At 39.0% G+C, this 284921-nt stretch overlaps 26 protein-coding genes and 2 long non-coding RNA genes across 57 annotated transcripts in view; 17 read left to right on the top strand and 11 right to left on the bottom strand.

Annotated features, from left to right (window-relative positions):
- The first annotated feature begins 1482 nt into the window (after positions 1–1482).
- LOC6579013 (mannosylglucosyl-3-phosphoglycerate phosphatase) lies at positions 1483–16123 on the top strand. Of its 4 annotated transcripts, none has more exons than XM_044010760.1 (11): positions 1483–1733; positions 3950–4095; positions 10466–10736; positions 12240–12783; positions 12858–12944; positions 13124–13687; positions 13755–14269; positions 14334–14573; positions 14643–14738; positions 14808–14878; positions 14968–16123. In XM_044010760.1, exons 3-11 carry the CDS (start codon positions 10476–10478, stop codon positions 15032–15034), a joined length of 2445 nt encoding a protein of 814 aa, XP_043866695.1. In that variant the 5' UTR covers positions 1483–1733; positions 3950–4095; positions 10466–10475; the 3' UTR covers positions 15035–16123. The 4 variants fall into 4 exon arrangements, with proteins under 4 accessions (XP_043866695.1, XP_043866696.1, XP_015018904.1 ...); XM_044010761.1 differs by lacking the exon at positions 10466–10736 and adding an exon at positions 11913–12008 and having other exon boundaries at positions 1484–1733; XM_015163418.3 differs by lacking the exon at positions 10466–10736 and having other exon boundaries at positions 1484–1733.
- Positions 16124–16375: 252 nt separating this feature from the next.
- LOC6579012 (ARF GTPase-activating protein Git) lies at positions 16376–19853 on the bottom strand. The gene is made up of 9 exons (XM_002004873.4): positions 19738–19853; positions 19408–19594; positions 18635–19344; positions 18406–18562; positions 18258–18343; positions 17912–18199; positions 17413–17603; positions 16912–17326; positions 16376–16849 (listed from the first exon to the last, which is right to left on the bottom strand). The coding sequence occupies exons 2-9, from the start codon at positions 19574–19576 to the stop codon at positions 16646–16648; spliced, it is 2220 nt and encodes a 739-aa protein (XP_002004909.3). The 5' UTR covers positions 19577–19594; positions 19738–19853; the 3' UTR covers positions 16376–16645.
- A 287-nt stretch (positions 19854–20140) lies between these two features.
- Positions 20141–22988, top strand: LOC6579011 (probable elongator complex protein 2). The gene is made up of 6 exons (XM_002004872.4): positions 20141–20361; positions 20417–21191; positions 21254–21814; positions 21891–22194; positions 22248–22760; positions 22824–22988. The coding sequence occupies exons 1-6, from the start codon at positions 20239–20241 to the stop codon at positions 22939–22941; spliced, it is 2394 nt and encodes a 797-aa protein (XP_002004908.1). The 5' UTR covers positions 20141–20238; the 3' UTR covers positions 22942–22988.
- Positions 22989–23213: 225 nt separating this feature from the next.
- Positions 23214–24043, top strand: LOC6579010 (putative cyclin-dependent serine/threonine-protein kinase DDB_G0272797/DDB_G0274007). Its single transcript, XM_002004871.4, has one exon. The coding sequence runs from the start codon at positions 23249–23251 to the stop codon at positions 23951–23953; it is 705 nt and encodes a 234-aa protein (XP_002004907.2). The 5' UTR covers positions 23214–23248; the 3' UTR covers positions 23954–24043.
- A 12076-nt stretch (positions 24044–36119) lies between these two features.
- On the top strand, positions 36120–37312 carry LOC6579009. Of its 3 annotated transcripts, none has more exons than XM_015163417.3 (4): positions 36120–36229; positions 36317–36753; positions 36830–36957; positions 37065–37312. In XM_015163417.3, exons 2-3 carry the CDS (start codon positions 36338–36340, stop codon positions 36843–36845), a joined length of 432 nt encoding a protein of 143 aa, XP_015018903.2. In that variant the 5' UTR covers positions 36120–36229; positions 36317–36337; the 3' UTR covers positions 36846–36957; positions 37065–37312. The 3 variants fall into 3 exon arrangements, with proteins under 3 accessions (XP_015018903.2, XP_002004906.3, XP_032585867.2); XM_002004870.4 differs by having other exon boundaries at positions 36821–36957; XM_032729976.2 differs by having other exon boundaries at positions 36121–36229; positions 36314–36753; positions 36821–36957.
- A 13333-nt stretch (positions 37313–50645) lies between these two features.
- Positions 50646–126012, top strand: LOC6579008 (protocadherin-like wing polarity protein stan). Of its 5 annotated transcripts, XM_044010446.1 has the most exons (10): positions 50646–51387; positions 55676–55719; positions 82793–82841; positions 98789–98851; positions 110329–112065; positions 112134–119472; positions 119859–121766; positions 123042–123048; positions 123669–123733; positions 125606–126012. In XM_044010446.1, the coding sequence occupies exons 5-10, from the start codon at positions 110547–110549 to the stop codon at positions 125637–125639; spliced, it is 10872 nt and encodes a 3623-aa protein (XP_043866381.1). In that variant the 5' UTR covers positions 50646–51387; positions 55676–55719; positions 82793–82841; positions 98789–98851; positions 110329–110546; the 3' UTR covers positions 125640–126012. The 5 variants fall into 5 exon arrangements, with proteins under 5 accessions (XP_043866381.1, XP_043866383.1, XP_043866380.1 ...); XM_044010448.1 differs by lacking the exon at positions 123669–123733 and having other exon boundaries at positions 125606–125701; XM_044010445.1 differs by lacking the exon at positions 125606–126012 and having other exon boundaries at positions 123669–124135.
- A 5211-nt stretch (positions 126013–131223) lies between these two features.
- LOC6579007 (ras-related protein Rab-3) lies at positions 131224–139494 on the bottom strand. 2 transcript variants are annotated; one of them, XM_002004868.4, is made up of 5 exons: positions 138659–139494; positions 133387–133620; positions 131765–131883; positions 131521–131692; positions 131224–131442 (listed from the first exon to the last, which is right to left on the bottom strand). In XM_002004868.4, exons 2-5 carry the CDS (start codon positions 133609–133611, stop codon positions 131296–131298), a joined length of 663 nt encoding a protein of 220 aa, XP_002004904.1. In that variant the 5' UTR covers positions 133612–133620; positions 138659–139494; the 3' UTR covers positions 131224–131295. The 2 variants fall into 2 exon arrangements, with proteins under 2 accessions (XP_002004904.1, XP_015018902.1); XM_015163416.3 differs by lacking the exon at positions 138659–139494 and adding an exon at positions 136009–136073.
- On the top strand, positions 133702–135840 carry LOC6579006. The gene has a single exon (XM_002004867.4). It carries the CDS (start codon positions 134000–134002, stop codon positions 135632–135634), a length of 1635 nt encoding a protein of 544 aa, XP_002004903.2. The 5' UTR covers positions 133702–133999; the 3' UTR covers positions 135635–135840.
- Positions 139495–139877: 383 nt separating the features above from the next.
- On the bottom strand, positions 139878–141532 carry LOC6579005 (D-aspartate oxidase). The gene is made up of 4 exons (XM_002004866.4): positions 140995–141532; positions 140807–140930; positions 140563–140708; positions 139878–140508 (listed from the first exon to the last, which is right to left on the bottom strand). Exons 1-4 carry the CDS (start codon positions 141180–141182, stop codon positions 139959–139961), a joined length of 1008 nt encoding a protein of 335 aa, XP_002004902.1. The 5' UTR covers positions 141183–141532; the 3' UTR covers positions 139878–139958.
- A 362-nt stretch (positions 141533–141894) lies between these two features.
- LOC6579004 (ubiquitin-conjugating enzyme E2 W) lies at positions 141895–152174 on the top strand. 3 transcript variants are annotated; one of them, XM_015163415.3, is made up of 6 exons: positions 143068–143083; positions 149451–149753; positions 150783–150874; positions 151097–151199; positions 151264–151495; positions 151583–152174. In XM_015163415.3, exons 2-6 carry the CDS (start codon positions 149622–149624, stop codon positions 151594–151596), a joined length of 573 nt encoding a protein of 190 aa, XP_015018901.1. In that variant the 5' UTR covers positions 143068–143083; positions 149451–149621; the 3' UTR covers positions 151597–152174. The 3 variants fall into 3 exon arrangements, with proteins under 3 accessions (XP_002004901.1, XP_015018901.1, XP_043867045.1); XM_002004865.4 differs by lacking the exons at positions 143068–143083; positions 149451–149753 and adding an exon at positions 141895–142176; XM_044011110.1 differs by lacking the exon at positions 143068–143083 and having other exon boundaries at positions 149215–149753.
- Positions 152175–154316: 2142 nt separating this feature from the next.
- Positions 154317–155653, top strand: LOC6579003 (aquaporin). Its single transcript, XM_002004864.4, has 2 exons — positions 154317–154944; positions 155388–155653. The coding sequence occupies exons 1-2, from the start codon at positions 154432–154434 to the stop codon at positions 155559–155561; spliced, it is 687 nt and encodes a 228-aa protein (XP_002004900.2). The 5' UTR covers positions 154317–154431; the 3' UTR covers positions 155562–155653.
- A 1166-nt stretch (positions 155654–156819) lies between these two features.
- On the bottom strand, positions 156820–158645 carry LOC122757688. The gene is made up of 3 exons (XR_006357802.1): positions 158615–158645; positions 157628–157710; positions 156820–157564 (listed from the first exon to the last, which is right to left on the bottom strand). It is a non-coding gene; the product is annotated as an uncharacterized LOC122757688 (long non-coding RNA).
- Positions 158646–160044: 1399 nt separating this feature from the next.
- On the top strand, positions 160045–162695 carry LOC122757702. Its single transcript, XR_006357815.1, has 3 exons — positions 160045–160500; positions 162214–162317; positions 162396–162695. It is a non-coding gene; the product is annotated as an uncharacterized LOC122757702 (long non-coding RNA).
- Positions 162696–176188: 13493 nt separating this feature from the next.
- LOC6579000 (protein Optix) lies at positions 176189–191937 on the top strand. Its single transcript, XM_032730250.2, has 4 exons — positions 176189–177078; positions 179927–180045; positions 180121–180370; positions 190697–191937. The coding sequence occupies exons 1-4, from the start codon at positions 176792–176794 to the stop codon at positions 191544–191546; spliced, it is 1506 nt and encodes a 501-aa protein (XP_032586141.1). The 5' UTR covers positions 176189–176791; the 3' UTR covers positions 191547–191937.
- A 14835-nt stretch (positions 191938–206772) lies between these two features.
- LOC6578999 (1-phosphatidylinositol 3-phosphate 5-kinase) lies at positions 206773–227094 on the bottom strand. Of its 4 annotated transcripts, none has more exons than XM_032730040.2 (5): positions 226785–227094; positions 210003–211241; positions 209600–209899; positions 209341–209526; positions 206773–208171 (listed from the first exon to the last, which is right to left on the bottom strand). In XM_032730040.2, the coding sequence occupies exons 2-5, from the start codon at positions 211239–211241 to the stop codon at positions 207713–207715; spliced, it is 2184 nt and encodes a 727-aa protein (XP_032585931.1). In that variant the 5' UTR covers positions 226785–227094; the 3' UTR covers positions 206773–207712. The 4 variants fall into 4 exon arrangements, with proteins under 4 accessions (XP_032585931.1, XP_032585934.1, XP_032585933.1 ...); XM_032730043.2 differs by lacking the exon at positions 226785–227094 and adding an exon at positions 225092–225896; XM_032730042.2 differs by lacking the exon at positions 226785–227094 and adding an exon at positions 224003–224539.
- A 789-nt stretch (positions 227095–227883) lies between these two features.
- On the top strand, positions 227884–240257 carry LOC6578998 (protein lingerer). 7 transcript variants are annotated; one of them, XM_044011018.1, is made up of 15 exons: positions 227884–227942; positions 230088–230505; positions 230565–230739; positions 230801–232206; positions 232288–232718; positions 233030–233137; positions 234008–234112; positions 234243–234349; positions 234434–234939; positions 236128–236277; positions 236369–236494; positions 236571–236822; positions 236889–237044; positions 238833–238865; positions 239437–239648. In XM_044011018.1, exons 2-15 carry the CDS (start codon positions 230116–230118, stop codon positions 239533–239535), a joined length of 4044 nt encoding a protein of 1347 aa, XP_043866953.1. In that variant the 5' UTR covers positions 227884–227942; positions 230088–230115; the 3' UTR covers positions 239536–239648. The 7 variants fall into 7 exon arrangements, with proteins under 7 accessions (XP_043866953.1, XP_032586563.1, XP_043866955.1 ...); XM_032730672.2 differs by having other exon boundaries at positions 234434–235035; XM_044011020.1 differs by having other exon boundaries at positions 227885–227942; positions 234434–234546.
- Positions 240258–241091: 834 nt separating this feature from the next.
- On the bottom strand, positions 241092–241963 carry LOC6578997 (vacuolar protein sorting-associated protein 28 homolog). The gene has a single exon (XM_002004858.4). The coding sequence runs from the start codon at positions 241839–241841 to the stop codon at positions 241209–241211; it is 633 nt and encodes a 210-aa protein (XP_002004894.1). The 5' UTR covers positions 241842–241963; the 3' UTR covers positions 241092–241208.
- A 702-nt stretch (positions 241964–242665) lies between these two features.
- Positions 242666–249823, top strand: LOC6578995 (solute carrier family 2, facilitated glucose transporter member 1). Of its 2 annotated transcripts, none has more exons than XM_032729847.2 (7): positions 242666–242748; positions 246946–247050; positions 247117–247277; positions 247533–248127; positions 248193–248405; positions 248473–248575; positions 248640–249823. In XM_032729847.2, the coding sequence occupies exons 1-7, from the start codon at positions 242722–242724 to the stop codon at positions 248891–248893; spliced, it is 1458 nt and encodes a 485-aa protein (XP_032585738.2). In that variant the 5' UTR covers positions 242666–242721; the 3' UTR covers positions 248894–249823. The 2 variants fall into 2 exon arrangements, with proteins under 2 accessions (XP_032585738.2, XP_002004892.2); XM_002004856.4 differs by lacking the exon at positions 242666–242748 and adding an exon at positions 244681–245136.
- On the bottom strand, positions 242960–244536 carry LOC6578996 (sugar transporter SWEET1). Of its 2 annotated transcripts, XM_002004857.4 has the most exons (6): positions 244435–244536; positions 244287–244376; positions 244110–244187; positions 243777–244006; positions 243234–243409; positions 242960–243164 (listed from the first exon to the last, which is right to left on the bottom strand). In XM_002004857.4, exons 2-6 carry the CDS (start codon positions 244358–244360, stop codon positions 243039–243041), a joined length of 684 nt encoding a protein of 227 aa, XP_002004893.1. In that variant the 5' UTR covers positions 244361–244376; positions 244435–244536; the 3' UTR covers positions 242960–243038. The 2 variants fall into 2 exon arrangements, with proteins under 2 accessions (XP_002004893.1, XP_015018900.1); XM_015163414.3 differs by lacking the exon at positions 244435–244536 and having other exon boundaries at positions 243777–244038.
- A 782-nt stretch (positions 249824–250605) lies between the features above and the next one.
- LOC6578994 (solute carrier family 2, facilitated glucose transporter member 7) lies at positions 250606–252262 on the top strand (the record flags this gene model as incomplete). Its single annotated transcript, XM_032729848.2, has 4 exons — positions 250606–250901; positions 250972–251560; positions 251628–251949; positions 252004–252262. Coding segments are annotated over 4 exons (1461 nt in total), but the record flags the coding sequence as incomplete, so codon positions are not given.
- A 783-nt stretch (positions 252263–253045) lies between these two features.
- LOC6578993 (potassium channel subfamily K member 15) lies at positions 253046–262176 on the top strand. Of its 2 annotated transcripts, none has more exons than XM_002004854.4 (8): positions 253046–253180; positions 259666–260155; positions 260214–260443; positions 260568–260692; positions 260767–261014; positions 261078–261204; positions 261554–261655; positions 261727–262176. In XM_002004854.4, exons 2-8 carry the CDS (start codon positions 259854–259856, stop codon positions 261796–261798), a joined length of 1206 nt encoding a protein of 401 aa, XP_002004890.1. In that variant the 5' UTR covers positions 253046–253180; positions 259666–259853; the 3' UTR covers positions 261799–262176. The 2 variants fall into 2 exon arrangements, with proteins under 2 accessions (XP_002004890.1, XP_015018899.1); XM_015163413.3 differs by having other exon boundaries at positions 259656–260155.
- LOC6578992 lies at positions 262136–264095 on the bottom strand. Its single transcript, XM_002004853.4, has one exon. It carries the CDS (start codon positions 263879–263881, stop codon positions 262664–262666), a length of 1218 nt encoding a protein of 405 aa, XP_002004889.1. The 5' UTR covers positions 263882–264095; the 3' UTR covers positions 262136–262663.
- Positions 264096–265293: 1198 nt separating this feature from the next.
- LOC26527752 (activity-regulated cytoskeleton associated protein 1) lies at positions 265294–267911 on the top strand. The gene has a single exon (XM_015163412.2). The coding sequence runs from the start codon at positions 265416–265418 to the stop codon at positions 266169–266171; it is 756 nt and encodes a 251-aa protein (XP_015018898.1). The 5' UTR covers positions 265294–265415; the 3' UTR covers positions 266172–267911.
- A 371-nt stretch (positions 267912–268282) lies between these two features.
- Positions 268283–269022, bottom strand: LOC26527579 (activity-regulated cytoskeleton associated protein 2). The gene has a single exon (XM_015163411.3). It carries the CDS (start codon positions 268913–268915, stop codon positions 268334–268336), a length of 582 nt encoding a protein of 193 aa, XP_015018897.1. The 5' UTR covers positions 268916–269022; the 3' UTR covers positions 268283–268333.
- An 811-nt stretch (positions 269023–269833) lies between these two features.
- On the top strand, positions 269834–270985 carry LOC26527574 (activity-regulated cytoskeleton associated protein 1). Its single transcript, XM_015163410.3, has 2 exons — positions 269834–270663; positions 270728–270985. The coding sequence occupies exons 1-2, from the start codon at positions 270000–270002 to the stop codon at positions 270880–270882; spliced, it is 819 nt and encodes a 272-aa protein (XP_015018896.1). The 5' UTR covers positions 269834–269999; the 3' UTR covers positions 270883–270985.
- Positions 270986–271130: 145 nt separating this feature from the next.
- LOC6578991 lies at positions 271131–272956 on the top strand. The gene is made up of 2 exons (XM_002004852.4): positions 271131–271264; positions 271457–272956. Exons 1-2 carry the CDS (start codon positions 271202–271204, stop codon positions 272204–272206), a joined length of 813 nt encoding a protein of 270 aa, XP_002004888.1. The 5' UTR covers positions 271131–271201; the 3' UTR covers positions 272207–272956.
- Positions 272957–273192: 236 nt separating this feature from the next.
- LOC6578990 (uncharacterized protein B0495.5) lies at positions 273193–276266 on the bottom strand. 2 transcript variants are annotated; one of them, XM_032729640.2, is made up of 6 exons: positions 276103–276266; positions 275869–276042; positions 275493–275807; positions 274280–275431; positions 273997–274202; positions 273193–273935 (listed from the first exon to the last, which is right to left on the bottom strand). In XM_032729640.2, the coding sequence occupies exons 1-6, from the start codon at positions 276198–276200 to the stop codon at positions 273472–273474; spliced, it is 2409 nt and encodes an 802-aa protein (XP_032585531.1). In that variant the 5' UTR covers positions 276201–276266; the 3' UTR covers positions 273193–273471. The 2 variants fall into 2 exon arrangements, with proteins under 2 accessions (XP_032585531.1, XP_002004887.2); XM_002004851.4 differs by having other exon boundaries at positions 275869–276045; positions 276103–276265.
- Positions 276267–276586: 320 nt separating this feature from the next.
- Positions 276587–284921, bottom strand: part of LOC6578988 (protein Shroom) — a 69158-nt gene continuing 60823 nt past the window's right edge. For all 5 annotated transcript variants that reach the window (XM_032730191.2, XM_015163407.3, XM_032730189.2 and 2 more), the window contains 3 exons: positions 277553–279215; positions 277220–277483; positions 276587–277138 (listed from right to left, as the gene is read on the bottom strand). In XM_032730191.2, coding sequence (XP_032586082.2) covers positions 276875–277138; positions 277220–277483; positions 277553–279215 — 2191 coding nt within the window. In that variant the 3' untranslated portion in view covers positions 276587–276874. The remainder of the gene's footprint in view (positions 277139–277219; positions 277484–277552; positions 279216–284921) is intronic.

Below are 284921 nucleotides of genomic sequence, written 5' to 3'. Positions count from 1 at the left end.
ACCACACACACACACACACACACTTATACATATTTTTGAAGCTACTTCAAGTTTTGGTTTCAGAAAAAGGCGAAAAAGCGAAGCCAAGAAAAAACAGGAAAATAACAATTTATTTTTTGAAAAAAAAAAAACTTTGTACATATATATATTAACAAACATTTTAGTTTTTAGGATATGAAAAGAAAGAAGAAAATAATATAAATTTGAAATGTTTTTCTTAATTTATTATGCATTATTAAAAAAAAACAAAAACAAAAAAACAAAATGTAGAACTGAAATGCAATATGCTTACCTTAACTCAATATAATTTAATTCCTATTATTTTTTAGTTGCTATTTTTCAAATAAATATATATATATACATAACATATATATGTATATATATATATATTTAATAATATATGTTAGACAAAAAACTGTATATCATTGTAAAATAATTAACAACTGAACAGCATATGAAATAAAGTCTATAAGAGTATAAAAAAAAATAAAAAAAAAAAAAAAAAAAAAAAAAAAAAAACAAGAATAAATACCATTTAAATAATTAAATAATATATATAAATAAATATCATAATAACATTGTTAAAATTGTCGCAAGAACAATTAAAAAATAAAACGAAGTAAAGTAAAATAAATGAAGAGAAAACAAGAATTTTAGTACATAAAATAAAAAAGGATATGAATATGAAATCGAAAGAAAACATTTAAAAAATTATATTGTCTAAGCTTATTTAAATTATAAGTTTAATCATTAACCACACAATATTATAGAACATTTCGAATTATCAATATACGGAAAGAAATATCGATTATAAACTTAAATGTTAGCCCAGACAGGAACCATACAGACCTAAATAATAATAATAATAATAATTCTATTAATGATAAATATTATGAATAATTACGCAAATGTCCTTAGACAATGCAAATACATGTAGTTCGATGTATGTACTATATGGCAAATTGGAAGGCAGTTTAAACAACTGAAACAACAAACATATAATGTAATATTGGTATAACGTAATTTTTAAAGTGAGGTACTATAAATAAAAATTATTAAATAATATAAATCAAATTGAAATTGTTTTTTGCCTTAAATCCCAAGTAGATTTATTTAATCATAATAATATTGATTTTAAAACTGTAAATTTGAATTCAACAGTTTTTTACATTGTATGTATTATAGCCTTTAACAGTCGCTCTCAAACTATTCACACAGCTCATGAGTTCTGAAACTCACTTAACAGTGCTCCACAAAGCTATCATTTAACATGTTCTCTCTGACAACTGTTACAGTGTTGAGTGCTTTAATGTCTGTTAGCGATGCGCAATCGAAAGATTGTTGGGCACATTCGTTCGTTCGACTGCCCAGTCGTGCCGATTATTCGTGTCTGTGCTCTCCGTAGTGCCGTTGTCATTCTCGTGCTCGCTCTCGCTCTTGTTGCTTAAGCATTTTTAACATTAACAGCAGCATTTATTTAAGATGTCAGAGTTTAGTTGGAGTTCTGCTTTCCACAGTGACGGTTTGGAATCGGCAAATCAAAGCGACTAATTTCTGCGCATACCAATTCGATTGTATCCGTGTGTGTGTGTGTGTGTGTTTGTGTGTTTTTAGCCGTTTTAGACGCAGAATATTACAGAGCGCAGCATTTTTTGGTGTAAAAGAAAAAGTGGTGCGCGAAACAGGATTTTAACTTGGCTGTTTCTTCGCCCCCAACTGCTGCAGCACACAAGGTGTGTAAATAACTGAGTGTTTGCACAAAAAACAGGTGCAATGTCAATGTTGTACAATATTCTTTCTTTAAATTACAACGGTAAACAAAAGCGCGCAAATTTATTGTCAGAGTGTACATAATTGAGAGTGTGTGTGTTTGCTTAAGGCCAACAGAGGCACAAAATGTTATCAGTGCGCAATTAATTAATTGATTAGGCAGAACAATAATTATATTACAAAATAAACTGCATGCAAGTGAAAGTTAATTGAATTTGTGAATTTAACTTTTGCGGCACGAACAATTGAGCGAGAATTTTTCGCAATTTAGTTGTGAATGAAAAGTGACAGCGGATGTTGCCAATTTATAGAAATATTAACACTGATTTATTTATTTATTTTAATATATGAATGTTGTTAAAGCAAAAAGAAAGAAGCACTTTGCGTACTCGCAATCCTTTTTTTTTATTAGGTCACAAGGGCAAACAAATATTACAGTAAAAGAAAAAGAGTGGAAAAAGCACACGCCGTTAGCTAAAGAAAGCAATGAGCTGCCCCACCTTCGTCTACCCACATATTTAACTGCATAAACAGTTTATTTTTGTGTAGCCGAGCCCAGCTGCAAGTTCAGCTTACGCCCAGTACTTCCAGAACTTGTTACCTCCATATAATTATATTACAGCCACATGCTACATACACGCACACACAGAAAAAGCAAAAGTGTGCAAAATGATGGCATAAACGGTTTACCGTTCAACACGTTTTTTCTGAAAAATGAACTTATAGAAAAGACAACAAAAATTAAAATACACAACAAAAACCGCCAAACACCAACAGCAATAACAACAACTAGAACAATATCAATATCAACAGCCAGCTACAGAGAGAGAGAGAGAGAGAGAGAACAGCACACAACGTGCATGCTTGAGACGATGAGTGAGAGAGCGAGAGAGTGGTAGAATTATTAGAGAGCGAGCACAGCTTGAGTGGTTGCGAGAGCTTTTTTGTTTTTTTTTTTCGCACAGCTGTTTACGATGGAGCAGCATAATAAATTGAGAGTCTGTGGTTTGGCCTGTACGTTTTGCTTTGGCGCTGTTATCCTGCTGTCTACGCAGCAGTGTCTTAAATAACAACAACAACAGTTTAATTTAGTCTATGGGGGGCAGTACGACAACAAGTGCCGCTTGCTGTGCGTGTTTTGAGGGTTAATTAAACTCTTAGCCTCATCCACATTGGTCAAAGAAAAAAATATTCACTAGACCACAAGGTCTAGGCAGCCAATAGCGTCGCCACATTGACACACATATTTTAGCTGTTTTTTTTGAGTGCTGTCAAATTGCCAAAAATAAAAAATTCGCTTTTAGTTGCTGTAAATTCAATATAAGCAACAACAAGACAGAAAAGCTTGCGTGGGTTGACTATGTTAATGCGCAGCACTTCAAACTGTTGTAAATAATGGGAGCGAGAAGGCAGCAAAAAAAGACAATGGAAAGTGCGTATGCTCAAGCTAATTGGAATGTTAAACTTAACAGCTAACCGGAATGTTAGAAAAACAATTACAACTGCATTGAAGTCATAAAAATAACAGACTTTTACCGTTACGTAGTTTGATTTGAGATGTAAAATGAAATAACATTAGGCGTTAGGCAGGCTGAATATGGGCAAAGATTAATGAGCTAAATGAATGAATGGAATATATAATTTGAATATAAATATTTGTTTTCTAGAATTTACTTGAGATGCCCCACTTGGCATATATTTTTTTGGCTTGGGTATTGTAAAAAAGAAACAGATTGTTTTTTCTTTTCAAGTGCTATTTTTAAAATGATAATTTTTTAAAATAATTTGGACAGCTGTAATTAAATACTTATAATGAAATTACTTGTCTAGCTTTCGAAAGCAAAGCCATAGAAAGATTGATTGTATTTGAAATGCCTTTGGGCAGATGATTGACATTTTAGCTCTTAACTTGAGCTTTTGATTGCGCGCTCGTTAGCTCGGTCAGGCTATGCCACCTGACAAGCTTCAGGTGTCTGTGTGTGCGCGTGTATATGTATGTGTGGGTGTTGGTCCCTGCTTGCATTTCCTGTTGGCTAGCTAAATTGCAAAATGGCGCATTTCTGCTGCCTGCTTCAGCAAAGTTAATTAAAGTTTGTGGGCTCTTGAGTAAATCCTTTAACAAATTGCTTTCTATATTTAATTTATGCATCTCATCTACTTTTATTTTCACTCTTTACAGCCCAGTTGAGTTGAGTGGAGCGCTAATAACTGTGCTTCGACTTTAAGCTCGTTTACGTCAAGGTCGCTGCATAGGATAACAACAACAACAACAACAACAAACAAACAAACAATTAAAAATTTCCTAGAACAAATCGTTGCACGCACGTAAGTTGGCTATATTTATACATATGTATGAGTATCTATATACACAGCTACATATCTACATATATACACACGTATGTGTATATAGCTAAGGCTTTCCTTGCTGATTGCCAATTGATTTCTATGCAATCAACGCTGCTTAAAAATTCATAAATGAGCCATGCAGTCTGCAATTGTAGCTGAAATTGAATAACAAAATTGCTAAGCTTGTATTGATTGTATTTAATTAAAAGTTGACATTTAGAATTCAGCCATTGAATTAATTAGAATTTGTGCATTTGTATTGTAGAGTGGACAATAAATTTGAGGTAAAAGTAATTGAATTTGCTTTTAGATAGTTCATGTCACACGCAGATGCTATTTCCCTTTCCATATACTCTATATGTAGAGAAGAATTTACACTAATATAGTCATATAAAATGTTTAATTTGTCGACTGTTTAAGTTTTATCAGCTGTTCAAATAGATTTCAAGGTCACTTTAGAATTACCTAATAACAGTTCGTAGTAGACTTTACTTACTTACTCTACTAACTTAATTATCTGCAGTTTGATTAGATGATTAAAATACATAATTAATTTAATGGCAATATTAATTATAAGACTTATCAATATTATGATGAATATGATAACATATTAATATGATTAGCACTATCATGAATAATACAATTTCATTAGCATTAAATGAGGTGGGAGTATTTTATTAACGCTGAATTATTATGATTGATAATAGACATCGCACAGGCTTCGAGCTGAATGAAAATTTGAGGCATTTCATGCATGAATCTCTTAATGCTGTTGATTAGGTTCAAGCTATTTTTAGTGTATTTTATTTCATGTGAATACAACATTCATACGCTGGCTTCATATAACGATTAATATATGTAGATATAGATTATTTTATGATGCAATTTGCTATGCCTATAGATATGATATATTTTAGGGCATAAATTATAATAAAACGTAAGCTTTAATATTAATGAATACAAACTACAAACCCATTCAAAACAAGCATTAAATATTTTAGAGTACAGACTATAGAGTACAGACTATAGTAAGGTTTTTTGCCCATCTCTGCAATAAGTCGAAGAAAATTCTAATACACTTATCCTTTTAGCTTCTTCTAACGTTTAATGCTATTTAAAAATTCAGCGTAAATTTTGCCACTTTAGACACATTTGAGCAGTTGATCAAGGTAACTTGAACGCAACACGCTTGTCAGTCCCAAATGGCAACTAATTTACTGTAAGCTACTTATGAATGCTTGAGCACAGTTCATAGGTACGGAAGAAAATGGAAAGGGAAAGGGAAAGGGAAAGAAAAGAAAAATATGAAAAGGGTCCATAATATTTTGAATTAAATTTGTAAATAATTCAACACTGATTTGTTTTTCTTATTTTTTTTTTCTCGGCATTTTACACAATTTGTATGGCTTGGCTTTTGCAATTACGTTGTATGGTAGCAAAAATATATTTAAAAAAAAATATAACAAAAAAAAAAAAAAAAAGAAAAAAAGTAGACTGTGAAAAAAATGCACTGTCCGTTGCGTATACTTAATATGCTAATCAAATTTATGTAGCAATATTTTCAGTACGTGTGTGTTTAGGGCGTGTGTTGAGTGTGTGTTGACTGTATGTGTGTGTGTGTGTGTTTGTTTGCCTAACTTGTGCTACATGTCTATAACTTTTTCGTATGTTCTTTTAAAAGTTTTCTTACTCACGCACAGTGGAGAAACAGCATAAATTTATAATATAAATAAACAAAAATATAAGATTTAATTAAAAAAGAAAAAAACTAAAAATATAATAATATTAAGAATATTACAAAAAATATATATTTATAAAAATATATATAAATATATTTATTTATAAAAATATATTTATATATTATATATTGAAATCTTTTGATAAAATAAATACATTCCTTTATATTTTCCAACAAAAAGCCCAAAGTTTAAGTGCCCAATAGTTGCAATTATGTATTATTTGTCTTCTTAATTGTCTGTTGCGCCCCACTGTGCCTTGTCACTTATAAATTTCCTTTCATTTTTGCGCCACGCGCCTTTGTTCATTTGTTTCCCTCGAGGCTGGTTGCAAGCAACTTTTGGCGTCTCGACCTCAACGCTGGGTGCCACAAAAGGACCCTAACATGCTGGCCTTGCACACACACACACACATACACACAGATACAGACATACTCATACACCCACCCACTCTAACATTTCTCCTCTCGTTTTTCTGTGTGTTTTTTTTTTCGCTTTTCTTTTTTGCACAATGATGTTGAAGCATTCGTCAATTGACCCTTGACTTTCTTCAAAGGTGTCTGCCGGCAACGAGGCCCTCATTTGGGTCTATTGCTATCGCCGTTCGACCTGTGTTGTGTGTGTTTATTTGAGATGGTGGCATGGGGCGGGGCGGTATGGGGCAGAGGTATACGTTTTGGCATGCTAGCCATTAGCTTGTTAGCCTTGCATATTCTGGCTTATCCTTGGCACTTACCCTTTGACTAAACGAGGCCCAGCGGAAGCGAATGCCACACAGAGCAACAGTCACTGCCATTGCCACAGCCACAGTCAAATGTGCAACGTGTGGCACTTGCAGCAGACGCTGTTGGCTGTGGGTGTGAGTACGTGCCACAAATTGATTATGTTGTTGCGCTCTGTCTGACCGTCTGATTCGTTTATTAATTTTGTCATGTTGTTTGGCTTTTTTGCAAAATTTATTAAATTCAATTTGTAACAGCGCACGATTCTGGAATAATTAATGCGGCACTTGCAGTCTGCACTTAAATATTTATAATCGTCGCAAAAAACACTGATTTTATAATGAACTTGTGCAAATTTATGCACGAGTCGAGCGAACGGCACTTTGAACTTTACATAAACAGTGTAAAATTTGTGTAAACATATTGTTTACAATAAAAACGAGATATTAAATTTTGTATTATGATTTCTGTATACGGCAATTTTGAATTGAATTTAAAAGATTTTTTAAAATTTATTTTAAAAAAATAATTTTTTTTTATAGCAATTGGTTAGTTTTATTGCTTTCAGCTAAGTCCGAAGCGCTTTGTTTTATAAATAAAAAAATTTATTCACATTAATAAGAAGTTAACATGATGATATTTCATCGATTGATGTTTCAAATTGCAAACAATAAATAAAATTAAAAAAATACGTTTTTAGTTATCTCTAACTGTGCAAAATGTGATTGTACTGGTTTGAGCTTCTTTATAAGAAGATACAATCATAAATAGTCTTCAATATGGGCTTATTTTATATATAATATAATATCTATAATATTCATATATATTTGTAATATAAATTTATTTATAATTATAATATATAATATAATATAATTATAATAATTTATTTATATTTATAATATAATATATATAATTTTACTTATTTAATTATTATTATTTTTTTTTTTAGATTTAAATAAGTTAGGCATATTGATATGACGATTTGGTCTATATCTAAACATGATTTATATATTTATTTTGTTCATTATTTATTATGGTCGTTGCTCAACCAGCTGGAAGTTCTTACTAAAGTCTATTAAAACCTATAACCCAATATATCTATATATATAGATAGATTTATCAGTTGAAACAAATTTCTCTTTACTTACGGATTGCATTTAAGCGTGCAGCTCATTTCCTGTCAGTTATTTTGTGGTTCAGTTGCCATGACGCAGCCAGGCGACCTGCCTGAAAGCCACATTATTTTTTTTTTGTCTGATAAATACACACACACATACAAGTATACACATATATAAAAATATTTGTATATATGTATAGGTGTGTGTATATTTGCAGTTAGATATGCGCACATATTTGTCATTTGGTATGCATTGCGTGTGTGTCTGTCTCTCGCATTCTTGAACAGTCAAAGGCAAATTCCCCAGCCGTATCCCAATTCGAGTCTCTCGACCTTCTCTATCTGGCCCGAACGTTGCGTATACGTAATATTCGCTTGTAAATTCATGCGTTTCACTTTGCTTTCATTATCAATGCCAATGCTGAATGCGAGTGAACTGCGTCTGTCCGTTATTGCTTTACATACACACACACACACAATTATACATATATATATATATATATATATATATATATATATATATATAAATGGCACGCATGGTTTTTATGTATCCGTATATATTGTTGTAGCTGTATCTGTAAGATACTTTAAGGTTTGGCAGCCGCTTAAGCATGAACAGCCATGAAAATTGCTAAATGGCGCCTTTTTTTTTTTGGTGTGTGCAGATTGCATATGACAATGGTTCTATATAAATGAATAGCATAGTTGGGGCTGCGCGAATTGGGTGTTTCTAAGGCTTGGCCCGAGAGCTGACAAAATTCGAAACGCTTTTGTTGCTCAGAATCATTTTATTATTGACAACAAAAATTGTTTTGCTCTCAAATGTTGCTTAGTGTGAATTCCTTAAATTGAGAAGCTCTCGAATCGATGTGCAAAATATATATTGTATATATTTGATTTAGGCAGAAATGAAGCTGTTGTTATGCTGCTTGTGAAGCCCTACAAATCTGTAGCTTGCTTAACTAACGGTAAACTGGTTTCAGACCTACAAAAGTTGGCTTACAATTTATATAAAAATGCAGTTTAAAGCAATGCGAATAGAGCTTGACACAAATTTCAATAATGCAATAGAAAATACAAATAATAATACGAGAACTTATTAAAATAAATAATGAGATAATAATACAAATAATTTTAATAATAAAATGTAATTTAAAATAAATAAATAAAATAAAATAAAAATAAAATAAAAATGTAGTAATAAAAATAATACAATAATTTATTATTATAAATATTAGTAGCAATAGTTAATTTTAAAGGAAGTAAATTTATTTATTAGTGAGTAAAATGTAGTATATTTTAAGTATTTAAATAGTTCTAAAAATTGTAGTTATATTAATATTATTTTATATTATATAATACTTTCTAATTATTTAGTTGGTAAATAATTTAATTAAATAATTTGATTGAATATTTCTATTTGTAATTATAAAGTATATTATATTAATTATTAAAGTAAATAAGATAAAAATTTTCGACATTCTACAGGGCATTTTCTCTTTGTTAACACTTACAATACTCTTTCCATTATTGTCGTTTTCACTTATATTGTACATACATATATTTGACGCTTCGATTAATAAATCAAATTTAAAGAAGGGCAGCAATAAACGTAATGCAATTTTATGAGAGCTCGCGTGAGAGAGAATTTTTGGCATGCATTTTGCTATGTTTACGTCTGTGTGTGTGTGTGAGTTGTGTGTGCATGGGAGTGACAAGTTTGTGGATTACTAGCACAATTTCGTGAAAACACAGTAAATTGGTTTTATACTCTGTCTCTTCTTGGAGTGAGTTTCTAAAAGAATTGTAGAGATTATGAATATGTAAAACTTTATACCTGAACAAATTTGTAGTGCAGCTCCAATGAGTCGAACATCTTATTTGATTCGCTAGACAAATAGAGCTTTTGAGTGCTCACATTTTCAATATATCAATAATCTGATAGTTAAATCTTAATATTTTAAACTCTACTAGAGGGTCTTATGAATCAATGATCTACAGTTTTTCCAATTTCAGCTTAATAACGCAGTAGTGCCAGTCTCTATCATATACATATATTTATATACTGATGTAGCATAGATTGTCACATTCCTTTTTATATATATTTATCAATACAGATATAATAATATAAACTACTCACGAGGCTAAAACTCTAAGTATATAAACTTTTCAACATAAAATGATGCTAATTCAGTCTTCTCTAAGCGAGCATTACGCAGTCATCAATAGCCGATCGACATATTCTTAGTTGTTTTTGTTTTCTTTTTCGTTTGCGTCGTGAGTGCCTCTCTCATGCTCTCTCTCTCTCTCTACTCTATGTTTTCCTCATTCTTATCTACATTTTCGTTGATAATGCATTGAATTTGAGTGAAATCATTTTGCATTTATACAATTTCAAACAACAATTTGCAGTCCACTGTCGTCTCTCGCGGCGTCGAGTTGTTGTTAACACATATGAGAAACGAACATCAACTATATACATATATAAAGAGAAATTCAAAATTGAAATAAATTTTAAACAAATTGTTGTTTAGCTATACTCGAAATACTTTTAGCGCGCGCGTTTTTTTTTTTTTATTTTCTTTATATTTTCAATTTGCGCGCAGTTGAAATTTGTTTATTTGCTACGCTCTTATGATTTGTTGCAAAATGCGTATACGTAGTGTGACACATGTCGCGAATGTGCTGTAAGTTCTTGTTGTTATTGTTGCTAAACAGAAATAGAAGAAAACAGAAAAAAGCAAATCGAAAACCAAACTTTTCTCTTCGTGCAGCAGCCGCAGGATGAGCAACAACAGAAACATCAACAATGACGGCGGAGGTGGCGTCGCAGGTGGCGATACTGAAATGGCAGCGGGTGCAACAGCATTTGCTGCCTCTGTTGCTGCTGCAACTGCAACAGCAACAACAACAGCAACAACAACTGCAACAACAACTGCAACTGCAACAGCAACTGCCAACTCAAGTTCAACGCGTCGTTTGGTACATTTGCAGGGCGGCAATCGTGGAGCTGCCATGGGCAATGTTGTTGGCTGGCTAAAGCAGGTTTCTGTTCTCTCTTTTTTGCCAGCGCACTTGGCCCACATATAAACATATATATATATATATATATACATATCTATATCTATCTAGTTGTATTTATCAGTGTGTGTGTGTGCTGCACTTCGACTGCTACAGCGTGCGAAGTAGTTTTCTGTAGTTGAGCCACGCACCAGGAGCTAGTCAGCTCTAATTACGTTACTCACATCTCGTGACACACACACACAACAACAACACACAATATATGCTGTACCTGTTTTATTGTTATCCTGCACCTGCTTATACGTAATGCAAGCGCACCTGCCTCCCCCACTGACACACCTGAAACACACCTGACACGTTGCTCGCTTTAATTTTGTATTTGAGCTTTTTATGGGTTCATGTCATAGAGATTTGCACCAATTAGTAGTCTACCAGGACTAAATTATATACAGTTCATTTATATTATATATAATTATATATTGTATTATAGTATTATTTAAAAATACTTATATTTATTTTTATTATTTTAGTTTAATATTTATTGAATATAATTATAATATTAATTTAATTTCATATTTATTATTTTCAAAATAATAATAATAAATTTAGTATATAATTGTTTTTTTTTTTTTTTAATTTATTATTAATTTAATTTAATTTATTATTATTTAATATTTATTATGTATAATTATAATTATAATAATATATAATTGTTTTTTTTTTTTAATTTATTATTAATTTAATTTAATTTATTATTATTTAATATTTATTATGTATAATTATAATTATAATAATTTTTAAAATAGTTAAATTTGGTATTTAATTGATTCTTTTTTTTAATATTTATTATATTTGATATATAAGAAAAATTGCTTTAATATTTAAATTTAATTTAAGTTTTTTAATTTAAAGGATTTTTTAGAATCATTTATTTATATTTTAAAGTTATTTTTATGTCAGAATTGGCCAGAGTTTTTTTTTTATATTTACCAAATAAATTTCTAGCAGCCTCGTAAATTTTATATCAATTGTCATACCAATGCTTCCACTTATCTTTTAACTAAATGAATATTTAATAACAGATTACTTATACTTATACGCATACAAACTTATATAAGATTTGTATAAGTATAAGTAAAACGTATTTATTTTGTATTCACTTAGTTATTTCTGATTGAATTTCCCATTTGTTTTTCATAGGCGCTAACTAATTTTTATTATTTGGAGCTATTTGATCTTGGAGCTTATTTCATGTCAACCCTCTTGCCGCGCTACCTAATCCTAATAAAAGCCTATGTATGTATCAATTATAACCCCAGCAGCCGTTCATATTTCCAATCTGAACTCACTCACTCGCCCTCTCTCTCTTTCTCTCTCTTTAACTCACTGTGTATCTCACTCTGTCTCTCCCCCCTCCTTGCTGTTGTTGTCTGTCGATGTTGTGTGCTCGCCTTGTTCGTGTGTCTTTTGGGTGTTGCTATGCTTCATGTTCATTGCTCATGTATGTGATACCCTATAATCTTGCAGGCTTCCATTGAGGTGCGGGACGCTGGCACCCGCACTCTGTCCATGCTGCAGAGCACAAATCCGAATTTTCGCTCACTCGACCTATCGCTGACGCCCACAGTATCCGTGTCGGCCAGTGTGCCGGGCAGTGTGCCGACTACAACGAGTGCCGAGGGCTCACTGAGCGGCTCCACAAATCTGACTGGCATTCAGCAAGACACAGAGGATAGCTGCGATACCAAATTGCTGACACGAACACGGGCATACGCGTCCGTTAGTCAGCCACAGAGTCCAAGGCATCGTGGGCGTGGCACACCGAACGGCCTGACCGGACGCTCAACATCGATATCGTCACAGCTGGAGAAGACCAAAAAGCTGCTCAAAATGACGGAGGGCGAGGACAAGCCACTGACCATTCTGCACTATAACGATGTCTACAACATCGAATCGATGGCCGAGACAGAGCCGGTGGGTGGTGCGGCCCGCTTTGCCACAGCCATCAAGAGCTTTGCACATCTCAATCCACTTGTCCTGTTCAGCGGTGACGCCTTCTCGCCCAGCATGCGTAAGTAGTGGGCAAAATCCATAATCCATAATCAGATGTCAGCGAATTACAATCCTTTCATCTTCCACTCACAGTGAGCACCTTTACCCAAGGCGAACAGATGATACCTGTGCTCAACCAGGTGGGCACACATTGTGCTGTCTTTGGCAATCATGATTTTGGTGAGTTGCTTGAAATGTGTTTGAGTGTTTCTTTGAGAGTCTGTAGAGGTATTTAACAGTGCTAATGTTAAGATCATGTTAAAGTTTTAGAGAAGTTTAATAAGAAGTGTTATTTTTTTTTTTACAATCGTTTAGAATTCTTCAAATGCTTATAATATCTAAATCTTTTTTTTATTCAGATCACGGCCTGGACGTGCTGGTTAAGCTGATCAAACAAACGGATTTCCCTTGGCTCATGTCGAATGTGGTTGACAACGAAACTGGTCGCCCGCTGGGCGGTGGTAAAATCTCTCATTTTATATTACACAATCAAATCTCGATTGGACTCATTGGTCTGGTCGAACGGGAATGGCTCGAAACGTTGCCCACAATCGATCCCACCGAGGTCACATATATCGACTATGTGGAGGCTGGAAATCGTTTGGCTCGCGAGCTGCGCAACGAGGGCTGCGATCTGATCATTGCCCTCACACATATGCGCACGCCCAACGACATAAATCTGGCCGAGAAATGCAATGGCATTGATATCATTCTCGGTGGCCACGATCACGTGCGAGAAGTGACCGAAATTAATGGCAAAATGATTGTGAAATCTGGCACAGATTTCCAACAGTTCTCAGTCATAACCATCGAGCGACAGGCCAACGATCGCACACAGTTCACAACGGATGTGCAGTGCATGGACGTGACGTCCAAGATACCCGAGGATCCGGTGCTCAAACAGGAGTTAGCCAAATATGCCAGTAAGTGAGAGTTGAGAGAGTATAGATGATGAATTGATAATGAAATTTATTTTTTCTTCTTCTACAGAATTCATAGAGAGCAAGCTATCGGATGTTATGGGCATATTCAGTGTGGAGCTCGATGGCCGCTTCTCGAAAGTGCGCACTCAGGAAACGAATCTGGGCAACTGGGTGTGCGATGTGGTGCTGGCGGCTGTGGGTGCCGATGTGGTTATACTGAATGGTGGCACTTTTCGCTCGGATCGCATACATCCCGTGGGCAAGTTTACAATGGGTGATCTGGTCAATGTCATACCCATGCGAGATCCTTTGATCTTGCTGGAGGTCAAGGGACACATGCTGTGGCAGGCGCTTGAGAACGGCGTGTCGGCCTATCCGAAGCTTGAGGGTCGTTTCCCACAGGTGGCTGGCATTAGTTTCGCCTTCGATCCACAAGCGGAGCCTGGCAAGCGCATCGATCCACAGTTGATACAGGTGGGCGATGAGTATTTGAATCTGGAGCAGACCTACAAACTGTGCGTCAAGAGCTACTTATATATGGGCTGCGATGGCTATACCATGTTCAAGGATGCCAAAGTGTTGGTGAGTGCAGGATTCTGATAGCTGAAATTGTGACAGTTAGTATATAGTATTTTCTCTTTGATAGATGGATGACGATGCCTGTCCAGAGCTGGGCATAACGTTGCAAAATCACTTCAAGGCCATCAATTCGCGCAAATGTGGTCAGAACACCAAGCATCGACAGTCGCTAGTGACGCTATCGCGACGACACAGTCTGGTGCAATGTCTGGACAGTTTAGATCTGGATGGTCCGTCTCCCATACGTAAACTCTCTGTGGGTCATCATAATAAGTCGATGGATCTGGCGCATGGCAATTCGCAGAAGGTATGGACTCCATGGAGTGATTAATCTATATAAGAGAGAACTTTGTCTGATATATTTTACTTTCTGTAGATGCTGCGTCGTGCCTCGTTAGATGATCTCGAGCAGTCCACTTGCGATTTGGCGCCACAGATAGAGCATCGTATTATAATGATACAAAACGAGGAGGTAAGTCTCATATATTCTATATATATTCCATATATATTATGAATTAACTCTCTATCTTGCCTCACTCAGCATCATCGTCAGCTGCTCTATAAGAAGGAGACGCACATTATGAACTCAACCATAACCGAGGCGGAGGACGAGTAAAGTTCTTTGTTGTTCTGTTGTTGTGCATTTACGTTTAATTTCTATACTCTTTGTTTCTTTTTCGTTTATTCCTTTTTTTTTCCAGTCGTTACAAATGTAGGCAACTTGAAACGAGTTGTAGGGCAATTACCGATTCGGAAAGACAGATATGAGTTAAGCAAAAGTGAAAGACAGTTAGTAAAGCAAGCTTAGTTATGCATCGATGGAAATCATCTAGTGAGATATATATATACACCCATATATATAGGCGTTATGATATATGTTATTTATTGCTGTTGTTATTATTATAATTAATTAATTTTTGCTAAGTTTAAACGAGATTACTCTGAAAACAAAAAACAAGAAAACCAATCTGATATTGATATTAATATTGTATACCTAAATAAGTTTAGAGAAAAACCGATAAATTAAGTTGATGCAACTATGAATGTTTTTAATATATACCTATTATTTATATATACATATATTTATATATTGTTCGCAGGACAGCTTTAGGAATTTAATTTGAAAGACATTCCAAAAGGAAAAACTTCTCCAAGCCAGTTGATCAATGCAGAGGTTGTAGCAATATTTTAGGTGTATTATAATTTTTATTGGTGTCTCCAACTAACCCAAAAGAAACTTAGCTAGAGTTGTGTATGTGTATGTGTGAGTGAGGATAGGCAAATTGAAATGTGAGGATAGCAAGCAATATTTTAGAGAGAAAGAGCGAGAGAGAACGGGCCATGCATGTGTATAGGGTATTGATTGAGCATTATATTATATATAAATATATATATATTATATTTTTATGACAACATTTGGAGTGTCGCAACTGTTTTGAAAATAATGCAATCAACTATATATATTTATATATATACATACTATAGATGAACACAATTTCTGGCAACAAATTAGTGCACGATGTACAAGATTTTAAAAGTAGAACCGACAGAAAAGAGCCGCTAGCTAAATCGTTCCTTCAGAGTAGCATTCCCCATAAAACAACTATAAATAAAACATAAAAAAGAGATTTGGCGCAATATTTTAAACACAAAATGCAATGAAATTGCCAAAAAAAATATAAGTAATATATATATACTATTTTAGCTATGTGTGTGGGCGTGTACGTGTACTGTCTGTGTGTGTGTGTATGTGCGTGTGCATGTGTAAAGAAAGAAGATCAAATAACAGACCAAACGATAACTCAATTACATAAAGTTAAACAATAGAAGGGACAACCGAAATAGCGCCTAATAAATGTCCATGCTTTAAATACAAAGTTAACTAAATGTACAATATAATACTATATATGTATATCAGCATATATATATATATCTGGATAACATAGGGAGACTACTAACAGCAGCAATAGACAATTAAGTTAGTCTTTCACTTTAATTCATTCCCCCCTTTTACCTTAAAGGACTTTTTACTATTTTTCTACACCCGATTTTCACTCTGTTCTCCCACGAGCTCAACTAGAATTTACCTTCGGTATTAAAACATTTAACTATTCCTTTCAATATGCCAAACATATTGGATGATAAATCGCTTTATGTAAAACATTTATTAATACAAATAATAATAATAAAAAAATAAACATTTTTGCTTCATTTGGCAAACAAATTTCATTTTTCGTTAAGGAAGCACTTGGTTAGTCCATGGGATTATGAGGGGGTGTCGAGTAGTAGTAGGTGATAATAAATTTGGTATTAATACTATTATAGCTTAAATGCTTAGTGAAACTGTCAATTGTGAAAAGTGTTTTCGTCATTCGTCATTCAGTAGAACTGCAGCACGAGCGTTTTAATGGCGCTGGCTATGTGAAAGGCGCAATCGCGCACCTCCAGCATGTTTTTGTGTATGCCCTGCTGATCCTCGGCCTCGATCGATTTCTGCAGATTCTCGCACTCGTGCTGGATGAGTATATTATTGCGCGTCAGCTGCTTGAGAGTCTCGCGTGTCAATTCGCTGGCATTCGGTGGCTTCATGGAGAACAATGAATTGGATAAGTTTGATATAGAATTTCGAAATTTAGACAACTCACTAAATTAGAGTAGAGCGCTATTAGGTCGGTGACGGCGCTGCGTATGCGTTCGCCATGCGGCGCTATAGATTGCTTCTCCGCCTCCGTGGCCGGGTGCATGGCTTGTATGAGTTCCTTGAGACAGCGTGTAACTAGATCGGAACGTAATTTAACCTCCTCACCGAAAGGTTTGCCATCGCCGGCCATTTGATACATGCTCGTGGTGTTGCGTACTTCGTTGTTGCCCTTGGCCAAGTTGTTGGCCAAGCGACGCTCATACATGCTGGCGGGTCGTTTGATAGTCGACTGAGTCGACGAACCGTTTGATGAGCTGCTGTCCACAGCTGCAGCAGCAGCAGCAGCAGCCGAGGAGCCCTCGGGTAGCGAGAGTGGCTCATGCTCCGAGTCGGGACTGTTGAGACTCAGATCAATGCGACTAACATAAAATAAAATAGAAATTATATAAATGAAATCAAAATTAGCTAAACAAAATATAAACAATGAATATAAGCAGCTGCTCACAGTGGCTCATCGTAGACGCTGTTGTTGGAGGCGCTATTGAATTTGCATTTGAGCTGCGTGTTTTCGCTGGAGAGCTGCTGCACCACGTTCTTCAGCTGATTGATCTCGGATTTATATTCGTTGATCTGCTTGCGCAGTGTTTCCATTTCGTTCTGTGAGTTTTCATTGCGCGGCGGAGTGTGCACAATGGCCTTGATTAAATAAAGGAAATTAAGTAAATTATAAGTAAAACGAAACTAAAAACTAATCAAAACAAATTCTAACAAAACTAGAAACTAACTTGAAACAATGATTATATAGTTAAACTACACCGTTTATACATGAGCAACTAATTTTATTTGATCAGCGATCATTCGACTAGAAAAGCTTACAACTAGCTACGCGATGAGGTTTATATATTCGATTATATAGTCTATGGATGACTAGATGATTAGTCTCTAGGTTCAGTCTAGCCAAAGCTGTTGTTCAGCTTGAGTATCTTTTGGCGCATTAAGTTTACCTGCTGGGCCATTGGCGGCACCGGCGCATAGTCATCGTCGCTGGCCACCGGATCGTAGATGGGCTCGTCATCTGATAGATTTGGATCATGAATGCTCTGCTCAAACGAGCTGCTGTACATGGTCGAATTGTTGCCGTGATAGGGCAGCAATTGCAGCGACTGCGTTGGCAGTGGAGCGTCCAGCGGACGCAGATTGGCCATATTCTGGCGACGCAGCGCATCAATGAGCACATCAGTGAGCAGACCATTGAATTCGGCGCGATTGAAGCGTGCGAGCTTCTGGCGACCCTGTCCATTCGGAAGGTGAAAACAATTAGTGAGTCAGGGGTCAGAGATTTGATCATACCTGATTACGCGTGGCGCTCAAAAATGGGTTTGCTGGCAAAAATGGCACCGTTGCATGCTCTGCATTGAGCGTGCTAGTGGACCAGACTAGAAGAGAGCAGGAGAAGATGATTGGGGTGACTAATTGATAGAGGCTAACCATAACTTACTGGCTTCACATTCACGTCTGTCCACCTCGTCGTACAGATCCATGACAAGCTCCTCGAACATTTTATTCGGCACCAGCTGCAGCTTGCCGCGTGCTATTTTCAATTGTTCGCTTATTTCTGCACCGTTTGTCTCCGGTATGATCAAGTGTCGACCGCTCTAGAGCATCAGAAGAAGAAGAAGAAGATAAGGATTAGCTAGATAACAAATTATTATCTAATGGACACTTACAGCATGATCGGGTTTCTTGCCGCCCATGAACATAATGAGTCTATCTGTCACATCGTACATGGCGTCCAGCAAACGTTCAGCTATGGTGCTATGATTGTTGGCCTTGGCCAGTTCCAGTGGCGTCATGCCATTGCCATCCAAGGCATTCACATCGGCGCCATAGATGAGCAACATTTCGATCTGGGAAGCTTGCCCAAACTTGGCTGCCATGTGCAACGGCGTCGAGCACTTCTCCTCGTGATAGTAATTGGGATCGGCGCCCTGCACAAGAAAACGCAACGAGGTCTCCAGATTGCTGGTGCGCACACTCGCATGCAGCTGCCGGCTGAGTTCCTGTTCCAGATTGCTGCCGCCACTGCTGGAGTCATCGTCGTCCTGCAGACTGGGCTTCAGCACAAAGTTCAGATTCACGTGCTTGGCCTTGATGAAGTCCGACTTGGTCGGATGCAGTGGATCCTTGGGTGTTGGCTTGCGCCAGCGTGGCAAGTGTTTGCCGCCCGACGAATTCGTGCTGCCATCCAGCAAATGATGCTCCCACACACTGTTCGCGCCATGGGCATTCAGAGAATTGACGAAATTAAGCACAGATGGCTCCCAGTTGCCCTGGCGCAGCGACTTTACAATCGAAATGTGACGACCTAAGCTGCGATGCACCGAGCAGCAGTCGGCGCAGAGCAGAATGCCACGATTTATGGAGGCCCAGGAGGGATCTAAATGGAGAGTAGCGAGTCAGTATGAATTGTATAAAAGCTGCTTATTCCGATGGGACTCACCCGTTGCTCCACAATCTCCACAGACTTCGGTCTGCAATCGAGATTTGCTGCGCGACATTTTTCGTCTGACGTTTGCGTAGGTGGGCGTGCCCGAGTCTCTATGATTTGCTCCGTCGGGCGCTATAAATAACTTCTTATGCGCTTCGATTATGCTGCTGGCGAAACACATTCATGCATTTTTTTCTACCTAAACAAGCGATAAAAATCAAATTAATTCTGAGATAAACTGAAATGACTCAGATGAAGAGAAAAGTTGTCGCACAATCTGTGTGCGATGGCTGCTGTTGAACTAATGCTGGCGGACACAATCGAATCAATTATGTAAATTACTTTTAATTAAACGTGGCCGCCCAGTTGTTGTGGCTGCACTTCTTTTTTATTATTACAATCGTGCGCTAATTTTTTCCAATGCAGCACAAGTGTACATACAAACAATGTTTATTTATAAACAGTGAAGAGTTGCCAAAGTGCAAGCAGAAGTTATAAGTTTGTTTATTTGGCAAAATAATTTGCCTAAACTAAACTCTATCTGTATTAATGAAATTTTTATGAACTTAAATCTAAGTGTTTTTGCATATTGTAATGGTTTTCATTTCATTATTTATTATTATTTGCAGTCAGTTGCAATATTTTAGTTGCCATCAACAGTCTGGCAGCTCTCTAGCAATTTGCTTGCATTGTAGTATAGTTGTCTCGCTTGCACTCTCGTAACAGCTGTTGAAGCAACAGCTGTAAGCGGCAACAGTTTTATGACCACTGCGGAGCGCGTCTTTATGCACGTGCATAAATATTTCAATTCAAATTGAAGTCTGTAGTGCAGCATTAAGTGGTATGAAAGTAACGAATTTATACACCTCGGTGGCCTGTAACCGCACCACAGAATGCGCCGATTGGGGACCCAGTGGCTTAATTGCATACGGTGCCTGCAACGCAGTTGCCGTGCTCGATCCGCGCGTAAGCTAAACAAGAAACAATTGTTGACAATTCCTTAAAAAACTATTTATTTCAGTACAATGGCAATTCAGCTAAGATATTGTATACCTTGGTGGAGCACACAAAGCGCGTGAATATAGTGCGATGGCTGGATGCGCAGTATTTGCTGTCGGGCGCCGATGATGGCAACGCAGTTTTATGGCAACTGGATAGGGATAGCGCCAAAGATAAAATATTACTGAAAGGCCACACGAGTGGCGTGAATGCGATGGATGGTGTTCTGTGTCCTAACGGCATTTGGTTACTGGCCACAGCTGCGGCTGACAACAGTCTTAAGCTGTGGCACCTGCAGGCAGATAAACAAGTCAGTTGCTTTCAAACTGTGCAGTTGGATGGCGGCTTTTGCTTGACTCTGCGCCTCACTCTGCTCCCCAAAACAGAACAGGTGTTGCTCGCCTTCAGCACTGATGACGAAACTGTTGCCCTATGGGCAGAGCAGTCTGCAGCCAGTGGCGATGCGAATGCCGGCCAGTTCAAGTGCGCTCACAAGCTAAGCGGCCATGAGGATTGGGTGCGTGGCCTGGACTTTGTCTACGATGGCGATGACTTACTGTTAGCCAGCGGCTCACAGGACAATTTCATACGCCTCTGGCGCATAGCGGCACGAGGCACTGATAAACCTGTACAAAAGAACATACTGGATGTATTGAATGATAACGACGAGCTGCGCGTCGAGGAGAAGCTACTGCAACTCGGCGGAGAGACTTGGTATGCGGTTAGTCTGGAGTCAGTGCTCTATGGCCACGAGGGCTGGGTCTATGGCGTGCACTGGCATAAAAATGAAAAGCAGGGTATGTGCTTGACTAATGATACATTTTTCTTGTACTTTATACTAAATCCTCTTCTCTTTCAGAACTGCGTCTGCTATCCGCCTCCATAGACAAAACTGTCATAGTCTGGGCGCCTACGGATGTGGGCGTTTGGCTGGAACAGGTGCGCGTCGGTGAAGTGGGCGGCAACTCGATGGGCTTCTATGGCGGCAAATTCGCACATGACGGTCGCTCGATTATGGCGCACAGCTACCAGGGCGGCTTTCACATATGGAACCAGAGTCAGGAGCAGTCGCACTTGTGGACCTCGAATGTTATTGTGGGCGGCCATTATAGTCAAGTGCGTGACTTGGCCTGGGAGCACGAGGGCACCTATTTAATGACTGTCTCAGCGGATCAGACGACTCGGCTGCATGCGCCCTGGGTCCAGGCCGATAAGCCAACAACTACCTGGCATGAGCTCGCACGCCCGCAGGTGCATGGCTATGATATGCAAGCGCTGGCTTTGCTCTCACGCTACAAATTCGCGAGCGGAGCTGAGGAGAAAATAGTACGTACATTCCAGGCGACAGCGAATTTCATTGAGAACTTTCGACACATCAGTGGATTGGCCAATGATGCAGCAGGCGATGCTCTGCTGGAATGTAAGTAGTTACACTATATTTAATTAGAAGCAATCAGCATGGAAATTCCCTAAATCATCTTCATCTGCATCATCAGCTCTGCCAAAAGGCGCATCGGTACCGTCGCTGGGGCTATCCAATAAGGCAGTGTATAAAGTGGACACAGCTACTGAGGCGACGACTACAAGGAAGGAAGAATATCCGGAGAACTACTTTGTGCCTATTACACTGCAAACGCCGCCACAGGAGGAGACCTTGATGCAGAACACCCTGTGGCCGGAATTGCAAAAGCTGTACGGACATGGCTATGAGATCTATGCGCTGGCAGCGACAGCTGATGGCCAGCTGCTCGCATCCACCTGCCGGGCCAGCAATGCAGAGCATGCACAGATTATACTCTGGTGAGTTTAAGTGTTGGCTTTTGGCTTTTTCTCAACAAGGAGTTGTCTTGCAGGAATACGTCCAACTGGAAGCAGCTGCAGAAGCTGCCTGGTCATCAGTTGACCGTCACCCAACTGCGTTTCTCCCCAGATGGGCGTTATTTGCTCTCGGTTTCCCGCGATCGTCGTTGGTTCCTCTACGAGCGACAGCAGACCGACGAGCCCCTCGACAGTTATGTGCCGGTGGCTAATACGGACAACAGCAATGGAGTGCATACGCGCATCATTTGGTCATGCGACTGGTCGCACGATGGCAAATATTTTGTGACGAGTTCGCGTGAGGGTAAAGTCGTGGCCTGGACAAGAACAAAGGAGCAGGAGTCAGAGCCTAGCTCGCTGAATGGCTGGCAGGCAGCTGCCATGCTCGAGCTCAAGCAGGAATCTATCACAGCTGTTAGCTTTGCGCACAGCTTTCTGGACCAGCAGGATGGCGTTTATGTCCTGGCACTGGGCACAGAGCGAGGCATCATCAAGATCTATCAACTGCACAAGGGCCAATGGCAGCTGCGCTGCGATCTGGACAAGAAGTGAGTGCAAGCGTTGAATAACAGTAAATTTATAGTATTTTAATAAATATCTCTATGTCTCAGCCTTGCCCATCACTTGACCGTCAAGCGGCTACAGTTCCGACCGGGTCAACAGCAGCTGCAGCTGGCCAGCTGCGGGGAGGATCACTTGGTGCGGATCTATGACATTTCATTAACATAAAATTGAAACTTGGCAGCAATCAGTAAAGAGTCAACAGTGAAGAGTGACAGTTTTTTTTTTACTACTGTGCTTAATTAGAATTTTTTACTTGCAATATCAGTCAGGTTCTTCCTCATCTCTATCTTATCTAATCACTTGTAATTGGCCGTGTTATTGGCATGGTGCGTGGCTGTCTGCCGTTTCGTGTCGACTCACTGATAACACGGCCTATATTGAACTCTAATTTCCTGCGCTCCGTTTTTGGCCTATTTAAATAGCATGTGAGCCACATGTCATCTCATAGTCATTTCCCAGCCGTCGTGTCGAGATGAAAGTTGCAGTTTTGATTGTATTGGTTGCCCTGGTGGGCAGCACTGTTGCCCTCTCCCTGTCACGTGCCGGTCCGCCAGCCAAGAAGAGGCCAACCCAGATAACTGATAACTCCAACAAGAAGGTCGACCAACATGTTGATCTTCAAGTCCAGAATGAGAAGACTCAACAAATCGATGTGGAATTGAAGCAAGATCTGCCTAAGCCTCAGTATGTCGATGTGGAAGTTAATCACGAGCAGCCCAAGAAGCAGCATGTTGAGGTAGAGATCAAACACGATCAGCCTAAGCCTCAACATATCGAGGTGGAAGTCAAGCACGATCAGCCCAAGAAGCAGCATGTTGAGCTAGAGATCAAACACGATCAGCCCAGGCCTCAACATATTCAGGTGGAGGTCAAACACGAGCAGCCCAAGAAGCAGCAGGTTGAGGTAGAGATCAAACACGAGCAGCACAAGCCCCAACATGTTGAGTTTGAGATCAAGCAGCAGGAGCTGCCGGAAGCAGAACACGTCAAATATGAGATCAAGCAGCAGCAGAGGCCACAGCATGTGGAATCTGAGATCAAGCAGCAGCCGCATCTACTGGAGGCACCACATGTCCAATATGAGATCAAGCAGCAGCAGCAGCAGAAGCCACAGCACCTTGAGTTTGAGACCAAGCCGCAGCACGAATCCCAGTACATTGAATTGGAACTGGCTTAAGCTGTCTCCAGCTGTCTCCGAATGCTATCAGATATATATATATCCGATTAAAGACATTTATGTGTGTGTAATAAATTTTTGAAAAAATTAGTTGAAGAAGGTACGTAGTGCACATTATATGAGTTTCTCTGAGTGGATCGTTTATTTCTCATACTTATTACTGACTACTAAAGGCGTGTTGAATACCAAGACTTTAAATATTTAATAGCCATTATATTTTATTTTAGGTAATATATAAAATTAAGAATAATGTGGATAATATTATTATTTAAGGTTTAACAACAAGTAGAATGGCTCTAGTCGAGACTGCTCGACTAGGAGATACCCTGAACCCTCCAAGCTGATATTCGAATCATTCTTTACTTCTTTTATGCACACATACATAAATGCAGACATACATACATATGGGCAGTCACCTTGAGTGGGCAATGACCTTGAGAGGGCAGTGATCGTGGGAAGAGAGAAGGATATGTTGAGAGGGGGTTAGGATATTAACGTGGTGAAGGGAGAGGTGCAGAGTGGAATGGAGCTTGATGGGAAGTGTGAGGGAGGCAGGGCAGGGAGTGGTGAAAATGGGTTTAGGGTTTAAAAATTAATCAAATATTATGGAAGGAAACTTGTAAGGAGTCGAATCTTCTATATGGAGAGCTTTAAGGGTTCTCTACTCCCACTCCCACTTGATATCTCTCAATAATTATAATAGCGCAATTTTCTTTGAAGTAAATATATATAAAAGAGAAAAGTTAGCTGCTTGCAGTACCAGCGGCGTCTCAGCCGCAGTTTGCAATTTCCGTTCGGCTTGGCGAATTTTGTGTGAGAGTGAAGCAGAGCAAGAGCTGTGAAAACTGTGCAGGAGCCGTACGTAGCATGCTTATGGGCGTCAGCGCTTAGCCACGTGCCATTGCCGACCGCAACTTGCAATTTCCGTGCAGCAAGTGACTTTATGATTGGCCTCGCTTCGCCACGCCACGCCTCGCCCCGCCTCGCCTCGTTTGTTGAGCCAACTATTTGGCTTTGTTGTGCGTTTAATTGGCTTTGGCTAACGGCGATTGCTTTGCGCATCTTTCTTTGACACTTTAATTATGCTTTTCAGCTGCAATTGTTTGTCCAGTCGTTGAACTCCCCAATCGTGTCGACCTACGGCTCGTCCTCCTCATCCTCCTCCTCCTGCAGCTGCTATTGCTCCTGCTCGCCCAGCTACGCCTCTAGGGCATCCAGCTCCGGCCCATAACAATGGCCAAAAGTTAAGCTATTGAATTGCATTTAGGCCACTTGTCCGTACAATACAACATTTGTATTCTCTGCCTCGATATTCATTTTCTTCTTTTTTTACGGTTCATGATTTTATTCGGGATTTTGTTTTATTTTTTTCCAGTGGCTGTTGCCGCCATACAATGGCCCCGAGCCGCCATTGCAATGGCGCAACATGCGTTTCCGTTTCCGCTGAAAGTTGCATATATAAAACTTTTGTTTAACTTGCATTGTTGCTGCAACGTATTTCGTTTTTACATTCCCTTTTTTTTTTTTTTTTTTTGCATCTTGATGCCACATTTGTTATTGCTGCCTGTCGTGTTGCTTTGCCCGCTCCTCCCTTTAGATCCTCGCTTGTTTTTTATTTGTGTGCAAGGCTCTTTTTTTGGGTGTTGGAATTTTGCATTTCATAAGTTTCAATTGCGCACAAGTTGCTGACAGCAGCAGCAGAAGCAGCAGCAGCAGCAGCAGCAGTCGCCGAGCTGTTTGCCATAACATGTGTAAACAGGCCAAACCAAAGCAAAAAAAAAAAAAAAAAAAGAGGGAGAAAAAGAAGGAAAAGAAACTGGCAGAAAAAATCAAGTAAAAACGAAATGCCTCTCACTCTCTGTGTCTCCCTTTCTTCCTGTTGCCTTTCTCCACTTACTTCTGGTAGCATCCGACAGCATTCATATGTGTGTCAGTAGTCAACTTTGCTTTGGTTGCGCTTTTCCCTTGCCCTCCACACTTTTTGTTTGACTTGCAGTGCAATGGGCGTGCATCTCGTACCCTAAAGCTATCCAAGTGTTTATTGGCCCCGTACAGTAGTTGGCCCTTACTTACAGTTGTATAATTTGACTTCTAATTAATATCGAATCAAATTCGGATTTCTTTTTTAAGTGACTCTATTAAAAATTGAAATGAATTTTATAAGACAGTTTTTGATTCTTGAGAATCGAATAGAACGACTGTTCTCTCAATTGGAAATATACGCTGAGAGAAAGAGAGAGGGAGCTAAGTTGTGGGAGGGATTGTGAAAAGTGAGAGAGGAAGGGAGGGTAAGTCATAGAAAGATAGGTAAAGAACAAAATCTAGAGAGAAGAAGAAGGTGCAGAACAAAATTGTTGGAAAAGAAGAGACATAAATACAGATAGGGATTAGCTACGCGGGAGAAAAGCCGCGAGAAATGGCTACATATATACACTGAGAGAGATAGAAAGTCAGAGAGCGACAGAAAGAGAAATACATAGAAAGAGAGAGAATAATAGAGCTAAAGATAAAGAAAGAGAATGGTAAAAGATGGGGAATGTAAAAGTACTTTTTTATAATGAACGAGATGATTTAAAGAAGATTAAAGGGAAGGCGAAGGAAATGTGGGATTAAAATGTGCAACTAGAATGAAATGTCTAGAGATATGGGGAATCGGTAAGTATTAAAGTGGGTCATGTGATAAATACAATACAAAAAGAGAAATGGAGAAATTGGAAAAAGACAAGTGGAAATAAAAAGTTGAAGCGCATCTTTCACAATCTGAAATGATAAAGTTGAAACATTTTAAAAGTTGGTAACAAGTATTCACACTAATACACACGAATACTAGGGTATTCAGTAGTCATCTATGCCAGCTGAACATACTTCGTATTGCAATTTTCACTTTTCACGCTATTTGTTGTTCATTTTGTATAGAATTTTTGTTTGCTGTCAGCGCATTGCGCTAGCTCGTACGCATCTGCTATGTTGCACGCATATTTCCGTTACGTTTGGCTGCGTGCGACAAAGAACGCGACTGCACGCTGCCTCGTCCGTGATTTGTGCATTTCCGTTTTTTGCCATAGCGGAACGTGTGAGCGAGCGAACGTGCGTGAGCAGCTGCGCCGTGCCGTGCCGGAAGTGGTTGCCACTTGCAATGCTGCCCCACTGCAGCAGCTCTGTCATGGCAATGGCGACAAAATCCCAATATACCCAATTGATGCGCTGTTCGCCTAGTTCTGGTCAGCCCTAAATCGACCATTGATTCAGTTAACATGGCTAGAAAAAAAAAAGACTAGAAAAAATGTTCTGTTCTATTTTCTTCTGCTGGTTTTTTTGCGTCGAAAGTTTTTCAATTACCTGACCGCTGGACTGCGTCCGATTGGCCTTGTTCTGACCATATCGCTTGTCGAGCGAATTTCCAAAATTTCAGCTACACTTTCTGTGTGTTCTTAGCGAACAAGGCCAGCAAACATGGCTAACTAGCAACAAGCCTCAAGCAAGCCACTACAACAACAACAACAACAACTGTGACAGCCAAAAAGCCAAGCAGCGGCTTTTTACGCGGCTAAGCAACAGCAAATATTTTACAAGCGAATCAGTGGGAGAGGGACAGACTGAGGGGTAGAGTTTAAGGGGAGAAAGTGGCTAGCGGCAAGTGGCAAGTGGCAAGTGGCAAAGTTTCCTATTGCCTTCAAAAGTTATGAGTATGCAGCGGCAAATGTTGTGGATTTTGATGGCGATGACGATGACGATGATTATGATTCTGATTATGATTATCATGAGTGTTGTAATATAAACTTGTCAGATGAGTTTATTAAATGCCGCTCTATAGGCTTTTTCCATTACAGTCTTCTGATATTTCTATTAAGATGTTAGCTAAGTACATTCCATGTTCTCTGGTTGGCTTTATTAGCATGTGTACACATTCGATGTAAGAAAAGAGGTTAATTAGTCTTGGCATTTACTTACTTATTAAGTAAGCTATGTGTACAGCAAGCTAAGTCAATTATACATATAGGGAAAGTAATCCACATATATAACAATATATTGGCAAAATACGAAAAAACTTTTTAGACTACCCAATATATAAAAATATTCGCCTTAAATAGAGCTCGGCTTGATCATATTACTTTCTTTATCCATTTCGCTAGTTCTGTCTCACATCCTCCCTCTCTTTCTCTATATCGTTTTCTCACTCTGTCTCTCTATATCGCCTCTCTCTTCTCCCTGTTTTTCTCACTCTATCTTTTTCTATCTATATTTTTCTCTATTACTCTTATTCTCTATCACTCTTGCTCCATTTCTCTTTTTCTTTTTTCTATATGTACCTACTTTGTTTTTCTCTATTTTCCCTCTAGTTCTTTCTCTCTCTCTCTCTCCCTTTCGCTCTCTCTCTCTCTCTCTCCCTTTCGCTCTCTCTCTCTCTCTCTCTCTGTCATTCACTCTTATTCATTCCCTCTCTCTCCCACTTTTTCGATCTATCTCTCCCTCCCTCTTTGTGTTTCTCCCCATCTCTTTTCTCACAAAAACATCCTTAAAGGCTTAATAACCAAAATGAGCTTTAAGCCAGGCTCACATATATTATTATTTCCTGTTTCATTTGCCATAATGCCAACATGTTGGCAATCAGTTTGCTCGGCTCTGTATCCATAAATTTTGCAACCATCCGAGTTTTTGACAACGTTCGCGCAAACTTTACGGATTTTTGCTGTTCGCAGTAGCACGGCTGATGCAGCAGCAGCAACAGCAGCAGCTAGATATATCCTTGAAATCCTTTGACTTTATAGCTTAATTTCCGCGGCTAACTGGCGTGCCTTAATTGTTTTCCAATTAGCGTGCTGCAAAAACTTTAAAGTTCATTAAGTTGTGCGGTTTTTTGTTGCACCCGCCCCAGAGCCAGAGCCAGAGCCAGCACCAGAGCCAACGCCAACGTGGCGTATGATGAATTTTTAATTACGCGTGCACCAAACACAAGCAAAAAACTGTTGGCAAATTGTAAAACAGAGAGTGAAAAAAAGAAAGAAAGAGAAGAAATCAAACACGCATAACGAATGTATTTTCTGTTGTTGTTGTTGTAGCTTCTACTGCTGGTTTATCTGACTGCGAGGCCAAAGTCAACAAAGCGTCTAAAAAAACGAGAGAAGAGATTGGTAGAAAAATGTTGTTGATATAGCTGCAACAGCGGCTGCAATTGTTGGCCAAATGCCAGCGGCCGAGAACCGAGCCACGTTAATTAAACAAACAAAAGCGAAGGCGCGACGTGGGCGTGGCCCACGCTCTGCTTCTGAGCTTAGCCACGCTTTAGCCATGCACTTGACAATGAATTGCAATTGTTGCAAGTCTCTGAATGACACTGAACGAAAGTTGTTGTGAAATTATATTGCAATTAAATTGCTGAACGAAGGTGAAAACAAAAAGTTTTCAGCATCGGCTTGCTGGAGTTGTCATTGAGAAAGATGAATATGAAAACGAATGAGTGACTATCTTATCTTGTGTTGGCGCAATGAAGAAGTTGAGCAAGCTCTATGGGCAAATTTAATTTATATTTTCTCTAATCTAATTGAGTTTTTATTTCTAAAGATTTTCGCATATATAGCTAAATTTTTGGTTCAGTAAAAATACTTTAGAGCTTTCATTGATAAAGTAATATATAAAAGGAACTATTCCAACTAAAAGCTAAATCGACCTTCTCATTATGCTTATATATAGCTACATTTTTTAACGATAAATAAAAGCTTTTAGAAAAAGCTTATCCGGAAAGCTCATATATTTGGCAGACAGGTGAATTTAAAAACTGTTTATACTAATTTTTTTTATTATAATTACAGGTTTTGTTAATAATTGAACATAATTTACAAACATATAAAATTCAAGCTCTTTATTTAAGATTCAAATTAATAAATTCCTATAATTATATTTAATGGATTTTAATTTATAATTAATCTCTAGAAATGCATAGACTAACTAATTAATTGAAAGCTTGCAGCTGCTTTTATTAATTTATTTATTAGAGATTAGAATTTTTATTTTTTATTAAATTAAAACTAGCTTAAAAAAAATTAATTAATTAAGCACAGACAACGGGAACTTTCGGCTGTTTATTTCTTAAAATATTTAAATTATATATGTATTTTAAATGCCTCCCTTTAATTTCTGGGTTAATTTTCTTTTAAAGCTTCCTTTGCAACTAATTAATTGAATTGCACTGAAACTTTAGCGAAAAATAATAAAGCTGTCAACTGTCGCTGTCAATGAGTGTCATTGGCGTTTAATAATATTAAAAAGGGTATAATGTATTCTTTGTCATTTATTGATTGTGGAAGCGGCGCATTTTAAAGTGCTTTAAATCGAGCCGTATAATTGCACTGCAAATATTGTCATCAAATGCAGTTTTTGTAGTTGTCGTTGTCGTTGTTGTTGTTAATATTTGCGATTTGTTTGTTTTAAGCGTAAAATGCGTTGCACACTCTCTCGACCTGTACATATATAAATTTCTCTCTTTTTTTTTTATATATATGCATTTTTAACTTTATAGATTGCAACTGTAAATGCAAATGTTGAAAAACGGAAAACCGCGAATGCAAACGGCGTAAATCGCGTATTGTCAACATCATCATCAGGAACAGTAGAGACTGACTGGGATGGGCTGGGCAGGGTTGGGTTTGGGTTTGTTGGTTTGGTTGGGTTGATTATCAAGCTCAATGGTCACCCATAACGCCACGCCGCCTCCTCTGCCCCCTTACCGTGGCACTCAATGGCCACAAGCATTTTTCAGCATTTACAATATTTCCCTCATTGGTTGCACATTTGCTTCTTCATTTCAGCATTCAGTGAAGCTGGTTATTATTATTTCTTTTTTTTAATGCATTTCCATATCAAAGTGACATTACGCTTTACTTTCTTTCGCTTTAAAATATTCCTTTTATATGTGTGTGTGTGTGTATTTATATAAAATTTCAATTCTCTTCACAGTCGTTTCATATTGCAAAGCCTTGAGCTGCTTTTGTAAATGGAATGCGAGATTTCGGTTTGAGACTGGTTCAAAATAGGGAAATCCATTATATAAAATAGTTTTATTTATTTTTTTTTTTTTTTACTGGTTGACATTGCTTTGCAAAGACTTTATTTATGTGCTTCGTTTTGCCATTTGCCCTTTGGAAAATAGAAATATTTTCTCAGCATGACAAAGGAAATTTTTTGACTTCTCAATTTCTAGTTGATAAAGCACAATAAAGTAAATTAAGTTCTGTTAAGTTCTCTCTCCTTATTATATTTATTATTATTATTATTTTTATTATTTTTTTACATAAAACTTAAAACAATTTTTGATTTTTTCATGAAACATTTCAAAATTATTTATTTATATTTATTATATAATTATATAATTATTTTAATAAAAATTATTTATTACATTTATTTCTATTTAATACATAATAATTTGTGTTTACATTTTTGACACGTTTTTCCATTTGTCTGAATTTATTATATATATTAAACTTTTTTTTTTTTTTTATTAATTATTCCTATATCTTTTATAATATAAACGTGCTTTATTCTATATTTTTCTATGTGCCTTAGCATAAATTGCTGAAGATAATATTATAATAATATTTTCGAATAATATTAAATAATAATTTTCTTATCAAGATTTTATACTTTAATACTCAATACAATTAAAATTCCAAAATATTAGCTGGCAAAATTTGCTCAAGTTTATATTGTGAATTACATTATATAAATGTTGCTTTAAGACGTCGTAATCTTGTTTAAGTTTAATACCCAAGCAACTGTTTGTTAAATCCTAAATTACTTACCTTAACGGTAACTGCAACTATTTGTCGCAGTAGCTAAGACAAATATGGAGTTGGTAAGCTGAAATTCGATTACTTTGAGCCAAAGCAGCAGCTGAGCTGCAAATGAAATTGCAATTGGGGCTTGGTTAATAACTAAATTTTGGATTTGCTGCATTGCAATGAAATTGTTTTGCCTCCAATTAGTAAACTGAGCCACGTCTATTTGCTGACTGTTGATGGGCATTCAGACAGTAGCATGTCCCTAGCAGATGATACTGTGAGTGAATTAATTGAAAATCGAGTTGAATAAATGCGTTGAGCATTTCGATTAAATGATATACGCCTTAAATGTGAACCTGAACCTGAAGGCCAACTACTTAGTTTGTTGCTTGACTTGAGCTATCCAGCTGAGTGATGTTTTGGTATTGTGCTTGATGTGGTTAGCCTGTTGCTATTGTTGTTGTTGCTGTTGGCCAAACAACAAAGCTGCTTAGATAATCTGTCAGTCGCAGCGCCGGCGAATGCGGCGTATGCTTAATTTCATCAGCTGGCACTTGAATCAACTTAAAGCCTGATGAAATTATAAGCCGACTGAAGTGTGCCATTGCCGCGCTGTGTTCTAGTTGTATGAAGAGAGGAGGAGTGGAGGAGTCGAGTAGTCCTTTAAATGTCTTTAAGTCCATTTACTATATTTGCATTTTCAATTCGCAAAGCTGCGGCTTGGCTAGCCCAAGAGCAGAGCAGTTTGATAAGTGTGTGTGTGTTTGCTAGAGTGTGTGCTATAGCATATCTTTGTGTGTGTGTGTGTGTTTGCAGCATTCTCTGCGGCTAGCAAAAGTTTGAAGCTACAAGCAGCCGCAACTTTTGCGCGACGACATTTCCGCTGGGTCTTGGCAGCAAATTATGCGGCTGGCAGCACAGGCAGAAAGACCGTCGACCAGGCCGGCAGTCAGTCAGTTCGGCAGTTCGGCAGTCCCTCGCTCAGTCACTCAGTCACTCAGTTAGTCAGCACCTGCTGCGTGCTGCTGCTTCCTGCCAGCTTCACGCCCTGCGCCAAAGTGAGCGATGGCTGTAGTTGTCGCCTGGCTGCTGTCATATTATGCTCGCCATGTAATTTGTATAGACGGCAAGCGTTGGCGTTGTAATTTATGCATTGCCCCAAACGTATCCATCAATCCAATCGCATCCAGCTCTGCTCTGGCTGCCTATCGCACGAGTGCTCACAATAAACACAATTAGCTGGCATTAGCATTGCGCATTAAGCACATTTGTTTGTTGTTGTTGTTGTTGCTGTGCCGGTGGCATTACAACAACTCGCACCACATGCTGCAATTATGCAGCATTTTGTGGCATGATTATTACAATTTACAAAATGTACAACGCACTTACTAGATCTGACCTAGCTCCATGCAGAGCCGAGAGTAGTTTGATAGCACTCCATGAAACATGATTATAGACAATATTTGTTTGCATGCAATATGCCGTATCAATATTTCATCAAACAGATAATCAAGCGAGCTGAAAGTTGTTGAATTTGTTTGAAATTTTTAAGTACAGTAGTGTCGGCTTCAAGTTAACTTTTTGGTTATTTTGTTTACTATAGAAAAAAATATATTTGTTAATTATATTTTCATTTTATTTGCTAAGCATATTGAGTTGAAAGAGGAACTTAATCTCTTTAATCTTATTTGCCGTTTCTTTCATACTCAAGTTCCATTTTGTCTTCTCTTCAACTCTCCCTTCTCTGCTTACCTCCTCTACTCTTTACTATTTAATATTAAAACTACTACTACTACTATTTTATATACATACATTATATATTTTATGTATATACATATTGTATGTAAGTATTTCTTTTCGCTAAAATTTATCTGAACTTTTTTACTGCATTGTCATTTCAAAATCAGAGATTTTTCAAGCTAAAACTATTTAATTCATTTGATCTTCTAGCTATTTTTACGTAACCAAGCTTAAAATATAAGTTCTAATTTTTTTTTTTTTTAGCTCGATTCGCAGAATTTGCAAAATAATACATATGGAAATTACTGCAAACTGGCTGTGAATTTTCAATATTTAAATTCATAAAAAAAGCTGTCGAAAACATTCTAGCTGTTTTTGCTGTATCATTTTTACCACAAACAAACATTTTTTTAATAATGTAAAAATTTTTAAATTTTAGCTCGATTGCCGTAAAAAACCTAGAGTCAATGAAGCTGAAAAAATAGCTATTAGCCGATTTTTTTCAGGTAAGCTTTCAGCTAGCTCCTATCAGGCTTTTCAGCATTCAAAGAAGAATTAATAATTTGAATAGTAATAAAATAACTTTAATTATTAATTTGAGAGCAGATTAAGTTTATTTACTCAAATGTAGCAGAGTTTTTTAATTACTTTTTAGCATAGTAAAAATCAGCTGCTAGCTTAGTAAAATTCTAGCCCAATTTCCGTAATACCCATTCAAGCGTATAGAACGTATAGAAAAAAAGCAGATTATCTTCAGCAATTAAATAAATGACAATATGCATGCCGTTGCTGCATGCAATGTGCCAATGTTGCACTGTTGCAATGTTGCCTGATGTCAAAGTTCAAATGATGAGTTCATCAAATGTCGTGGCGCGCACAAAGCGACACTCGAAAACAAAGCGCAAATACACTCAACGACAGACGACTCAAGTGCATTGTCTGCAGCTGTGTGGGTGTGCATGTGTGTGTGTGCATGTGTGTGTGCATGTGCATGTGTGTGCAGTTTGTGTGCTAAACATAAACGCTGCATGGCTTCCCAGTTGCGAGCACAAATATTGCCAGCAGCTGAGTTGTTTCTTCTTTTAATAAAGAGTTTAGACATGTGAGTTTTTGGGTGCATCGGGAAGGGAAGCATTCAGCACCCGCTGATGTTATGACAAAATGTTACACTGACACTACATTAGATTGTTGCACAAGCTGAAAGTTCTGCTTACACATTTTTTTTTTTTTTGTTTGTTTTTTTTTTTTTATGCCTAGGTGCATAAGTAATGCGTTTTTCAGCAGCTTTTCTTTTTTGTTGCTGCTGCTGGGCATTGTCAACGGGTTTTTCAGCGCGCGCGCTGCTTTGTGTCGCAGACAAATGCCCCTTGGTGTGGCGTGTGGAATGTTGCACTTGATGATGTGTCTATGTCAGGGCTCTCCTCATCTCCCCCTCCCTCTCTCGCCCTCTCTCTTTCTCTCTCTCTCTCTCTCTCTCTCTCTCGTCGCTTTGTGACCGCCAGTTGCCATCATTTGACCATAAACTAGCTTTTCCAGGCGCCACAATCAGCCCGCAGTGTATGCAACAACTGTATGGGGGCCATTCTCGACCCTCAAGTCACCCCCCGACTCTCCGACTGCCTGACTGTTGACTGCAGATTGTTGCCTGTTAGCTGTTGTTTGTGCCAACTGTCAAATGTTGCCGGCTAGCGCTTTAGTTAAAGCATTGCCATTGTCATTGCACCTGACTCCTGCTGCCGAGTCCATTATCCTCAGTGCAGGTGCAGGCGAATGCATGTGTGTGTGTGTGTGTGTGTTAATGATAGCGGAAGTGCACTTCATTTAATTAATACGCTTATAATTGCACACTATATATATATGTGTATGTTTATATATATATATATGTATATTTATACATGTGCTGCCTGTGTTTGCTTTGCTTGCATGCAACAGCAGCCATTTATTAACGTAGTTGGCTTGAATATCACTTGAGCTGAGAGGTCTTCCACCTGATTGTTGAGCCAATACAAATGCGCATTAAAACACATACATATATTTGCATGGCAAATGGATAGAGTTAATAAACTCTAGAGTGACTTTTGCTAGATTGCATAATGAATGAGCCAAATGAGAAGAAAAGAGAGAGAGAGAGAGAAAAATCGGAGTATGTAATCAGATATTCAAGATAGGATGTCTGTTGATTTGCCAAGTTGATATTGGTCTATCTATCTTTCGCTCTCTCTCTTTTTTTTTAAATTTATGATACTCTCGCTCATCCTGTATTCCCTGAATTCCCTCTCTCTCTCTATGTCGGTTGATTGCGTTTTGACAAGCCTTCGGCTTAGCTCCGTTTTCCTATCTCTTTCGCATTTTATGTCTTTCTGTATTATCTCTCAGTCTCATATTTTCTCTCTATCCCTTCAAGTATCATCTATTCCTATCCCTATATATCTATCCGTCTCCCCCTCCCTCATCATTGTCTGACTCTATCAGTCTTAGCCTATCTCTCTCTTTCTCTTTTTATATATTATTCCCTCTCTCTTTATATATCTGTTCTTATGCTCTGTCTCTATCTATTTATCTGTCGTCTCCCCCCACTCTTTCTATTTCATGATTTGACTCTCTCTCTCTCTCTCTCTCTCTCTGTCTCACTCTCCATATCAAACAATCCATTCTCACCAAACATAGGAAACTTGGATAGTTTTTCAAGGCTGTCAAAACAGTTCTCCAATATATATTCACAATATATATCCAATGAACCGACACAACTGTAAAATCAATTGTAAGTGAAATACAAAAGACACTTTCCGACTCGTTAAAGTCAGCGACAGAAGTTGGGTAATTCATTTCACATCACATCTACCAGCAGCATTCAAGCAAAGCATTCAACATGTCCTCCGGCTCATCCAATATTGATCCCAACGAGTTCAATGAGATCAATGGGGCAAATGCTGGCAACTCGGAAAGGGAACACCATAATGCGGCAGAGGAGATGCCAGACCCGGATATGTTGCACCCGGACATGCCGAGAGCAACGTCGCGATCGAGTCATTCGAGGGGCGCCAGTGGGCAAAGTCGACGCATCAGGCAGCGGATGTTGACGCCAGGGATTGGCAATCAGTATCGCATCTGGGTCTATCATCCGATGCATGAGCCGCACCCGAATCGTCATACCCTCAATCGCATCATATTCTCGATAGCTCGAGCCTTGCGCACCCGTCGCTCTGTTCCGCCCCAGCCGGGCCAGCGTCCCGGCGTGATCTACAGACGAAACGCTGATCTGATAACCATTGATGTGGAGCGGGAGTAAGTGCTACTGAGCTCTGACAAAAATAACGCCTAGCCTCTCTCCCCTTATATATAATACCTGAAGCTTTTCTAGCTATGGACGTTCCTAGCGCGGTATGTTTTAGTCAAGATAGAGCCGTGATACTATGAACACTAGACATACATAGAAAATCACATAAATAAATTCAGGAATCGGAATTCGTGGGGTTTTTCACATGTCAAGTAAGTAAAGTTCTCATATATCTCATATATGTACAAACATATATTATATAGTATATTAGTATTGTATATTATATTATCGTTGCGGTTTCCCTTTTCCAATTTTCTAGCTATAAGAACTGATCGACTACTAATAGCAAGTTTGCCTGGTACATGATAATTGTCTATGGGAGATTATAAATTTATTATAATTATTTTATTTAAAGCTGAAAAGAGAAAGAAAAAAAATTGGTTAAAAATTTGGTTTGGTGAATGGCATGCTTAGTCGTTGCCAATGCAAGTTCTAAACGGCGATGTCAGCTCATTTTTATTTCCATCTATTCCTAAATAATTAAAAAAATAAAAAATAAAATGTAAATTACAGATTTTTCCTTGGGATCTAAGTACTGAAGCAAAAGTCTATTAATGCTAGGGTCTTGATTGCTTTCAAATTGAATGAATAATTTTTTTGAATACCCTGTACTCATTGAATATGGCTTAAGAAGTATAAGAGTTTTATACTTATATAGATTTTTCTCATAGGTGAAGCATAGACTTGGGAGAAAGGATTTTTAGAGTCTATAAACCATCTTCCACTGTTTCTATGGATGACGGCCTTTATATTGTCTGTATGTGTGTATAACTATCTCTTTCTATCTATCTGTATGTCTGATGTCTGCCTATCTAGTTGTCTGTCTTTCTGTATATATATGTATGTGCCTCTGCCTCTGCCTTACCATATGACCGGACTAAGGCACCTGTGCTATAAATTCTCATTCAAGTACAGGGTATTTTTTAGTCAGGCATAACCTACAGGATAACATTTCATCAACTTGGTTTAAAAATGAATATATGTATGCTGTAATTTGATTTTTTTTTTTTTGTAAATTTTCTACTAATTGGTATTACAAATGGCATTGCCCCAATCAACGTTTGACATATATTTGTCAGATTGAATTACATGAAGAAGAAGAAGGAGAAGGGAAGGGGCAGCAGCAGAAGTGGAAGCAGTGAAAGAATTCGAGTTGTATAATGAAGGCACATCAAATTTCAGAATAATTTAATCGAGCTAATTAGGCAGCTGTTGTACGAATCAAATGGAATACATGTTGCAACATGTGGCACACTCACACACACACACACACACAGCCCCAATTATATAATTAGAATTACATGGTAATAAACATTTCGTAATGTGCAAAGCAGCTTTTTCCTCAGCACTTCGGAGTCACTTAAACTAATGTGCAACAAATTTTTTATTTGTGGCAGCGTCGCCGTCGCCGTCGTCGTCGTCGCTCGTCGAAGCCATTAAAAGTTATTGCTGTTAATAACCAATTAAAGTGCAAAAATAAACATCAATTATTGGGGCGTGGCCGGTGCCGGGGCGAAGCAGTCTGTGTAAAAAGCAGAGCTCAACTTTTTTCGGCTGTGTGGCAAGTAACTTCGAGTGTGCCACACAGCATATGCGTTGCATGCAACCAAGGCTCTATATGTGTAAGTAATATGCGCATGTGGCATGCTGGAAATTTATGCACATTGTTGCACAGCATATGCCAAGCACCACTGAACGTGTGCCACTGACTGTGGCATAAGTAATCAAGCTGAACTTCAGCTGCAACCGCCCTCTCTCTCTCTCTCTCTACCTCAAAAGTGGCAACTAAGGTGGCAACTAAGCACTATTGGCCATTTGCTGGACCAACTTTCAATGTGCAACTGCCAAGTAAATGCATGATAAATGTTTTTCAAGTGTGTCAGTGTGTGCGTGTGTGTGTGTGTGTGTGTGTGTGTGCGTGTGTGTGTGCATGTTTGCTTGTTTGCATGTGTGTCTTAAGCTGCTCTTTTAGAAAGCAAGGCAACATATGGACATATGCTAAGTGTTGCAACTGTGTGTGCTTTGTCTCTTTCTTACACACTATGGGAATTATCGTAAAATAACAATTTCTTGCTGCCAGCTGCAAATATATATGCATATATATATATATAGAATATATATATATGCAAAGATCGATATGTGTATGTGCTTGAAAGTCGTTTTCTACTTCAATAATTCAACAGAAACATATTAAGGTCTAAGAGTTATAGTTAACAGATCTTTTAAACTTGATTAACAGCTGTTAACTTTGTAAGATTGATTATTCATATTAGCAGTTCAGCTTATCTAAGCTCCAATAAGCAACTATTAGCCGAAGATGCGTAGCCATACGGCCACATATGGTTAGTGATTGATTGATTTAGAAAAGATTAGCTATAGGGTAGGAATACTTAACAGCTGTTAACTTAACAGCATATTATGATAACATAATATGCAGGATATACACTTAACCGTATATAAGCCCCATAGGGCAGCTGTCAACCTAACCAACTTATATAACAGTTGAACGGAGTCTATTTGTGGAGTCAGTGGGCTTAACAGCTGCTTAACAGAACTCTAGCAAGAGCTATTAGACATCTGTTAAGGTAAATACTTTTACATACAATAAAAAAGAGTTCAAGTGCTATTGAGTGATGTCTGTGTCTTTTAACAGTGCTATTGCATGCATGTGAAATCTACTTTACAGACGTTACTAGATTCCTAGCGGAAATTCGATCTGTAGATAGATAGTTATTGATCACAAAATAAAACCTGTTAAACGTAATCTGTAATGTTCTCACACCACAAATAATATTGCAGTATTCTACAAGTTTTCTTCCCATTATTCCATTTCATCCCATTGTAGATCTGTGTGTCTAGAAATTTGAACATAAGTCACACCTTGAGGCATTCACTTAAACAAGTGCACTTTCATATTATACACGTATCTAATAGATATGCTCCAGCATCTGCAAGTGGCTGTTCGAGTGTTTGCTAGCTGCTTTAATTGACATGCAGTGGGAATTTCTAGCTCTATCGCAGCCTTTCTAGACCCCCTTTCTGGAGGCTGCTCAAGAGCAAACTTTGTGCTGGAGCTTTAACAAGTGCCTTCTGCGTAAATTTTGGACAGTTTTTTGCCTTTGCCGTTGCCTTTACTTTTGCTGGAGGGGTGAGGGAGGCGAAGGCATTTCCAACAAACTTTTGCAGCAAGTTAAACACGCTAAGGACACGAAATTGTCAAGGTGCGTCCTCCAAGCAGACGAACGAGCGGCTTGAGTATACAATAATGTACACTGCCCGAAAATGGTGCACACACATTGCGGCATCTCTGACATTTATGACAGTGTAGTGGCTGGTCGATGTCGTTGCTAGGGAGAACTTCTCAAGTTACGCATTCGCCGCGTGCTCGCCGAGCTGACGGCAAGTTCACTAAATGCTTCCCCCCGCTCAACGAACCACACCAAAATTCATGGTTTGCTAAACTTTGACAATCTAAACAGATTATATTCGGTTTGCTCAAACGGCATTTTAGTGTTAAATTTCGTGGAAGATTGGGTATTTCTATGAAATGGCCAAGAAGTCAGTAGAGCGACTTGGTTGCTTGCTTGGTTGGTGCTTGGATTCATGAGTATTCAGCTAGTATATTTATGGGTTTAATATATTTACATACAGCTGTGTTCAAACTGTAGTAAATAGTAGTAGAAAAATGTCCAAGCTCTTGAAAATAATTGTGATGCATATTAGTAGTTTATGACAGTTGTAGCGCTAAAGATTATTTGTTCATAAAATAGTAGTGAAAAATAGTAGTAAAAATAGTAGTGAAAAATAGTAGTTAAAAAAAGCAGTGAAAAATAATAGTAAAAACGTAAAAGTTCATGAAATCAGTAGTTTTTTACTTTATTTTCCTACTATTATTATTATTTTGAAGGCGAGAAACTGTAATATTTAATATTTAATATTTTTAAAACGTCTTTTATAACATCGTTCACACATTTTGTTTTAGTGTTTTTCTTTAATATAGTTAAGAGAGTTTAAAGTTTCTTGTTAAAATGAAACTCAAAATTTGGGTCAAAAATTAAATAAAATGTATAAAATTTATTAAAATGCCAAATACCTTTATTTAGAAAAGATTTTGTGTCAGTGTAAAAAAGTATTAAAAATGCAATAGCGTATGAAACAGTAATTTAAAGTTTTAAGTTTGTAGTGCAAAATAGTAGTAGCGCACGAAATAGTAGTGAAATAGTAGTGTAAGTGAGACCAATCATTCTACTTTAATGAGGAGTATACATACATGTATATATACATATTTATTGTATATATATATATGTATATCCATTGCATTCCGTATAAATTTGCAGCTCGCACAGCTTGGTTCCTTTGCTGCTTTGACATCAACATATCCATTTAAGTGTTGCAAATTTCCAGCTCACTTCTTCTTGGCAGCTCGATCGCAAAAAAAAGGAGAGTGTTGCAGAGGTGAAAGTGCCACATGTCACATGACGAGGCAACAAGCATGTGTATCTGGGTTGAGGAAATTGCAATGCGAGAAAGTGAATCCAAAAATATTTGCGTATATAAAAATGCAAAGCAAATGAAGTGCGTCTGTGTGTGTGTGGGTGCGTGTGTGTGTCTGTGTCACCTGGTGTCAGCTAGCGGGTGACAGCAGCTTGACTGATGTCCTGATGAGCAGCAGTTTCATGGCATTGGCATAATTGAGGACAAACTGTCACAGCTTGCGGTTAATTAGTTGCACTCGCTGCTTGCCACAGATTGCAGTTGCCGTTGCCGTTGCAGTTGCAGTTGCAACGATCGCAATGCAAATACCCTGCCTAAGATGCTCGCATTGTTGGCTGCACGCAACCGACAGCAGTCAGCAGTCAGCGTGCAACATTTGCGTGCCGCACAATGCCAAGCCAAAAATTCAATTAATTTGTGAATAAACGCAAATTGAATTGCGTTCGGCGTCGACGCGCGCCTGGCAATGCCGTTGACGGTTAGCTTTTGTGTGGAGCCTTCAGTGCGACCACAGCCCTGCCACACTCACGCCTCCTTCTGTCCCCTCTACCCTGCCCCCTGGCAACGCCTTTACTGTTCACTGCCTCCTGGCGCTGCATAATTGCCAGTGACATGGCCGCACTTGCACTTGGTTTGGCGCTGGCGTGGAGCATGTCGACGCCATCTTTGACGGCTTCTTAATTAAAAGACTGTCAATCTGTGTATCTGTGTGTGTCTCTCCCTCTCTGCGTGCGTGTGTGCGTGTGTGTGTGTGTGTGCTGGCCGGGCACAACAACCCGACAGCCGGGATATATAGGCAGCCCTATACAGTCAAACCATTCAGCTGGCAGAAGCCAACGAGCCTGTCACTAGCTGCCTGCCGCCTGCTGCCCGTCGCCTCCTGCTGGCTCCTGCTGCCTCGTTGCAGCATCCATGAGTGCTATTGTTACCATCAAGTCAGGCGCGTGGCAAGCTGGCAAAAAAAAAGAAGCAAAATGGAAAGAAATCACAGAGCATCAGGGAAGGAAGCAGCGGCGTGCGCTGTGCAACGCAATGCAACTGCACTTCACTTATAAACAGGAAAGGAAACGAGCCAACGAAAAAAAAAGCTCGGGAATACTGATTGTGCTAGTGCGTGGGAAGTGTGTGATGCCCTGGCATATACCCTGGTAAATGGAGTGCGCTTTAGTGAAAGCTGATTAGAGTTGGATAAATGTTTGAGGTTAGAGTGAGTTGAGTTTTAGATATAGTCAGGGGCGTAGTGAGACCGTCGATAATGGGGGTGTTTTAAAATGAATTGCCGACTTTTAGAAATAAATTTACATACATTAAAGGTCAACAAAGCTGCTGTTGATCAGCCGCATCACTTTAAACAGATTGCCGACTATAAGAAAAAAACTCCCAAGTGTTTCACACCCTAATCACCCCCCACACTTGTGAATATAGTAATTGCAATGTATACAGATGCAGGTAAAACAGGAACACTTGATTTGAATTATGTCTTTAAAGCTGAGAGATACAAAAATTATATTTAATTATATTCAACTAAATATAATACAGAGCAGGACAGGAGCCCGAGATCTCATAAATTTATATATAGATACAAATATAAGTACTGATCAACATCTAAGGCCGTGGAACTTATCATGCACTTCTCGATCTTACTATCGCTCTGTAAGGGTCGGTAGTGCTTCGGCTTGTCCGTTCACTTGTTCTTCGGTTCGTCCGTCCGATCTCCATTTATTTATACGCGCCTGTCTTCGTCCATCTGTCATTGAGGCTTGACCCCCTCCGTTCGTATGTCCGTCCCTTTGTCCATGTGTTTCCCCACTCGTATATCCTTCCGTTCGTTCTGTCGTGTTTTAATTTAATTGTTTTTCGTTTTGGTTTTCCGTCTGTCTGTTCTTTAGTCTGTTAGCCCATCCGTCCGTTCATCTCTTTTTCATCCAGTTGCTTTTAGATCTAGAGTCTTGCAGTTTTACTTAAAGAATTTCCCCTCCAGCAAAGAATTCATATTACTTTTAGATTGTTTATAAATTCATTTCAAATGTGAATACATAAAAATTTCAAACTATTTATTTTCCCTTAAAGATCGTCAAGGTTTTAGGGTACGCTCCTTACATGAATTGTTGATAAGCGTAGAAACATGTGTCTATATCTATGCACTATAATATATCTATCTATAATATATCTATACATTTTTATAAATATATATCTCTCTATAAATATATCATATATGTACATAGTTTCCCACAAGTCGTGCTTACCCTCTTTGCTATTGTTATCTCTTTCTTGGCCTGGCATAGGGCATTGAAATGGAGAAAAAAATGACTTATAAAATACATTTGAAGTAAAGGGAGAAGCGACAGACACACACACTCATATATATACACGCACACACACACACGCACATACATGGACACACTCACATATGCAATACAAGTGCTGCTCATTGACAGCGCGCTGACGTGATGTATTTGTGCCTCTCTTACAGACTCTCTCCCTCTCTCTTACTTCTATCTCTCTCTGTGTTTGTTTGTGTGGGAATGTTTGATGTTGCATGCTTTTAGGCGCTGATGCTGCCACGATATGGGCATAGGTGAAAGGGCTGGCTGCAGGCAGCAACCTAACAGGCGTGACTGCAGCGTCAACGTTCAACGTGCCACAAATATCAATATACACACACACACATGAGTGTGTGTGTGGCACAGGAATGACAGGACGCGCGTCTCCAGCCTGGCCAAGCGTCTTGAACACGTTTCGCACGTTGCTCAAGTGCTATAGTTGCGCCTCTCGGCCCGCCTCCTGCCATGGGCACGCCTCTGTCTGGCAACTCGCTGCCGTCAGCAACTTTGTGTTTCTCTCTCTCTCTCTCTCTCGTGTCTGATTTACCGCACGGATTCTCGTATATTTGTCGCTTTCAGCGTAATTTGCATATTATTTACAATCGCAGCGGGCAAACTTTTAAAGCATCTTTCACACCTGCTGGCCAGGTGCACGCACACACACAAGCACACACACACATACACACAGAGAGAGAAATGGCGATGATGACTCGTGCCTGCACTTTGCCAAGTCGCTAAAAATATTTTTAAAGTTTTTGACATAGTTTTTCCTGTGGCTGCGGGTTTTTTTGTTTGTTTTTCATTTTGCTGTTCTGTGCAGCTGTGCCACGCCCACTTAGGCACGCCCCAAACACACCGCGAGTTCGAAGGGCCCGGCGCTGGGCTAATGAGCTGAATTGTAGTTGCAAATGCACTTGCTGCATCTGTTGTTGCCGCTGCCTCGGCCTCTGCCGCTGCCTCTGCCTCGGTCGCTGCCTCAGCCTCTGCTGGCGCGGAAGTTGCACGCGTAATGCACTCTGGCATGCATTTTTTATCAAGCTGCCGCAACTACTTGCCACACTTCGGCGCACTTTAAGTGGACACAAAAGGCATTCGCAGAAGGTGTCGCCACCGAGTGCTTCCTAATGCAAACACACACACACACACACAGAGTCACTCTCTCGAGTGGTAATAACTTCAGCGATGCAGCATTGCATAATGAGCTAGAAAATAATTAATTTTAATTAATTGCTTCACAGCTAAGGTAAGAAATTGCTGCGTTCTGCTCGGTAGGAAAATTAGTAGCTAACGGTAAAATTTATATAATTGCATTTGATTTGTAATCTGAAATTAGTTTTTATTGCATATCTGATTCAGTTGAAATAATGGACGCAGGGAAGGGCGGGGCAGCGGAAACTTATAGATGGAAATTGATAAAAAAAAGCAATTAAGCTGGAATTGCCAATCAAATAAAAGAGATAGTTGTAGTCGGCATTGACCGACTAGCGCATACCCTTGTAATCGACTGCGAAGACGACTTATACACTTATATATTTAGCTCTTTATTTATATAAGTGAGTTATATAATATTTATTTATTTTTTAAGTTGACTTTTTATTATTATTCAAACTTGATTTTATAATTACTTAAAAAATTTCCATTTGCAAGCCATCGTGCAATAAATTGTGAAAGATTGGGTTTACTGTATTTATTTTTATTATCTTATAATTATATTTCATTTATTTTTATTAATTTATTTCAATAAAATTTTGTTATTCTAGTTCCAATTTTTTTTTATAGATACTAAGAAAATTAATGCTTTAAAATTCGTGCAAGGATTTCTTGAAGATTAGATTAACAAAATTATTTTTTTATTCTTTTATAATTAAAAAAAAGTAAAGTAAAAACAATTTTGATTGAAATAAATAAAAATATATTTTGTAATATATTAAAAAATACAAAAATGTATATATAATTTTTATATATTTAAAATTTTTATAAATATAAAAATATATATCTATAATTTTTATATTTATTAAAATTTTACAAAATATATTTTTATTTATTTCAATCAAATTTTGTTCTTCAACTTCCAATTCAGCTTTATAGTGACTAATCAAGTTCCAATTGCGTACTCCCCCTAAATAAATTCCAATTGGACTGTCGCACACTTGAAAATAGACTCAAAGAGGACCCATTAGATTCCTCATTGAAATTGTTTCCCCATCGAATTCATAGCATACTTTCGAGCGTGCCTCTGAGCGACTCAGTCAAATGCTGTTCGCTTGGCATAAATTAGTTGACTTGAGGCTAAATTTAGGTTCTGTGTGCTATTTTTGTGGTGGGCTTTATTGCTTTGCAGCTTTTGGTCTTTTTGTTTGCGACAGTTTTGGCGTCCGGTCATTTCCATATCAATAACAGCGGGTGGTCCGAACCCAATCCGAATCCGGGTCCTGGCCGAAGGCTTAAGCGCTGCAGGTCAGCCAAATCGTTAGCTGTATGGACAGTGGGCGTGGCAGCCATTGACAGCATCACTAAAATCGCATTTGGCTCGGGGATTATTTGCTATAATTCATGCTGTCAATGCAAATTGAAATTGTGTCACGCAGCCAGCCAGCTGGCAGGAGCAGGAGCCAGTTGGGGCCAGGCAGTCAGTGGGGGCCAAGCTGCTGTGGCAGCTAGTTCCAGTTCCAGTTTACGGTTGGGCTCCTTCACTAGCAGGAGTAGGAGGAGGGGAGGAGGAGGCAACAAATTTCCATTGCTCGTTAGCTTGACTTTTTATTTCCTACGTTTTTTTGTTTTTCTCATATTTTCTTTAATTTTATTTTTTATGTCGCCGCAATTGTTGCCCAGCGCAATAAAAATGCTGAAAAAAATCTCAAAACACAAATGGATTTTTAAATTACCCTCGTGGCAGACAAAAATAGAGAAGAAACTGAAAGGAAGAGTGTAAAAGCAGTCGAAAATAATTTCATTTGCTGCGATTGCTGCCTGCGCATGCAGGGGAAAGGGGAATATTGGTTTAAGGACGCGCAATTTCCCATCTATGCGAACGAGTTAATGCTAGCCCATTTGAGGCGTGGCAAATCAAACAGATTAATGACTTTGATTTATGGCGGCAGCTGAGAGTTTGGAATTTTATTAATATGAACTCGAAAAATTGCACTTGCTTCATGTCCCTAACTTCTCTCTTATTTCTCTTATCTTTGCTTCGTTCTCTCTTCTCACCTCTCTTTTGTATTTTCTTTCTTCTCCCCACTCAACATCTTATATGGATCCTTGTATCATATCTTTCTTCTCAACATCCTCTTCACTCTTTGCTTGCTTTTTGTTTTGTTTCTTCTCCCCACTCAACATCTTTTATGGATCTCTTGTATCATATCTTTCTTCTCAACATTCTCTTCACTCTTTGCTTGCTTTTCTCTTAGCTCTGCTCTCATTTCTGTTCTGTATTCTCTTTTTTCTAGTCTCTTCGGTTCCTACTCTTCGTTTTCCTTTTGAATATAGCCAAAAAATATTGAAATTAAATTAAATTTAATTGCCTATTGAAAGAGTATTATCTAGTCGTATGCTCTCCATGGCAACATTGTTACTTCTTCCTTTTTCTATGCTCTACATTGGACTTAACTGACTTCATTCTGTTGAAATCTGTGGATATACGACTCTTTCGCTCTCTCTATCCCGCTCTCTGTCTCTCTCTCTCTCTCTCTCTTTTTCTTCTATATATGTATATATAACTATCCCTATTCGAAATCGTTTTTGCATTTATGTGCCGAGTGAATGCGTGTATTTTGCCATAAACTATGCATGGGGCCACGTCCTGGCAGGAGCTTGGAGGACGTTTAACAATTTCGCCTTTGCCTTTTTCGCATAGAGAGCGGAGAGAGAGAAAGAGCGAGGGAGGGATGGAGCAACGGGTCCTTTGCCTGCGCTTTTTGCTGCCAGTGTTTGAGTTATGTTTCTTGGTCTATTCAGATGCACTCAAGCGGCTCGCAAGTTTAGCCAGAGCAGACGCCCATCCGCCTCGCTTGCACTTGACTCGACTCGGCTCTGCTCGAGTCGACTTGACTCCCGGTTTAAAGCTCTGCCCCATTGAATTTATTTGGCCTGCAGGCGCCAGCAGCTGCATAAGCCAAACGCAATGTCAACCAATTTCAGTTGATTCCCTGCTCTAGATCTGGCGCTGGCTCTGGTTCTGGTTCTGGTTCTGGCAGTATTGATGTTTAAGCCAAGATGACACTGGCTGCTGGCAGAGCCATTTCACAATTGGCTTTGTCAGCTAGCCAGCGACTAGCTGCTGATTCAATTGTGGCTGCCTAATGGAGCTTTTAGCTTTCAGTGAGCTTTGCTTTAGGCACTTACAACTAAAACGTTATTAAAGCTCAACTAGTTTTGGATAGCTTGATGTTTGACGTGTGCTGTGATGCGTGTGATTGAGATTTAATCATTTTCGTGGAGTTGGTCTGAAAGCTGTTTAGCAGAGCTTAAAGCTCTGATCTCTGTTTTCGTTCAAGTCCCCTCAGTCTTATCAATTTTCAAATGCAGAAATATTAAATTAAAATTTCGTCAGCTCTTTAAAGCTTTAATATGTGCAAGCTTTTCATGTGCTTTGTTGTTAGTTTTTGTTAATCATGCTGCTACAACTGCTAATGGAATTGACATACTTAAAGCTCAAAAGCTTTAATTTTAGATATAAGTAAAATAAATGAGCAGATCTTGAAAACATTTATTCTGTTTGAAGTTAAGGCTTAAGGTGAGCTTTATCGTTAATACTTATGAAGCTTTTTAGTTGTAGCTATTGAGTAGGTAGTTCTTAAAGATCATCAAATTCATAAAGCTTGAACTTGTGCATTAAGCTCTTACTCATAAAGCTCATTAAAGCTTTAAATCAACTTCTAAAGCCCTTAGTCAGCGCTCCATTGCACTCAATGTAATGAAGGCTTATCTTAAATCAAACAGGTGCTTTCAGTGCTCAGACGCCTCGCCAGTCCACACATGTCCTCAAAGGAGGTTTTGATAACAGAGCGAAAGAGAGAGACGAAGAGAGAGAGAGAGAAAGAGAAAGCAGAGTAGTGGGAATTCGCCGCTTGTTTGTTAAATGTCAGCGCTAAGTAATTGGCGAGCTCTGCGCCGTGTGATAAACAGACAACTTGACAGCGGGCGAAGAGTTCAAAATTTATTGCCACAGACAACAGAGAAAAATGGGCGTGTGTGTATGTGTGTGTGTGGGTGTGGCCGTAGAGGGAATTGGCATAGAAATACAAAATACACACAAGTAGCTGTTAAATTATTCCAAATCAATGAATTGAAAGCTAAATTGAATGCAATTAATCAAACGTGTGAGGGCCCAATGTCAATTGCATGCAACACACAGACACACACACACACACAAAGGAGCAAGAACGAACCGCAAGGACAACAAGAAGCAGGCTGGATTCTACCTATGTCCGGTCCGCCCAACGGTCAACACTTTCTTGACCTCGCTCAATGGCAACAACAACAACAACAAAGAGGAAGAAGCAGCAGCAGCCTCTTGGCCATCTATAAATTTTACACACGTGTGGGGACAATGTGTATAAGTGTGAGTGTGTGTGTGTTTGCCTGTGTGTGTGTGTGTGTGATCCTTTAGGCCGTGGCTACGTGTTTACAGTAACACATGCAATTTGTTGGCCCTGTTTGCTGCCAAAATGTTGTAGTTTTGGTTAACAGATGTCTGCCAAAGACTATTTGTGTGTGTGTGTGTGTGTGTGTGTGTGTTTGCGGTAACTGCCACGTGCTGCACACAGCCATTTGCCAGTTAAATTCACTTGCTGAGCTCAAATCGCATTTAAGTTAATTTAAGTCGCTTAAGAAATTAAAACGTATAATTAAATAATGTGATTAGTTGATTAATGTATTCAAATTTATATTAATTCAATAGCTTTATTAATATATAACATTTAATAATTCATTTTTTTATTCTTACATTAAAAATAATTCAGAATTAGTATTAATTTTAATTATATTTTAGAAATATATTGAGCATAAAATTATAAAAATGCATTAATAAACAAATAAGTTGTTTTGTTTTATTATTAAAAAAAAACAGGCATTTAATTACATAAACTAAATTTGGTTTTTGTCTTTCAAAATTAATTTAGAATTAATATAAATTAGTTTTACAATTTTCTCATATTTATATATATATATATATTTTTTTTTAATTCTTCTATAATATTTGTTAGGCAAATATTATTAATTGTATATTTATTTACTTTCATATTTCCAAAAATACTTTCAAACTTTAACGGTCAACAAAGCTGACAACATAGATATGTTTGTCAGCATTTGTGGTGCCAGCAACAAAGTTGCGCAACATGTGCGTCTATACAAGCTGTTTTTTAAGCTGCACTTAACTGAGGCGGCGTGAGAATAAGCTCGATTATGCGGGTTACATTATACACTTATACGTCTTTGTGTGTCTTATGTTGCCGCAGAGTGCTTACTTTAGAAGACTTCGAACGCTTTTGCGTTGCATGTTGTATGCTGAAGCTAAGCTGCAAACAAAAAAAGTTTTTGAACCAAGAACTTTGGAAAGCAGTTTATACACAATGCTGTACTTGTGCAATTCTCAAAACTTAAGTTTAAGAAATTATATAAACAATTATCAATTTATATTCATTTATCAATTTATTCGCTATAACTCTAAATTCTAATTGTCAAATGTTGCTACTTGTTTTGCAACATGTTCGACTACGGTTGATTGTTGTAAGGGTAGAAAATGCTAACAGCAGTATTGTGTTTTTTATAATTTAGTTATCAAGCCATATAATAAAAATAATACACTTTTAATATTAACTTTTAGCTGTAATTATACTCATATTCTTAAAACCCTTTTCAACTGCCTTAAATGTTGCTGAAACACTCTTAGCAACATGTTTGATACGTTACACCAACCGTTGTATGCTCACTTATATTCACCAGCTCTGCTCAACTCACCACTTTGTTGGTGGTGGTTATGTTGCTGAATGTTTGGCCATTGTTCGTTACGTTACGTTAGTTTACGTTGTGACTTCGAGCCGTGAGGACGTGTGAGCGCTTTGATTGAGCGCCTTAATAACTAGCTGCGCTACGCGTGCGCGCGCCCTTAGCAAAAACAAAAGCAAAAGCAAATACAATAATAACACAAGCGGCACAAGCAGCAGCAGCAGCACCAGCCGCAGCACTTCTTGTACAGTGGCCATAAAAAAGGCAGCGACGCCGTCAAATTACCGGTTTTGTTGTCTACGCTGTGAATTTTAGCGCGGCGGCTGCGTTGCGTCGCAGTCGCAGTTTGCAAATAATTGCACGTTTTTGTCGACTTTTGTCTACTTGGCGTTGTTGTTGTTATTATCGTCGTCGGTGTCGAGTGTTAAAAATCAAGTTGGAAAAGTGCGTTGGCTTTTCGGCTTTTCACAGTCGCTATATAATATATTGTAGTATATGTATTATTGTACAAATAAATATGCAGACAGCGCGCCGCGCATAAATATTCCGGTAAATCAAGTGCAAAGTGTGGAAAAAGAAAAATAATAAAATAAAATCGCATTTAAATAAATTTGTTAAGCAAATAGCCATACTATCAATGTATTATAAATGTGTGTTTGTGTGTGTGCCATAAATATATGATAAATATATAAATATTATTAAATATAATAACAGTGCACAGTGGCTGCATTGTTATTGTTATTGTTGTTGGCCTCTAAAAGCGGATTATTTGCAGCACAAGCAAAAAGCAAAAAGCAAAACAAAAGCAAACAAAAGCCTGTAAGTTTTACCATTAACCTGTCTACACGTCTATGCATGTCTGTATGTGTGAGTGAGTGTGAGTGTGTGTGTGTGCTTGTGTGGACGCCATGTTGTTGCACCCAATTGGAATTGAAGCCTGCAGCTCGCATTCACATTGAACTAAATCCAATATGAATTTTACAATTTGGAGCTTTCTATATATATTTTTTTTGTCTATTTATTTTTCTTCGTTTTTGCCTTTGACATTTAACTGAAATCGTTGAAATGAAATTTTTGTAATTTTTATTGCACATGTTGCAGCTGATAGTGAAATATTTCGAATTTTATTCAATTTCAGCAGCTTTATAAAATATGACTTTTTTTTTTTTTGGATGAAGTTTATTGGTGTTTAGTAAACTTTGCCAATTTAAATTTGAAATTGAATTTTCGAAACATGTTTCATTGGTGGTTTTGTAAAACAGGTTTTTAGACAAAATAGGAGTGTCAAATAGGAGTAGCTGGAACTAGAAATTAAACTTTTATAAATTGATTAATTTGATTGATTGGAAAATAATAAAATTAATTACATTAGCTGTTGATAATGAAATGCTGATTTTATGTAAAGCTTAATGCTATTAATGATTAAATATATATTTTTTGTTTTATTAATCATTAATTATTAACACCTATTAACAGTTCTTTCATTTGTGAGGACAAATTACATTAAAAGCCCCAACATTTTTTGTTTGGCTATTATTAGTTGGTTGGATTATTAATACAGGGATGTAAATTCTGTTAAAAAAATTAACAATCATCAATAATTAACAATTATATTTATCAGTTAAAGATTAATGTGTTATTTATATATTTTTTGTATAAGCTTAAAATCTGTCCATTGTTTTAAATATCAAACGAAGGTATTTATATTAAGTATTAATTGAATTAAATAGAAAATATTATTGTATAAAAAAGAAAATATTACTAGATAGTCAAACATACCATTTTTATTGGTTTATCTCTGTTAGATTATTTATTTATTTATTTATTTTTTTTTACGACTTTCATTCATCAAATGCAGTTAAAGCATCCGAAAATGATTGTAAAAGCATTTAAATAATAGTAAAAAACTTAATATAGTTAAGTTAGCTAACAGTTAAAAAACTTCAACTTTAGCCGCTTCAACAAAAAATTTTCAACTCAATACTAAAACATTTGTGGCTGAGCTGCTCGCAGGGCAATTTGTCAGCCAATTCCTAGAATGTCTCTTGCCTCGTTCCCAAATTGCTTTTCTGACACTTCCGCGCTCGATTTGGGCCTCATTCGGCTAACTGTTGCTTCCATTATATATACATTCGAAAGGCTCTAATTGAATTCGGACCAAAATAGTTCTCGGCGCCCATAAAAGACAAAGAGCTGCGGCCAATTAGCAACTGCTCTAAGCCACTGAGGGAGAAAGAGTGTGGGACAGAGAGAGGGAGAGAAGATTTTTCTTGTAAATAAGAAACTAAACCAGAATAAGTATTTCTCTCCAGCAACTCGCGCCCGATTCACGCTTTTGGCCAACGGCCCAAATGCTCCGTTCGCCAGGTTCAAAGCGAAGGTGAACACAAAACTTGAATACGAAATGAGACAACAAAGCAGGCAGCACAATAAAAGTCACATTAAAACGTGTGTACGAAACAACAACAGAGCCAAGAAAACACGTGAGAGAACAAACCTAAAAATCCCAGCTTGAGATACAAATGTATCTCTATCTCTATCTGTATCTGTATCTGTCACGGCAGCGGTTTAGCTGCATTTTGGCAAGCGCCGAGTGTTGAGCTCCATCCGTATAAATATTTCAGCGCGAAGAACTAACAGCTACGTATCTGTCAGCTGCATTCATTATTCACAGAGCGCTTTCAGTCAGACAACAGGCAATTCATTTGCTCAAATGTATACCTCTCCCTCTCTATCCCTCTCTCTCTCCTACTCTATATATTTGGGGGCCACATGCAATCATAAAACATAATTGCGAGATACATTATCCAGTGTGTTGCTGCTGCTGCTGCTGCTTCTAGCTGGAGTGTCGCGCCAATCAGAAGGCAAGTCCAGTTTAGCGTCTTCGTCTGGCTTCCCCGACCCGCCGCTCCGTCTGTGGTTTTGTGGCAAGCAGCAGTTGCGGCAACTGCTGCAAGTAGCAGCAAATTGTTGTAAAACGGGTTTTTCTTTTCTTACTCTGTATTTTTGTTGCCTTTTTGTATCTTTTGTTGCTTCCCTAATGCTGCTTGCTACTAGTTGCCGCTTCTCTTCTATCTCTGCTTCTCACTCTCTCTCTCTCTCTCTCTCTATCACGTTGTTTCTCTATCTATCTTTGCGTAGCTGTTCCTCTTTTGACCACAACAATTGCCGCTGTGCGTGCCTTCAGCTACCAAAATGATTTTGTTGCAGCTGTCGCTTGGCCATCCTGTTGAGAGCGAGAAGGAGGCAGAGAGTGAGTGAATGGGAGGGAGAGGGAGAGAGAGAGAGAACTTGTGCCTGACTTCTCAGTGTGATGTAGCAAATAAATAGCAGCAGCAACCTGTCGCCCAAGCCGGTTTTCACCTGGGGCAGACGAACCTGTAGTTGGCTTTTATTCTTTTATTTTTTATGCAGCTCGTGTATCCTTTGGCCAAAAAAAAAAAAAAAAAAAAAAAAAAAAAAAAAAAACCGACAGCAAATAGAATTTTGCTTTTTTTTTGTACGCACTTACTTTGGTTCGAGTGGCTCACTGCAACTGCTACCAACGGCTGGTCTATGTCAATTGGCTAACTTTTATGCAACATTTGCTGCTGTCCAATAAGCAGTTGAGTGCATATGAAAAATGGCAAGAGATGAGTCTTCAAAAATAATTTGCAATCTTATTTTGACTTTGCTAGCTTTCTGTTAGCTAAACTTTATTCGAGTAAGATAAACTGCTGAGGCCTAAGTGTCGTTCAGCTTTGTCTATAAAAGTGTCAACAGTTTACCTGAAGAGACAGAAACTTGAATTTGCTGAAAAATACATAATAATAACTGGGATATTAAAAAAAAAAAAAAATATTTTTTTTTTTAAATATTATTTATTGTTATTAAAATATCTTATTATTTACCAAGTCAAGCAAGGAATGCTTCAACATTATAAAATGGAAGAAAAATAATAAAAATAATAAATTAAAAAAAAATAAAATTAAAATAAAATAAATAAAAATAAAATTTAAAAAAAAAAAAAAATATATATATATATATATATATATATAAATAAATAAATAAAATAAAATAAATAAAAATAAAATTTAAAAAAAAAAAAATATATATATATATATATATATATATATATATATATAAATAAAGTAAATACATAAATATTAAAATTGGATAATTTTCTTTTATTTATGTTTAATATTTATATTAAATAGTTTTTGTATTTCTTTAAATAAATTTAATGATTTTTTTTGTATAATTATTTGCTTTTTGATTGATAATTTTTTTTTTATTATTGTCAGCAGCTCCGGCATTTGCTGCATTTTCTGCTTTAGTCTTAGATTTCCATTTTTTTTTTTTGGATTACTAAATAAATTATTTTATGTAGCAAGTGAACTTTTTTACTTCCTTCTCGCTACTTCTATCTCTCTCTATAGCTCTCTCTGCCTGTCAAAATATGTTTTAATCTGCATAGTAAATCTGAAATGTAAGCTGCTGCTAACTTTAATTGATCATCAAATTATGATTTATGAGGCTTTTCGTTTATCGCACTCGTCGTTCGCTGACGTTTTAATCTGCATTGTAAATTCTGCCAGTTGCTTGTGAATTCTTAACTGACAGCTGGCCGCTTTGGCATATCACATAAGCCAAGGCGGAAAATTGCAATTCATTTCCAAGTCTGCTAACTAACCTCAGTCAAGAAAAAGCACGCCGGCCGGTTTTAAGTTGGTTTCTAGATGCTCATATATTAATAACTTGTTTGCTGAGCAGCTCACACACACACACACACACACCTGGGGAGTTCTCAACAGCTCATTAATTAACATTAAAATGCGACAAAGTTTTTTTTTGTTTTGTTATTTTGTTGTTGTCATATTTTGCTTTTTACTTTGTCTCTTGATTAGTTTCGTTGCGTGCCAAACACGCGCTGCAAATTTATGCAAAGCAACGAGCTCGTAGCATCATCTCAGCCCTTTGTTAGTCCGAACTTATTAAATTATAGATACGCATGCTTAAGCTAACATTTGCACAAGCCTCCATATTCCATATTCCATTCAATTCGCATTGTTCAGTGTTCGCTCACTCTCTCACTCTCTCACTCTCTTTCCCTCTTCTATTTACACAGCTGCACAAATTTTTGGCAATTCACAAGCGGCCGCTATGCAAATGGTAAGTCTTTGGCTTGATATTTGCTTTTAGCCCATTTTTGTGTGTGGGCGTGGCTGTGGGCCCGCATTGATGACGTTCACTGTGTGTAAACTGAATTGACCCAAGCAAACACTTGAAACGAGGTTTTCCATACAAGTATCTTTGAGATACACGTTCACTCGCCTCGCGTAGGCCGTAAAACATTCGAGAACCGGTTTCTATTTTGGGCCACAAATCGAAAATTGTTATGTTATGTTATGTTAGAATGAAAGCTTAATTGATGCATATCTATGGGATGTTTGTTATTTATGGCTCCCTCTCTCTCTCTCTTACTCTCTCTCTCTCTCTCTCTCTCTCTTTCGCTCGCTTCATCTCATTACGAGCTGAGCAACAAGTTTAGCTACATTCGATTTGGACAGCAGCTCGATTCACAGCTGGATCGGTTATGTCATGCAGCGACTTGTCCATGATTGATGAATCGATTTGAAATACCAATTTGAATAAGGAAATTTGAGCATCGCTTGGCTTTGTTTACTTTTCTTGTATTTGTTCTGTTTGCTGTGGCAGCAACAAATTCTTATATTTGTACTCGATGTGCGTGCCTGCTGCTGCTGCTGTTGCTGGCGCGCAACAGGTGAAAAGGTTCATGAACTGCCCGGGAAAATGTATATATTTGCCTTTGTTTTATTTTATTTTCTGCTTTGTATGAATCACAAAGGCCAACGTTGGAAAAATAGTGGCAAGAGCTAGCAAATTTACGTAAGCTTTAGCTGATTTAGTAGTTGAAATGTCTCTGAAGGAAAGAGAGCGGAAATATATTTATAAAAATAAAAATTTTATATAGAGAGAAGATGAAGATAGATGGAAGACAAGACAAACCATATGAAAGACACAAGGTAGAATAGATATAGATAGATTTAGATAAATTGTAGATAGAACATAAAATTTAAAAGATAGCGGATAAAATATTGTTGGCAATGGTAAATGGAAGATATAAAATGGAAGGCAGATGATTGAAAAAAAAAAGAATATAGAAGAACAAAAGCTAAAATGTATAATCTATAAGATGGAAGATGAGGATGTGAAATGGAGATACTCTCTTGAAAGTGAAATATTTGTAGTCAACTGAGTTATAAACTAAAAGATATTTCTAAAATATATTTTTTGTTTTATTTGCTATTAATTAAAATTAAGTAAATTCATTAAAGACTTGAACAATAAATTTAATTTAATTTCGTTCTTTTTTTCTGGTAGTTAAATTATTTTTAAATATATTTTTATAAATAATTCTAAGAAAACAAATCCAGTTTTGCTAGGCTTTATTGGTTGACCATTGTTGGAAGCTCTCGGTTGGCGATCCAAGCTATTGTGCTAATTGCGTCCATTAGCCATAGAAACATATATGAATATACATAGCGAAATAAATATAAAGATGGAAAAATCAAGATAAAGCAGCCAAATTGAATAAATGTTGAGCGTAATCAATTGGAGATTGTTGTTGTTGTTGTTTTTTTTTTCTATTTCTTATTTTGTTTTGGCTACACGCACATAAAACCGAGCGTCTTGATTAGTATGCGAGACTCATGGCAGAAATGCGCTATAAAAGCTGTATCTTGACGTGTATCTGCAGATATAGCTGTGGCCGTTGTAGATGTATCGCATGGATACGTTTCAGAGGATTTTTGGATATATTTAGCCATTGCAACGAACCGATGCGTGCTGCATTGACCGAAGCTGGTCGAGCGTGCAAATTGGTTAATTGGCAAGCACTTTGGCAGGCGAACAGCATTTTGCTAATTTAACACCTGTATCTGTATCTGTATCTGTATCTGTATCTCGTTGTCTCTCTGTCTGTCACTGTAAATGTCCTTAACTGGGTCACACCAATTTTTTTTTTTTTTTAGAATTTTTTCTTTTCGAATTTTAGAAATTTATTGAGCTGTCATTGCGGCGCAGGATGTGTGTGCGTGAGTGTGTGTGTGGCAGCAGCAGGAAGTGCCTGGGGCGTGTCCATGGAACTGTGTCAGCAGTCGAGAGTTCACAGTTTTGTTTTAGCATACGATTAGATAGACGATATACATTTATACATATACACACTATATATATACGGCTGCATAAATAAATATATGTACGTATGTGGCCAGCGCTGCATGCTCATTAGTGTTAATTCAATTAAGATGGACTGCTCGTGGCACTTTGGCTAATGAGCCAGACGCGGACTGGCCCAGTGACTCGATGGCTGCCATTCAACTCGTTTCAACACAATTTGTTACAATTGCATTAATTAGGCGCAGCTCACTGGCCGCCTCGCCTGCCTGCCTGCCTGCCTGGCTGAGACAGCTGTCAGGGGGGCGTGGCGGCTTGCGGGAGTTTGTGGTATTGGGAATTGAAGTTTCGCATTTATCGCAATTCGAAATCAATTTCACGTTTTTTTTTTTTTCCATTTATGGAATGTCAGTTTTAGTGTGTAATATGATTATTTAAATATGATAGCAATTGTGTGTCACATTAAATACCCTGTAAATTTGGAGGTAACTGGAAATGGTAGGCTAAATTCTACGTAATATGAGGAGAGAATTGAAATACATAGTTAAATGTTGTTACTCTCTTTTGCTTTCTTCTGCTGTTTATATATTTGTGCGTCTTTCTCTTTCACTGTTTTTCCAATTCTATTAATTTCTGTCTTTTTTCCACTCCGTATCCTTCTCTTACTATTTTTCTGTATTTTTCTCAATTTATCTTGCTCTTTTTCTGCTTTTCTTTCGGTATCTCATTGTATTTCCTTCTTTCTCCTTTTATCTATTGCTCAATCTTTCTGATTCTTTCGCTTTCTGTATTTATCTATTTCTGTCATTATCTAATTCTTTGTTCTTCGATATATATTATACATACATATCTTCCTTGCATTCGTTTCTCTCTCTCTCTCTCTCTCTCTCTCTCTCTCTCATTCTCTTTCTCTCGCTTGTGTTTCATTCTGAGTTTTTCTCTCACGCTCTCTCATAATTTATTTTCTCTAGCTCTGTTCCTTCCTCTGTCTCTCTTTGTTTCTCACTTTGTCTTTTATTGTCTATCCTTTGTAACTCTCCCGTTCTTTTCCTCTCTTAGTTTTCCCAACCTCTGTCTTACCCTCTCTCTCTTCTTATTTCTCTTCTCACCTTATTTTGATTTTTCTCTTTGTTTCTTCTGTCTGGCTGTCTCTCTCTTTCTCTCTCTCTTTCTCTCTCTCTCTCTCTCTCTCTCTCTCTCTCTCTCTCTCTGTCTCTGTCTCTTATTGTAATTCTGAGCCAAGTCTATCTTTAGTATTCCACCTTACTTCAACGACTCCAATCACAGGGCATCTGCTCGCTTGGCTCACTCATTGGCTCGAGTGCCTCACTCGTTTTATTTACAGCATCAAGCGACACTTGCGACTGATTGCATAATTAAACGCACAACGCACGCTCGCGCTCATTTGATTAACGCAATGCAATACAATGGCAAATGCTTGTGCATGCAGAGAAGGCCGAAGAGAGCGCTAGAGAGAGAGAGAGAGAGAGAGAGAAAGTGGATCAGTGGGAAAGTTAGACAGAGAGAGCGGATGAGAGAGAGAGAGAGAGAGAGAGTGCACTGCAATGCTTAATTAGAGTATAAATTTAATAATTAAAGTGCACAGCTTGCTGTCATTTATTGGCTTAATGAAGTTGACCGATGCAAATGCAATTTGCCTGTCTGTCTGTCTGTCTGTCTCTCTCTCTCTCTCTCTCTCTCTGTCTGTCTGCCTACTTGACTGTCTGTATGCCATTAAGTTTTTTGTTTGTTCATACACTCATAATGTCTCAATTGCAAGTTGAGGGCATTGCCACGCCCACATCAAGTCAATCAGGGTAATGTGGCTGTAGTTGCTGTGAGCAGTGCGAGCGCTGTTTCACTTGTCACTTGTCTAGCAGCTATGACAGATCATCAGAGCAGCTCGATGCTGCTCGGTTTGCTTATCAAAACGTCAAAGTCAACGTCAGTTATCAACCCTTCAAACTTGCCACCCCCTCTTTGACAAGTTGCGCCTGTCTTTTCGCCCCTGCCCCCGCCCGACTGTTCTGGCTTCCTCATTTATCACTATTTCCATGTCAGTCACGCTTACGCTTTGCTACTTATATGAATTGCATGCAATTTATCAGCATTTGCATTATCTACAACTATGTACATACATACGTATCGCATGACCCAAATTTTTGAGACCCCCAACAGCAACAAAAAAATTGCGAGTATACAACAATTAAACAAAAGCGCAAAGTGGTGCGAAATGAAACAGAAATTAGTTGGACACAAGGGGAATTTGTGTGATATAGGGTTAGATGTTGAGTGGAGGGGAGGGGAGAGGAGAGTAGGGGAGAGTAGAGTAGAGTTAAGGGTCAGATGGTGAAGAAAGAAGAGGAGAGGGGAGAAGAGTAGAGTAGAGTAGGGAAGAGTAGAGGAGAAAGTAGTGGGAAAGTAGTGTAGAAAAGTGTAGAGAAGATTAGAGTAGAGGAGAGTAGGGAAGAGTAGAGCAGATTAGAGTAGAGTAGAGTAGAGTAGAGTAGAGTAGAAAAGTCTAGAGTAGATTAGAGTAGAAAAGGGTAGAGAGATTATCCCCAATGAATATACGAGCATATGTAGAGAAAAGTATGGTATGGTAGATTAGAGTAGAACATAGAAGAGCTGAGGTGTAGAAGAGTCAACAAGTGTAGAGATAAGTTATTAAAAAAGTTATAGTAGAGAAGGAGGAGAGAAGAATAGAAAATTGTAGAGAAGAATAGAGATCAGTTGGTATGAATATATGAAAAGTAAGGTTGAGCAGAGAAGTAGAAGAGTAAAGTACATATGGAAAGTATAGTTGAGTAGAGTCGCCCACAACTAAGAAAACATATTGATTATTTCATTTGTTGCTAATCTTAGTTATCTTCTAACTATAATAATTCAATTTTCAAAGACCTTTTTCAATAGCAATGCACCACTGTGCAGTAACTAAATGCTGCAGGCATATTGCGCACAAATGTAGGCTATGATTTTTGACCGAACTTGCTCAGCTTTTCTGCTGAGTTGCGCGTGTTCATATGCACGTGTCGCTATTCCTAGGCCTGCCACAGAGACAGAAAGTCACACACACATACACCCATACACACCCACACACACAAACATCAGCGCACACCATTATCATAATGATTTGGCGCTAGCTTTTGGCAGCTCACATTTTCGTCTGTCACTCGCAATGTTATCAAATGAAATGCACATCAAAGCTGGGAAAGGTGTGACTCAGGCACACACACATACACATCAGCACACACACTCACACAGACAGAGTTAAAGCACACGCCGTTTACATAGATTTGCCATTAATAGGGAGCAGAGGCAGCGCAAGCGTTTCAGTTGCCATCAACATGAATATCTCAGCCATAAAGGACTCGTTTACATTCTTTTTTTGCTCTTGCTGCTTATTGCCCAACTATTTGTATGCTGCAGATAACGTGTTAAAGTGGGCGGGACCGGGGGCGATGGAGGTAGCTCTAAGTTGGCTGCTCATGTTGCTTGGCCATTTATTGTGCGTGCTTGGCTCTCTCTCTTTGTCTCTCTCTCTCTCTCTCTCTGTCTCTGTCTCTCGCTCTCTCTGTCTTTCTCTGTGTGAGTCGTGTCTCTTGCTTTCTTGCATTGTTTTGTATTGCGCGCTTTTTTGACTGCCTTGCAGCTAGTTGTGCTTCCTCCTGCATTCTGCATGTGTGTGTGTGCTTGTGTCTGTGTTTGTTTTTGTTGTGAAAATAGTTTCATATTGCAATTTATTTTTATTAGATAGCAACGCGTTCCATTCCATCCTCTTTATATGCATTCCCTGGCTGTCCTTGTGCACGAGCTTAACTTCTGCTACGGCGCCTTGCCAATATACATAAGAATACATAAATACATACAGACATTGCCAGGCATCTTAAATTTCGTGAAAGCAATTCAATATCTGCTGCTATGCATAAATACGATACAGCGAGCATTCACAATTTGAATAAACTGAACTGAACTTTAGCATTAAATTTAAATGATATTCGCCAAGGCGAACAATGTGAAAAATCAAACAGCACAGAAAAAAAGAGGAAGAAAAACAACAAAACGAGTGAATCAACACTCGACTCGACCTAGCCAACCACCCTAACCAGCCCACCCCACCGCGCACCGGCGTCATCAATGATGGGCCAGCAGCACCACCCAACCCACTCAATGGCAAATGTCGTGCTGACTCCACGAACAGGCGCTGCCGCCTCACAGGCAAATGGAAGGACCTGGTGTGCAAATAAGTTTGCCAGCAAATCGATTAGGTATTGTGGAGGAGTCCGAGATACCCTACAGGAGAAAGGGACACAGCTATGTGTGCAGTGCAGCCTAGCTAAAGTGGAGAGAATAGAGCAAATAAGAGAGCATATGAAATTAAAATTTTCTAAATAGTTCAAGAGCTAAAAATAATGAACATATTATATATTATTCCACAAAGAACCTCCGTTCATGGAGAAATGAATTATAATATAGTTAATTATTAAATGCAAATTTAAAAACATATTTTTTACATATTTTTGTAACAAATATAAAATAATTAGAAATCATACAAAAATTTCCACTAAACTATAAAAATCCCAAATATTTTATTTCCATTTACTTTCAATTCCCTACCAATTAATATTCGATTCATATTCTACTTTTCACGCACACCTCAAGGAAAATATCTCTAAATGCCATATACCCATAATGCTCATTAAATTGTCTAGGGTATTAGCGACATCGACATCAGCAATTGCGTTTGGTAGAGCATAGCTAAGCATAAATAAGTTGTTAAGCCGTCAGTGTACGTGCTTTTCACGCAGTTGGCAACACTGACAAGAAGCGCGACTCCCTGTATGTGTGTATGTGTGTGTATGTGTGTGTGTGAGTGTGTGTGAGTTTTGTTGCGCTGCTATCAATACGGAAGTTCGGCCAATGCAGCCACCACCGCATTTTCAATTTCAGTAAATTGAATTTTCGCTGCCGCAACAACAATGCGCTGTAAAACCCGACAGAGAAAAGTGTGTTGCCAACCGTACACACACACACACACACACACACACACACACACACACACACACACACACACACACACTCATAGACAGACACGCGCTGTTTATAGCTTTGATGCGATTAACGAAAGTTTAACTCGTTTATAAACAGAGTTGCGCTCATAGTTCTCCGTCGTCGTTCTCGCCTTTTATTGTCTGTTTCATTTCTGATAAGCAGAGTCCAAATTAAAGCGGGGCGTGGCAGGTGTACGCTGCAAAATTTATTGCCGTTAACAATTATGAGCGATTTGCTGGGCCATTTTGTGGCTGGGTTTCGAAATAGATACGATTTGTCAGGCTTAAACGTGATGATGCTCTCTGATGGGCAGATTAGAAAAAAAAAGGTTTGGCACGAGGATTACTTTGACTAAATCCTTACGCTACATTTCAGCAGCAGCAGCAGCAGCAGCAGCAGCAGAAGTAGCAGCCCCCACCACCCAAAAACTTTTGATGAGATTTGTGCTGGCAAAAATAAGCAAAAGTATATTTCGTTTCGTGTCTGTTTTTCATATGACATCACTGCAAAGGGAAAACTTTTGTCTGTTTTGATGCTGTAAACTTGTAATTTAACAGATCAACTGCAAATTGTAGAGTCACGTATTTCGCCTTTTCATTTTAGCTGGATACCCTGTAGCCGTCAAACGAGTTGCAAAAGGCAATAAGTTCATGTTGAGCAAATGGGAACGAAATGAAATTGAAGTTAATAATAATTAGATCAGCAGTGGGGGAGGAAATGTTGAAACTTGTTGATATGAAGAGACTTTTTTTTTGCTTTAAAGATAGTACAAAAATCCCTTCAGTGGACTCTAGATTCATATGCTATTTATTTCATAATTTACACCTATAGCGGAGTTAAGCTCAAGTCTTAAATAAGGAAATTATAGCAGAATTTTATCTAATTAAAAAAATCAGAAACATAATTTCTTTATTTTATTTATTAATTTTATTTATATATAATACATTTTATATTATACATTTTAAATATTATATATAATAATACATTTGTATTATTTATAATACATTTTTCTTAATTAATTAATTAATTCCAAAACTTAATTTATTTAATTAATAAATTTATTTATTTATTTAAAATACATTTACAGGGCATCTGCATGTTGGGCAGTTTTTTTTCCTTATTTTAATTTTTTTTATTCCTTTTTTTGCTGAGTTGGCAGCATTTTAATGACAATCTCCTGACAATTGTCAGCTGCCCTCTGCTCTGGTTTTGTATTCCTTCTGCATTCGTTTTTTTTTAAATTTAAATTTTTTTTTTTGTAATTTTTTCTTTGCATTTTCTGTGACGCATATCTTGTGTCAATTGTATTTCCTTTTTAAATGTCCTCTCTGGCAATTATGCTTTCCTTTTTAGCAAACAATTTCCTCTGCTCAAAAGCTGAAAAGTTCATTGCAGTCAAATGCATGCGATAGCTGACCAAGCGAGCAACACAAAAACTCGTAGCCAGGACATGCCACGGAGGGAGCCAGGGCTCGGGAGGAGTCGGAGGCAGAGGCGGTCCTTCGGATAGACGGCGCCACATGGGCGAGACATAAACAGACGACGTAGACGACATAATCATAGCCCAGTTATACCCCGTTATATATGTATATGTGCGGTTGTCATGGTTTCCTTTCAAAAGGATTCCATTTTTTTTTTTTCGTCGCTTGCAGTCATGAATAACGGTCAGCGTCTGCTTATAATGAGTGAATGTTCATAGAATCATCTTGATAAAATATTTTGCAGAATTTTTTGTTGGCTTTATTATAATTTTAATTTTCGTTTGGGGTTAAGCAGCGCTTAACGCGTTTTTTGTGGCCCTTCACTAAGCAACGACTTGGCAGAATTTTAGCTTTTGCTTACTTATGTTAATTTGATAAAAAATAAGTATTTTTTGACACATTTCAAGAGAAGCAAAGAGTTCTCCAGCCAGGCTTCAGTCAGCATCATCTGGTTGACTGGGATACTTTAATGCTTTTTGAAGTCAAGATTAACTCTGAACTATGAAAGGTCTCATAATTTTTTATATAGTAATCCAACTTTTTTTTTAGAGCAGTCTCAATATTGAGTCATTCCTTTCCATTATCAGCTACTTTGAGTCTTGCATAGATTAATTATGCTAAAGTCAATACGAAGTCTGAAAAGTCTTACATAGTCTTAAATAGATTTCTATTTGCTATCCAAAGCTCTCTTTAGTCAGCATATTTATCACTTTAATCCTTTTAAGTCTGATATTTTTCATACAGTAATCCAATCATTTTATACCATTCCATTAACTCTCATCCTCGCCATGTAAACTCATTTTCCATTGCTATAATCTAATAGCTCGCCAGCATATGTCAAACCAGTTCGAGATTCATGCATTCGTATGCATGTTTATCAGCTCGCTGACAAAGACTTCAAAGTCGATGTGAAATTACAGCCTTGGAGCTTGCCAGGCTTTAGCTCAACTCGAGCTGTTATTAAAAAGCAATTACACATCTGCTCAATTATTGTGATTGTTATTGTGAATGAGGCGATGCAGGAGAAGTGCCTTTGGCAGGCATTGCGTTCCGACTGGGTGTAGCCACAATTGAGATTGTCAGACAAGAATGAACATGACCAGAACTGGTTGTTCTGGTCAAGTTTTAATCAATACGTTTTGCAATCGGTCTGCTGGCTAATGAGTTGAAGCACTGAGTAATTGATGTATTGAGATATTGATTAAATGTCGGCCAAGTGAAGAGTTTTGTGCATTTTCTTTTCCGTATTTTTTTTTTTGGCTAGACGAAGTGAGCTGCGACTGGTGCTGCTGCTTCAGCTGTTGGTGGTTGTTTTTCCAGTGCAGTTGCCGGCCCACAAACGGGGTGGTTTTTCATCTCCGTTAGGCTGACTCACGTGCTGCCTGCTGCCACAGAGCCAGCCAGCCTGCCTGCCACACTTGGCTGCAAGGCTTTGCTGCCGCACTGTTCATTATATTAAACAAGTTTGCGCCATAAACGACGCTGCCAGAGGCGCACAGACAGACGCTGGCGACAGAAGCCGGCTTTTGCGTGCAGCAGTCGCACCAATACACACACACTAACACTAACACATGCTAACAGGGTTGGTTACCCCTGCGTTTTTGGCCATAATACAGTCGAGCGCATAAGGCAGGCAGCAGTGCGACGACGAGGACACGGCTGCCGCATGACTCATGCAAGGTGTGTTTAATGTGCATTTTTGAGGGGCGTGGCTGACGGCTATGACTTGTACCTGAAACGGAGAACGAGAGTGGAACCACGATGGTGGGAATGGGGAATGGAAGCGATAGCGGGAGATGTAGCTGGAGCTGGAGCTGGGCGTGCAGCAAATTGTGGGGGAGGCAGAACTGGGAGACTCTGCCGAGTTATAGCAGTCAGGCTGCCTGCCAGCGGCAAAGTCACATTAAGCAGCTCAACTGCAGCTTTTTAGAGGCTTTTCGCAGGCACTTGTGCAGCGCTTTTGAATACCCTGTACGGGCAGGGAACTGCAGGTTGAGTTGTATTGTGATATTGATCTGGGCTAAAGTTCAATTCATTCAATATGATCGAATAAAATTCGATTGAATAGCAAGAGGTTGGGGGATTTAGAGCTTATTTTTCAGATTTTCTGCATATTTTCCATATGAATCTCTAGATATCGAATAAAATCTTGAAATATTTCTCTAAATCTGTGAGCCCAAGAAAATTTCTATTTACCAGAAATTTTTGTTTAAAATTTTATCATATGAGTATTTTTTTTTTTTTTAATTCTCTAAATGCATAAAAGAATTTTTCACTCTGTAAAATGAAAAATAAAAATATGTTTTCAAATCTTTTCAATTTATATTAATTTATCGACATATCTTCGACAGGCGTTCATAAATCTTTACAGAGTTTTCTATAATCTCTAGTTTAGTCATTTATGGAAAGGGTTTTATCTGCTCTTGATTTTTTTTTTTATTCTATGATGTAAGCAATTTAGCAGGGTATCTGCCCGTCAGGCTAACTGTCTTTCATTTCCGTTCTGCCAGGCTTCGTTGTTCATTCATGCGTTTGTAATGCAGTCAGCCTGCTTGGCTTTTTATTCGTTCCCGTGTTGTTTGTAGTAATTTGCGGAGTTTCCTTTTTGACACACACACACACACACACACACACAGACATACATAGCACACGCATACACGCGCACATAAAGAGCGAGCGCCACATGCAGACAGTCGCCTGTCTGCTACAAAACACTTGTAGCCCCATTTGCCGGTTGCTGTTGTTGTCGTTGCTATTGTTGTTGTTGTTGTTGCTGTACTTTCATTTGGCATGCGTACACTGAGCAAAATACTGTGTGTTTGTGCGTAATTTGACTGTCCAAATATTTGCATCTCATAAGCAACACACGAGCTGCGGCCTTTGGCCCCAGACACAAAACTCTCACCAATTCTTGCCGAGTCCAAGTCGAAGTGGAAGTGGAAGTGGAAGTCGAAGTCCGAACTCCAAAAACAGCTGGCGGCTTTGTCCTTGTACCACACGCTGATTGCATTTGCTTTGTTGTTATTTTGTGTGTGTGTGTGTGTGTGTGTGCGCGTGTGTTTTCGACGGGGGAAAAACTAACGGAAAACAACCCCCGCGCGGCTACGATGCGGTGGTGGATGCGACCGTGACAAAAATCAATATGCGGCCTCTGAGTTGCTGCTGCTGCTCCTGCTCCTGCTCCTGCTGCTGCTGCTGTTTCCTGCTTACATTTTTTTTTTCGGGTATTCGACAAATGCCGGCAAATACTTGTTGTTGTTGTTATTTTTGGGTCTTCTGCTGCGCTGAGCAAGCAACCAACGCAGAGCACACACACACATACACAAACACTCTCTCTCACACACACACACAGTCATAGAATTGCACAACCCGAGGGGTTAGTTTGTGCTAGGCTTTGCCGCAAGAGTTGCATTTAAATTTTATTAGAACATAGCAAAGGGTGCCAGCTATGAGCTTTGCGAGGGTGTTTCTATATGTGTGTGTGTGTATGCGTTTGTGTGTGTGAGTATCCTTTGAATGGCTCAACGAGCTGCATCAAAGGACCGAGTGGGCCACACAAACAAATGTTAAACATTTTGTGCATTGCATTTGAATTTTATTTATATTTATATTTATGCTTTTTGATACACTTTGGAGCGAGAGAGTACCATAAATGTGCTATGAAATGTGCAAAGGAGTGACTTTATAAATTATGTTAATATATTTGAGCTTTGTTTATGGCTTTTAATTAAAATTAATGGGTATTTATATGCAGTCAAACACCATAAAGGGATTTAATTTATCTAGAATATAGAGTATTTCTAGGTTCTTATCTTAGATTCATAAAGACTGTAAGAATAATATATTCCAAATATATTTTTTTATGTTTAACTCATTAGAATTTAGGTGTCTTCAAGAGGTTCCTTCTGGATTTTTAATATGTGATGAAGAAACTTAGATATTCTGTTAAATATATTATTATTATAAAATAAAGTTTTCTTATAGTATAAATTTGAAACCATGTATGATTTAATGCTGTGATCTAATTCACTTTATGTTTTATATAGTGATATTGCTTATGATCAGAGCTGTATATAAAACATATATTAAAATTACTTCTAATTTATATGTAATTCTATCGCATTTCGTATTGGAATTATAATGGTATTTCACAATTTGCACCGTCATATATTCAACTTCAAGCAAATCCATGTAAAATTTCTCAGGCTAGGGTATTTAATTTTCTATACTTTCCTAATAATTATTTCTGAATTTTTGGCAGTTGCTTTCTCAGGCTGCGCCCACATCGCGTGTCTTGTGCCTTTATTTACAGCATTTCCTTATTTGACTAAAGCCCCAGCCCCAGGCCCAGCTCGGAATGAATCATGCGGCATGGGCAAAGACAGCCCAAACAGGATATTGTGCCAATAAATAAAAATGAACTGTGACATTTCTGGCGGGGCTCGTGCAACCCCCCATAGACAAAGCACTCAGACACTTGCACAGCTCCACAATACCATATCCCAACCCCAAGAGCAGCCCCAACCCTTATTTTAATAAGAAATTCTTTGCGTGCTAATGAAAAAATAATCAGCAGCTCATTTCGTATGTATTTTGATTGTGTGCTAAAATGCGCTTAGCACAGCGACTCTAGCCAAAGGGGATGAGGTGTTTGGGGTATGGCTATGTGCCCTAATGATTCTATCGGGGATGATTCATTGTCAGGGCGAGCGTGGCCTGTCTGTCATTTGTCAATGCTTGGCGGCGCCTTGCAAGAGTTAACAGCACTTTCAATGATTGTTTCCGTTGGATAACGCTTAACTGTTTTAAAAGTTTAAAGCTATCATTTACCAGCCCCCTTCCCTTGCGTCCTCTCTCTCTCTCTCTCTCTCTCTCTCTTTCGCACACACACTTTTACTAAAGCAAACACTAAAAATTAAATATAACTTTCTTTGGGGAAAAAGTTGAACAATAATGCATTTGGAAATGTTTTATGCTTTGCTAAGCCGCAAAGTTTAACTGAAACAAAAACAAAACACACACACACACACATGCACACATACGTGATTTCTTTTTCTTAGAGAGGCATGCAGAATTTATGGTATTGAAACACGCAAAAGTTCAGTTGAAGTCAAATCGAGAACTTGGGCGCATTGAAAGTGCTAAACCAACGCACACACACACACAGACTTACACACATGTGCGCCATTTTGCAAAAAGCTTTGAAGCTCAAACCCTCTAGAGGCTTAACCCTACATGTTCCTTACACTCGGGCCTTCAGCTTCACTTCAAGCTGCTGTCTGACGCTTCACACACACGCATATGTGCTCGCTGTGTGTGCGTGTGTGTGTGCCCTGTGCCTTGAGGGGTGATTAACCTTTGGTTTGCAACCACTTGCTGCCAGCCGATTGGTATATTGCTAACTGATTCCAGCATATGGCCAGCAGCTAGCACTTGAGGCCTTCGACTGCGAAGCTTTTGCGCGTTCAACCTTTCGTGCACTTTGCCTACAATTTTCCCTATAAATTTTCACTGATTGGCAATTTTCCATGCTGTTGTTATTGTTGTTGTTGTTGTTGTTGTTGTTGTTACCAGCTAGATAATGGGCCTGATTGATTTCCATTTAAGTGGATTTGCCTAACGGTAATGCGATTATTGCCATTTTGTTTGATTGCATACATATTCACATATTCTCCTAAACATATATACACATGCATATGTATATATGTTCATACACATGTCTAGTTTGCCCTCAGACACCTCCCCTTTCTCATTGTTTATCTGGCAATCTGACAAATTCTTTTATTTAGCACGTACTCCTGCGGTCACAGATACTCGATATCTGGTTATGCATATATGTATGTATGTATGTATGTATGTGTATGTGTAATGTGTCTGCGTATCGTGTGGGAAGCCAAGTTTTGCCAAGGGTCGGTTCGTCCCCCCTATATAAAGGGGCATGAATGGAACAAGATTAGCAGCGGGGGTTGGCTTTCGTAATGAATGTAGACAATAAGATAGTTAACAGAATGGAAGTAATGTAGCCATGCAGGACATAATGCAGAAAGACGAGATAAATCAAAGCCAAAGATAAGGCAAACAAAACATGCAAATGTGGCGAATGTGACCATGGGAAAGAGCAACAAAGACAGACAGACACACACACACACATACACACAATGGTAGAAACGTAACAGATAAAGTGAGCATGAAGGACGGAAGTAAGTCAGGAATAATTATGGTTAACGAAATGAAAATCTGAAAGCTGCAGGGAATATACCATTGAAAGGGAGAGGGAGAGCGAAATGGAGATAGAGAATGCAAATAAGAAAGGATAATAAGATAGAGTGGGAAGAGGGAGGGAGTGCGGGAAAATGAGATCAGCCGAAAGTGTAGTATAAAATTGTTGAGGAAGACATAGAGAGAAAAAAGGAAAAGAGAGAGAAATTGACAGGTTCAGGAGATAAGTAAAAGAAAGAGATAGAAATAGATATTAGACACAAAAATTAGTAAGGTGAGAAGAGAGAGAGAGAGAGAGAGAACAAAAGTAAGAGGGATGGCTAGAAAGAGAGGTGAATAAAAAGAGAAAGAAATATATAGCAATAGACAGAGAGAAAAGTGGTTGTTAAGAAGAGAAATAGAGACAGATAAGAAGATCGGGTTAGACAAAGAGGAGGAGAAAAAGAAGGACAGAGCAAAGAAAGAAGGTGGTAGTACATACAGTAAGAGGAGTTGGAGAATGTAAAGAAGAAAGGCACCCAGAGAGAGAGAGAGAGAGAGTGAGAGAGAGGGTGAGAGACGGAGAGCGCCAAAGTAGAGAGGAAGGCAGTCAAATATTGAGAAATATTCAAAGGTGAAATAAGTCTTTGAAAGTCCTTGAAAGTATTTCAGCCACTTACGCAGGCTCGCTTGATGATGTGGAAAATCCTTACAAATGCTGACAAATGGAGGCAAGCGCAAAGGAATCGAATGTATTCATGAATGAATTATATCAAATACAGCATATTTAATACCCTGCAATCTTTAGCGAGAATTTCATTGACTTGCTTCGACCAAAAAAGGAAAAGTAAAAGCGTAATTGATAGGAGAAATAAAAACTCAATTCAATGTATATTTGATTTCAGCTTATTGTTTATCATCATTTTTATTATTATTTGGAAAAGTTGATTTTATTTGCATATTGATGCGATGGCATTTCAAGCGAAAGCGCTCAAATATGAGTATCGAAAAAAAGCAGAGAAGAGATTCGGCTTGGCTTTTAATTGCACATTAATTTGCATTTTAATTAATTTCTGCTCCAAATTGCACATTGATGTTGCCCCTCCTGCTGCTGTTGCTCCTGTTGCTTGCGTTTGCCTTATTAAAATTTGTTGAATAGATTGAAAGCAATTATCAGACAATGTATTACTTATCATCGCTACAAGCGAGCTCAGGCAGCTGTTGCAAAAATAAACAAAAGGCAGAGAAAGAAATGGGAATAAAAAACGCAGCAAAGTCCTTAAAAAGGAAAAAATTTACAAACAAATTGATGTGAGGCGGCAAAGGAAGTGGCAGACAAATGAATATGTTGAAATAGAGGCAGAAGATGGGCAAGATGGAAGGTGGAAGGGGGCGGGGAGGGGGAAGAAGGGGCCTTTTGGGGTTGGTTTTTGGAGTGTGCTTGTTAGCAATTAATGTAATTTGTCTCTCAGTTTGCTTGTTCGTACCCAACCCTGCCGCATCACACCCCGCCCTGCCCCTGCCCCTGCCCCTGCCCAGCGACTGCGTAGCAAATAATGGCATACAAATTGCGTATACGACGCGTGTGCACATCAGTGGACACCCCGACAGATTTATAGGGACGTTGCTACGAGCCGGGCGGTTTGTTAGGTGCTTCACGCACCATTTAATTTACGGTAAATATGCCAATAAAATTTGAAACATGATGCGGCCCTAAACAAATTCGAAATGCATATTTGCTGTGCGTCAAAAGCAGAGCACAGACAAAAAAAAAATATATGAAGTAGAAATAAGAAGCAGCAGCGCTGGGAGTGATCGATTGACAGATATCCAGTAGGTAGCTTATTGGGTAAATGTATAAAAATATATATATTATCTTTAAATGGAAACTGCCTATGAATGAAAGATAGAATAGTTGATGTGAATGATATCTCATGACAAGTTAGCAATTTTGATAGGAAAACTCGTGGCATTCAGTGGACAAAGGTTTGCTAAAAGGTACCCTGTAACTGATTCTCTCTACTTTCTATATGAAATCTATATAATCTCTAACCTTTTCTAGGCATTGTTGTAAAGCGCTTCCTAACTTCTTAATATATGGACATATTTTACACTATTTCATATATGTATATTCCACCTACCCTACACAAAATTCTGAACACATAATATAGCGCCTGAGGGATAAATTTCTGTTAGTGTTAAAGCATTTGATATCCATTCCTAAAAAACCACAAATTTTTACTCCCTTGCTATTCTCTTAGCAGTCGATATTAGTGTTTTATTGGAAAGTGCTCAACTAGAAACTACCCTAAGTTGTTTCAATATAAATATTTCATTACATTTTAGCTTTTATATTGTCTTTTCTTCTAAATCATTTTTTAATTAATTGTTGCTTCATGAATGCATGCCCTCTAGCAGCTTGCCGTCAGGTTGTTTATTTTATTCAATTTGTTTTCTTGTAATTGAATTTTATTTTTATTTTCTTTTAATTTCAATTTATTTTTATTCTATCTAATTTTTTTTTCTTGCTAAAGTTGCTTATTCAGCTAAAATTGCTCAGATATCTTTTGCCCGCCTTACATAAATATCTACCTACATAAATTATCGCCTTGGAGATACATTTGCAATATTTATGATTAAAAAAAAAAAAAAAAAAACAACTATAAATTTTCTTTTATTCTTTTCACATCTTATCATTTTATATAATTTTCATGCCGCCTTGCCCTATCTCTAGGTCTGATGGGTATGCGTAAGAGCCATATAGATGTCCAGAAAAAGGTCCTTTGGTATTTGCAAATTGGCAGTGGCTAGGCTCTGATAACTGCCCGGGCCCAAATGGCCAAAATGGCCAAATGGCCGGACTGCACATTAGGTTTAATTAAACGAAGTTAAGGGTCCATCAGGTGTTGAAATATTTTCAACAACAATTGCCAGGTAGCCTCTGGCTCTCTGTGTGTGTGTGTGGGTGTATGTTTGTGTGTGTGTGTGTCCTTCTCTCACAGGATGTTTGCCACAAAAATGTCAATTTTAATGCGAATTTCATGTAAACGAAGCCAAGCAAATAACTTTCTCTCAGATTTACCAAAAAAATGTTGTTTGAACTTGACAAAAAGCCAAAAAACAAAAAAGTACAGAGAGTACAAAATATTGTTAATTAGTTTGTAGTTTGCTAGAGGCTTCACTGTATTTATATTCCATGTGCTCCATATGGCATTCATTAGACTGCGACACGAATTTGGTTTTCGTAATAATTTTTGCCTGCATCCGAGACTTTTGCGGGAGATGTAGTTCTCTCAACTTAATTATTAATGCCTGGCAGCCGGCAGGTCAGGCAGCCCACGCTTGCCACAACAACCACACTCGCACACACACACATACACACACACACACACACACACACACACGCATACAGCTTAGACATCATAATTAACTGCGACATTTTTGGTGCGGCTTTCGCAGCAGTTTTTCAGACATTTGGCTAAACCAATTTGCCAGGTCTTATATTTTAAGCATTATTAATGGTCCTGTTGTTGTTAATATTGTTGTTACTGTTATGGTGGTTGCTGTTGTTGTTGCTGTTGTTGTGCTTGCTGTTGGCCAGCTTTAGCTTTGCCAGGCTTTTACTTTTTATTACGTTTCATTACCTAGCGCATATTTAAATTTCATTCGGCCCGCACAGCTGCTAAAAATGAAAGAAGGTAAAGCCCAGCTGGCAGCTGTCACAACACAAATGTCTGCCAGGACATTCAGTGAAGCGTGCAAAGCCAATGAGCTAAACGCATGCATTAACATTGTACGAGCATAGCATAGCCCAACAGGACGAGGGTCCTTACGCCCATCATCTATCGTTTGCCCCATAAACATCTAATTGTTTGGATTTGTAAACACAGTTTGTTCGAGAAAACTTTGAAATATTCAGATGTTTATATGGGAAAATAAACCTGAATGGGCATAAGTGGTAAATATAAATAGGAAATTTGTTTTTATGGGAGTTTTCTAGCCTTAACATTTTATTGCTTTAATATCATATTTTTATGGTTTATTTCACAAGGAAATGCTTACGTGAAAATATATGGTTGGCTTCAAAAAATTTAATATACATTGTAAATACGTATAATATATCTATAATATTAATATATTATTTAGTTTTGTATGCAGTAAATTGATTAAAAATAAAGTGTCCCATATAAAATTAAAAAAAAAAAAAAAAAAATAAATATAAAAAAAATAATAATATAACTATAATGTTAATATTATATTTATTTATAGTTCAAATAATATTTATATTTTTTTATACTTTATATATATTATTAAATTTGTATTCAGAATATATAATATTAATTAATTAATTAATTATTAGTCATTATTTACAAATTGATTTATATGATTTTTAATTTTAATTGGAACCTATAAAAAATGAGATAGGAGTATTCTTGGAAGGTTCTTTTTATGTAGTGCTCTTGTTTTACATTGTTTCCTATTTGCTAGATTTTTTAAACTTAAAATGATTATTGTTGAGTTACGTTATCTAATATATAGAAAAGTCAGAGAGACTGGCTCTCATATCTTACTTTGCTTTGTCAATTGTTTATAATTAAGCAATCAATTAATGTGAATATCCACATTTATTTAACTAAATGCTTGAGCTTCAACTTTTCAGCTTTAAGCTTATGTTCATTGCCTCTTGGTGTTGCTAGTAAAATCAATATTTTAATTATATATGAAATAGTTGGCATGCCTTAAATGTTTTCTCTGCTCTGCTCTTGGTCTTAATTTCACTTTATGTTTTATTATTCATAAAAGCAACGCCGCTGGCCAGTTAAGCCAAATTTATTGCTCGCAAGTTCATGCAACTCTTGGAGCTGCCCTCTCTGGAGTGCCCTTTGATGCTGTGCAGATTTGTCAATCGTAACTATGTGTGCGAATTTATGAGCTCGCTGTGGCACTTGAAGTTCGACTCACAGCATTTCAATTTGTTGTTGCCCCTCGTTGCGTTTGTGCTTTTCGTTTATTTTTTATAGACTACAGCACGCCCCCTCTCTCCCTCTCTCACTCTCTCCCACTCTCTCTCTCACTCACTCTCTGCCTCTTTTTGCTCTTTATATTTATAGTAAATAGAAGTAATTGCCCTCGTAACCTACTCTGGTACGCATAATGAACGCAACCCTAACTAAAGGCGCCTACAAACTTTGTTATTACGTATATATATATTTTTTTTTCGAGCTTTTACGAGTGCCGCTCGCAGCAGCTGCCTTTGCAGTTTGCCATTATCCTTTTTTGCCGCCGTCCCTCTCTCTCTTTCCCTTTTGCGGGCGCAACATTTTATGAACGCCGTCACGTTTATAAATGCAAACATTTAACAGGGCGGCGGCTTATGGGCGGATGGCGCACTGGGGGATTTAGTTGAGTTTTTTCGGAGGCTCTTAACTATTTAACAGTCGTTGGGCGTTTTTAGTTTCATTTTCATTTTCATTTTCATTTTCGTTTTCATTTTCATTTTGCGAATGCAGCAAGTAAAAGCAATTTACACGCATTTCGGCGAGTGCGAAACGTGTCTTGGTCCTTAAGTCTTTATGAGCGCGAATTGGGTCCAGCCAAAGGCCATAAACAGGCATCCCTAAGACCCAGGACACGCAGCTCCACTAACAGTTACATGGACTGAATTCGCTTTGCCTCTGGTCACTGCAAGTCGGTCAAGTGCGATTGCCAGAGCAAGAGCCACAGCTACAGCCACAGCCACAGCTATTGCCACACAGCACGCTCAGCTCTAAAGTTGTTTCGTTTTAGCTGCCACAATTTGAGGCACTTTCACGCCTTTCCACACACACACACACACACATACACACACACACAAAGAGTTAGACTGAAGCTTAGTTTGTATTCTGTTTAGATAATTTCAGTTGTTGCAGTTGCTACTGCTGCTGCAACATTGCTCGAGTGTTATATTTTGTTTGTGGCAGGGCACTTAGTTGTAATGTTCATTGGGCTTTGCACTTAAATTGTTGCCTACTTATGGGGGTCACTAGCGTCGACGGCCTTGGGGGCATGCTGCACTGTGCAGCTGAGCTTGGCTGCATTTGCTGCTTGATGTTCGGATTAGGCTAGGCAATTGGTGGACTTATGTAAGAATCTGGCTGAGGAGCAATTGTGGTAGAATGTTTCAAGATTTTATGAGTTAGAGTTAAGCTTGATTTAGTGTTGTAATTCGTATATAATATGTGCAATTTTTCCCTCTGAAGGTGCGAAGCTTATTATACTTGCATTAAACAATGAATGTTGAATTTGATTAATCCATTAATGAGCTTTGAAAGCACCTGTTAGCTGAATGCTGTCGTAGAATTTAGTACGCTCAAAGCTTAAAGCTTTTATTAATGCACTTTTGATGTAGTTGAAAAATAGAAATGCCAGAGAGAGAGAGAGAGAGAAAGATAGAGAGGGAGAGAGAGAGAGAGAGAGAGCGAGAGAGAGAAGGAGAGCGATAGGGAGAGAGAGAGAGAGGGATAGAGGGAAAGAACGAGCGAGAGAGAGAAAGAGGAGTATTAATCTCGATTTTTGTGGGTGTTAGCTTTTTATAATCAATTTCCTCCAATCCCTGTCTATATGTCTATATTTATTTATTTGTCTATATTTATTTATTTTGTAAAGAATTATAGATAGTCTTAAGAGCTCATTAAAGCTTTTCATAAGTATCTAGCAATCAATCAATCTACTTTGTCCACAAATTTATATTTTGAGAATTATAGGTAGTCTCAATCCTTAAGCATTAGAGCTTTTCATAAATATTTAAGTAAATCGCTTATTTATTACAAAATAATAATATTGTTGAATCCACATCATTTAAATTTGAATGATTGATAAGGACTGCTCTCCATTGATTTCCTCTTTTTCCGCTTTCCAAAGTTCATTCTATTTTTATCATTCACTGCACCACTGTGCAGCCGAGTGAAATTTTCATTCAGTGTCATTGCTTTCCACTGGCTGTCAGTGAAATTCCGATGGCTCTATAATGTTGTTAGCTCTGGCCAATTGTTGAACGGAAATCGTTCATGCAGAAGATGTAAATCCATATGTGCGAAAAGTCAATGCGGGGGCTGAGCGTTTGTCATTGTTCATGTGTCAAAACAACGAAACACATGACTGCACAGCAGAGCGCGCAATTTGAATAAAAAATCATCGAGGGCATTGCACGAATATTGAATAGTTTTTTGTTTTTGTATTCTCCTTGTATTTTTTTCTGCCTCTGCTGCAAATCGACTCAAAATGATGCATTTAAATTTATTGAGTTTTTAAAGAGCTTGGCTAAGTGTAGTGGCTCTTGACGAGTTGTAGATTGCATTTCAGCGCTGCCATGGATGCCACCAAATTGAATTGCTTACGAGAGGGACTCGAGAGCGAGCGAGAGAGAGAGGGAGAGAAACTTTAACTATCGCATGGACTCGAGCATTGAATGAAGTTGGCGAGCAAATCTTATTTACAATGTTTTTCATCTTGGCTTACAAATTGAAATACTTTTTCGATTGTAGTTGCCCGTTTTGTGTTCAGCTTGTAGCTCTCATAGATATTGCAAGTTTGCTCGACTTTCTTGTTTGCCTTCAGCTGATGTCACTGAATGGATAAAGTTTTTTTTTGTTATATCCAATACGCAATGACATCATGGGCGGGTGGGGGAGGGGGAGGCTTAAGCTGTACTGTATGCATTGCACTTTTATACCAGTTGCAATTAAAGGCCTAACATGAAATTTATGTCACGTCTCAGACATGGCTAAAGCAGTTATTTTCCAGGCGCCTCACACTCACACACACACACATAGACACACACACACTGAGCTCTCGCTCGTTCGCTGGCCAGCCATTAAAATGTTTGTCATTCCCATTTCGGACACTGCGTACAGTTTTTCGCAAGTGCTTGATGTTCCGAACGTGATGTTTCGCCTAAACTGCCGCCTCTGGTGGCCGTCACGTGGCCTCGTAGGCCTCAGAGGCCTAAAAATAGAAAGAGCAGCTGTCTGACGAGAAGACCGAAGACAAAATGGCCGCAGTTAATCAAAGTTGGGTTTTTAAGTCCCCAAATGGAATATATATTTTTTAATTTAAGAGAATATATGCAGACCGTGAAGTGAGCCGATGTTGGCAGTCTATGGTATTATATGATATATATGGAGAGTTGTAGATCCTTTAATCACATTGCCAACCAAGAAATTAAATATAAATATAAATATAAATATTATTTATTAAATATAAATTTGCGTTAATCAGAACATATAGTGCTTGGAGTTAATTTATGTCATTGATCATAAAAAAAAAAAAAATTAAATTCAAAATAAATATATAAAATAAAGAAGTAAATACGATTATATGATTTTTTCCAAACTTATCAAAAAAAAAATTAATTTTGTTTAATTTATCATGCATATCAATTTCTGATTTAGTAGATATGTTATATATATTAATAGAATATAACCAAAAATAAAAAAATATATTTAAATAATTCTTTTATTTATTTATTTTTTATTTTAATTTCACGAAAATGTTTATCAACTTATTTTAGGCAAATGTTCTTTTTTTTTTTAATTTATAATTTCAAACATATATTTGAGCTACATAATATGTATTTATGGAAAGGTTTTAAACTAAATATAAAATAAATACACAGAGACTATTTTTCTTCGTAAATTTTCAAAGTCAAATTAAATAAAGTTGAGCAACTTTATTTTTAATACACAAAAAATATGTATTTTATTTATACTTATTCCTTCATTTATTTAATTAATTTTTTTTTATGATAGTTGAAATATATTTTCCATATTTAAACTTTATTACAATGAATTGCATATATTTTTAAAGAGTCACTTGCATTGTAAAACTCTTAAGCAGATTGCTATTAATTTAAGCTTTAATGCCGTAAGAGTATTACAGTTGGTTGCTGTTGCCTGGCCACAGATTTGCAATTGTAAATGTTTCGCTTTGGCCAAGGTTTATGTGTGCTTTTCATTTTACGCTTCTTTTTTTACGACTTCGGCTTTGTATCTTTGTGGACATTCAATTTAATTAAAATTATTTTTGCCAATTTTAAATAAAATATAAATATTTAAAGATTAAAAACGCCTATCGCTGCAGTCAGTTGGCCAATGCAAACAGACATAAATTACTGGCTCAATAATGTCTGTCTGTGTGTGTGGGTATGTGTGTGTGAGTGTGTGTGTGTGCGTGTGTAAATATAATACGTTAAATCGGAATTGTAAATTGTAAATTTCCATTTATGGGCAGCCTTAACCCAAGGCGCAGTTTTTGGGCCCAATCTATTAATACAAATACACACATGACACACACACACACACATACACAGAGAGATTGTGCCTAAAGCAAAAAGGATTGCTGTGAAGAAAAACGAAATTGTATTTCATGGAAAATTAAATTTTCGGTACACAAATTAAATGGTCAAGGCATCAACATTTCGCCTACCTCTCGCTCTAATACTCACGCGTGCTATCTCTCTCTTTTTCTCACTCTTCCGCACACCCTCAGTCTCCATTCTCCTCTCTCTCTCTCTGTCTTGCTTTTGCTTTGTGCATGTGTAATAAATGCGCCAGAGAGTTTTTTTTTTCTGATATTTCTCTGTTGATGGGTTTTTCCTAGTGTCTGTGTGTGTGTGTGTGTGTGTGTGTAAAGCTGACAGCTTGGCGAAATGCGAATTGTTGCTGTTGGAGTTGTAGTTACATGTCCATTGATGGAAAGTCAATCGAATTTTGTACTTGGCTGGGGGCATTGGGACAGACGGACGGACGGGACGGACAGACGGACGGGACGGACAGACGAACGGACCGCTGTCCAATCAATTCCACCTGCACCAGGTTCATTTCAATCTTGTTGCAGTTATAACTTTTTTGCCACAATTACTTGACTACACTTGAAGGAGAGTGAGGGGGTGTGAGAGGGAGATAAAGAGAATTGGTTACATTTTGGCCCACAATTTGTTATTGTGCCTGGTAATTGAGGCAGCCGAATGTGGTAAAAAGCAAAATCTTGTCCTTGATATGATTTGGCTGCAGCAGCTGTCCGGCCCTTGCGCCTCTGTAAATTAAGCCAATAAAAACTCCAATATGCCAGCCACTCGCCAGAGTCTTTTGTTGCCACTTCATCAGCTGTCAGCCGCACTGCAGCCACGTTGCAACGCTGCTGCTGCAAAGTTTTGTAGACAGTTCTTTTTTTGTTTTTGAACTCCGTTTCAATCACTTTCTCATAGCCTGCTGTGCACAACCTTGACACATGCCACGCCTATTGCGCGGGGCTGAGAAATGTGTCTTTAAACTTGAACGCTTCGTTGGTTTCAAGAGCTCTTAAGCGCCCCTCCCCACTCGCTCGCTCCCTCTCTCTATCACTGCTTGCTCTGTGTATGTGTGTGTGTGTTGGGTGCTTTTCTAGTCCACAAAATTTTCTTATTACTTTACGCTTCAAGTAATTTTCCCACACTTGCGCTTAATTTAATTTTTGCTACCCACTTCTCGTTCTCAGTTATTTTCCCTTTTAGTTGCAAGTGGCAAGCAGCAAGCGGCAAGTTGCACGTTGCACGTTGCACGTTGCACGCTGCGCGCCACGAGTTGCCGTTGCACATAGTTTGATGTGGCGGCGTTGCTTGCCTTGCGTCGACTCCAGTAAAAGTTTAACAAATTCAACCAAGTTTGCTATTCTCTCTCTCTCTCTCTCTCTCTCTCTCTCACACACTCTGTGCCTGTGTGTGCCTGTCTCACTTGCAGTCTTTGCGGTCTCCTTCCCATGCTTAATTAGCGCTTGATATATGAAGGTGTAGCAGCAAATTGCCAGCTCGATCGGCAAGTAAAATCGGCACAAACTTTGAATTAGCATTTGCTGCAAGAAATTGCAACGCCCACCGCCCCCATTTGGCATTCCAATTCGTTACCTGCTTAGGTAAATACTACCTGCAGGAATTTTATAGAGTTCACGGGAAATACAGATAAGATGGGAGATGTGTAAATATGCCGAGTTCAGGTTAGCTTGAGCTCAGATGTTAGTCAAAGATGTTAGTCTAAGCTAATAATAATGAAGGTTCTAAAAAAAGATATTTGATAGATATATTTGAATGATCTCTATATGTGATCTCAGCTTGTCCTACTCTATATTTATATTGCTCTCAAGTTCCATATTTGCCACATTCCATAGTTTTAAATATTAAACTTCATTTTTTGAGCACACACAAATTCATTTGATAAATTATCTTGTTAGCCGCTGTAATCAACGGGCGAGATAACGCCACAGGTAGCGTCCACAGGTGGTGCGCTGCAGCTGTCCATGCATAAGTGAGTGAGCAGCGCTTGTCAGTTGCCCATAAGTCTCTATTAAAGTTCATTTTGTTATTTATTATTGTGATTGTTATTTATTAGCATTGCGCATAGTTAGGGAGGTTGCTTAGAAGGCAATAATTGTTATTAATGTTGAGGGAAGTTGAAAGCTGAAACTTGGTGTAATGGAGACCAGGCTGAACTGAGATCTTCATACCACAGCTATCTACTGTTATATTATACTCTTCTTATATTATACTGTATATATTATTTAATTACAATAGAATCCCGATAATTCAAAATGGCAAGGGGATCAGTTTTTTTTTTCCAATTTACACAGAAACTCAAATTATTGAGAACGAATTTCTTTCTTAAGCGGGATAGAATTTTTTTTTTTTTTTTTTTTATGGAAGTCGTCAATCGATTCTATAATCTAATCAGAACTTATAATATATAACATACAATTACTTATACATTTTTTAATACATTACATCTACTCTATCGCATCTTATATATAAGCAATTGCAATTTTACAGGGTATCTTCCGTACGTTATTTCGCTAGCTTACAACTGCAAATCGAATAAGTTTTAGTTATGTTTGTTGCAAAGTTCTATATATCTTGTCAATTTGCTTTTAATAAAAGTCAGTCAGGTTAGCTGACAGACAGATGCAGGCACACACACACACGCATACATGCCCATACACACTCACCCTCCCTCTAATCTTCTTAGCTGCAGCTGCTGTAAAGTTTGCTCACTCAACAAAGTGCTTTTTGACTGATTACGTTGCGAGCGCATTTCTTATACAAAATATTTGCTGAAAAATTCTTTCATGTGCATGAGCTTAGAGAGAGATTGCATATGCAGAGAACTGCAGAGATGCTGCAGTGAGCAAGCAGAGCTATTAAGTTATTATGCTTTATGAGCTCCATTAAAATGTACTTTCGAATGAATTTCTTTTTTTTTTAAATTTATTTTCAGTTTGCTCATTTAATAACTTTATTCGTTTTTCTCTTGCAGGTCTTTTGGGTCGCCGGCAACATTAAAATAAATATCAACGGGCGGAAATGTGAGTAGATAATAAAATCATTTAACTAAATGTGATTCGCATACGAAATTCACACGCATGCAAATCACTCAAGAAACCAGAACCGAACCGAACCGAGCCGAAGCAGAAGAAGGAGAAGAAACAGACTGAGAACAGAGTTCAGAGAATTATTCCCAGTTTGTTGGCTGTGAATCAAGTGTTGTTTTCGTTTTCTTCGTCTCTCGACTGCTACAATAAAATTGAATTAATTTTGTTGCGCTGCGAACGCACCTTCATTATAAGCCATTTAGTTTGTATAATGAGCGACGCAGATTTTCCAAAACGAAAGACTCAAGCAACGAACCTGTCGATCCAGCGGGAGCTTAATTGCGCCCAATGATGAAAATTATATGTCTCTCTCTCTCCCTCGCCCTCTCTCTCCCTCTCTCTCTGTTACATGCTTTCTCTATGTCGTACATAGCCACATTATTTAGTTAGTTGTGCGTTCTACAACAATTCGTGTGCTTGTTGTTGTTCATGTGCTTCTGCTTCTTCTTCTTCTTCTTCTTCTAGTAGTAGTTCTTGTTCTGGTTATTCATTTTTTTTTATGGCATTTAACACGCAAGCACTGGCTCTGCTGCTGTTAACGAGCATTCATATTCATATACGGTTAATGTCTTTTTGTGTGTGCCGTGCCCCCTACACGCCCCTCGGACCCTGGCCGGACCCAGCCTGGGGGGCATTAAATTGTAGCAGTTCGCGTTCTTTAATGTTTTTTTTCTCCATCTACATGTGACGGCGCTCTAAAACATGTTTGTTTTGTTGTTGTTGTTGTTGTTTTTTGCCATTTCATGTTGGCTTTTTGCGCGCCGGCCATTTGCCTAGGTCACTGACCACAGACAAATTCACAACAGTTAAACAGCCGCCAGTAGCTGCATTAGCCGGCAGCTCATCTGAGCCATGGCATGCCAGGCAATAGCCAATATCCAATATCCAATATCTAATAGCTGTATGTATCTGGCATTGATGCGTCGCCTGTCTGCGCCACAGCTGAAAGTCCCAATGCAACCAATAGAACTTGCAACATTTGTGTTAGAGCTAAAAACTCAGCTATAGCAGAGGAAGCAGGCAAGAATACTGGACTGTATAGCAGCTGCAGAAGAGCTGCAATGTTTTAGTGTTATATGAGAGTGTTTTACTGTAGAACTTGTAAACCTAATCCAGATCTGGCTGAGGTGACTGAACTGCAGTTGATCTTGGCTAAAGCCAAGTAGTTGCACTAAATGTGTTGAGAATAAAAAAAAAAAATAAATAAATAAAAATAACAAGTTAGAGTAACACATAAAAAGAGAAAGAATTATTGCTAGTAAAGATATTGCATTTAGACAACATAAAAGTATTTTTTGAATGTTTATTGGATATACTACAAAGCCGCTCGTTAGACTGATTTTTTATGATATATGATACATCATATGATTCTTTTTTAGTTTTATCAAAAGTTTGAAATTTTATATTTCTGAAAATTATTATTTTAATGAAATATATTTTTCTTTTTTTTAATAAATAAAAATAAATTAATTATGACATTTAAAAGTATGTAGCCAGTCAATATAATTTGTACATAATTTTTATTTGTTAAAAAACAAAAAAAATATATATATAATTAATATATTAATATTATATTATATTATATATTAATATTATATTATATTAATATTAATATAAATAATAATAATATTAATTAATATAAATATAACGATAATTTTTAATTGTTAATTGATAAGTTGATAAATTTAGTCACATATTCAATCATATATCAAAGCCCAATTAACTATTTTCTCTGCCAATCAATTCACCAATCAAATTTTAGTCAATTAAAAAGCCTTTCATTTAAACTATAATCTTATTGAAATTGATAACTGCGCTCAATTTAGTTGTACATCTATCTAATTAATATATATGCATCGTTTTTTTTTTGTCTTATTTAATGAATTAATTCATAATTAAAGGCTTACAGCGAAATTGTTCAAATTGCATTGCAAATGCAAAATGCAAAATTCTTTTTTTTTAAGCTGTTTTGGGTGCGAGGGTTCGAGGCTATTTACATTTTTAATTGAAAAAGACTTGCGCTAAAAAAAAAAATAAAATAAAAGTAGTAGAAGCATTTGCAATTGAGTTCGCATTTGCTGCTCATTTATTATTATTAATTAGCATATAAAATTTCAGGCCGAAATCAGCTTTAATGCTGCATAAGCTCTTTTAATAATTTTCGCCGATTGTTTGCCCAAGAGGCTGGAGGGGCTGGAGGGGTGGACAAGGGCCACGCAGCAGCAATTGATAAATTAAATGTGATTAATTACAGCTGCCAGTTGACAACAGCAACAACAACAGCGACAGCGACAGCAACAGAAATAAACAACAACAACAAGCAACAACAACAATAACAAAACAATATAAACAGCTTTCAAATTAAGCCATTCGCTGAGTGGGCGCCTCTAATGAGCTGCTTGTTTTTTGTGGCATCCACAGTTATTGCTGTTGTTGTTGTTGTTGCTGTTGCTGTTTTTGTGCAACTGGCATTAACTGCATTTAGATAGCCACAACAAAAACAGTTTTGCATTGCATTTGTGAGTAAATGTTTTAATTTGTTTTGCGGCCACATTGAATAGCAACAGCAAAAAAAAAAAAAAAACAAAAAACGTAACCCCACCACTTAAAACAGCTCAAAAGTTGGAGTTGGAGAAGGTTTTTATTTTTAGTATTTTGTGGTTTGGTGAAACTGCAAAAAGCATTTGAAATGCCATTGGCAAAAAGTGAAAACTCAGCTCGGTTTTTAGATGGTTAAATTGCTATATACACATAAATAAATATATACATACATATGTATTATATATGTATATATGTTGGTATTTATGCATTAGAATTTTGCAACAGAAACTCGAGCCATGAGTGGCCTGCTTAAATGTAGCTAAATATATGTATATATACCCTGTCTGGATTACTACCCTGTACCTGAGTATGATTCTTTATTCATTGCGAATAAATACATTAAATTTGTATCTTTGCAGTTGCAGAGTATATCTAGTGCATATATACACTTAAGATACCACATTCAAACTCTATGGGCAGAAGTCTGCTTTAAGCTTGGCATAATGAGTACTTGAAGCAACATAGTTGAGAGCTGTGAACATACTTAGGCAGTTCGTTATAATTTCTGAATATGCTGAAACTTTGCTAGAACTGTTGGCCAACAATTTGTATTAGTGAGAGCCATAAGAGCGAGTAGGTAATAGAACTGAATTTACAGTTGGTTTTTGTAGAGATATGAATTAGATACTCAGAGAAAGGTAATATAAATATTATATTTAAATAAATAATACTACAGCTCAGATAATTATATCTACACAAAAAATACTTGCCCCAAGATAAATTAATTAATAAAGCACACAATTAATGGTTCAAGCTTCAACTCGAGACAATCTCTTTATTATAGACTCAAAGCTTTTAAATCATATGAAACTGCCAGAGTTGACTAATTGATGTGAATTTGATTTACTTTGATTTATTGATTTTACGCAGATTTTTAAGAAAAATAAATCACTAGAACAAAAAGTGAGCAAAAATTGATTAAATAAATTAAGCAAGAGTCGGATAAAACTTTTGCCAATGATGAAACTTTTGAGTTGCTGAAATATGAATATGTAGTCCAATTATAACAGAAAGAAATGGGTTTTGCCGAAAGTGAGGCACAAATTAAAATCAGAGAGGGCGTTGGGGTCAATAGGCGTGGCAAGTAATGATTTGTTGAGCTATTTCAAAAAGACTTTTAGAGAAGAGTAAAATTAGATTTAGGTGCCGTAATTATTTTTCATTATGTATTAAAATTATATATATTATACTATATTTTTATATATTATATTATAAAATCTCAAACTAAATCCAAAAATATATTAAAATATTTCCAAGGCACATATTTACTTTTATGTACTCTTTTGTGAATGATATTTTACAATAATTGAAGAATTTAGGCTAAGAAATAGGCCATAAATCAAATATCAAATATCATTAATATTTCATTTGCCTTTAGACTCAATCATATTAGCTTATAAATTCACATACAGCACATCAAATCCATTCTCCCTTCTTCTGATTCACTATTCTTTAACTCCAACAAATCTCTAAAGTCTGCCCCTCCCCTCTCCACTATTCACTCAAGCACAGGGTATGTCTGAAATGTTTATAAATTCCTCGTTTTACGCAGCAGCATGGTATTTGCACAATTGCTGCGATGCAGTGCCGTGGCCTATCTTTAAGGGCCATCGGCAGGGCTGTTGCAATTTTCCTGGCATTTGCCACTCATAACTGTGCTTCCAGTTCTCCGGCCGGCGGCTGCCATAAAAATATATATGTACATGTTGAAACATTTAAATAAAGTTTACATGCTTCACTAGCTGTGGTTTCTTCTCCTGTTGTTGTTGCCCTGTTTGTTACCGTGTATGTGTGTGTGTGTGTGTGTGAGAGCGTGTGATTATGTGTGTGCCTGTTTGCCACTCAATTTGCGTTCATGTGCTGGGGCACATTGATGCTGCAGCTGCGCAGAGCAATTTGTTTGATGTGCTACACAGACTATATACATATATATGAATATGAAGTAAACTATGCACATATATATTCATATATATTCATAGTTTATTCCATTGAAAAGTTTTCACATTAAAATGTTTAACAACTGAAAATTTCCAATGCCAACACAAAATCAAAGCAACAAATTTTGTTATTCAGTTTTTTGTTTGCCAACTTTTGGTGAGTGCAACAAATTAATTAACAGCTGCCACAAGCACACACACACACACAGCAGTTGCTTGATTTATGTTAAATTAGGTTCTTTTTTTTTTATTATTCACGAAAATGTTATTGGAATACTTTTTGGTTAGTTTGGGGATCTGGTCAGCTGGTCGCTTTTAATAGCTCGTGTTATTATGTAAGCGATTACTTTTGGGGTGTGAACGTCACGAGCGTATTGCATTTAGATAGCATTTGTGGTCAGAAAACTTGTATCTTTCGTATCATGCAACATTCACGCCATGCAAAACAAACAAAACAAACAACAATTGCAATAGCAACAACAACAACAACAACAGCAACAACAACAATTGCAGCGAACGCATAAAAGTTGTTGTGGCAGCAAATGGACACAAAACATTTTTGGCGTTGGCTTTTAGCTGGTTTTTGTTTGGTAACAAACATTGGGCGATAAAAAGTCGAGTGCTAAAGCGGCACGACTAGCAAATACCTGCACCAAACTGACAGAGAGAGAGAGAGAGAGATAGTTCCAGAAACTGCAGAAAAGTTTAAAGTAAATTAAAACTAACATGTAAATATGAATATATTAAAAAACATCGTAATATATATGTATTAAATAAATCAAATATAAATTAGTTAATATATATATTTAAAAAAAAAAAATTAAATTAAAAAAATTATTTAAAAAAAATTTTAAAAAATAAATAAATAAATACATATATAAAATTAGAAAAACATATATTTATAAAAAAAAAAAAAAAAAATATTTATTATATATATATATATATATATATATATATATATATATATTATATATATATATATATATATATATATATATATATATAAATAAATAAATAAATTCATATATAAAATTTAAAAAATTAAAAATTCATTAATAAATTCATATATAAAATTTACAAAATTCAAAAAAAAAAAAAAAATAAAGCAAATAAAAATAAGCAAATATATATAAAAGAAATAGTTTTATAAATTTAATCCATATTTTGTTGTTTTAAAATTTTCTAAATTAAATCCCAAAATTGTTCACCTAAACTCAAGTGTATCTTGGGAATCTTAGGGCTGCAATCAGAAATCAGCTAAGATTTCTAGTCTATGCTAGCCTAGTCCTATATACCCTACTTGACTTCTTCATTCGACCGGGTATATATGGTAAATTGCATTGGCGATTCTACACATTCTACATTCCCATTCGCATTCACCGTTCTCGTTCTCTTTGGTTCCCTGGGCGCAGCAAACTGTTGTTGTGCGCTGTCCAATCGGCAGAGGCCTTCAAAGCGCACATTATAAATTGGGCGCAGTTCGCAAGGGGCGCATTCTTCTTGCCTCAGCAGCAGCAGCAGCAGCCGCAGTCGCAGCAGTTGCAAATCGAAAACCAAAAGTCGAGAAAATGTTATAAATAGCAATGAGAATGGAGGCTGCAGTTGGCCAGGAAAACGCTCGAACTGGGCTTGGTTCGTGGCATGAATTGCAAAATTTGTAACTGAAACGCGAAAACGGTAAAGTCCACATCAAGCTAGAGGAGACGGGAAGAGTGAGAGCGTGAGAGAGAGAGAGAGAGAGAGGGAGGGAGGGAGGGAGGTAGAGGGAGAGCAACTATTCCAATCAATTGACGTCCAAGTCGAAACTGAAGTCGAGGAGCAATCAACGTTTGCCACAAAGGAGCGCGCAGCGTTAACCAAGCCAACTGGTCAAACTGGTTGACACAGTTGGCCAATAGGCAAGCGGCCAAAAGGGAAAAGTGGCAGCAGTGGCCGGCCAGCAGCTCAGCTGCAAGACTCTAGCAAAAAGTAGTTTATAAAGCACAGTAAAAAAAATGCATTCTATTTTTTTTTTGTGCGCTTTTTTTGCTTTTTGTTCATAATGCAAAACTGATGAGCGAGGGCAGCTGAGAGAGAGAGAGAGAAAGAGAGAGGGGAGAGTGGGAAGAGATGGGTCTAACGTGATGAAAAGCAGTGAAAATAAAACAAAAGTCACTGCCTGGGCAGAGTCTCAGGTAGCTGCGAAGCTGAGAAAGTGAGAAAATGAGAAAAAATGAGACAGAGAGGAGAATAAAGAGAAAGAGAGGGAGGGAGAGAGAGAGAGCTATAGCAAGAGAATGACCTACGACATTTGAACTGCTAATTTTCACTCTCTTTGACTCGTCGACGTCGTCTTTGTTGTTGTTGTTGCTATTGCTGTTGTTGTTGCTGTTGTAGCTGTTCTCCATTCATTTGAAACGGACCATCAAAGCGAATCTGTTTGCCAAAGTTGGCAGCCAAGTTCTTTGGCGCTCGCTGCTTGGAAAGTTAGCGGCACTCGCTGCACTTGCTGCACTTACTGCACACACCTTTTGCATCATTTGTATGCGTTGCATTTTAAGTGCTTGGTCATGGACACGCTCCAAGGCGAACGTCCCTTCTAGCAGGCTCTCCCTTCATTCATTGCAGACATTTGCTGGTAAGCGCTAATTGAGAATTTGGCAAAAGCCAAGATGGCATAGATTTTTGTGCAGCTTTGAATATTCTTGAAAGTATTGGATTAGTAGAAAGGTGTATAGAAAGGCATACAGTTTGAAGAGAAATCTGCTTCCATTTAAAACATTTAAGGGAAGGAATATTTTTGGAGAATTCTTGAAAATATAAATTCTGAAATAAATATATTATATACATATATTAATTTATTAAGGGAAAAAATTTTTCTAGGATTTTTATACTTAAATTTTTATACAAAATTTAGTTTGTCTAGCTGAAGCTTTAAGACATACAAAATACTGAAGGCATTGGAATATAGATATGTAGGAATTTTATTGACCAACACTATAAGCAAGACAAATACCCTAAAATAAAATATTACAAAATAAAATGGAAATCGAATAAAATATATATAAAATATTTTGCAGCATAGAAAAAAAAGAAAAAATCTAATAAATTTGGAAAATGCTAAAAAAAATGATATGTACATATACAAACTTATATATACATATACTAAAAAACTATTTAGCTAGAGCATCATAGTGCAAACATCTCCAAGGACTGCATCGACTGCATGCCCAGAGATCTGTTTTTTATGTCAACAAAAATGAAGTGCGCTTTACACTCGAAATTAGTGGCATATTTTCGCCAGCTTGACATAATTTTAATTTGATTTTCCTTCTCCTGCTGCTTCTTCATCTTTCTCCAGTATTTACTGTGCCACTTTTTCATGGTCTGCTGCATTTTAAGTATTCAGTTATGATTTTTTTTAGCAGCTTCGCTTTTGGGCTGCTTGGCCACAGAAAATTGTCCAGCTGTGACGCGTCTAATTGGCCAGCAAAATGCTGGCCACTAATAAATATCATCATAAATTTGGCTTAGAGTAAAGTAGATTATGTTAGGTAGAATATTGTTATTATTATTATTATTATTGTTATTATGAGCTCAAATTGTGCTACAATTTGGCACTCGAGCAGCGCCAAAGCGCTTGGTCAGCTGCAAAGCTGCAGGCCATAAATTGGCTGGCAGCCAACTTTTAGCGGGTTTAACCTCGACAAAGTAGCTGGAAAATGCTGCAGTCACTGGAGAAACGAGGGTGAAGATAAATGGGTGAATTAATTTAAAAATTCGATAAAAAAAGTTGGCATATTAAATATTCGAATATTTTGCGATAGTTGAAATTTATAAAGCTCTTGTCCTAAGTCGTTGGCAAGCTGGCTACAAGCTAGATTCTAGCCTTTTTTTTCACAACTCCTTTCTTATCTCTCTATTTGCTTTCACTCCATCTCTCTCTCTCTCGCTTCCTCTCCCTCTCTCTGTTTTAATATTTGCCCCACTATCTCTCTCTCTCTTTCTCATAATATCATGTCCTCTCTTCCAATATCTCAAAATATCTGTCGCTCTTCCTTTCTTTGTCTCTCTCTCTCTCTCTCTCTCTCTCTCTTTATTCATTGATCAATTACTTAATGTAGCTTGATTGTAAATGCTCTGAAAACTTTTTCTTATCTCCCTTTTATTGACTCATTTGCAGTTTCATGATCCTATTCACTCCATTCATTCTCATTCAATCTCAGCATTCGCTTCATTAGTTGTTCTTTCTCCAACTGTATTAAAAAAGAAGAAAGAAGAAAAATCACCTGCTGCCTTCAGCTTCCGCTTGGTTTTATGCTCGAAAATGTTTTTCTCAGTTTGATGTTAAACTCTCTCACCATCCTCGGCAGTTATCTCACTTTTTGTAGCCTCTGCAATGAAAACCTGTTTGGAATTTATCGATTAACCCACGTATGCACATGCCATGCGGATAACTGAATGTTCATACACGAGTTGAGTAATTGCTAAATAAATGCGAAAGCCCGATGCACTCAATGAACAGATTCAGTTATTCAGTTGCACATATGAGAGACTTATATAGAGCCAGGCAAAGAGCCCCAAGGTAGTGGGGAGGGTGATGCGAGTGTGAGTGGGGCTCTGCGCCTCTTGGTGGCTCTCTGAATGAGCCGATTCAAAAGCATTCGCATGCACATTGCCATGCACTTCAAATGCCAAAAGGCAACCAAATACCTGAGCAGGAGCAGCAGCAGCAGCTATAGCAGGAGCTGCAGCTGGAGCTGGAGCCTGTGTCCCTTTGACTTTTGGGGGCAGCGGCGGCAGCGACGACGGCGACTTCTGCTGCTCAATGGCTCTGCCATTAATACAAATGCGGCACATTCGCTCAGAGCGCTTTGACATGCAGGCAGGCTGGCTGGCTGGCTGGCTGGCAGGAGCTCCACTCTCGTCATAGTATACAAATGTATATATACACCTTATATCCCAGCCTGTTGGGTGATTATGTCTGAAGTGGATTGTGGAAAAGCGCACAAAGAGTTCAGCTTGAGCGGGCGAGAGGACGGACAAATACTCAGTGCATTAATTAAATGCAAAATTGTGCCCTCTCAGGCTCACTCAAATGTATATTTATTGTGGGTAATGTATTCGGCATTAATAATGTGCTCCTCACCCCTCGCCCCTCGCCCCTCGCCCCTTGCCTACCCCTAACGAAGAACGGATGTGCTTAAGCCCATTGCTGTGCCGCATTCATATGGCTTCATATTGGGGTAGGAGAGCCTGCACGTAATGTAATAAACATATCAACTTTTCCTAAGAAAATTTCAATGAATTGCGCGGAAGTTGTAAAGGACTCCTTCAAGCGTTGCTTAATGCTAAAAAGCAACAGTTTTGTTTGCTGCAAGTTGAGCATTTGATAGGGAAATTATACATAGAAAGGACTTGAGTAATTGCTGTGCTGGCAATTGAGCTGAAAAAAAAAACATCGTAGGCGACTCCACTCGATTTTCTTTGACAGCGATAACTCACACGATATTAAAAAAAAAAAAATACAAGAAAAAATTTAAATAATAATTAAAAGAATAAAATAAAATAATAAGTAAATTTTAATACTTGAAAATATAAAATATGCATGTAAAGTAAATAAAACTAATTTACTAACAGAAAAAAATATTTATTATATTAAGCAAGTAACTCAAAGTTTTGTTTACGAAAATTCAGTTAATAAAATAAAAAAATAATTAAATAAAATAAGTTTAACAAAAAATTAAAAATATATATATATAAAATACCAAAAAAAAAAGTAATAAAAAATAAACAAATAAAATAAAAATAATAATAGCAAGTAAGTAGTTGAGTTTATAACGTATATATATATATTAATTTTTTTTTAAAATAATTTCTAATGGGACTCTGCTGGGCTGCATAAGCCAGAACTTTTGTATTATCAAAAAAGTTTGACTAATTGTTATGTAAAAAAAAAAAAAAAAAAGTAAAGTAAATTTTGCATTTTATTTACAAGCATTGTTTCTGCTTTGCGCCAGGTGCATAGATATATCGAATCCAGTGATCTAGAACAAAGCTTAATTTGCATCGATGGTCTTAACAACTCTAACAAGCAACTGCTTTTCTTCTCTCGATTTAAATTTCTATTACAAGCAATTCTCTTTCCGCTCTTATCCTGCTCAACAAGTGCAATTAAATTTTCTGTAACTGACAGAAAACCTCTCAGAAAATAGTTTCTCCTCTGTGGTAACTCCATGCGTATAAGCTTATCTACAAAGTATTTTATACCCACATATGAGCTACATAAAGGCTATATCGCTCTAAGAGCAACATACTCTCTGTAGTCCGTAGTCTGCTTCGATATGCAACTCCAATAATTTCAACTTTTCGCTTTGGCCATTGTCTCAAATGTTGTTTACGCAATGCATTATGCAGCTTGGTTGTTGTTGCCATTGCCAGTGCCTCGTTGTCTCATTGGAAAATGAGCTTTTCATTTGCCGATGCAGCTGCGTAAAATATGCTTTTAGCTTTTCATTTACAAGCAAACAAATGCCTCCAATGCAAGCAACGCATGTTATCCTTATGAAAATATATATCCTTGCTGCATGAATGTTTTCTCTGTTGTTGCTGTTGTTGTTGTTGCAGCTTATTGCAGACTTACAGTCAGCGGTTTGGGTTATATTCAGTCATTTATGGCCATAATAAAGAGTTAAGGGAGTTGCGAGAGTGGAGAGAGGGGGAGGGGAAGAGGGAGATTGATTGAAGTGGAAATTTGCTTAAGCATTTAATTTCAACTGGTTTCGTTGCTTGCTCCCATTTTGGTTAGCCAAATATTTATATTTGCCCTCAAATTGCAATAGCTCTACCGAGCTCTTCTAGGGGGCGTGGCCGGCTGTTGAAGGATTATATATGCAGCTGCTTGATAGAATATCTCTATAAATCGAACATCGTCATATTTTCCATTCAATTTTCAAGTCTAGAGAGACAAAGACTTTGTTTGTGCCAAGGCTGTGGGTGGCGCTTGGCTAGAAAATGACTCTGCTCCGATCGGAGGATTGCACTCGTCCCTATTGACGACTCTGGCGAGGAAGACGAGGAAATTGCAGCAACTGGAAAATTTTCATATTCATGGGCTGCTGTTGCATGGCAAAGGCAAAATTCGCATACAAATTGTTTATTTCCAAATTGAAGCTCAAGCAAAAGACAGGAGCAAGGGCGAGGGCGAGGGTGGAGGCGAGAGCGAGAAAACGAGATTGTTGTGGGTGTGGAGTAAGCGGATAGCCGGGCTGGTGGCTGGCTGCATCTGCATAAGCTGTGACGACTCAATTTCGGAGTACGTGTGTGTGTGTGTGTGGAGAGAGTGTGGCGAGAGTGAAGCCAGCGCCAAATTGAGACAATATTTGCGCACACGTTACACATACGCCACGTTGCACGCGCGCTGTCTCTGTCTCTGTCTGTGTGTGTGTGTGTGTGTGTGTGTGTGTGGCAGCTATAAACGAACTTTTTGCATGTTATTGGCTTAGGGGTAGTCATCACGTATATGTGTGTATGTGTGTGTGTGTGTGTAAAATGAAACCACGTAACAAAATGATTGCATTTGCCAAAAACACAAAACGCGAATAAATTTGGCTCACACACACCAATGCGCAAATTGCTGGGCGTTGACATTGCCCTGACAGCCAAGTGTGTGTGTGTGTGTGTGTGGCACGTGTGTGTGCTATTTGCTGTATGTGAATGTGTGTGTGTGTGTGATTGGTTGCTGTGCATATTTGCTCAAAGATGACTCATTTGCTGGGACAACGCGTAACACTCTAATGAGTTTTTGGGCCCAGAGACAAAACCTTGCGGCATAGCTCTCATCCCCCGCTAGCAGTTGGGCTTTGACCTAGGGCAATGCCATTGGGAAATTGCAAGTTGTCTGCATGCGCTTTAAATATTTTTTCGATCGAAAGTTTTTAATTGAACTGCCAAAAAGCAGAGTGATTTAGTGGTGCCAAAATTCTGGAAGTTGAACCACATAAAAGTTATTTTGCTGGTATTGTATTTGTATTGCTCTTAGTCTCTTCTATACAAACGTATAGACGGTTATAGATGAACCGATTCAGCTCGTCGTCATATATATTTTCTTGTGTGATGTGCTTCCAAGGCCTAGGCACTCGCTGTGTAACCTATTCAATAAATCATACACTCAGACAGATAAAATTGATATATGGGCATGGCTCCAGAAACATCTACTTTTCTTCGAGTACGAGCATCTAGGTTTTATTTTACAATTCTTGAAAACTCACTTTTCTGGAGAAATATCCATTACATAAATTTCCTACAAATGAATTCTCATTTCTTATTGCTCCTGTAAACACTTTTGCTTTTCCTTTCATTGATTCACATGAAATCAGTTCAGTGCTCTATGGAATATTTATCTATATAATATATATACTCTTTCATGTTTCCTCTTTGCTTTCAACTCAGAAAATACGCATTTTATTCTCAAATATTTGTACAGCTATTATATTTGATATATATAAAGGCATCTCTCATTGATTAATATTTTCCTCTTCGCAGAAAAATCGCTTCAGTTTCCCAACTTGCCTGCTGCAGTTAGCCTTCACATAATTGCTATGGCATTTTCTGCTCAAGATCATGACAATTGCTTGGCTTTCAGCTGCCTTGTGTCTATACCATGTATAATGTGCTGCAGCTGGATCATATCAGCTCATTCATATCGCATATTGATTGAAGTTTCGTGCGTTTCTTTCTGTTTGCCCAGCTGCGACGCATCGAGAGTCGTATTGACACTTTAATGAGTCGCATTTACATTAATGACAACACGCACACACGCACACACGCACACACGCACACACAGAGAGAGAGAGAGTTGAGGTTGAGTCTGTATCTGATTTATATTCAGCATTCACGCATCTATGGCACTGTGTGGCTTGCCTTTTGTCTTGAATTCTGATGTCCTTGTTGCTGATGCTGCCATTGCTGCTGCCACTGCTGCCACTGCTGCTGCTGCTGCCACTGCCTCTGCTGCTTGCCAGCATCATTATTCGCACCATTATTCCGGGGAAAGTTATCTCGCAGCGTGACTTAAAAGTTAAGCGTATTCATTATGTCCTTTGTGGACGCTTTGCCACGTCGTACAAGCGCAAACACCTTGCCCCACTTGCCACAATCGCCCAGCATGCTGCATGCCGCATGCCGTATGCCGCATGCCACAGATCCAGCATTTCTTTTGTCCTGCCGTTGTCAGCCTGTTGCCGCGCCTTTGTTTTATTTACTTTTGCAATTTGTTTTCGACTCAAGAGTTGTGGCAAACAATAAAAATCCAGCCTACGGGTCTGCCTTGCCTCTGTCTCTCTCTCTCTCTCTCCCGCTCTCTCTCTCTTTCGCTGAGTGTTGCATATATCCCAAACATCGCCACAAGCGCCCCTATAGCTGCCACACTTGTATCCTTTATCCCTTTTTGACTTGCTCCCTCTCCCTCACCCTCTCTCTCTCTCTCTGTCGCTCTCTTAGTCGCTCTGCACTTAATGCTGATTAAGCTGCTGTCAGCGCCCTGCTTAATGTTGATTGCTTGCGCGCTGAGTTGAGCCGCATAAAGTAAATTTAAGCTGCTCTTGCCACATCTTAATGCTGCACGGCTCTCTCCCGCCCCTGCTGCACTGACTGCAAGCACAGCTCAAGCCCAAGCAGCTGACTTGAGCTCTCATAAATAGCTCGACATTAGCTTGACGAACTTTCAACAACTGTCAATGCTGATTAGCAGCAGAGCAGCAGCAGCAGCAGAGCAGCAGCAGCAGCAGAGCAGCAGCAGCAGCAGAGCAGCAGCAGAGCAGCAGCAGCAGCAGAGAAGCAGCAGCAGCGGCAGCAGCAGCCGCAGCAAACAGCAGTTACACAAGTAGCTTCAGTTGCGCTGTCAACTGGTCTACACTTTACACACTTCACACACACACACACACACACACACATCTGCACATCTACACATATCCCACGCACACACACTTAAGTAGCAGCCACTCGCATTAATAACGAGTGAAAGAGTTTGCGTTGCTCCGCTCACAAAAGTATGCAAGATGTAACTTATGACTCTGACAGTTACACACACACAAACACACTCAAACACGCAGACTCCCACTTCCACTCCCACACACACGGCCAGCCAATGTGGTTGCTATCTTCACTGTTTTTGCAATTCATATGCCAGCTGTGCGCTTATTTATGCCAGCAAGTTTTTCGTGTAATCAAGTCCTACCTCCTGCCCAATGGCTGCCAAAGGGTATATTACATTACATTTTCTTGGAATTTCAAGTGGCACTCGACAGAGAAAGTACTAAACTAGCAATCATTTGCCGTAACTTGACTCAACTTAACTATCTCAAGTTTATTTCAACTTTTAAGTTGACTTCCAGCGTAATTTAATTTCTATTCTTAATGAATTTTTATGCAATTTAAATGAAATATTTGTGAAGCATTTAGTTGGAATAAATTGTAGTTTAAAGTTTATATTTTTTTTATCAATTTTAATCCAAACAGTTTTTTATTTTTTATTTTTTGTATTTATTTTGAATTAAAACATATGTTAAAAGGCAACGCTTTGCCAAAGGAATCCAAAACATATGAAATATATAAGATAAAATTGCTACATAGCTAAGAAAAAAAAAATTAATTTTAAAAATAATATTAAAAATAAACAAAAATCTTAATTTAAACATATAATATTTCAATTTTGCTTAAAATTTTTTTTTTGCGTTTTATATTTTTCAATCAATTTTATTTAATTAATTTTAATTTAAGTTATATTCCAATTTAGGGCACATATATTTTTAAATATAAATATAAATATTTTTCTAGGTATACACAAAAATTTATTTATTTTTTATTAATTTTTTTTTGCCCCTAATTTCCACATTTTTAAAAACCAAAAGCAAATTTCATTTTCCATCTACCCAAAAATCTATATGATGTTAAAACACTACAGCACATCTCTTAGTCGAGCATACCCAAACTCATTTGATCCGGCAAAAGTTAATTTTCTAGTTGAGCCAGTTGACAGACGACATAAAAGCAGTAAATTTTGTTAGGCTTTTGTGGAGTTGATGATAAAAGTTTGGGCATTTTAGGTATTTTAAAACAAACTTCGTATATCCTGATTCGCTTTGTTTATCTCTCTGCACTAATCGTAACCTTAGTATCTGTTGTCGACTCCCACTAATTAGTGGGCACTCGTTGTTGCCAAGAATTCGATCGACTTGCCATTGTCAGTCCCGTCCATCAATGCTGCTAATTAGATGTTGTTTCGACTTTCACTTGCAGCTCGACTTCGACTTGCGCTCATATCAATGTCTCTAATCTGATATTTTTGTTCTGTTCTCTTTGCAGCTTCAATATGTGCGCTCTAGGGATTGATTGTGGACCCGATAATTGCTGTAATTCCGTTAAAAGGTAAGTGAGATACGTAATTCGTCAGTTTTTTGCTGCCAACTGTTGCCACTTGCAGCATTAACTAAGTGGATTACATTGCGCATACGCCTCGTTGTCTGGGTGGGTCTGAGTCCGGGTCTGGGGTCTGTGTCTGACCATGCCTGTTGCTAGACCAAAGACACACTGCCATACCCATGCCATTATTGATAATGGCTGCCATTGTTCCAGCTGTCATGGAAGCTGCTGTTGTTCCACTTTTACTTGACAGAGACTCGTATATCTCGTTGCTGCAGCAACACCAACAGCAGAAGGAGCAACAGCAGCAGCAGCAGCAGCAACAGCTTAAATCGCATTTGTCGCTCCATCTCAGCACTGTTTGTTGTTCTCTGATACCCTGTAGGAAGAAAAATGGGCATGAAGAGGCAGTTGGAATATACAAGTATAAGCTATCATTAAATCTGTTGGGATGTAGCTTTGGGCAGTTCTAAGAAAAAATGCAAGGAATTTAATTGCTTTTTATGGCGTCGCTTTTTTATAGCGGGAGTTGTCTTTGGGTCTCTTTGGGTTCTCTCTTAGTCAACCTATCTCTCAATCTGTTCTACTGTTAGAAGCCATGGAGATATTTCTATGAATAGAAGTTTCATGGAAGATCTCTAACACAGAAAACTCAAGCCTGCTATAATCAAATTCCAATAGACTTTAATTGGCTTTTTATAGCAAGTTTGTCTTTCCTACTTTTTGGGGTATCTCTTAGTATAACTGATGTTTCAAAATAAAAAGATAGTTCTATGAATAAAGCTTCCTTCAAAGTTGTTTTTTCTGTTTCTTAATTTTACAATTTAGTATGATTTAGTCTAAGTCATGTTTATAACTATTAAAGGTAGTTCTACGAATAGACGTGTCTAGAATCTTCCTAGTGTAGATTTTTATAGCAAGTTTGTCTCTCTTACTCTTTAAATGTTTGTCTAAGCAATCTTTCAATCCGATTGTTTCGAGAGTTGCTTTTCATAGGTATTATAATTTATTCCAGGGCATCTCTTAGTCTATACCATTTCAGCTAGTGTTTGTTGCCTTGCTGTGAATCATTAGCAAAGCTGATAGCACTTATTGTCGGCATGTGCATTGAAATGCTTTCAATTAATTGATATCTGCACGAAACTCTTTCACATTCTTCTACACAGCAGCAAACTAGCACATATAGCAGATATCCTTACATATACATATGTGTGGGTGTGCATTTGTCAAAATGACTTTCATTTTAGCTTGACAATTTAGTTAGCGACGTCTTGAGTGACTGCACAGTCAATTTATTTAAATCGCTTTCGAGTTTATAGAGATTAATGTGGCACTTTAAGTCCCTCGCCCGGGGCAATGTCCCATAGAGCTGTATAAATTTGCCATAAAGCTGTTGAACGCCATTAAGCTGGCATTAACATAAGCATAGCCAACTATGCCAACTATAAATTAAATAAATTCAATGGAATTTGCGCTTCAATGCGTGACCCACATACACGACAGGAGTGTGTAATGAAGTTCTATGTGTGTGTGTGTGTTTGTGTGTGTTAGTAGTATCTTTGTATATCAGTTGATAGCTTTTACTGGCGTCTTTTCATCCACACACACACACTCTCTCTCTCACAGTGGCAGCACATTTCCGGCAGCCATTGTTCTGTTGATTAAGCGTTGCCATATGTTGCGAGTGCCTTTGCTGTCACAAAACTTAATTGCAAACAACGCAACGCAGCGTGTCAGCCACAAAGCGAGACAAGTCGTCTCTGAGCTGAGTTTGAGTAGAGCAAGCAACCCGCTGCTGCTGCTGCTGCTGTTGCTGCTGTTGCTGTTGTTGCTGCTGCTGTTGCTGATTCTACTCCTGCTGTTGCTGCTACTCCTTTGTACTTTGATCTATGGCCGCTGGCAATGTTTATCATTTGAGATTTAACAAAGCGCACGGCTGCATTTCAATTAACTCGAGGGCTCAGCACAAGTTAAACAGATGCCAGCTACTCGCCTGCTCAGCTCCCCGTCCCTCTCCTCTCTTCTCCCCACCACTCCACTCCACTCCACTTGACTATGTAACTCAGCTGCACTCACTCACGCACGGCGATACAACTCTCGACTTCTGTTTGCTCTACTTATGTACGCACTTTGCTGGTCATTCTCTGTGCGACTTCTAAAAAAAATAGAAAAGAAAGTTGAAAAATCGTAGCATACTTTTCAGCGCCGCAGAATGACTCAACTTTTGCCAGGACATTTAGCTGGCTTGCGGGCTTACATGTAAAAATCTAGTTTCATTTTCCAGCTCGATCCGGGCAAATTTATTGCGCATAAACTTTCTGCACCGAGTTTAAGAGAATCTCTAGTTTTTCTCAACTTTTGTAGTTGTTAGATTGTAGACAATCTCTCTGCAATTGTCGCACATTAATTGCCAGCACCGTCGCTTATTGATTTTTGTGTCACACGGCTGCAGCTAGCTGAAACTTTTTGGGCAACACTTTTTCTTGCTCCACGTTGGCCACGTAGACGCGGCACAATTAAATGGAAAATGTCAGCCAGCTGACAGCGGCAAATAAATTCCACGATACGCGCCAATTGCCACAAGCCACTAATGAAGTGCTCAACTAGTAGGCGAATTCTTAAAGCATTCGCTTGCCTCCATTTCATTCGTTTTTCCTCTTTAGCTGTGGCTGCTGCATGACTCTGTCTTGATTTGCATTTAAATTTAAATATATATATATGTATATATATACTAACTACACTGTGTATAGCCATAATATATGGCTGCTTGGGGCCAGCCTCTGCTGCGCCGAGTCTTGTCTATTGCTACCCACTCGAAACTCTAGGCAGAGCCATAAATTTTGCATTGCGTATAAGTAGCCTGAGTAGCGTCGTATTTATAAAGTATGTACAAAGTATATGTATATGTGTGTATGTGTGTATGTATGGAGTGAGTGTGCCTGTCTGGCAAACATTAAATATAATAAATAGAGAATTTTATTTTCTATTTGTCTTCACATTTCTTCTTCTTCTTTATTTTTTTCGTGCTGATAATGGCAGCAGTTAAGCTGACTCTGCCTGTCATAACTATTAAATATACATGACAACTTTTTAATCTCTTGATGCACTTTACAGGAAATGTGATTTAGATAAAGAAAATACCTGCTGTTAAGGTAATAAATCTTTTGAGTGAGAGTAAAAATCAAGGAGGGAATGCTTATAACTGAAGTTTTCTGAACTGTGCCAACTGCATTATAAGAACCATGTTCAACAACTTTTAATTGAGAGCTGAAATTTATCAGTAGAGGCAGCTGTGGAAGCCAGAGAGAACAATAAGCAATGGAAGATAATGAAAAGACAGAGCTTACGGCTTTGTGCTGTACAAATATTAATTAAATAGATGCCTTTATAAGGCAAAGAGAGAGCAGCGAATAAGTAAGAGTCGTGGCACTGCTGGACTAGGAGATACCCTGAAAGATCTTACATTTCAATCAGTTTGGGTTTCTTTTATGCACACTCTGAAATTTCAATCATGTTCAATGGGCTCAGGGTATAAAAAGAGGTTTGGGTTTAAATGAAAAAAGTAAGACTATTCTAGTACGATGTGCCCGAATAAGAGATACCTTGAACTCAATGCACACATTTAGCTGAACCTAGAGTGAGGAAAATGAATTATAACAAAACTTCTTTTATAGGAAGAATTTCAGTGCATAAAATAGTCATTTAGCTGATCCTTGAATGACATTTACTAAAGAAAAACATTCACAGCATAACATCTGCATTCAGCTTATCCTTTACTATTGCAAGTTTATTATTAAATAATTTTTACTGTAGCAAGAAATGGACATTCAGCTTATTTTGTATATTCATTTGGTTGAAATTCGTTTTAAGAATATATTTTAATTGAAATTATCGATTGTTATCGATAACAACAATTTATTATTATTTCTATTGTCAATGCTCATATCATTTTCCCATTGAGCAGAGCTCCATTTCAAGCGAATAGAGAATTATATATTTGAATGCTTAACACTTTGTACTAAATTCTAGTTTAAATATATCATATAGAACTCCCACAGAGTTAGTTAAGTATATATATATAAACTGTTATTTAAAATTTCAAACAATCTACAATTAAGTATGAACAGCTTTGCTTAATTTGATAAACTTTCATTCTAAAGTAACTGAAACTAAATAAAAACTTTTAGCTCTGAAAACTATGTTTACTATAAATTGCAGCATTTAAAATGAAAATAATAATAATAATAATAATACTAAATAAAGAGAAACACAAAGCAATTGCAGAATTTGTACTCATGACAGATGCTGTGTCAGATTTATTAACATGGAAATGGGAGAAGTCTGGGGCACAGGTTTAATTTCACAAATTCTCAGCTCTGCTCGGGTTGGCTCTGCTCTGCTCTGCTTGGCTCTGCTTTGGCTCTGCTTTGCTTGTTTGTAGTTCCTGTTATATTTAGAGTTTTGTCACGCCGCTGGCACATTTTTAATTTGTACACCATGTTGCACGTCTAGTTGTAGAGTGAGAGAGTGGGAGAGGGAGGGAGAGGGGGGCATACTTCCCCATCTACGTACATATATGGACCTGCAAGTGTTTTCGACTGGTTTCTATGCACAATTCTATGCAAACAAGCAGCCAGCAGAGACTGAGCACAATTGTTGCCGTTTAAACTCAATTGCATTTCTGTGTCTGCGTGGCGCGCGCAGCGTGGCTGATGGGGGCAGATTGGGAGGCGGCTGTGCCACAAACATCTCGAGTCGACTCCTTTGGCTCACGCTCATTCTTGTTGATATTGTTTGGTTGTTGGTATTTCTTTTGTTGCCGCTTCCAGCAGTTTTTCCTTGTTGCATGTCCAACAAAAGTGGAATAAAGTTGCTGTTGTTGTTGTTGTTGTTGTTGCATCATGTACTTGTGCTTGTTCGTTCAGCTTGCATTGCTGTGGCTGCTGTTTCCGCTGCCTTGGCCCCGTTTCCTGCTCGGCCTGAAATCAATAAAATTTATATATTTATGTGCAGTGCGCTGCGTATACGCAATATTTCAGCTTTAATGCCACATTAATTGTCACTAAGCATTCGCTGTTCGGGCTAAAAGCTCAAATTAATTTGCTGCAAAGTGTTTGGCATCTCCCAAAACACAGACGCACGCACGCACACAAATACCAATGGCATTTAATAGACTCTGGCAGTGAGCACTCAAGTTGCGGCAACTAAAAAAGTGTATCTGTGTATGTGTATGTGGGTGTCTGTGTGTGTGTGTGCACAGTCGGATGCACATGCTCCTTTGGGGGCGACTCAGATAGCACAGGACTCCTGCCACGTATTACGTATACGCAGCATGGCTCCACCTTTTTCTCTCACTCGCAACTAATGCGCTTTTAATGCAGTAAAATGCTGTCTGCAGGTGTTATTATTATACTTATTGTTATTGCTATTGCTATTGTTGCTGATGTTGTTGTAGTTTCTGTTCTGCTGCCGGCACTAATAACATTTGGAATATTCCCTTATTGTGTCTAGACCGGAATCGCATTTCCGGCACGCAAACCTGCCAGACGAATTTTATTGCATCTCATGTTTGTTTGCTCGCTTGTAGTTTTCATAAACATGCCAATCCCACCCTTGCACGCTTATGAGCTAGCAAATTAGCCAGCAATTTATGGAAATTAAGTTGAACATGTGTCACACACCCAAAACAGCAAAGAAAAGTAAAGCAACTAAATTAATTGTCTGCTGACAGCTGTAGACAGAGTAAGAAGTAAAAAACGAAAAAATGCTACAGCCAGTCGTTAAATTAAATGGAGCTCCAATAACAGTCCGAATTATAGACAGTCAAAGATTAACAAGCGTTAACTATTGTGACTCGATCCGACTCAATTCCTATTTGTGAAAAGTTTCAAAAGTTCAACAATTGTGAATATATTGAAATATTGTGAATGCCTATTGTGTTGCACTGAAAGCAAATCATTCACCAGCGACTGTTAAGCTAATATTTGTATGTTAACCCAAGGTTAAACAAAAGTGCAATGTTAACTCAATGTAAAGTAATATTCAGCTGCCATTTCATAAGAGCAGAAATAAGCAGAAGGCAGCTGAATATGAATATTGAAATGCATACCATACTAAAATCCCCTAAAAATACGTTAATTGTGGAGAGTGAAAAATTGATAATAATCAATTTTATTGACTCAATCCGATTTAAAAAAAAAATAAAAATTCCAAATTTCAATATTTCATAAATAAAATAGCAGACGTATCGAAAATGTCATAGCTTTGCTAGGAAGGAAATAGTACCCCATATAGGTAGGCAAAGTTCAAACGAATCAAAGCTCTCCTGCTAAATAACTGCAATGCTCTTATCTATTTCTACTCATATATCTACAATAATCACTTCATGCTGCACCGCTCAGATATCAATGTGAAAGTCTTGGACGCTGAATGGGCATCAAATATGCATCCTCTTCCAGCTTGAGCGAAGTGCTCTTACTTTAATTATTGTTATTAGCAAACGTGGTATTTATTGTGTGTTTGTTATGCTGTTTGTTTCATGCCAGCCACGCCCACAATGTGTGTCCGCACGTAATTGATTTGCTTGTGCGTGGGTGTGTATGTGTGTGTGCATGTATTTGTATTTCCTGTTGCAATGGCCCAATTATATATAAGCTATGCCAATTTCGTTTGCTTCAGGCTAATTAAAGCAACAACAGCAACAACAACAGCAATAAGCGCAACAAAGCCATCAAAGCAAATTGCCCAAGTGACAATAATGAGTCGCCTAATGTTGATCAATTTTCATTAGCCAGAGCAAGCAGTTGCCCTCCTCCTCCTGTTCCAGCTCCTGCTCCAGCTACTGCTGCTCCTCTTCCTATCTCTCTTAACTGCTTAAACAAAGCAAATTTAAAAAATTTCTGACTCCTGCTCTGCCACGCCTCTCTACCCTCGCCCGTCGACACTCTAAAAATTACAAAAAAAAAAAAACAGAAACTTTCTCCAAAAAAAAAGAAGCAAAACTTGGGCGCTCATTAGCTGTGAGCTCAAAGACAAAACAAGCTGACAGGGCTACGCCACGCCCACCGCGCCCACAGCGCAGCTATATATATACATATAGATGTATATATTAAAATTGTATCAAGCTTAACGTTGACTTTGCTTTGTTTTATTTTTGGTTTCTTTTAGTGTTCGCTGTTTGCTTTGCATTTTAGCTTGAAGTGCGCTGAAATTTTATCAGAGCTCAGAGAGGGAGACAGATAGAGACAGCGGGGGAGAAGGAGAGAGCGAAAAAAAGTTTTCAAGACACGGCTCAGAGCAGGACGCTTGGGGGCTGATGTTGAGCTCGGTTGGTTTGGGTTGGGTTGGGCTGAGTCTGGGGCGGGAGATAAGTTCCGTAGTTGGGGGGGTGTGGCATATATAATTTCAGGTAGCGCAAAGATGTCGCTACTTAAAAAAGTTTCCGCTGTCTCGTAAAATTCGCATGTTTATGGCGAGGGTGACGGCATTTGGCAATCCTTTTCTTTATCTGAATGCTACAAGTAAACACCTTGGAGTAAATATAGCTGAGAAGCAGGCAGCCCTACACACCCACACACACGCACAGCTGGTGTATATTACATGTGACAAATTTTGGCTGGCTTCTTGAATTTGACAGCTCATTTTCAGCTGACTGCGTGCGTGTGTGTGTGTGTGTGTGTGTGTGTGTGTGTGTGTGAGTTGTGTGTTGATAGGTTTTCACCAGTGACGCCATCTTAAGACAAAGTCGAAGCCATATATATACATATACATATATCTATATATCATATCAACATATCAGCTGCGCCACATTACCTCGATAGCTACAGCCTATGCCCTAGGCCACTGCTGCTCCTGCTGCTCTCCTCGAGACAAGCTGTAATTCGGCTTTGCTATCGCCTTGGCGCATTGTTAATTGGGGCTGCGTCAGTTGCGTTCATTAATTATGCATCCAAAGTGCCAAAATGGGAGGCACGCTTCAAATTGTAATTTATGTCGAAAACTAGGCAACACACTTTGCAGCACTGGCACACACACATACACACACACACACGCACACATTCATACAGTTACACTTTACAGCACTGGCACATACACTCCACGCTACACTCTGCTTCACAGTTTTTATATAAAACATTAATTAGTTCCGCAACAGTCGCGATAAAATGATCTCTGCAAATAGTTTGCGCCAAACTGTGCATAACACAACAGCAGCACAGGCCGCAACAACTAGAAGAAGAAGAAGAAGAACAACAACAACAACAACAACTATTACTACTACTACTACCACTACTAAACGTTATGCATTAAGAATTTTCAAAGCGGCGCCTTAACATTTTCACACCTGAGCGCATCTGACACATGTCGTTGGGTTTTCTCTATAAGCAATATAGGGTATTTAGTGGGCTAGGGTATAAATGTCAATGCATTGGCCTTGGCTCTAGATTTGCGCTTTACATATGATATAAACTTAGTTTGACTTCAGTTTTGAATAACGGAAAATATTCTTTAAAATGTAGTTTGATTATAAAATTAAATAAAAATTCCTTTAAAAAAAAATTATATGTATACTAATAATAATAATATACCCAAGCTAGATTTTTCCATTGATAAGATTTAATTTATTATTTAATTATTATTATTATTATTATTATTATTATTATTATTATTATTTTTTTTTTTTTTTTTTTTTTTTTTTTTGTATGATCAAACTGTACATTGAAGAATAATATTTCTTAATGCTTACTATATATGAATCATAAGTAAATAAAGTCTGTTTGTTATAAATCAACTTAGCTCCCTTACTCAAGATGTGTGCATATGGTCTCTAATAACTACAAAACTATTGCTCAATCAGTTCAACTTATGCTCTATATATATTAAAAATCTTGTTTCCAGTTAATATGCAGCCAGCTGTTTCATTGATTGATCTCCATCCAATCTAAATGTTCGCGTTCCTCTCCATTGAGTTTCCTCCATAAGTAGAGCAACTAATCTTCGTCTAGCTAAAAAGCAGTTAATCAAATTTTTCTTACGTATTACTGTTGCTGCTCTTGTCGTTGTTGTTGTTGTAGTCAGCGTGTGAAAATTTCATAATTTCATGTTGTTGACTTTTGATGCCGCGCTGCAGTTTTCATATATTATTTCGCTTGTTTTTTTTTTTTTTTTGTTTCTGTTTCAAGCTTGGCGTAGCATGAAAAGAGCTCGCATTTAGTTGCGCGTACGCTCGTTGACTACCAATCGCAGCTGGCAGCGGCACACCCCAAGCATGCACACACACACACACACACACACATGGCTGCCACAACAATAACAACAAAGCACGCCTCATGTCTGGCAGCCGTCTCGACTTTGCATTTTTCATAAAGCGCGCGCGCTCGCTGCGCGTTCAAGCTGAAATTTTAATTAAACATGTTAACACTGCAATTAAAAGTGAGCTTAACGAAAGCCCACCGAGTGTGCCGAGTGAGGAGGCTTGCAGGAGGGGAGCAGAGGGCGTACGCCTCTCCTTTAGGGGCAAGCATAAATTTCTGGTAGCTGAACTGCATCGTTTCGTATGCAGTGAGGCGCAACGGGACGAAAGCGCAACGTGGGAAAACTTGTATGAGTCAGTGTATGTATGTGTGTGTCTCCCTCGCTCTGTGTGTGTGTGTGTGTGCCGAAATAAAGGCCCGTTGCTCGTTAGGGGCATAAAATTGAAATTGAACACTCGAGCTCTTATATGGAATTATTCATTATCCCACTCTGACCCATGCCACTCTTGCCCCTTGGCCATGTTGTACCCTCTTGGGGGGAGGGTGCTGCACTTTTGACACTCGACCAGTGTTGGTAAACGCGTGTGCATGTGTACTGGCTGGTGCACTGTTAATTAGCCCGTAAATGAGCTCGGCAATGCGCATTAGCGAGCCGCTGCTCTCTGCCCAAATCGAATTGCATTAAATTTTCAAAAACTTTGTTGATAATGGAGCTCTGTGTGACAGTCGGTCATTCGAGCTGCCCCACACACACACACACAGACAAAGCTGCGGCGCTTTGTTGGCTGCTTTGTGCAATGTATGGCGAGTGTGTGTTATCTGATTAAGCTGTATTTCAGTTTCGGGGATCCTGAAATAATACTTCAAATGTATAGAGAGAACGAGATGGGGATAGAGATAGAGCTCACAACAAAGGGGAGCTGGTTTAGAAAAATTGCTAAAATCAAAATTTTCAAGCTTCATTTTTAGCAGAAAATGAAAAGTTTTGGGTTTCAACTTACTCGCTTTCATATGAACGACAAAATGAAATTAAAAACTCTCTCTCTCTTTCCCTCTCCTTGTCGTTATTCTTTGTTCCCATGTCCTCCGCTTGCGAAGCTGTCAACATAAATTTCTGAGTGCAAACAGTAAACAGAAGGATTTTAATACCCTATAAATATGAGATGTGAACACGTTGCACTGGAGGTGACTCAGAGTTGGTTAGCTTAAAGATTTCTTCAATTTTATATGTATATAAATATTCATTTAAAGAGATATGCATATGCTCTATTGCTCATTATCAACTTTATTATAAAGAAGAAAAATTTTAATGGCAATTATAATTTAAAAAAAAAAAAAAATCGTATGATTCATAATTTGATGAGTCTTCTATTGCAGCTGTAAAAATTATTTATCTTATATATTTTTAAAATATTTTTTTCATATATAAAATATATACAACAAATATTTATATCAAATAAATATTTACGTTCTACAATGTATGCTAAAAATATTTATAAAATTATTTATTATTTTATATTTTTTTAGCCAATAAATTTATTTAATATGTAAATAATATATAAATAATATATGTATTTGAAATAAATTTTTTTGGCAGCTGCAATAGAATATATTAAAATTTAGCCTCTAATAATATTTATTTGAAACATGAAATATATTACTTTAGTATATTTTTATATATATTTGATATAAATAGTTTTAGTAAAAATTTGTTATTTAATATGTTTTTTAATAACTATAAATTAAAATTTTTTAGCAACTGTGATTCGTAATTGTTATTCACAAACTATATGAATATATATTTGTTTTTATTATTTATAAGCTCCATGCCATTCAAATTTAAATTCATTATAATAAGTATTACAATAGACCACATCTGCATTTCTCTACATAGAGGGCATCTCTCAGTCACTGTCGAGTAGTTCATAAAGTTGTGTTCGTGTTTAATTAAGCCAAAAGGCAGCATTGAAGCTGTCAGCAGCTGTGACAGAGTCGGTTCCCTGGCCCGCTTTGACAGCGTGGCGTATGCGTCATATTTGCCTGGTGTATGTCGAAAATTGTTGCCTACTTTTGAGCGCTGATTTAATTTATGGCTTACACAGGCAGCCAGCATGTACACGACTCTATGAGTGACTATGGCATGGATGTGTGTGTCTGTGTGCATGTTTGTATATTCATTTATATAAATCAATTGCTAACTTGCCTTCACTTTGCTCCTTTTACTCCACACAGGCAATGCAGCGCACCAATGATAATTGAATAGAGGCATTAATTGCGCTGTGGTTTGTTTGCCATTCAAGCCGCACACACACACACACACACTCACACTCGAACACGCCCACATAACCACACACGCCCACACACAGACAGAGGCGCACACACACTCATATTGAGGTGCAGAGACCTCTCCCAACGGATATCAACCAGGAGGATAATCAACAGCCGTTGCCATGCAAATAAAGTCGACTCCTTGGCGGCATTGGTCGTGGCTCCTGCTCTGGCTACAGCTGGCCACCCACCTGGTCCACACAACGGGCTATCTAATCATCGTGCATGAGGAGACGCCGCCGGGCGCCGTCATCTTTAATGCGTCCGTCTATAAGCTCGGCTCGGAGCGGCATTATAAAATCAATGCCCACAAGTCGGCGAACTTTGTGCATCATCTAGTCTCGGTCAGCCACAAGGATGGCCAAATCCAGTTGAAGAAGTCGCTCAAGTGCGACGGCATCTACTACCCGAATCTGTTTACCTTCTACGTGGACTCCACATCGAATCGCCTCAGATCGATCGACTACTACAGCCTGCCGGTGCGCATCTTCATCTCGGGCCACAGCTGCAACGAGGATCGACGCATCGAGCAGGAGCTCCATCATCTGCATCACTTCGAGGAGGAGGACAACACGGGCTATTCGAAGCGACGTCGGCGTCGCAGCGCCCAGCTGCTCCAGCTCGATGGCAATCAGCTGGAGCTGGCCTACAGCCAGAATAGCACCGACTTCCGAGCCGGAGATCTGATCTTTGGCAATAGCTTCGACAACGAGATGCGGCATCGCATACTCAGCCGCAAGCGTCGCGCCACCGCCACCGATCCGCTGCAGCTGCAGCCCGCACTGCATCGCCGCATCACGGATGCCAAGCAATGGATATCCGAAACATACGCCTCCTATGCCATACACACGACCGACAAGTGGAACCAGATCTGTTTGAGGAAGTCGCAGTTCATCAACAACCTGAACGCCTTTCTGCCCAAGTCCGTGTGCCAGCACTGCAAGGTGAACTTCCTGGACGTGAACGACGAACGCTTTGCGATCGAGCACCAGAATCGCGATCTGGTGGCCAGTCGGGATGTCTGCATACACGAGTCGATGTGGAAGGTCAGCATCACGTTCAACATACGCTGCAACCGGAACGATATTGTCGACTCCGATCATCGCCTGAAGATCGTCTATCACCATCAGGAGTTCAATGACACGGACATTGCGAAGCGCGTGCGGCGCGAGCTACGCAATCAGTCGCCCTATTTCGAGCAGGCGCTCTACGTGGCCTCCGTGCTGGAGGAGCAGCCCTCGGGCGCTGCTGTGACCACGGTGCGGGCACGTGATCCCGAGGACTCGCCTGTGGTCTACTCGATGGTCTCGCTGCTGGACTCGCGCTCACAGTCGCTCTTCAAGGTGGACTCACGCACGGGTGTTGTCACGACATCGGCTAGCCTGGACCGCGAGCTCATGGATGTGCACTACTTTCGGGTGGTGGCCACCGACGATAGCTTTCCGCCACGCAGCGGCACCACCACGCTCCAGGTGAACGTGCTCGACTGCAACGATCACAGTCCCACCTTCGAGGCGGAGCAGTTCGAGGCGAGCATACGTGAAGGCGCCACGGTGGGCTCCACGGTGATTACGCTGCGCGCCACAGACCAGGACATCGGCAAGAATGCGGAGATCGAGTACGGCATTGAGGCCGTCACTGGTGAGTACCCGCATAGAACCCGCTAGATCCCTTTAGCCATTCCCATCCTTACACTCTCTTCCCACTAGATGGCCTAGGCGCCGCCCAGGACCAGGAGATGCCCATCTTTCGCATCGACTCGCGCTCGGGCGTCATCTCCACGCGCAGCAGCCTGGATCGCGAGGCCTCCGACAGTTATCATTTGCTCGTCACCGCCTCGGACATGGCTGCCGCACAGAGCGAGCGCAAGACCGCAACGGCCAGTGTGATGGTAAAAATCCTGGATGACAATGACAACTATCCGCAGTTCAGCGAGCGCACCTACACCGTCCAGGTGCCCGAGGATCAGTGGGGCGACGACAACACCGTCGCCCACATCCGAGCCACCGATGCGGACCAGGGCAACAATGCTGCGATTCGCTATGCCATCATTGGCGGCAATACGCAGTCTCAGTTCTCCATAGACTCGATGAGCGGTGATGTGAGTCTGGTCAAGCCGCTGGACTACGAGAGCGTGCGCAGCTATCGCCTGGTCATACGTGCCCAGGATGGGGGTAGCCCGTCGCGCAGCAACACCACCCAGCTGCTGGTCAACGTGATCGATGCCAATGACAATGCGCCACGCTTCTACACGTCGCAGTTCCAGGAGAGCGTGCTGGAGAATGTGCCCGTGGGCTACAACATCATCCGGGTGCAGGCCTACGATTCGGACGAGGGCGCCAATGCGGAGATCAGCTACAGCATTTCGGAGCGCGATGACAATTTCCCGCTGGCCGTTGATGCACGCACTGGCTGGGTGCAGACGATCAAGCCGCTGGATCGCGAGGAGCAGAATCGCTTTGCCTTTCAGGTGGTGGCCAAGGATGGGGGTGTGCCGCCCAAGTCGGCCAGCTCCTCGGTGGTGATCACTGTGCAGGATGTGAACGACAATGATCCCAGCTTTAATCCCAAATACTATGAGGCTAATGTGGGTGAGGATCAGCCGCCGGGGACGCCAGTGACGACAGTCACTGCCACCGATCCGGATGAGGATTCGCGTTTGCATTACGAGATTAGCACCGGAAATACACGTGGACGCTTCGCCATCACCTCACAGAATGGGCGTGGCCTGATAACCATAGCCCAGCCCTTGGACTACAAGCAGGAGAAACGCTTCCTGCTGACGGTTACGGCCACCGACTCGGGCGGACGCTCCGACACGGCCACAGTGCATATAAACATCACGGATGCGAACAACTTTGCGCCCATCTTCGAGAATGCGCCGTACAGCGCTCCGGTGTTCGAGGATGCGCCCGTCGGCACCACAGTGCTCGTGGTCTCAGCCACCGACAGCGACGTGGGCATTAATGCTCAGATTACCTACTCCCTGAATGAGGAGAGCATCAACGGGCTGAGCAGTCCCGATCCGTTTACGATTAATCCACAGACGGGCGCCATTATAACCAGTGCCCCACTGGACAGGGAAACGACGAGCGGATATCTGCTCACGGTCACCGCTAAGGATGGCGGCAATCCCTCGCTCAGCGACACCACGGACGTCGAGATCAGCGTTACGGATGTGAATGACAATGCGCCAGCCTTCAAGAATCCCCTCTATCAGGCCTCCATATTGGAGGATGCGCTGGTGGGCACCTCGGTGATACAGGTGTCGGCCAGTGATCCGGACATCGGACTGAATGGACGCATCAAGTACCTGCTCAGCGATCGTGATGTGGAGGATGGCTCGTTTGTGATTGATCCCACGTCGGGCACAATACGCACGAATAAGGGATTGGACAGGGAGAGTGTGGCCACCTACCATCTGACGGCCATAGCCGTGGACAAGGGCTCCCCGCCCTTGTCTTCCACTGTGGAGGTGCAAATCCGTCTGGAGGATGTCAACGATTCTCCGCCAACGTTCGCCTCCGACAAGATAACGCTCTATGTGCCCGAGAATTCGCCAGTGGGTTCGGTGGTCGGTGAGATTCATGCGCACGATCCGGATGAGGGTGTCAATGCGGTGGTGCACTATTCGATTATTGGCGGGGATGACTCCAATTCCTTTTCGCTGGTCACGCGACCCGGCTCGGAGCGTGCTCAACTGCTGACCATGACGGAGTTGGACTATGAGTCATCCCGTAAACGCTTCGAGCTGGTGGTACGAGCAGCCAGTCCTCCTCTGCGCAATGATGCACACATTGAGATTCTGGTCACGGATGTGAATGACAATGCGCCGGAGTTGCGCGACTTCCAGGTGATCTTCAATAATTTCAGGGATCACTTTCCCAGTGGCGAAATCGGACGTATTCCCGCCTTCGATGCGGATGTCAGCGATAAGTTGAACTATCGCATTCTCTCCGGCAACAATGCGAATCTCTTGCGCCTGAATAGCAGCTCGGGTGGTCTGATACTCAGCCCTCAGCTCAACACAAATGTGCCCAAGTTCGCCACAATGGAGGTGTCCGTATCGGATGGCATCAACGAGGCGAAGGCCATCATGCAGCTATCGGTGCGCCTGATCACGGAGGATATGCTATTCAACTCGGTGACGGTGCGCCTGAATGAGATGACGGAGGAGGCATTCCTGTCGCCCCTGCTGAACTTCTTCCTGGATGGCCTGGCCGCCATAATACCCTGTCCCAAGGAGAGCATCTTCATCTTTAGCATACAGGACGACACGGATGTCACCTCTCGCATACTCAACGTCAGCTTCTCGGCCAAGCGGCCGGATGTCTCACACGAGGAGTACTATACGCCGCAGTATCTGCAGGAGCGCGTCTATCTGAATCGCGCGATTCTCGCCCGCCTGGCCACCGTGGAGGTGCTGCCCTTCGATGACAATCTGTGCGTGCGCGAGCCCTGCCTCAACTTTGAGGAGTGCCTCACGGTGCTGAAGTTCGGCAATGCCTCGGAGTTCATACACAGTGATACGGTGCTGTTCCGGCCCATCTATCCGGTGAATACCTTTGCCTGCTCCTGTCCAGAGGGCTTCACGGGCAGCAAGGAGCACTATCTGTGCGACACGGAAGTGGATCTCTGCTACTCGGATCCCTGCCAGAATGGCGGCAGCTGTGTACGCCGCGAGGGCGGCTTCACCTGCGTCTGCCCCGACACCCACACGGGCGCGAACTGCGAGACGAGCATCAATAAGCTGCGCCCCTGCGGCTCCGATGCCTGCGAGGGCGGACTGTCCTGCATGAACAACTATCTCAGCTCGCAGCCTCCGCCGTACACGGCTACGTGTGAGCTGCGAGCGCGTTCCTTCTCGCGCAACTCCTTCCTCACCTTTGAGAGCCTCAAGCAGCGACACCGCTTCAATCTGAAGCTGCGCTTTGCCACGGTGCAGGACAATGGATTATTGCTCTACAATGGCCGGTATAATGAGCTGCACGATTTTATTGCCCTGGAACTGTTGGATGGTCACATCAGCTTCTCCTTCTCGCTGGGCGATCGGAGTGAGCGCGTGGGTCTCGTCCAGCCCTCGAAGGTGTCGGACGGCCAGTGGCACGAGGTGGAAATCATCTACTTCAATCGCACCGTGACCGTCGTGCTGGACAAATGCGACACGGCGATTGCCCTGTCCGGGCAGCTGGGCGCGCCCTGGAACTGCGCCAATCAGACGACGCTGCGGCTGGACAAGCGCTGTGCGCTGCTCACCGAGACCTGTCATCGCTTCCTGGATCTGACGGGTCCGCTGCAGGTGGGCGGCCTGCCACGCATACCCGCCCACTTTCCAGTGGCGAATCGTGATTTTGTGGGCTGCATCTCGGACCTGCGCATCGACGATCGCTTCGTGGATCTGAACTCGTATGTGGCGGACAATGGCACCATCTCGGGCTGTCCCCAGAAGTCGCCGCTGTGCGCCTCGGTGCCGTGCTTCAATGGCGGCAGCTGCCGCGAGGGCTGGGGCATCTACACCTGCGACTGTCCCGAGGGCTATGCGGGCAACAATTGCCAGGACAATATCCCTGCCCCGTGGCGCTTCTCCGGCGATGGCAGCCTGAGCTTCAATCCGCTGCTGCGGCCCATCCAGCTGCCGTGGCTGACGGCGTTTTCGCTGCGCACGCGGCAGGAGGACGCCTTCCTCATGCAGATACAGATTGGCCAGAACAGCTCGGCTGTCATCTGCCTGAAGCACGGCGTGCTCTACTACGTCTACGACAACGAGCCCATGTACCTGGCGGGCGCCTATCTCTCGGACGGCGAGTGGCATCGCGTGGAAATCAAGTGGGTGCAGGGCTCCGAGATCCAGTTCTCCGTGGACTATGGCCAGCGCACGGGCGCGGTGCCCATGTCGCAGAAGGTGCAGGGCCTCTACGTGGGCAAGATAGTGATGGGCAGCGTGGATGGCACCATTGGCGTTGTCCAGGACGCCGTGCCCTTCGAGGGCTGCTTGCAGGACGTGCGCATAGGGGCGAGCCAGGCGGTGCTCTCGCGACCTACCATACGGGAAAATGTCGAGGATGGGTGTGAGTCGCGCGCCCAATGCCCCAGCAGCTGTCCGGCCCATTCGAGCTGCTCCACCAGCTGGGATCGGGCCAGCTGCGAGTGCAGCGCCGGCTACGTGGGCACCGACTGCGCGCCCATCTGCACGGTGCAGCCGTGCGCCGCCGGTGTCTGCCGCGCCAATGCCAGCCTCTCGCGCGGCTACAGCTGCGAGTGCAACAGCACCTACCAGCATGGGGAGTACTGCGAGAAGACGCTGCAGCAGCCCTGCCCGGGCGGCTGGTGGGGCGAGCGCGTGTGCGGGCCATGCAAGTGCAACATCAAGCAGGGCTACCATCCGGACTGCAACAAGACGACGGGCCAGTGCTACTGCAAGACGAACCACTACCAGCCGCCGAACGAGACGGCCTGCTTGGCGTGCGACTGCTACTCGATTGGCAGCTTCAACAGCGCCTGCAACCGGCTGACGGGTCAGTGCGAGTGCCGCGAGGGCGTCATCGGGCGTCGCTGCGACTCCTGCTCCAATCCGTATGCGGAGGTAACGCTCAACGGCTGCGAGGTGGTCTACGATGCGTGTCCGCGCTCCTTTGCCGCCGGCATCTGGTGGCCACGCACGCCGCTGGGCAGCATCACCGTCGAGAATTGCCCGCTGCCGGCGCGCGGCAAGGGCCAGCGCAGCTGCGACAGCCAAACGGGCAGCTGGAGCATACCGGACATGTACAACTGCACCTCGGAGCCGTTTGTCGAGCTGCGCCGGCAGCTGTCGCAGCTGGAGAAACTGGAGCTGGAGCTGAACTCGTTTGTGGCCATCAAGATGGCGGAGCAGCTGCAGCACGCCTGCGAGGCAGTGGATCGCAGCGGGGTGAGCAAACCACCGGCGCCCAAGCACAACCGCAGATACAAAATGGAATCGTCCTTCCTGCTAAACGCAGGCGGTGCTGTCTGGTCGCACGAGCTGGACATGGACTATCTGTCCGATGAGCTGAAGTTCTCGCACGATCGCCTCTACGGCGCCGATCTCTTGGTCACCGAGGGCATCCTGCAGGAGCTGATCAACTATGAGCTAATGCAGAGCGGTCTCAATTTGACGCACAGCCAGGACAAGTACTTCATCAAAAATCTCGTGGACTCGGCCAGCGTCATACTGGATCGCAAATACGACGCGGAATGGAAGCGCGCCACGGAGCTGATACAGCGGGGACCCGACGATCTAGTCGACGCCTTCAATAAGTACATGGTCGTGCTGGCGCGCTCACAGCACGACACCTACACGAATCCGTTTGAGATTGTGCAGCGGAACATGGTGCTGGGCCTGGACATAGTCACCACGGAGTCCCTCTTTGGCTATGAGCCGGAGCAGTTGAGCGAGTACCACAAGACAAAGTATCTGAAGCCGAACGCCTTTACCACGGAAAGTGTAGTGCTGCCGGACACGAGCGGTTTCCTGCAGCACTCGGCCAAGCAGAAGCCAGTGATTAGTTTCCCGAAGTATAACAACTACATACTGGACAGGCACAAGTTCGACCAGCACTCGAAGGTGCTGGTGCCGCTCGAGATGCTGGGCATAACCCCGCCGGAGAGCGATGAGGTGACCCAGGGCAGTCGTGGCAACGATTATCGCGCCATTGTCGCCTACGCCCAGTACAAGGATGTGGGTCAGCTGCTGCCGGATCTGTATGACGAGACCATTACGCGCCGCTGGGGCGTCGATGTGGAGCTGGCCACGCCCATATTGTCATTGCAGATCCTAGTGCCGTCAGCGGAGCGGGAGCAGCAGCGCCTGGAGATACCCTCACGCAAGATATCCTCAGCAACGGGATCATCATCCTCATCGTCCTCTGTGTCCTCTGGCTCCTCCGCCATGCCATCTGGAGGCTCTACGATCATACGCAGCTCGAGCAGCACGGAGCAACAGTTTGTCGAGGTCTTCGATGTGCCCAAAGCGCCGAGCAGCAGCAGCGAACAGCAAATCGAGGATATACGCATCACGGCCCACGAGATTCCACCGCCAGCCTCGGCGGAGCAAGAGGAGGCGAATAGCAATGAGGCCGTCGAAGTGGATAGTCCGCACATACGGCTCAATCTGGACGACATTGAGTTCCATGGCAATTCCGGCGAGGAGATCAGCGTCGACTCACCCGAGCAGCTGAATCCCAACTACGAGGGCAATGCGGACAGCAGCGAGCAGTCCAAGGGCGAGAACGAGGCCATCTATCGAGATCGTCGCCTGGTCAAGCGCCAGGTGGAGGTGATCTATCCCTCGGAGCAGCTGCAGAAGCCTCAGCACATGGTCTATCGTTCGCTCGGCTCGCCGCATCTCTCGCAGCCCATCAAGCTGCAAATGTGGCTGGACATGGACGCCTCCCGCTTCGGGCCACGCTCCAATCCGCAGTGTGTGCGCTGGAACTCCTTCACCAACCAATGGACGCGACTCGGCTGCCAAACGGAGATACCCGACTTTGATGGGGACTTTGCGCAGGTCTCCCACCTGCCCATCCTGATCAACTGCAGCTGCACGCACATCTCCAACTATGCGGTCATCGTGGACATCATTGATCCCGAGGACATACCCGAGCCCTCGCTGCTCGTCCAGATCACCTCGTACTCGGCCTTCATGGTATCGCTGCCCCTCCTGCTGGGCGTCCTGCTCGCCCTCGCCCTGCTGCGCGGCCAGCAGACCAACTCGAACACCATTCACCAGAACATTGTGCTCTGCGTCTTCTGCGCCGAGCTCCTCTTCTTTGTGGGCATGCAGTCGCGCCGGAACCTGCTGGAGAACGAGTTCCCCTGCAAGCTGATTGCCATCTGCCTGCACTACTTCTGGCTGGCCGCCTTTGGCTGGACCACGGTCGACTGTGTCCACCTCTATCGTATGCTGACTGAAATGCGGGATATCAATCATGGTCCGATGGGCTTCTACTTTGCCATGGGCTACGGTGCGCCAGCTGTCGTCGTCGGTCTGTCCGTCGGGGTGCGAGCACATGAATACGGCAATAGTTTATTGTAAGTACAGTTAATATTTCTTCCCAACTTAGTTTAACTCACTCCCGACTAGCTAAATCACATCTCTGCTCTAAATGCCTTTCTATGCGATTCTCAAATTATGATTCCCTCTTTTAAAGAATTTGTACTCTCTGAATTGAAAATTGGCAAAGCTTTACACAATAGTTTAGACCGAAGCTGGCGTGGTAGACCCCATAACGATATAAGCATGCCGAATAGCATAAGCTAACATATATTGGGGAGATTATGAATGTCGTATGCTGCAGATCTTATTCAAGATCAGAGAAAACATTCCAAGCAGAGCGCAAATCATTTATTTTATTTTTATTTTTAAATATTTACCATCATATTTATATCAAATCTAATATCTAACCTGCTTCCCTCAGCTGCTGGCTGTCCGTGTACGAGCCCGTCGTTTGGTGGCTGGTGGGTCCCATTGCTGGCATGTCGGTGGTGAATCTGCTCATACTGTTCGTGTCGGTAAAGGCGGCCTTTACGCTCAAGGATCACGTGCTCGGCTTTGGCAATCTGCGCACACTGCTCTGGCTGTCGGTCGTTTCGCTGCCTCTGATGGGCGTGATGTGGGTGCTGGCGGTGCTGGCCGCCTCGGAGCACTCGCAGCTGCTGAGTCTGCTGCTCTCCGGGGTAGTGCTGCTCCATGCGCTCTTCTGCTTGATCGGCTACTGCATCATCAATAAGCGAGTGCGCGAGAATCTGCAGCGCACCTGCCTGCGCTGCATGGGCCGCAAGGTGCCGCTGCTGGACTCCTCCATGGTGGTCAGCAACAGTTCGCACAATGTGAATGGAGCGGCTAGGCCCAGCACCTTCCTGGCGGGCAACTACGATACGGCTCGACGGAATATCGGCATCAGTGCCTCCAGCACCACATCGCGCAGCACCGCCAAGACCAGCTCCAGTCCGTACAGCGATGGGCAGCTGCGGCAGACGTCGACCTCCACCTCGAACTACAACTCGGCCAGCGATGCGCCCAGTTTCCTGCGTGGCTTCGAGTCCTCCACCACGGGACGCACGCGCAGCGAGGAGAAGACGCGCCGGCAGCGCAAAGACTCCGACTCGGGCTCCGAGACGGACGGACGCTCACTGGAGCTGGCCTCCAGTCACTCCAGCGACGACGATGAGTCTCGTACGGCTCGCTCCTCCGGCACACATCGCAGCACCGCTGTTAGCTCCACGCCCGCCTACCTGCCCAACATAACGGAGCATGTGCAGGCCACCACGCCACCCGAGCTGAATGTGGTGCAGAGTCCCCAGCTGTTCCCCAGCGTCAACAAGCCCGTCTATGCGCCGCGCTGGTCCAGCCAGCTGCCGGACGCGTATCTGCAGTCGCCTCCGAATATCGGTAGGTGGTCGCAGGACACCGGCTCGGACAATGAGCACGTGCATGGCCAGAAGATGACCATATCGCCGAATCCGCTGCCCAATCCCGATCTCACCGACACCAGCTACATGCAGCAGCACCACAACAAGATCAACATGACGCCCTCGATACTGGAGAACATCCGGGATGCACGCGACGGCTACGAGGACAGCCTGTACGGGCGGCGTAACGACTATGCGGATAAATACGGCTCGTATAAGCCGCCGAGCCACTACGGCAGCGAGAAGGACTATCCGGGTGGCGGTGCTGGTGGCGGTGCGAGTGGCTCCCAGACCATTGGCCATTTGCGCAGCTTCCATCCGGATGCGGCCTATCTGAGCGACAATATCTACGACAAGCAGCGCACGCTGGGCAGCGGCTACCTGGGCGCCAAGTCCGAGTCGCCTTACCTATCCAAAGACCGCATCACGCCGGACATCTACGGCTCACGCGACGGACACTACAGCCTGAAGCGGCAGCCCGCCTTTGCCACCGACTCGCTGCACTCGGTCCACTCGCTGCTCAAGAACGACTACCACCAGCAGCAGCAGCAACAGCAGCAGCAGCAGCAGCAGCAGCAGGCGGATCGCCTGTCGGAGGGCTCGGATAAGAACGGCTATCACTTTCCCTACACCGCCGAGGAGGATCATCTGCAGCAGCAGGCGCGCAAGCTGAGCGCCAGCCACGGGCAGCCGCCGTCGCTGCACGGCTCCCAGCAGCTGCATCTCCAGATGCATCCGCATGCGGCGCTGGTCAACGACATGAACAATCCGGGCCTGCTGGCGCGGCACACGCTCGCCGGCAGCGTCGTCGGCGGCGGCAGCTCGCGGCACAGCTCGCGCGCCTCCTCGCCGCCCTCGAGCATGGTGGCGCCCATGCAACCGCTGGGTCCGCTCGCCAGCATCACGGACACTGAGTGAGTAATCCTTAACCAATCACGTTTCGCTTTTACTTGGTTTTCCTTTCGGTTTCATTTTGTTTTTCTTTTTTTTTTTTATTCATTTTACTTTGGTTTCATTTCGCTTACGGTTTTTGGTTGAACTTAAAGTTGCCTTCGGTGTGTCCTCCTGTATCTAAATACATTAACAAATATAATCATAAATATATATGTACGTATGTCGAGAAGAGTTTCTCTTTGTTGCGGCTAGTCCACATACACACAACACGTAATTAGTCCGCTTTGTACTCCAATCGCCGTACAATCCAGTTTGAGTTACATATCCAACCGAGTTTTTCCATACAATTTCCTTTGCTTCAGGTACTCGCATAATCGTACTCATCGTACCCGTACTCAAGCGCCTACTCATACTCAAACTCATACTCATACGCATACTCATACCCGTATTCGTATTCATATTCCTATTCATATTGGTATTCGTATTCATCGCATTTGTCTAGCAATTTGTGCGGTTCGTTTCATTTCGTTTAGTTAGCAGTTCAAGATTTCTTTTCGATTGTCTTCTTTAATTCATTATTCGTTTCAACGTTTTTATTCCATTTTAATCTGTGCTCTTTTGTTTCTAATTCTCTTTGCTTTATGGCATACAAAAACCACATGAAAACACACTCAAACACAAAAATACACATACACATAAACAAAAACAAAAAAAAAAAAAAAAAAATAAAAGATATATCTAAAAAAAATCGTATTCCCTGTATTTTTTCCCGCCCTCCACCTCGCCCTCATGCGTTTATCAAAACTACAATGAAAACTACAAACAATGCAAATGAATATGATCCGAATCTGAACACACACATACACACATGAATACATTCGCTCACACACACACACACATGCACATTCACACACTTATAATTGAAACTTTCAGCTGGTCCTGGGAACGTTTGAAGCAAATCTAATTTGACTATCTTTCACTTCTCTATTCTCTTCAACTTGCTCTCTCTCTCTCTCTCTCTCACACACACACAAACACACATGCTCTCTCGCTCTAACTCTCTACTGCTTTGTGCTTTGTTGAATATAACAACAATTGACATACACTCACAAACACTCACACACACACACACACACACTTACATACACACACACACACACTCACATACGCATTGCATAACAATGGCGGCCAATTGCGTCTTACTCGAACAACAACAACAACAACAACAACTACAATTCAAAACAACAACAACAAACACTGACTACTCGCTACAACAACAACAACAACAACAACAGCTCCGAGGTAAACCACAAACGAATTGCATTTTCCATATATTTCAAATATCATTCGTATCACAGCGTCTCACAATTTCATTTTCATTTTCCATTTTCGTTTAAGTTTTCTATTCGCATTTTCCTATCATTTTTTCTTGTGGTTGTATATAAAATTGAGATTTATTTTCATTTAACTTTTCTTGCCTTTTTTTTTTTGTGTTTGGTAATCAATTGAAATTTTATTGCACTTAACACTTTACACAAAAACAAAAAAAAATAAATAAATAAATGAATAAAAATTTGTGTCTTTTGATTTAATGCGTGTAAATAAAATGCAAATTGATTTGCGCTCAATTTAATTCGAAATTAATTGTAAATAAGAAAATCGAATTAAAATACAATATACAAATCAATTGTTTATTTTGCTTTTACACTTAATTTGTTGTTATTGATTTTGATTTTTGTAATTTTGCAATTTGAATGCATTTCATTATTTTTAACAACAACAACAACAACAACAATAACAAATGTATTTAACAAGTTTCTGTGTGGCATCAATCATTGAATTTCATTTACTTTGCAACAATCACAAACAACAACACTGCCATAACAACAACAACAACAACAATAACAACAACATTTTCACAGTACGACATTGTTTGGCTGCAACGCAGGCAGCAGAGGCAGCATTATCCTTGGTCGCTAACAATATGGTATCAGGATATGTACATAATTAATACCAATTCAATTAATAGAACCGATAAACAAATACAACTAGAGTTTTGCACCAGTTTTGAATTGTTAATTGAAACTGTTTAAAAATATAAATAAATTATCACAATGCCTAAAGCTATGTACAGAGGGCGTATACTTAATATGGCTAGAATTTATAACCCTCACTAGGCGTATACTTAATATGACTTATGGAAATATTTATAAAAAATTAAATAATATATAGACAAGAAACTTCGGCTTGACGAGGTTAAAATATTCTTGCAGCTAGGATATATAATACTCGCTTCCTAAGTGAGGAGAGTATATTGGTTGCTGTGCAACGTTTGTCTGGAAAATATTGTAGTTTGGAAAACTATAAATAATATGGCAAGCAAAAGGATAAAAAAAATTTAATAAAGAAAAATACGAAAATATTATCAAATGTGTCTGATTTTGAGCTGGAAATAAAATAAAAAATATGTTGAAAATAAAAAATTAAAAATAAATAAATAAAACATTAAATAAAAAATTAAATAAAAAATTGGCTGCAGCTAAATGGAGAATTCACCAGACTTTTGTGTAGTTCTGCAGTGGGGCATCCATAAAAGCTGACAATAATTTATATATATGTAGGTAATCTTAATATGATCTATGCAAGAAATTATATACTTAAAAGTTGAGCTCATATGAATTACTAATATATATAAATTAAAGCTCTCAAATAATTTCCAACCGTCTTATCCTCTACGCCCTCTTCCCGAAATCAGCCGATTAAATCATACCCAAACGATCTTGCTCTGAGCAACAGCCTTCGGTTCTTTTCGTTTTCTGTTGAGCACTTGGAATTGACCTATTCGGCTGACGCTCTTTTAGCGAACCTCTTTTAGAGAGCAATACGATGGGCATTCGCCCAATGAGAGACAGTTATACCAATACATAGCCAAAAGACGCTTTGCTACATTTAGCTCTCGTGGTGGGGAAAAAACCAGAGCGGAAATAAAGTATAAAAGATTTCTTGAAGCTTGTTGAAGAACCGACGTGAACGTTTGATCTCTGAGTTTTCTGTCAAAGTGTGAGTGAGAGACACTAATATGCAGACATCGAGAAAATAAGAACTATGGAGCTATTTCGATTAGAATAAATTAAAAGAAAATAAATAAAATAAGAACTACCCTTATAGATATCAAAGTTAACTCAATGAAACTCTCAAACAACTCCAACTGCAAGAATATTTTGCTATTAATTAAAGTGCCCATAATAATTGCCATACATAACTAACTAGCTAAATAATCTAACAATAGCTAAACAAACCCCAACATTTTCTATACGATTTATTCATACTAATTATACATAAATATGAAAAGTGTTTTCACTTATTCGAAATACGAAATTTAGCTGACAAAATATTTGGCATATTTTAATTTTGATAAAATTAGCTATATTAGCCAGCAGCAGCTGTCGGCCATAAATTAAACATAAATACGGCTAACTAGTTGAGACACGCACACACACACACAACAGATTATATAAACACACACACCCATACATACAAACTCATTCACACACACACACACACACGCGCTCATATATGTATAAATAAAACATTTCACGTAATTTTGCATAAAAACTCAATTTATTTTTCATAAATGTTTATTTTAATTTTTTGTTTTGGCCATTGAAATTAAATCGAATTCAGCTTTTTGGCATGCAATTCGCTAATGTAGTTAAATATGCAAGCATTTATCTATTTAGAGAGCATGCATCTAGCATAATTTAGCCGTTGTACGCAAAATAAATACGACAAATATAAATCCATGTAAATTAATTGAAAACTGAATTAATAAATTTGCGTGCAATCTCTCTCGACACAGGCGGAATATTGATGATGATGAGACTACAGTGTGACGACTGCCACCAGCAGCAAAGCGGCAGCTGCAACAGCAGCTTAAGTTGCAGCAACTGAAGTTGCAACAGCAGCAGCAGCAACGGCAACAGCAACAGCAACAACAACAGCAACAGCAACAACAACAACAGGCAGCAAATCAGTTTGCAACCATCAGACGCAAGCCCCAATTCAAAAGGCAAACTAATTATATTTAAATGAAGCTTGAAACACTTAAATAATTTATTGTATTTGCTGGCCACACAGAAAGAGGCAAAGAAATACACAGACAGACAGACAGACTCACAAATACCCTGTACATACCATAGCAGCAATGCATGCATAAGTATTTACACACATATACACACACATATACATACATATATATAGATTTATACATAATATATATTTTTTAGCATTTAATTAATTTATACAAGAAAAAACAACAACTGCAAAAACATATGGCAAAATTTATATATATATTCTAATTATATTAATTTATATATATAAATATATAAATTCATATAGTTTAGCTCATAATTTCTGCATTTACTTAGCTCCTATGTGTATCATAGTGAATATATGCGCATATGTATATATGAATATACATATATACATGTAAATATATTCATATATATGTTTGTAACTCTATAAATACTTACGTATACTTAATATGTGTATTAAATAAAACTCAGACTGATTTTATGCATTTGTTTTGTGAATTTTCTTATATTTAAGAAATGCTTCAACATGGCTCAACATACACACACACAAACACACACTTACAAATTATAAAATACTTATTAAGAAAGGGTATTCAGCAGTTCAGCTATATAGAAAATAAATAACTACAGCAAATATATGTATGTACATTATATACACATATATATATATACAACTTATTGACTGTACCCAGATGGCAAATGCAGCTAGGGTATAATATACCCTGTAAAGACATAAATAAATATATACAAATACAGATTGAAATATATATATGTTCATTCTATGCAAACATGAGTTCTATTCTTGGATATCCTAAATATAGATATCAAAATATATGCTACAATAAGACATAATCTGAACTAAGCTTCGAGAAATTTGTTATACTTCATGCCCTCACAATAGACCGTTACAGGGTATCCACAAGTCGCATACAGCTGAACTCTACTGCATCACATACGCATTTCAACTTTTTCCGTTCGAATTTTGTTTTATGTTCTCGCCGAGTTTTAGCAAAAATGCAAATGAAACAAAAATTCGTGTGCCTCATAATTCTGTAGAGCTTATTATGCCAAATTAGTTCAAGTCGAGCGCATTTTAATGCAATGAAATATAAATGCAAAATAAATGCAAAATAAATACAAAAATACAAGAAAAATATGCTAAATGAAATTATTAATTAATTTGCACGCGTTGCCATTTAGTTGGAAATTGAAAGAGTTCTGCAAAAACAAAAACAAACAATTATAATGAAAGCTTTTCGTTCATTTATTAGATAAACCTAAAGTGAAAAAAAATATATAAAATAAATGTACAAAAAAAGAAGATGAATATGAAGCGCATAAATACTACGCACCATGATCAAAATCTATATAAAAAGATATAAACTCTAATACACACACACACAAACACACATACAGTTAAACATATCCAGCAATAAATGTCTATATAAATATATATTACAAACTGCTTTGAAACACAAATATGAAATATAAAATTAAATTGTAGCTAGCAACAGTTTTTGTGTCTGCGCAAAAATTAAATGAAAAATAAAGAAAATAATTTGTGTGGCTAAAATACCAAAAGAATTCAATTTAAGCTGCCTGCAACAAATTCTTGATTAACCAAGCGAGAAGCGAAGCGAGAAGCAGTGCAATCAAATGGAAATAACATTCAGTTGAGCTGTTAATATAAAGCAGCAAATGTGAGCGAGTAGCATAGATAAGCTTAGGCAATGGGAAATAGTTTAGACTGTGTCCAATTTATCTCTGCCTTGCTTCTCATATCGCCTCTCGCTGCTGTTCTTCAATGTGAGTTATGCCATTGTTTCAAATTGCTAAACTAAAATTATAAAAATAATAATAATAACAATATTTATGTGAATTGATATATTTAAATGTACATTTGCAAATACTTAAGCGTATTTAAATAAAATGTGTAAATTATAAAATATAAATATCTGGTTTTTTTTATTACATCAAAGAGCGAAGACTTTCTCCAACTCTAACTATTTATTACTCCCGATATTATAAAATATATTTAACTGTTTTTTTTTTTTTATTACATCAGAGAGCGAAGACTTTGTCCAACTCTAACTTTTTATTACTCCCGATATTATATGATATTTATTAAAGATACAGCTATATTAATTGTGTTTCACTGGTTGAAGCTTCGTAAGAATTTATACAAATTATATATTATATAAAGCATAAATTATATGATCATAGACCACAAGTACTCCCGTAGCCCACTTGAAATAGTACTCCAGGAATCGCCCTTCGTGAATAAGAATTCTTTCCTTAACGCTCTTCCATGTGATCCTTTCCCTCCTGATAAATAATATCATTGTACAACTCAAATAAAACAAAGTTGTTTTTTTTTTTCATATTTTGAATTTTTTTTTTTTGTTACGTTTATTCATTTTAATACTTTCAATATTATCCATTATTGTAATTTGTTTGTTTATCATTTATGCACCGAAGGTACACGAATAAATAGTTCATTATTTGCTGTCTAAATTGTTGTTGAATAAACCCAAATACATATGCACATGGTTCACATATACACACTATATATATATATAGATACATATATAAACACATATACATATGTGTATATGCACGTGTGAGTGTGTGTGAAGTACTATAAGCATGTTTCTAATACTCGCAGTCGCATATAGATATATATATATATATATGTATATTTGTGTGAGTATGTGTGTGCATGTGGTATGTATGTATGTGTTTGTATATGCACGAAATATGCTCATAAGTATGCATCAGTACATATACATATATATATGTATATATATTTAAAAACCATTCTTGTATTCAGTTATTTTTCTTCTTGTATACATTTTCTAATGGGGCATTTCATGTTTATATCTCATTTAAATACTATTATTATTATTATTATTATTATTATTATTATTATTATTATGTTTTAATAGTTGAACAAATAATTGTTGATTATGACGAAATCATTATGCAATTCTTCTTCTTCTTCTTCTGTTTTGAGTATACTCGGCTATAATTTAATATTTTGTTCTTTTTTTTTGGATTAGAAATGACAACAATGTAGCGCAAGTTTTTTCTTTTCTTTAATTTTATGAAATTTTTAACAATATTTTGTATTTACGTTTTTGTTTTTGTCAGTTTTGTTTGGGCTATAAGCATACATTCACAATATTCGCATAGGGTATACATACATACATATATAGAGAGAGAGATAATGCCATTTATCAGTTATCTGATTATAGTACACAAAAAAAAACAAACAAACGAACAAACAGTTCAAATCGGATAACGAGGCTGCTGCTACTGCTGCAAAGGCATTCACAATTCTCGTTACACCGAAACAAATACTTTAACATGTATCTGAAAGATACTTTGGTTCAACATGTATCTGAAAGATACTCTTGCTCTGCATCTCGTTGTGCAACCGTATTGTAAATATTCTTTGAGGTGTTGGCGGAGTAGGAGGAGGAGGGGGTATTTATAATACAGCGATATGCCTTTTAATTAATTTCTCAATTGAAACTCTGCAAATTACGAGCAATTTCATATAATTGTTTTTAGTTTTTGTTTTGTTTTTGTTTTTTGTTTTTCTTTTTTTTTTCATTTTCAGCATTACGTTTTAGCTATACAAAATTGTTTTTCATTTTTTACATGCATGTATATATTCTATATGTATATATATTTAATAATATTTATATCTCAAAGTCAGCTGGCATTCACAAAAAAATTGATCGATTCTCGTTTAGTAGAAATTCAAATTATTTAAGCCGAAGAAATTGTTTATTTCGTGTGCATATCAAAAATTGAAGTTCAGTTAAGTTTAGTTTAATTTGTAATTCATTTAAATTAAATGCACCAATATCTGTGTCTGTGTGTGTGTGTGTGTGTGTGCTTGCTTGTTTTGTTGCACTGTGCAGTCAACGCACGGTGGGTTACAATTCGTTAATTGTCAATTGAAAAATGCTGAAAATATTGATAGCAAAAAATAAATCAGAAAAAGTTTTTTTTTTGTGCGTTGAGAAAGTAAAGGCAGTCTCTCGGTTAACGCTAGATCTGACAGAATATATATATATACAATATATAAACAAATATATATGTATATAGTCCACATATAGATCCAGTTAAAATCACGCTCGAACTGGTCTACACAAATCAATTCTCTTTGAAATGAAAATTTTGAGCAAGTAAAACAAAAGTGAAATTTTGGATGCCGTTTCATTTAGAGTTTTTCTTTTTTTTGGTTTAGTTTTCTCATATGGTATATGTATATTTATATATGTATAATATTTCATTTCATTTATAATACGCAACACATTAAAATTGTTTAATTTCACTACATAAATACATACATACATAATAATAATTATAATAATGAACTTCATCATCGACTATAGCCTTGCCGTTAATGCATATACAACGCGTACAGTTGTGTATATGTGTGTGTGTGTGTGTGAGAGAGAGAGTGAGTGTGTGTGTGTGTCGCTGTGAAAACTAGTTCGCTCATAATGAATATATAGTATATATATGTATATGTGTGTGTTTGCATTTAATGTTTAATTTCACCAATCCGCTAGCTTTGTGCGTTTATGCTGCTAAATTTTTATCTCATTTCTCTGCAATTTTCTTTCAATTTTCATTTATTGACTGATTTTTCCAAGTTGCCAGCGTATGTACATAGAAAATTCTCAAATGAAACACTCGAAAGGTGTTTGCTTAGCTAACAAAATAAAGGAGAGATCGTCTAAATACTGCTGAGTTCGAGCTTTATGTTTTTAGAGTACAGCGAAAAGGAAATGGGAAAAGTCGTGGAAAATATATTTATTTTTTATATTTATAAATATATATATATATAGCACAAAATTGTGCATATTTAATTAGTGCCCAATTCTATGCCACTTAGACATGAGTTATTGTTATCGTTAACATTATCATTATCGGTATCGGTATCGGTATCGGTATCGGTATCGTTTATCGATTGTATTCTTTACACACAACACATTGACAAATTAGCAACATTTCTCAGTAAGCACATTGAAAGTATGTAAACATATTATTTCTCGTTTATTTTGGTTCCTCCTTGAAACTAACCTCTCGTTAACATCCTCAACAAACATGCTGGAAACACTGATATAATTCGAATACATGCAAATCAATGGTATATATATATAAGTTGGTATATACATATATATATAAATATGGGTATTACTTCTGTTTTTTTCCTCTATAAGTTTTTGCATCTCATTTGCTGCGCTCCCCAAATTTTTTGTTCAAATTGTAACTGTACTGCGTGTATGTGTGTATCTGTGTGTGTGTGTGTGTGTGTGTGTGTGTGTGTGTGTGTGTGTGTGTGTGTGTGTGTGGGTGTCTATGTGTGTGTAGGCTAGTTAGTTTCTTCTTTTCTTTTGTTTTCTTTTGTCTATAACATTCGACTAATTGTCTCCGTTTAACAATTACAATTGGCATTGGGCGTGCCCTGCGGCTGATCCGTCAAGCGCTGTCCCTTCTGGTTGCCGCCGACTAACGTTGGATCTGCATCTAAGCTCTCGGACATCTTGTCGCATATAATATCCACCAGACGCTCGAAGACAGCCTGTCGTACATTGAATCGGTATTAGTATGCACATATATATATATATATGTATATATCAGATATTGTATTCGCACTTACCTTAACATTCACATTCTCCTTGGCCGATGTCTCAAAGAACTCAACGCCCAGCTGATCGGCCAATTGACGTCCGCGCTCGAAGCTTATGACGCGCTGGTCCTCCATGTCGCATTTGTTGCCCACCAATATGACCTGAGCGTTGTCCCACGAGTACGTCTTGATTTGTGTCACCCTAAAAAGCAGTATCAGCATATCAAATCATTAAGCACATACATACGCACAGCAGTGTATGCCAGCTACGTACCAGTCCTGCACAGAGTTGAAGCTGTCCTCATTGGTGACATCATACATCAGAATGAAACCCATGGCGCCGCGGTAGTAGGCTGTGGTTATGGTGCGGTAACGCTCCTGCCCAGCCGTATCCTGTTGCCCACAAGGACACACGCACACACACACACACACACACACACAGGCAGAGACATGGACACAGACAGGAAAGCAAACGTTATGGTCAGTGAGGTAAGGTCTGAGTGTTACATTTACATGTCATGTGCATAAAACGCAAACGCAAACGCAATTAGTGCTGCCCACACACACACACACACCTTTATGTATGTATGTATGAATGCCCATAGCTGTGGTCGTGTGGGAACACTTCGCCGTGCGCTCACCTGTAAAACTTGTTGCCCTTGCAACGAGCCAGTCGCTCAATGACACTGATGCCAAAATAGACACAGCTCTCGGCAATCAATAGAGCTGACTCTCTCTCTCTCTCTCTCCCTCTCTCGCTCTCTCTTTGTCTGCCTCTCTCTCTCTCTCTCTCTCTGTCTCTCGACCTCCCTCTTGTTCTTCCTATCTTTATCTGTGTTAATTGTGAGCCAACTTGTCACATTAGTAACTGTGCCACATTTACTTTTGTTCGGCCCACAAAAGTATGCTACACTTATTTATATATTGACTATTTCAATTGGAAGCCCATTTTGATTTTCAAATAATTCAGGGTATAGGTTAAAGAGGATGTCTGTGGAACGATTTCCAATTAGCAATTAGCAAAATAATTGCGGTAGCTGAATGACTGAATAATTGAATAGCTGAATAGCTGAATAACTGAATAGCTTGAATAGCTGAATAGCTATGTATATGTGTGTGTGTATGAGTGGGCGCTTTTCGCTTTTCATTGTATACGATTCAGTTGAGATATCTTTGCGCCTTTTGAGTGCCTTTCATCTAGCTAAGAGCTACGCTAACTAATTGGACTGCGTGCTTAAACATTTATAGAATTTGCCTTTTGATACCTGCTGAACAGTTGATAATTAGATTTCTAATGTCGTGAAACTAAGGTCAATTAATAATTATGGCTAAGCTTTATTGGGCGTGAAAAGAGGCGAGGGAAGTTTAGTTTTTAGAGTAAGTTAAGTTAGGAGTAATTCTTGCCATAAACGAAGTTTCCTTGCCTAGCTAAGGTAAGTGGGTTTGTCTTAGAAAAGAGTTCAGGCTCAAATGGATAATATACTAAGTCGAACTTGACCTTAAGCGATAACTTCCTAGTTGAACCTCCTGACAATTTAGTCAAATCTGATACTTCCATTCCAGCTACCTGAGCCATGATAATATAAGTATAAGTAAAGAGAATAAAACCCATATTTAAATAGGACTTTATAACATAAGAGTTCAATATGAGAGATCTGACTGTGACTCGACTGTAATACGACCTCGATTCCTTTTACGTCTACCCATAATATATCAAGGAACCAGAATATACGATAGTCGTAACAGAGCTGGCTGAAGACAAAGATTAGCTCAAAAAACTGATCGACTCAGGCATGGATGCCATCAGAACAAATTCGAACTGAATGAGCTACACCAATTGCGTTTGCTTTTAACAAAAAAATAAGTTGATGAGGCTTCGAATCCTGCTGGACTTACCCAAATCTGCAGCTTGACGCGCTTGTCGTGGCGGAAAACGGTCTTCACCTTGAAGTCGATGCCCACGGTGGAGACAAAGGCCGATGTGAAGCTATCGTCCGCGTAGCGAAAGAGGAAACTTGTCTTGCCCACACTGGAGTTGCCGATGATGAGGAGCTTGAACATGTAGTCGAAATTCTGATCGGCTGCATCCTTCTGCCACTTGGGATCCCCGCCGCCGGCCATAATTATGTGCTGTAAGAGATTCAGATATGTTGAGTTAGATCAGCTTAGCCTGGATTTTGTTCCAGCAAAACTTTCATGTCGAGAGAAATCATTATTCGCAGCGACAGTTTAACACTAGCATCAATTGCTCGACTTCGGCTCAAATATATATATATATATACATATATACATATATATATATATGTCTATATATGTATGTACATATACATATATATTTATATATATATATAGCAAAAATTCCATTCTCTATTCAAAATCAGTCTCAATTTAAATTAAATTTCTGAGCACCGCCCATTGGTGTTTCGCTTCTTGTTTTTGCTCGTTTTTTATCGTTTTGAATTTCTCTTTGTGTACATCATTCGGACATTCGGACTCGGAGACCAGGACCATGTTCGATACCACGCTGGGCATGCTGGTCAGTTGGCTGGCACAGGGCGTTTGCCTGCTGCTCAGCCAGGCCTGGCAGCATCCGCTGATAGCCACCGGCGTCTGTCTGCTGCTCAGCTTCTTCAACCAGGCGGACGAACAGCTGCGCAAGGAACTGGGCGACGAGCTGCGCGAACGTTTCCAGGGCTTCAGTAGACTCTATCCCTTTTCGTATCTGTGGCGCAATGGCGTCAAGGGCGTGGCCGGCAGCTTTGACTATACCATAATGCACGGCCCGCACACCTGGACCCAGTCGGTGATCAATCAGAGTCCCGTCAACATTGACGAGCAGGTGGTGCAGCGTCTGGCCATACGCGAGCTGCTCAACTGGAATCACTACGACGAGCTGCCGGCCAGCATTGTGCTGGAGAACACCGGACAGACGCTGCTGCTGCGCGCCCAGTTTCGCAGCAATGTGCCGACCATCAGTGGAGCCGATCTGCTGGCCAGCTACACCTTTGTGGAGCTCTGCTTCCACTGGGGCTGGTCGAACAGCGAGGGCTCCGAGCACACGCTCAATCATCGCAAGTTTCCGCTCGAGATGCAGGTGCTCCATCGCACCGGGGCCTCGGTGCGTCGCAACAGCACGAGCAGCTACGATCTCCTGATGATCGCCTACGTCTTCGAATTGTCCGCCCACAATCCGTTTCTGGATCCACTCATGCAGAACCTGAAGCTGGTGCAGCAGCCCGGCAAGCGTGTGCACGTCGCGCCCTTTCCACTCTCCTATCTGATCTACCCGTTTCGCACGGGCTTCTACAGCTACGGCGGTTCGCTGACCCGGCCACCGTGCTACCAGGGCACGGAGTGGTTCATCTTTCCCGAGTCGCTGGCCATCAGCGACTTTCAGCTGCGTCACTTTCGCCAGCTGCTCAGCGCTGACGGCGTCACGCCCATTTCGCGCAACTCACGCCCCGTGCAGCAGCTGGGCAACCGGATCATCAATCTGAACTACTTCTGTCCATACGACGCCACTCAGCTGGCGCGCATGCGCATCGAGGTGCTGCAGCAGCAGCAGCAGGAGCTGGACGAGGAACAGGTGCAGTCACAGTCACAGCAGGATCAACAGAAGCTGCTGCAGCAGCAACAGCCGCAGATGCATCAGCCGCAGCAGGCGGCCAAGGTGCACGAGATTAAGGCCACTGTGATTCCCAACTCGGATGATGAGGGGCAGCTGATCGAGACGCTGGACACCACCACCACCATAACCACCAGCTCCAGTGCCAGCATCTGCACCACTGTGCTCAAGCGCGACAAAGCGGCCAAGGCGCAGCAGCCGGAGCAGCAGCAGCAGCAGCAGCAGGCATCGTTGCAATCGTGCTGTCCCAATTCCATCATCTTCTTCAGCACCAACAACAAGGGCAACAGCAACTCCAAAAACAACAACGGTGTGACCTTCAGGAACCTGGAGAAAACTGGCAGCGAGGGCGACAACAGCCTGATCAACAAGTGCCACGGCCACTATCAACTGGAGCAGGCCGAGGATCTGATGCTGACTGTGCCCAGCGCAGTGCCCATGTGCGGCATGGGCGATGGCCTGGGCGTGGGCGTGACAGTTGGTGGCGGCACAGTACCGAGGGTACAGCTGATCGAATAGATCGCCGACACGTGGCCAAGTGTTGGTTTCCTTAATTAACTTTTTTTTTTTTTTTGTAACTCATTTGTATGTGAATGTTTTGACCTTGTTCAATCAGCCAGAGGAACAGCAGGTGGACTGCCCCCTTCACACAGAATATTGTAAAGTAATTGAATTTTCTGTGCGTGCATTAAACAAAATGCGTTTGCATATTCAAAAAGCATAAACAAAAGCCGCATCAACTTATTGGCCTTGGCGTGTGCAAAAAGCCACCTGGAGCGCCGATTAGGTTAGGGATTAGGTGCTGCCAAGGTCCTGGGCGACGAGCTGGCATCGCCCAAGTATAATTTGTGGCTGAAAGGCAGTAAAATAGTGTATGAACGACTTTGGCATACCACGCGCTTTACATGCCATATTATTTGATAATGCTCGGCCATTTCACTTTCCTTCTTCGTTCACTTGTCAATTGTAAGAGGTGGACTGCCTGCGATAGGCCACGGTACTTGCGAATATCGATAGTATCGAAAGCTTTCAATTGCAATGTCAATGGGAGTGATCAACATTTTGACGATTTATGGCGATAGCACGCACGAGTTGTGCTGTTAAATTTATTAATCAATAACCTTGACATACATATTTTAAAAGGAGAGAAGACAAGCTACATCAAATGTCATTTATTTCCCTTTTGTGTTGGTAAAACAATAATTTGATGGACTCTTACAAACTATTGATACTCAAGAACAATTTATAACAGTGCGCGTGTTATCATACGAATTGGACATTTTTTTTCTGCAAGTGCTCCTGCAAAATGTCAGCTCCTATGGAATTTACAGTAATGGACGACTTCCAAGACGTAAGTTGAAACCAATTTTTGTAAAATACAAAGCTCACTGCTCAACAAAAATAGACAGGCTTAAAGGATTTGCGCAGTTGATTCTGCGAATGGCAAGCCCTACAGCAACTTGCAGAATATGTCTCTAAATAGAAAGAGAAGAGAGCGCGAGAGAGAGAGAGAGAAAGTTGGTCTTTATGTAGCTGCCGCCTGTCAATTCCTTATGAAATTCGCCCTCTGGAAATATGAATATTAGCTGTTCTTTAATATGAGTGTCACGTCATGATGAAATTTCAAAGAGCGCCTCGACTGACAACAAGGCAACAATCAGCTCGAGCCTGGCCTTGAACAACTTTTAGCCTTGTCTTCAGGGGAAGAGAAATGGGAGAGTAGCAAAGAGCCGAGCTGCTTTGGCTATTTCAACATTGAGCTAAGAGTGACTTTTTTTTTCCTTTGCTATTCACACAACATTGTGTCGATAATTTGTTTGTACGAGAGCAACTGCATACAACATTTTGCCCCCCACACACACACAGACACACGCTCGTGGTTTAAATCAAAAGTTCTTTCCGTCACCGTCAAGGCCCCTGGCAAAAGACACAGCTCCATCTAGCGGTGAGTGGCGGCGCTGGCAGCGGGGTCGGCGGCTGTTGAGAGGCTCTTGAGGCGCATCACGAAGACAGGCATAAACGTGTACGGACATGCACAAGCAGGCAACGACAAGCAGCGACAGTCATGTTCAAGTAAATAAGTGCAGGCTGTTATCAGAGCGTGCTGCGTGCTTTTTATCTGCCTCGCCAAGCTCGTTCGCTTGGTAATTATCGATTTTTTTACACAACACAGGGTTGACTGTTACTCGTCGTCGTTGTTGTTGTTGTTGTTGTAGACTTTGTTGTTGTTGATGTTCTTTCATGTTTCAAATTTGTAAGCAGCTCCCCGTGAAACAACAATTAAGCAGCTGTTGCCAATTGCCAGCATAACCTGTGGGCCTGTTGTTTAATTATTGATAACAAATTGCGGCATCGCATATCGCAAAGCAAATGCCAAATGCCAGATACATTTATTCTCTATGTAGTCCGTGTGAGTGTGTGCGTGGGCTTCGGGTGGGTAGGTGTGTCTGTATTGGTGCGTGTTTTGTTCAATTATGCACAGCAGTTGTAAATTTCTCAATCAAAATGTTGGCTATTTCAAAGTTTTCGGCTATTTAGACAAGAAAACACTGGTAAGCGTGAGTGTGTATTGGTTGAGTAGGGCCTAAACCTTCCATGCGGCCAATAAGTGCCCATAAAGCGCGCTAATTGGACATAAATTCTTTTTGATGCTTTGAGAGGCTTTTTTTAAATTAGAAAATATATCGATAATGCTTCGATAACATTTAATGTTAACCACTTTGCCGTTTAATATTTAAAAGGTTTGTGAGGGAGCAGCAGTTAACATTTTTAATAATTTAAAGAGGCTATAAAATATGTATATGGATACATACTCATACATATATACATTAGTATGTAAATATTGTATATATGTATATAGTATTTATATACAATCCTGCGCTTAAAAACGTACTTAAAAATACCAAAAGCTAGCTGGACACTTGTGTGTATTTCTTTAAAGCCTTGCTGAGTGCACAGCAAACTTAATAATCTTCGCCATTTGAGACTGCTCAATCAATCAATTTAAAAAGTTCAGATGGTCTCAGTGTGCGCTTGTAATCCATCATTATGTGAAATGATATCACTGCGAGAGTTGTCTATGGGTAAAAGAGTTTCAATTTGACGTCATCTGAAGGACACGAAATATAGGTACAGAAATACATACATATAGGAAGTATGGAAGTTTTAACAGATTAAATTTTTAGTTAACCTTCAGCTATTGTTGTTATTATTGTGTGTGTGCAACCAGGTGGCAGCCATCAGCCACAACAATGCAATCAAATCATTTACTGCGTGCATTTGGCATTGACAACATTCGCCGTCCAACTGGCCAAACAAACAAACAAACAAACGGAGAAGAACTAAATAAAAGCTGATATCAAAACACGGCGAGTTCTCGGTCTGCCTCTGCCCCATATTGTTGTTGACATGTCCAGCATGCACCAGCATGGGAGTGCGTATGTGTGTGTGTGTGTATGTATGCATATACAAATTTATATGTACATAAGTAATGAGTGCCATGCGGCGTATACTTATTGTTACGGGCAATGCAAATGCACTTACTGTGACTTAGTCTTGAGGTTCTTGCGGTTATTCTTTCCTCTCTCTGTCTCCCTCTATCTTTGTTGTTGCAGCTGCTGCTGGCTATATGTGTATGAGTGTGAGGATGTTTGTATGTGTATGTGTGTGTGTGTGGGAGAGGACTCGTATTGCGCCGGATGCCTGCGGATCCTGGGGTAATTCCTTAAGTGCTGCGACTGTTCCTTCTGACCAACTGCTGCCGCTACTGCTACTGCTGCTGCTGCTGCTGCTGTTGTTGTTGTTGTTGTTTTTTGTTGACGTATGCGTGTGCTTGTGTGTGCGTGGGTGTAAGCGCTTTTCTGTTATTTTTCACACATATACACAAATCGATATTGCGACTGCGAGTTTGCTTTTTCGCTCTAATTTCTGCTTTTTCTTTTGTAATTTTTTTGTCGTTTTTTTTTTTTTTTTTTTTTTTTGTTAGTGGTATTGGCTTTGGGGTTTGTGGCGTGCAGCACGGGTAAAATTTAGCCTTGGCACTGGTCTCGAGTTACCACTGCCTGCTGCCTGCTGTTAGAAATTTTTGCGCTTTTTTGTTTACGACTGCGATTATTCAATCAATTATTCAGCGTTTTACGCGCGTTCGTCTCGCCCGATACAAGTGAATTATTCATTTAGTTGCAGGCGTCAGGTAAAGTGTTTCTTCTATTCTTTTTTTTTTTTCTCAACTGATTTTCACCTTTTTTTCCTGTGTGCTTCGTTAGAATTTGCTGTCGCTCTGTTGTACACGTCGTTACAGGACCACGAATGAGGCAGAAATTTTCCTGCAGCTACGCATGTGTCTCTGTTTGAGTGTGTGTGTGTGTGTGTGTATGTGTGTGTGCGGCGAATTGACTAGCGCGGCGAATATAAGCGTTTTGTATACGTTCTCATCATTTGAACTGTTTCAATCGTCCAGCTGCTGTTTCTTTCTGCTCCAGTGGTGAAAATCGATGCCTGACGGGTTAGTTGTGTGGGCGAGCGAAAGCTTTCGAGCTTTCCATTCATGCGGCGCAATTGCGCACTGCGCGGTGAACAGCAAACATTGCCCAACACTGAACGTAGATATCGATAGCCCCAGTAGTGCGCGCGAAATTTGAACCTTTGTTTACTTTAGCTTAATCTTATCGCAAAAATTGTAATTGATTTATGTCTTCATGGCCAGCTCGTATTTTGATTATTTTATAACGCCAAATGCAATCAAAATTCGCGTTTATGCCGGTTAAAGTTTGGAGAAAAATCGTATTGCACATATAAACATTTTAATAATTATTAACAAATCAACAATACAATAAAAATCCCTCTACAGTTTGCTATTGCCAGCAAGCACATCACGCACCACCTTCACCGCATATTTGGCAGTGCCCGGCGCGGTGGTCACGCCATAGCCGCCGTGTCCATAATTGTGCACCACCTTCAGGCGACGGCCCTGAGCATTTGTCAGCAGCTCCGGCTCCACACGCACCACCGAGCGGTGCGGACGTAGGCCAACACATTCGCGTACAATTTCCGCCTTCTTCAAGCTGGGCAGCAGATCATAGCAACGCTCCTTGATGGCCATGCTGTCGTACTTGCACCACTCGGTGTTGTAGCTGTCGTACTGCCGGCAACCACCCAATGTGACAGTCTCGAAGCCGGGCAGCACATACGTATCGAAATCCCCATAGAAAGCCGTCTTAATCCAGGGCGCGCGCACCTTCAGCACCTGTCCGCGAATCGGCACCAAATGCGGATCATTGCACAGCTCCTTGGCGCCCATGCCGGTGCAGTTGAGCAGCACATCAATGTCCTGGGGCACGTCGAACAGGCTGCTCACATGCTGACGCAATACTCGGCCGCCCTTTGACAGGAATCTAAACGAGAATAATATGTAATCAAGGCTAACTATAGATTGAAATCAAATTTACTTCTGGGTGGCATAGGGCAAGAAGAGACGACTCTCCGTTAGGCAGGTGGTGAAGAAAGAGCCATACTTCCAGCCGCCCTGGCACAGCTTCAGCTCCTCCTCTGTGGCGCGTCGATAAACGGGCAGCAGTTGCTCTATAAAGTGATTCTAGATAATCACACAGTAAACATCATTAGTGGCAATCAAATTATGTGATAAGAATAATTGATTAGGGCGCTGGACAGCCCGTGCAGCCGTAGACCTACCCGCACAATGGAAGGTGTGGTGCGTGAGTATATGTAGCCGGACAGTTGACAGACGCCAGCTATAGCTGATTCTGAGGAGCGACGCAGGTCATCCCAGTAGTTGAATGCATCCCGCATCCATTGCCTGCAATCAAAGAGTATTCGTTTATATATGAAGTCAATTGATTTGACCTTGCTCTGTCCCTTACTGTGTAATCTCCTGGGTGGGGCCCATGAAGCTGGTGCCCGGCCGAAAGATGCCCGCTGCCACATAGCTGACTGTGTCCTCATTGAAGCGATCCGCTATGATCGACACCTGTGCCGTGGGGAACTGCTGCTGCAGCTCCAAGGCGCTGGTTAGACCAATAATTCCACTTCCCAATACGCCAAAATGCATTGTTGTCAAGTTCTCGTTGATATGGCCGAAAGTAATGCAAGCCACCTACTGAGCAGCTCAGCAACTGGTGCGCGTGTATTTAAATGTAATTCATAGATGCTTTATCAGTGAGTCCAATAAAAGGCAAACCCCTGATAGCAGTTAGATTACAGCTATGCACATTCTTGTAGCCACCACTGTACGCCGAAAGAGTTTGCATTTATCGTCATTAACATAAGATGCAATCATGTTAACTATAAGAGCTCGTGCAGGCTTCATTTATGTTATTTGAAGTCTAGTTTCCCTACATTTGCAACTAATTCAGTAATTCATTTATTTTTTGGAGTTACATTGAGCGTTTTCGCTTGATTGTATTATTATCAGCTGATTGCAAGTACTGAATCTACATGAGTACTTTTGTTATGCTAGAATATACTAAAATACCGATAAATACCAAAAACTATAACGGCGGGGTTTTCGATATGTTCAGTTGCAATACATTCGAATTACGAATAAGTGGTGGGAGAATTAAATATACTATTTATTAAATTTAAATATATTTGATTCCATTAATATAATATAAAAATAAAACATCTTCCTACGCAATTAGCAGAAATACAGAAAGCATATTATGAGTTGTTCGACAACAGCTGTGCAAAATCACCTATCGATATAATAGCCGATACAATTTAATACCAACAAAAACCCAAATATCAATAACAACATGCCAGGTATATTTTGATGTGCGTCTCACGTCACAGTTCATAAAGTAGAAAACACTTTGGCTAGACTATTTAAATTTTGATCGACTATAGTTGGCAATGTAACATATATACTACATATACATTTGTAACTCAAAATTGTGCACCACAGGAAAAAGATTGTACAGCATAGCAGGTCAAAGAATAAGCGGTTTGACGTTCCCAGCAAACACTGTGAACAAGTGGAAGCACAACGAACAAAGTGCAACTGCCATCAAACAACTAGGAATATGTCATCGATGTCGCCCAGTGAGGTGAGTGGCTTCTTTGCATTCGGTTTGATCCCATCCCAGCTGTTGTCCAGCAATTGGCAGCTGCTGTGCGTCCAGCAACAACAATGAAAATGCCGTAAATTAAGCGTGTGCAAAAACAGTTGTGCAAATGTTTGTTGTCAGCTGCTGCTGCCGCTCGCAACCGCAACCGAAGCCACTGCCGGTAGCAATTTTCAACATTGTACAGGTTCAACGTCATCTTATCGCTGCGACGACCCTTGCAGAGGCTGTGTCGACATTATCAGCAAGGTTTCACCTGCTCAAGGAGGAAGTCGCTAGCCGCTCGCACATTATATAACAAATTGAATGACGCTTCTTTGTCTCTGCATCCATCAATACTTTCTCCTCTCAATAGCCTTGTGGCTTGCCAAGGTTTCGCTCTGCTGTTTCTCTCATTAGCTGACCTGACCCCCAGCCGGCCAGGCGAAGAGTGAGTGCACATATGAATCGACAGCATCGGTTGTTTATGCAACCAAATTGCAATGTAGTCGCTGCCTCTAACTGTAAATGCACTCCATTTGTTTATAGCGGCGTCCGTGTGTGGCGTTTTTTGTTTACGTCGCGTAAACAAGCCTTGAAACGCCAGCGCCATCTATCGATCCTGTGCTGCTGTGCGGACTGTTCTCAGCTCATTGCTGTCTCCCTTCCTCCTCCTCCTTCTTTCTTAGTACTCAGTGCTCTGCTCTGTCTGCCCTTATATCTAGCGTCTCTGCCGACAAAGTCGCTCACTCAATACGAAAAGCTCGTCGCGTACGCGCACTTCGCCCGCTTTTCGTGTTTCGGATTCGCCGTCCAATTCATTCAGTTCTCGTTGACACGCGAATTCGCACGCGCTGATTTGCATTACACTCGATTCTGTTTCGTTCGGTTTGGTTCCGCTCCGGCAAAGGTTTACACGATTTGCATGCACTGTGCGAAAATCAGCTTTTAATTATCGATTGAATTATCGGTTTTAAACTAGACTAGCTAATTAATCGGCTAGTCCGTTAATTGCCTTGGCACGCGCCAAGACTTTATTTTTGTCCAACTGACTAAGAGATTCCTTTGTTTTTTTTTTTTTTTTTTTCATCTTGACCACACGCATATCTGTTCACACATATTTTTGTTTGCTTAAAATCTGCTTAGTTTCTTGGCACGCTTTCAAAATTAAAAGTTAACAAAATGCACAAGAATTTTTCGGTTGATTTCCACACTTCCACTTTCAAGCGTATATATGTACATATATATAGAAATTACTATACATTTTATAGCTGACCAAAAGCAGTTTTATATAGATATGTATCTACTTGATTATGTGCATATATGTATATATTTAGTATATGTGTAGAGATCCATGAGAACCAGTTTGTTCATATTTGATATGCAAGCTCTGTCACTGCTATATAGGCTGTGCTCAGCATTGATTCCATGTCGCGAGAACTTTTAGCGAACAGGTTCCAAAGTACTCCAAAGGCTGCGTATTCAAATTTCGCTTATTTGTTATTTTTTGTCGATCTTCTGCTGTTCCAATATGCAACACGCAGATAGAACACAAAGGCATTCAATTTTATACAAAAACAAAAAATTATATTAAATACTGAACTTCCTTATAGGCAAGCTGAAACAAAGCCGCGATTAATCATTCTGCCCAATGAAAAATCCATTCAATGATAATTTCTTAAACTTACATATGCCTTTACAAATATATATATATAAATATGTTTATTTTATATATATTTGTTTTAATATATATTAATAATTATAAAGCGACGCACACCTGATTTGATTAAAGAGATAAGCCTATTTATTTGTATTTAATTTATTTCGCCTGCGCAATTTCATTATTGTTAAGCAAACACTTTAATCCGCTTATCTTTTGTCACATGCAACGCGCAGCAAATAGTGAATATCCAGAGCTTATATCGCCGCTCCACTGTACTACTCTACTCTACTGTACTCCTCAGGCGCCATTTATCAAGTGACCGCAAATGAATTGTAATAAATAAAAGCGCATTGTTCGCCAATTGCTGTGATTTTTGCAACGGGCCATGATATCAATTATCATTTATAGCATTAAAACTCAATTGAATTGCCTGTCGCCAGTCACACTTTGCGCTGATTACGGTGCCTCCTCGTGGCTGTTATGATTGCCCCGATCCCAGAAGTAGACTTACATGCATTGCAATTGAGAGCTCGCCTGATTTCCTCATGCACTCAACTAAAATCAAGTAGAGGCTAAAGATTTACATACTAAAATAATTACTGTCATCCCAATGCCTAATGCTAGTTTTGCAATGAGGTTTAGCGCAGCCAACTTAACAGGCTCAGTGCAGATTTTTGTGTGTTTTCAGTTGGGTTTCTGTTAATATTATTAAAATGAAAGACTAGAATCAAGTAACAATCATTAATTTCCCAAAAATCTACCCATTTAATAAAAAATAAATTAATTAAAGCAAAGCAACAAAGATTTAGCAATTGGAAAAAGATTTAGGTATTACATATTCCAACTGCAATATTTAAGAAATTTATATTCATCATCAACTAAACAAATTCTAAGCCTTGCAGCATCCTGATAGACTTAAAGACGAATCGAAGCTGAAAGAAAAAGCCTTTCCAATTGAAACTTCATATTCACATCTAGACATCAATTTTCCATGAAGTCCATCATGTCTCAAGTTTTCTCAAGTTTTAGCTCTACTTTTGACGTTGCCAGATCGCTAAAAGACAAAGTCAAATTGAAGCCGAACTGAATAAGAATCTTCCACACATTTATTTAGAATATGCAAGCATCAATTTAAAGTCTAGACATCAACTTACAACAAAAAGTCTATCGCAGCTACCTGAACAGCTGTTGTTTTGGGTTCTCACATATAATGTAGATCCATAGCTGTAATATCATCTATTTAGCCATTACGGTTATTGCCTTTTCACATGCACACTTCACGTGTTGTCGCTGAGGACACGTTTCCACGCGACTCATGATTAGTTTTCGATTACATTGAAAAGGTTTGTTTTCATTAGCTGCGAATTGAGCACATAAACATGTGGAATCAATGGAGCCAGGCAAGATGAGCTGTCTCAGCTGTTAATCACACGGCACGTACGTGATGTACGCCTTTCTCTCATTGTAAAACTGACTCTCGCTCTGTTGCTCTCTCTGTCTCTCTGTCATCAGGTTTTTGTTGTTGCTTAGGTTATTAATACCCTGCAATAGTCAACGAACAAGAACAATGCAAAATATTAACTAGCAAAACTCTGACGTCGCGAACAAGTGACGTAGCAGAAGCTGTATATATACAGCAATATATATCTCTATATATACATCTCTCTCTCGCTCTCTCTCTATACAATCTATATTAAGTACGTACTTTATTCTTATCGATTGGGAGAAGAGCAAAGCTTTTGGCGAAGGTCGTAATTGTTGATTTAGCAATCGCAAGTTTAAGGTTATGTTGCACGCTTCCGCCTGTCGCATTCAGTCCACACCCCCCGCCTCCCTCCCTCCGTAGCTGCCACGCCCAGCTAGCTGCTATTTTTGCACATTCTGTTGTCGCTTGTAATGCGCTTAAGAGCCGTAGTCTCTTGCAGTCAGGAAATCGTTTTCTATGGCTTTTGGCGCATGCGAATGTTGCATAATGTGGGGCGTGATTCAGTGGCGAAGGTCGCCCTGGGGCCCAAAAATATCGCCAGACTGCTGGGCCAACGCTGCTTAATGGGCCAAGCAAACAGAAAACAGCAAATAGCAAACAGCTAAGAGCAAAGAGCATTCGAAACGTCTGTTAGGCCAACATGACTCACAAAACTGTTACGCTCTCTCTCTCTCTATCTCCTTCTCTTTCACTCTTTATCTATTATGATCCGCTTGGCCTTCACACCAGCCCAGCAGCAGCCGTCGCAAATGCTGCCAGCTCATATCATAGGCCACTGTCCATTGGCCACTCAACGCCCACTTGGTATTTGTGTCGCATCTTTATCAGCTGCTTTTTATCAAGTTTATCAGCCTTTCGCTTCTGCTGCTTCTTTCCATTTTTTGTATATAATTTTTGTTATTGTTTACCCGAAAATTCTTGCGAATATCGCTGACAAAGAAACTGCGTGTTGTTTACCTCTGACTCTGTTTACTCATCTATGCTTTATGCGTTTAACCAAAATCTCGCAATGTTTTCCCAGTTTTTTCCGTTCTCTTAGCTATTTCATCAAAAATTGTTTTTAAATGATTGCGCAAAAAGAGATCCGAAATGAAGTCGAAAAGAAAGTGTGGTTTAGTTAAATGATGAGGGAAATCTGAAGGTAGAAAAGCCAGGCATTAGGTAAAAGCTGAAATGAGGCTAAGAATTAATGAAACTTTCATCTAGATTTCATAGAGATTTAACGTTATTTGTTTACTGAAATAAATACTTCCTACTTCCCTATTATTTATATTACTTTTTTAGCTCAAGTCGGTAGTCGCTACTTTCGTAATCACATTTTCTATTTACTGATCGTTAGTTCCCTATCGTAAGACAAATTAGATAATATTTTAAGGATAACTCCATACTCCTATATTACATTTTATGTCATACCCAGGTCGATACTTCGCCATAGTCATCTTAGGTACTACTTCCAAGGTCTACTCGATAGTCAATACTTCTCTATAATCAGCTTAGGTCCAGTTGATAGTCAATAGTCCATCAAATTCTGTTTCCAGATTGATTTAATGGTGGATACTTTCCTCAAATCAGTTAAGATACTATTTATAAGTCAACTTGATAATCGATACTTCCCTATTATGAGTTTAGAATATATTTACAGATCATAGAACCATAGTCTAGTGTTACCAGATCAGTTTAATCGATAGTTCCCCATGCTTGATCTTTGAACTATAAGCAGTTATCAAACTATTTACAGATCAACTCCATAGTCGGGTACATGCTTACGATTCTTATTCTATTTACAGCCCAATTCGATAGTCAATAAACATAAAAGAAAATCATTTGATTTTTGAATATTTTTCCTAGCAGGGGGCCATTGCCTTTAGGCGCTTGACAACCAGACAGCCAGCTGAGCAGCTAGATGAAAATTAGAATTGAGATGTATATATGTACATATATATATATACATATTTAGTGTGGCAATAAACAATTCTTGACACACATCGCCAATTGAGGAGCGTATATACTACGGCGTACAGTAAAGCCAGCAATGGGAATGAAAGCAAAAAATTAGTTAGACTAACTGTGTCTATTACAAGCCTGAATAACCTGTAGTTCAAGCAGGGCTTAGCTAATGCTATATCGTGTATAATAATATATATATTATATAGATAATTAGTTAAACCTTCAAGTTTAGTTATCTCTTAATAGATTTCAGTTTCATTGAATTTTCGTATTACGTATACTTTAATGAGCTGCGCTAAATAGTTTATTAACGAGCCAGCTGGACGAATATACCCGCACTTTCCTATTACATAATCCATTGGCCATTTAGTAAGTGAGAGTGCGAGAGAGATGGGTAGAGTGCGAGAGAGAGAGGGCGAGCGTGTGTGAGTGAGCTCATGCAATTGATTGATTTGATGATTCTCGCACGTTTGCAATTCGCATTGCAGTTTCAAAATATTTTGCAATTTCATCGAACTGCAATAAATTGGCAATTGACGTCGCTGACTGAAGTTCATTTTATTGGCCCGTTTACGGCCAACAAACTTTGGCTGCGGCTGCGTTTTGGCCTTAATTTTTTTGGTATTGCCAAATATTATTATTATTATTTTTTTCTATTTTTTGCTGCTTTATGGCTCGGCTATAAATGGCACATATTCACACATATATTGTATATATACAGTTTGTATATATTTTTGTACGCAGCACTCTTATCAGCTGCTTATCAGGCAGTCTGAGCGTGCCAATTGACACAAAGTTTGCGCGGATCGAGACGGGGAGTGTGAAGGGCAGGCCAGAGAGCCGAGCCGAGCTCTGCTTGCATTTACAGCGTCTCAGCTCGCTCGCTGATGCTGCACAAATAAATCTTATAAATTGTACACCTATTCAGAGGTGTATATACTAGTAGCCTTATCTCTAAACGAGTTCTCTGTCCGTCCGTCTGTGGTCGCGCATAAAGTGCTCGCTCTGATAGTGCACAAAAAATAAAATAAGATAAAGCTATAAATTGGGAAAGCTTGAATAACTTGAGTTGCAGCGACTAGGGAATGCCCTTAGAGGCTAGACTTTGCTGCGGGAATGCCTCTAATTATAGCCAGAACAGCTCCAAATAATTTTTACTTTAGTCTAAATCAAATTTGTAATTTATTTAAATTTTATTCTAACTAAAAATATATTATTATATATATTTTTATATTTAAATTGTAGTAAATATTAGTTAAAATTTTATACGTATACATTTTTTATTTTTGATCAATTTTCATTTAATTTTGTCGAGCCTTAAAAATATATATGTACAAGAAAAGTACAATTTGTATCGAATTAAATTTTTGTATAAAAAAAAAATTAAATAAATTAGCTTAAAAATATGTCTATTGTTTAAAAAAATCTAGATTAAAAATATTCAGTCAAAAATAATATAAATTTTATAAAATTTGTATATACATTTAGTTTTATGAAATCCTTAATCTTAACTTGTATTAAGGTACGCAAAGTATTTGCTATGTTGCTAAGGATATAAATATAGCTGAACAGCCGTATATATAGCTGATTATGGTGCTATTTATATCTCAATTCTGGACATCGTCCTGTTCAGTATTTATGGCGTCTGGCACTCCCCTGTCTCAGCGTGGTTAGGGTATCAGGAACATGCACTACGCACACTGAGGCACATTGACGTTGACGTTGACGATGACGATGACAAGTTCTGCCGGCAGAGTTGGCGCTGTCGACGCCTCGTCTCGAGCGGCTGGCTGGGGCGGGTCGTCGGGTGGGGTTGGCGCGCTGGGTGGGTTTGTGTTGGGGAGAATCGGGTTGGGCCGAGCGCTATCTGTGCTCGTGTGTGTGTGTGTCTGTATGTGTGTTTTGCTTTTTGAGTAAATTTCTCGATGCTTTTGCCACAGTCAGCGACGAAACGTTGGCGCATTTAGCTGCGATTGTGGCCGTGTCTTTGCGAATTTAGTGCGTTTAGTGAAATTGAAATTGAAAACGTTGGCTAAAATGCGGCTATTGCTGCAGACTGAGTGTGTTTATAAATTGTGCTGGGCCCTGGGCGAACGTAACATAGTTGCCTATTGAAAAAAAAAAAAAGCAACGAGAGAAATAAATCAAACCGAGGCAAGAAATTCATTTTTGAGATTTCAGTCTAAAACACAGCAACATTTCGTGCGGTTCAACGAATTAGTGAAATATTCGTTTTAAATATAAATATAACAAATCATAAAAAATAAAGCTGCAAAGCTTGGAAAGTGTATTTTCTTGCCCGAATAACTGTAATAATCGAGTGTGATCCGTCCGAGTTGCGCGTCCATCGAAATGCTAAAGCTATTCAAGAAATCCAAAGACAAAATTCCCAAATCGGAGATCATCAACGAGCCGAAGGAGCCCCAAAAGCCGGCCGTCTCCAAATGCGGCAAGCCCCTGCTGCTGGACAACTCGCGCTGGGAGGCAAGTAGAAAGAGTAGAGGCTAGACCCAAAGCCAGGCGAACTTTGTGCACTGGCTTGGCCTTGAGGCGCTGTAGACTTATCGGTTATATAGCATCGTATCTAAATGGAATTATGGTCTTACTGTGGGATTTACACTTTCATAAGTTCTATTTTTTATTTTTGCTAATGACAAGTTTAAATTGAAAAGTTTTTTTTTTCGGTGTGTGTGTGTGTGCCAATATAACAGCTGCGCATAATCAAGGGTATTTCTGCATTAGATTATATATATATATATATATATATATATTAATGTATGTATGTATATATCCATTTATATGTATAATTGCTTTCTCAGTTTTATAGTGCATATAGCCAGACCAATTGGCCAAATTGCGTCAGTAGAGTTTTTCCTGGAACACGGGCAGAGAGTCATCGCCTCTGCAATTTTATTCGCATGGGGTATGCGCAGCTGGTTGAGTCAGTTTGCAACATTTGTCCAAGCAATTTAAATTTACCTTGGTCGTGTGATAAAGACAATTAATTTCCTTTGTTCCATTGCATAGAACAGCTGTACTCAAGTCGCTTATATCTTATCAAGCGTTAACTTGCTGATATTTATATATATATTTATGACTGATTATTGTGCAAACAAAATTAGAAAATTAATTTTTGTCGAAGTGCAAAACAACAAAACAATCGAAAGTTTTAAGGCGGCTAAAAAGCATTGCACAAGCCATTTTGTTTTATCTTATCTAAACAGTTATCTATATATACACACACACATATATATATAAATGTACATATAAGTCAGGTAGATTGAATACTTGTAAGCCCAAAGGAAATGTGTAAGCGATAAGGTCTGCATTCCTATATATATATATACCATTTATAAAGGCCAACAGAACACGCGATATAGACAGCATTATGGGGAATTAATGGGTAGGCAGAGCGAGATAGAGAGCGGGCGAAGGGCGACAGGTTGTACTTGCTAAATTGTTGTCAACTTAAGCTCAAAATTAATTTCCCTTTTGGTCTTTTGCTCTTTACAGCGTCGTTTGCATAAAGAACTGATGTCCTTGATCAAGGAGCCGCCGCCAGGTGTGACTGTTGACACCGAAAGCGTACAGCAAAACTTATCAGAGTAAGTCACACACACACACACACACACGCACACAAAATCTCCGAATTCCGCAACTAGGCCAAGTTCAGTTAACAGCAATAAGCAACGAGCATAAACTGGTTAATTAAATTTGGCAATTTAGCGCGTTTTTAACAATGACTCCAATTGTCTTACATAAATATTTCTGCTGACTTTTAACGAGCTATCGTTACTAACAAAAAACGGTTGTTGTCTTAATTATAGATGGAAAATAAATATTAAAGGTTTCGAGGGCACGCTTTACGAGGGCGAGGACTTTCAGCTGCTGTTTAAATTCAATAATAAATATCCCTTTGACTCGCCAGAGGTAAGTGCCACAGTTGTGAATATCTGTGTTAATCTATGTGTAATTATCAAATCTCTGCTCGTAGGTAACATTCATTGGTAGCAATATACCGGTGCATCCGCACGTCTACAGCAATGGTCATATCTGTCTGTCCATCTTGACCGAGGACTGGTCGCCGGCATTGTCGGTGCAATCGGTGTGCCTTAGCATAGCCTCCATGTTGAGCAGCTGCCGCGAGAAGAAGCGACCGCCGGACAACACGCTCTACGTGAAGACATGCAACAAGAATCCCAAAAAGACTAAATGGTGGTATCACGGTGCGTATGCGTGCTCATTGGATACATTGTATTTAGCGCAGCTGTTTAAATAACTCAATCTCTCTCTCTCACTCTCTCTATTTGCAGATGATTCTGTTTAGTTAGCGTTGCGATTTATGACTACTGCCTGCTGCTTGCATTGCGCATACACTACAACAAAAGGAAACGTGAAAAGCAAAACCCAAACTCAACAACAACAACAACAATAACAACATCAACAACAATAACATCAACAACATCACATATATCAACTGAGCTAAGTAAGAAACCAATTTGTTGCCTGCCTGCCTGCTAGCTAGGACATTGCTAATAACAGCAGCAACAAGCACAGCGACAACAACAATTGCAATAGCCAACAACAATAACAACAATCAATAATTAGTCAACAAAAATCAATAATAGTTTATCAAAAATCAACAACCATTTGGAACTGCACTTTCTTTAAGGTCTAGGCACGTTAGGTGTAAATTAGCTGTGACATATTTGAAACACATTGTTACATACAAACATTCATAATAATTACATTCATATACATAGATACATCCAAAACCAAGCAGTGCACTTTGAGAGCAAAACAAAATGAGCCCAAAGAGATGTCGCTGGGCAACAATGAATTAGTCAAATATATATGTAATAATATATATTTATTACGACAAAAAAAAAAAAAAGAAATACCTTACAGCAAACAATCAAGATACACCGACGCGAGCAAGAATTATTACTAAATGTATAATATATATATATACGTATATTTAAATTATTATCTATATCTATATATATATATTATATATATATATAACAAGAAAACAACTGTATAAAATTAAAACAAAGAAACAAGCAAACAGTAATGCTATATATAATTAAATGTTAACATTTTAAATTAGAATGTAAGGCGCAAAATTAACGTCTAAATTAAATTAAATGTTATGAAAACCTTATAAACTAAGCCCATTCTGTAAAAGAAATCAAACGCCCGCCTCACGCCCATCATCGCATCTTCCGCACAGGCTCTGGCAGCTGCTGCCCACATTCCAAGTCAAGCCCAAGCAGCTGTTCGGACTGAGCAGGCCGACTCCATGAGGCGACCAATCCCATCTAATCTATAATTCTTATTTATGTATTTGTATATTATAATTTTGTAATTGTATTTCTAACTGTTGTCGAGAAAAAAAAAGAAAAAGAAAAATCATTTAAAAAATGTAATAATTCATCCAATATTACTTTCTCATTCTCATGCACACATTGTAATCTTTGACCATGTATCATCGCATCGCATCATACGGTAATTCATAAACAATCTACTTATATTTTTGGCAAAGATGTTAACCCAAATGTGGCCAAAATCTCTCATGTGGCACGTTCGCAAACATATTTACCTCTTGCTGTGCAACTAGAATATGTAAATGTGGCGAGCTACTCGCTCACACATACATGATAATTTTATGTGTAAAACTATGTATAAATTCTATTATATAAACTTATATTATGTAAAACGCGTGTCAGTGTATGTCTATGACTATACCTAGCATATATGTATCTACGCCTATAAAAGAATTACTGTTAAAACAAGTATTTAATTAAAAACCCAAGTCTGTAATCACATAATGTTGTTTTGATCGGGTTCGATGACCTTTAAATTGCAATATTAAAGCTTTGCCTCAGTTGCAGATATTTGAATGCAGTGGGTGTTGGCGGTTTGTTGAATAGCTTATCGAGTTTTGGACTCATCTCCAATTCCAATAAATGTTATACTCATTATGGTACTGTAAGCATAAAATATTCACACACACAATCAAAAATAAAGGGAAAAGATGATGAATCCTCGAATACTTCTCTCTAGTTTTCATTTATTTAAATACAAAATTTAATATTATTTATACATTGCCAAAATGAGTGGAGCATCGATAACAATTGGAATACACCCCGATATGTAACCCGCCATTTGAATTTAAATTTAAAATCGATAGTCTCGAACATCTGCAAATTATTGGCGATATCGGCTCATCTCTCAGAAGTTACTCATTTGGCACTGTTAATGGAAGTTGTTGGCGCCAAACGGAAATCAAATTTTACGTTTAGCTTAGACAAAAACCCTTTTCATTCGCGCTCATTTAGACTTGAAATAGAAAATCGAACTTTTTCCATTGTTTTTTATTTTAATTTTGTTATACCCTGAACCCATTGAAAATGGCAAATCAGGGTTTAATGGTTTTGTTAAACGTATGTAACAGGCAGAAGGAGGCGTGGCAGACCCCACAAGAGCGACGAGCTGAGTCGATTTAGCCCTGTCCGTCCGTATGTATGAACGCGTCGATCTCAAAAGATATAAGAGCTAAAGACTTGAAATATCGGGTTTTCTCCCAAAATCGATAACTGCTACCGATATGTTGTTATCGTTAAAAATCTCATCGGAAACTAGTTATGTAATTATATCTCCTACACCTTTAAAGCTACAGTCTCCAAACTTTAAATATAGACTTATATGTATTTTTTACAATTTCGATTTTTGTTTCACACCACCCCCTCGCCCTTACCTTTGTAAAAGGCGTATTTCAAATACTAGAGACAGTGCATCCACAAGAAAATTTATTGAACAATTAATTTCCCATAGTAAGCAGCCACTGCAATGGTCTGTGTGTCGGTGTCTGTGTGTGCGAATAATTATTGAAATATCAGTTGCTCAAAGGGTTCAGGAGATTACGTAGTCGAGCAGTCTCAACTAGAGCTTTCTTACTTGTTTATCGTAATTTGGTCAAAATTATGTCAAGTTGAAGTAGGCCAGTTTTGACTTACGTTCGGGGAAAATGTGAGAGAGCTCAGTTAAATTTATTTGTTCATTGTAGTTGGATCTCGAAAATATTTATTATTTCTATTTTTCGTTTCGCTTTACTTTTGTTTGTTTTTTGTTTTTTTTTTTTTCCGTTCAAATTAAAGTAATGGGAAATTTTGCGTTTGATAAAGAACTGGCCAAAAGGCTATTAGCTGAATTTACTGGAACGGCAATTGTTTTGACACTTGGCTGCTGTTTTGCGAAAGGTGGTGGTGGATATGATACGCGCCACATACAGAGTTCCCTTACCTGGGGCCTGGCCTATTTGACGGCTATCCAGATTTTTGCCATGCTAAGCGGCGCTCATCTGAATCCCGCTGTCAGTGGTACTGCAACAATTGTTGGCATTATGGAGTGGCAAATGATGCTTTGGTATATGCTCGCCCAGCTCCTAGGCGCCATGGCCGGCATTGCGCTGACCTTCGCCGTTCTACAAAGCTCAAAGTCTCTATGTCTATCGGGCACGGATGTCAAATTGCATGTTATGTCCATCGAATTGCTGGCCACATTCTTTCTGCTATTAGCCTATTGTGCTGCTTGGGATACTCGCAGCGAGGGAGCATACGAAACTCTATCGCTTCGCATCGGATTCATATTTACAGGACTATCGTTCGCTACGGTTCGTATTCCAATCATATTCTAATCATACATATTTCCTTTTCGAGACTGTAGCAATACTATATAGTAGCTCGTGCCATCGAAGGACCTTTTGATTCTAGCTTCAGTGATCTTTATACTCTTGTAATTTCATACTCATCCTTATACTCATTTAGTTATGTACTCATATATTCTTTTACTTTTATACTCCCATACTCTCTTAGACTCGATAATCATATACTCTTATAGCCTTATACTCCTATTCTATTATCCTCATTTACCCTTGTAATTGTATATTCGTATACTCTTGCAGTCTTATCCTCTTATATATATATATATATATTATATACAGTTATGCTATTATATTCATACTCCAATATACTCTAATTTTATAAATATTCTGTTATTCGTATGTTCTTATATAAATATTTATACTTATATACAATTTTTTTCAAATATTTATAGTACCCAACTACCGGATGTCATCTCAATTTCTTCCGTACTTTCGCGGCCGCAGTTGTCAACGGCAGTTGGGGAATTATCTGGCCATATTTAGTAGCCCATGCGGCAGCCGCTGCTGCGGCCGGCTGTATCTGGCGCTTCCTATTCGCAGAAGAGGCCCCTGAACCTATGGCCTAAGTAATCGTAAATAGAGCAAATTTATATGTAATTATTTATATATGTACTTTTTTGCACAAATAGTTAAATGTGTTTCAAGTTTTTATTATCAACTCTACTTATTTTATTAGTATTTAGAATAATTGATTATATTTGGAAATATTTGGTAATAGGACAGTGCTCCCAGTAAGCAATACATTTACATATCAAAATAGTGTTTCGATTAATATCGATGCAAAAAATTCAACTTGCTTAGATCAAGTAAATTTAAAGCTTAAATAAACTATAAAAATAGGGATATGTATATATTCAAAACTTTCGATTTTTATCGATAAGCAACTAACCGATAATTTCATTGCAGCAGCATCCAAAAGAACATACTCATATATTATCTTTATATATAGATGTACATATACATATATACATATATATTGATAGATTGATTGCCTAATTATGCATTCGCGTCTGCCACATCTCACATTTACACGATAACCATTTCAAAATTTATCGATTTGGCTGGCGTGGCTGCTGGAGCGGCATTGTGTCGACTCCTTTGATGCTGATCAGGTTACAGGCCGCACGTGGGCGTAATTTTCTCGCAATTAGGATGCGATTACGATAATGTGACCGGCGTCCCAGTCGAAAGGGTAATTGAAGAATGGATAGGTGATGGCGATGGTGTTGAAGTTTATGCTCCAGCTACAGCATCGGCCAGAGCCACAGGCACAGCCACAGCTCCAGTTCCAGCTGCTGTCGTTTGGTTTCTTTGTGTCCAGACCCTTGCCGTGTCGCCACGTGCCATCAGACGCCTTCGCGCTTGCCACTGAGCTGAAGAGGAGGAGGAGGAGCTGAAGGCGAGATGGCGACAGAGATGGAGGATTGACAGTTTCAATTTGCAAGCTTGTTGCCTTTTACGGAACGTCTTGGGGTGTCTGAGGGATTAAGTTTAAGTCTGGGCATGCCAGCTGCTTGGCTGCTTGGCTGCTTGGCTTGTGGTTGGTGCAGGCGCTACGAAACGGAATGGAACGGAGAGCTATGCACAGTGGAACATTTCGAATAATGTGGAAACTGCAAATTTAAGAAATTTAGCTATCAGCTTGTAGCTATCCACTATCCCAGTATAAACAGGGTGTGGAATATTGTTGGAAATAGAGAAGTTGCAAAATTTGTATAAAACTGCGAAAAATTTATGACACTCAAAATATTTAAAAAAAAAAAATGGAAATAAAAAAATTTTAATATTTAATTAAATGATAATTTAAATAATATATCATCCTGTTAAATGTATTCATATTTCTTTTAGTAACGCGAATCTAATAACAAATATAAATATATTTCAATAAACTGCACATTCGCAGGGTGTTATAGTACTTATAACATGTATGAAACCATAAAATTGGCAAGATAATATAGAAGTAGAGTCATTAATTTAGTTGAAAATAATTGACAAATTATTCAGGGTTTTTTACCACTGTGCGTTACACTGAGCATTTCGAACAGAATTTGAATTTGAATTTGAGAAAGTGCAAAATCCTTTGCACTTTGTAGACTGATTGACTTCTTATCCTTGAATGGATTTGAATAGAAATATTTTACATTTAAAGCCCACTCGCAGCAGGGGTTGGCCTGGTTTATAAGCTCTGTGTGTGTGTGTGTGGGTGGGTGGGTGCTAGGTGGGTGGGTGAGTGTTTATATAGCACAAACAAGCGGAAGATAATCAAGATGTAAAACACAATCCGACAAGCAATGCCTCTACTCTCCCCTCCCCTCCTTTCTCCTCTCTCTCACTCTCTCTCTTTCTATCTCTCACAGCTGAAATTCAAAACCAAGCAAAACCCGTTGCAGCATCAAAAGGCAAGCGCTCGGCCAGAGAGAGTGTGGGAAGAGGAAGAGGGAAGAGGGTGGGGATGTTGGTGGTTGGATGTTAAGGAATAGGGCAACGAAGAAGGCGCCACCGGGAGAGAAAAAAATGTGTGTGTGTGTGTGTGAGTGTGAAACGGATTTTCGCAATTTCACTTTGTACTCTGTCGAAAGAGAGAAACTGTTATTAACTTAATGAAGGAGTGTTGCGCATCCCGCAATTTTACCTGACACGTGATGCGAAGCTAACGGAAGCAGCGCAATGGAGAGGGCGAGGCGAGGGAGCCGAATGTCACAGGAAAAGCCAAAGCTGTAACGGAAAAGTTAAAGGCCAAAAGACCAAGGAAACTGCTTATTATAGATTATCGATGGCAAAGAATTTGACTTGAGAGACGAAGTTGAGAAAATATAAAAAAGAAAAAAAAAACTACTACATATATATTTGTTAAGAAGAAAATAGGTCAAAGGTATGATGATGTGTTTAAGAGATGGAATTAAATGGAATATGCTATGTAGAAAATAAAATAAATATTATATTATATATACAACTAGATATAGTATATAACCAAAATAAAAATTATAATATAAACTAAAATGATTCAATTATTATACAAATTTTATCATATACGTACATATATCAACTGTTTAATTATTCTTATTATAATTATTTTAGTTATTCCGTCTCACACATAACGTATCTATAGCACGTAATGCAAAGTCTAAGCATCAATCCATCTGTCAGTCAGTCTATAAATCAGTCAGTCAATCAATCAATAAAGCAGTCAACATTATTGCAGTCACTTAATTATCGAGTTTATTAATCATTCTGTCAGTCAGTCAGTGAGCTAATTAAACAGTCATTCATGCATTAAAACGATCGAATGATTGTCAGTCAATAGAACTAACGGATAACGATTCGGCACTTGAATTTGTACAAAAATAAATAATTAAATATTAAATATTTTTATGGAAAATTTGAATTTTCATTATTTGAATTATTTTGCATGCATAATATGAATTTCATTTTTATTTTTATCATTTAGAAATATTTTTTATGTTATTTTATTTATTATTAAATTTCATTTTTTAATATGGAAACTAAAATTTATATTTGACTAATTTTTCTTAAAATATTTTATTTTTGAAGAACAGTCAAAATTTGACTATACCTTTATTTTTGTTTTAACTTATGAATAATTGTGCATTTTACTTACTTTCTATATTTTCTTTGTAGAGATATTTTTCTGAAAATATTATATGAATTTTAGAATTGCTAAAAATAATTTTAAAATATAAATTATTTTATAATTTTATTTTTAAAAAAGTTAGATTTTTTTGTTATTTTTTAAATAGTTAAAAAAATTTTTTTTTTTATGTTATTGTCTGACTAGCCAATAAGTACAGGTAATTTGGCATTGACATCGTATCAGTTGATTTGTGTATATTTAGCTTTAATTTAAGCAACATAATACACACATCATATAAAATACAATTATTTAAATAACTCTCGTTTAATTATATCCAATTGTGCTCCTCCTATTAACACATTGATAGCTGAAATGTTAATGTCTGGTCGAGCCTAAATTGCTACGCTCAATTTGTACAATTTGTATTCACAGAAAATACATGCAGTACATTCATATGTACATATGTATGTCCATACATACAGACATACATTCATACATAATATTTCTACAATTTTAATATTATTAATTAGCGCTGAGCATATGCGACTCATTAGCCTGAAGTGAGCTTAAGGCGCGCTTCATTTGCTGTTGCATATTTAACGAGTGTTAACACAAAATCTCGCGCGTTTGTTGTAATTAAACCAGCAGACAGACACGCACACACACACGTAAACACCTACGCAAACACACACACACACACGCACACAGAGAGAAACACATGCATATATGATATATGCGCTGGCCTTTTCAGCTGTAAATGCATCAAGTATGTTGCTTTACATGCGAGTGTGTGCATGTATGTGTGCGTGTGTGTATGTGTGAATGAAGCTCATCTTGCAAAGTGGCAGGTTAAGTAAACAGTTTCATTGTGCGAATTCAATTAAAATTTATTCAAAACGTCAACGGCAGCTTCTCAAAAAAATCTGCGCCAGCAACAGCAGCAGCAACAACAACAATTGCGCTGTGCAACAATGTAACTGTAACAGCAAGAGCAATCGTATGTATGTATATGTGTGTATGTAACTGTAACTATGCTACGGTCTGCCATTGGCAAAGGGGTGTGCCCTAGACGAGGCCACGCCCCATGCCAAACGCAAGCCGAACGCGCAATTGCCGCACTTGCGTTAGAGCGAGACAACTCTAGTTACAAGAGTGCTGCGATTGCTTCAGCTGTAGAGCTATGGCTATAGCTGTTGTTGTTGCTGTTACTGTTGCTGTTGTTGTAGCTCTTGCTGTAGCTGGCACTTGTCGGCGCCGTTGTCGTCGCTGCCGCTGCTGCTGCTGCCGCTGTAAGTGGTGTAAATGGCAATTTGTCTGCCGCCGTCGCCCCCGCACGGTAGCCGATAATCAACGTTGCGTTGACAGCATATGCATGCGCGCTTGTAGCTGTATCTGTATCTGTATCTCTGTCTGCCTGTGTATCTGTAGCCGTTGCCCTAGCTGCCGTAGCTGTATCTTTAGCTGTATATCTATTCATTCGCATTCGCGCACTTTGTGCCATATCATCGTCTGCTGCTCCGGCTGCTCCGGCTGCTCCGTCATCATCATTATGATCGTCCATTTTCAAAAGTGTCTTATTTTTTCGGTTGTTTTATTTCTTTGTACCAAAATAATATGCATACATATAAATGTACATGCATACATACACATTTATATATAAGTATATCCATATACATATATATATATACCTGCTCCATTGGGTTATTTTCAACTTCCGCTCGTCATTCCATTCAGGTATATTCAACCCATCCTCGTTCCACGGCTCCTCCGCAGCCTGTTCTCATTCTCCAGCTCTCTCTGTTATGATGTTAGCTGCTGTTCGCTTATAACTAATAAAATTACTCAGCAATAAATTGTATTTGACGCGCATTGCCATACAGCTGAGCCCAACACGGCTATTTGCTTCGGTAAAGGTAGGTTAACTAGAACAACGATATGTAGGAGTGGATAATATATATAATATAGTCTATATATATATAATATAGTCTATATATTTAGTATAGTATTTATTAATAACTTAGTAACTAAATAACCTAGTATAAAAATTATCACAGTTCTGAGTAATTCTTGAAACTGAAGTAACAGGTGAACAGAAATGAGAAGTAGGAAGGCCTACAGAAATTAAATAAAATTCTAGTTAACAGTGTATTGCAAAGCACTGTTATTTAACAGTGTGGGGTATGTTAAACAACAGTGAATCAACAGTGTTATAAGTGTAACACTGTTAACGTTCATTTTTCACCCTACTACTCATTCCTGTTCGCCTGGTACATCAAAAATTTGCATAGCTATTTTGGTGAAATACCAGGCGCAGAGAAACGATAAGTAAGGTGCAAAACGATCGTCAACAGTCTATTAACAGTGCACTGTAACCATGCTGTTATTTAACAGAGTAAACAAACAGCGGTAACAGTGCTCTGCTAATATACTGTTAAGCAACCATTTTCACCTTACTGCTCATTCCTGTTCGCCTGGTACTTCCAGAATTCGTACAGCTATTTTTGTGAAGTACCAGGCACACAGAAATATGAAGTAGGGTGCAAAATGATCGTCAGCAGTCCATTAACAGTTCACTGTTACCATGCTGTTATTTAACAGAGTAAACAAACGGCGGTAACAGTGCTCTGCTAATATACTGTTAAGCAACCATTTTCACCCTACTAGTCATTCCTGTTCCCCTGGTACTTCCAGAATTCATACAGCTATTTTTGTGAAGTACCAGGCACACAGAAATATGAAGTAGGGTGCAAAATGATCGTCAGCAGTCCATTAACAGTTCACTGTTACCATGCTGTTATTTAACAGAGTAAACAAACGGCAGCAACAGTGCTCTGCTAATATACTGTTAAGCAACCATTTTCACCCTACTACTCATTTCTGTTCGCCTGGTACTTCCAGAATTTGTACAGCTATTTTTGTGAAATACCAGGCGCACAGGATCGATAAGTAAGGTGCAAAATCATCGTCAACAGTCCATTAACAGTTCACTGTTACCATGCTGTTATTTAACAGAGTAAACAAACGGCAGTAACAGTGCTCTGCTAATATACTGTTAAGCAACAATATTCACCCTATTACTCATTCCTGTTCGCCTGGTACTTCCAGAATTCGTACAGCTATTTTTGTGAAGTACCAGGCGCACAGAAATGTGAAGTAGGGTGCAAAGTGATCTTTAACAGTAGACTAACAGTGTACTGTTACCATGCTGTTAATTAACAGACCAATAGCATGATTATGTTAAATATCATTTTGCCTTTCTCATTGTGCTACTCATTTCTGTTTGCCTGGTACTTTTGAAAGTAGCCGTTACAATTTTGACCCCAACGGCACAATAACAGCCTCCTTAAGTTATGCAACTATATTTTTTTGCCGTTAATTTTTGAATATTACTTCCCAGTAAAGAAACCCTGTTAAGTAAAAATAACAACAGTTTGTATATTTATTGACCAAAATTATTTATTGCTTTTCATTTTCACACAGTTTTTGCTGATTTAAACCTACATTTATTTATACACATATACAGATCTCTTAAATTTTATCATTAATACTATCTAGCGTTATTTTTGCTTTGCATGTGTATACCTCCTCCCATCGTGGATGATGATGTCTTTAATTTTATATTTTAGATTACAATGAACAGCAAGAGAGCCGAATAGACTATTTTGTGTCAATGCGGTACGACTTGGTGTAAATTCATACTTACCTCTGATGACTCATGATGAATACTGCAGTGAGTATATTTTTCAAATTCATTCACATACTTACCTCATGATGAATACTGCAGCGAGTATATATTTTAAATTTCAAGCTTTTAGCTTGGCGTTCATATGAACGAACAGACGGACAAGCGGACGGACAGATGGATATACAACAAGGCCAACATTGCACAAAACCAATATACTCATTTCAGTTTCGTGAATGAGTAGAAGAACTAGAATTTCAGATAGAAGTCTATAAAATGGAAGTACAATAAAATTGTAGAAGAGATTTTTTTACTTTTACAGCGACAGCAACGTAAGTTGCCGGCGCGCCCTAATGGGCTGAATGAACAGATAATAAGCTCACAAAGGGGTTATTGAAAAACCTCGTATGGCTTTAACAAATAAAACTTTTGCAGTATATAAATAAAAAAAAGTAAAATTAAATATTTGGAAAAACCTGAATAATTTAAAGAAGTTGTATAGCTCTCAATTATCGAGTGAATCAAGGAAAGGATTATGATGGAAGTTGAAACTTTCCTAATGAGTGGAAGTTACGAGTACTTGTTCTTATATACAGAAATAATAGTTTTTAATTCCACAATAAATATTATAATATTCTTAATTTTTATTAATATCTGTATACTTTAATAATAATCTTAAAATAATATTATGTCTCTACAGTAATTATAGTTTTTATTCTTTAATAATATACTTAAATAATAACATAATATTATTATCAAGAATTCATATACTTAGGCTGTAATAATTTTATAATATTTAATATTATATTGCACAATTTGTGCATTTCATATGTATAATTAAATAGTTTTCAATATGTATATTAATTGATTTACTCAACCCGAGAGATATTTTTTGTTTAATTTGGCATATTGTATCTATCTCTAAAATGCAGTAAATATGCATTTTCCTATGAAATGATCTTATTTAATGTTATCTCTTGTCTCTTTATCTCTGATTCTCTCTCTCGCTCTGGCTCTGGCTCTGGCTCTGGCTTAGCTAAATGCTTAGATTTAATGCCTTTTAAAGCAATCCTTGGCCAATGGCTGTCATACAACACGTTCTACAACAACAACAACAACAAGAGCACGAACAACGAACAACAACAATGGTTGACAACCGACAGCCATTGATGATAATCAACACAATGATCACGATTATGATGATGATGATGCAGAGGGGAGTTTGTGCAGTAACGAGAGAAACGACATTTCGCGCTAACGAATTCAATTGAGCTGAATTTTTCATTTAACGTTTATTTAACTTTTTTCTGCCATTGTTGTTGTTGTTGTTGTAGATATTGTTGTTGCTTTGTTTTCAACGGTAAAAGCTAGAGGGAATACAGATACACACACACACACACACACACACGCATACACTCATATGAGCCGTAGAGCTGTTTGGCAAGGAAGCATCAGCAGCAGCATCATCTGTTTCACATGTATATGATATATAGATGTACATATACATATGTGTGTGTGTATACATATATATATGTATGTATGAACATATATGTAGGATTGTGCCAATGGCCGTTGCGTCGCATCGTATTCGCTCATAAATTTATGCCTAATGGCGATATTGTTGGCTTCGCCCTCTCTGTCGACGCCGCGCCATACCCACCCCCACTCCCAGCCCCTCCCCTGCTCGACTCTACCCCGCCCCGCCGCTCTTCCCTCTTGGCTGCCTCTGGCACATTGCACATTGTGCCATTGTACTTGATTATTAAATGACACATTATGTGATTTTCAACATGTTTCCGAAACTCAGCCAACACAGACAAAGGGCAGACGAAGAGGCACAGGCAGAGGCAGAGGCAGAGAGGAAGATGACGGCAAGGGGCAGCATCATTTCATAGTGCTCGTACGTAAGCACTTCACAAATTGAATTCAAAGCAAACCAAATGGTCGAACGATTGTATGAGAGAGTCACCTCCCCCAGCAGCAGCAGCAGCAGCAGCACCAGTACCAGCCCCTAGCTCCCCGCCCAGTCATGGCCCTCCTCCTGCCCCTGCCACTGCCCCTGCCACTGCTCTGTCTGTGTTGTAACTGTCAGCCAGTTACATGAGCATATGACAGCCATAGAAGGCATTTTATAATATGTTCATTGAGTACGTGAGCTTCCTGTTAGCTGGCTGGGGCACGAGCAGGGGCATGGGCAGCGGCAGGAGCAGGGGTCGCAGGCTCAGATAGTCTCGCATGGGCGTAGTCTAAATTCATTGGATCCATGTCGATTTCCTTTGTGTGTTTGTCTGAGATAATGATAATGTGAATATATATATGTATGTATATACATAATTATATATATCTCTTGGATAAAATCTATATCATTTGAATCATATTTTTTGCGATTTGCTTAGGTTGATAACTATGAATTACTTGCGCTAACTCAAATTTCAAAATGGAATACAAATAAAAGCAAATATTTTAATTTGGTTGAACAAAATATGAAGATATATAGTATATATATCCATATACCAAGAAGCATATCTTTCCCTGAATTTATAACAAAATCCCATCACCCTGAGATCTAGGCATATATAGAATATTCTTTATATTGTACTGCAGCTACAGGCCAATCAAAATATTTCTAGAATCATTTTAGGCCTTAGCCCATTGTGTTCATAACTTTCATTAAAGCTTTCCAAATAGTACCTAGTACATTCAGTTTTCCTCACTTTCTCCATTTTCCGACTACGCCACTGGCTAAAAGTTTATTTGGAAATGGCGCCGCAGAGTCGCGCCCTTTCGGGCTGGGCGTCTAACCACTCCCCCTTATATATGTATATATTTCCTTTTTATTTTGGATGAGCCATAGACCGGGAGGCAGCCGCAGCAGCAACCCCTGAGACAAACTGAATGCCTTGGCACTGTTACAATTCTCAGTTTTTCTCAACACAATTTTCAAGTTGCGTAAAATAAATTGAAAATTCCATACACAATCAAATACATATATAGTATATATATATATTTACAGTTACAAATGCATTCAGGTCGCCTTTTGTGCTGCATAATGAAATTAAAAATAAAAGAAAATCAAAAAGAGAAAAAAAATCGCAACTGTTGCCCAAGCGAACTCATGGAGCGCAAAGTCCATTATATCATTAGGAATGGAACAATATATACATATGTCTATAGAAATGGTATATACATACACATATATATATATATGTACATACAGTCACACTCCCTATACACAGTTTTCACAAGGTATGCAGCAGGCATTGCCAATCAAGTCTCGAAGTGTTGGATTCCATGTTGCGATTCAAATTACACGGCCTGGCCAAATGTTAGCATAATCCGCGGCACAGTCGGAGCCATGATAATATAACCATATACCATGCACATATATAAGGGTGCTTTCGGAGTCAAATAGTAAGTAATTAAGGGTTGGGCAATTTGTCACGAGTCACACGAGTTGATTACGAGAAATCATTTCAACAGTTACAATTAGAGTTTGATTAGAGCTTCAAATATAATATAAAAATATAATATATAACAATCAATTTATAAGCATAAAAGATATTTTTATATATATTTTTTTAATTTTTATTTTTTTATTTTGTTATTATATTTTATTTGTTTATATAAATAAATATAAATTATATAAAATAATATATATAATAACTCAATAAATTATAAAATAATTTTATAGTAATATAATAATTATATGCAAGACATTACTTTTTTTTAATTTTATTTTATATATTTTTGTTATATACTTTTTAATTTTATATTTAATTTACATATTTTTTAAGTTTAAATATATTTTTTGAAATATTTTAATACCATTTACCTTAAACGTTTTAGATAAATAGTCTCTTTATATACGAATAAAAGTATATTTATTTATTTCAAATAAACATTTCATTATTTTTTTTTTTTTTAACACTTTTCATATTCAAAATTTTTGTAGTTTTTAATTTCGTATGTCTAAAAAATCATTTCATTCCAGTTCCCACACTCAATTTTCTATAATTACTTATTACCATTTGAAAAAAGTCATATGAGTAGACTCTTCTGATGACTTACATAAAATCTACTTAGCATCAGCTTTAGTTCTTAGAGCGAATGTTATTGTAGCCAGGATGAGTTTAGAGATTTACTTTATCTCTGATCTCAGGTCTAGACTTGCCTTGAAATAAGAAAAATTTGTCATGGTGTCGAATGCAGAGCACTCGAATTGCGCAGCGCTCTCAGCTCCGATTCCTTGTTGATTCCTTGGCTTTGGATTACCATTTTACCATTTACCATTTACCATTTACCGTTTATCGTTTACCTTTTACCTTTTGGCTGTGTGTTGACTGTGGCCAGGTTTCATTGGGCTGCAGTTCATTTCCTTTTCATGTGATTAGTTTGTCGATTTTCTAGTTTACAATTTTCATTTTTTTTTTCCTCTTCATCTTCTAAAAGTTTCCTTTTACACGATGCAGCAGCGATGGTTATCGATTGATGATTGACGATTGCGGTGGCTCATTTCCGTCTTCGACTCAAGGTAATACGGAAATCAACTTGGTCAGCCTGGGCACCTAAATTAGGGTCGAGTGAAAGTCCAACACGACCTGCAATGAAATGCGTTTAATTTCATTGCGGCTCTCTTAATGTTAATTACAATATTATGACAGTTTTGCGGCTTGCGATGAATAATTATCACCTCATAAATTGTGACAAACCGCAAGGCGCGTGTATTTTTTTTTTTTTTTCCTTTTTATATACATATGTGCATACGGCAGATGTCTGGAGTTAACTTCAGTAGTAGTAGTCGTCGTTGTTGTTGTTGTTGTTGTTGTTGGCTCGAGTCTTGCCATGATTAATCGCTCAGGTTATTTGAGTCGTCGGCCGCCAGCCGCCAAATGCAATCAACGTCCGACCCGAACAAACGTAAATGTTGTGAAAAGCAAATCTAATTACACAAATGCTCGCCGACTATTTGAAAATGGGCAATTTCTCAAGATAGTTATCTAATTAATAGGTCCAAGGCTCGCTCGGTCACTCCACACACACACACACTCCCATTCACATTTATATTTACAAACAACAACAACAAAAATGAAAGAAATAAATACATATATAAAAAAAAATTCAGCATTCCCAACGTCCATGTCGACACTTAGGCCAGTTCCACTCTTAATGAGTTATGCTTGGAACAATGGCCTGCGCTTCTATATAATATCTCCACCTCATGCCCCTCTCTACTCTCCTCTACACATACTCTCTGGCTACTGGCTTCTGGTCGTCGCTTTGCCAAAACATTGCTCCGAATAGGCGTTACAACAATTTATATAAAAGTCACAAAAAAAAAAGGCAGCCGCAAACAAGTATTACAAGTATGCTTGATGATGGACTAGTAAATACCCTATATTTAATTAATATAAGTTAATTATAAAGAATATATTATATAAATCTCCATACGGATATTACAGATATTAAGATTTTTTAAATTTTAATCTTATTCACTTAAGCATATCATAAAATTTACTTAATCATCATTTATCCACATCTTTTTACAATAAAGGGTATTTAAACTCACACACAAAGGAGAAGCATAAAAGAAGACAAAGAAAAAACAAAGTGGCTGCGATGCGTTCAATTACCCAGCAGTTGTTTTCCCCCTCTACTTTAAAACAAAAGGCTGATTGAGTGACAATTGCTCACAAGTGCGAACGAGATGGCTAACATATGGTTAATACGCGCCTGTGTATATGAGAGCGTGTGCGAGTGTGCGCGCAGTCGAACAACGACGAATTAAGCTCATTGCGCATTTGACGCGCATTTTGACGTTTCTCTTTTGTGCGACGAAACGGGACAGACGTCGCTCATTAATTGACACTACCTATCAGCGTGAGGGGCAGAGCAAGAGAGCAGCAATGACAGAGAGACACAAGCTGGAAGCTCATTTAATGAACGGTAAAACAAAAAGAGAGTGTGACAAGAGTGGGCTTCAATCGGCAGCGCACACTGCTAGACAAAATGAATGATTTTTGCTATTGCAAATATAATATTGAATAAAACTTTTTCAAATTAAATGCTAAATTTATTTTTCTTGATTTTAAATCTAAATACTATTTAAGACATTAAGGCTGGAGAGCATGCATATCACTTGACTGCTTGTCACAAATTAGTTGCTGTCTAGTGTAATTGTTGCGCTCTTTTGTGCAGAGAGACAGAGAGAGAGAGAAAGTGCCGCTAGTAGTAATTACATGAAATATGCGCTGCATAATCAGACGAGTTGCGCTATAAAAAGTCGATTTGTAAAGCAATCGCATGTAATTAACCAGTTAGCGCTTGTTATGCAAACGTCCCATTTGTTCAGTTCGATTAGAGAGCGCAGACCGTGGGATAGTTAACATAAGTTGTGCCTCATTAACGGCCCCGAAAGGCCGGTGCAGCTGTTACCCTAGGGGCACGCATAATTGATATTTTATTGGTAAACAGTATCGTCAACCGCAAGACAGATAATTTTGACCAAAAATGGCAAATTCGATATTGTGGCTCGACTCTGACTCGACTGTGGCTGCCGCTCTGTTCACTGTGCTCACTGTGTCCACTCTGATTGGTGTTAATGACTTAATTAAAGCTGCGCAGTTCACTTCGCTCTGCTTACCTGCTGCCTGCTGCCTGCTGCCTGTTGCCCGTTGTCTGTTGTCTGTTGCTCGTTGTCTGTTGCTCCTTCTTCATGCCGCATGCAGTAGTCGACAATTTCACACTTTTTGCGTTGCAAGTTGGACCTACATATATTAAAGCAAAAGCCTGCCAAGTGGTCAACGACAGGCTCAGACACGTCACACACACAGTCCCACCTGCACACACACACACACACACACACACTCATCTAATCTTGTGCAGATTTCACGCATGTTTCGTGCCGCGTATCACTTGCCAGCTCTGCCGTTTGTATGGATCTCTTTGCTCTGTTTAATATGCGCACAGTAGCCCCCAAAAAATGTCCCGGCACCAAATATATATACATACAACATATATATATGTATGGGAGTTTGCCTGCTGATGAGCTCTGGGCGCGCAGCTGACACTGAGCCTCTGACATTTCCATTAGGCAGTCCTGAAAAGAAAAAAAAAAAAACACGAACAACAACAATAAAATATCTGCAAATGCGCAACTCTGTTCCACACACTCATCAACAGCATCCTCAACATTATGATCATCATGATCACAATTAACACAAGCATCATCATCATCATGATGAGCATCGGGTGCTCCTTGTGGCTGCGCGGCATAATTATTAAATGCAGCTCAATACATTTGCTGTGCATTGCTCACATTGTTGGGACAACCTAATGCCCAAAGGCATTCCACATGAGCCTTATGACTATGGAATGCAGCCCAATCGCACCAGCAGCAGCCACAGCAGCAGCAGCAGGAGCAGCAAGCAGCCCCATCCCCAACAAGACAACACAAATATGTGACTGTCTCCTACTTCATCTGTCTGTCTCCTGCGCCTCGACTGCGGCTCCTACTCTAAACGCCGGCGCAGTCTGTCGGCCAAAACAGAGAACGATGTAAATTAATCGAATGCCTGGCCACAGCGCCGATCTTTCATCATCATCGATGCAATTGGTGATCGTGTTGTCCTTATGAAGCTATTCTGATTTATATACCCTGTAAATTGAAAGACATTTAAGTCACTTGTCGAGGTATGTAGTTTAGTTGGGCATTAATAGTGAAGAAGGTCGGCTTGCAAATAGATGATGATGATCAAACAATAATGATAGTACAGGGTAGATTTAGTGCTTATTATAAAACATAAAAATGTGATTTTTGCTTATTACAGGATATGCCAGAGTCCCACAATTCAACGTTATTACTAGTTATTTATACTATGGCATATGTAACTACATATATATATAGCTATATATAGCAGAGCATGATTTTACCTAATTACATGGTATAGCTTAGTCAATCATATCACATAAATACACTAGCTAAACATATGCTTACAAAATATCAAAGAGTAATGGAAAAAATGGAAATTCATAACTGAATTTTCACTAATTACAGGGTATGTCTCAGTCGAGCCATGCTACTATATCATCATATTAGCCCACTATTTCATTTAAGCAAAGCCATAGCAAGCATCATGAGCAGGTCCATTCACAGGGTATCTGATAGTCTGGCATACGAAGTCCTAAAATCAATGCGTCGCTTCGTACGCATCCGGTTTTCGATATTTGACGATTTATTAAATTGCGTATAAATTAAAATATTAAATATTTGCAACGGGCAAAACTTTTAATTATCCAGCCCTCCTTTGTTAGCTTCGCATTTTTCGCAGATATTTTGCACAAATAAAAAAAAAGTTCAACCTAAAACCTCGTAAAAATATTAAAGAAAGAACTCCAACAACAACAACAATAACAATAGCAATAAAACCCGATTTGTGTAACGTTTAAATTGAATTTGGATCCCTTTTGTCAAACACTCGAATTTTATATATTATAGAATTATAGATTGAATTTTATTTTATATATTTTCTACTTGAGGTCTCTCTCTCTCACTATACACATACATACATATGTGTGTGTGTGTGTGAATGTGTGTGTGTGACTGTCTGACCTGTCAGCTCTTGACATAAAGGTGTCGACATACACAATTGATTGTCGCACATTTAGCACTGGGTACTGGGCCAGCTGCCAGACATGCAGACTGCCCCCGCTTCCTTGGCCGCTACCCCTGGCCCGACAGCCCCCTCCTAGCTCGACCTCAACCATATAAATATTCAGGTACATGAAATCAGATTAAATTATCTTAAACAAATTGAGTCGCAAAGCGCACACAACAACAAGAAAAGCTTTTTGACCGAGGGCGTTTTGGCAAATGTTTCGGGCCAAGGCGGGAGCAGGCTTCATGTGGGGGTTGCAAATAAAGATGTGAACCAGATAGAGCAGCTATAATCGAGGCGATGAATATTAAATGCCCTAGCAGATGCTTAGAAGATCGGTTGAGGAATAGTTTGAGTCAATGAAAAACTAAAAGAATTTGATAGATATATGTATAGATAGTAGATTATGGATGGGTTCGTCTATATAATCTCTTCATATACTGTATAGATGATACTATACAAGCACATATAATTATCTACTACAATCTCCTATCCACTTTATCATCTTATATCTATAACAATGTATGAAGTATGTATATCTCGGTATTACATATACTGCAGTATAGCTTAGAGATTGATATCAGAAAATCAAAGAATTTATAAGAGTAGCATGTATGATCCTTCTTATAGTGTTAAGATAGGCAATCCGAAGCATATCTGAAGTTAAAAGAAAAAAAAAAAATTGAATAGAGTTTAAATATAACACACAATGGATTGCAGTATCTGCAGAGCTCTTCTCTAATATTGAGAATAGTTAAAAGATCTGTAGATGAGTAAAAAATTCATTGCTTTATCGAAAGAGACGAACATTTATTACTCTGTCTCTAAATATTATATGATATATAAGTTGTCTACAAATTCATCTATCCATCTTTATATTTTAACGTCTATTTTTCATCATATGAAAAACTTCTGCTTTTCTTTCAAGCTAAGCAAATTGTCTAGAAAGTTTTGGAATACTCCTCGCTCTATCGTACCTTTTGACTAGACATCCATTACAAATCGGATTTCAGTCTTTCGCATATGTAAATTCCTCTCGGAGCATGAATCCTTTTTGGAATACAGAGAAATTTAGTTTGTGGCCGCAGGCGCCAAATGGGACAACAAAGGCGGCATTTAATAATAATAAAAAAGAAATATTTGCCACAGTTTATTAAAACGGTTCGTTGGCTCGTTTTGCGTTTACGGAACTTTGCGGTTAGCAAAACCGTCGACAAATCCCAGCCCCCCCTTAGCCACATACCCCTAAAAAACTGACTAGCCCTTGGCTCTAGCCTCTGAGCCTCGCTCGTGCTGGCCTTTAAAGCACGTTTAATTGCCTTTTAATTGTTTTTTTTTTCTTTCGGCTAAATGTAATTTTACATAATGCATAACGGTACACACACATTCACATACACACCTATACACACACAACCTACACAGAGCCGCTCGCACACTCACTCAGCTCTGGCCTAATTACATTTTTGGCCTTTTGTGCATGGCCAGGCCAGGCTGGGCGTGCTTAGACGGCAACCCCGCCTAGAGGCCACACCCCCTCACCACCCACCCACCCACACACACACACACGATTCAAATTGAATATCTGGCTGGGATTTTGTCATTTAATGGACCAGTGGGCAAATGATTTGATTGAGCCAGTGACACAGTTTGTAAAATATTTTGGCAGTTGAATATTTTGATTAGCGCCTCAAGCGCTGCCAACAACAACAAAATCAAACATCAGACAAAGTCCGTAGCTCCATCTCTCTCTTTCTTTCTCTCTCTCTTTCTGTTTATTAAGAACCAATAATTAATGCTTCGTTAGGCAATTAGAATGGAATTGTGATTGCTTTTTCTTCGCATCAAAGACTTCAAGTTCAAGGGCGGAACTCGGACTGAAAAGGAGCTGAGCTATTATTATATTACGATATTAGACTACGCACCGAAATTAACTCTAGAGCGCCCAAATGGAGCTGGGTTATTATGCGAATGTGGGAATAAGTGTACTCGAATCGTAGAACTTCTGCCATTTGAGTGTGGGGCAAGACTGAGTTGATGGCTAATAGGCAAATACGGCTATGTGTCTGGTAAATCAGATTTGCCTTTAAGTAAATTTTAAATCACTTTTAGAATAAATAAAATGGAAAACTGCATGTATTTCAGTTTTCCATTTTTTTACAATTGAATATATATAAGAAATAAAAATTGCAATTTCATATATTTCATTTCATATTTTTTACATTTTTAATTGTTGTATATATTTTTTAATTTGGTTACATTACTTAATATTTTACTCGAAATTATTATATTATTATTAAATTATAATTGTATATTTATTTATTATTTATGTTTTGTTTTATTTAATTTAATTTGGATTACAAAATTATTTTAGCACTATTGAATATTTTTTCGCCTTTTCGTTTAGTTCTTTATTTTTATTATTCTTTTATTTTCTTATTTTATTTTTTCTATATAATTTATTTTTAATATGATCATTTATTTTATTTTATTATTTTTTTATATTATTTAGAATTTATAATCTTATATTATATTAATAATGAAGTGATTTTATTCGATTTTTTTTTTTACTTTTAATTTTTTATCTTTAAAACTTGTTCCTTTAATTTTTAGTTCCTTCTCTTTTAGTAAATTTATCTTTTTTATTTACCACTTTTAAAGTAAATTTCAATATGTGTACATTATTCCATAGACTCCCAACAAATCATAGGCAAATAGAAGTAATTTCTTTTCTAGCTGTATTTCCATTATATATGTATTATCCAGTAAACCAATAATTACATGCAAACACTTTCAATATTCTAGCTTTAATTCAGCGAGCAATTCATGAGCATTATCTATACGATCAATGACCAAAACGCTGTTTGGCCTCTAAACATTCTAAAGATGGATGGATAGATACTATAATGAGCGTATCCAGCGGGAGGGCTGTCAATTCGGATAGATGTGCAGATAGAGCTATGAATTGTGAGAGCTGGCGCAATGCGTGCCCTATCACAAATTTTGTATGTATTTATCTATGTAACTATGTATCTAATGTGAATGTATCTGCTTGCTGTTGTTGCTGTTGTTGCTGCTGCTGCTGCTGCTGCTGTTATTGGTGTCGCAATCAGTAGCCTCGCTCGTAATGCAATTATCCTAAATGCTCAACCAACTACTCAAAAAGTCATCGTTCAGATTTAACAAGAGCCAAGCAGAGGCTGAAGCAGCGGCTACAGTCGCGGTGGCAGTGGTGGCAGCTGCATCGACACCGGTTTCAGATACAAAAGCCTCGGCCCGAACAAGAGAGTGAGATACGGATACACGGATACACGGATAGACGGCAATGGCAATCGCTCTACCTCTAGCAATATGGTTACATGCTTCTATATGGCTATGGCTATGGCGTCGTCTCAATGGCGAATACATATGTACAGCCAGCTGTGGGCTGGGGGGGTTGCGGCGCGAGGGGAGCGGTGGGTGAGTTAGAGGCACGCCTCTGCAACGGGCGTCAATTTGAAAACTCATTTACTTGTGGCATGTAAACAACTAATCTGTTAACACTCTGACAAAGCACAGCAGTGGGTATAGTGGGTATACTGAGTACCCCTAATGCCTACTAGCTCGCTCTCTGTCACTGTATATGACTCTCTATCTCTCTCTCTCCCTCTCTCTCTTGCTGGCAAAAACCGCGCTGGCAAATATTTCCCTTATTTGACGGCATAATCAAAAGTTTTTCTTCACTTTTTCATTCTACTTTGCGTTTTCTTTTTGTTATTGCTAAAATGAAACCCGAATTTCGTATTCTGCCCGAGCTTAGGGGTTAGCTGGGTTAGATTCGGGTTGGGCACAGGCAGAGCCACACTGTATCAAACATTTTCGCTACACTTCTACAATATGTTGCAGCTACAGTGGGGCGAGAGTTGGCGAAAAAATTGCCAAAAGCTTAGAGTGTTAGGACAAAGTTTTAATAGAGTAATGTCCAGCGAGGGAAATACTAAGAAAGACTGAGCAGAAAACCTGAAATGTTAAGAAACTTTTTGCTCAAGGCAACAAATGCAGAGAAGCTGGCCTTAAGCTTGAAATGTTAAGCAAAATTGAGCTTGATAAGGCAAACAAAAGTATAATGCTTAAAGCTGAAAATATAAAGGATAGTGAGCTTAAAGTGTAATGAGCTTTAAAAAGTTTGATTAAAGATTGAACCTTTAGCAAAACTGAGCTTAAAGCATAAAGTAATAAAGTAAAGTTTCCCTTAGCAATTTTGTAATATTTAAATAAATATATAAAATAGAATACATAATATGATTATTAAAATGTAATCCTAAAATACTTATTAATAATAAATAATTTCATACACATAGCATAACTAAAAACTAAATCAAAATAAAAACACATATCAGCTTTAATCTTTAATAGCTTGATTAATTCTTATATCCGCTCCATATCCGCATCCCCTTCATCATATTTATAGCCATATTTATTTATCTTTCACAATTCCATTGGGCAGCTTATCGCCTAAGCAAATAGTTTTGATGCGCTTATGTAAATATATGCGTTACACTCTCAATAGGCAAACCAATTTTATTAGCAAGTTCGAACCACTGTGCGTAGAGCAGTGCTGCTGTTGCCTCTGCCGCTTTATTTGATTTCTTTATCAAAATATCAACGAACTGCTGCCTCTCACTCATCACCAATGCGCCTAGCCCCCGCTCTGTCTCGCTGCCTCTCTCTCTCTCACTCTTACATGGCCACGCTCCCTTGCAATTGCAACTGTATGTGTATGTATTTGTTTCTCTCTGACTGCGTGTGTGTGTGTGTGTGTGTGTGTGTAGTAGGGCTTATATACATATCATTTAAACGCATCCGGGGCTGACTACCACCGCAGCCGCAATGCCGCCGTGCGAGCGAGACGAGCAGCTGCAGCTGGTATGTCTGCTCGTGCTTGAACAGCCTGGCTGGGTGCAAGCGAGACGGCTAGTGTGACAAAGTGCAGGCCACTCAGCGCGTAGCGAGTGACGGACGAGCCCCAGGAACGCCTACCCAACGGCCTCTGCCCTGGTATGGTGGTGTTTCAGTATCCGTATCTGTTACTCAAACTGTGTGCGCGTGTGTGTGTGTGTGTGTGTGTGTGTGTGTAGCAACTCGTTTCTGTTGCTGTATGTGTAGCTGTAGCTGTATCTGTAGCTGTATCTGTGGCTGTATCTGTATCTGGCAGCTGGCAGCAGTAGCTGGTAGCTGCTGCTGGCTCTGTTGCTGCCAGAGTATCTGTATCTGTGGCGCGTCATTGTTGTGCGTTGCCGTTGCCATCGTAACCAACGCCGTCGCCACCGTCGTCGTCACCGTCGCCGTCGCCACCGTACGTCGTCATCGTCGTCGTCCATCGCATAGTAGGCAGCTCAGTTACAAGACCATTATTTGACGTATTTTTTGTGCGCTCGGTTGTACGCTCGCTCGCCGCCTGGTTATATCCATAGCACGCCCTCAGCTAGCGCTCAGTGCTCGAACGCAATCCGGATTTGGATCAGCCGCAGTTCGGTCGAGTAGTATCGGTTAATCATTAGCTACCCGGTTCAAGGATTTTTGATATCAAAACTAACAAAAACAAGAAAAAAAAAAAAAAAAAAAAAAAAAAACCAAATCCGTCGCGTTCGTTAATATGAGCAACTAAACAGCCAAACGTGAAGATATATATAGAGAATCGATCGAGAGTGACTGTGATCGTTCCCAGAAATCAATAGAAATTAATAAATTAATATATATATAGATATAGATATAGATTATAAGAATCTTATATTGTGTGTGTGTTTGTTTCAATTGATACTCGCTGCAAAATTCATTCGTTTTGGTTCAGAATAGTATGCGAATTAGTTCACAGTGGATTCAACGCATAAAATGGCCGTTGGACCGACGGAGGGCAAACAGCCGCCCACAGAGACATTCTCGCCCACACACCATCAGATTATAGCACCCAGTCCGATATTGGCGGTGCCGACGCTCGCCTTCTCCGCGGCCCAAGTGGAGATCGTCTGCAAAACTCTGGAGGATTCCGGCGATATTGAGCGGCTGGCACGTTTCCTATGGAGTCTGCCCGTGGCATTGCCCAACATGCACGAGATACTCAACTGTGAGGCGGTGCTCCGTGCTCGAGCCGTTGTCGCCTATCACGTTGGCAACTTCAGGTAGGCAAATAATGCACAGCCCAAAAAAACTGAAAAATATATTCGAGTTGACCCCCATAACAAAAGCTTACGGCTCAAATAACACAGCTCTGATTAACCTCGACTTGGCTGGGAGAGAGCGGACGAGATCGGTAGATCGGGTGAGGTAGCGGTAGGGTCGGGCAGCCACTCCACTCAAGGAGGGACAAGGGTCGAGTTATTTGATAGTTTTTGCTTTTGTCAGTCGCACAATGATGCGTTCGCTAAATTAATAAACAATGAGCATTAATTTACTAATTAAAGAACTCAACAACAACAGAGCAGATTTTGATTAATAAAACACCGAGCGAACAATAGAGCCAAAGCTTCTGATCTGCCTATAGCACTCGGGGGCTTCCTCTCTACCAAAGATATTCTCAAATTTCATTCAGCCGGAAACAGTTGATTGAGAGCCCAGCTAGCAGTCCGAACGATTAGCTGGAAAGCTTCTCAATCTATGCAAATTAACAAATAAATATAAATATAATGCAATATATATAAATAAATAATACATATGCATCTATCTATCGGCAATTAACTGCTTTGATTGACAACTTGCTTTAACTAGTCATAGATACGCGAGATCTGGTTATTAGACGAGTGGACAAACATGTCTGCACTCCAGCTCCTACTTCAGCTCCTACTTCAGCTTCAGCTCGCAGCCCCAACTCAACATCTTTTTAAGATATCATTAAACAACAAATAAACGCTTTGCTATTAGTGCCCAGGTTTGATATATTGCTTATGACAGAGACCTGACAAACTGACAAAGTGACAAACTGATTGAGAAACGAGTTGAGTAATTTACTTCAAGCCTTTAACATGCATGTCTAAACTCAAACTTAACTGCAAGCATATGCAAAAAATTACAACAAAATCAAAATTGTGAAATATATGCTAAGTGCTTCGCTTCTTCTTCTTAATGAAGCAAAAAGAAAAAACTGAAAAAAAAAACTTTTTTAAAGCTGCACTTCAATTAAATTTAATTTGTCTAAACTTGGCGCAGAATCATAACATCAAATTAAACATTCTGTCAACATTTTTAGCTGGCAGTTAAAATGCCTAAAACAAGTTTTCAACTGCTTCGAGTTTAGTGAGCTGTGCTTAAAGCTCAATAGTTGAGCTTAAAGCTGATTTAATTTATAGAGATATCTTAATTGTTTAACAGTCTTAAAATTGTTAAGTTATTATATTATACAGGATTCCATGATTATCCATTTCTAGCTCAATTTCCATGTCAGCTTTTCAGTTATATATATATGACATATAGGAATATTTATGTCAATGATTTTTTTTTTTTCTATTGTCATGAAATTTTTGTATTAATCTTAGGCTCTATACTAATCAAATTTCTCAGTTAAAACATCAAAATGTTAATTTCTCAAATATTGAACAAAAGGAGTTAGTAATTGAAAACTCATATAATCTTTAACATAACCCTAAGTTTTTAACATATACATATATAACACATATCACTAAATTGATCCATGCAATACTTTTCGCCGAGTTCTGCTTCCATAGTTAGTTATTCATATGCAAGTAAAGTCATCTGGGACATACATCCAACATTTTCTTTTTGCAATGATTACAAATAATAGAAATAATTGAGTGAATCTAATCTAGTTATTGATTCAACTGATTCAGTAGTTGAACTACTAAATAATTTCAAAGACTTCAGCTGGAATTATCTATAGACCTATTGCCAATCAGCTTAAATTTAAACCATCGCTCCATCATTTTTTATTACCATTTATTTTTACTCAAGTTTAAATACTAATATAATCATGTGAATCATGTTAAATATAGGAAATATATTTTAGATATTGGGAATTCATATTTTTATAAATATCAGAAAATATTTATCTTTATTTAGATTAATATTTATATTTCCCTATTTATTTATATATATACTGAATATCCTTTAAAGGTGAAAAACATTCTTGAAGGCGTTTAAAGTGTAGATTTAGATCTTATAAAGTGATATGATTGTATTGAAAATATATAATACAAAAATATATGGACTTTTATTAGGCAAACTTTTTGCCCAGATATGTATAAATCTATATACACATATGTATAGATCTATATATACATACTAGAAATCTAGCCCCATGCATGTGGAATCATTCTCAACTATGTATATCATGTATATAAAATTCTTTTGAAAATTCCCTCTTAAAAGAAGCAATTAGATATATTTATATAAATCAATTAATATTGCTAAAAATATATACAAATATGTATACATAATAAACTGAAATAAGCTTAACATATATATCCATATAGTACGACTTTGCTAGAGCAAGTTTATTTTAATCATCCACATTAAATCACATATGTTATATAAATTATACAGATAATCCATTGAACCCTCTGTTATTGCTATTGACTCGATGAATTTATCTATTTAATTTATATGTATTGCTGACGTATAATCCATAAAGAGCTTTGAGTGATTTACATTTATCAATTTACATATATGACTTTGATATATACTATCTAAAATCCATGGCAATCGTCTGTTATGGCAAGTGATTTGATTGCTTTGAGCTGCATAAATAAATGACATCCAATTAAAACAATTTGTTAAATTTAACTGGCTGTCAACGCCAGAGACAAATCACAGCAACAATTCCCGCAAATAATTCTGAAATTAGAAGCGAAACAGAGAGAAGTTTGGCGCGAAGTAGCGCAGCAGGATATTTGACATACAGGGGGTTGAATCCACTAAGGGTTGGCAGAGCACTTGATTCGACTGTTGCTATATATACATTAAATATACATTGTATATACATTATATACATATATACTATATACTTCTGCTCAACAGGGAACTATATGCAATAATAGAGAATCATAAATTTACTAAAGCCTCCTATGGCAAACTGCAAGCGATGTGGCTGGAGGCGCACTACATTGAGGCGGAGAAGCTGCGAGGACGGTCGCTAGGTAGGTCTACTCAACTGCATACTAGATATGTAAACTATAGATAACCCATCTATGTATATATCATCCCTCTTACAGGACCCGTGGACAAATATCGCGTACGCAAAAAGTTTCCATTGCCGCCCACCATTTGGGATGGCGAGCAGAAGACGCACTGTTTCAAGGAGCGAACGCGCAGTTTGCTGCGTGAATGGTACCTACAGGATCCCTATCCGAATCCTACGAAGAAACGCGAACTGGCCAAGGCGACGGGCCTCAATCCCACGCAGGTTGGCAATTGGTTTAAGAATCGCAGGCAACGCGATCGTGCCGCTGCGGCCAAGAATCGGTAAGTTCTATCGCATCTTTATAAAAAGAAGGGGGCCATTAAGCCAGGGGGGGTTAGTGGGGGAAGAGCATGCGACATGGGGCACGTTGCATGTGCCAATAATTTCTAGTGTAATACGAGCTGCTGCTGCTGTTGCTGCTGCGTAAACTGATATCGAGCTGCAGCCAAGTGGAAGTGGCTGCAAGAATATCTCAGATACAGGAGCAACAGCAACAGCAGCGGGTGTGCGTGTGTGTGTGTGTAGTGTGTGCCATTTCCATTTCATTGATCCGTGCCGATGTCGATAACGACGACGGCGGCGGCATCCAGCGAAGCGTTCTCAATTTCTGAATCGTTTGTTGCGGTCGCTGCTTTTGGCCACATTAAAATGACCGCCGACAACGCTGACAAACAGCAACAAGACGGCTAAAGCGGCGAGGCAGCAGCAGCATCAACAACAACAGCAGCAGATGATGCTTGACTGCAAGCTGAAACAACAACAACTATGAGAGCAATAATATTAATAAGTGACAGAGCAATAGCAACTTAAAAGGCTGTGATAGCAACAGCAACAACAACAGCAGCAACTAGGTTAACAGCAATATTAACTAATTTAGCATTAGCTAGAAAAATAACAAGAGCAATAGCAACAGCAGCAACAGTAGCAGCAGCAACAAGTGCAACAGCACGAAGAGCAACAGCAAAACAGCAACAGCAACATAACACTAATAACAGCAACAGCAGCAACTAGGACAAAAAAGGCAACAACAACAATAATGTGGTCAATTATCAACAATAAAGCAACAGCAACAGCAACAGTTGTACAATATTTGCAGCAACAATAAGAATAGCAACAGCAATAGCAAATGCAACAACATGATTAGCAATAGCAACAGCAATACGAACCAGCAACAGCAGCAAATTCACATAATTCTGCTTGAAGAAAGAGCCACAGTAATCGTAGTAGGGCAACTGCAACAGCAGCAACAGAAGCAACAACAGCAATAATAGCAACAGAAGCAGCGACAATCTTAATAGGAACGATAGCAACAGCAGTCGACAGCAACAATAGGTTCCCAAAACACCAACAGCAACAGTAACAGTAACAGTAACAGCAAGAACAAGGCAACAGAAGCAGCAGCAACAGCAGTAATATCAACAACAGCAGCAACATGATAATGATAATGATAACAACAATGACAGCAACAGCAATTCCAATCAGCAGCTACAACAGCAATAGCAGTAGCAACACAGCAACATCAAATATAATCGTAACAGCAACACCCACAACAGTAACAGCAACAGCAACATTCATTTCCATCTGCAACGACAGTAAATAGGATCAAAAACCAGCAACAGCAAATGATCCGCTTTGAAGCAACAGCAACACTAACAGCAGCAATAGCAATAGTAGCATCTAACAGTAGGAGCAGCAGCAATAGCAATAGCCACAACGGCAGCAATATCAATATCAACCAGCAACTGCAACAGCAACTAGGATCAACAGTTGGCAATCGATCATGCATTGTTTGAAAGCAGCAACAACATCAACTTAAATAGCAGCAACAACAGCATCTTCAGCAGCAACAGCAACTATAATAGCAGCAGGAGCAGCAACAGCAACAAAAAGAGCAACAACAGCAGCAACAACTACATCAGCAGAAACAGCAACAACAAAAGCAACTTGAACAGCAACAACAACAGCATCTACAGCAGCAGCAGCAACTATAATAGCAGCAGCAGCAGCGACAACAACAGCAACTACTATAGCAGCAACAACTACAAGAACAACATCAACAGCAGCAACTACAACAACAACAATAAGAGGCACAACAACAGCAGCAGCAGGAGTAACATCATCGACAACAGCAACACCAGCAACTTGAGCAGCAGCAACATCACTTGCAGCCGCAACAGCAACAGCAACAGCTGTAGAGACTTACGACAATATTGTAAGCGCAGCTCAAGCTTCGACGGAAAGACACTGCATTGAATCGAGGCTTTATATTTCTATATATTTATTTATATATGAAGAGAAAGAGAGGGAAAGAGAGAGAGAGAGCGAAAAAAAAACTCGACCAATTCGCGCGAAGTTGAAATGAAGAAGATGCGCGCTTTGGCATCATCGTCCACGGCCAAGTGAAAGATGGCAAGTTAAGTGGAATGACATGGCACAAAACGTAGCTCAAGTGCGCTGCTCCTGCAGATGCGCAAATATTTCAAGTTGCTTCTACCTGCTGTACAGTGAGCACCCCCTAAGAGCAGCAGCCCCTCCTCAGCTCTCTCTCCCACTGTCTCTGTCACTCTCTGCCTCCCTCTCGGTCTCACATTTTGGCATTCTTTTGAAGCGAGGAAGAGGCAAGCGTTGCAGGTTGAAGCCGACGCCGTGTTTATTAAGTTAGGAACTGAATGAATCTGCACAAAGCGCCAAAAGCTGCGGCGGCTACGGCGGCTGCTGGAGCGCCTTTTTGGAACGGGTCATTAGTTAAAATGATGGCGATTATTTCGACTTGTAAAGTGAGCAGCAGCAGCAGCAGCAGGAGGAGCTGGAGCAGGAGCAGGAGCAGCAGCGCGCATTACAACTCCATCTGCAAGCTGCGTTCTAGTTGCAGCTCGAGCTGGATTTCAAGTTTGTTTTTTTTTTTTTTGACAGACAAGAAAGCCAAGCCGCTCAGCTAAAAAATAAAAATAAAATAAAAAATAAAAAACAACAAAATATGAAATTAAAAGACGTTCATATGCGAGAAACAGTCAGACGAGTCATTCAGCATCGACAGCGCCGGCAAAAATGATGAGCAGACATTCTAACCAGAGACAGAGACAGACAGAGGGGCAGAGGGGTACACACAAGAGAGGTAGAGAGAGAGGTAGCGGGTCAGATCTTAAATAACAGGCGCTGACTTTTCAAGCATCGAGTGCTGAAAAAATTGTTAACATTTTTGCTACTGCACTTGAGCGTTGGCTGCGTTGGCAGTCGACGACGTCGCTGCTCCAATAAGAAAAGGAAAAAAATAAAGAAACAGAAGAGATATATATATATATATATATATATATATTTTGAAGAGGTTATTTCTTAGTTGGTAAATCAATCATGTGAGCCAACTAGACAGACAGTCAGGTCGACGCATTAGAAAGGCTCCCGAAATGGCTTTATTAAGATATTAACTAGCAACAAATGGCAACAGAAACAACAACAACAACAACTGCAACAAATTTATTCATGCTCCATGAACTGAGACATTAAAATTGAGCTTCAGCTGACATGAGCATAAGGGGTTTACTTGAATCGTGCCTAGTAATGGATCACATAATGGATATTGCCAGCTCTGTCTACTATTCATTAATTATTAACAAAATATTTATTAAATAAATACAAAATATAAAACAAATTCATAACTATATATTATTAACAATAAAGCATATAAATAATAAATAAACATATAAAATATTAAACATTTTTATAGCAGAAGCTCAATAATATACATATATATGAGTTCACAACAAAAACAAAAGCTAAAATATACATATACACATACATATATTAACAATTAGACACTGCACCACACACAGCTCTTCGATTGACTCAGCCCAGGTTAGGCACTTGACTGATCAGAGCCGGCAGCTGCATCGAGTTTTATAGCTGACAAAATGTCACTCAAAATTAGAGCAAAGCACTTTAGCTCTTTGGCGCGCACTCAGCAGGTAGAATGAATAATTTGACTATTTGCATTGAGTGTTAAAAATATGGCGCTGACTCTCAACGCGCACAGGCAAACGAACAAAAATAGCTGTATATGTGCGTATGCATGTATATGTATATGAGCATGTGTTATTTTTGTTGCTGTATTCCATTTTGCTTTAAGCTGAGCTTCTGCAATGCATTGAGTTATTTTTGGCTTTCTTGAGCAGAGAGCAGTGAGAGTAAGAATCGACATTTCGTTATTTGTGTATTCTGAACTGCTGCTATACACTTTTGCGCTCACTACGTAATGAGAGTGAGAGAGGGAGTAAGTAGCTTTTTGAAGTAAAGAGATGAATTTTTAACACACAGAGAGAGCGTGACAGTGTGTCCGCTTTCGCTGCTTGCTAGAAGTATACATACATATATTCTAGTTGTGTAAATTAAATACCGCCAAATCGAGCATACTCTATTTGCGCATATTCAGTGGTAATAATTATTAACGAAAATTAAAAATAATAGCATAATATGTCCCAATGTAACACAATTATTTTTCCTTGTTTGTTATACACACACCGCCCTCTTCTTCAACTAATTTCCAATGGGCATAATAAGCTAAGATTTTAATTGAAAATTAATGAACTCATTTTGCAATTCAAAGAAATATAAAAAATAGCAACTGCTCAAAGCGTTGTTGAGTCGTTTGCGTCTTGCAGCTGATTCAATTAGCAAGTCATAGACTTGAGTTCGTTTTCAATTATAAAGCACCACTTGATGGATGAGCTCAAAGGGAGGAGTAGAGCGGAAAGCAGAGAGAATAGCAGTTAGAGAGTGAGAGACAGGGTGAGGGAGAACGGATGGATGTCTGCGTGTAATTCACAAAAATCCACACACAGAGATTATTTTATTGCGTGAATTACATAAATGAAATGCGAGCCACTAAAAGCGCAGCCCACACACGAACAGAACCCACATACACACACACTCAGAGAGTGAGAGAGACAAATTAAGTAGGAGCCACAGTGGGCGGGTGTCAATGAACATAGCATGTAAACTGCGGGCAACAAGACAGAGTGAAACAGAGAGAGAGAGAGAGAGAGAGAGGGTGAGAGAGTTGGGGAATACAAAAGCAATTTGTCAAGCGCAATTGAAATGGGAATGAGAGATTTGTGTGTATTATGTGTGTGTGTGTGTGTGTTTACAGAAGTGTAATATAAATGAATGGGAATCAACAACAATAACAACAACAAATAAACACGCACAACAAATATGTTGTAAATGTCAATGATCAATCAAAATATGAAATTGAAGGACGCTGAGAACAAACTGAGCTGAACTGAGCCGAGCCTGTGAACTGTTCGCTGGTCAGCCGAAAGCTCAAGAGGCTGCTCATCGATTTACTCCCAGCCAAACACAGCTCGAAATTCTAATGAAGAAAGGCTGCCGATGAGAAGCTACCAAAAAAAAGAGAGAAGAAGAAGAAACAGATGGGTAGATGGGTAGCTGGAAGCATTGTCAATATCCAAATCCGAGTGCCCACTTGGCTGAGCGTTCGGACAGGCACACTCAAACATCCAATAAGTACCCAGACCCATGCCCGAAAAGCAAAAAAAAAAAACTCGGAGCTCATACAGCAAACTCAAGAGCTGGCGATACTCGACTCGTTGTTTGCACAGTGCAACTACCGTTTCGGTGGCTTGTGAGAAAGATACAAACGAGATACAAAAGGGAGGCAGCGAGGAAGCGGCAGCTGCTGAAGCTCGTCCAGGTGAAGCTGTCGCCCACTTCAACAGCGTGTAGAAAGTGTATTAAAGAAATCAATTGATATCAAAAAGAATGAACACAAAGTTTAACAGTCATACCGGATGTGAATGTAAGAGTGTGTGTGAGTATGTGTGTGTGTGTACTGACAAGTGAAATGTAAATGCTGTGCAAATAGCTCCAACTGCTAACTGAGCAAAAGAGAAATATATCTAGATACATCTATGACTATACATATACATATACATATACATACATATTTAAATTGCACAAATTTAAATCTTGTTTGTCAACAGATCGCAAAAGCAAAAAAAGGGCACAACGACCAAATAAACGTTGATTGCATTTAGAAACCACCCTGATAAAAGGCCTCCTCTCCTCCTCCCCTGCTCTACTGCTCTACTGCCTAACCCCCCCTTCCTTCTACCCCTAGCCTTGTTTACTCACTTTCCCAGCGCTTTGACAAAATGTTATTCGGTCCACTTAAGCGCCTGGAACCCCTGGGATTTTACAGACTTCTCCTTGGCTGCTGCGACTGCTGTCTAAATATTTACACAATTTATAACTTTCAATTTGAATGACACAATTATCGAAATGCGCTTCGAACTCAATTTGTTTCGCTTCAATTTGCATTGTTTCTATAGAAATTTCAGGAATTTACGAACGATATGATAGCTCTTAAGAAACAAGTTATTTACTCTATCAAAATGTAAAGAAGTTAGCTTACTAGTTGAGTGTTTAAGCTATCGACATATCGATAATTGTTATCGTTTGATGGAACAAATATTTTTTCTAGAAATTATTCGGTATGTTAATTCAACTTTCTAATTAATTATAAACAATGTTTAGTACATAGCTCTATATATTTTAATTATCTTTATGCCTACATATTATCATAAATATAATACACCCAGCACGCATCACTAATCGATAATTCGATAACAGCCCATTCTCAATTAGGGCATCAAAATCTGAGTCAAAAAATCAATTTCATACTCAAACGATATTCAATTACATTCACAAACCAAAGCCAGATTTAATTATTAACCAAGAGTTATATACACCTTCGAGTTTATCGCAGTTGTTGTTGTTGTTGTTAATTTGGCCTATGTGATCAGATCGTATTACCCGACATTCTTGCAGCTGAATAAGTTTTCACAATTCCAAGTCCCCCCCAAAAAGAAAAAAAACCCTCCGTACACGAATCTTCTGACATGAGCCGATTAAAGCATTTCAATGTCTCGAATCCGAGGCTCAAGTTACCAGCTAAAGGCTTAGCTCTAACTCTATCTCGGCCTCTGTCTCTCTCTCTTGCTCTGTCTCTCGCTCTCTCTCTCTCTCTCTGTATCTGCCCTCTCCCTCAGTCATTGTGTGGGTAATTACATACGTGTCATTTCGTTTTCGTTTAGGTGCCACAGTATCAGATTCCAAAACGTAAAACCCTTTTTTTTCTGGCTCTCTCGACTGTTTCTGGTCAATTGTTTGGAAAATATATATTAGTATATATGTATGTATATGGATATATATTGATATATGTATATCATATTCATAAGCAGCTCCCAATGAATTCAATGAAGCGTAAACACGGCCTTGGAGCTGCGCCCGTGCCAGAGCTCCTCTTCCTCTTTCTCTTGTCTGTTTTTTGGCGTAGGTTATGGGCGCAGGTAGCATCTGGTTTTTTTTTTGTTTTTGTGTTCGATCTCTCAATTTTGACTGCCTACAGCTTCATTGAGGCGTAATCGCTACTGCCAAAAAGCTATAAAATTTCACAGCGACCCACCGCAAACACAATTTACCAAAAAAAAATTGTCCAAGATGAGCTAAACATAGACTAGCAGTTACCCTGGGCGAAAAGTAGAGCTGTTTCTGAGAAAGAGATGAGCATAGGATTTGTTAAGGTTTGACTTCCTTTAAGTCTCGATGGCTCTATGGTTTAGTATCGATACTATAACTACTACGACTTTAGTTATTGCCTCTAATCCCTTTTGACCTATGCGTACTTTATAGAAGTATAAAATTTGGTAGAAACAACAAACCCATTTTTATGAATCCAATTTCTCAATATTTTGCATATTGATTGTTATTTAAATAAAAAAAAATCAATTATGCAAAAGTTTGTTTTCACTGCAGATCTTGAGATGCTAACAATATACTGAAAGAGCTCTAGTTATTGTTTAGGATTGTCATCAAATTTGTACTCTTACAATGTGACCTACATATGTGTGTGTATTTTTCGCAGTTTCTTACTCTTAACAGGAGTAGATATCCAGATAGATATTTATATATATATCTATAACTTGCTAACGAATTTGTATGCTCAAGAATGAGTTTATATTGATTGCTATCGATTGTTATCGATTGTTATTGACTGTTTCGATTATCTGCGTATTTAGGGCAAAGGATGTTCTAAGGTTGATAGAAATGGAGCTAGCTCTAAATATTCAAGTATCTTTAGGAGTATAAGTGGTATAAGTGTAAGGCAGACAAATATACAAATTATATACATATGTATATACAAACTATGAACTCTGCCACGCCCACAAACTGCTGAAAAGGGCGTTACTAAGTAGCTGAAATATAATAATTAAAATTACATATATTATAAAATCTGAATTAGCATTTATCTACACTCATATCTACACATGCATTTACATATACACACACATATATACATATATACATAAAGTTCGTTTGATCTGTGCCATGTAATTCATCAGCGGAATGGGCCGATGTGTCAAGTTGGTAAATGATAATCCATCAAGTTGCCGCATTAGGCAACTAAACGATTCCATTTGCAACAATACAAAAAATCGAGTGGAGAAAAAAAAACAAAAACAAAACGAGCTGGAGGAGGAGGAGGAGGAGGAGAAGAAGGCAAAAGGTAGCCGCAGATACATTTCGCAGCTCCAGCTGAGTTGATGCCGCGGCGCGTTCATTAATCACACACACAGGACTCCATGTGGCACGACTCCAAAGCCGCTGCTGCTGCTGTTGTTGTTGTTGTTGTTGTCCGAAGCGCTGCATTATAAATGCTGATGGTTCAACAAAACGCGGCAAGTTGAGCGAATCCTAACCGATAATTATGACAGGGCAGGGAGTCTGGCTGGAGATGGAGCTGGAGCTGGAGCTGGAGATGCTGAAGATGATGTATATGAACACTCTCTGTGATGGCTCTATAAATATGCCGACATGGCTGCCACTGCCACTGCGTGCCACTGCGCGCTGCACGTTTCGCTTCTAATCAAGTCATTTCAGTGTAGTTTTTTGTGGCCTTTTGTTTTGGCCACAGATAATTTGTCTTAAGCATGTGTGAAAGTTGCCACAGATTTATTGTGCGGCTGCCGCCCTGACAAATGAGCCGCCTAATGGGCGTGTCCAGCGACCAGCGACCAGCTGTGCAACACAGCCACTTGCAACACAGCCACTTGCAACACAGTCACTTGCAACACTAATCACTTTTCACACTTTTCACATTTAATAACTGGTAATCGAGAAAATCGAATCTCTCACAAACAATCTCTCGCCTCTCGCATTGCATTCGCCATGCATCATTAATTGAGCGATCGGAAAGCGATTAAACGCTTTAATGACAAAGTACTCAATGGGCGTTCCACAGCACTCGAAGCTTATTCATTAATATTATCAACTTAAAGCTCAAGCTGGAGCAGCTTTTTAGTGAGAACTTAAAATGGAAAGAATGAGAAATTTGTGAGAACTTAAAATGGGAATAATATTGAGAAATAATTACAATCAATATCATATTTTTAATCAATAATGTATAAAATGTTATAGCTAAACTAAAAAAAAAAAAAAAAAAAAAACAAACAAATAAAAAATTATTATAAATTATAATAAATTATATGAATGCACAAATTTATAAATTCTTGAAACATTTAGTTGCAATTTAGAATTGTAGAAAACTTGATTAATTAGGAAACATTTTGACAATTTTTACTTTGGTTTATTTAAGAATAACCTCAAAATATATCAAATATATTTTATTTTATATTGAATATTTTATTTATAAATTAAAAATTAAATAAAAAAAAAACAACAAGAATAACCTCAAAATATATCAAATATATTTTATTTTATATTGAATATTTTATTTATAAATTAAATTAAATTAATATATATAAATTAAAATATAAATTAAATAAAAAAAAAAAAAACAACAATAATAAATGCAAAAATATATAAATTCTTTCAAAATTTAGTTCCAGTTTAGAATTATATAGGAAAAATTTTGACTATTTTAAATTGTTTTATTTAAAAGCAATCTCAGAATATATATAAAAATTGTTTACTAAAAATATTTCATTTTATATTGAATATTTTATTTATACATAATAAATTTTATAAATGGAAATATTAATGTAAATATTTATATAATTTGCTTGGCTGTCTATGCAAGCATTCAAAATGTCAAATGTCTCTATGCCAAGGTAGCGCTCAAGTTTTATGGATAATTTCATAAAACTGCTATAAGCAAGGCAATATATAGATATATACTTTGGCATACTTATGTAGCACAGCTTACTAATGATAGAGAAGGTATCAAACGAGCTCTGTGCGCTGCTTATGAAAGTTTTAAGAGTTTTAATATTTCTCTTTTATTTTTTATACTTATATGATTACATTAGAATATAAAGTAATCAAAAAATTTGAGCTTTCCTCATTTTATTGTAAATATAAAATTAGGTTCCCTGACAAATTTATGAAATATGTTTTATATTTAATCGATTTAATATTAATATTTATTTGTTAATTATTATTATTATTTATTAATATTTATATTAAAATAGATTAATATTCATTCGTTTTATTAAATTAATAAATTAGTTTAAAAATATATACACAACAATTATATATTCAACAATTTCTTGCATCTTCTCGTTTCTTTGCAGCATACAGCACAATCAGAACAATTCGGGCATGGGCTGCCGCAGCCGTCGGGCGGATGGTGTTGCGTCGCCGACTCCGTCGGATAGCTCCGATTCGGATATATCGCTGGGCACCCATTCGCCGGTGCCGAGCAGCTTGCAGCTGCAGCACAGTCCCGGCAGCATGTCGAACGGCGCCAATGGCGAGGAGAGCCTCAGCGTGGACGATGATAAGCCACGGGACTTGAGCAGTGCCCTGCCCTCGCCCACACCGCCTCAGCTGCCGTCGGCCTATGGCGCGAGTAGTGGCGGGGGTGGAGGTGGCGGCGCTGGGGCTGGGGGCTTGCCTGCCGGCTGCCTGCCGCCCTTCAAGCTGGATGCGGCGAGCAGCCTGTTCAATGCCGGCTGCTACCTGCAGAGCTTTAGCAACCTGAAGGAGATGTCCCAACAGTTTCCCATACAGCCAATTGTCATCCGGCCGCATCCGCAGCTGCCGCAGCCGCTGGCGCTCAATGGCAATCTGCATCATCCGGCGTACGCGGCTGCGTACAGTGTTGAATGCACTGTTGCCGCACCACCACCGCCACCATCAGCATCGGCGCCAGCACCACCCAAGCTGCGCATCAATTCGCCCGAGAAACTCAATTCGACGGCGGTGGCAGCTGCAGCAGCCGCCGTTGCTGCTGCCCATGAGATGAACAATAGCAGCAACAACAACAACAACAACAACAACAGCAACAGCAACAATAATCACAGCAGCACCACCAACAGCAGCAGCACCACCACGGTCTATCATCCCAGCGCACAGCTGCTGCTCCATCGCCCCTTCTCCACATCGCCCGAGCTGAAGCATAGCGCACCAGAGATCACATGATATCAGCGGGTCTAAGGCTGACGTTGCTCCACGCCTTGCTCGAAGGGTTTCCACGATCCACGATCCCAGCTACCAGCTCCCAGCACCACTAAGGCCCAGCTACACGAATTGTTTTCAATTTTTCTTTAAGTTTAAGTCAGCAATAATAATAAAAGAACGAAATGAAATGAGAAAAACATAAAATTTCTATTCAAGAGCAGCAGCAGAAAAAAATTCATCGCTAGCCCGCACAGATCCTTCAACCTGTTTAACGGGCTGTTTCCTAACATAACATTAAAGAAATCGAAGATATCGAAATATATATACATCTAAATATATATATATATTGAACCTCGTCGCACACACTTTTCAAAGATAGTTGTTTAAGATTTACGCATACGACGATAATGAATAAAGAAAATAAAATCAAATTTGGAAAACTAACTGAATTTTCAATCAAATTTGAAAAAAAAAAAAAAAAACCGGAAAACTGCAAAATTTCCAAACCTGTTTTTAATTTCAAATTTGGAATACGTTCAAATTGAGTTGAAAACTTTGCAAATCAATAAAGAAGATTGTCATTTCTTCAAATTTGATAAACTGAAACAGATAACTGAAAAATTTCACATAAACAAATTTTTCTAATTCTAATTTTAAAATTCTAATTTCTATGTGTGTGTACGTAATTTGTAAATAGAGTTTAAGTATGCAAATCATAGTGCTTACGTATACATTTAGAATGCAATAAAAACAACAAATAAAAAACAAAAAAAAACTAATGAAACAGTTAAGAATTTAAATCATTACCGAAAACTAAATTGGAATTTTTCTTTAATTAAGGGCTGGCTGGAATTTTATAAAAATGAAATGAATTTTTGATTTTTTTACAGAAATATGAAGAAAACGAATTCAGAAATTACATGGATCAGAATGATTAAAATAAATAAGTTTCGCGTCTAGTTCGTTGCTTCTTAATAAAAATTTATATTAACTATTTAAGGAAAATATTAAATATTTTTTCAAATCCAGTGATTTTTTTTTCATAATATTCTAAACATAAAATGAGCTATCGGGGAGATGTGAAATCTACAGGGGAAGAGAGAAAGAGAGAGAACAATAGATAAAATAGGTTTTACTTTGAATGGATAATCATTGAAAAAAAAAAAAATTAAAAACTTAGCTAACATTTATTTATTTTTTATTTTATTTTAATATTTATATATATTTTTTTAAGTAATTCCTATACCTATTTTATATAGGCATAGACATATCAATAATATTCAATAAATAAATTTAATTATTAATCATTTTTATCAACTTCAAAATAAAGTTTTTAATAATTTTTTAACCATTTACAAATTTTTCTTTTAATTTAATATTTTGTTTATTTAAAAAAACAGAATATTTATACATATAGCAATCAGAGATAACAGATCCACCCGCGTGTCATTCATATGCCACTCTGCTTCACGGTAAGAGTATCTGCGATTCTAACTATTGACGTTTCCTTTGTGCTTGGCTGTTTTTATTTTGAAATAAAATATTAATTTCTGTGTAAACAAGAGGAACAACAAATGTGGAAATGCAGCTCAGAAGTCATCTGCAACAACAGACCAGGCACAAGGCAAATATAACAACATCAAAAGCGAAAAAATAAGTCTATATATATATATACATATATCTGCAATAACAACAACAACGAGGCGCCTATATACACTAGTGTGTGTGAGTGTGCGTGTGTGGATATGGTAAGAAGTGCCTTTCGTCGTCGGCATTTGGTTGAATGCTGGCGCCAACGATGACATCTCCTACTTGAGTGGTTTACTTAGCTGCCTTATGAAAATATCCGTGTGGTGGGCAAACACAAGAGAGAGAGACGATCGCCCGATCCATAAATGAGTCTACAGACAGCAGGCCAGACCGGGACAGGCCAGACCAGGCAAGGCAAGGCAAGGCTGGCAGGCCAGGCAGGCCCACCAAAAAGTTGACGCGTCACTGTCACTCACACACAAATGCAACGCATCATCATCATCGTCATTATGAGCTGGAAGAGTGCCCTGGGAAACATATTTGGAGAGAAGACCTGTACACACACACACACACACTTTTATATTATATTATATATATAGAATCTATAGCCATATGCATATGCGCGATATAATCTGTGGGCTAGAGATTGTTTTGTTTTTCTTCTTCTTCTTTTTTTGGTTGTCTGACTAGTTGTATAAGTGCTTCCTTCTTACAACAAATTTTGGGCTCAAATTACAAGGTGAGCGAGCCATGTGGAAGTTGTCAGTCAGTCAGTCAGTCAGACAGTCAGCCGGAGCTCGTCCGTCCAGCCATCACTTGAAAGCGCTGCAATTATCAGTAGCTGTTGCTCGTTGTTCGTATTGTGTATACGCCACATTGTCAGTTAATTTGTTTCACTAGAGTTTTAGTTTTCGGCGCCGTCTACCCGTCGCCTTCGTCATCGTCATCATTAAGCATGATGTGACACTTTTGACCTCAATTTCCCCCTCAGCCATAGTTTTATTTTATTTTTTTTTATTTTATTTATTTTTTCTTTTTGTCTATTTTCTTGTCAGCAAGAACAGCCGTCGATAGGCGATAAATTAAAGAACACTTTTTGTCGTTCATTTTAATTAGCTTTTCGTTCACTTTTACTCAAAATGGCAGCAGTAGCAATTGAAGTGCGTGCAAATTCGAGTCAAGCAGTTCAATTAGTTCAAAATGGCGGCCAGCGCGCGTTAGGCGTTGGATCATTGAACTATTTAAGTCGTTCATTTGTGTTCTGTCTCTCTCTTTCTCTCTTTCGTACTTAGTAGCTTACTCAAAATGGCGCCAGTTCGATAGTCCAATAAGTGCGTGCAATTTGGAGTCATGCATTTTAATTAGCTCAAAATGGCTGCGATTCGATAGCCGATAGCTGCCAAACATTTGGCATTTTCGACATTTGTCATGCATTTTAATTAGCTTCACGTTTGCTGCTATTGATGACTTAAAAAGGCATCTGGCGCTGCGTAATTAATTGTACACTCGTTGCATTCCAAGGCTATTCACACACACACACACACACACACACACACACAGACATATATTTATATGAGCAGCAACAGCAGCTAAAAAAACAAACATTCAAGTGTTGCACCGTCTATGGGTTTGCCTTCTGCCACTGTTTTTCTATCAAATTAATGCTCAACACTGTGGTAGATGTCCGCAGTAGCTGTCGCTGTAGCTGTGACAACAGTGTCCTGCCTTCTTTTTGGATTTACATTTTGACAAGGCGACTCAATTAGTTAAACCACAAAATGCCAAAGCCGACATCGGTCGCGACACAAGCTTTACATACATATTTAAAATTGAATTGAATTTATGCACCCTCCGCCAGCCATCAAATGTTTTCTCTCAATTTATTTAGCGTACCTTCAACTTTAACATCAATTTGTGGTTGGGCTCTACGACTCCCCCGTTAGATCAGCATACAGTTGTCATAACAGTGGTATGCCCTGCTATAATCAATGACTAAATATTTTGATAATTTTAATATTATAATCAGATACTAGCTGTATGAAAAATTGGTGAAATTAGTAGATATTTTGTCGGGAATTTGTGAGAGGGAAGGAAATTTGAATTTGAAATATTTTTAATGTTCATATATTTTTCCCTTTTATATACTTTTAATTTAATATATATTTTATTTATATTATTTATTTTTTAAATAGTTTTTTTTTTTTTTTTTTTTATTTCTTGAATATTTTTTACTTGTAGTTATTTTTAATTTTTTTTATATATTGAATTTTTAAGTACATATTTTTTATTTTATTCCATTTTGTGTATTCTTAACAATATATAATATTTTTTTTGCCATGAATTCTACAATTTTTTTACAGATATTTTTATTTTTATTTTTAGTCATTTTGTAATATTTTGCACCACTGTGCCTGCTTATTGGCTTTCGCGACTAAAAGCAACGCCGACCATATTCGCGTCCATTGCGTTAGAATAACGCTTCCCCATTCCGCGTTTCCCCAAACCCTCGCAACTCCGCTGGCTACAGCCTAAACATTTGCCATTTACCGCAAATGTACAAAGCATTTTGGATACTCACATCTTGAAATCTCTTGCTAGACAGGCGTAGAGACGAAGGAGCAGGAACGGGTGGGGGGACAGCCAAATGAACCCCATCATTAAGTGCGTAAATGTACTGTAAATAGACAAACGCGTTTTGAATAAATTTTGAACAAAAAGCTCGTAAAGAGTTGCATGCCACGGGGTTGAATGTGGCCACGGTGGTGGAGGGGAGCGCGAGAGGGGAGACTATGTAAATTCCCTGGGCAAACACAGAAAAAAAGGCAGGCAGTCAGACCTACAGACAGATCGACAGTTAGACAGCCTCTGTGGACCGTGGAGGTGGCGGTCAACAGGGCGTAGAATCAATAAGGCAACAAAGGGATAAACGGCATGAAGTGGGCGGGTGAGCTAACGGGTGGCTATATTATTATGATAATTTGGCGTGACAAATTGAAGACGAACTTTTAACATTGTCACAATATTTGCAGCGGCAACAGAGAATGAGGCGAAGGCGGCAGCAGAGACGGCGGCAGAGGCTGCGGCAAATCCTTAGGCTGATGCTGCGGCAGAGGCAGCAAATGCGCAAAGCAAACACTTCACACATGTCAGACTAGGAAACCCTTTAGCTCGGCTACCAGAAAACACAAAGAAAGACAGAGCAAGAGCATCGGGTTGAATGCGGGATTAGACGGTAGTAGTTGGGCTAAAGGGGCGTGGCAAGTGCTCATTAAGAGCGCTAGGCGTTATGGTTACAAATAATTTGACACTTGTGTTAATTGTCATTGAGCAGCGGGCATGCCAGAGAAGGCTGAAATATGAACTCAATACAGATAGTCCATCTCCCTCACACATACACTCTCTCCCTCTCGTGCGCTAGCTGTCTGTGTCTGCTGCTTTGTTGCCGTGTCTAATGAGATTTGCGCCCAAGGAGTCAGATTCAGGCGAAAAGGTGCAAACAGCCAGCGCAGGGGAAAGCGGAGAGCGGAGGGGTAAGCCGAGGTAGGCAAAGCAGGCGTCGATGCGTAATTCATAAAACCATTGAAAAGGCAAAAAATGAAAAAGAAAAGGAAAAGGAAATCGGCCTAAAGCTGACTCTACCTAGAGCTCTCCCTATCTCCCATCTCTCGCACTCTCCCTCTCTCCCTCTCTCTCTCTCTCTCACTGTCTCTCTCGCTCTTTATCTGTCCATCATCAGCGCTGGCTGCCGTCTTTGTTGCGCCTGTCACACACAAAGGCGTTCGAGATTGAGGCGTGGCTGTTGTGGCTGTTATTTTGGCATTGGGCAGCCAAGATCCGTGCTAAAGAGCCCCTGGCCCATGGTCTCGCCCATTTGCGGTTGCACACACAATCCCAATCCCGATTCCAATCCCAATCCCAATCCCAATCCTCCTCAGCTCTTCTCTCCATCGAGCGAACAAAAGCACTCAGCAAACTGATTGAAACATTTCCGCTGTTTGTTATTCTTGCCAGCGACTGGATTTACAGATTTTCCAAACGGATTAGGCAGAAGCAAAGCCAGAGGGCGAGTGAGAGGGAGAGAGAAAGCCAAAAAAAAGAAGAAACTGAAATTGTGAAAACAAAAAGAAACGGTACTTCGTATTTGAAATGCGTTTGCCCGTTGATCTTGGCCAGGCGATTAGTGCGGCCAGACAAATTGCAAATTGTTTTATAGTTTATATATGTACGTTTACGGTATGTGTGTGTATATACAGGGTATACCCTGTATTCAAATGGGTATTAGCCGTGGGCTTCGGTGTATGTTACAGGCATTCAGAAATGCATTTGATCTGCATGATTTGTCTGTTGATTCTGCTCTTGAGCCGTTTGTCAATCTGTCGCTCAATGCGGCTCTCATCTAAGTTGAGCTCAATGAGTAGCAGAGCTAGAAATTTAGGCTTACTTAACTCAGTTAACTCGTCTTAAGATATCTCATTTAGCAAAATAAAATATCATCCTATATGCGGTATTAATCAAATTTTCTGCGCTCAGTTGAGAGCTGGAAATATAAAAAGTTTATAAATCAAATATTACAAGAAATTTGTGAAAGTTATAAATAAACAAATCAAAATATTTAAGAATTGAAAAAATGTATGTATTATAGCAGAAAAAATAAAATATTAAATATATGGCAATATATTGATTTTATATATGTATATTTTAATTTTAATAAATTTTGAAGGGGAAATATCTAAGTAAAAAAAAATAAAATATTTAAGAATTTAAAAAATTTATATATATACATATATAAACAGAGAAATTAAAATATGAAATATATTGCAATATTTTTATTTTAATAATAAATTAATAAATAATAATAATAAATTTTGAAGGTAAAATAAATAAATAAAAAATAAAATATTAAAGAATTATAAAAAAAAATAAATAAAAAAAATATTTATGTATATAAACAGAAAAATTAGAATATCAATACAATTACAATAAATTTATATTATTTACAATATATTAATATTATATTTCAATTTTAAAACAATTTTAAATTTTTTTATTTGTAACTAAGATATATTTATTTATAATATTTTTGTAAATTTTTGTAAATTTGTAAACTTTAATTTCTGTTTTCTTGAAAGAAAAACCAAATAATCTGCCCAATTTCAAAAGAATATACTATATATAATATATACATTAATATATATGTATATTTATTCTATACTCCATTCCCACACACACAGCTTCCAGGGTACCATCGAGTCGAGCACTCTCACTCGCTGCCCATCAGCTTCGCTTGTTTATGCAGCTGATTTTGCCTTTAACAAGTTTTTAGTTGTATTTTTTGCCATTTGAAATTTCCTTTTTGTATTCCATCTATTTTGTTGGTTAGTTAAGTGCATCATTTTGTGGGCCAATTTAACTAATTTAACTAAATTGGCTTTGCAATTTACCAATTGCTCGACCCATTTGCTAAACCAAACAACAGAAACAGAGTCAAGACTCAAGTCGAGAGCTGATTCAGCTGCGAAGCTTTCCCAGCCTTTTGTGTTGTGTAAAATTGAAAAATCGTATTAAATTACGAGACGAGCTCGAAAGAAAATTGAAGTCAAATCAAAAACCCAGAAAAAAAAGATAGAATATAGAATATATGTATGTATATGGATATATTTATATACGTATATAATATTGTCTATGGAGCATGCATTGTGCATGCGCCCCGATTCAATTATGAATTAATAAAGATTTTTGGCCCGCAGGCAAGATTTGGGTTACACACACGAGCCAGGGTTGGGGACGAACGGACGGATTGACTGACTGGACGTGAACCATGTAGCCGAGTGTGTACACTGGAGTAAATTTTCTATAAAAGCCAAAGGCGTAAATAATTAAAATATATTATAAGCAGATAAAATATATAATATAATAATAAAATATAAATATAATAATTAAAATATGAAACAAGAATAATATAAAATTCTTAGTATATTAAAAAAAAAAAAAAAAGAGATATATAAAAAAAATATAAATATAAAATATGTTTCATTCAGATTTGTTAAACACACAGTTTAAATTAATTATTCTTTTAGTTTTTATAAATTCTTGCTAATATTGAATTTTTTGTTGATATTGAAAAAACATGTGTTAAAAAATATGTGTTTAAAAATAAAATGAAAATTAATCAAGATTAATTATATACCTATTGTATTTTTTATTTTTAAATTAAAATTATGAATTTTAAAGAAAAATCTATTATTTTTCTTTTATTGAATATTTATTTATAAAATTTGACGTATTGAATAGGAAAATTGTTAAATATTCCAACTAAATTCATCAAGTTATCACTTTAATATTTATGTAGTTTCGTTCAACATTCAAAAACTTACAACAAATCAATGTACACTGAATTAGCTCGAATTTTCTTCCAGTGTAGGCAACCCCTCTGTGGTAAGTATGTTGCCGTTTTGGCTTTACGGATTTGCCAAACACAACAACAACAAATCCGTTACAACAACAAGAATAATGGACAAGAACTTTTGGCTTTTGTCTCTAGCTCAGTCTAACTCGCTCTCATTCACTCTCTCTCTCTCTCTCTGTCTCTCTTTCTCTATCTCTGTGTGTAACTTGATGCACATTTGCTGTCCCCTTTTTATTGAAAGATAATTGGGTTCGCATCATCGCTCAGACAGGCATGAAGAACATCCAGCACAGCTCGCAATTCAATTGAGATTCAAATTCACTTAGTTCACGAAACGGGGCACAAAAATAGAGCTCGAACTTATTGTGTTACAGCTGGGAATATTGCACCACCATCGGCAGCAACAGCAGCAGCAACAGCAACAGCAGCACCACCGTCACCACTTCCGCCACATTTTCATCACCCGCAACTGCCACGCCCCCCATCAGCAGCATTAACGCTTTGACGTGTAAATGTTATCTCTTTTACAAATTAAGCCTCGCCACGATTTGGCATCGAATTCACTTGAGTTTCAGTTGGTTTTTTTCTATTATGAATACCCCTGCTACTGCCACGCCTCTTTGCCCACAATCATAGCAAAATGTTAAACAATTAAGTGTAATTTGAACCAGCCGAACTGAACTCATCCGCATTGCTAATGTGGCCTCAGCACAAATTGAAGCCAGCTAAAGTTCGTGGCATCAACAAGGTCAACAGCTAACGTGTGTGTGTGAGAGAGAGAGAGGGAGAGGGAGAGGGAGAGGGAGAGGGAGAGAGAGGGAGAGATTTATCTACATTTGTATATGCCTAGGGAATTTATGGAGCTCAATTAGGATTCATTAAAAATCTGTTCAAATTCTAGATTTTACTACGGTCAGACCTATTTCATCAGCTTTTAAGTTTTTTTTTTGAGTTCATAGCGAGAGCCATATTTTTGTAGCTAGAAATTCTTGGAATATAACATTTAACACTTAACATTATAGCTTTTAAATATACACGATTAATATATACATGCACGAATAATATATACATGCATATATAATGTTTTTAATTTATATTTACATATATATTTTTCATTGGAAAACAAGGGTATTTATATTTTCTTTCATTTTTTATATATTTTTCCTGAATCTATTCATCTAAACTAAAGCTAAATAATTTATTGTATATGAAAAAAAATGGTGTATGAAATTAAAGAAAAAATAATTATTACTTCATTTTCATTAAAAAAAAAATTTTTTTGTACTGCCATTTTTTTTGCTTATATTATATTTTCTTTCATTTAATTTTTGTTAAAATTAAATTTTTTTTGCTTATACATATGTATATAATTTCAACTTACTTGTTAAATTTAAACAATACTTCATGCAATGCGAAAATTTTAATGAAAATGTTTTTAATAAGACTAAATAAAAGAATTTTAAGTTTATTGTTTATTATTATATTTTTATTATTATCAATAGAAGAATTTTAAATTTATTGTTCATTATTATATTTTTATTATTATCTATATTTTCATATTAATAATTAAAAAAAAATAAATAAATAAATTAGATATATATATATATTTTAAATTTACTTTATTTTTAATTAGTTGAATTTGGCTTTAAATCAAGTTATATATATTTTTTATGCGTAACGCTTGACTGAATTTGCTAGATCGTCTTACGTAGCGCTGGGCCTGTTGCCAAGTTCTAAGCGGTTTAGCTCTGTTACTTACAGCCCACACACACCCATGCGACAATTATATACATATATATATACATATATGCATTTGAATATGTATATATATAAATCGCTGCACATGCCAAGACCCAAAATATGATCCTAAGCGAATGAATGTTAAAGGCTTATGTCAAGCGCACACTTGGCTGCCGTCATGCGAGGCACCAGATGAGCAAGAGAGAGAGAGAGAGGGAGAGAGAGAGAGTGAGAAGAAGATAGCTATATATGTGTATATATGTGAATGTGCATCACATTTGTAGCGCGATAACTGAAGCCAAATCCGCTTAGGGCCAAATAATCGCCGTTTGAAAATAAAAACACGCGCATCAACGACACCAAAGACCAGAGACCAAAGACCAAAGCAGCCAATGATTATAAACCAATAACAACAACACCAACAACAACAACAACAACAACAATAGCAACAACAACACACGCTGTGGCCGCCACAGATTTTGAGATCTGTGCGCAACCTTCACGGGGCCTGTCAATGTATTATATTCCAATACCAATTCCAATTCCTATTCCATTCCATTTGCCGCCTCTAATGACATATTTAAAAGGTGTTAATCGTCTCATTGAAAGATTTGTCAGGCAGATTGTTAAAGGCCAGCCAGCGAGCCAGTCAGCCAGACACACACACACATACACATATATATATGTGTATATTCATATAGGTATATATATTCCTTTATCTCATCTCATATCTGCTGTAAATATTGATGTTGCTTTTATGCCTATTTTGCCAGCTTAAACAAAGATCTAGCTCAATGCATTATCCTTGGCCGAACTACCCCTGCTGCCGTAGCTACCCTCTATTCTCTCTAACCTACATCCGCTGCCTGTCCATAGCCCGTGTCTCTGCGTTTCCCTATTAGTTGCAGCCGCTGCTCAGTCAATCGTATTTTTGGCTTTATGGCGCATTATCCTCTAAATCGCAAACAAAACTGCAAACAAATTTTGCCCATGCACAGGCTATGGCTTAAGCCAAACAGCAACAACAACAACTGCAGTTGCAGCAGCAGCAGCAGCAACAACAACAACAACAACTGCATTAGCAGCTAAAGCCTCTGGCTTTGCCAAATGACCTCAGCTAAAAGGCTAAAACGCAAAGACATTTTCATTCACTGCCGACATTGATATACAGTGGAAACTGCCATGGAACGAACTCACACACATATACAAGCATATACACAGACACACGCATACACAGCCAGAAGAGATATAGTATAACTATAATACGTTTAATACATATTGAAAGCAAGCCAAAACTCTTTACGTTGTCAGCTCAGCTTACAGGGTATGCAGTTGAATGAAAAATAAAGCAATTAAAGTAGTGATAGAAAATGATATTGTATCAAGTGTATAACATATTGCCTATTTATTGAAATATTCTTCAGGCTTTTTGCGTGAAAATATATAACCTTAATATATTGCTTAAATAAATTACAGGGTATTTCTGTCATAAAGCTAACATATGGAAAGGATATTACTTAAGGATTATTAGTAAAACATGAATTGTTATAATTGCACTAAAAATCAAAGACTACACTTATAGGGTATTAAGAGAATAACAAAAATGTATACTCAAATATTCAACTTTAATTATAAATATTAATAATATTCACTGTTTTTTTAAGAGTTGTAAAGTATTGTTAAATTAAAGATATTTTGAATGCACAATGCTTGTTGCACAATATATTCAGGGTATAAATCACTCCTTAAATCACTCTATATACAGGGTATTATTTATGCACTAAACATCAGCAATTTTCTGCCTTAACTTATGACAGCGCATTATGTATGCACAAATATGCAATAAATTATAGGGTATTTAATAGACAGCAGCTACAACTTAAAGCACAGCACTCAACGTGAACGATGCAGCAACAACTTTCATACATTTTTCATGACAGTTCAAAAGGTTATATTTAGATTTTACGCATTTATGCAATATGTTGATGGATCTCTACGTGTGTATGTGTAAGTGCGCATATATAATACACACACATATACATATATACACATACATATAAAATTATTCATATGATGCACTATTTTTAGCGCCTGCGCAGTTGCTTATGTACAACAGATTTCGTTGCCAGTTTAACGCATGCTGCCCCACTGTGTTGATTGCGACTCTGCCATTGGCGCCGCTAGCGTTAGCCAATCAGCATTGAGCAGCTTAAGCTGCTTGCAAGCTGTAAAGCAGTGCAAAGCAAGTAGTTCAGCTGTGAACAGTTCTGAGCTGCTGTGAACTTGATGGAATTTCTATGTACTAAAAATGTTCTAAACATTTTATGTAAGTCCTTATGTAATTTAACATAGCTAGCAAGCGTTAACCATACAGCTGTTAGCTATGTTACGCTAACATAAGAAACTTGGAAGAACTGCTGTTAAGTTTTATAAGAATTTATTTCCTTTTGTCTACGACTTTTTAGTACGTCAACGCAAGCACTTGACTGTAGGGTTAACGTTAACAACAACAGCACTTTAACATAGTGAAGTAGAACAAATTAACATAACCCACAAGTAACATAATCAGCATATGTAAAAGAATCTGCAATCTGAAAACATTACCAATTTCTATACATTTTTAAATGAAATTTTCGACCAGTTTTTTCTGTTTTAAACCATTTTTATTTTAAAAAAAATTAACATGCCTTTTATTGTTGTTGTTTGTTTGATTTTGTTTTAGCTATTATTATAATTACTAATTAAGTAAATGTTTTGTTACCTTTCTTAGCCACTTTAATTGTTTTTTTTTTTTTGTTTCTTATATTTTTTATAGTATTAATCTATTTAAAAATTCAACATGAAAGTTCAGCTAAAAAAATTGCTCAATTGTTGCGTTCAACGTTAAACGTTTTTGATTTTTTCCATTTGTTTTTAATTGTTAAAACAATTTATTATTTGATTTGTGTATTTGTTTTAAACCCAGCCACAATTTTGCATTAAATATTATTAATTAATATTTCGCCTTTTTATAACAATTTGTTCATAATCTAATTAACAAGTTTATGTAAAAGTTTTGTGTCTTTAAAAATAAAAACAAAGCTTAAAATTATGCATAATTAATTAATATTTTCAGAAAAATTTAAATTGAGCATTAAAATTAAGTGAACACAACAGCAAAAAAAATATTAAATATATATATATATAGATAAAGATATATATATGTATGTTTATATATAAAAACCATTTACAATATTTGCTACAGGTATGTGTGTAAGTATGTGTACAAGTATGTGTGTGTGTGTGTGTGTGTGTAAAATGCAAGTGCTGCAGGCCCTGCCAAAAACGTTGACTGTGCTATAAACAAAATTAACAACAAATATAACTTTAAAGCTAAATTTATAAGAATTAAAAATAAACCCAAATTTACAATTTTTGCTTCATATAAAAAAGTTTTACATTTAGTAATTATATAACAAATTTAATTAGTTTAAATTAATTATTATTATTTATTTATTTATATATATTTTGCTACTAGATCTCTGAACTCTAGAAATTGTATTTTTTTTTTTTTTTAATCTTTTTTTTTTTTTTTTTTTGCTTTTGTGAACCTCATGGACGGATGTTAAATCTGAAGTGTAAAAAATTGGCGCACAGCAGCTCAGCGAGAGGCTGCATACAACCCCCGAGTGATGTCAAAGAGGGGCGAGAGAGAAGGGGGTGAAGGGAGTTAGGTTAGTAGAGGGGCGGATAGTTAAGGAGGGAAGTTGGAGGTTTTTAGTTGATGGATCACAAGCTTCGGAGTGAAACTGAAATGAAGTCGAAAAGTAGAACGCGAGGGAGAGATCAAAAAGTGGGCTAGAGGGGTCCTAGTTAAGGGTAGTAGGACCAAAGAGGTAAAATTTTAGGCAAGGCAAGGTTCTAGAAAGCATTGCTAAAGTTAATTTAACTCAAACTGCATAAGATAAGATAAGATATAGGGGTAGCTTAGCTGGGGGACTGTTAGCTTTTTAGGCGTAGAGTAGGTGGAAGATCTACATTCAAGATCAAAATTTTGAATTTTGGAAACTAAAGTTCAGTTAAGTCAGCTAGCAAGTGATGTCAATGAGGGGCGGTGCTGAGGGCAGCTTTGCTCAGGACAGATATTCTCAAGTAGGGGTGTAGGTAGGGGACATCTTTAAGGATCACAATTTTGATTAAAAGACTTACGTTAAGGCAGCCCAATAAGAGGCTGCCTACTATACCCGATCGATGTTAGCAACGTGAGAGAGGGATTGGCTTAGCTAATAGAGGTAGTTAGGGGTAAGGGAAGGAGACGGGACGTAGGGGTAGAGGATCTAGTAGGAGTGTGTGGGTAGTGTATAGGAGTAGTGGAAGTATTTAATCCTAATTAAGAATAGAGACAGTTGTAAGGGGTATGGGAGTAGTTACAGGCGTACAGTGTGTGCGGGTGTGTGAGGGAGAGGGCAACATTAAGGATCACAATTTTGATTTTTAAACACTAAAGTTAACTAGATGCTAGTTTACTCTCATTTTGTACAGTGTATACGCAAAACGTGCTTCGTATATCGCATATAGGCATCTAAGGCATAGTTTTTCATTATCATTTTTTTTTTCTTTTTCATTTTCGATTTTTCTAGTTTAAACAAATTAAAATTTTTCACATTTTCTTCTACTTTATCATTTTTTTTTTTTACCAATTATTTACAACAATTTCGTATCACATTTGCATTTCGTTACATAAAAATTGCTTGAAATATATATATATGTATCATATATATACATACGTATATGTGTGTGTGTGTATACTTTTTTGACACAGTGTCAGTTTGTTGTATGCGCATGTAGTCATCTTTTTGAGCAGCACTGTGCGAAAATTTTTCACGCTGGAAAAAAAGTTGCGAACTTTTGCAAAGCGCAAATTTTTTCTCTCTCGTAGACTTAAGTTTATCTATATAGATATCGAGAGATATATATAGATAGATCGATCTCTCTCTCTCTATATATATATCAATTTTTATAAGTTAGTTTAACTAGTAGCTAAGTAAAAGGTACGAGTATAATAATTCGGTGTGTGTGTGTTTGTATCTGTGTGTGTGTGTGTGTGTTGGCTAAAACAGTGTGTTCTGGCTATAACGTACAACTGTGTATATTCAGTATTTGCATATATACTATATACTATATATACTCTATATAAAGATTATATCTGTTAATTAAATTGAATTTATTGTTGTTGTTGTTTTTGTTGTTGTTGTTTTTGTTTTATTGTTCCTAGATAAACTCTGAAAAACAATAACAAATTGAAAGCCCTTAGTTATGGTCAATATATGTGAAGTATATGGACAAAAGTGTGCACAGACATACTATATAGACTGTATACCTATATATACCTATATATATATATTTGATCTGTATATATGTATATCTGTTGTCTTGTCTAGCTGCTTGTTTGTATATATCGAAGAAATGCCTAAGTTTTACAAAAGAAGAGCGCCCTCTGGCGTTGGCGGCATGCACTAAAAACATCTGCCAGTTAAACTGGCTGTTTAATTTATTGCCTTCTCTTTTCCTTACTGGTTTTTTCTTGTTTTGTTTTTCTTTCCTACACTCGACTATAGACTAAAAAATTTGCTTTAATTAAGACTACATAACAGGATTTACGCATGGGTTTTATAACTTTTTCTAGTTCTTCCTATCAACTCTATTGATAACTCTTTTGAAGAACTCTCAAACTGTGAGTTTGCTCAACTTTTCTTCTCAGCTGCTGCTGCTGCTCTTCTTCTTCTTCTTGTTTGTGTGGGATTAGGTAACTACGTAGCTCTCATTGTTTCTTGTATTTTTTTTTTTTTTTATGTTGTATAAACATTTTTGTTTTTTTGTTTTATTTTTAATAAACTTTTAAACTAGCGTGTATTATTTATTGATTTCTTCACCCTTTGCTGCTTGTTCTTCTTCTTTTGCACTGATGCCGCCTTTATTGAGCTGTTAGATATATCGTTTGTCAGTGGCTGTCAAACTGCAGTGCCAGCTACGTTTTTTCTAGAATTTCTTTATATAGAGCCGATTAATATCTGCTTAAAATATGGAAGATTCTGTTAAGTTGAGTGTCAGCTGTCAGTGAATGTCAAACTGTAGCGCATGCCAAATTCTTGCCTTGGATCTATCTCTTTGCTTCTGCCTCTACATAGAAGATGACTGTCAGTGGCTGTTAAACTGTAACATAAGATAAGCGTTTATTCTATTTTGGTTGCATATTCTTTGTCAGTGACTGTCAAACTGTTGTTTACTATACGTGTACCTCTGCCCATATTTGTCTAGATTTATCGTAAGCTGTCAATTGCACTCAAACTGTCAACGTTTGGATATATCTACGTCTTCTGCATCAGTGGCTGTCAAACTGTATATATATGCAATTCTGTATACATATATATACATATATATGTATGTATGTATGTATATATCTTTCCTTATTACGTCTACTATTCAACTAATTGGCTGCCAAACTGTGTCAGTGGCTGCCAAACTGTGGCTGCTATTGATGGCTCTTGCTAAGCAGATGCGCATTGAACTCGTACACATTGTTGAGCTGCTCCCCGCAGATGTTGCACTTCCAGGGATTGCTCTCGCAGTGGCAGCCCTTGTGCAGGAAGTAGAGCGTCTCGTCGGGGAACTCGATGCCACAGAAATGGCAGGTGAGAATCAGTTTCCGATTCAGCTGGAGGTCGCTCTCCTGCCCGGACGACGTGATCGTCCCATTGCAAATGGGCGTGGAGCTCTGGCTGCCGTTGTGTGTGCCGCCCGCTGGCGTTGTGGGCGTGCTGGCCGTGCTGCCACCCACCGAGGCGCCACTCGCACCACCGCCCGCCCCATTCAGCATCGTCTGCTGCAGCTCGTGCTCCAGCGGCGTGGCATTCCGGGTGATGCGATTGTTGGCCTTGGCGCAAATGCGACGCTTCAGATCCTCACGCAGAAGTGACTTCAAGGGCGAAACCTAAGGGCGGGGAGAGGTGGAAGAAGAGAGAAGAGAAATGATGAGTGAAAGACAAAGGAGAGATGGTGAAAGAGAGAGAAAGAGAAAAGATAGTAATTGACAGAGAGCGATAATGACAAAGAGCGAAAGAGCGAAAGAGAGAGAGAGAGAGTCAGAAAATGAATGACAGAGGTAGAGAGAGAGTGAAAGAGAGAGATGGTGAAAGAGAGAGAGAGTGAAAGAGAGAGAGAGTGAAAGAGAGAGAGAGAGTTAAAGAGGAGTAAATGGGAGTGTAAGAACGAAAAGGAGAGAAGAGTGTAAGAGTGAAAAGAAGAAGCAAGGCAGCGAGAGATAGTAAACGGGAGAGTGAGTGCAAAAGAATAGGAAGAAGAATAAGAAAAGGTTAGGGAGAACAGAAATGATTTATTTAGTCGCGCTAACTTAAAGAGTGCATCTGTATTATATATATTATCCAATTAGAGTCTAATTAGATATCAATGCGAGTGCTTGCAGTGGGCGTGGCTTGGACATAAGTCCCACTCAAAGTGTTTTCGTCTACGACAAATTAAACGCTCAGCATGAGAGCCAAGCACAAAGCCTCTCAAACTGTTGCTTTAAGTGACAGTGATTCTAAAATGTGAATGTGACTTCATAAATTGTGACTTTCCTGACTTTATTTGTGACTTTCAAACGGAGACTAAAAACTGAAATGAAGCAAACGCCCTTAGCCCACCCCAAGCCAGCAAGATCACTAATATAATACTACAGTTTGAGAGCCGATGAATTGTGTTTCAACTGTATTCTATTATCAATAGTTTTGTATTTTATTTTCCCCGTGTAAGGTCACACAATTTTAGTAGTCACAGTTTACAAAGTGATGTTCAAAGAGACAACAGTTTAGGAGTCACAGCTTAGCCTGTTACAGTTTGAATTGCACACGCTTGACTGCTCTCATAGGCTACACAAATTTGCTTTAGCTGCCAGTGAACTTTACAGTTTTAGAGCTATTGCTTGTAGCTGTCTGCCTACTTTAAGTAACAGATTTGTTTTTCTTATACAATTGCTCTCAAACTATTTCACAAACACCCTTTAAGCACTCATTTGATATCATTTGAATACCCATTATTAGAATTATCTAATAGAAGGTAATTCCCTCTCGATTACCCTCCATATTCCCTATATTCATCTACCTTGATCAATGAGGTGACTCTGTTGTTGTTGTTGTTGTTGCTGCTGCAATTGTTGTTGTTGTTGTTATTGCTGCTGCTGTTGTTGTTGTTGTTGTTGTTATTGGCAGCACTTTCCGTATCGCTATTGGCATCACCATTCAGCGACTCCTTCTTGTCCGCCGCCGCCTCCTCCAGCGACACCGGCTCCTGCGAATATGAATTAAAAGAGGAAGATACAAAATTTAATTGGAAATTTTATCCACTGATATCATTTGCTCACCTGTTTGATGGGTATTAGACTAATCGAAGGCGTTATGTGATTCTCGTGATGATGGTGATGATGATGGTGTGGAAGCTGATGATGCAGATGGGCGTGGCTCTTGTTAGAGCCGCTGCTCGATGTGATGGGCGTGGCCTTGCAGTCCATCGGCAGCTCTTGGGGGGCGAGGAGCAGTGAATGTTCCTTTGAATCCGGTTCAGTTGAGCTACTGTTGTTGTTGTTGTTGTTGTTGTTGCTGTTGCTGCAGTGGTTGTTGTTGTTGGTATTTGTGTTGTTGTTATTGTTGTTGTTGTTGTTGCCCTGTTGAAGAAAAGATTCACGCAAAACGCAAATAAGCTAAAAGCCCATGAGCCAAAGATGGATCGCATGTGAATGGGAAACTTGAACTGTAGATGGCGCTTACATTGAACAGCTCCGTATTGCCGCTCTCGCTGAGCGTTGAGATCTCCACGTGGGGCGTCAGAAAGTGCATGGGAGGCGTGGCATTCTCCAACGATCGCATCGATTCACCGCTATCGCTCTGATGGCTGGCCGCCACCTGCGATTGCCCCACCTGGGCCGGCGCCAGCGTCGGCTGACCCACCTGACCCACCTGGGGCTGTGCATAGCTTGCGGCCGCTGCTGCCGCTGCCGCTGCTGCGGCCGCCGCCGACGCCTGCGATTCGAGGGCCAGCAGCAGCGAGGAGGTGCCACCCGGACCCGGATTGTCCAGGTCGATGCCATGCCGATTGAAGAAATGTATCCTCAGGGACTTCATGGAGCCGGCGCGATAGCTGCACAACGGACACGTCTTGACCAGATCGTGCTGGCCCACGTGCTCGTTCTGGAAGTGGGCGCGCATCGCGATCTGGCGCTGGAATCCGCGATTGCAGATGGGACAGTGATAGGGCAGCGTTTTCGTGTGCGTCGTAAAGTGCTCCGCCAGGTGATCCTTGCGGAAGAAGCGCTTCTGGCAGACGCGGCACTCGTACGGCTTGACGCCCGTGTGCCGCATCTTGTGGCGGCGCATGTTGGCGCCGTTGGAGAACTTCATGTTGCACACGTCGCACTCGAAGACCTTGCGCGACGACGACGACGACGAGTTGCCCGCCGGCGAGGAGCTGGCCGAGGAGCTCGAGCCGGCGCCAGTTCCCGATGCTGACGCTGACGCCGCTGCCGCTGCTGCTGCCGCAGCCGCTGCCGCGGCCGATGCAGCAGATGCCTCTGTTGTGGCCAGCTCCTGCTTGCAGCTGTCCATGTGACTGACGCTCATGTTCTCCGGCTCGTCGCTCTGCTCGCTCTTCAGCCGCACCGCCACCACCTGCCCGGCCAGGCACTGCACCACGTGCAGCAGCAGCGACGCCCGCGAGCTCGTCTCAAAGTTCTCGCAGCGTTCGCAACGGAATGTCATGGGCGGCGAGTGGGGCGCCGTGCTCAGATTTGTTGGCGTCGGCGTCGGTGTCGTGGCCAGTGAACGCGGCGACTCCTGCAGATCCGTCTCGTTGGCCGCCTCCTTCAGGCTGCGCAGCGCCAGCGCATTGTGGTGCAGCAGGGCGGCCGTCGTCGGGGTCATGTCCACGATTAGGCCAGCCACATTGTGATTGGTGTCTTTGAGGGCCAGCTCCATGCCGCTGGCTGCTGTGCTTATCCCTGCTTCGGCCATCTGCAAGAGTGAGGAGAGGGCCGAGATTAGAGGAGTATAGCGAAGGATATCCAGTTGGACAAAGTTTATATATATAGATTTGTGGCTAAGGGTACGATTCAGTTGCATACAAAATTTCAGCTCTTTAGCTCTTGTAGTTGCTGAGCTAGAGCGTTAAACTACTTTGGAACTAGTTCACAAAGGTTATGGAAAGAGAGGGAACATATTTGTTGCTATTGTTATTGATTTTTTCGTATATACTTAGAGTCAAATAAGAATAAATTAAATATATGAACTAGTTACTAAAATGAACTAGTTCGCAAAATGAACTAGTTCGCAAAATGAACTAGTTCTCAAAATGAACTAGTTCTCAAAATGAAATACTTCTCAACACAAGCGCTAGCAAATGAGAGTGAAACACAAACTGTATAAATTTAAAAATTAACAGGTTACCAAAATGAACTAGTTCTTAAACAAATGAAAATGAAGCATGAATGAAAATAAATAAATTTCAAAATGAATTTATAACCAGAATTAGCTACTTCCCAATATGAACTATGGAAAGCGAAAACCAATGAGAATGAAACACAAAATGTATAAATTCAAATTGTGAACTAGTTAAAGAACTAACAGATTATCAACAATAACTATGAAAAGCGCACAGAAATAAGAATGAAACACAAAATGAATAAATTTATACAAGAACTAATTCCCGAAATGAACCAGTTCCACTAGTGAACTAGTTCAGGCAACATACTAAAAACGTTGTGTATTTAAATATTTAGAGCTCCCATCCATAGCGTATACAAGCTAAGCTGTCTAGTTCCAAGACCATAGCCATAACGAATGGTATTCATAAGTCTGGGCTATACACGACTATAGAGTATATCAATATATCAATATATAATGTAGAAAGTTTCTCTCTTCCAACTCGAAGTTCAGCAAATGTTTAGCTTCCCATAGTGGAAAACCAGGTGAAGGGCGGCGAACACGCAAAGCCAGTCAACTAATATGCCCGCCTGGCTGCCTATGGGCGGGCATCGAAACAAAAAGCAATCGAATCGGGGTCAGCATCTGGAGAGGTTTTGACCAATGTTTAGAGCCAATGCAACAAATTGGCCAAGAACAAGCCAAAACATGTAGAGTTATACAGAGATATATGGATATGGGTGTAGATAGATATGTATAGCTATATGTATGTATATATATGTTGTATATATATCTGTCTATGTACAGTTAAGTTGGGCTGCAAAAAAAAAGCCATTTTTGGGCGTTCGCCACGTTGCATGAAAATACCAAAGTTATTGAGGCCAATTGGCTTGGTCGGGCAGGTGGGCACAGAGACACACACACACACACACACACACACACAGATACATGTGGTTACTCAGCTACAGTTACATTTACAAGCTACAGATACATTTACTGAGATACAGCTGCATTCTAAGTCTGAGCGCGTCTACAGCTGCGTCTCTTCAATAGGTCAAAGTTGGGATGGATTTTGTTTTTTTTTTTCTGTTTTTTTTTTTTTGCTCTTGCTTTTGCTTTTGCTTTTGTTTTTGTTTTTGCTTGAAGCCTCACAAACCAAAACGAATTTTAACATAACAAATTGCGACCTTGAAATGAATGTAGATATATGTATATTGAGATATATAAGTGTATATACATATATACATATACATATATATACATATGTATAAATATATGTATATCTGCATTAGCATTAGCCAGTTCACAAAAGCCAGGGACAATCGAGCAGACAAGACTCCCAAGCAAAGCCAAACACATATGTGCATACACACACACACACCCACACACACACACACATACATCATATAGAGTACATCATCATGCAAATTGGGGGCATTTCAAAAGTTTTAGTTTTTAGGCCTAAATAATCCGAGTGCCAACTTTTATGTAAATCTCTTCACTTTTGCGCCCTCAAAAAAATATATAATAAAAAAAAAAGCCGAAATATGTAAAAAATAATTACAATATAAAAAGGTTTTATTCATTATAACAGGTTTCATTCGGTTTGGTTTATTTGATGCCCTTGCCATTGGACGGGTATTCAAAGTTTTTTAAATACTTTTGTTGCACATTTCACAAGAAATTCATTTAATTTGTTATAAAGTTGAACTTGAAGAGCACATATTTTAGATGGCATATGCAGATACATATATATGGATATATGTGGATAGATAAATGTATGCATAGACATAGAAATATAAAAGCATATAGATGTATCATTAATTATTTATCTGGATACATATAAAGATATTCAATTCATTGGCAAATATCTCAGTAAATTTAAAGACAACCAAAATGATCTACATATAAGAAAACTATATACAAATACGTTGTTTTATCTTTGTATGAAAAATCAAATAAACTTTCTATGAATCTCAACTATCTAGAAATAACGAAATATGCATAAAATCCACATTGAATAAAGCATTCGATTCCCACAACTTATGTTCAGATATCCAGAAATGAACTGCTCTTAAAGCTAGAATTACAAAATCTTCCAAATTTATTTGGATAGCTGGAGCGAGTGCGAGCCAGAGATATCACTGAAGCAGAATCTTGCTTATAGTAAATAATTATGCAATTAATATTAAAATATAATATTTCTCATATACAAACATTTTGCTAATGCAAAGCATTCAATGGTCATCACGTTTAAATAGGATTTTTTTTCTAAATTTTCCCGCATTACAAAAATCGTTAGCTCAACTTCTATTTCACATTTGCATACTTCATACATATGCCATGTGCAATATTTTATTTTTATTTCAATTTTAATAAATAATTTATAGAGTGCATTAAATCTTCGCCTTCGGTTAAATTCAATGAATTTCCAACTTCCCAAATGGTTCTCAATTGCTGCATATTACAAGATAGCCGAATTTCTACTAGAATTCGCAAATAAAGAAATTCCAAACAGAGAATTCGCAAATAAAGCAATTCCAATAAGTCAAACATGATAAGTCTTATAGGCTTGCACAATCTTATCAGATCGAACAGTTAGAGTGTCTCAGGTTCGCGCATTAGATTTTGCGCCTGCTTCTTCTGCCTCTTCTTTGCTTTAAGTGGAGTCAAAGGGAGCAAATACAAGCACACGCACACACAGGCACACACATACGCACATACGCACACCAATAGTTGTTGCCTTTGCGTATGGTTAATTATGAGTTGCTTAGGTGTTTTTGTTGCTGTTGTTTCTTCTTTATTTTAGTTTTTATTTTTGGCGCTTGGGCATTAAAAATGCGAGAGTATTTATAATAGTTGGCTAGTTAAGCTAGTTAGCTGCCCAATGGAGTCATTGGGTCAAGTTTTTCGAGAGCAACTGGGTCAAACGACAACAGCAGCAGCTGCTGCTGCTGCAGCAGCGACAGCGACAGCGACGCCAACTGCGACGCACGCTTGGGATGTCCCGCATTTTCGTGCGCTGCTCCCAATTGGCGAACTTTAAAATGAAAAGCAAAAACAAATCTCAGCGTAGCTTGCCAAAATGAGAGCGTGCACACACACACACACGCACAAGCAGAGAGAGAGAGAGAGAGCCATGCATTCACACACATGCACATACAGACGCACGCACTGCCTAAGCAGCGCCGCGACATAATTGGAACAATTTGAGAGCCCTTAATGACGTCGACGTCGACGCCAGCGCTGCCTGTCTTTCGAATTCGAATTCAAATTCAAATTGAATTTTGATAAATCTTTTGTTTAGCTGTTGTTGTTGGTTTAATCATATGCACGCAGCAGACACTCGCATAACCGATTTGACCTTAACAGCATTCACCTACCGGTTTTCTAGTGGCATCAAGATGAGGTCGTACCTCTTCCCAATACCCCACACCCGCTCGCCGGAGGCCCCCTTCCTCTACGCCCCTTCACTGTGCTTTTGCCCCCATTCATGCTCAAAGAAAATGAGTCAGTCGGTCGAGCTGTGATTTTGTTGTTGTTTTTGTGTTTGCGTTTGGTTTTGTTTTTGCTTATGTTTTGCGTCTTCGCTTTGGCATGCCTTGCTTTCATTAGACCGCAAATCAATGAACCATTCCCAAAACGTTCCTCTGTAGGCGCCGTGTCCAATCAGGCACACGTTCTAGTTGGGCTTGCAAATTTGTATGTTGGTTCTAATAAGGCGAAGCTAGCTTTGAATGGATTTCCAGGTTGAGAGCTGCGAGTTCCAATTGGCGTTTGAATGGGAGTTGATTGGATTTGATTTCTACAAACTTGCAAATGTTACTAGATGAATGCATAGCTGCATAACGAATTACTATTTTTATTTATGTAATACTTTTATTTAATATGCTTATCTATTGTTTATTTTTATCAGCATAGAAGCGGTTTGAATCTAAATATAGCAGCATAGCAGATGAACATTTTAGCTCTAATTAGACCCTTTGCGTTGCTCATTAAATACAAGTCCAACCAACTAGGTTGGTTTGTGCGTACCCTAAAAACGCTGCGCCCAATAAGTCTAAGCTTGAGTTGGTTTCTGATTGGATCATGTACATACATACATATCTATATGTGCGCGCATTACTGTGTGTGTGTGTGTGTGTGTGTGTGTGTGACATGTGCTTAAAGAACAAGAACAAACAGGCACACGAGACGACAAACAGACGGAACAGTGGGACGGCGGGACAGTGGGACAGCGGGACAGTGGGACAGACGATGTGAAACCACTTTCCACGGTGACACAGTTAAATGCTACGTGCTCTTTTGCTACTTTTGCTGCTGCTGCTGTCGCTGCTTTTATTACAACGAGCGTTGACAGCGAAGTCAGCAGCGACGCCGGCAGCGACGTTACTCCCATAATAGAAAGTGGAACAGGAATTTCCCTCCCAACATCAATGCCAGCAGCAGCAGCAGCAGCAACAACAACAGCAACAACAACTGCCGCAGCGATGATTTCATTTGCTGCAGCAGCAGCAGCAGCAACAGCAGCCGCCGCGCACATTGCGAAACACTTGCCACGGCCAACAAGCAAATGGCAACAGCAACAAAAACAACAGCAACAAACAGCTACAACAACAGCCAAGAAAAGCAGGCAAGAAAGAGGCATAAAAAATAGTTCAATTGTGGGCAGCGTTGCTCAGCTGAGCGCCAAGAGCAAAAGAGAGCGCGTCCAAACAAAAAAGAGAGTAAGAAATGTGTGAGAGAGAGTGGGAGCGGGAGAGAGTGCCAGAGAGAGCAGGCGCGTGAGCGTAATTTAAGTGAGAGCGCGAAATATCCAACTGGGCAGGCGGCATGCAGCATTTTTGTTTACGTATTGTTGTTGTTGTTGCTGCATTTGCTTTTAAATATATAAGCTATGTATTTATATATTTTATATATAAGTTAACACAATCGACCAGCAAAACATAAATGTTCAGATTGATCACGCGCCGTCAGCATGAATGTAGCCGTTCCCAGCGGATATTGCACAACAGCAGCAGTGGCTCCAACGCGCAACAATGTTGTTGCCCGAAGTAATGCGATGCCTCGCGTAAATATGCAATGTCAGCATAATCAGGGTTTAGGGCTAGCTTTGGATATAAGAATTTATGTCACTGTACTTTAGTTGATTTTTGATAATAAAGAACGTCGGTCGTCGCCACGGGATTATTGAAGTCTACTCATTTTGTGCAACACCGCACACTAACATCTAACAACTACAGCAAAAAGCTTAATTGGCGCCCAACCGAAACGAACCCAAAAAACAAAAAAAAAAAAAAACGAAATTAAAACTTCGATTAAAACAAGCATTCAGTGAGATAAATACCCCACAAGTGCAAAAAAAACAGCAAGACAACTAAAACGCATAACCAAAACGAAAAAAGAAAAAAAGAAAGCAGCATTAGACGAAGCAGTACGCAGCGAAGACACCCACCACGAAGCGGCTCATCAGCGAAGAAACACACAACATACAGTCTACTAACATAATATAAGAACATGTGAGTAGAGTGTTCATTGCAAAAAAAGAAATTAAGGAGTAAAAACAAATAAAAATACAATTTCAACCTTTAAATATTAATTATTAATAACAAAAAACGCAGCACGCAAAATTCCCTGTCTTTACTTGCCCTATGAGTGATAGTGAAATACAAGATTTAATAACAAATTTTCGAAAAATTTACAACACAGAAAATTTAAAAATGGCTTTGAATTCAGATCAATTAAAAGCTATAGTAGAAGGCGCAGTCGCAAGCGCTTTAGCTGCTCAAAAAGATAGCTTTGATAGAAAATTAAACGAAATTGAACAACGTATAAATTCAGTACAGGTTAGCGCACCCGAGGTAGAAACTTTCAAGGAGGCAGAAATCAAAATAGGTGTTATTTGCAACGAAACCCTTGACATCATGAAGTCCCTCCCGGACTTTGAAGGAAAAAGCGAAACTTATGTATCTTGGAGAAAGGCTGCGCATATCGCATACAAGGTATATGAGAAATACGATGGTAGCTCAAAGCATTATCAAGCTTTGGGAATATTAAGAAACAAAATTAAGAACGCTGCTGATATGGTACTCTCTTCTTTCGACACTCCTCTAAATTTTAAGGCCATTATAAATCGGTTAGATTTCACGTACTCCGACAAACGACCGATATACTTAATTGAACAGGAGATGTCAACACTCCGCCAAGGAAATTTGACACTACTGCAGTACTACGACGAGGTAGAAAAGAAACTGACTTTACTTATAAATAAGACAATCATGACCTACGACACCACCGTTGCCTCTTCGCTAAATGAGAAATATAGAGCAGACGCCCTGCGAGTATTCATCTCAGGAACCAGGAAGGCCTTAAGTGATGTCCTATTCTCAGCTAGACCAATTGATCTTCCCTCTGCATTGGCATTGGCTCAAGAAGTTGAGTCAAATCATGAACGTTATATGTTCGCCACAAATTTCGCCCGCAGTATAGAAGAAAAAGCGCAGAAGATCGAACAAAGACAGCAAGTCAGAGACAAGACTCTAGCTCAAGACCCAAAACACAACCAACCAGGAAAAAGCCCACACTACAAAAGACCAGAATTCTCACCACGACAAGAACAGGTAGAACCAATGGACGTTGACTCATCTTCTCGCTTCAGACAGGCTACGCAACACCAACAAAACGCGACCTTCTCGAAACAGACTCAGTGGCCAAATCAACAACGACGCACTCAATACGAAAACTACAATAACCAGGGACAGGCAAACAAACGACCAAACAGCGGTAGCGCACGGTTCCACAGGACCGAAACAGCAAAGAGTTAACCACCTAGGAACAGAAGATACAGAATACGAGCAGGACAATAGCGAATACCAAGCGATCGCAGAAACCGAGACAGAAGACGTTGACAATGAATTGGACGAATACGACCAGGTCAATTTTTTAGGAATAAATCCCTGCTCCCGTTCATAGAGAGAACGATAGCAGGGAAAACCATAAAGTTGCTAATAGATACCGGAGCCTCAAAGAATTACGTGAGACCATTAAAAGAACTAAAAAATATTACGCCGGTAGAAAAACCCTTTCGATTAAAATCAATCCATGGCCACAACGTAGTTGACAAGAAATGCATAATGCACCTTTTTAATACCAAGACAACATTTTTCTTATTACCAAACCTCACGACATTCGATGGTATAATCGGACTTGACCTACTAAACCAAACCAACGTTTTATTAGACTTCAAAAAATAAGAAACTAACAACAAACTATGGTTCTGAGACCATTAACTTTCTAAAATGCCCAGCCGTAAATTTCACAAGTGTCAAAGAAATAGAAGCCCCTCAGGCTATAACAACGGAATTTCAAACAATGCTCAAAGCCCGAGCAGGAGTATTTGCGGAACCAAATGAAGCGCTTCCGTATAATACAAATGTCATTGCAACTATTAGAACAGAGGACGAGAATCCCATTTATTCAAAATTATATCCATACCCAATGGGCGTATCAGAATTCGTAAACACAGAAACTCAAGATCTGTTAGAAAACGGTATAATACGTCCGTCCCAGTCACCATACAATAACCCCGTGTGGGTTGTAGATAAAAAAAGGTACCGACGAGCAGGGAAGAAAAAAGAAACGTTTAGTTATAGACTTCAGAAAACTAAACAAAAAGACAATAGATGACAAATACCCCATTCCCAATATAGCCTCCATTTTATCCAACTTAGGCACAGCAAAGTACTTTACAACACTAGATTTAAAATCCGGATTCCACCAGATTTTACTTGCCGAAAAAGATAGAGAAAAAACAGCCTTTTCTGTAGGAAGCGGAAAGTATGAGTTCTGCAGGCTCCCTTTTGGCTTGAAAAATGCACCTAGTATTTTTCAGAGAGCCATTGACGATGTGCTCAGAGAGCAAATTGGAAAATCTTGTTATGTTTACGTAGACGACGTAATCATTTTTTCTGAAAATATGGAAAGCCATGTCAAGCATATCGCCTGGGTCCTAGATAAACTATACGAGGCCAACATGAGAGTTTCACCAGAAAAGTCGCACTTTTTCAAAGAAAGTGTAGAATACCTAGGTTTCGTAGTCTCAAGTAATGGTATAAAGACATGTCCAAGTAAAGTTGAAGCGATTCGTAACTATGAAGTACCAACAACTTTGTTTAACGTCAGATCATTCCTTGGGTTGGCAAGCTACTATAGGTGTTTCATCAAGGACTTCGCGTCTATAGCAAAACCTATAAGCGACATCTTAAAAGGCCAAAATGGCAAAGTGAGCGCCGGACAATCCAAAAAAATTCCAGTAAAATTTGACGAGAGTCAACATGCGGCATTCGAGAAGCTAAAAGAGGTTCTTGCATCCGAAAATGTAATGTTGCTCTACCCTGACTACAAGAAGCCGTTTGATTTAACAACGGACGCTTCATCCTCTGGTCTTGGGGCAGTTCTGTCACAAGGTGGAAAACCAATCACCATGATATCAAGAACATTAAAGGATAGAGAGCTTATCTTTGCAACAAATGAGAGGGAACTACTTGCAATAGTTTGGGCTTTAAAAAACCTCCGAAATTATCTATATGGGGTAAAAAATTTAAATATCTTTACGGACCATCAGCCTCTGACGTTTGCAGTATCCGACCGAAACCCGAACGCAAAAATCAGGCGTTGGAAAGCTTTTATAGATGAATATAACGCAAACATCTATTACAAGCCAGGGAAGGAGAACTACGTTGCGGACGCACTGTCACGGCATAATATTCATGCCCTAGAGGACGATGTACAGTCAGACAGAGCCACAATTCACAGCGAAATATCGCTCACATACACCATAGACACAACAGACAAACCAATCAACTGTTTCCAAAACCAAATTATAATAGAAGAAAATAATATAGCCTCTGATCGTACAGTTATCCTATTTGGTAAGAAAATCCGACATACAATTCATTTCTCAAACAGAGACTCGTTAATCAAAAGAGTTTGCGATGTAGTCAAAAAAGATGTCGTAAATGCAATCCATTGCGAGTTACCAATATTAGCATTCATACAACATAAACTAATAGAAACTTTTCCAACAACAACATTTCGATACACAAAGTACATAGTAAATGACATTTTTGATAAAAACGAACAGAAAGAAATAATTGCAACAGAACACAATCGGGCTCACAGAGCAGCCCAAGAAAATGTGAAGCAGATTTTACAAGACTATTTTTTCCGAAAATGACAAAATTAACGAACGAAGTTGTTTCAAATTGTAAAATTTGTAAAACAGCTAAGTACAATCGTCACCCACAAAAACAAATACTTGGAGAAACACCCATACCTTCCTATGTGGGCGAAATACTACACATAGACATATACTCAACCAATAAAAAATACTTCCTTACGTGCATAGATAAATTTTCAAAATTTGCAATTGTTCAACCCATCGCTTCAAGGACAATAATTGACATACAATCAGCAATTTTACAACTTGTAAATTTTTACCGGCATACCAAGACGATCTATTGCGATAACGAGCCCTCCATAAAGTCCGAAACAATAAAATCTCTGCTAAACAATCAATATAACATTCAAATCGTAAATGCCCCACCACTCCATAGTACATCAAACGGACAAGTCGAGAGATTCCATAGCACCCTCGGTGACATTGCAAGATGCCTAACAGCTCAAAGGAAAATTACTGACACTGTTGAAACGATACTTCAAGCAACTATCGAATATAACAATACAATTCACTCAGTAACGGACAAACGACCAATCGATATAATCCACTCATCCTCCCCAGAACTCGAAATAGAGATAGGAAATAAAATTCAAAAGGCACAACAACTCCTAACAAATAGAGTAAACGAAACAAGACACAATAGACAATTCCAAATAGGCGACACAGTTTTGGAAAAAACAAACAGACGCTTAGGGAACAAACTGACACCACTATACAACGAAGGCAAAATTGACGCAGACTTGGGGACAACAGTCTTAATAAAAGGGAGGGTGGTCCACAAGGACAATCTAAGATAGGCAAAACATTAAATTCCCTTTTTTTATCTTTTTAGGATTTGGACTATACTTCTTTTGCTACAACGATAACAGCGAAATTGACTGACTATACTAACATGGACTACATACCGATCTTGGACGGATACGTAACCATTTGGACGGATTTCCAATACTTGAAGCACTCAACCAACCTTACCCTATACTCAGAAATAGTAAAAAATACGAAAGAATTAGCAAACCATTTCCCCCGATCACATATGAGAATGTTATTAGACGCAGACATACAACATATAGAAACATTAATAGCTACAGTAAATGTCCACCATAGACATGCTAGGAGTATCAATATGCTAGGCACCGTTCTAAAGGTCGTAGCTGGCACGCCAGACCATGATGATTTCGAGAAACTAAAATTTACACAGAATGAACTTGTAGAGTCAGAAAATAGGCAGATAACCATAAACACAAAAATGCAGGAACAAATTAATAAGCTAACTGACACCGTAAACCTCCTAGTAAAAAACACAAAAAGTAAAACAAGTAGACACAGAGCATTTATATGAAACGCTGCTAACAAGAAATAGAATAATTATCTCAGAGTTAAAAACCTTAATACTATCAGTAACACTTGCAAAGGTTGGAATTGTAAACCCCTCCATTTTGGATTCCACTGATTTAAAAAACATTGTTAATGAACACTCTATAAATATCACTATTACTGACTTAATGGAAGTATCTCAAATTAAAGTTTTGTTAAGCGAAAATTTTCTACATTTCATTATAAGATATCCTAAGCCTAGCATAGTATGTAAAAAATTAACCGTATACCCTGTCCAACACAACGGCATCATAATAAATTTCGCCGAAGACTACAATTTAGCTGACTGTGGAAATCATGTAATATCAATAGGAAATTGTAGTACAGCCCTCACAATAACGTTCTGCAAGAAGTCACCCTACACAACATGCGCTCAACAGCTACACTCAGGTGACACCGCACATTGTTCAACTCGGCCCAGCCACCTCGAACCTCTAACCATAGTCGACGATGGAGTAATCATCATCAACGACGGAGCAGCTACAGTCAACGAGCAGATGGTAAAAGGGACGTTCCTCCTTACCTTTGACGACAAGATAAAGGTAAACAACACCGTATACCAAAACCAAAAAAACTACGTGAGGAAATCCCCGGGACCAGCGGTATCTGCGCTCTTAAATATAACAGACCACCAAGAGATACCAAGCCTGCCATACCTGCAGAAGATAAGCATAAAAAATCTGCGGGATATTGCTCAACTAGAGGAAGGGCTAGTAAGAAGGCCAATAGTATCTGGGCTAACCGTGGCCATCCTTTTACTCTCCTGCTACGCTTCGATGAAACTCTATCAAAGACATCAGAGGAACAAACGTCAACGTGATCTTCAAACATTAATTAACAGTTTCAAGAAAGCCGAGGACGTCATTCATCTAAGTGGGGGAGGAGTTAACACAATCGACCAGCAAAACATAAATGTTCAGATTGATCACGCGCCGTCAGCATGAATGTAGCCGTTCCCAGCGGATATTGCACAACAGCAGCAGTGGCTCCAACGCGCAACAATGTTGTTGCCCGAAGTAATGCGATGCCTCGCGTAAATATGCAATGTCAGCATAATCAGGGTTTAGGGCTAGCTTTGGATATAAGAATTTATGTCACTGTACTTTAGTTGATTTTTGATAATAAAGAACGTCGGTCGTCGCCACGGGATTATTGAAGTCTACTCATTTTGTGCAACACCGCACACTAACATCTAACAACTACAGCAAAAAAGCTTAATTTATACAATTACAGTTTAGCTGCTTTCGCAATTATATCAAGCCTAAACTTGTGCATTGACATTTAATGCACACGCAACTTTCTTATTGGTTTCTAATTGCTGCACAAATTGCATTAAAACGGCGTGAATTAGTTTCTAATTATTTATGGCAAATGGTATGTCCCGTGCTGTCCCGTTCCGTCCCGTTTCGTTTCGTTTCGTTTCGTTCCGCACACCATGCTCGCGCTCTCTTTGGTAAGTGGCACTCTGGCTGGCGTATAAATTTGTTTTCTTCTTTTTTTTTTGTGCTGACCTAATTATACGCTCATTTGGATTCACTTGATTTTCTCTGCTCACACACACACAAACACACACACTCATACGTTTCGTCACTGCGTCGACAAGTGGAGCAGCAGCAGCAGCAGCAGCATTTTGCGGTGGCGTCGGCGGCCCATTGGGGCAGGCGGCGACCGCAATTCTTAATTTTTTTGTTTTTTTTTTTTTTTTCATTTTTTATTTCTTGTGGTGGTTACTGGGACGTACATTATTGGGCTTCCGAAAGATATGTGTTTGGTACTCACACGCTTTAGACGCCTATTCGCGCACTCTATTTATGGGTTGTATCACTTTTCGTTCTAGTTAGTTGCCAATTGCATTTGTTTATGCGTTTTGTTTCGTTTCTTTTTGTTTTTGTTGTTGTTGTTATTGTTTATCCTTCTTTTTTTCGCGAAACACCTGCGCAACGCCTCCCTCGAAAATTCACTGCGCGCGTATTCTATTCGATCAGTTCGCTCTCTCGTTCGATTTCGATGCCGATTTTCGATGCCGTTTGCCGCTGCCGTTGCCTATTCCGCTTATTGGCGCTGGCGTCGACGACGCGCACGAACGAACTGAAACCCAAGCAAACTGCAATAGCTGGTGGAAGTACAAAATTTGTTTGTGTGTGTGCGAGTGTGTGTGTGTGTGTGTGTGTGTGTGTGTGACAGAGACGCGTCGGTCAGACCGACAGACAGAGCGAACGTCTCTTGCTGCTGCTGCTGCCTGTCTGACTGGCAGTCTCAGTTTCTGTTTTGTTTTGGGACGGAAATGCCAGTGGCGTAGTCGCCGCTCCATTTTCGTTTAGATAAAAAGGGGGCTTAAAAAAAAATAATGGTACATATTTGTATATATTTTAATTTTATATTTATGTATTTATTATATTAAAAATATTATATTTCAATAATTTTATATTTATATATTTTTATTTATTTATATTTAATTTATATTTGACTGTGCATAATTATTTGCTAATTATTTGACACATATATGCTTCAGTTCACAACCCCTCTAAGAAACGCAGCCTCTGTGCAAAGATTTGCCAATCGTTGGCGCGCTCGAGCTCTCAGTGGCAGCGCAGCAGCAGCAGCAGCAACACGACCACCATCAACAACAACAACAACGGTTGACTGGCGCAAGCAGCAGAATTTGAAATTAGGTCAACAGGTTTAGTTGGTAGTGGGCCTGAAGAGCGCTCGGCGACTGCGGCCTATTCGCACGATAGTAACTAGAGTGTGTTGTTGTTGTTGTTGTTGTTGCTATATCTCGTGCTGTTGATGGTTGTATTTTTTTTTTTTATTTGCTTGCTTAGCTTACCTATGCGGCGACCTCGGACTGTCGCCACCATCCGGGCATCCAGCTCAACACTCAGCGCATCCAACGCCAACGTTGACGGCGACGTCAACGCCGACGCAATATGCGTTGCGTTTATTGCACCACAGTTGCAGTTGCAGTAGCAGCAACAGCAGCAGTTGCAGTTGCGGGTGTTTGTGTTTGCAGGCACAATTTCGAGCATTTTTGCACACTGACACACACACACACACGCACATAAAGCACGCTGTCTATGTGCGAATTGGGCACACGGCATGGTTAGAAGAAGGAAGCGGTGTGGGAAGCAGAGGAAGAGAAGGAAGAGATAGAAGAGAAGGCGACGGCGACGGCGGCGGCGACGACAGACGTGAGGCTAAGTTGCGCCCGTTTTCATTACATGCGATAGATCTTTTGCAAGCTCTGTGTGCGTGTGCGTTTGTGTGCGTGTGTGCATTTGGGGGAAATTGTGTGCGTCAGTTGGTGCAAAATGTTGTTGGGAATGTGCATATATATGCATGTGTGTGTCTGTGTGAATGTTGAGTGCTGAGTGCTGAAATGGAAAACCATATGCAGCCAATAAGAGCAAGCAAGATATATAAGCATACAACTGTGAGTATGTGTGTGTGTGTGTTTTTGTGTGTTCGCCTGTGGATATGTAAATGTGAATATGCTTTGTCCATGAGACGCGCAGCATGAATTGCCACACACTTCTTAGTTGGTTTCTATGTCACAATCAAACTCACACACACACATAGACACAGATGCGAAAAGGTATAAGAGACGGACAGAAACGAATAGTCGTAATGAGTGAGCCGTCGCAGCAGCAGCAGCACCTGCAAGCAGCGCAGCAGCAGATAATCCCAGTAGAAATTGAAACTGGCTGCGGCAAGTTTAGAAACTGGTATAGAAATAAACACATACATATACATATACATACAGCATATATAGAGGCAATCGACCTTGTAGGAGTATTTTGTCTTGGAGCGCGCGCACGCCCGTAACTGGGCCAACGCGATTGCACTGAAAATCAGGTGGGCGTGACGTAGGTAAATGTTGGCCAATGCACAGACTGTTAATGTGTCCATGTGTATGTGTGTGTGTGTGGGAACATTTTGGAAAGCCAGAAGCAGCACCAGGGGCTGTCATATACCCTTGGCTGCCACATAATCCACAATAAAGAACATACACCCACAGCCGCACAAACACACACACACACACACACACACACACTGAATCAGAATTCCTTTGTAAATAGCCATACATACTCATCAAATATATAAAGCATCTAAAATAGACACATGGATTTTCATAAGAGCAACAACAACAACAATAGACAATAACGGGCCTTGTATTTGTTCTTGTTGCTAAATTTTACCTTCAGCGCAGCTGGAATATTTCGCAACAGTCTCCGAAAGGCGTTTGTATTTGGCAATTTTCGGATTTTGAAATACCACAAGGTGCATTCTAACAAGAAAATACACACGCACACACACACACACACACACACATACAGAGACAGCTGCGCGCTCTCAGCGCTCATACACTCACACTCACGCACACATGTACACAGAGTCACTGCAATTCTTGGTTCGTTTCTCAATGGGAAGTTAGTGGTGGGCAGTTTCTTAGGGGGCTGGACTGCGCAAGGTGCAGCAGCAGCACCACCAGCACCAGCAATAACAACAACAATCGAACTAACCTCCACTCTTGGCTGTGCCGAAATCAAAAACGCGGCGACTGCTTTACTCTTGTAGTGTTGTGCAGCTGTTTGTTTTTTGTTTCTGGAGCGAACGCGCAAATCAGAAAAAATTCAACACACTGTTGTTGTTATTCGGAAACGTAACGAAACGAAAGGGCAAGCGCAGCGAGCAAAAAGTTAAGGCTTAAATAATAAACAACAATAATAATAATAAAATAACGGACGCACACGCGTTGCCCACATCTGTATGGGCCAAAAGACGAAACAGCACTGCCGACGCCGCGACGGCCGCTCTATTGTTGAGTCTGCTTCAGCCTCTACCTCTGCCTCTACTGCTGCTGCTGTTGGTGCTTGTGCCTCTCAGTGTGTTGCAGTTTTCGAGTCAGTCCCGCTTCAACTGCGCGCGCTCAGTAAACAAGTCGAAGCGATTTCGACGTTTCCTCAAGGCCTACAGATTTAGGCCAAAAAAAAAAAAAAAAAAAAACAACAAAATTATAATGTACAACACCAATAGTGGCAGCTTGTTGGTTGATTATTGCTGTTGTTGTTGGGCCAGATCATAGTGAGCTCAGCTCTCGGTTTGGGTTAGCAACGAGTTTCCATCAGCAATTGGCCGTCTTACACAAAATGCAATCGTTCTAATTGCGCAACTATGCACGGCCAATTGCGATGCAATGATGCATAAATATGAGGTTTAAGCTTGCCGCCACAGTACTTATCGGTACACTATTTATCGTTATCGAGTAAAGTAATTTGAACAAGTAATAGCTCTTCGAACATAATTAAAATTTCTTAAACTGAATAGTAAATAGTAACAAATAATAAATATGCATATAAGTTTAAATAACAATCTTCTTTATTTTTCTTTACTTAATATTGTACACGAATCTTCGTTGCCGCTTCTAATCGAGTCGCGTTTGGCTTATTAAACTAGCTTAGAAAATCACAAAAAGTATTTCTAATTACTTTATAAAATATAAAATGCAAAAATTAAATTTTTGCAGCATTTATTTCATTCATCTTTCATTACCAAAATGAAATATTTTTTAAATGTTTTCAATACATATTTATCGCAACCGTCTCTTCCAAGACTGTATTCGATATTTACTACCCGTTGCACAGCACTGTTTTAATATAAGTGCGTTCTCGCATTTGCAGGTACTGAGGTTTGCTCTACATTGAAAATTTGTTTACACGTGAAAAAGTCGCGATTAATATACAAAAATAGTGTAAAACTGTAGTTATAGTTTGGTTGCACGTATGTGCTGTGTTTTCTCATTGATAACTGGCTGGATTATGCCATAAAAGTTAAATTGAAAATTTACAATTAGCCCGCTGTCTGGAGCCGCAGTCAATATAATTACACTGCCCATTGGTTTACATAAGAGTGAAAGGGTCAGCTAGTGTACTATTTGCAGAAATGGCGTCGAAGTAGTGCACATGGCCAAGTCGTCGGAGACAATGGCTGGTGTGCAGATGCCAATATTGAACACCTACGCCCCCAATATTAAATCTTCTTCCTGATATTAACAATGTGAATTAATTGTGACTTTTGTGCTGAAGTATTTATAAGAGTGTGTGATCAATGTACTTAAATGTACACCATTTTGTCCGGTTTTCTATTCCGCTTTGTGCACATCATTTGGTTTCAATGCCCTCGCTTCCAGTATTGCAAAATGCCCACGCGTTTTCAGTGTTGTACATGCTGAACAGAATATTACTGTCATTTGTTAATTGATGCATTTTTGCTTACAATGAATAAAAAATTTGTGCGAGTGATATATGTTAACATAATTTTAACGTAGATAAATTGCACGACTACTTTTTAGTACTCGAACTGTCTGCCGCAATACGGCCGTTACAGCTGGCAACACTGTGTTTTGAACTCCAGTGACGGCTGTGCGAACGAGACGCCGCTATTGCGGCTTAACGAAAACCGAACACAAAGCATACCAGGAAAACCGAAGCGAACAGGCCCAAGAGTTTATAAATCAATTTTTTGTGTATGCAAGAGCTGTGCAATTCATACCGCAAATAAGGTATTATTTTTTTCCGCTTAATGCAAGTGCACAATATTATTGAATATAAAATACGTAGAGCAGTGTATAAAGTGGATTTAATTTAAACTGTTTGGGCTTGTTTGGTTTGTTGTTTTATATGAACATATTTAAAACTATATAAAAAAAAAAAAGAAGCGACTTGAGAGCTGTGTTGTCGTCGGCAGAGGCTACGGCAGCGGCAGCGGCGGTAGCTGGTGGCTTGGCAAATCGCGTATGACAAAGCCTTCTGATATGCGCAATGTGACGAAAAATGGTTAATCATGAAGCAAATTTGTTAAACCCCAATATATTAATCATAAATATAACAAAGAGAGAGAAAAAAGAGAAAATGTATATTCTATTTTGGTTCGAACTGGAATATATACTTTTATGTGTGATAGCACAACAACCCCTCTTTGCGTCGTCTCCCCTCGTAATGCCTCGTGCCTAAGTTTGTCAGACGTCGATCACGTTGCTCTGCCCGCACCACAACCTTCCCTAAATATATTACCTGTTTTGCGAATACACACGCCCGCCTCGATGGCGTTGCTATTATTGCTTTTGTTCGTTATTGCTTTAGCCTTCCGTTCGTTCCGTGATGTGCATTTCGGTTTTGTTTTTCTGAAATTCTCAACGCTTTAAATGCTGCGTTCCACTTCGTGCGTGCGTGCTCCATCTTTGCGCGTCTGCTTCTAGATGTGTGTGTGTGTTTGTATGCGTAGGTATGGGTGTGTGTGTGCGTGTTTGTTCACGTTCTTTCATTATTCCATTCTCTTTGATTAAATGTACATTGAACTCAGCTGGGCTGGCTAGTTAGCTGTTGTTGTTGTTGTTGCTGCTGTTGACCTGATGCTTCTTCGTCTGCTTTGCTTCTTGCCCATCTCTAACTTGGCTCTTAGAAGCGTATGACACTTGTTAGTCACTTTTTTTTTTTTTTTTGCTGATGCTGATGCTGCTTTCTCGCTGTTTGTCAACACTGAAACGTCACGTATTAATATGTGGCGAATTTTTTACTTGTTTTACAGTTTGTTTATTTCATTTTATTTATTTTTTTGTTGTCTCTTGATGACTGCAGCTTTCGTTCACTTCAGTAGAATATATTCCAGTCAAACATGTCCTTAAGTAGGCATCGCTTTTGTTAGCAATTCGGCCTAGGCTCTAGTTTCGTTCGAGTTGTCGGCTTTAAGAGAAATCTCGTGTGATATTTATCCAAATCAAAGTCTAATTTTACGATTTCCTGGCATTATTTTTGCACTTATTGCAGCTAATTTGTATATACAGTGTACATAGAGATGAGCACACAACAAACTCGTTCAGGGGGCGGCGGCGGCGGCGGCCGCACTCAAAAAAAATCAAATTCCGCTCACATTGGCGGCAGCGGCGGCGGCGGTGGCGGTGGTAACAATGATTTGGGCACCATCACACATGCCGCAACTGTGCACAAGAAAACCGATGCGAACAAGACAGAGAAACCAGAGAAGGCCCAACCGAAGGCCACCACGGAACAGTTGCGCATTGCCCAGATAACTAATAGCACCACAGAGGATCCGCAGATCAATGAAAAGGTCACCCTATTGCTAACAATGACCCAACGTTCCGAGGAGGAAGTCTGCTGCGCCTTGAATGAGTGCGATTACGATATAGAGGCAGCTGCCAATTTCTTGATCGAGATTCTACCACAGGTGCGTGCTGAAATACAAATGACTATTTAAACATATTAACCTATATATTCAATTTACAGGGCGCCTTTGCCAAGTACGAGAAGAAACGCAAGAATAAGGCTGCAAATGCTGTAGCGGATGGCGCTGGCGGCGATGCCGATTGGGCAGATGGTAACGCAAATGCCGACAGGCGTGAAAAGTCACGCAATCGCAGCGCCAATCGCGGTGGACGCGGCGGCACCGACAGTCGCGGCTGTATGTTATTCTATAATCCTCCTATATCTTAATATATATTTATGTAATATTCTTTGAATAGGGCGCGGCAGAGAGGCCCGTGAGAACGACCGCAATATGCGCGAATCTCGTGGTGGTGATCGCGGTGAAGATCGCGCCAATGACAACTATCGTGGACAGCGCAACGGCGGACGTGGCGGTCCAGGCGGCCCCGGCTCCGGCGGTGGTGGTGGCCGAGATGGTGGTCGTGGCGGCGGTTTTATGTCACGTCCAGGACGCGGTGGTGGTCGCATGGGTGGCCGCAGTGGCGGCCCGCGCGGTGATCGTGGCTATGGCATACGAAATAATGCCAATAACGAGGATCATCACGAGGTTGAGCTGTGGGACAATACCATAGCCCAGAATGCAGAGAAACAGCAACAGCAGCAAGCGCACGACGATGCCTGGGGTGACTGGAACAATGAGGAGTACGAGGGTTCACTTAAGGACAGCAAAGTCTTTACTACGAGCAATCTCAACACTCAGACAGCGGCCAGTGTGGTTAGCGGTGCGGCGCCAACAGCTGGCACCGATCAGTTATCAGCGCCGCCAGGCCTCGAGCACCATCAGCAACAACAGCTGACGGGGCAAGGATCTCATCTGGGTGCACTGGTTGGCAGCAGTGAGGATAACAACAGCAGCAGTTCAGCGCCGTCGGCGGCAGCTGTGGTGGGCTCATCAGCGACAACGCCGATGATGCAGTATAGTGCGGCGGTTAGTAATCCGCCGCCACAGCTGCAGTCCGTTGGGAGCAGTACGCCTAGCAGCGTAGCTGGCTCCTCGCCGTACGTCAGCAATGCGGCCGCTGCTGCTGTTGATACATTCTCGAGTGCTGCCTCTGCTGCGGCCACACTGGTGCAGCAGGCACAGCAGCTGCAACAGCAGCAACAACAACAACAGCAGCAGCAGCAGACGCCACTGAAGCCATCGGCAACACTTTCAGCGGAACAATCTCAGTATTTCAACTCGCTGACGTCGCAGGGCGCCAGTCCAACAGCCGCGGCAGCCGCAGTTGCTGCTCAGCCTTCAATGGCAGCCGTTTATGGTAGCCAGAGCAATAGTTCAACGGGCCCGTATGCCAACACATATGCAAATGTGTTTGCCTCGGCGCCCGGCTCGAACATTGGCGGCACGCCCAACAGCAACAGCGGCGAGCAGTCGCAGCAGCCGCAAGTGAGGCGAGCGCGCGTTAAGCTTCCGCCCCCATCGAAGATACCAGCGAGCGCAGTGGAAATGCCAGGAGATAATGCGCTCAACAATATTGGCTACTTGGATGTGCAATTTGGTGCAATGGACTTTGGCACGGACGACAGCTTCGATGCGCTGCCCGAGAAGTTCAATGCGGGCGTCAGCATCGATGGGCAGCAGCAGCAGCAGCAGGATGACTACCAGACCAAGTCACAGCAGCAGCAGCAGGCGCTCTCAGCTGGACTACAGAACGCGCAGATTGTGAGTAGAATCGTAAACAAATTTAGAAATTTTAACTCTTTCTGCAATCTGATATATGTATGTAAACTTGTACGCGTTCAGTTGCAGGGCGATGCATTAAGTGCGGCTGGCTATGCGACACGTTCGACGGGACAGCAGCAGAGCGGCAATGCTTTGGATCAGTTGACCAAAAACGATCCGTACGGCCAGGCGGGCAGTGGCAACAACAACGGTGCAACATCGTATCAGAATGCGTATCAGAGCAGTGCGGCCAGCAAGGCGAACAGTGCCTATCAGACGTCAGCGGGCGTTGTACAGGGCTATAATAGCTCGAGCTATGCAAATGTTCAATCGAATAGCTATCAGCCATCGAGCTATGGCAGCTATCAGGCGAATGCAGTCAATTCCTATCAGCAGCAACAACAACAGCAGCAGCAGCAGGCGGCGAGCGGTGCGCAAAATGCGACAGGCAGCAGCGGTGCAGCAGTACAAAACATTCCGATCAGCGGCAGTGGCAACCAAAATAGCTCCAGGTAAAGCCCAAAGCACATTCATTTTAAATTTTTCATTTTGTGCTCAGTACCAAAATTTGTTGTGGTTGCGTTTCTTAAATTTGATCTCTAACTCAAATCAGTCCGTAAAATGCAATTGTCTAATATTTAATCTAATCTCATCATTTTGTTTTTTTTATTGTTCTTGTTATTTTTCGTTTTTTTCGTTCCTTGTTAACTTAATTCTTTTCTTTTAACCTCCACCAAAACGCCCGCCTTCAAAAAATTTCCACAATTCTTAACCCACACGAAACAAAATCAAACAATAAAACCAAAAAAATATAAAATAACAGCGCGAATGCGAGCTCCGCCTATCTTACATCGGGTTATTCAACACCACAAAGTGCTTACCAGTCCAGCCAGAGTGTCTATGGCAATACTGGTCTCTCCAACAGCAGCGGGTATGTATATCTATAGCAATGGGCTTTAACCAACCAACCAACCAAACATCTTATAACAACCAGTAGAACAATCATAATTCATTTGCCTGAAATTCTATTAGAAAACATCAAATCAACAACATCAAAGTTATCATTGCATGTTTAATTATTTTTGTTAAATTTGTTTGTTGGATATTTGAGAGACTTGTAATGCTTGGAAAACAATTTGAATAGGCTCATTCAGAAAATTTATTATAAAAGAGGCAACACGAGTTGAGCTAATAGAATATGTGGAATATGAAAATACTCAAAATCTTGCCTATTCTCTAATTAATTTATAACTATGTTTTAGTTTATGTTTAGATATTGGTTATAGAGATTTTCTGCTGAGAGTTTGGTGAATATTAGAGGCATATAAATAAACTAAGTTATCACTAACGTAAAGCACATAACTGTCAAAATTTGATTTAAATCATAAAAGTAAATCGAATTAAAAGAAAGAAAGTAAAGACCTATATGACTTTATATCTGAGGATAAGGATGAGTAATCGAATTCGAGTTATAGAACTGAACAGTTATGCTAACATTTATGCTCTACAGTCTTTAAAAATGTTAAGGAGAGCACGTAGAGAAACTTAACAGTTGGCAGTTAACAGGCATGTTAATATGATGATATTTAAAGCCAAGCATTACAAGGATTGGGAGAGATAGATAATATATATAAAAGATATCCAACAATTTAACACATTAATGCATACTCAACCCAATAGATATATATGTATGTATAAATAATATATATTAATTATATTATTTATAAATAATATATATTCATGTCGATTCCTTTCCGTTTACGTTCTGTTTTGTTCGATTTATCCTTGGTGTGCATTCAAGGTTTGCTGGCAGCGCAAGCAACTCGTCCTCGCAGTATGGTAACTTTAGTACAAGCGCCAAGCTTAAGGATGCCACGGCAGCCGGTGCTGCAGCGCACTACGACAGGTGAGAGAGATAGAGCTGAATGCATGCATAAGCTGAAACTAATCTTTGACTAACTGTAAAGCAGAGAACTTTAACTATGTAGATCATTGACTGTTTGCTTATTCTCTTTACATGATATTCAACCTGGCAGTGTTTCCACGAGCAGCGGCGTAAGCAGCAGCAGTGCCAGCACGGGCAACGGTGCAGCGGGCGTTGGGAGCGGTGCGACAGGTGCTAATCAGACAGTCGTTTCGAATAGTGAGTACACTTGAAGAGAGGATATAAATGTGAATGTGTTGGCCTAAACGGAAATTCTCCTTCTGTCTCTTCTGCTTCTTTTAGCCAACAACAATGTGAGCGGCAGCAGTTCGGCGAGCAGCGTTACGGCTGGCGTTAACAGCAATAGCAGCAATGTGGTAGCAGTTAGCAGCCAGGGCGGCAGCTCGATAGCGGGCGTAAGTGTAAGCGGCGGTGTTAGTGGCGTTAATGCCGGCGGCAGTGCGTCCAGCGTTGGCGTTGGCGTTGGCAACAATGCCGCTTCTGTTCAAGCCCAAGTTGCACAAACAACGGCGGGCACCGCAGCGGCGGTGCTGGCCACTCTGACCAACAAGAACAGCAGCAGCAGTAATAGCAGCGGCACCGGCGGCAACGGCAGCAGCGGTGTCACCGGCAGCGGCGGCGCCGTCGGCGTCGGTGTTGGCTCATCGGCCGGCAGCACTGTCGGCGCCGGCGGTGTCGGCAGCGGCAGCAGCTCAACTGGTGCTGGTGGTGCTGGTGGTGGTAGTGGTGGTGGCAGCAGCGGCGGCGGCGGTGGCAGCAGCGGCTTGGTGCCCACCAACATCCAAATGGTTAGTCAATATATTCAGACTGGATTGCCATACTATCAGCAACCAGTTTATTCCTACGAGGAATTACAAATGATGCAACAGAGAGTGCCACATGTGGTGAGTTCATGGAGAAAAGCAAAATGCAAAAAAAAAAACCAAAACAAAACAATATACAAATAATTAAAAAAAAAAAAAACAAAAAGAGAATCAACAACAATTCAATGCAATCAAAAATCAGCTTGAAAATCAAATTTGTATAAAAGAACAAACATTTCGAAATTCCATTTACTCTCATTATTAATACATATGTTGTGTATATATTTATATATAAACTAAATCATATCAGATAAGGCATATATTTCATGCAGAGCTCTTATTACATTTAACAATTTTCCGTGTGTCTGTCTCAAAATATTTGTGAATGTGTGTGTGTGTGTATGTGCGTATACATATCCATATATCCAATGCGTGTGTGTTTTGTCTTCCCTCTCTCAATATATATATGTAAATATCTTCTTTTTTTTTTAAATATATATTGAAGAGGACTTCACTCTATTGTTAATGTATACCAGGTAGAAAGAGAATAGAAAAAACAAACAAAAAATATTCCAAAAAATTCCGCTTCCAATCCAAATTCCTTGCATAAATAATTTATTTAATGAACAAATTTATTGCAAAGTAAAAAAAAAATAAAAAATCAATGTAAATGATAAATAGAAAAGAAGAAAATAATTGGCATTTAAAATTTCTTACGCTCATTAACATAAAAAGAAATATTTGAATTTCAGGCACGTCCTGAGATTCAACTGTTTCCACCGCATCCTCTCTCTCTCTCTCCACTCCACGCTCATTCAACAAATATCATCATTGTTCTCTAACCAATTGAGTTACGTTTTCATTTAAAATATATTGGCACATTTAACGTTTAATGTTCAAATTTAACTTTTAATTTTGTTTATATTCATTCGTTTCATTTTTTTTTTTTCATTTATTTTATTTTTTTTTTTTTTTTTTTGCGCAGTTCCGTGTTAGCTGCTTGTGTTTTGACAAACAATTTTTTGTTGTTTTTGCCCTGGCAACGCGCTCTGCCTAAACCATTATCGCAGCTTAACTCACATCATTATTCACATTTGCTGTCCAGTTGGGGACGAAGTGCAGCGCCTTAACACTAATTGTGATTATTTGCATTCTTATTTCGTTGACTTACAGCAAGGATATTACGATCTGAACTACACGCCCACCAGCCTGGGCGCCGGTCGCGACAATCTCGGCTCTGTGGCCTACTCAACAATGACTGATGGACGCTTCGCTCGCACCGACAATAACTCCAGTCCTGTTAGTAATGTGAGTATGAAAGAGGCAAGTGAAGCAGTGTAAATAATATTTCCATATTATCTATAATATTTCTATAATTCCCATAATTAATGTATTTCCCCCATTTGCCTTGCAGGTGTCTAGCACAATGTCGCAACAAGCTGGCTCCAGTGCGCCAATGCTGAATGTTCCTTATGCTTATTTCTACGGTGGCAATGTAATGCCCGGCGGTTTCCAATACGGCACACCAGCCATCTATCCAGTAAGCCTTTTCATTAAATCAAATATCTATATATGTATAAACTAAAATATATACTATTTAATATTTATATTTATAGCAACAAATACCGGCTGCCAATACAGCATCCGGTGGCCAGTTCCCAAAGCCTTCGTATAGCGCTGGCTACGGCTCGACCAGTTATGATGCCCTGTCGCAGACAACTCAGGATTATAGCAAGGGCGGCTATTCGTCCAGTGTGAATCAGCAGAGCAAAACACAAACGGTTTCCAATCAACCGCAGGCTGGCACAGGCTCCGATCTGACCTCGTCCATGTATGGCAAGGGTCATGTGGCGCTAAACAAGGTCAATGTGCGTATCAATCAAAACGAAACCAGATATATCCTTATATATTAATATACTTTAATTTCATTGCAGTCGTATGAGAAGCAAAGTTTCCACTCGGGCACACCGCCTCCATTCAACATGGCCAACACACAGACAGCGGGCGGCACTTCAGCTCAGCCTTATGGCATGTATCTGCCGATGCCAGCGGCTGGACATCACAACATGATCCATCCGCCAATCCATCAGGTAGAGTACAGTGCTGAACAGCAGTTTCTTATCAATCAAGACAATCCAAATAATATACAACATGTCGCGTACGAGAATGAGCAAATGTGGCATCAGAATAATGAGCATAATCATAATAATAATAATGATAATGATGATGATGATGATGATGATGGTGGTGGTGAACATAATCAACATAATGATCATGAATACATTATATCGGGACACGGTCAGCAAGATAATAACAACTATATTCAAGATGATATCAGTGGCATAACGTTCTTTGCCGAATGAAAATACAAGAAACAAAAAAAAAGAAATAGCAACATTTTACCAAAATTAACAATTAGACATACAGAGACATAGATTGATGTTGTTTCATAAATATCTATATATGTGTTATATATATATTTATTGTTTAACAACTACCGCATACATTAAAAAAAAAAAAAAAAAATCATATCATGCATGTCCATTCACACCTAACACTTCCACCTAATCAAAATTTGCAATAACTTTTACATCATTCAATGTTTCGTTTTAAGTTTTTAATCACACATACATATATATTTAATATGCGTAGAAATTGTTTCATTTTTTGTATTGCTGTTGCTGTTGTCGTTAAAGAAAAGAAACCATCTTATATTAACAAAACTAAAAAAATATATTTATTAATTGTTTCACTTTTCACATTGTGCACTAATTCTAATTTATTATAGCGTTAATTCCATTTGGTTTTAGTTTTATTTTTATTTGTTTAAGCTCTCAAGAAAAGGCTGCAGAATCATTTAACTAACTTTATGGAATCCAGTAGGTGAAATGATTCAAAATACATAAAGCGAACTAGTGGAAGAAAACGGGAAACCTTTTAACGTAGATAGAGCTAATGGTTAGGGCTTCACAAGATTCGATCTGCGAATATTATGGAACTTGAATATGATTCAGTTACTTAAACCTATAAATAATGTTTCAATTCTATATTATGTATATATAAATCATTTGTATATCTAATGGTTATGGTGCCAATTGCTATGCTTTCTGGAGAGCTCATTCTTCGAATTTTACAAAAACATTCATTAGAGTGATCTCTTTGAAACCTTAGAAGCGAAAAGTACAATCAATAGTTTATAGAAGACTGATATGAGTTATACTATATTATATATAGAAAGTATAAATGAGATGATTTGGAAATCATTGAGCAGAATTTTAATTTATATAAAATTTCACAATTTAGTAAGCAGATTTAAAAAAAATCTAAATCAGTGTCAATTTCCATTATGGTATTAAATTTAACGAACTCGCTCAGTTATAGAACTAGTTCATTTTTTTTAAGTTTTGTTACTAGTGCTTGAACTAGTTCCTACTAGAAAACATAAAAAACAAACTTATTCTGCTGCTTTAGCAAATCTTTTTCTTTTTTTAATTGTTATACGGTTATACTATCGAAAATTAATGAGCTACTGTTTCATAGCCCCTAAACCCGTAAATGTCTAAAAATCTCGTAACCCTAATTGAAAACGTAGCTAACAAAACATACACATTTCATGCATATTTTGTTTCGATCATATCGAGCTCACATTCTCACATTTCTTGCTTGTGGGGGGAGCCTCACACTTATGCCACACACTACCTGAGTTTTCTGAACTTTTTATAACTGGGATAAACGAATTTCAACTTCAATTTAATTTCAATTCGAAAAAAAAAAATAGAAATAAAATGAAAAATTTGTGAAATGCATGAAAACTGTTCGATTGTTTGACTTTGTTTTTCTTTATAATTTCTTTTGATTTTTTTATGGGACAACATTAGATGGACGGCAGGATTCATAGCTCATCCCGCCGGGTAAGTTTTCCTTTGTTGTTGTATCAAGTGAACTAAAACACAAATCTAAAATTTCGTTACTCTCTGTTCTTTTGGTAAATATTCGATTTGTTGCTAAACACAATGTATGTAAATATATATGAAATAAGTATAAAAACCACAACTAACATTCATGCACGCACACACACACACGCACATAATAACTGTAGTATTAACCATTTGTTTATCTAAAACTAACAACTGTAGCTAAACAATATACCAAAATATTAATTAGTTTGGCTTGCGAATTGATTTTATGACCAATTTGTTGCTGATAAGAGAAAAAGGAAAACAAGGGCTAAACGTATTAATTATTCATGCATATCAAACACACAGCCGAGTCTCATAAAAATGTATACAATCAAACAAACAAACACACAACCATACACACACATATATATATTTATATGAATAACTATATATGTACGCGCTCTCTCTATATATAATATATATACATATATATATATTATGCTGCTAACCCTATTTATCTCTCTCTCTGTATATAGATATTCACATTTAATTAACATATATATACTGTTTATGCCTTTTGCAGGACTCGAACAGCGCTGGCCAGCGTCAACAGTCGAGCAGCCAGTCCAAGTCGACCGGCAAACCGAGCTACCCCAATTCATATTGGACCGGGCAGAACTAGCTTACGGAGAAGACGATTTGGCGGCCATTGCAGCTGACGACGCTGCAATCAACAAATGCTTGCGGCCTGCGCACTAATATTATAACAACAACAACAAACACAACAACAACAACCGTAGCAGCAACCAACACAACAACAGCAACAACAACAGCAGCAACAGCGACAACAACAACACCCATTCACATTTATAATAATAATAATAATATCAGTCAAAGAGCGTTGCCTACAACAACGGCAACAAATCAGTTACTAATGCTTGTCAAGGAGAAACAACAACAACAACAACAGCATCAAAATGCAACGTTGAGCGAGGAACAACATTCGTCAGATAATGATGTTAAGGATTATCTAGTATATGCAAATGAGAAATCATATTTTACTTAATAAGAAATGTTTTTACTGCTCGCCCACGCCCCACACCCCGCGCCCCGTGCCCCCTCTCCAATTCTCCTGCTCCAATAGAACGTAACGAACAGTGCAAAGACTTATGCAACTTTATAAAGTATACAAAGCCGCACATACCATATAAATACACATACGCCACGCCACACACACATACACACACACAAACACATTCACATACGCGCATACACAACAACCAAATACAAAATACATACATACATACAGCCCCCGCCCACAACATTTACATTTAATAAAAACGAAAACAAAAAACTATACCAAGTACCATTTTTCACATTGCATACAAAAATAATTTACAAAGATAAAAGATAACAATTATTAAATATTAAAGGCGTAAAACGATTTAACAGATTTATAAGCGTAAGATGAAAGAAATACAAAAGCAAACCAACAAACAAACGTCAAAACGTAAAGTGAATGAAAGTAAACAAAAAAAACACACACACACACACAACAAACAAACAAAAATTAATTATTGTAATCGGTTTAAACTTATGTGTATTGTATAATTATAACCTTAATATTTAAATTAAATACAAGAAAAGAAGATAAAAATACGATTAAATCCAAACAAATGCAAAAAAAAAAAAAAAAAAAAAACGAAACAAAACTAACTATGATTTGTTTTATATCTATCAAATTTTTATTGTATCATTTATTATATATAGAGTCAAAGGTCACTCGATTTACTGATAGTAAAAAGAGTCTATTGCCAGCGCAGATTACTAATAGAATACGTGCTCTTAGAGAAATATTATGAGACTAGGATCTATGTGTCAATCATGGGAGCAATCCTAATCTATAATTCTAAGGTATACAAAATTCGATTGCTTTGCAATTGACATAAACTTAAGAATATTTAAAACTCGAATAGAATCCTATGAGAGATTCAATTAAAGTGCAGGTTAAATTCTTTGCTCTATACTTTTAGTTATGATTTTTATTAGTGGATTATAATTTCATATATAACTTCTACTTCAAAGGATTTGTTTATGGTTTTTAGTTATAGTATATGAAATCAATACATTATAGTTATATTAATCAGATGAATTAGATATGACGCAGCTCTTTTTATGACAAGTTATCATTGGGATATAATTTTATTTTATCCGCCATATACAAAACTGGTAAAGTCGTAGATTTTTGCACATTTCATAAATTTTGTTCTTTATTGCAAGAGTTTCGTACAGACTAATTGAATGTGGATAGATTATAGGGATAAATACAAATGATATATAAGCAATTATTAACAACTACTGGCTGTGGAGCAGCTTATTGAAATCCGCATAGGCCGATTCCAGGTCAAAAAGGAATTGTCGCACCTGAGCCTCGGTCAGCTCGTCGGATGCCTGCATCTCATTCAAGGTGCCCAGCCACTTGTCCACCTTTTGCTTGGCATCGAAATCCTCGGGTATGAGCGACAAGCGATTCATATTGTCATCTAAATCCTTAACATCCGGCTGCAGTGCGTCCATTGTATTGATCTGCAATCGCAGCTTGTCCATTATAGTGATAAAAAGCGAAACAATTTCCGCAATGCACTTGGAGGTGTTGCCCTTATCGTCGCGTATCGTAATGGGTCGATCCTCGCGAATGCGCTCCAGTGCAGCGGGACAGTCCAAGCGGAACTTCTTCACGAACGTGTCCACGGTGGGGAACTCTTCGCATTCCACCTGCTTGAACGCAATTTTGTACTGTACGAGGTGCTTGGAGCAAGCGGCTGTGTATTCCTGTGGAGTAATGCAGTCCCGAATGTACGCCTTTTCCAGCTGTTGGATTGTGTTTATAATCGCGTACAAATCGGCCATATTGTCGTACTTCTCACGTTCGCGTGCATTCCGAAAGAGTTTTACCTCCTCGTATAGCTCGGGACTCTGTTCCTGCATTTAATTTGATTATATACTGTTTTTTTGGTTTTCTTTATTTAATTGCAAAAATAAGACGGAGATGACGAAGAACGATAGCAATTTTATTGTTGCCAGCAGTGATGGCAGCGTGCTATCGAGTAATCTACAATCACTCATCGCAAAGTAAACGAACATCGACAGCGCTAAAACTAATCGCTATTTGAAATGGAAGTACGATTTGACGCTCTATTGCGTCCACCTGCAGTTTAAACTACATTTTGCAAACTAGTCTGTTTCGCCTTTTTATATTACTCACTTGTTTATGCCATAATCAATAACTTTTACTTTTTATCTATATCAGAATATACTCAGATAACGAACGAAGCAAAACAAGTTTTTTTTGCTACCAGCAGCGATGAAACTGTGCTATCGATTTATTTACAATAATCGCAACATTAGAAGGCGCCAAAGTAAAAGAAATTTGAAATGTCAACTAATTTACATCTAGCAGCTGTCTACGCACAAATCAATATTCTTGTAAATGACTTGTGTATTGAAGTAGCACTGCAAATAATATATATTGATATGATTGTTGACACGCCAATTTTGGGCCAAATACCTATTGAACTCTTATCGGAGCCGCTCTCTTCCGTGAAATGATTTCAATTGGTTGTAAAGATAAACAATCAGATAAGCCCCTTGTTCAATTATTGACTTAAGCAGGGAAATTATTTGAATTAACAATGCAAGTTATTTATTATCAGCATATCAGCTCCGCTCTTGTCGATAGAGTGTGCAGCTCGTACATTATACAAATCTCTTACATGAATTCTAGTTCGTTTTCAGCCATCAATCGAGAAATACGTGCTTGAATAAATTAGTTTCACATTCCTCAGTGTATTTCATTAATTATAAACAGATGGGCAGCGAAAATAATCAAGAAATTGTAAGTACATACAAAATATGAACGTGTTTTCGCAAAATATTAGTTTTATAATTATATATTTTACATTACATATTCGCTATGCCTATATGTATATATATATATATACTTATTTGTTATATATATATATTTGCAAACTAAATCAAGCAACATATTTTGATATTTGACAATTACGTTATATCAAAATATAGATATATACCTGTATGAAACATGCTTAAATCTCATATGCAAAATGCACAATATATATAAGTACATACAAATCTCAACTTAATACACATCAAAATAATTATAATTTAGAAGGGCACTGCTTGCTCGAGCAGCTTATAGCCCTGACCGGTATAACTATAGCTACGTGGCGGATATAATACGAACAGACCCAATTGCAGCAACGATAGCAGACAGCCGAGAAAGTTGGGGATCTGAAAAATAAAAAAATAAAAGCAAAAGGTAGATATTAAAATTCCAATTTAGGCTGGGAGTTGTGGCACCTGTATAAATGAGTCCGATATTAGAATGCCATAGATTAGCCACTGCAGGCTGACGAAGAACGAGGTGGCAATTAGGGGCAAGGGCAAACTTTCCGAGTTCTTCACTCGTATCACATGCACCAGCGACGTCAGCGGTGCAGCAAAAAAGCAAACGGTAACAATGCAACAAACAATGCCTGCAATTCAATTTCAAACGGGATAGTTAATAATGCAAATAATAATAATATACCAACATTCAATATTGTTCAGTTTAGTATTCTTTAATTAATTTTATTTTTCACATTTATATATATTTTTTTGTTTGGATTTAATGAATTAAATTTTGTTCCCTATTTTTGGATATTTTTGGTTTTTATTTTTCCAAAAAAAGCATTTTATCTAATTTTTAAAATAACTTTATGCACTTTTTGAAAAACTTTTTAAATATATAAATATATATTTCAAAATTAATTAATTGAAAAGAACCATTATTATTGTATTGCAATCAATTTAATCAATTTTCGTATGCAGTTTACGATGATATGTCTATAATTTTGCACTCACCTGTTAAGTGTATCATCTTTTGTGGATCATCCTGTAAACTATTTGTATAGACAATAACGGCAATGAGTATGGCCAAGACAATTCCGAATTGCTTAACGTAGGCGCGTTTGTTGACAGTGAAAACGTAGTAGACGAGTGTGTAGATGAGAAAGAGCGTGGATCCAATCATGTTTACCATAACGATGCTCTGCTCGTTGGTTAGCACGCCGTAGCGCAGCCAAAAACTGCAGCTGTATAAACATGTAAAGTTGAGGGAAAATTGCTGTTCAAAATACCTTTTTATCTATCTACACATATATCTATTTCTTGCCGACGTCGACAATTCGTACTTACGATAAGAAGCCACATATGAATGGTACGCCCGACGATTCGCCCGTGCTCTTCTTTTGTATATATTTGCGGCAAATTACGCTGATAGTACAAAACACCGCAAGCATTAGTATTAACAGATTATTAAACAATTTGCATATATGTATGCATGTATGTATATACATATATTTCAATACTTACGTGCCCGAAAGAAACTGAAAAACAGTGCTAATCACCGCCGTAGTGGCTAATACTGAATCATAGGCCAGCGTCATAGTTACCAATTAATATCTAAGAATATAGCAAGTATTAAGTATTTAATTATAATTGAAAATAAATATATATTTACTGGCCAACACACGAACACCGCTCAACGTCAACAAAAAAAATAACAAAACAGCTGACACATAGAGCTGCCACGCTATCACATAAAATTCTATTCAACTTGTTATCGATACAATCGAGCTATCGACTAAAATGCGCGCATAAACTTTAAAAGCTTCGCATAGCTTTGCCGCCTCAGAAATTGTTGTTGACTGCTGCCAAAAGCTTTTTGTTTAAGCTTCGCCCAGCTGCTACATTCTACCAAAAAGTTTAAAACAATGTTAGTTGCAAACAGGTGGCGAACGACGCCGCTTGTTTTTATTTTTGTTTACGTCTGCGTGCTCTTCCAATTTGATGTTCAATAAATTTTGTTAAACAAATTACGCCAGTGTGTGTCGTATATAGACACCATATGTATGTTACCTACGCATTCGATTTTTGGTTATTTGTGTTTGTTGTTATACAACACTAACCTGCAAATGCAGACGCCGGCAGCAAAGAAAGTGGCGCAACACACAAACAATTACCGTTTATTGTTAAAAGGCACACATGTGCGCCGACCGGCGGCCTTGTATACAGTGAAGTTCAATTTTTAAAAAGTTCAAAATAATATATAAAAAAAATTAAGTGCATCTCCAATATGTCGGCCCATAATAACTTTGAGGCTGAACATTTGAACCCGCCGTTTAAGGTTGAAATAGCTCCACAGCAAACGGAAATTAATCAGGTGAGCAACAGTTGTAATAGACGTTGTTGCATTGTTGTGACTGCTCTGCGCTTTCCTTTCTAAACTTTTGTTTACAATCTGTAAATCGTTGAACTGCACAGCTTATTTTCACTGCACTACTTTAACCTTCTGCAAGCATCTCTCTTTCTCTCTCCTCCACCTACGTTTCTCCTTCTTTCTTTTTTTTTTTTTGAAATTGATACATCAACAAATTGTTGCGTTGCAACATTTGTTGATGCTTTGTCGGAGAGTCGTCTAATAAGTTACACTAATACGTCCGCTTCAGCAAATGCCGTTTTATATTCTCTCCATAGACTAAATATACATACATACATACATATGTGCATATTAACAACTGAATGGACTTTCGTATTTACATAAATTACGGATTGCGCATAGCTTTACAGCTGAACCCAGGAACTACGATCGCATGCACTCAATTGCACACAGACACACACACTGACAGAGAGCTGTATATTAGAACTGTAAATATGTATACATAGTGGCGTGCGAAAGTATGCGCTCATCTAAAATGAATATTTTCGTGTGATTAAATCATAAATCTCTTCCATAGATGACCAAAGTCTAATAACTCATCAGTAATAAACAAAAATAAATTGCCGCTGCTGTAGCTAACATATTATTCATATAACTATGCGTAGCTAATAATTAAAACTAAACCAATTACTTTTTTGCTGTATTGTATTGCGTTTAGCTATTTAGTATTTTGCGCATTTATCTTCTCTCCCAAAAGCCAAATGACAAAGTACACAGACTTATTTAAAGCTCTCGGCGCATATTTATAAATATATACGGGCGTACATATGTATGTGTATGTATGCATATGACAGTTCCTACTAGCTGTGTACATATGTGTGTGTGTGTGTTTCTTGGTGGCATTGTGTACATATTTACATATAAAGCTCTATATACAAATTTTGGTGCCTTATCAGTTTCCCCCCTCCACAGAAATTAATATTTTGTTCAAGTTCAAAGGAAAAGTTCAGACATTGATCTAATTAAACAGAATTAGAAGTTGATACTGGCGAGAGCTTGCCAAAATAAATCATTTGCCGAATCGGGTCACTAAATTAGTGACTCTAGATGCAAATAAAAATTTCTAATAAAAAATGTAAATAAATCAATGTCGTTTTATGTGAACGCTGATAAGGGATAATAAAAACTAGCGAATGACGCACAAATACAAGTCTATTATAATTATTATTATTATTATTATTTTTTTTTTTTTGTATGTAAAAATTTTGTAAAATTTCCTTTATATAAATGTTTTTATTACATTATGAAATATTTTTTTATTTATTTTTATTTTAGTAATTTTTTTTACATGCAAATTTTAATTATTTTTAATCCTTTTTGTCATTAATTTTTTGTATATTTTAATATTGTCTTTTTTTTATTTTTTTATTTTTTTTTATACTTTTATCAATTTAATTAATTTGTTTTATTTTTTATATTATTTATTTTATTTTATTTTTTTTATTTATTATTTATTTATTTTTTTTTTATATTAAATTAGTGTTGTATATACATATGTATATAATAAAACTATTTTTTTATTTTGAAAAATCCAATAATTTTTTTAATTTTTACTCTGTCCTACCTTTTTGCTTGTCCTTATCTCAAATTTCGAATCTTTATATATGTATTAATATCTCTATCGCTATCTACACCTATAAATATAAATTTATCTATATCTTTACCTATACCTACATATATGTATGTACAATCTATATCTATATTTAATATCTATTGTTATCTTTATTAAAATCCTTATATATTCCTCTATAGAAACAAACATGGAGCAAACTTCTACTGCTGGTGGCCTTTGCGACGACTCTGGGCGCGGCTGTGCCCACCGGCTATTGCATAGGTGTTATCAATGCGCCCGCAACTGTAAGTAACTGTTGTAGCTGAAGTTTATCAAATTATAAATGATATTTGACTGATTCGCCTTGATAGCTAATGAAATCGTGGTGCAATGAAACAGTACACGAAAAATATGGCAGCTGGATGAGTCCAGGTGGCCTGGATGTACTCTGGTCTTCCGTTGTTTCCGTCTTCCTGATTGGTGGAGCCATCGGATCTCTGGGTGGTGCTGGCTTGGCTAATAAATTTGGCAGGTTTGTATTTGTATTTTGAAATCGATTGATTTATCAATGCCATTTTTAGTGCCGCTTATCGGCTTTACCTAGATTAGCTTAATTGCCTGGCTTTAGCTAATCTAGGAATTTCTTAATCTACATAGTTGATTAAGTTCTTAATGAAATGAAATTTCTAGCAAAAATAAGTTAGAAACATGCCCTATATAGAAATTTAATCTAATATTTAAACTAATCTCCATTTTCTCTCTCTCTCTCTCTCTCTTCATCTCACAGAAAAGCCTGCCTGTTCATTTGTGCCGTTCTCTTTATCATTGGCGCTGTGCTCTTCTTCTTCTGCCGCGCTGCCAAATCGGTCGAGATGCTGCTGCTGGGCCGCTTGATTGTGGGTCTGGCCTCTGGTCTCGTCACTGCCACACAGCCGATGTATCTGGCAGAGCTGGCACCGCCCGCCCAGCGCGGCACCTTGGGCGTCTTTTGTGGCGTTGGCGTCACCGGCGGCGTTGTCGTCGGCCAGGTGTTCAGTTTGGCTGATATTTTTGGCACAGCCGAACGTTGGCACTACGCACTGTCCGCTTACGTATTGCTCATCATTGTGTGTTACCTGCCCTCGTTGCTGTTTCCCGAAAGTCCCAAATTTCTCTACGTGATCAAGAGCAATCGAGAGGCAGCCAAGCGTGAGCTGATGCGCCTGCGTGGCCCAGATGCCATCAAGCTGGTGGACCAGGAGATTGCAATCATGCAAGCGGAGGTCAATGACGACATGCAAAGCAGCAGCTTTGGTGATGTGCTACGCGATAAGCGTTTCCTCCTGCCGCTCATCATTGTCTGCTGCTTCCAGGGCGGCCAGCAGCTGTCGGGCATCAATGCAGTAAGTGCAGCTTATGAATCAATTTGGTCTCATTAATTTACTAAAATTGTTGCCTTATCTTGCAGATCTTCTACTATTCCGTTTCGATATTCACCAAGGCCGGCTTCTCCGAGCAGAATGCACAGTGGGCAAATCTAGGCGCTGGCTGCTTAAATTTATGCATCTCACTGCTCGGCCCATTGCTGATGGCCACCTGCAAACGTCGCACCTTGATGATGCTCTCCAGCTCCATTTGCTCCATTTTTCTCTTCAGCATTGCATTTGTTTTATACTATATTGTGAGTCTATTTAGATAATTGATTGTTTACAATTAGATTTCATTACATTTCCTTTGATTTTTGTCAGGAATCGGTTAGCTGGTTTGCCTGGGCTTGCATTGTCTGCATTATGGGCTATATATTCTTTTATCAATTTGGCCTCGGACCCATACCCTATTTCATTGGCTCAGGTAAGTATCGTTATGCACATACATATATATTCCATATTGACTAAACAATTGATATATCTTTTAGAACTGTTTGAGGTCGCGCCACGCCCCGTCGCCATGTCCATGGGCAGTCTCGCGTCATGGGCGTGCAATTTCATAATTGGCATGGCCTTTCCCAGTTTACAAAGTGCTTGGGGCGCCTTTGTTTTCCTGCCGTTCTCGATTACCTGCGTGCTGCTCTGCCTGCTAACGAAATTCTATCTGCCGGAAACGCTGGGACGTGATCCATCAGAGGTGGCGCCGCTGGTCGCCAAAGGATTTCGATCCAAAATCAAATGAGGCCCAACTAGAGAATAGCTTACTATATAATTCTTAGCTTTAAGTTAAATGTTAGTAAATATATATATATATATATATAGGTGGAGACTAAGTGCCTATGCTCGACAATAAGTGTTCGATTTGTTAACACGTACAACTAACTAGTAAGACACCCTGTACAATCGGCATCCATTGCCAACATGTGTAAGAGGTTCGCTTCTTATCGCTTGCTGCACAAAGAGAAAAAAAAGCAAAAAAGAAAAAGCTAATTGCCTTGAGAAACCGACTGTGTTGCTACCTTTGTTACTTTAGCTAATTGAATTTACTGCTCTCCCATTGAATAGAGGAAAGGTTGACGCGAACAAAGCTTGCCTATCATATAGATACTCTCTGATTAAGACTCTTTTGTACATAGATTACTATTGAAATTTATATTAACATAATTGTATGAACACAAATAAAGATCATTCAAGTGCAATGAACACATTTCCCATGCTGACGGGACACAATCTCAGCCGACATGTCAACTGATAAGAGTATGAACTAAAGCATAAAAGCAAGCCAATGATAACTGGCAGCTTGTACTTGAATAGTGAGTCTGATCGTTCAATGGATAGCCTGTATAACGAGAATTTATATATATATATATTATTGTAATTGAATGGGTTATGATATTATTTTAAGTATTTCTATTGATGGGTTTAAAATCGATTACGCGATTAAACATTTATTAAATAAATTATCTAGCTCGTATAATCTATAATCCATATCATATCGATAGGGTATATATTTTTTAATCTCCTAGAGCTGGTAATGGTAACAAATAACAAAATTACAAATAACAATTTAATAATTTGCTCAATATAATTTTAAGTTTATCTAGATCAAAAAGTCTTTATCAGGTGTTGTAGTAATGCATCAAAATAAATTGTAAATTTTGTTTTTATTCAATTCAATAGTTTTCATTTAATTTATTTTAGGCATACTTTATTATTTTATTGATTTAATTTACAGGTATTATTTAATTTATAATATTGACTTTTTCGCGAAATTATATTCACTTAAAAAAAAAACATAAAATTTCTACTAATTTTGATAGAAATGATTTTAAATATCTTGAATTTAAATGAGTGCAATTATAATACATATTAATTTATGTTTATGATAAAAAAAAAAAAAATAACAAATCATTTTTTTAAAATTATAAATATTTAAATTGATGGTTATAAATAAAAAAAAATATATGAAAACATTTTTAAAATATTATTTTGAACATTATGAATTATTAATTAATATTGAATACTGAATTTTTACCATTTTGTTTTTAAATTAAAAATAAACAAACAGTGCCAATATATTAGATAGCAACGAATATGCCTTATAAGAAAGACGTAAATAAACCTGTTGCCCTGTAATCTATCATGTCTAAATGGGATGGGGGTACAATCTGTGTGTTAGTGACAAGAGAGTCAAAGGCGCATTGTCAACTCTACAAGTCGACAAGTGTGTGCCAATTAGAGATTGGGCTTTAAGGTGTGTAGAGTGAGTCAGTTCGTAAGCAGCATCGTTAGATAGAGCAACGCAATATGGTTGTCATAATGGTATTTACAGGGTATTTTATGGATATATCATATATATGTATATATATTTGTATATATTCCGTGCTCAGTTTGTGTCTTAAATCATTTGATTTGCATACATATACATATGTAAATAAATGTGTGTGTGTGTGTGTTTTCTTTTTGCAGCACGTGAACGATGCAGGCGAGAGCTGGACCTGGTTGCTCTTCCTCATTTGCCTGACGACCACCTTGGGCAGCACAGTGCCCGTTGGCTACTTCTTTGGTGTGCTCAATGCACCGGCTGAGATCATCCAGAGCTGGTGCGACGAGGTGCTCTCGAATGAATACGATACGAACAGCAGCGAGAGTCAGCTGAATCTGCTGTGGACATCCATTGTGTCGATCTATTTGATTGGCGGCATCTGTGGCTCCTGCTTCAGCGCCTGCTGCTGCAATAAATATGGACGGTTTGTTGCACTAATTTCAGTTAAATAAAATACGTAGATAAACCCATACTTACTCAATGATCTCTGGCAGCAAGGGCACCTTGATCATAAGCAGCGTAATTCTGTTGATTTGCGGCCTGCTCTTCACCTGGTGCCGTGCAGCCAGATCGCTGGAGATGCTGCTGGTTGCCCGTTTCTTTGGCGGCATTGCCTCGGCGCTGATCTTTACGGCGCAGCCCATGTACTTGCTGGAGCTGGCTCCATCTTCGCTGAGCGGCAGCGTTGGCGTCTTCACCTGCATCGGCGTCACGGCTGGCATATTGCTGGCGCAGATTGTCAGCCTGCCGCAGCTGCTGGGCAACGACGACAATTGGCCATACGCCTTGAGCTTCTATGCGCTGCTGGTGCTCCTCTGCTTGCTGCCGCTGATGTGCTATCCGGAGAGTCCACGCTGGCTCTATCTGGTCAAGGGCGACGTGGCGGGCAGTGCGCATGGTTTGCGTCAGCTGCGTGGCAACGAAGTAAATGTGCAGCTGGAGCTCAACGAATTGGAGCAGACATTGTCGAAGAACGACAAGTCCAGCACCATATGCCAAGTGCTGCGCGACAAGACGCTCCTCCTGCCACTGCTGCTCGTCTGTGCGCTGCAGGCCAGCCAGCAGCTTAGCGGCATCAATGCGGTAAGCAGTGCAGATATCCTTTACCGCAGCCAATTCACTCAAGCTAAGTCAACTTCGTCTCTTACAGATCTTCTTCTATTCGCTGTTGATTTTGACCAATGCTGGCTTCTCAAGCAGCTCGGCCACCTGGTTAAATCTGGGCATCGGCTGCTTCAATCTGTTCACCTCGCTGCTTGGGCCGTTGCTGTTGTATAAATTCAATCGGCGCCCGCTTCTGATGTGCTCCTGCCTCATCTGCGGCGGCTCGCTGGCTGGCATGTCGTTCTCCCTCTACTATCTGCTCAGCTCGGAGGGCATGGCGCTGCGTTATGTGAGCATCGCATTCATTTTGACATTTATACTGGGCTTCCAACTAGGTCTCGGACCCATTGCCTATTTCATTGGCTCAGGTTGGCGTTCATCGATTTCCACATATCCAGTCAATTAATTGTAGTTGCTTGCAGAGCTACTGGAGGATGCACCGCGTCCTGTGGCCATGTCTTTTGGCAGCCTCTTCTCCTGGCTAGGCAATTTCCTTATTGGGCTGTGCTTCCCCCTGCTGCAGATCGCCTGGAGCTCCTTTGCCTTTATGCCCTGCATGTGCGTTAGCATATTTTGCCTGCTGCTGGTCTGGCGTTATCTGCCAGAGACACGCGGCAGGGAGCCCAAAGATGTGAAGCCACTGATGAGCCAAGGACTCCGTTCCAAAATCAACTAAATAAATATATTACATTTAATGTACATAAGTATATTCCTTAACCTCCATGTATTTATAACAATCAACAAACGCAAGGCAAATAAAATGATTACCACAAATAAACAAAAAAAAACAAAAAATTATTTAAAAGTATTTCCTCCAGGTCTTTAATGCTCATTAAATATTTACACACACTTCATTCACCTTACCACACTACACAAGTGACCTCCAACAGGCCTGAGCGACTGAAGAAATAGTGCAACTGCAGCCCTTTATATAGGGCGACTCACACTCAATCATAAAGTCACGCTCAAATGTTGAGTAGGAGTCATTGCAGTCGAGCTTTAAGTGACCAATGGGAACACACAATCTCTCTCTATCTCCCTCTCTCTCACACTATACTAAATGAATACTGCTGCGTACAGATAGACAGCTTAAATGATCCTCTTGTGTTTTTCTTCGTTCCTGCTTTTTTAGGCAAAGAGACAGAGCGAGAGACGAAGAGATAGAATACATACTTTTATTTTTTTATTTTAGTACTTCTCTTACTACTATCAGAAAGCGAATTTATTCAATGCTCAAACGATTGTTAATGCAGACATAACGGTAAAGTATACGAATGCGCAGACAAAAACTCAAAAAATGCGCAGAGCTCTTATACGCATATTGCACTTGCGTTCTCTGTCTCCCTCTCTCTTTATCTCTATGTCTCTCGCTCACTCTTTGCTGAAATGATCAGTGAGCCAATAGCGACGTCACATTTGAAGCGTCAAAATTAGCGTTTGTATTTGTCTTCTAAAAATATATTTCGCCCAGTCAGTCAGTGGCTGGCAGAACGTTGTGGCGAACGTTTCGTTTCGTTTGATAGCGGCGCGCGCGGTTGATTTGAATGCTGCAGAGCGGTATTAAATGCGGCAGCGGCTGATGAAGTGGAATTAAGTAATGTACGTTTATAAATAAAAATACGGTCTACAGTGCTATAGTGTGCTACAGGTGCCAATAAATAAATAGAGCAGCATGAATATTTTCAGATTGAGTTAATGTTTAAATAACATGTCAGTGTAAATATGTATGCGATTGTACACTTTCCTGCATAAATCTGCGTACACTAAGAAAAAAAAAATGTTTGTGTTCAGCTGTTTATAACATTTGCTTATGTGAGCGAATTTTATTTTTATTTTTTAAAATTATAGTTCATTTAATTATCTACTTATCCATGTTTTTGGTTTCTCAGAATAATTAGGTTTATATATTTTAATGTTGGAAAACATCGCGGATGTGGAGGCCATATGATTTCGTACAATTTCTTGTTAACGTTTTAAAATAATATAAACTTAGTTATTTTGAATAAACCAAAATATGGATAAATAGTTAATTAAATCAACTATGTGTTAAAAATAAGATTCAGCTAAGCTAGAGACAACTTATGCTGGCAAGTGTATGTGAGTTAAAATAGATGTACACTCATGGTCAAATTAATAGGTGTGACCCAAAGATTCTAGCATATTTTAGAATAATTACGGTTTGACAACATCTATCAGCACGAAATTTTTTTTGTTAGGTATGGCCACACTATTTAAAAAGGAAATAGGTAAATCCCCCCAAAAAAATTTACTCGCTAAAAAGTTTTGGCTGTTATACATTCTCTACCTCAAAATCGACCTGGACACATTAATAGGTGTGTTTAACTAAACAAAAAATTATTAAAATATTAAAGTGTTTTTGAGTAAGCAAAGGTAGTATTTTTATTGAATATAATTTGATTGAAGCATCAACATTTTCATTTGCAACATTTAAATAAAATTAGATGGGTCGTGGAGTTCACTGCAGTGCTGAAGAGAGAAATCTCGTTCTCAAGCTCCGTGAAGAGGGTAAAACTTATACATGCATTGCCTTACTAATGGGACGATTAGAGAACTTTGTTACAAATGCTCTAGCACCAAAAAAGATAAAAGGAAGCCGGGTGCCCGGAGGAAAACTACCGTAAGAGAGGATTCCCAGATAGTCACCTTGGCTAAAAGGGACCCTTTTAAGTCTTCGAGAGCGATTGCCATCGAAATGGGCAATGTTGTATCGGCACGAACTATTCGTCGACGGCTATTAAGCTCGAATCTACCTGGGAGAGTTGCTCGCAGGGTTCCTCTATTGCGTAAATCAAATATTCGGATGAGGCTTAATTTTGCTCAAGCTCACAAGGCCAGGTGTGGTTTAGAGGGGGAGCGTAAATGGAGAAAAATTCTCTGGAGTGATGAAACCAAAATAAAATTTATTTGAGAATGACTCAAATATAAATATTCGAAGACCTATAGGCAAAGAATTGGATCCTAGATATACAAAAAAAAAGACGGTTAAGCACGGAGGAGGCGGCATAATGGTTTGGGACTGCTTTTCATAGCATGCTTTTGAATTGGACCATCGACCATTTTCATAATGGACAGATTCCTGTAAAAGGAACTTTTGAGTAGTGTTATGCTACCACATGCCCACGACAACATACCTCTAAAATAGAAATTCCAACAGGATAACCATCCTAAATAGGACTCCCCAGTAGATAAGGATTGGTTTCATGAAAATATAATTGAAGTTTATGAGTGGCCAAGTCAGTCTCCAGATCTCAATCCAATTGAGAACCTTTGGGGACACCTGAAAAGGCAAATTTCCAAGACTACCTGCTTCAATTACACCCAATTATTGGAAAAAACTCAGGAGGAATGGAGCACCGATCCTGTGGAAAGGTGTAGAAAGTTAATATCCTCTATGCCCCAAAGAATCAGCAAAGTCATTGCGAATAAAGGCGGATATACAGGGTATTAACCATACTTATCTAAATATATTCTAAATATTGTACAATATTTAAGAATTTTTAATTTTTTTTTTTAATTTGCTGGGCACACCTATTAATCTGGCCAGCAAAAATTTGAGTTTTTTGTGAAGTATGCCAAAATTATACTAAAAATTATTATTTTTTAAACTGGTTTTTTGTTGTTGTTATTCTATGATGTATCTATTTTTTAATATAAGTTGAATTTTTTAGTTTCATGAAAAAATATAGACGTTATTCCCATTAAAAAAAAAAAAAATTCACACCTATTAATTTGACCATGAGTGTACATGGGAAATCAGCTGCGAAATAAGAATCGAAAACGAAACGAACCCAAACGAAATGAAACGCAACAATGCAATGACGACAACGCATTAGTGACGTCACGCCCGGCATGTCGTTTATTTGGCATCTGGCAAAGAAATAACATAAAACAGCAATAACAACAGACTCATACACACACACACACACACTCATAAACATAGCAGGCAGACAACAACAACAATTAGAAGCTATAAACATTTCGCTGCGATCGTTGATAGTTATCGATTATCCATGATGAATAAGTTTGCCAAATGTGTAAATACCAATAAGAAGAATAACTTAAATAAACATGTGTGCGTACATGTGTACGTACACGTGTAGTATGTACGAAATATATGTACATATGTATGTAACTTTCTTCCCTTTTTTTTGCAAAAAGAGTGCCATGCGATACGCCGGTCAATGCACGAAAATTAGTTTTTTAATTTTTTTGTGGGTCTTGGCCCCACATCAATGTCTGTCAAACGAGACGGGGAACATTTGGTAGCCAAGTACATATCCAACTGTAATTTATTATTATTCGTGTCACTTGCTTCACATGCAAAAACACACACACACAGATACATTCGACCGTAGGCATTTTACCACATTATCCATGTCATTTGCTTTGCTCGCTCGCTCGCTCACACACACATGCGCACGGCTAAACATGCACAGATTTTACCGCAACTTGCGTTTTATTATTATCCGTGTCATTTGCTTTGCTCGCACACACACAAGCGCAACTTGCGCTTAAGCATTTTTCATTTGCATCCAAACATTTCTTTCGATCTTTTTTGTTCTAGTTGAAACTTTTTGAATATTTTCTCATTTAGCTGTTTGGCACTTAACATTCACTGCCTGTCTATAATATTTTTTTGGTTTTATATTTTTTTTGACGTGGGCAATTATGTACATTATGGAAAAAATAATTATGCAAGTGCGCTCTTTGAGTCGAGTAACTCAATGTTTGTATTATTAAGCGAGCTGTTCGATTTGTGGGCGCTCAAAAAAAAAGAAAAAAAAAAGGCATAAACAATTTCGGCAATTCAGTTTATGAGGCAATTAAGATTTGAAGTATAAATCCAATTGTTTAGACATTTAGTTAAAAGAACCAGCCAAGGGAATCGCGCACACACATACAGAGGGGCATGCATATGTGTGTGTGCGTTTATCCCAGAGGGTTGTGTATGAGTGTGTTTTAGTTCGGAGGTCTTTGTATGCATAGATATATATGTATATGCATATGTGGGATATGTTTAAGCAGCCAATCAGCTTTTCCCAGGAGTAAATCTACATACATACATACATACACACCCATTTCTATGTATTTACGTACGTATATTAGCCTAAAATCATCGAGCGATTTCCTTAAATATTTTTTTTTTTTTTTTTTTTTTAGTTTTGTTCTGTCTTTTGATCTTTTCTTCTTTATAATATTTTTTCACCGTAATCCATGGAATTCCATAAATTCTTTTAAATTTTGAGGTCAATTAGCATTTTGTTTAGTTGATTTTTCTTTTTGCCTTGAATTCTTAATGCTAAAAAGCATTTGTTATCGTGCTGAAAGCTTTCCAGCTAATAAGAAATTAAATTATTTTTTTAACTGAGTATAAAAATCTGTAAGTTAATTGCATTTTAATAAGCATATTGTTGAAAGATCTAACAGAACTAAGAGTATTTACATTATTATTCCTTATTTTATTCATTTTTATTGTGTTAACACCTGCTTTATTTCATTAAGAATATAAACATAAAGTTGACAGTGTTTGTTTAATGTCTCTATTTTTTTTTTTTTTTTTTTTTTTTCTTTGCATTTGCTCATACACATGTCAATTAATTGTTTAATGCTTTTTTATACCCCGCACACATTGAAATCAGGGTTTAATGGTTTACCTAGAATGTATGTAATAGACGCTAGCAGGCGGAGTAGAATTTATAGATTATATTATAAATTTAATATTTATATATTTATATAGCTTTTAACTTATAATATTATAGGCATTTCTGTGGGCTGTCTAGTCGTTCATTCCCCATATCTCCTAGTCTCTATTTGGCTCGTAATTTTGATTCCTTTTCTTTTTAGCATTATTCTTGCTGTTTTGTTTTGCTTTTGGCGCCAATTTGTTTGGTTTTTAATTAGCCACATATACATGTATATACACATTTATATGTATGTATGTATGCGTGTCTGATATTTTTTTTATTTTTGATTGTTTTCGCTTGTAAATAGTTAGGGAATTTAATTTAATTTACGAACCGCCGCCGCAACTGTAAATACAAAGTACTTATCTATGTTTCTATTTGGTTCTTAACCGCATTTATAATTAAGTACAGAAAGATATCTCTGCCAACTAGATTTTCTATAATTTAGCCATGCAAAATGAAATAAATAAGTAAATGAGAAGAAAAAAAAAAAAAAACTACCCACAAATTAGACAAATGACTGTTGGCTGTTGTAGAAGTTTATAAAAATAAGCTTCAACATATTTCACACTCACTAGACTCTAGAGGGCGCTAAGAAAGAGAGATATAGAGAGCTAAAGAGAGAGGGTGAGGGTGAGGGCGAGAGCGATTGATTGACTAAATTATACTCTGTATTAATAATTACACAGAAATGTGTAGGATAAGGTAAGGCGATGGTGTTAAGCCTTTGGTAGTGCTTGACAGGTGTTACTATACACTATTTACATTCCTGAAAATCGCATAGAAAGGCGATAATTAGTTTGCTAGCCTTAAATATATATTAATAGTAAGATTTCTTAATTAGCTGTAGTATTAAAATATAAGATCTCTAACACTATTAAATATATAAATAAAGTAATTGTAAATATTTGAGTTCTTTTAATTTTAGTAATTGAGTAATTAAGTACCTATAACATTTTTTATATTTTCTTCATTTTTATTTTATTAATTTTTTTATAAAAAATGTTTTTACTATTCAAAATTAGTTAGTTGTATGTATTAGTCAGGCCACACAGTACATATAATATTTGTTTAGTTAAAGTCAGTTTCATATTACCCCACTTAAGTAATTTTCAGGGTATTCTAAAAGAAAAGAAAAAAACGAAAAATAAAAGCATTTGGCAACCGCTTTCAATATGATTAGGAAGTCTTCATATTTCGATGCTGTGGGCAGCAGAAACTAGGCGACAAGTGCCACCATCATTATGATTTTGATGATCATCATCATCATCATCATCGTCATCGTCATCAGAGCAAGACCGCAATCAAGCAATGCCACCCACAGCATTTGTTACTCAGACACAACGAAAAAAAAAAAAAAATAAATAAAGAAGAGTTTGGCAACTGCTAGAACAACAAAATGAAATAATTCATATTCATATTCCATATTCTTATTCATATTCATTCTTTTATAAAAACAAGTCAAGTCCATTGATGCGTCTGCTCGCAGACGAATATTTAAATTAATCTGTTCGAAAATATCATTAAACTGTCACTGCGAATGGGGCACTCAAAAGAATTATCACTAGTTAATATGAGTTATGCATAGAGCATTTCGGTTTTGGAATTTTTGGATTATTCAAAAAGAACATAGATCACAAAGTATTAGAAGAATGAGCTATGCAATATATGTATATTGTGTGATGAAAAATAAAATGATAAAATACAATGTAAAATGTGTATATATATTTTTAATCAATCATAAAATATTTCAATTGAATTTTAAGAAAATTATTATATCATTTATGATTATTAAAATTTTACAAATGTTTTTATTTGTTGTATTTATTATAAATTTTATATATATACATATACACATATTTTAATTACAATAAGTCGTAAATTTGTTACTAAAAAAAAAATATAATAATAAAAATAAAAAAAATAAATTGAATTATATAAAACAATATAAACAATAACAAACAATATAAAATACTTTTTTTTTAATTCGTTAATTTTTAAAAAATAAATACTTAAGAAAAGGCAATAAATTTTCAAATATAATTTAAGCTCTGTTTAATTCAATTTAGGTTACTAATTTATAGACCTAATGCCAAGCATTGGTATAAATAAATAAAATTAAATAAAAGAGAAAATTCGCTAAAGCATTTGTTGCCACAAACATGCATCCATAAATAAAAAGAGAACTACAAATAAAATAATACCAGCGAGTAAATAAAGATTAGCACAAAGATTTAGTGGCAGCTCGAGTAATATATGGGGCGTTTGTCTATATATACAGACGGCCCTTTGTTTATTTCGCTGCTTTGGATAGATGCTGCAGGAAGTCCTTTAGCAAGCATTGATGATATGTTTATGTATATTCGCAGTTTTTTTTAGGGAAATACAACCAATTTAGATCGATGGGCAGCCCAAGCATCGAATCGAAGCATGTCCAGACGACAACCCGAGAGTTGCCAACGAGCCGCTAATCGAGGCAAAGTCCAATTGGATCTCGATTTCGATTTCGATTCGGATACGGATACGGATACGGACTTGGATGTTTTGGTGTGGAGGAGGCCATCATTATGTCGTCGCGGCGCAGCTCCTTTCGCCGCAAGCCCGCAGAGAAGCCGGCATTTGAGCGTTTCAAGGACCATTGCCGTCACTTCACGGCATTTATGTTCAGCAATGTTGGCATCATACTTCTAGTCACGTTTTATACCATTGGCGGCGCCTTCATCTTTCAGACAATCGAAATTTTCGAATACGAAAAACTCAAGACGAAAAACCTAATCAAGCCCAATGCGACGGCTGAGTGCCTCAACAGCATCTGGAAGCTGACGTCTGAGAACATCAGTTTCTACGATCGACAAGCCTACAGAAATAGGTAAACTTAATAATGAATGTACATTATATGCTATATTAGTTACTTCCCTCCTCTCCAGTGTCAACGAAGTGCTGCTAAAGTATCAACAAGCTGTGTATAAGAAACAGATCAAGGGCCCCGATGTTGATCACCAGTGGAGCTTCTCGGGCGCATTTCTCTACTCGCTAACTGTCATCACGACCATTGGCTATGGCAACATAACCCCCAGCTCCGATTGGGGCAAGCTGGTGACAATACTCTATGCGATCATCGGCATGCCGCTCTTCCTGCTCTATCTCTCTAATATAGGTATGAATATTGCCATAGGTAAACTGTTATGGCTATGTTATAGTTATGTTATGGTCATGTTATGGGTAGGCTAATATGAGTATTGGGTATTTAATTATTATTAATATTACTACAACTATTTCAGGTGATGTGCTGGCCAAATCCTTTAAATGGATCTACTCCAAGGTCTGTCTCTGTCGCATTTGCCCAGGCGTAGCCAAGCGGCGCATAATACGCGAGCGACGCAAACTTCGTCAGCTGGCACGAGCGGTAAGTAGATAGCAAATATACATATGTATATAGTATATGCTCTCTATATCTCACCAATTCTATGCCCACTTCAGTTGCAGTTGCACAACATGGAAAGCGCACGTGGCGGCAGCAGCAGCAGCAACAGCTACTCCAGTAACAGCAACAGCAGCTCGATTAGCAGCAGCACCAGCAGCAGTGCCTATACCAAGAGCTCCATGCAGACCTCCAGTGTGCTGGATGTGCCGTACTCCGACTCAGATTCAGATATTGAGCGCGAAATACGCGGCAGCACGGATGAAATAACTGTTCCCCTAACTGTCTGTGTCTTCGTTATGGTCAGGTGGGCAACGAAAGCGAAAATTGCGACATTTCAATTGCATTAATGCAGTTATACAATTTACAGCTATATACTATCGGGTGCCATACTCTTTGGCCGCTGGGAGGATTGGAATTATCTGGACGGCAGCTATTTCTGTTTCATCTCATTGAGCAGCATTGGATTTGGTGACTTGGTGCCGGGCGATCGTGTGGTATGCAATGCAAATGTATTGAATAGACAGTTGCTATGGCACAGATATTATGTACTCCTTATCAGTAGCAAGAGCTAAGTTGAAGGAAGCTATTTAGAAAATGCTAGGCATAGGTATAATTTATAGATCGAGATATCTTTTATTGAAGTCTGATCAATTTGATTTGATGAGGACAAGATTTGAAAGATGTCATATAATCTTTGAAAGGGCAAAGGGCTTATAACATATTATGATAAATATAATTAACCATTCTTAGCAATATATGCAAATAGATAGCTTTGCTGACTGTACCTATATTTAAATCTATATATTTATATCTGTTCACGCTTTTGTATTCACTATTTTTTAGATAACCGCCGATAAAGACAAAGTCGAGTTGAGCTTCATTTTATGTGCCGTTTATCTGCTGCTGGGAATGGCGCTAATTGCCATGTGTTTCAATTTGATGCAGGTGAGCTCGAATAGTCTATACTATGTATTTTCTCTATTTATGTACATATTGAAAACTTTGTTGTATTTCAGGAACAAGTCATTCATAATATGCGTGCTATAAAGCGTGGTTTCAAGGCCTGCTTCCGTTGCCGCAGCTCGTAGCCAAAGATCAAGATTTGTTGACGTACAAAAATTATTAAACAACAATTACGTTAATTATAGGTTACAAATTAACTAGTCTCGTAGTTGTACATATATTTATATCTATTAGCAAGAATGTGTTCCTTTTTGTTTATTTATTTATTTCACTTTTTGGTATATCAATTTGTAATTCTATCCTTAAATGTTAGCTTAGTTTACTTTAGTCTCTAGTCCTAAACAATACGAAATTAGAATTCTAAATACTGCTGCCCGTTGGCCATTCCTGGAATTTGACTATGTTTTATATGACTTACACCATTTAAATAGATATGTATGTATAAATGATAAATAATTATGATTTGTAGAATAAACATATATATATATTTGCCCCTTGTATAATCGATGCACATTGTTTTAGATTGTATTGCAGATAATGAACTGAATTCTCTAATTTACAGCAGTCAGGCATGAGCTAAATTATTATTCTTTTCATCAACCGTCTTTGCTCAGACTTTGAAGATTTATATATTGTATGGGCTCTGACTGTATATATAAATTTAGTTCATTTCTTTTTTAGATCTTTTCATTTCTTTGGCATCAACTACATTCTTATCCTTTTCACCAACCGCTTTCGACAGTCTTGTAATGAAGTATGTGCTAAAATCTTGTTATATTCAGCAACCTCACTGCATTAACAATATTTCTATTCTTTTCACCAACCGCCTGTGGTTTGTTTCGGACGATTACATACTGCAGGGTGTGCTAAATTGTTTTCCCTTCCAACAGTCACGTGTGACCCGAATTGTGTTATGTTTTTCTCAATTTTATACTGTTTTATAATGATCTAAATATTTTTTAAAGCAATCCTATATTACTGTAGCAGGATCTACATTCGTTTTCTTTTCAGTTGCACTTTCTCTGATTTGGACATTTGCTTATCCAGCCGCTTCGCCTTTGCTATCAACGACCTGACCTGACGATCGTGCTCCAATGGGCGCGTGCCGGATAGCTCCGCGTAGCTGGGCAAAGCTTCCGAGTACTTCTCTACGCAAGCTTCTTTAAATTGTTTGGTCAGCTTGACAGAGACGTGACTGTGGCCCATGGAGGTAAGCATATCGAAGGCGGTGCCCTTCAGTGCGTCGAACTGTTGCCGTGTCTTGCCCGTCACCTGCTTACGGCGTATTTTTGTTGTCGTTATAGGCGTCGCTGTAATCTTCGTGTACGTATGCTTGGGCAGAGACTTCTTCTGATCCACAATTAGCTTACGACGACGCAGCTCCAGTTTCATGCTGGGACTCGGCGGCTTTGTCGACGATACCTTTGTCAGTTTCTTCTTTCTCCAGGCAAGCGGAGACTTCGGATGACTGACGCTGGCGCTGCTGCTGCCACCGCCGCTGCTGTTGTTGGTGTCCGTGGTATTCGGCTTGCGCCGCGAATAGGTGCGCATGGGTGGGGCTTTGTGCATGAAGTTACATTGAGCAAAGTCTGGGCTCTTCGCAGACGAACTCAAACTGGAAGTGGATGGAGGTTCAATAACATTAAACGAATCCTGGGTCACAGTTCTGTTGGTGTAGGACTCCAGCGCCAGATTGGGGACAGTTGATGTGGACGAGGTTTCGAGAGCATCCAGACAAATGGGCGGGGGCGTAGGCAAGGCAGCCATCTGACCAGTTCCAGCTGGTACTCTGCAGCGCACTTGTTCAGGCGTCATCTGCATCGACAGATTCTCCTTGTCAGCCCTGCTGATCGCTCGCTCCGATGAGCTGCTGGATGAGGGTGTGCTCCTAGCCAATGGCGACGTCTTGCTGGCAACGTGTGGCTGATAGTTTAATCTCTTGGCCGCGCCAGCTGCAATACCAGCAACGATTTTAACATCGCCCAATTTGGACGCGGGCAGAATCAATTGGCCCGTTTGTACATTGGCAGCCGCAGCATTGCAGCAGCGATGATTCGGTATTATATTCTGGAATGTTATGCGGCCTTTGATGATTTGTGGCATAAAGAGCTCGCTCTCGAATCCGACACAATCGACCAACACAACATTATTGCCGGAGAGTAGCTTAATTTTGAAATTCAATGCAGTGTTTGGCGCTTGGCTCGGCATAGTTATTGTTGCTGTTTTTCGTATTTGTTGGTGGATGGACTTTGTAATTAACGGCGTGTGGCGAACTTTAAATAAAATTTACGTAATTGTGTAAATATTAAAACAATAACAACACCCCGAAGGAATAATTATAATATAACTACATTTGACAAGTAAAACGTGTTAGAAATAATTTCTAGCAGTTTGTTGTTATTTGTCGGCGTCGATAGTAGCGTAGTTCGAAAATAATCGATATGACCAACATCGCATAATAATCGATTATAGATCGTTTAAAACATGAATCAGGGCTGCACAGTCCCCGTATGTTCAATTGGACAAGAAGTTATTTTGCTTTAGTATTCAAAATTTATAAATTTAAGCAGTAAAGATATTTTAAATGAAATTAAGTTGAATTCTAGAATCAAAGAACTTATATTGATTTAATTTAGAATTTATTATATTTTAATTTCAAGTTATCATATTCAACTCATCTTAGATAGAAATCATGAAGAAAAGTTTTTTTTTTTTTTTTTAATTTGCGGCAAAAATTTGTGTTTGGAAGCTGAATCCATAGTTTGGATTTGGTAATATAAACAATGGAAATGTCCCGCGATATTTCTACTAATTGTTGTTGCGTCATTGAAACTCTTGACTGCCATTTGTTCGAAATGCCGGCAAAGAGAGTAGAAAACTAAACAAAAAAAGCTGTAATTTTGTGGCGCTATCTCCTTCTCTCTCTCTCTCTATTTCGCTCTCTGATGTGCGTACATACATACATACATAGAAATGGCTCATTTATGGACTTAGTTTTGTTATTGTCGGCTCTAACGTTATGATATCAGAATTGTTAAGTTTAGATTTGGTTGGGGAAGCGAATACAATATTTGCTGACCCAAGTCTTTGATATAAAAGCATATTTTGAACGTTTTCCCTCAATATGTTTGTTTGCCAGCGCAGCCCATCATTTATTGTTGTGGTTCTACATGTGATCGCACATTTTCATGTTAATACGAAATACAAGTTACAAAATTATATAAATAATATATACATATACACATATGAAAGCTGCATATGTATGTATGTATGTACATGCATTCCTGTGTATAGATGTACATATGTAATATACACATGTACATAAGTATAGTTATTAATTGGCTACTTTTTTGTTGCTAATGTCGCTTATCTGAATTTTTCAATAACTTAGTGTGTATGCACATACATACATACATATATACATACATATGTATGTATGTATGTATCGATCGAAGAGTCTTCGACCAAGTAAAATGACTCACTAAAATATAGTGTTTAGAACTTGCAACAACAATATCACACACTGCCCTCTTTCCACTACTCTCTCTCATTTGGCTAAGTACTTTTTCGAAATTCAATTTCATAACGCTCGGGTATAAAAGCTGCCGGCATATTAGAGAGAACTTCAGTCAACTACGACCAGCACAAGGAGCAGCAACATTCGCCGAGACTTATTGGCTTTGTTCTCTGTCGCAATTTGCTTTTTCATCAACAACAACAAAGTGTGTGATAATCGTTAGCAATGGCGACAACTATCCAGATGACCAATGAGCAACTTCACGCGCTCATCGAGGCTGTTCGCTCGTCGGCGGTTAACGCAGCCGGCAATGCCGCTGCTGCTACTAGCGAAGCCTCAAAGACAAAAGGAAGTTTCAGCGCCTGTACACACAAATTCGGCGGTACTCGCAGCCACGACGAGGTCGAGGAGTTCATCACAAATATTGTCACCTACAAGGAACTGGAGGACATCAGCGATGAGAATGCCTTGAAGGGCATATCCCTGCTTTTCAATGGCATTGCATCCACCTGGTGGCAGGGCGTACGCAAGGAGGCAAAGTGCTGGAACGATGCCATCAGCCTTATTCGCGAGCACTTTTCGCCCACTAAGCCGGCTTACCAGGTCTACATGGAGTTCTTCGAGAAGAAGCAGCCCGACTCCGTTGCCATCGACACCTTCGTGATCGAGAAACGTGCGCTGCTCGCCCAACTGCCGGTGGGACGGCACAACGAAGAAACCGAACTGGACTTTCTCTACGGCCTGCTCAACATCAAGTACCGCCAGCACATTCCTCGCCAAAATATCTCAACATTCCGCGATCTGCTCGAGCAGGGCCGCATCATTGAACACAACGACCTGGAGCAGGTTGAGGCGCAACCAAAAGGACCGCTACGCGGTGCTAATCGCGTTGAACGCTGTACCTACTGCAATTTCCGCGGTCACACGTTCGAGGTCTGTCGCAAGCGGCAGACGCGGGATCAGACGAATGCGGCGAACTAAACATCAAACATACGCACACGCACACGCAATAAACGGGACATGACATCATCGACATCTACAACAACACCAACATGCGCAGGGCGCATATTTGGATGCCTACGTCAATGTTCTCTCACCATCTCTCTCACATTAAAACTCACTTTGTCAGCTGGCCTCACATGGACACGAGGAGAGTGGAAAATGACAACATTGAAGAACAACAGTTGCACACTCAGAAAGCTCTAGCAGCTTTTTGCCTATGTCAGTTTTTGACTCTCATTCAGCATCAAGTGGCGTGCGGGCCGGCAAAGCAGAGCCAAAATAACGGCATTTCGATGTCGCATACACTTCACGCCGAAACTTCGGCTCAATTTGGCTGTGAACGCCAGCGTAAATGATTTTTCGTGATTACTAATCACAACTGGAACTCTACTACAAGCGGTGAACTTGTTCACCAACCCTCGAGCGTCAGGATTTGGAGAAATGCGGCGCACGCATTTCGCCCCTAGGCTAAGTTGTTGAGCGGCGTGTGGCGCAGCCAAGCAGCGACGCTTGCTCGTGCATTGTTTATCTCTGCACAGTTCCGAAGAACTGTGCAGTCGGTGAGCTTTGTGCGGGGCCAGCGTCGTTGCCTGTGCTACGTTTGCGTCGGCTCAGCAACTCGGGCTGTGATGGGTGTTGCGTGTGCTTTGCTTTTCCCCTTTTCTTGTCGCTCAAAACCCGCTGCCTTGACCTAGTGTTTGCGCAACGTAGCTGTGGTGCCGTACGCTGCATTCAAGCAGAGGGCGTGAAGCTTTGCTGGCTTCGGCCAGTGGATCTATGCGCTGCTCACTTGTCGCTTAGTTCGAAACTACAGCTGCTTTCGCGTCGATGCTTAGTCAATGCAGCAAAAAAAAAAACACGTCCATGGGAAGACAACGCAGTGGCTTTTGTGTGTCGCAAGCTACGAGGAGCAACTCCACGCCGCTGCTCAGCTCTGGCAGCGCGCTGCGGTTTACTTAGGGTGCGTTGCTGTAGTTCGCTTCGGTGCGCTGCAGCAGCTCGCTTTGGTGAACTGTAGCGCTGCTGCTAACTGGGTTCGGCTTGAAGTTGTGGCCTTTGCTGGTTGCTTCTGCGCGACAGCCGCTGCTGAGGCTTGGTCATGGGCAAACTTTCATTTTCTTTTACAGAAAATCGAAAAAAACAACCAAACTTTTTAAACCGACATTTTTAATGTCAAACTATGTATTACATCGCACTACAATGGCTATGCTCTCGCCATTCGTGCGGTTGGCACGCTAAATTATCAGGTACCGGTGGCAGTTCCTTCTTTGGAGCTGCACTTGCCTGGTAAGCGTTAGGCACGCCAGCTCTCACACACATACACAAAACCGGGGCTTCCGATTCGTCGCTCCTTGCCGCTCCAGATTGTGGCGACTGTCGAGGAGCTCCACAATGTTGCAGTGCAGTCTCTTGTGCAGACTCCATAGGCGCGTAGTGCCATTCCTAACAACGTCTGTGTCTCACACACCATGGTAGCCGTTGCTCTGCCGCGTGCGCCATCTTTTTTGGAGCACATTGGCCAATCATATCGTAGCAGACGCGGCGGTCTGCGTTTCCCGATGAAGTGTGCGCGATGTCCAACACTCTTCGGCATTCGCATACTCCTCAAGCTGGGGGCCTATCGACGACCACAAGAGGCTGCAATCAACACAAAATCATCAACAACCCAGAAACTGAGATCATCTCAAACAAATACAAAAAAAAACTACTCAAACCAAATTCTCAATGTGTTTTTATATGTGACATTGTGGGCGGGGTGTTTGCATTTCAGTTCTCAATATTTCAGAAATCCGAAATTAGAGAAGATCGCGCCAAGTCGGTTTTCAAATTTACAGCTGAAAAATACAAAGGCTTTTTTTTTTTTTTTTTTTTTAAATTGTGTATGCTCTTTTCTGATTTATTATTATTATTAAAATATTATTTTTATTTATTTATTTTCTTTATTATTTTTATTACTTATAAAATAGCTTATAAATGTATGAGCATTCATATCACAGTTGACTTTCCTTTGCTTCGTACGAAAAAGTAGTTCGATTAATGGCTCTCTTTCGCTCCTCTTTTTTATGACAGAAGTGAAAATACCCTGCAGATTAACTAGAATTTTCATATATTTTTTAATAATTGAGTTACATAGATATCATCTATTTCGTGCGTTCGATCATGCGGCCGCGTTCGAGCAGCTCTCTGAACGACTTGATCTCGTGACGTGGTATGTGACTTCTGTACTTCTGATTCATCAGGCCATAGATGAAGTCCAACTCTGTCTCCTCGTTGTGACGACCCTCCGGCAGCTTGGCCAGCAGCGCACGCTGCTTGCATATGAACTGGTCGATTACTTCGCCGTCTCCCTGCTTCATTTCGAAGATCTCCATGTAGATCTGATAGGAGGGTTTTGTCGGTGAGAAGTGATCGCGCAGCAGTTTCAGTGCGTCTTGCCATGTGTGGGCATCTCGTCGCACACCCTTCCACCACATAACGGCAACGCCATTGAAGAGCAGCGAAATACCCTTCAGTGCGTCTTTGTCACTAATGCCCTCCATCTCCTTGTAGGTTTCTACGGCTGTTATGAACTCATCGACGGCGTCGTGGTCTCGCTGCCCGCTAAACCGCACCGCGCAGTTGCTGAAGCTGCCCTTCGATTGGTGATCCTCATCTTTCTGCGGCGCCAGGGATTTGATTGTGTCGATGAGTATGCGAAACTGTTCGTCCGACAGCAGCGTCATTTTCTGTGTTGTTTGGTATTAAATAAATAAACAAAAATCAATTGCTGCTTCTCTGCCGTCAGCGTACCAACTAAATGAAAAAACCACTTGGAGAGCTTTTTGCGTTGTGAAATATTTGTGATTCATTTGCTCTCTGAGAGCGGGCCACAAGTTTCGAACTCGAAAATCCGGCAACTGTTGATTTCGTGAGTGAGTAACGTTCTCTTGTAAATATGTTTGCATATAAACATTTAAATATATGTGTATGTGAATATGTCCGTTGTTTTGCAAGGGGACTTTTTGTTCGTTTATCTTAGTTTAACACGAAAAGATAAAGGCATTCAAGGAAAATTTGAAAGAGACAAATATCGAAATAGCGCAATAATTAAATTAAAATAGATTTGTTACATTTTCTTTTTGTTTCTAGGAAAATATTCTTCTGCTTTTTAAGCGGTTCTTCAGCTAACTCTGTAGGACAACATCATCGATGGAAGGAGATATACATACACATGCAAAGCAAAAATAACGCAGGATAGTATTATATATTAAGATATGTGTATGTGTACTTTTATAAATAATTGTATATTTAAATCAGCAAAAGCTTCAATTTTGAAAAGAAATAAATTATTTCACCCACCGATCGCTGCAGACATAAAAAAGGTGCGACAGGTAAGCAAATCATACACATACATATGTACATATGTACATATGTACATACACTGATAACTCAACTAGAAACAAATTATAGTTCCAGTTAATGACTATAAAAGTCAAGGTGCATGTTTGAACATGTTCAATTCCATAGAATTGATAAGAACTAAATGTATGATTGCCGAAAATGATTAATAACAAATATCTATAAACATACATATAACATTATATACATATGTATGCATAAACTATTTCTTTTAAAGCTCTCTCTGAGCGGTTTTGCAGATTATTAAATCCATGTATCATTCATACACTACATTTTCTCAGAGAGCGTATTTTTGGGTTTCAAAGTTCCATTTCACAATAATGTGCTACAAAGCCAACTACAAAAGCGAAAGACATGTCAGTCCGTTAGTAATCGTTTGCTGCTGCTGTTGACTAATGTGTCTATAACATGGCTCAAACAATACAAATGACCAATGAGCAGCTGCGGGAGCTCATCGAAACGGTGCGCGCTTCTGCTGTGGCAGCTGCTGGGGTTGCCGCCGAATCTGGTGGAGCTGTCTCCGTGACCAAGTCGAAGGGCAGTTTCAGCGCCTGCACGCACAGGTTTAACGGTGCACGAAACCACGACGACGTCGAGGAGTTTATCACAAATATTGTAACATACAAAGAGCTCGAAGACATCAGCGATGAGAACGCTTTGAAAGGCATTTCGTTGCTCTTTTACGGCATTGCATCTACCTGGTGGCAGGGTGTACGCAAAGAGGCAAAGTGCTGGAACGATGCAATTGACCTCATTCGCGAACACTTTTCACCCACCAAGCCGGCTTATCAAGTCTACATGGAGTTCTTTCAGAATAAACAGGAGAATAGCGTACCCATGGACACCTTCGTGGTCGAGAAACGTGCGCTGCTCGCTCAATTGGAAAACAATCGACACGACGAAGAGACGGAACTGGATTTCCTGTACGGTCTGTTAAACATTAAGTACCGCAAATACATTCCTCGCCAGAGTATTTCAACATTCCGCGATCTGTTGGAACAGGCGCGCATTATCGAGCATAACACTCAGGAGGAATCCGATGGCCAGCCCCCACGGAAGCGTCCTTACTCAGGTATCTGAAATAAAGTATGTTTCTTTCTCTCAATGGAGTCTAATGAACGATTCGTTCTCCATAGAATTTTCGTCAACTGGTTACATCCCTGGTCGAGGTAGAGGTGGAACCCGAGGACATGGCAGAGGCCGAGGCAGAGGCAGAGGTAGAGGCCGGGACTTTGCTGCTCAGCCGAATGGCGAAGAGGACGTACCAATGGCCACTGAACAGCAAAGCTAAACACATAGCCGAATATTATTTAGGCACACATGCATTGAATCATTCTTCACATTTAAAAAGTAAACAAACTTAAATAAATGAGGTGTGCAGTCGCAAATAAGGATATGTATTTCGATTTATTCAACAAGTTAATTTAGCGCATAGCGCTGCCATATAATTGATAGAGTTGCCACTAGGTACTCATTGGGCAACCAGGGCAGTGGCGCATTGGTATCGAAAATGGTCTGGGACTGCGCAGTGCGCAGGGTTGCTGTGCAGCTAAAAGTATTGGTATCGGACGGTCGTATTTTTGTTATGCTGTTGTTGTTGTTTAGCAAAAATGGATCAACAACTGCACCGTCTGACGGATCGTCATTACTCGGAAGTGGAGGGCTTGCTACAGGTATACAAACATCATCTAAATATTGTTAGCATGCCAAAATTTAATGTGTCAATTATTACAACGCCCAATTTTTCGCCCGTTTTCTTCGTCTGCTGCTGCCCACTCACGCGAACGCACCCACTCTCAAAACACCAACACATACACACACATAAAAACACATTAACACAAATACACATACACGTACGTATGCAGGCTATGGACATGCCGAGTTCCGACCACGAAGAAATTGACTCGGAATCGTGCCGACTCAGCCGGTATAATGTGGCCAACCTGTATGAGGGACGTCAGCGTTGCTACACAATGCCGCACGTGCCCCCAGCGCCGCCCTCCACACCAACGTTGTTAACGTCCAACGGCAGCAGCGGCGGCAATGTCAATGGGAACGGCACTGGTAACAGTAACGGTAGCGCCAATGGCAGCTCCAGCTCACCCACCGCCAGTCTGGTGGCCGATAATCAATCAATCAATCATTTTATCTATGTTAAAAACGGTAAGAACCTGCGTCGCGAAACCCGTTGCGTTGACTCCGAGCTATCTAAGCTGTTCAACGTGGTGTCCATCACAAATCGGCTAACTGCCGTCAAGAATCGTGCGCACAAACTGCATCAGCATCAGCAGCAGCATCTGCCGCTGGCCGACCGTGGTATTTTAAATGCATCCCGGACCATATCCAAGCTGCATGGTGCGACGAAAATCTTTAAGATTCATCGCGATCCCAAGGAATTCCTGCGCGAAACGGACGAAGATTCAGTGTCGGCGCCCGAATACGATGAAGAGGAGGAGGACACACGTTTCCGTTTCTTTCGACGGACACGACACTCACGTCGGCATTCGTATACGCGTATGGAGCGTAAATTTGCCCGGTTCGAGCATCACGAGCGCATGGAGACGATCGTCGATAGCTTCGATGCGGCCATGAGTTTTAACGATGCAGATACCTGAGCGGATGCATCAGCTGCCGCTACAATCACTAGAACAACAACAACAGAAACACCTTCAACAACAAATAGAACAGCAACAGCAACAACAACAAGAACAACAGCAAGTGTAGCGACAGCTTCTGCATTCAAGCAACAACAACAACAAAAACAACAACAACAACACCACAGGCACGAAGGGCAAGTGGTTGGCCGCCAAGTGCAAACCAATGTGATGAATGTGAATTTCAACTAAATTATTTTTATTACTACTATTATATTACTATTATATTACGATTATGATTACCGATTATCGATTACCGAACTGTTCTCTCCATACATTTAGTTCTCTTTGTGCGCCAATTGGCCCGTCGCATCAGACACTCTTGTGGCACAATCTGCTGGTCTTCAGATCAGGCAGATACCTCAGCAGTTCTCACTCCAGAGAATCGCTGACGCCGCCACAAGTGAATGCATCGATGAAGCGCAGCAGGTCACAGCATTTAGTTTATAGTTCTTAGTTTTTACGCCTGGGCGGCTCCTCTCATCTGAATATTGCAGTCGACGACGGCAACAATAATAATAATAATAATAATATATAAATAATAATATAAAACAGCAACAAAAAATAAGAAAGAAAAGCAAGCAAAATGCACAATTTTTAGTATTTAGTTGTGGCCTGACGAGCGCCGTGTCCATTTGAATGAGGAGCAGCCAAACGAACGATTCCAATAAATGATGCACAAATTAATGTGTTGTATTTGTGAAGATGAAACCGCAATTTGTTCTTTTCATTTAACCACTACCCAAATGGATCTACTTAAGAAATTGTTTATATATGACATATATTTTAATAACTTTCCCACATTTAATTTGTACAAAAATATAATTTCGAGTCTGTTTTAAAAAAACACTTTAGAATAAAATGCAATTCCACAAAACTGTCATAACTAAACAATTTCCTAAAGTTATCCTCAAACACATAGATTGTTAATAGAAAACCCTCCACAGTTGGATTGAGATGGCATCTAATCTAACATCCATTATATCTTTTTAATTTTATAACTTAAATTGAGTTAAGGTTAATTTTCAAAATAGGGAGAGGTCACAAAAGGAGGAGCTACAGACTAAAATACATGTTCCGAGAACCGAATAATATATATATATATATCTATTATAGATATATATATGCTTTAGAAGCTAAACAATTTAACAATGTTGTTAAACCCTAATAACAACATAATAATGCTAACAACTAGTTCGAGTAATGTCAATTGAGTGGGGCTTAGTTCAGATGCGCTCCTTGAAGAAGTTGGCCATCAGATTCTCTTCAAGCTGGGCTGGATCTGTCACTGGCATGCGGCAGACACGATCATGGCAAATGTAGACGGTCGTCTTGCCGTTGACCATCTTAAACTTCTGTTGCAATCGCTGATTGCATGCCGCATCCGGATGCAGTGGATCGCAGTGTACGATGATCATGCCCGGCACATAGAACTTTCGCACAATCTCTACAAAGCGTCGCGTATCCTCGGAATCGGGACCCACCACAGCCACCAAATCGAGACCGTTTTCATGTAACAGCAACGCCGACAACATCTCGGGCAAGGCATGGCCAAAGGGCGAGACATCGGCAAAGTAATTTAACAACTTCGTAGCACGCTCGAAATATTTCCGATCGTCGTAATAATGCGAAAGCAACGTAAGATTACGAGCAGCCACACTGTTGCCACAGGGCTCGGCGCCGTCGTGATCTGCGTAAAGAAATTGTGATGAGATGTGGAACGAGCCTAGTTAGAGTAAATGAGGCTGTACCTTCTTTAAGTCTCACTATGACATTTGGCGCATTTTGCTGAGAAAAGAAATAGGCGCCCTTATCTTCATCCCAAAAGAGTTTGTCCTGTGTCTCCTGCAGCGTCTTGGACCAATTCAAAGCTTCCATTTCCAAGGAGGCCTTGTAATAGTCTAGCAAACCTTTGATTAGAAACGCATAATCATCCAGGAAGCCTTCAATGCGAGTGCTGTAAAATGGGTCACATATAGTAGATATATGTGGTTAAACTCTCTCTCTCTCTCTCTCTCTCTCTCATTCACTTACGCATTCTGCTCAAGCGTATCATCCGCCACGCCCGCTCCGTAGCAGGAGCGCAATAGCAGCTTTTCATCTTCATCGTACAGATGTTTGCGCACAAACTCCATCAGTTGCTTGGCCGTAGCCAAATACGCATCTCGCTTGGCCGTGCCACAATTGGCCAGCTTTGCCAGGCCGGAGAGTACCAAGCCATTCCAGCCACAGATGATCTTCGTGTCCAAATGTGGACGTGGACGCTGATCCCTAATCTTGTGCAATATCTCATTCGCTGTCCGCAGCAGCTGCTGCAGTTTCTCCAGCTCCATGTTGAAGTTCGAACAAGTGTCCTCCTCTGAGCCACGCACTATCAATATATTCTTGCCAGTCAGATGGCCATGCGGATCACTGGATGGCGATACATTGCCCGACGGCTTCAGGTCATAATGGAAGCTGTAAATCTCAAAAGCACGTGCTGCACTGATATCCTTAAAGCAAGATTCTTCTTTTTGAAATGCCTGCTTCACTTCATCCCATGTCCAGGCATAGAACGCACCCTCAACCTTGACCGTATCCTCATGGGTAGGTAAGGAATCGGCATCCTCGCCTGCATAGAACCCACCTGCCGGATGCCGCAAATCCTTGATCAAATACTCATAGATGCGATCTGCATAGCCCAGAAACTCTTTGCTTCGGGTCAACTTGTAGGCATTGGCATACGCAGCCATTAGTTGTCCCTGATCGTACAGCATCTTCTCGAAGTGTACATTGTGCCAATCTCGTGTGGTCGCATAGCGCGCAAAGCCGCCGAAAATGTGATCATTGATGCCGCCACGTCCAATGTGATCCAGCGTCTGCAGCACCATGTCCAGCACATCCACATCCTTGGTAACCAAATAGGCATGGAACAAGAAATTGAGTCGTGGTACTTCCGGAAACTTGGGCTCTCGGCCAAAGCCCGCATGCTGCTGATCGAACCGTTGCTTATGTACGGCCACCGCCTCCGCCAGCTTAGCATCGCCGCTGCCCCGCTCGAAGGCCATTTCTGCACTAGTTCCAGCACTCTGATTGGTTTGCATGGCCTGCAGTAGAGTGCTGCCCGCTTTTTTGAGGGAATCGCGATCTGCCACCCATTTCTTAGCTATCGACTCCAGCACCATGGTGAACGAGGGCATGCCATAGCTGCGCGCAGCAAAGAGTTTTAGGGGTTTTCAGTCTTGAAAGGAAATGTGTTATGCCTTACCGCGGCTTTGGCGGAAAATACGTCCCAGCTGCCAGTGGCTCCAAATCTGGCGTTAGCCAAACGCTCATTGGCCAGCCCCCACTGCCCTTGGACATGAGGAGGAATTGCATGTAGACTTTGTCTATATCCGGTCTCTCCTCACGATCCACCTTGATGTTTACAAAATGTTTGTTCATCACCTCAGCCGTGGCGGCATCCTCGAACGACTCATGCTCCATGACATGGCACCAATGGCACGTGGAATAGCCTACTGACAAGAAGATCAGCTTGTTCTCGCTGCGCGCACGCTCAAAGGCTTCCTCACACCAGGGATACCTTTCAAGGAGGTTGCCAGAAAGGTTTACTTTTTTATCTCATTTCTTATTAGAAAACATACCAGTCGACGGGATTATGCGCATGCTGCAGCAAATATGGCGACTTCGATGCTGCTAATCTGTTAGTGTGCTTTGGCGTCTCCGCCTTTGTTTCGCCACCCGTTGCCATGCCACGAAACAGGTGCTGATGCTGCTTCTGCTGATGTTGATGCTGCGGATGTGCTGTTGTTGTCGTTCTGCTACGGTTTAGTCATTTGTATTAAAATATCGCAAGCAATTGGTATTTTAGAACTTACTCGTCTATTAGCCAACTGCGATGTAATTGTGTTTGAGGCGCTGTAATTGCCAAAGCGCTTCTAATCCAGTTTTGGCAGAGTGTTTTGCCTCTAAACATAGCAATTTAATTGATAATATTTAATCGAAAGGGCATTCCATCAGCTGATTGCATTGATTAGCAATATATGTTATCGATTGCAAATCAATATTATTCAAACATTTGCACGAATAACAAAAGCTAATGTATGCCACGTTAACATTTGTTTTGAATTACAAGAAAACACGTTTGGTAACATAAATTATTGCTTTCCTTTGTAAATAAGCAATACTATGTGATGAAATATCAATGACTGCTATCGATATATCACATCGTCGATAGTTGCGTGACGATAGTTAAGAGGCAATAGTTACAATTGGGTTTAAGCCACAGTGGCAACGCTAAAGGTACTGCCAGATCGCATCTCAGCGCGGTCAAATTTGAAAACAGAATTCTGTGACTAAGCATTTAAATTGTTTTAAAATTTTTATTAATGCATACAGTTTATCTTTGCTTTTGATAATTATGTAAAAAATTGCTTACACATATGCGGTTGATACATAGTTTACCCTACATACTAATTGAAAATCACAAATGAACATAAAATATTTATACATTATAGTGTGTGTTGTGGTTGAATTTTAAGCACATTAAGTTAAGTTAAATACACACAGCCCGACCAGCAGCTGAGGCAATTCTCGCAAACAGCCCTCAACTTAAAGTTGACAGCACGGAAAATTGAATTGAGAGCCCAGCTAGCAATCGCTTTGGACTAGCGCATCGCTTAAGGCGTTCAACTGCTCCTCGCTGCTCTTGATCCTGTCGGAGAGGTCGCGTGCATCGGCAATCAGTTTGGCCTTCATATTAATAAAGTAATCATAATCGGCGCACATGTCAACGTTGAGATGTTTGCCAATCAGTTTGGCAATGCTGCTGCCACGCCTATCGATGTCAGACTTGAGCCGTTGCGCCTCCTCCAGCTGCTCATAGAGACGTTCACGTTTCGCTGCCAGCGTACTCTGTAATATTTAAAAATAAAGAATATTTAGTTTATGTAGAGAGAGAGAGAGAGAGAGAGAGTCAAATCAATCTGTCTTTACCTTCTCCTGCTGGCTGCTAATCGTCTCTAGACTGCTTTCAGTTTGCGCCAAACGCTCGGAGAGCGAGAGCAAAAGGCTGGTTATGTGACCCACATCATCGATGTAGGTGCGGAACTTGGAGGCTTCGCTGGGACGCACCTTCTCCGTTAACTTGGCCAGCAAATCGAGGCCCAGTTTGTCATTAATGCTGCACTCATCGCAAATTGTTTGCTGCTCACTTTTGAGCGAGCCAATTTTTTGGTTCAACTGCTTGATCAGCGCATGCTGCAAAGACACAGATATTGTGGGTTAGCATGAGGCTTATAGTAATGATATGGACTACTGGATACTCACCAGCTGTTGCTTGATTAAATTCGTGCTATCCGTGTCGCTTGCATCATCCTCATCCGTCAGCTGCAGCTCCACGCTGACCAGCTGCAGCTCTGTCGTAGCAACTGAGTTGCTGGAGCTGCTGCTGTTGCTGCTGCAGTTGCTCCTGGCGCTGTCGCCCTTCATGCGCATCAGCGTTGAGGTGCCCACATCTCGCTTGGCCGGACGCAGCTGCACATTCGGATTGTACAAGTTGTTGACATACTGTGTCGTTGGTTTATATCTTTTTGGTGTTAGGATTTCGATGAGTTTGTCGTTGGGCAACAGCTGCTTGATCAGCTCCAAGGCCGCCTGCTCGTACTCCAGCTCGATGGCCTGCTGCTGACGTGGCTGCAGTGTGGTGCGTGTCTGTTGCTCCTCGCGCGTGGCCACCAGCTCATTGTCCAGCAGATCCTCATCCGTTTGGCAGGCCATGTCCGAGGTGCTGGGCGTGGGATTGACAATCAGCACCAGTTCGCTGCGCTGCATCAGCTGCAGGCTATCCATGGGCGAGGCTTCGGGCGTGGCTGCCGTGGCCGCTTCAGCTGCCGGCTCCTCCTCCAACGGAGCAGGGGCTGCTGGGCTGGGCGGCTGCTCAGTGGCTGTGGCGCTGGCTGTGGCTGTGGCTGCAACTGTGCCTGTGGCTGGCTCTGCAGTGGTGCTCGTGCTCATGCTCGTATTCGTGGTGCTGCTCGGCTTGCCATAGCTGCTCAGCAGACCCGCCGTATCACACAGATGCGCTGACATCAGCTGTGACTGCAGTTGTGTTATCTTTTCAATGTTCTCACGCAACGACTCCTGCCGGCTGACAGGTGGCTTCGGCTGCGTCGCTGTCGTCGTCGTCGTCGTTGTCGGCGTGGTGCTAATTACCTCAGCCCGAAAGATGTGTGCAGCTGCATCGTTATTGACATTCGCATTCCCATTCACTGGACTGCACTCCAGTGAGCTGGTGCTCAGGCTGCAATCGGAATTGGAGTTGGCCGGCGAGAGGAGCTGCGGCGGTGTCGCTGGCAGCGATGCCTCCTCCAGCGTCGTCTCCAGATTCTGTGCAACCTGCTTCAGATCCACCTGTGACTGGGAGACGAATGTGGTGGCATCGTTTAGGGACTGCAGTTGCTTCACATCGTACGACTGAGATCGCGTAAATTGTGGCGCTGGCGATCGGCTTTTGCTGCTGTAGGCGTGGCCCATCGTGGGCGTCGAGTACCGTTGCTGCTGTTGCTGCGGATGCTGTGGCTGCTGTTGCTGCTGCTGCACCGTCTGGCCATAGATCATGGCATAGGCTGTATTATTGCCGCCAACAGCATTCGCTGCATTCGTGGGCGTGGCATTCGTTGCGAGATTATTATTGGAGCCGTAGCGCATGGCGACAACCACATCGCCCGGCGAACTGGGCGTCATCGGCTTCACCGGCTTCACCGGCTGCTGCTGCAGCTTCACACCCAGCGGCAAGACATCCGGCAAATTGTTGGGCATTTTCAGCTTGCCCGCAGCAGCGGCTGCCGCCGCAATGCCGTAGCTGGGCTTGCTGTGCGCCACCAGGTCCTCGTTGGAGGTGAGCGTCAGCTTATAGATGCCATGATCCGGATCTGTGTTGTTCAGCTTCTCCAGGCTCTGACGCGGCAGATACGAGGCCTTCGAGTTCGATCTGCAAGTAAATGAAATAAAGCGAATTAGTAGGGGTTGCTAGAGGTAGCTACAATTATACTTAATATATAGGCGTACAAAATTGATAAAAGTTGTATTTATGTAATGAAAAATATATATTTTTATATTAAATGTTCGCCAGGGTCAAGCATAAAAATATTTAAATTTTTGAGAAAATTCGAAAAGAGTCGAGATCCCTTACAATAAATAACACATATATTTAAATACTAATTTTTTATTTTTTTTTATTTTTAATATATCTTTTTTTAAATATATTATATATCTTTCTTCCAAGGGAATTTTTTATTCTTCCAATCTAAGTATATCGACTTTTGAGCACATGAAAGAACGATTGAGTAGACCAAGACGTCATCAAATTAAATTATATAATAATACTAATCTATTTTTAAGGGTTTTTAAGATCTTATTGGATGTGGATTCTCGACTCTTAAATTTAACAGAAATCGAATAATGACTTGAACTAAACTGAGCTGAGTATAATAAATATAAATTTTTATGTTTATTACATAACCATATATATATGTTTATTTATTGACTTTGAGCTCAGTCCCAACTGCAATAGCAAGCGCAAAATCTTGTGAAATTTGCAGCGCGACAAACTTCATCCAGAGTCACGTGTGCGCAGCTAATCAGCATATGAAATTGCCTTTAACAGCCCTACCCAAAATCGTTGGCAAATGTCAATCGATATGTACAATATATACGATATGTACGATATGTATGTGTATGGAGAGGTCATCTGGAAGGGGTCATCGCAGTTCACGATTCGCCACAGTAGCCACATTTATTATGCAAATCTGAGGCAACGCGAAACGAGCTGCTAATTGAGTCCTCCATGGGATCAACTGCACAGATCTTAACAGCTCAACAGCTCAACAGCTCAACAGCTCAACAGCTCATCATCATCAGCCGCAGAAGCAGCAGCAGCAGCAGCAGCAGCATTTCTCAGCACCCACATGGCGAAAGTGGCTGCTCCACAAAACAAGACAATAATAAAATTAAATCAGAAAAAAAAAAAACAAAACCAACAAAAACAAGGTAAACCGAAAAATTATTCTGTGCACGATGCGCGGCGACAACATTTTTGTTTCGGGTATTAAAAACGAAAGTGAAATGTTTACAGTGCAATTATAAAGAGTTTTATGTTTCAGTTTAGTGTGTGCAAAGGGGGCGTGGCAGGCAGTCAAAAACTTTCAAAAAAAAGTGCTAAACTCATTTTCAATTTTAAGCAATTTTTTTTCGCAGTTAGGCCACCCACAGAAGTGTGTTCAAAATGAAGGTGTTGCTCTAACGGTTAACATTTTTGGCCAACAAAATGTGCGTAAAAACTATTTAGATATATATATTATAAGCAATATATATGTGTATAAAAGAAAGCCGACATAGAAATGCTTTGCATAAATTAAGCCACATTTTGGCTGCTTACATCACACTCGAATGTATCTGTATCTTTAGCTGTATCTGTATCTATAGCTGTGTATCTAGCTGTCTGTGCATTTGCATAAGCAAGCCTTTTGTCTAGTTCCCAACGGCTCACACTCACACACACACAGACAGAGCACATTTGTTGATTGTAGCCGACAAAACGCAGCGCAGCTTCTTCACTTTCTTCAGCGCAGGCATCCGTCAGATACATTAGCTGTGGATGTATCTACAGCTGCCGCTGCCGCTGCTGCTGCTGTTGATGGCTGTTCACTTGTTGCTTCTCTTAATCACTTCCGTTCGCCTGTTAAGTAATATGTGATGTGCATGTGTGTGTGTGTCTTTAGCTAATTTTGCCATGTTTATTGTTTTAGTTTTTCGTTTTTCGGCATTTGCATATAAAAGATATCTTTTTTTTTTTTTTTTGCATATTACAGAATGTCTCACAAATTACTTATATATTTATAAGTCTGTGGCTTCCTATTCACTCTCTTGCTTTTTATCTTGTTTTGACACAGGAAAAGTGTGCGTTGATTGATATCCTAAGCTCAGCATTTACCTATGTTTACCTGGCCTTTTGTTTACACCGCGCTTATCTAACATAAATATTATATTATTATAATCTTCAACTCGGGTTTACACTGGACTCTAAATGTACTTGGCGTCTATGTTTTTGATAACTCGCTGAGTGTGCGTTTGTGTATCTTATTTGTCATCAAAGATACACACACACATACACACATACACATTAACACTCTGTGGACAAGCCCCCTCTTAACTTTGATCATATATACATACATATATATATTTTTTATTCATAAATTTAATTGGATTTTTGACTGAGCAAATGCGCGCATATGCTAGCGCTAAAAATAGCAACAAATAATAAAAATAATAATGTTGAAAAAAAAAGCTATTGTAATGAGAAATTAACAGCCATGAAAATGTAAATAAAACGTGTCATAGTTTTGTTTGACTACAAAAAATGAAAAAAAAAAAAAAAAAAAAATAAATAAATAAATAAACTGTTTGCTTGGCTTAGTCAGATTACGTTTTTATAATATTCTTGTAGTTTGCTGTTTTTTGTTTTTTTAATAGAAATTAAAATAAATATCTAAATATATAATTTTTTAACGGCATTTATTATAATTATTATTACTATTTTGTTTCAAATTTTGATTAGTAATTTTATATATAAATTATTTTTATTCATACAAATTTGTTTTATATGTTTCTAACCCATTGTATTTTATATTTATATTTTTTGTGCATATATTTGTTAAACAAGTTATTTTATATTTATGCAATTTTTTAGTTAGCTAACTCAAGTTTTTTATACTGTTTTTATAGAAACAAAATGATTTCTTCTGAATAGTAATAACAATAATAATAATAATACTCATACGAATTTAACCTTCTATATTAATAACATTTAGTTATTATTACGAATTGAAAATTCAAGTCATTTTATGAACACTTTGACATCAATAAACACGAATAGCACAAAGCATATTCTTTGTATTGCCCCACTCAATCTATTGATATCACTAGAGCTGTCATAAAATCTATAGACTAGACTTTATTTTGTATTTAACTTAAATTTACAATGAATTAACCGTGCGGTGGGCTGATAAGCGAAGTAAACAATGGTTTCTAACTGAAAGCCAGAAATAAAAAAAAAAAAAAAAATTTTATAAAAAAAAAAAAAAAAAAAAAAAAATAGAACTGGAAATAATCAGTCTTAAAGCTGATTTGATGCTTACTACGAGATCGATAGATGGTTAATAATCGTATAACTATTTGTTAAGTAATAAGTTGTTATATAGTAAAAGTCTTTATAGATTTATATTATATGACATTGGTATAGATATAAAAAATAAACGAATTAAATCATCAATTTCATATATGATATCATTTTATTTTAATTTAATTATATAATTATCTTTACATGTATTATTATAAATATATCTTCAACAATTCATAAGCCGCTTGAGTAACGAAGCTGATATAACTCGGCCCTTCTATTTATAATATTAAAATAATAAAAAATGCCAAAAAAGAAATGAAGAGAAAATTACGCCCGCAATGCTAAGTAGTTGGATGATAATGCCCAGATTTATGCCAAATTATTGTTTTATTTGTTTATTGTTTAGCTTGCTGTTATTTTTTATTTTTATTTTTTTGCATGCAAAACTTAGCTGTGAATGAGTGTTTAAATGTTGTATAAGACACTGAAAGAAAGGGCTCAAATGAAATGCTTGGCTAGACTGAGAGAGTTGGGGAATTTCAATTCGTATACTCTTAGTATTTAGTCTCACTCTCCCCTCTCTCTCACTCCCTCACTCTCTCACTCTTTCTGCCTGGTCAATAACATTTCCATTTCCATACAATTAACGCATATTTTTATGGCCATTTGTGCGTGTGTGTGTGTGTTTTTGGCCATGTTTGGGGCGCTGGTTATGTGATGCAAATTATGAATAGCAAAAGAGCAGATTTTGATAAATTGGCCTGGCCTTTTGTTTGGCTTTGTTGCATAAGCCAGAGCAGCAGCAGCAGCGGCAGCCGATGGGCTTTAGCTGCTGCGGGGGTTCACTGTACAGGCAAACGACTGAAAATCAAATTGGCAAACGCATCCACAAATTGCCAACCCACTGTCAACTGGCGCCTGTGGCATGCGGCATGTGGCATGTGGCAAGTGTGGCAAGTGTGGCTAGTCTGGGGTGCTTTGGCCTCGCTGCGTGGCATACGCAATGCCTTGCACTATAATTTTTTGTTTTTGCTTTCTGCTTCTTCTTATTGTTCAGTTTTTTGATCAGCAGCAATATAACGAGCCGCCGACTAGTTTTCTTTGATAGTAAAAGTATTTTATTTAAATATGCCGACGCATGGAAATCACGTTTTTAACATCTCGTCTTAACATTGAGCCAAAGAAAAAAAAGAAGGCAAACAAATGCTCGCTGTTGCGGTTGTTGTTGCTGTTGTTGTTGTTGTTGTTGCTGCTGCTGCTGCTGTTGCTGTTGTTGAAAACATAAACATCTCACAAGCCGAAGCCGAAAAAAAGCAACTTCAAACCGGATTGAACGCAGTCGCACACATTTTCACTTGCCGCAAAGTGACGTCAAGAGTCCAAGACACAGTCAAAACAGATGGCCAATACGCGCAGTTAGCGTCGCAGTCGACGTCGCAGTTGCCACTTTCTTCATGAAATTGCACTGAGGTCAGAGCAAGGGGGTATCAAGAGGTCAGCCTGGCAGCAAGGCACACACACACACACACACACACACTTACACACAGCCTACACACACTCGCACGCACCAGCAGCAGAACAAATTGCAGCAACAACAACAACAGCAAGTGGCATGCTCTTCAAATCTCTTGCAACTTCAACTGTCATAAGACTCTGGTATTTAGGCTTTTTATTTTTATACATATTTATATACATATACATATACATATACATACATATATATATTTCTTTTTCTTTTTCTGTACATCAATCTATGGCATAAATTTCTCTTGGAAAAATTACTGTAAAATACCAAAAAAAAAAAAAAAAAAAAACAGAAACAAGAAAAAGAAGAAGAAGTAGGAAAAGCAAGACTAAAAACCAAAGCTAAGACAACACAAGAAAAGCAAAGAAATGAAAAGTTCTCTCTCGCATTGAAAGTGGATGCTGTTGGCTGGCAGCATCTGCCGCTTGAGTAGCCAACGCAAACACTTGAAAGATACTGCACAGTGGTACAAGATCAGATGTAAAGTCAATTTAAAGTTGGCTTCTAGCCCAAAGAACTTTGCTTGATAAAGTAGTTGGGCAGTTAGATATGATAAATATAGTTAGACTGCGGCATTTCTTATTAAATTGTTCAATTTATGAGCAACATTAGCATTTCATATAGAGTCAATTCAATTCCAATAAGAACATGACTATTTTAGTTAATTAGTTTTAAATCAAAGATATCAAAAAAATTTAATAAACTAAACAAATAAACAAATCAAGAAAAAAAATTAATAAAAAATAGTAAAAAAATATAAATAAAATAAATATACAAATAAAATTAAAATAATAATTAAAATAAAAAAATTAATAAATTAAAAAAAAATGTATTAAAAATTAAAAAAAAAAAATTAATAAATAAAAATGAGAATATAAAATTAATAAAATTATTAAATTAGGAAAGAAGACTTGACAATAATTATTATTGTTTTTATATTACTTGTTATTTATTTGATTATTATTTAAATTTCTATTTATTTTATATTTATT

This window comes from Drosophila mojavensis, unplaced genomic scaffold, assembly GCF_018153725.1.
Source record: "Drosophila mojavensis isolate 15081-1352.22 unplaced genomic scaffold, ASM1815372v1 contig_80, whole genome shotgun sequence".
Lineage (NCBI taxonomy): Eukaryota > Metazoa > Arthropoda > Insecta > Diptera > Drosophilidae > Drosophila > Drosophila mojavensis.
This window is presented reverse-complemented; position numbering and strand designations above follow the sequence as displayed.

Excerpts from the sequence above, each read along its gene's own strand:
- LOC6578999 (XM_032730040.2), bottom strand. The coding sequence starts at position 211,241 with ATGGCCGAAGCAGGGATAAGCACAGCAGCCAGCGGCATGGAGCTGGCC. Across the intron at positions 209,527-209,599 it reads GTCTAATACCCATCAAACAG|GAGCCGGTGTCGCTGGAGGA; the intron begins GTGAGCAAATGA and ends TCATATTCGCAG. Across the intron at positions 208,172-209,340 it reads GAGTCACCTCATTGATCAAG|GTTTCGCCCTTGAAGTCACT; the intron begins GTAGATGAATAT and ends CCCCGCCCTTAG.
- LOC6578990 (XM_002004851.4), bottom strand. The coding sequence starts at position 276,200 with ATGTTTAGAGGCAAAACACTCTGCCAAAACTGGATTAGAAGCGCTTTG. Across the intron at positions 275,432-275,492 it reads TATTTTCCGCCAAAGCCGCG|CTATGGCATGCCCTCGTTCA; the intron begins GTAAGGCATAAC and ends TGCTGCGCGCAG. Across the intron at positions 274,203-274,279 it reads GATACGCTTGAGCAGAATGC|CACTCGCATTGAAGGCTTCC; the intron begins GTAAGTGAATGA and ends CCCATTTTACAG.
- LOC6579012 (XM_002004873.4), bottom strand. The coding sequence starts at position 19,576 with ATGTGTTTCGCCAGCAGCATAATCGAAGCGCATAAGAAGTTATTTATA. Across the intron at positions 17,604-17,911 it reads TGCCGCCAATGGCCCAGCAG|GCCATTGTGCACACTCCGCC; the intron begins GTAAACTTAATG and ends TATTTAATCAAG. Across the intron at positions 17,327-17,412 it reads AGCGTCTACGATGAGCCACT|TCGCATTGATCTGAGTCTCA; the intron begins GTGAGCAGCTGC and ends ATTTTATGTTAG.
- LOC6579010 (XM_002004871.4), top strand. The coding sequence starts at position 23,249 with ATGAAAGTTGCAGTTTTGATTGTATTGGTTGCCCTGGTGGGCAGCACT.
- LOC6578993 (XM_002004854.4), top strand. The coding sequence starts at position 259,854 with ATGTCGTCGCGGCGCAGCTCCTTTCGCCGCAAGCCCGCAGAGAAGCCG. Across the intron at positions 260,444-260,567 it reads GCTCTATCTCTCTAATATAG|GTGATGTGCTGGCCAAATCC; the intron begins GTATGAATATTG and ends CAACTATTTCAG. Across the intron at positions 260,693-260,766 it reads TTCGTCAGCTGGCACGAGCG|TTGCAGTTGCACAACATGGA; the intron begins GTAAGTAGATAG and ends TGCCCACTTCAG.
- LOC6579006 (XM_002004867.4), top strand. The coding sequence starts at position 134,000 with ATGTTCGATACCACGCTGGGCATGCTGGTCAGTTGGCTGGCACAGGGC.
- LOC6578995 (XM_002004856.4), top strand. The coding sequence starts at position 245,050 with ATGTCGGCCCATAATAACTTTGAGGCTGAACATTTGAACCCGCCGTTT. Across the intron at positions 247,278-247,532 it reads TTGGCTAATAAATTTGGCAG|AAAAGCCTGCCTGTTCATTT; the intron begins GTTTGTATTTGT and ends TTCATCTCACAG. Across the intron at positions 248,576-248,639 it reads ACCCTATTTCATTGGCTCAG|AACTGTTTGAGGTCGCGCCA; the intron begins GTAAGTATCGTT and ends TATATCTTTTAG.
- LOC6579013 (XM_015163420.3), top strand. The coding sequence starts at position 10,326 with ATGATTTGTTGCAAAATGCGTATACGTAGTGTGACACATGTCGCGAAT. Across the intron at positions 10,737-12,239 it reads TTGTTGGCTGGCTAAAGCAG|GCTTCCATTGAGGTGCGGGA; the intron begins GTTTCTGTTCTC and ends ATAATCTTGCAG. Across the intron at positions 14,739-14,807 it reads TAATGATACAAAACGAGGAG|CATCATCGTCAGCTGCTCTA; the intron begins GTAAGTCTCATA and ends TGCCTCACTCAG.
- LOC26527579 (XM_015163411.3), bottom strand. The coding sequence starts at position 268,915 with ATGACGCTGCTGTCGGACGAACAGTTTCGCATACTCATCGACACAATC.
- LOC6579003 (XM_002004864.4), top strand. The coding sequence starts at position 154,432 with ATGGGAAATTTTGCGTTTGATAAAGAACTGGCCAAAAGGCTATTAGCT. Across the intron at positions 154,945-155,387 it reads CAGGACTATCGTTCGCTACG|TACCCAACTACCGGATGTCA; the intron begins GTTCGTATTCCA and ends AAATATTTATAG.
- LOC6579005 (XM_002004866.4), bottom strand. The coding sequence starts at position 141,182 with ATGCATTTTGGCGTATTGGGAAGTGGAATTATTGGTCTAACCAGCGCC. Across the intron at positions 140,931-140,994 it reads CCCACCCAGGAGATTACACA|GCAATGGATGCGGGATGCAT; the intron begins GTAAGGGACAGA and ends CTTTGATTGCAG. Across the intron at positions 140,509-140,562 it reads TTGCCCTATGCCACCCAGAA|ATTCCTGTCAAAGGGCGGCC; the intron begins GTAAATTTGATT and ends ATTCTCGTTTAG.
- LOC6579004 (XM_015163415.3), top strand. The coding sequence starts at position 149,622 with ATGCTAAAGCTATTCAAGAAATCCAAAGACAAAATTCCCAAATCGGAG. Across the intron at positions 149,754-150,782 it reads TGGACAACTCGCGCTGGGAG|CGTCGTTTGCATAAAGAACT; the intron begins GCAAGTAGAAAG and ends TGCTCTTTACAG. Across the intron at positions 151,200-151,263 it reads ATCCCTTTGACTCGCCAGAG|GTAACATTCATTGGTAGCAA; the intron begins GTAAGTGCCACA and ends CTCTGCTCGTAG.
- LOC6578991 (XM_002004852.4), top strand. The coding sequence starts at position 271,202 with ATGGATCAACAACTGCACCGTCTGACGGATCGTCATTACTCGGAAGTG. Across the intron at positions 271,265-271,456 it reads AAGTGGAGGGCTTGCTACAG|GCTATGGACATGCCGAGTTC; the intron begins GTATACAAACAT and ends GTACGTATGCAG.
- LOC26527574 (XM_015163410.3), top strand. The coding sequence starts at position 270,000 with ATGGCTCAAACAATACAAATGACCAATGAGCAGCTGCGGGAGCTCATC. Across the intron at positions 270,664-270,727 it reads ACGGAAGCGTCCTTACTCAG|AATTTTCGTCAACTGGTTAC; the intron begins GTATCTGAAATA and ends CGTTCTCCATAG.
- LOC6578992 (XM_002004853.4), bottom strand. The coding sequence starts at position 263,881 with ATGCCGAGCCAAGCGCCAAACACTGCATTGAATTTCAAAATTAAGCTA.
- LOC6579009 (XM_002004870.4), top strand. The coding sequence starts at position 36,338 with ATGTCCTCCGGCTCATCCAATATTGATCCCAACGAGTTCAATGAGATC. Across the intron at positions 36,754-36,820 it reads ACCATTGATGTGGAGCGGGA|CTTTTCTAGCTATGGACGTT; the intron begins GTAAGTGCTACT and ends TAATACCTGAAG.
- LOC6579007 (XM_015163416.3), bottom strand. The coding sequence starts at position 136,050 with ATGGCCGAGCATTATCAAATAATATGGCATGTAAAGCGCGTG. Across the intron at positions 133,621-136,008 it reads TATGGCATGTAAAGCGCGTG|CACATAATTATGGCCGGCGG; the intron begins GTATGCCAAAGT and ends AATCTCTTACAG. Across the intron at positions 131,443-131,520 it reads AGGAGAATGTGAATGTTAAG|GCTGTCTTCGAGCGTCTGGT; the intron begins GTAAGTGCGAAT and ends AATGTACGACAG.
- LOC6578998 (XM_032730672.2), top strand. The coding sequence starts at position 230,116 with ATGAGCACACAACAAACTCGTTCAGGGGGCGGCGGCGGCGGCGGCCGC. Across the intron at positions 233,138-234,007 it reads GGTCTCTCCAACAGCAGCGG|GTTTGCTGGCAGCGCAAGCA; the intron begins GTATGTATATCT and ends TGTGCATTCAAG. Across the intron at positions 236,823-236,888 it reads TGGCGCTAAACAAGGTCAAT|TCGTATGAGAAGCAAAGTTT; the intron begins GTGCGTATCAAT and ends ATTTCATTGCAG.
- LOC6579000 (XM_032730250.2), top strand. The coding sequence starts at position 176,792 with ATGGCCGTTGGACCGACGGAGGGCAAACAGCCGCCCACAGAGACATTC. Across the intron at positions 177,079-179,926 it reads TATCACGTTGGCAACTTCAG|GGAACTATATGCAATAATAG; the intron begins GTAGGCAAATAA and ends TCTGCTCAACAG. Across the intron at positions 180,046-180,120 it reads GCTGCGAGGACGGTCGCTAG|GACCCGTGGACAAATATCGC; the intron begins GTAGGTCTACTC and ends TCCCTCTTACAG.
- LOC6579008 (XM_044010445.1), top strand. The coding sequence starts at position 110,547 with ATGCAAATAAAGTCGACTCCTTGGCGGCATTGGTCGTGGCTCCTGCTC. Across the intron at positions 112,066-112,133 it reads CGGCATTGAGGCCGTCACTG|ATGGCCTAGGCGCCGCCCAG; the intron begins GTGAGTACCCGC and ends TCTTCCCACTAG. Across the intron at positions 119,473-119,858 it reads GAATACGGCAATAGTTTATT|CTGCTGGCTGTCCGTGTACG; the intron begins GTAAGTACAGTT and ends TGCTTCCCTCAG.
- LOC6579011 (XM_002004872.4), top strand. The coding sequence starts at position 20,239 with ATGAAAGTAACGAATTTATACACCTCGGTGGCCTGTAACCGCACCACA. Across the intron at positions 21,192-21,253 it reads GCATAAAAATGAAAAGCAGG|AACTGCGTCTGCTATCCGCC; the intron begins GTATGTGCTTGA and ends CTTCTCTTTCAG. Across the intron at positions 21,815-21,890 it reads AGGCGATGCTCTGCTGGAAT|CTCTGCCAAAAGGCGCATCG; the intron begins GTAAGTAGTTAC and ends CTGCATCATCAG.
- LOC6578996 (XM_002004857.4), bottom strand. The coding sequence starts at position 244,360 with ATGACGCTGGCCTATGATTCAGTATTAGCCACTACGGCGGTGATTAGC. Across the intron at positions 244,188-244,286 it reads TTTCAGTTTCTTTCGGGCAC|CGTAATTTGCCGCAAATATA; the intron begins GTAAGTATTGAA and ends TTGTACTATCAG. Across the intron at positions 243,165-243,233 it reads TATCGGACTCATTTATACAG|ATCCCCAACTTTCTCGGCTG; the intron begins GTGCCACAACTC and ends TTTATTTTTCAG.
- LOC26527752 (XM_015163412.2), top strand. The coding sequence starts at position 265,416 with ATGGCGACAACTATCCAGATGACCAATGAGCAACTTCACGCGCTCATC.
- LOC6578997 (XM_002004858.4), bottom strand. The coding sequence starts at position 241,841 with ATGCAGGAACAGAGTCCCGAGCTATACGAGGAGGTAAAACTCTTTCGG.